Source organism: Pomacea canaliculata, linkage group LG4 (genome assembly GCF_003073045.1).
Source record: "Pomacea canaliculata isolate SZHN2017 linkage group LG4, ASM307304v1, whole genome shotgun sequence".
NCBI classification, from domain to species: domain Eukaryota; kingdom Metazoa; phylum Mollusca; class Gastropoda; order Architaenioglossa; family Ampullariidae; genus Pomacea; species Pomacea canaliculata.
Genome location: NC_037593.1, coordinates 33220039 through 33477587, shown reverse-complemented (window position 1 = coordinate 33477587; position 257549 = coordinate 33220039). Strand labels below are relative to the sequence as shown.

At 40.2% G+C, this 257549-nt stretch overlaps 14 protein-coding genes across 29 annotated transcripts; 7 read left to right on the top strand and 7 right to left on the bottom strand.

The window, feature by feature from the left end:
* Positions 1-1458: 1458 nt before the first annotated feature.
* LOC112561349 (ABC transporter B family member 1-like) lies at positions 1459-26626 on the top strand. Of its 8 annotated transcripts, XM_025233771.1 has the most exons (20): positions 1462-1706; positions 1911-2037; positions 2775-3134; positions 10315-10374; positions 11628-11834; positions 12770-13275; positions 13448-13559; positions 13921-14095; positions 14449-14509; positions 15069-15204; positions 15713-15901; positions 16053-16163; positions 16527-16600; positions 16929-17022; positions 17271-17332; positions 19711-19837; positions 20234-20367; positions 21047-21217; positions 21690-21812; positions 22693-26626. In XM_025233771.1, exons 5-20 carry the CDS (start codon positions 11642-11644, stop codon positions 22891-22893), a joined length of 2469 nt encoding a protein of 822 aa, XP_025089556.1. In that variant the 5' UTR covers positions 1462-1706; positions 1911-2037; positions 2775-3134; positions 10315-10374; positions 11628-11641; the 3' UTR covers positions 22894-26626. The 8 variants fall into 8 exon arrangements, with proteins under 8 accessions (XP_025089554.1, XP_025089560.1, XP_025089556.1 ...); XM_025233769.1 differs by lacking the exon at positions 2775-3134 and having other exon boundaries at positions 1459-1577; XM_025233768.1 differs by lacking the exon at positions 2775-3134.
* A 437-nt stretch (positions 26627-27063) lies between these two features.
* Positions 27064-37399, bottom strand: LOC112561351. Its single transcript, XM_025233776.1, has 4 exons — positions 36737-37399; positions 36369-36517; positions 35610-35734; positions 27064-32507 (listed from the first exon to the last, which is right to left on the bottom strand). Exons 1-4 carry the CDS (start codon positions 37323-37325, stop codon positions 32378-32380), a joined length of 993 nt encoding a protein of 330 aa, XP_025089561.1. The 5' UTR covers positions 37326-37399; the 3' UTR covers positions 27064-32377.
* A 2867-nt stretch (positions 37400-40266) lies between these two features.
* LOC112562871 (BTB/POZ domain-containing protein KCTD7-like) lies at positions 40267-44631 on the top strand. The gene is made up of 2 exons (XM_025236444.1): positions 40267-40868; positions 41756-44631. Exons 1-2 carry the CDS (start codon positions 40638-40640, stop codon positions 42461-42463), a joined length of 939 nt encoding a protein of 312 aa, XP_025092229.1. The 5' UTR covers positions 40267-40637; the 3' UTR covers positions 42464-44631.
* Positions 44632-46585: 1954 nt separating this feature from the next.
* On the top strand, positions 46586-51297 carry LOC112562996 (isochorismatase domain-containing protein 1-like). 3 transcript variants are annotated; one of them, XM_025236667.1, is made up of 5 exons: positions 46586-46908; positions 47428-47475; positions 47792-47953; positions 49131-49247; positions 50600-51297. In XM_025236667.1, exons 1-5 carry the CDS (start codon positions 46855-46857, stop codon positions 50744-50746), a joined length of 528 nt encoding a protein of 175 aa, XP_025092452.1. In that variant the 5' UTR covers positions 46586-46854; the 3' UTR covers positions 50747-51297. The 3 variants fall into 3 exon arrangements, with proteins under 3 accessions (XP_025092452.1, XP_025092450.1, XP_025092451.1); XM_025236665.1 differs by lacking the exon at positions 46586-46908 and adding an exon at positions 47041-47264; XM_025236666.1 differs by lacking the exons at positions 46586-46908; positions 47428-47475 and adding an exon at positions 47041-47264.
* A 1498-nt stretch (positions 51298-52795) lies between these two features.
* On the top strand, positions 52796-58890 carry LOC112563281 (SWI/SNF-related matrix-associated actin-dependent regulator of chromatin subfamily B member 1-like). The gene is made up of 10 exons (XM_025237126.1): positions 52796-52951; positions 53521-53626; positions 53768-53894; positions 55154-55291; positions 55771-55898; positions 56040-56209; positions 57637-57745; positions 57992-58073; positions 58290-58421; positions 58778-58890. The coding sequence occupies exons 1-10, from the start codon at positions 52838-52840 to the stop codon at positions 58815-58817; spliced, it is 1146 nt and encodes a 381-aa protein (XP_025092911.1). The 5' UTR covers positions 52796-52837; the 3' UTR covers positions 58818-58890.
* A 217-nt stretch (positions 58891-59107) lies between these two features.
* LOC112563279 (AP-1 complex subunit beta-1-like) lies at positions 59108-77944 on the bottom strand. Of its 2 annotated transcripts, none has more exons than XM_025237124.1 (22): positions 77672-77694; positions 77228-77315; positions 76616-76721; positions 75572-75707; positions 75176-75421; positions 74743-74867; positions 74335-74403; positions 74041-74107; positions 73480-73634; positions 68108-68248; positions 67606-67771; positions 67299-67387; positions 66947-67049; positions 66395-66493; positions 65929-66185; positions 64698-64926; positions 63181-63273; positions 62646-62791; positions 62269-62398; positions 60944-61115; positions 60198-60352; positions 59108-59873 (listed from the first exon to the last, which is right to left on the bottom strand). In XM_025237124.1, the coding sequence occupies exons 2-22, from the start codon at positions 77262-77264 to the stop codon at positions 59799-59801; spliced, it is 2796 nt and encodes a 931-aa protein (XP_025092909.1). In that variant the 5' UTR covers positions 77265-77315; positions 77672-77694; the 3' UTR covers positions 59108-59798. The 2 variants fall into 2 exon arrangements, with proteins under 2 accessions (XP_025092909.1, XP_025092908.1); XM_025237123.1 differs by lacking the exon at positions 77672-77694 and adding an exon at positions 77868-77944 and having other exon boundaries at positions 59109-59873.
* A 22-nt stretch (positions 77945-77966) lies between these two features.
* On the top strand, positions 77967-86840 carry LOC112563282 (peroxisome assembly protein 12-like). Of its 2 annotated transcripts, none has more exons than XM_025237127.1 (8): positions 77967-78495; positions 83097-83205; positions 83522-83628; positions 84203-84283; positions 84684-84907; positions 85145-85316; positions 85992-86077; positions 86206-86541. In XM_025237127.1, the coding sequence occupies exons 1-8, from the start codon at positions 78373-78375 to the stop codon at positions 86321-86323; spliced, it is 1020 nt and encodes a 339-aa protein (XP_025092912.1). In that variant the 5' UTR covers positions 77967-78372; the 3' UTR covers positions 86324-86541. The 2 variants fall into 2 exon arrangements, with proteins under 2 accessions (XP_025092912.1, XP_025092913.1); XM_025237128.1 differs by lacking the exon at positions 77967-78495 and adding an exon at positions 78509-79708 and having other exon boundaries at positions 82987-83205; positions 86206-86840.
* Positions 86841-87166: 326 nt separating this feature from the next.
* On the bottom strand, positions 87167-95207 carry LOC112563283 (ribosome maturation protein SBDS-like). Its single transcript, XM_025237129.1, has 6 exons — positions 94941-95207; positions 92410-92539; positions 91092-91292; positions 90130-90214; positions 89290-89375; positions 87167-88556 (listed from the first exon to the last, which is right to left on the bottom strand). Exons 1-6 carry the CDS (start codon positions 95066-95068, stop codon positions 88431-88433), a joined length of 756 nt encoding a protein of 251 aa, XP_025092914.1. The 5' UTR covers positions 95069-95207; the 3' UTR covers positions 87167-88430.
* Positions 95208-95226: 19 nt separating this feature from the next.
* LOC112563280 (merlin-like) lies at positions 95227-111426 on the top strand. The gene is made up of 15 exons (XM_025237125.1): positions 95227-95494; positions 95757-95885; positions 97862-98068; positions 98176-98327; positions 99447-99522; positions 100175-100309; positions 100723-100797; positions 101528-101641; positions 102562-102684; positions 103045-103176; positions 103630-103715; positions 105588-105750; positions 105942-106102; positions 106672-106831; positions 108613-111426. The coding sequence occupies exons 1-15, from the start codon at positions 95399-95401 to the stop codon at positions 108661-108663; spliced, it is 1860 nt and encodes a 619-aa protein (XP_025092910.1). The 5' UTR covers positions 95227-95398; the 3' UTR covers positions 108664-111426.
* A 3249-nt stretch (positions 111427-114675) lies between these two features.
* Positions 114676-125344, bottom strand: LOC112562802 (NFATC2-interacting protein-like). The gene is made up of 8 exons (XM_025236310.1): positions 124805-125344; positions 123999-124218; positions 121397-121508; positions 119389-119505; positions 118878-119022; positions 117439-117583; positions 116337-116461; positions 114676-115951 (listed from the first exon to the last, which is right to left on the bottom strand). The coding sequence occupies exons 1-8, from the start codon at positions 124811-124813 to the stop codon at positions 115787-115789; spliced, it is 1038 nt and encodes a 345-aa protein (XP_025092095.1). The 5' UTR covers positions 124814-125344; the 3' UTR covers positions 114676-115786.
* Positions 125345-126139: 795 nt separating this feature from the next.
* On the top strand, positions 126140-138758 carry LOC112562122 (probable 18S rRNA (guanine-N(7))-methyltransferase). Of its 3 annotated transcripts, none has more exons than XM_025235152.1 (11): positions 126140-126235; positions 129770-129807; positions 129997-130092; positions 130295-130377; positions 131894-131990; positions 132355-132451; positions 132992-133042; positions 133769-133854; positions 135970-136077; positions 136844-136933; positions 137078-138758. In XM_025235152.1, exons 3-11 carry the CDS (start codon positions 130004-130006, stop codon positions 137130-137132), a joined length of 756 nt encoding a protein of 251 aa, XP_025090937.1. In that variant the 5' UTR covers positions 126140-126235; positions 129770-129807; positions 129997-130003; the 3' UTR covers positions 137133-138758. The 3 variants fall into 3 exon arrangements, with proteins under 3 accessions (XP_025090937.1, XP_025090936.1, XP_025090934.1); XM_025235151.1 differs by lacking the exon at positions 126140-126235 and adding an exon at positions 128144-128281; XM_025235149.1 differs by lacking the exon at positions 126140-126235 and adding an exon at positions 128768-129056.
* On the bottom strand, positions 126530-128562 carry LOC112562123 (dnaJ homolog subfamily C member 30-like). The gene has a single exon (XM_025235153.1). The coding sequence runs from the start codon at positions 128443-128445 to the stop codon at positions 127639-127641; it is 807 nt and encodes a 268-aa protein (XP_025090938.1). The 5' UTR covers positions 128446-128562; the 3' UTR covers positions 126530-127638.
* A 7523-nt stretch (positions 138759-146281) lies between the features above and the next one.
* Positions 146282-203005, bottom strand: LOC112561802 (syntaxin). 2 transcript variants are annotated; one of them, XM_025234539.1, is made up of 10 exons: positions 202780-203005; positions 192650-192730; positions 190191-190290; positions 183366-183440; positions 169937-170010; positions 162591-162699; positions 162093-162166; positions 160399-160536; positions 159770-159880; positions 146282-147721 (listed from the first exon to the last, which is right to left on the bottom strand). In XM_025234539.1, exons 1-10 carry the CDS (start codon positions 202810-202812, stop codon positions 147644-147646), a joined length of 873 nt encoding a protein of 290 aa, XP_025090324.1. In that variant the 5' UTR covers positions 202813-203005; the 3' UTR covers positions 146282-147643. The 2 variants fall into 2 exon arrangements, with proteins under 2 accessions (XP_025090324.1, XP_025090323.1); XM_025234538.1 differs by lacking the exon at positions 146282-147721 and adding an exon at positions 150490-157494.
* A 2380-nt stretch (positions 203006-205385) lies between these two features.
* LOC112561800 (citron Rho-interacting kinase-like) lies at positions 205386-256886 on the bottom strand. 2 transcript variants are annotated; one of them, XM_025234532.1, is made up of 46 exons: positions 256681-256886; positions 254538-254757; positions 252960-253135; positions 251803-251951; positions 250592-250687; positions 248641-248734; positions 248163-248375; positions 247746-247905; positions 247448-247628; positions 246493-246838; positions 246012-246139; positions 245158-245320; positions 244684-244809; positions 244220-244435; positions 241899-241967; positions 241487-241570; positions 241064-241189; positions 237808-237879; positions 235621-235716; positions 234608-234705; positions 234132-234342; positions 232782-233132; positions 231253-232563; positions 230614-231015; positions 230222-230476; positions 229782-229898; positions 229375-229484; positions 228847-228930; positions 227795-227930; positions 227318-227422; positions 225450-225590; positions 224301-224411; positions 222995-223166; positions 222233-222514; positions 221641-221815; positions 220955-221191; positions 219633-219738; positions 219277-219357; positions 218509-218656; positions 217998-218230; positions 217697-217805; positions 217236-217367; positions 210977-211057; positions 210585-210666; positions 208280-208456; positions 205386-205979 (listed from the first exon to the last, which is right to left on the bottom strand). In XM_025234532.1, the coding sequence occupies exons 1-46, from the start codon at positions 256702-256704 to the stop codon at positions 205856-205858; spliced, it is 8310 nt and encodes a 2769-aa protein (XP_025090317.1). In that variant the 5' UTR covers positions 256705-256886; the 3' UTR covers positions 205386-205855. The 2 variants fall into 2 exon arrangements, with proteins under 2 accessions (XP_025090317.1, XP_025090318.1); XM_025234533.1 differs by lacking the exon at positions 224301-224411 and having other exon boundaries at positions 256681-256829.
* Between the last annotated feature and the right edge of the window lie 663 nt (positions 256887-257549).

The window sequence follows — 257549 nt, the reverse complement described above, 5'->3', positions numbered from 1 at the left end:
CCCGGTTACTGGCAATTGTTGCCCTTTCCGTCCATCCGACTATAATTACTATAATTAATAACCACCGTATACGTCACAGAGTGTTTGGGGTGTCCATGTAGAGGTAGCACCTTTGACTTTCCGGCAGCAGTGTCCCCTGGGACAGACGGGAGCACTGGTCCTCACATGGCACTCAACTCTCACAGCTGGCTCCAGGTCCTTAACCTGGCTACACCCCGGTAACCGCTTCTGCTGGCGGGCCAAACGCTGTGAGGGGCTGACGTGTTCTTATGCACGTCAATACAAATACTTGGAGAGGAGATGGGCGCCACCAAGTTCGCCAAAGCCCACTGAAAGACTCATGGACGCACAACAGAAAAGATATGTCTGTTGCTGCTGCCGGAAGGTCCCCCCTACGCCCGGACCGGGCATGGAACTGAACTGAACTGAACTGAATGTTTGTTTATTTTGATTTATTTTAATTATCTAAGAGTGCGTCTGTTTGCATAGTGTGGGAAGGGATAGCTTGTGATAGGGTTAGCTTATGCTCTATTGACAAAATATAATGCGTATTAAGACCTATAGGCTCTATACTTATACAAACTCTATGGCCGGACACGGAGCGGCTATTGCAATGTGTTTGGCCAGCACCTGGACACCATTATTCACTTTGCGACTTTGTATTGTTAGCCCCTCCGTGTCTCTCTCGTACCGCCCGCCCACCTGTCAGGTGTAACTTGGGAAGGGGGACACTGTGATTAGGGGGGTCTAGATGCTAGAATGTGCTATAGCTTGAGTTTTACACCAAACAGCAAAATACGACCAGAGAAAGTTGCTGAATTTCATGTCTGCATCAGTGTGCAATCTACTATTTTTAGCAGCAAACATGTGGGGTCAGCTCCACCAGATACCGCACAAACAGTTGAAATGTTCTGGAGCCAAACATTGAAAGGCAATCCGCCATCTTAGCTCCAGTGAGCCTTTACGTAGCTTCGTGTCACACTGTGATTGGCTGGTTAAGACCCTCATCAGGCGGGACTAGTCAATAAATATCCACAGTAGGTACACTATATGTACACTATAATCACTGACTGACGACGAACAAACGACACGTCAACGAGGAACAACTACTCGTCATCCCGATAAAATCCGAACACATGGTTAAACACTGTAAGAAGACGAACCATGGACGTCGATAGGGATATTAGTTCATGGACGAACGTACACTTACTTTGCACACGCGCGACATATGACACACAACACAAAGCTCGACGAGCCCCCGCACATGACGATCAGGACGAAAATATTTGTAGGTGAATGGAATCAGAGGCTCAGGTTCAGAGGAATGTCACTGCATGAGAGAGAGTTATAAGGAAGATGGCGGACCAAGACCGTTATTTCACTCGGCCATTAGAGAGCAACTGCTGTTCTCGTATATGACGTCTTTTTCTGCGTCAAGTGACGTCGTGGAGCAAATGACGCACACATGACGTCAGACACAAGCCACCATTGGTGCAGGAAATAATACAAGACAGACCACAACTCACTACAAACATCCACCTCCAGCCACAGCACTCATCTTCTGTGGATCCACCATTGTACAGGACACAATACAACACCTGCCACAGCTCACTACAAACATCCACCTCCAGCCACAGCACTCACTCTCTTCGGATTGTCTTTGGATCCACCATTACTCTTTGCCAGTCTGTCAGGAACTTCTCAGAGTAATTTTCGCTACAAATTGTCTATCGAGAATATGTTAACTTATTATGCAGCTCCATTTTTCTTAAACTGCGTGCGATCAGCCACATTAGACATCTCTCTCTCTCTGTTGTCTTCATCAAGCAGCTTTATGTCGACATTTTATTGTCCAGGGTTGACTTTTGTAACTCGGTCTGTTCGGTTTGTAACTCGGTCTGCTCGACAAGGCCCAGAGAGCCCAGAACTACATGCTGCGCGCATTGTATTCACCAAGCGGACGGCCGACCAAGTCACACCACTGGCTGCCATGCAGTTTGTGCTCCATCGAATTCAAGATCGCCATATTTTGTTAACGTACGTACGTGTTGTTCATGGTCTCCCCAGCCTAGCTGTCACCTTTGTGTCACCCTACCACCCTGGCAGCTATAGTTCACCGGTTTTCTCACTGTCCCACGTATCAAACTATAGAGTCGTCTCTCATTCTTCTTACGTGTAGGTTGTCTCGACTCTCGAGAATTCCCCCTTTTCTCTCTTGGCCGCTCAGCAACAAGTACATCATCGTTTCGTTATGATTCTTAAATTTGCCTTGAGTGGCTGTGTATGAAGCAGTATTAATGAAATAATTCTCTTTCTCTGGCCCTAGTATTTGGAATTCCCTTCCGCTGACTTGAAATCTCGATCCGTTAACCGGGGACGTACGTTATATATACATGCTTTCCGTCTGAATTTAAAACATTTGAAACTATATATCATTATCTACTGCCCCGTGTCTCTTGTAAAACGTGGAGCTTGCGTCGATCTGTATGTGTGGACAACGTATGTTGTTGTTGTTGTTGTTGTTGTTGTTGTTGTTGTTGTTGTATAGTTTGGCAGCTTATTTGCTGTTAATATAGGATGTATTCACATATATATTTGCTGCTGTATATAATTTTGTGGTGGCAACATTTATTTTTCGAATAATCACATATGCTTATATTTTTCACGACGAAGAAGGGAGGAGGAGAAAAAGTTTATAGATGTATTATAACTGTTAGCTTAGTTTGCCCACGTCTTCATTAAATTGCTCCATTGTCTTGACACCATCAATCCAGGTACAGCTGGGCAGATGATGTTGGCCCTGTTTTGGTTTAGAGGTCAGTGACTGTGATGACACCAACTTCCACTCATGAGCCGGAATGACTTGTTGCTGCCCACACGACAAGAGGGGAAGGGGGAGGGGTGATAGTTTCTGTAAGACTCGACTCTCGAGTCACAGAGGGATGAGTGACATGAGACTAAACAGCCAGCACGTACAGCGAGGGTGGTCGAGCCGCACCTGCTGCAGGACTAATTCTATATTGCCTTGACAGGCCGAGTCGACCGCCAATCCCGCTTTGATCTCCTCCGGAACATAAAAAATCCTGTTTCGGCATAGATCAAAGATAATGGTCAACGGGGATAAAATAAATTCTGTAAGTTATTCATCAGTGATATTAATGTAGCACTCTAGAAGTGTACTGAGTATGTAATTGTTGTTGTAAGGTCAGCGTCGAGTGACGCTGTCCTATTTCCCACGCTGGCTGAACTGTGAACTGTCCACCCGCGACCACTGCCCTTTCCCACGCTGGTTGAGCTCAGGGTAGCCGACCTTGAACTGCCCACCCGCGACCACTGCCCTTTCCCACGCTGGTTGAGCTCAGGGTAGCCGACCTTGAACTGCCCACCCCCCGGCCACTGGTCTATTGTTACACCCGCCTGAGAACTTGGGTGGAAACAATGACCAGACAGGGCGAGGGGGGGGCAGGGGATGGAGGGATCGACATTCTAGAATGTTCCGAGGGTAGGGAAATATAAGTAGCGGGGCGGACAGTGGTTGGATGCTGTTGTTGAGATTTGAGAGAGAGAGAGGAGGCAGGCCAGCAACCGAGAAAAGAGTTGAATAAAGAAATTTCAACGTGAGAAACCATCTTGTGTTTTTCCTGTTCAACTTAGCCCAACCCTACGTAGCCATTGACGTATTGGTTACATTTCTGGCGCCCAATGTGGGGCTAGTTGTACAGGAGCAACTTTAATTCCTCGGCAGAACACCAATATGGCTGACTGCAGCACAAACAGCACCGGAGCAGCAGATAAAGACAGCATCATCGAAGAACTTCGCCGCCAGCTAGAAGAGCTCCGGTCTGAAAGTGCTAGGAACGAAGTGACAAAGGCAATACGTGTGCAATTACTACCGCCCGTTCCTCTCCCAGAATTAAGAACATTTACAGGGCTTCCGCCTACATCGCCCCAAGAGGTCACCTTCGAGCAGTGGAAAGTGCAAGCGCTCGAAATACAAGACGATGCACTGATTGAGGAGAAGTTCGCGTTCCTGAGACGAAGTCTGAAAGGAGCGGCACATCTCCACACCAAAGACAAACAGTATGGCACCGTCAGCGAATTGGTTGCAGACTTGCAGGCGCTGTTCGGGGAGCTACGAAGTGCAGACGACATCTATATCGAATTGTGTCAGATGAGACCGACCAGAGAGCAGTGCCTGTCACAATTCCTTCTGCAACTCTCCACAAAGATGTCGGTGCTAAAAACATTAGGTGGCCTGACGGAGGAGGAATGCAACCGCAGGCTGTATTATATATTCTCCAAGGGAATCTCCGAACCGATGGTCGCCATGGACATTCGAAATAAATTTGGGATTCCTGGGGAAGGTAGACCCACCTTCCCAGAGTTATACTGCCATGTGCGGCAGATTGAGAGTTTGATCTCAAAATGTGATTCATCAAGTGAGAAGGGTGAGAGATGCACCAAAGCCCGTACAGAGGTGCGTGTCACCCATGTACAACAGGACAGACCGACCCGTAAAGTGAGAAGAAGCAAGTACTGTTTCAAGTGCGGGGAAGAGGGACATTTTTATCGTGAGTGCAACAATCCGGTGAATGCAGCGCTGGTGGTGCAGAGAGAGAGAGAGCGGCGGAGACAGGAAAGCAAGTGGCGGAAGAAACAGGGCCTCCCCGAACTGAAAGGGACCACCACAGAGGGGCGAGTGTTGGTCCAAGAAGGCGACCGTGAGACCCCAGCCGAGAAGGTGAGAAAGCATCATCATCTCCTTTCAACCGCCGCCAACACCATCGAACAGGGCCTTTTAGAACTACGGCCAGTTCGGTTAAACAGTGCAGTGCTGGATATTCCTCCGCAGCAAACTGTAGAACTCTGTGGTACCCTGACAAACACTCTGAACGCACCTGTTACAATCACCGCGCGTTCACAAGAATGGTTACCGGAAAATATCACGGTAGTGTCAGCCAGTGTCACAGGATCGAGAGTGCAGGTGGCAGTGAGAAACTCCTCTTCCAGACGACATGTGACGCTGACCAGTCGAGTGGTGCTCGCGGAATTACACTCACCCGGCGCAGACCAAACAAACCTCGAGGCGTTGGTGGGACCGAGCTGCGAATCACCCATCCGCATCGACGGCGTGACGTCACGCTGTTTGATAGACAGCGGCTCGCAGGTGTCTATTGTGTCGGAGTCTTTTTTTCGCAGAAATATGCGATATCGACAGCTGGAAAACCTGGATTCTACACTGCAAGTGATAGGAGCAGGCGGTCATTCTGTGCCCTATATTGGTGTTGTGCGTGTGTCGGTGTGGTTGCCTAAAGATGTCGTTGGTGTGGACAGTAAAGTAGACACAGTGTTACTTGTCTGTCCAGACACGGAGTATTCGTCACGAGTGCCAGTGATAGCCGGCACCAACATCCTGAGAGCCTACGCCCGGCAGTGCGAACGTATGGCGGGGCGGAACTTCACCACAAGATTACCGCTGTGTGGCATGATCGCTCACGCCTACAGGGAGGCGACTAGTGCACCAAATGGACGTCTGTGCCCGGTACGACTGTTGACACCGGACACAACACTGCCACCACGCTCGGTGACCGATGTCCGAGGGATTGTGCGGCATGGTGCAATCATCAACAAGGACGCTGTGCTGATCCAGGAGCCGACAGTGGAGGCGTTACCGGACGGGGTGTGCGTGCTGAGTGGCAAAGTGTCAACAAACACTCTTCCCCGGATTAGGGTGACGTTGTTAAACACCACCGATTCACCAGTCACTATCAGAAGGAAAAGTGTGATAGCGGACCTGTTCACCATACAGAGTGAATATTCACTCCCCAGTGTGTTACAAGACTTGAACTGCGACTTACAAGACGCTGGCAGGACGCACTGTCATGCAAACCACGTAGAAGAAGATAAGAACAGTGTTCCTGAACTATCGGATAGATTCCGTTTTGGTGCAAACGTCGACCAAACATGGAAAGACAGATTTATAAAGAAGCTGTTAACATTTAGTGATGTGTTCAATGAAAAAAGAGTTTGACTTGAACATGACAGATGTTGTGCATGACATTGAACTGACTCCAGGTCCGTCGATTCGAGAAAGACCGAGGCCTATACCGCCACAGGACCTGGAGGAGGTCAGACAACATGTGCAGCAGTTGCTGGATGCTCGCATCATCAAGCCGTCGACCAGTTCCTTCGCTTCACCCATTGTGCTGGTGAGAAAGAAGAATGGGGCACTGCGCATGTGTGTAGACTACAGGAGGGTGAATGCGCGGACAGTGAGGGACAGTTATTCGTTACCTAAAATTGAACAACTGTTTTTAACGTTGAGTGGGGCTAAGGTTTTTACTAGCCTAGATTTGTCGAAGGCCTATTACCAGGTACCTCTGTCCGAGCGGGCGAAGAAGATTTCTGCATTTACCACCCCGTTCGGACTGTACGAATTCCAGAGGTTGCCATTCGGCCTTGTCAACGCCCCCATGACATTTCAACGGTTGATGGACTGTTGTTTGAGTGATATGAACTTGGCAGAGCTGATTATTTTTCTCGATGACATTTTGGTACATGGCACTAATCTCCAGCAACTAGAAGATAGAACAATTAGAGCTTTGGAGAGAATGCGTAGTTTTAAGCTGAAACTTGACCCTGATAAATGTATTTTTGCCACCACTGAGGTTAGACACCTAGGATACCTCATCTCCGCAGAAGGCATTAGGCCAGACCCTGAAAAGATCGAGGCTCTGACCAGTTGGCCTGTCCCCAAAACAGTTCGCGATGTCAAGGCGTTCCTAGGGTTTGCAGGATTTTATAGGCGCTGGGTTCCCCAGTTCGCGCAAATTGCCAAGCCTCTGAACGACCTTACTGTTGGATATGTACCACATAAGCTCAAGAAAACAGCTAAGAAGGCGGGTGCACTCAATCTGTCGTCAGATATATCTCACCTGTGGGGAGAGCGAGAACAAAGTGCGTTTGAGTCCCTGATCAAAGCACTGACTGCAGAGCCGATGCTGGGCATCGCTGACCAGTCCCAGCCCTTCATCCTGCATTGTGATGCCAGTGGCACTGGTCTGGGAGCCGTGCTGTACCAACATCAACAAGGCGAACTCAAGATAATTGCATACGCCAGCAGAGGGCTCAACAAGACAGAAGTGAACTACCCCGCACACAAGCGAGAATTTCTCGCTCTGAAATGGGCCATGACAGAGAAGTTTCACGACTACATCTTGGGCTCCCGCGTCACCGTGGTTACCGACAACAACCCGCTTTGCCATGTGCTGAAGAATGCAAAGTTAGACGCAGTTAGCCACAGATGGTTGTCATCCCTGTCACTGTACGACTTCGACCTCGTGTACAAACAGGGCTCGACACACACCGATGCGGACGGGTTGTCAAGGCGACCGCAGGACCCGCCAGAAGCAGATGAAGAATACAGAGACACCTTAGAGAAAGTTGGGTTCCTACTGGAGAAAGCGAGGAAATTTCAAGACGATACCCCACAAGTTGTAAATCGAAGTGCAGTTGTGAGCATACTGACAGCCAAAAGCGCAGGAATCCAGTACATTCCATCCAGCAGACAGCCCGGCACACCACGCCCATGTCATGTGACAATGACGCCACTGACAACTTCACCCCAGCCGTCGAAGCTGTCGTAAGGGACCCAAACATGATTCCAGACGGCATCTTAGAGCCGGAGGGCGGGGAGCCAGACTTCACCACCCTGACAGTCGACGACTGGCGGAGGTTACAGCAGCAAGACCCCCACATAGCCGCTGTCTGCCAAGCGCTCAAAGAAGGAACCGACCTGACAGTGACGGGGCCAGAGACCAGGATATACGCCAGGGAGAGGAAGAGCCTGGTGCTAGAACATGGTGTGCTCTACCGGCGTGTGTCTGACGCCACATCAACCCGGGTGCAGCTGGTGGTACCCCGCTCCATGCGACAGGAGGCGATGAGAGGTGTGCACGACGAGCTCTACCACACCCACTTTGACGATGCCATACGACACGCACGAATGCGGTTTTTCTGGCCGTTCATGGCGGCTGATCTCAAGAGGAAAATCCAGAGCTGCGAACGGTGCGTTCGCAGTGGGACGCACGCGCAGAAAGCACCCATGTCAACCATCGTGACATCACACCCACTGGAACTGCTGACCATAGATTTTCTCACCATTGAGGTCAAAGGGGAAAAGCAGAACATACTGGTCATTATGGACCATTTTACGAAGTTCGCGCAAGCAGTACTGACGAAAGACCAAACAGCAAGAACGACAGCCAGGGCTCTGTGGAACGAGTTCTTCATGACTTATGGATTCCCTGGCAGAATTCTGTCTGATCAAGGTCGGGATTTTGAGTCAAAACTCATCCAAGAACTGTGTAGCCTGGCCGGAATCCAGAAATGCAGGACCACGCCCTACCACCCCTGCGGAAACCCTGTGGAAAGGTGGAATAGAACGCTGATCGGTATGCTGCGAACTCTAGAGACTGAACAGAAGAAAGACTGGAGGAAACACCTGAAGTCTGTGGTGCATGCCTACAACTCGTGCATACACAGCAGCACGGGATTCTCACCCTCCTACCTGTTCTACGGACGGCACCAAGACTGCCAGTCGACCTGGCATTTGGCCTGGACATAGGGAAGCGACAAGGGAAGAGTTGCAGGCAGTATGTGCAGGACCTGAAAGAGAGCCTCCGTAGTGCATACAGAATGGCCACAGAGCAAATGGAAAAGGCCTCTCTTAAGAACAAGATAAGGTATGATGCAGGAGCTTTGGCAGCTACCTTAGAAGTGGGAGACAGAGTCCTGGTAAAGAAGATGGGGCCACGAATTACATCCAAAGTGGATGACCGCTGGGAGGAAGGAGTTTTATCGTGATGGACAAAATGAACAATATACCGGTGTATGTAGTTCAACGAGAGGACGGCTCCGGACCAAAACGGACACTCCATCGCAATCTATTACTCCCAGTGGGTGCATTAGGCTGGGCACCACCTTTGGCCCAGGAAAGAACCACCAGAAACAACAACCCCAGACAGCGCGCAGAAGAGGTAGCAGCCACACCCCCCGACTGTGGGAATGGTGAGGAGGACGAACCGGTGCAATTTCCAGACATCGAAGTGGGCCTAGAGTTGAGGCCAGAGGCACCAGAGTTTATTCCAGCCGCGATACTTGCAGAAAACCGGGAGGAGGAAGTAGAGCAGGAAGATGAAACGGAGGAGATAGCAGAGAGCGACAGTGAAGAGGAAGATGAAAGTGAGGAGATAGCAGAGAACGACAGTGAAGAGCAGCAACCTCTACGCCGCTCTGACAGAATCCGCCGACCGGTGGACAGATTAAATCTTATGCACCGATGTGCAAGTGGTAATCAGTCGGACAGGGCGAAGTTGCATGGTCCGACAAGAGATGGCAAGTCTTTTAGCTTCTAGTCAGAAAGCTCCCCACCAGGTGATGCAGTCTGTATGGTTGGCCATAAACGATGTAATGGAAGTATTGGAGAGGTGGCTTAGCTTACCTGTAATTGAAACTGATGTGTGATCGGTCGAACCTTTTTTCTTCAGTAGCTTTATTTTGACAGACACCTTTAGGGGAGTTATGATATTTTGTTGTATTGAATTGATGTACATGGATGTGTAATACTTGTTATGCTATGGTAATTAGGTATATATGCTGCAGTTTGACTGTAGAGATTTGTTCACGGGGAAATCTTGTTTTATGTTCGGGTTGATGTTTCCGTTTTTTTCAAATGTAAATTGAAAGGAAACATTTTTTTTTCTTTCCCCGGGTAAGTGTAGCACTCTAGAAGTGTACTGAGTATGTAATTGTTGTTGTAAGGTCAGCGTCGAGTGACGCTGTCCTATTTCCCACGCTGGCTGAACTGTGAACTGTCCACCCGCGACCACTGCCCTTTCCCACGCTGGTTGAGCTCAGGGTAGCCGACCTTGAACTGCCCACCCCCGGCCACTGGTCTATTGTTACACCCGCCTGAGAACTTGGGTGGAAACAATGACCAGACAGGGCGAGGGGGGGCAGGGGATGGAGGGATCGACATTCTAGAATGTTCCGAGGGTAGGGAAATATAAGTAGCGGGGCGGACAGTGGTTGGATGCTGTTGTTGAGATTTGAGAGAGAGAGAGGAGGCAGGCCAGCAACCGAGAAAAGAGTTGAATAAAGAAATTTCAACGTGAGAAACCATCTTGTGTTTTTCCTGTTCAACTTAGCCCAACCCTACGTAGCCATTGACGTATTGGTTACATTAAAATTATGAGTAGTACTAACAGAAGTATCAAAATGTTCATTATCTTCAATGTGTTCTTGTATTTACAGACTGTTCAGTTTGAGCTATATACCGTTCTAGAACTAACCGGGGTGCAACTACCTAATAACGTAAGTGCTATAAATAATCGCTGATACCACATCGATCTACTTTCTAAACTGAAATAATTATTTCATTCCATGTTTCATCAAACGTTACTACATATAAAGTAGTAAATGCAAGTTTCCTAAGACCATTTGGGGGGGAAACCTAAAGCTAGACATACCGAATGCTCCAAATACATCTAAGAATCTATATATAGCACGTCCCTGTGCACCTGTGGGCGGAAAGTATTCACGCTTCTCAACTCTTGCCTTTGTGTCTGCATTCTTCTAACGCACCACAATTTACGCATTAACAGTGAATTAATAGCATATGGCATAACTATGTATTAAATTTATTTTCTGTTTCTCTTGATTGAAAGTTCAAGAAACTCCTCTTGGTTAGAGAATAAGTATAAACGCGCGGACTGGAGCAGACGACAATTATTAGCGCCAAAAACACAGCGTCACCTCGAGCAGACGACAGTTTTACTCCGAAAACAATTTCAAAAATGAAGTATGAATCGGCATACCTCGTATACCTGTTTGTAAACTTTAAAATGCAGTTAATATTCTAAAGGAAATACTGCAGAAAATAAAATTTTCGAACCAGTTTTCAGGCAATTTATTTTTAATTTTCAATGGGTTGAATTAGTTGAATTTGAAATATTAGACTTAATTGCTCTGACCTTCATATCGCTGACCTGCATGAAATTGTTTTAGTAACAATTTTAGATAGCACAGTGATCCTGCTGCATTTGGCCTCACAGTGTTGATCAACGTTTTCTCAAAACAGAATTCAACCTATATATATGAACTTGTTGGACATATATATTCAAGGATTGATAAAAGAACTATACTTTTAACTATACTTCCATGATATGACTTTTACTCATTTAGCAATGTTACATAGCAGTGTACGCTTTAAAGATATGTACGTGTAATCTTTTTTGTGTGCAGCACATTGAGCTCACATAATCATATCCACATGGGGAAATGCACTTGACAATTTCAGGTTTTTTTTCCATTGGGTTAACTTATTTGCTCATCTCTGATATGTTACCTATTAAAAACCAATCCAGTATGACACTTCATTATTACTTCACTCTATTTGTCTACAAAATATCTGTAAGCTTTATTCAGAAACTTTCTAAGCTTTCATAATGGTACACAGCATAAGGCCCAAAAGATAATTATATGCCCCCCACATGTGTTTATTAATTTTGAACATGAAGTACCTCTATTATAAACTGCATTGAAAAGATTGCCTTTTTTTCATGCAGAGTAAACTACTAAAATGCCACATACAATAAGTTCAGGGAACAGTCAAAGCATTGAAAGACAGGAAGGAGATTTGCCTGAAGTACCAGATGGCCCTGCATATGATGTCAGCTATCAATACTACTCCTTACCCACCTGGCGTTTCACCAACATCCTGCGTTTAATTGTTATCCTGGATGGCCTGTTGTGTGTCATTTTATGGCTGTGTGGTGAGTAAACACAGAATGCAAGAGAAGGAAATTTAAGGTGACCAGACGTTTCGAGGGCGAAAGCGGGAGACGTGCCGATGATGGTGTCGTCACCATCAAAGAACGCCGAAAAAAGTGATTTTTGAAGACAACCAGGACATTTGATGGACTTGCCAGAAAGCCAGAAAGCGGAACATTGGGCGTCCCGCCCGATTAGCAGGCGGGACACGAGGTCAAAAGCGGGACTGTCCCGCCTAAAGCGGGACGTCTGGTCACCTTAAGGAAATTGGCAGTTTTTGTGCATACTATCACAAACATAAAGATGCACACTACACATATGATAAGTTTTATGAATGTCTTTGATAATCTTTCTAATTTTTTTGATCATGGTTACTGAGACGTGGCCTAAGATTGACAGTTGGGCATGTATCCTAAACTGTTAGCCTGGGGTTTAGTATGTATGTGAATTAAGGCCAAGAACTCAGCACACTAGGATAAATATATGGTTTAAGACAGCGGTTCTCAGCCTTTTACTTGTGACGCCCCCCTGACGAACAAAGGTACGTCCGCGCGCCCCCCTTAGCCAGCAATGTAAGCTAATTTCACTAATACCGGTATAAGAAACTTTAAAAAAATGACCACCTTCACGCCCCCCTCGTAAGCATGTCGCGCCCCACCATTTGAGAACCGCGGGTTTAAGATAAACTGCTCCTTTTTATCTTTTATTTCTTTCCTTCCTCCTCCTTTTCTGCTTTCCTTCTTTTTGTTTCCTCCATTGCCTTCATTTTGTTGTTGTTGTTGTTGTTGTTGTTGTTGTTGTTGTTGTTGTTTTCTTTCTTTGTCACATTTCCTTCTTTTGTTTTAATTTATTTTCTTTGTCTTTTTAGCTTGCTTAAATCTTGTAACTTTGCATTTATTTTTATCCTTGACATTTGGTGCTATGGCTATTTTTGCAGGTGGTGACACCAAGTACTTTGAAGACAATATTGTTCACTTCCAGTTCACCCAGTCAGTATTTGATATTGCGATACTGGCAATTGCCAAAACTGTAATTCTTATCATCATCTCTGCAGCAATGGAGGAAACATCCTTCAAGCTTCTTGATACACCTTTTGACTCTGAGCTGGAGAAACGAGCTGTGCAGTTACATGTTGCAATCAAAGTTGTGCCGCTTGCCTGTCTTGCCTTTGGCATTGTAAAGGGAGCATTAATTCTTAATGCACTTCTCAGTGTTTCAGGATACAAGGCAATGCATGCAACATATGATGCAGCATGCATAGCTTTTATATGTTTCTCACTTTTAGAGCTGTTAATAGCATTATTCAGTGGTCATGCCATGCGAAAGCTGCAGCTTCTGAGAGTGTTACATCAGTTCAACAGCACTGGTCAGGAGCTGGATGAAAATGGTCATGCCATTCATAAGAATCCAGGCCTGCTAAAACTTCTTTCCCTTGCAAAAGGGGTGAGTGTTGGCATGATAGGAATTTTTTTCAATAGCTATCTTAAGAGCCAGGAACTGCTAAGAAATTCTGGGAGTTATTTTATTTTAAAAATTTTATTTGAATATTTTTATTTTCAAAGGACTCATATATATATATATGTGTTCATATATGCGCCATATTTCTTCTCTTTAGGAAATACCACTTCTGCTGGGAGGACTCCTAGCCATGCTTGGTTCCAGTGGCTCACAGATTGTGGCACCACTGTTATTTGGCAAAGTTGTTGATGCTGCTAATAAAAGCATAGGTTAGTAAAATCATTTGGGGAAATATAGTTATGTTTTTTCCCCTTTCTTGTATACATTTTAAGATTATTGAAAGATTTCCCGATTTCTCTTTTGCATCTTCTTTATTTGTCTTTGATTGCTAGTCTGTTGATCCTTCTGTAATTCAGACGCTGTCCATATCTTGTTTTTCTGTGCATGATCATGTGCTATATAAATCCCATGTTTATTATTAAGCTGAGAAATATGATTAAGGAAAAGCAAAGTATCTGTACGTAGAATATATGCAGGCATTCTTACTCAGATGAGAAATTTGATTAAATACATTCATTCTCACATACATTCCCACCTTGAGTTTTCCTTACTGATGTTTTCTTGTAACAGATGAGCTCAATGAAACTGTATTGATTCTGCTTGGAGTGTATGTTGGTGGTGCACTTGCCTCAATGGTTCGTGCCTATCTCTTTGTTTTGGCTGGTCAGCGCATGGTTGCTCGTCTCAGAAAGAAACTCTTTGGCAAGATTGTAACTCAAGATATTGCTTTCTTTGATGTCAACAGGTTAGTAATAAAAACTCTTTATTCAGTGTGGGTATGTCATGAGAACCTGTGCTTTTGAGATTAGGGATGACTGTATTAGAATGGAAAAGAGTTTGAATTTTGTTTGCTTTATACAACACATGATCATAGACCAAGTCTTGATCAAAAACATGAGCACACTTCATCTTCTTCCTCCCAGCTACCCCTATCTTTTTTTCTACCCCATCCATCATTTTCTTCTCATTATCCTTCACCTTGTATTTGTTTCCTCTCTCCCACAATCCTTTGACATCTTAGTCTCTCATTCACACTTGCTGTGTACACATATTGTACTATTTCTTTTAACTCATACTGTCAACACTTTTTTTTTTCAGGACGGGAGAATTGTGCAACAGACTGGCATCAGACACCCAGGTTTTGCAAAATGCTGTAACTGTACGTGACACTTTTAGGGGTTTATTCTTCCTGTTAATAAGGGAAAGGGTTACTTAGGGTGGTATGTTTACATTGCTACATTTTTGTTCACTTGGAAGAGTATAGTTATTATTAAATATAATGCTGTTGCAAAAATAACTCTGATTCATCTTATATGAATGACATCATATCAAGTATTGTCTGAGAATCGGACATTATAAAAGAAGGCAGATTCATTTGAAAGCTCACACTTCACTAGGTAAAGATTAAAGTGGTGGTTGGTGCAGATAATGTGCCTCTAACTTCTACCCATTCAACACCAATATTCATTGTTTTTTGTTTTGGTTACATATTTATACGTTATCCAAAGACTTTTAATTAATCAAAAGGAATTTACTTACATTTATTGATTTATTGATTGTTGATCGAGCTTCAAGACTGTTGCATAGAAGAAGATACAAAGTCCATGCAAGAATAAAAATATCTTTTTCTTTTAACTAGACACCATAATGTTAGGCAACCATATTTTAGAAAAGTTAATGTTCAGTTATTTATCTAGAATTACTTTGTCTGTTTGCAGGTAAATATCTCCATGCTGACCCGTTACATGTTACAAATACTAGGGTCTTTAGTCTTCATGTTTATCTTGAATCCATCACTAACAGGAGTCCTTCTGGCAGTTGTTCCAGTTGTCTCTTTGACTGCTGTGAAGTATGGTGAGAAATTCCAACATTTCAGACCTTGTTGGATAGTGAGATGTACCAATGTTTACAACAGTTTTTTTGTTGGTCATTTGATCAGTTAATCAGTTGGCTAGTTGAGACAGTGTTATAAGAGCTTGGTTATTTCTCAGCTGCCTATTTTTGGTTACATAACAGATTTAAAAACATGAGGATGATGATGATGATGACTGTATTCATATAAAGCACAGGTTTCCATTACAAAGATGTTTATTGCATATAAGAAGGGAGTAGAAAATCAACCAAAATGTTGGAAAAGAGGGGAAGAGGTTAATGTGAAGAAAGAAATGTGTTTGCAGAAATCCTTCTATACCTGGAATAAATTCTAAAAGAAGTTTACAGAATTTACAGATTTATAGTTTTATTTTGATGAGTCAAAGCTTAGCAGACTCGGAAATCCCTGTAAATTTTGATTAACAATGTGCCTAAAGTAAATTTGGGTTAGTTACCAACTGTTAGCTAGTGTTTTTGTTTACCTGTTCAGGCAGATTTGTGCAAAGAAAACGTAAGGAGTTCCAGGACAAGCTGGCAGATGCTGGCACACAGGCAGAAGAGGCCCTATCCAGTATTCGCACAGTGCGCATGTTTTCAGGTGAAAAAAAGGCAAACGACCTCTATGGTAAAGACATTGAAAAAAGCTACCAGGTTGGCAAGCAGCTAGCCTTGGCTCAAGGTGAGACAGAACTTGTTCATTTGCTGATATTTTGGCGGGACCACCTGCAAATTTTGTTACTTTGGCAGATTTATTTCAACTGTCTAGTGCATACAGATATCTTGTGTCTGCTGATATGGGTATGGACTTTTAGTTATGGATCTGTCGATAGGCACATTTGAAGGTGTTATTGGAATTTTGGCATATGGCGCAATCACACTGGTATTGTGGTATGGAGGCAAACTGGTGTATGAGGGTAATCTGTCTGCAGGAGTACTGACCTGTAAGTTTTTTTAGTTTTTTTTTTTAAATTTGCCTTGACATCATTCTTTCAATTTATATACATATAAAAGACAAAATGAGCATTTGATGGTTTGTGTTTTTGCATTTAAACTGTCTGCATTTTATTCTAGTTATTCATGTATAATGGGCATTTACCAGAGGGTGGAAGTATGTTTTCAGAGAGTATATTATTTGCATGCAGCATGAATGCATATATATCTGTCACAACTGAATTCAGAACTTGCTACACACTTTATTAGCAGCACTGTGAAAAAGAACATACTCAGTTGCCATTAGTCATTGTTTTCCTCACATTTCTCAATCAAATGCTGCATACAATTTGCACGTCTTTGTCTATGGACAGCATTTCTTTTGTACACACTACAAGTGGCCATAGCATTTGGTTTGCTCTCATCCCTCTATGGAGACTTTATGCAGGTATTCCACAACTTCTGCAAGAATGTGTGATGAAAAGCAAAGGGAAACATTCTTGTTAAATATAAAGGACCTGTATAATTCCACGGCTCTGCATTATTATATAATTGAGTATTCAGATAAGATTATCCAGTTACTATATAACACACTTTTCATGGGCTAATTGCTCAGTGACTAATGTTTTGGGAATCTTAGTGCAATAACAGTAACACAGATTTATTTCAGGTCAGTAAATGTACAGTATATGATATCTCAAACTTATCTGTGGAATTATTGTAGTACGCTAAGAACATGGCTGGAAAAAAATTATGCTGTGACTCTTATGCTTCAGGCTGTTGGGGCTTCTGTCAGAATCTTCTCACTTCTTGAAAGATCTCCCACTATTTCTAGTGAAAATGGAAAGATTCTGCCCAATCTTAATGGATGTAAGCAATCTAGTTTTTGTTGTAGAACTTTTTAAATCATTAAGCAGTTTACATCACTGAGTTTTAAGGATTTTATGTAGCTTTGCATATTAAGATTACTTTGGTTTTGGCCTGGATTTAAAATGTTTTCTATGCTTCACATTTTAGGATTGAAAAGAAATGTAAACACATAAAATATTTAGTAAAATTTGTTTTTCGTTGTTTTATTAAATATTTCTAAAGCAATAAATTTAATCGTTTATTTTCAGATGTTGAATTTAAAAATGTTCGGTTCACTTATCCGTCCAGGCCAGATGTGGAAGTCTTGAAGGTATTATCCATCCAGTCCCTCTCTCTTTCTCTCTGCCACACACACAGAGCACAACACTACTATTTAGTTATAATACTTTTCACAAAACTTTTGATATGAATTGCTTTGAGTAATATGATGGCTGAAAGAAAATACATCCAGGTCACTTTCCTTACAATGTGAGAGTGAAAATTCAGATAGCCTTTGAATAAGTTCTAGCGAAATCTAATAACGGGATAATTAAGTGGAACTAGTACAATCATATTAGATCCTTCTCCAATGTAGCCCCGCTTTTGTGGAACTCGCTTCCCCTCTCGACCAAGGAGTCTGATAGTATTGCATCTTTCAAGAAAAATCTTGACTCACTTGTTTAAACTTTTTTGAAGTTTTCATTTGACCTGCAGTTTGGTGGCTGCTGGGATCACCGTGCATTGAGCGCATCTTTGTGATGCGGATACTAGCGCGCTATAAAACTACATCATCATCATCATCATCATCATATTTATGTTTTAACTTGTTAGTGTGCTATATATTTTTCATATTAGGGTAATTCAAGAAGCCCAAAAGTACTTTGACACATTGCAACTTCTGTTTCCATCATTGTTTGTACCATGGAGTAACACAAGCTCTTTGTTTTCACCATTCTGCCACCACAGCAACTGTTCCCGCTATCTTGTGGGTAATCTTGGGGAAAATAGGTTAAGGGGGTAAACCTCCTACATTAAGTCACTAGCCAAGACTCAGGACCTATTAAAGCAGTGGACTGTGATGTAGACACCCTCACTAGACTATCAAGCCAGTGCTTTTGTTAAAGAAAACCAAGAAGTGCTAGGGAAGCAGAGAAGTAGGCTTTGGTGACAGATGATACCCTACATCTCTGTGCTCCTTCATCCTTGAAGAAACATTAAAGCAGTTTCCTAGTAGACAGCAGTGAATTGCAACATCAGAAAGGGGATAAAGGCAGCTAAGGAGAACTGGACTGAGGACACTTGCCAGCAAAAAAGACCTACCAAATACTGAACTACCTCACTAATACAGGTCAGTGTATGATTTCAGTCATCGAAGACAGAAATGACCATCTTCTCACAGAAAACACTGCTGTACTAAACTGATGGGCTGAATATTACAAGGATCTGTACAACTTCATGTTTATGACAGATGCCAATGTCTTCTAAAGCAACCAGACTAGAAACAGCAAGCCTGCTGGCCTGCAAGTCCTATGGGAAGAGGTCAAGAAAACTATATGCAGTCTGAAGGGAAGTCACCTGGCTTCAACAATGTGTCTAATAGTCAAGCAGGGTGGGAAACAAAGAACAAAGACCCTAACTGCTCTGTGCCAAAAAAATCTGGGAATATAAGGAATGGCCCAGAGAATGAATGTAATCACGTTATATCCCTATATATTATATATAGATTTATATAGACATTGAGACAGATGATATCAAACAGCGTCTGTACCAATAGACTTATTGCAAAAACGTTTGAGACAAAGACCAGCTCTAACAAGAGCATGATTAACATCCATGGCACTAGCAAAGCCAAGACATGAACGAAATGCAGCTCAAAGATGTGAACGGTTTTTGGGAGCAACCCTTTCAAAAGATGGCAGATGCACAGCAGATATTGCAGATGGGATTGCAACAGTGACCACAGCTTTGGCCAGGATTTAATGAAGCAGCACCATCAGGTTTGCTACAAAGTCTAGATTGTACGAGTCTCACAGCTGCGATCCTGTTGTACAAACTAAAAACATAGACTCTGCTTGTAGATATGGAGACCAAGTGCCTGAGGAGGCTGCACTGAATCTCATAAAAGCAAGTTCAGAGCTAGTGACTTGGTCGCCATCTTCGTGGGACATCAGAAACCCCTTTTTATGTAACCTTGTCTGCTTCAGACATATGACCAGGCATGACACTCTTCAGAAAACCTTGAAGGGTTGGGAGGTGAGGGTTAAGGCTGAAATGGACAGAGGAAGAACTGTTTGACAAATTGAAGGAGTGGACTGGTCGTTCCGTAAAGGACTTGCTCACCACCACTCAAGGCAGTCCTAAAGGGCAAGCCTTGTCAGTCATTTCATCTGTCCAATTATTAGCCTGGCAACCAGCAGCAACAGACTGTATAACCGCTTGTGAGTTGGTACCAGTCAAGGGATGTATATATGTATGTTACACAGAAGACTGAATTATATACACATTTCATGCTGTTTAGTAAAAAAATGAAGAAAGTGATAAATTAATGAATGAAGCTATAGAAAGATGAAATTTAAGATATTTTTATTATCTTCATGAAATCATTCATTATACATCCAGAAAAAACATTTTATGTTATAATGCTGCCTTCAGTACTTTTTTAACCAGTGACTTTTTAAATTTAAAGTTCCATGTTTTTTCTCTGTTTAGGGTATTTCCTTCACTGTGAAACCTGGTGAAATGGTTGCACTGGTTGGACCTTCTGGTGGTGGAAAGTCAACCATTGTCAGCCTTATTGAGCGCTTTTATGACCCAGACTCTGGCACAATATCCTTAGGTTATTTGCTATTGCTTCTCGCTATATTTATTGAGCTGTTTTTAAATTTTCTCATTATTTTGGCAAACCCTATAAAGTCTCTTTAATCCATAAATCTATTATTAGCATTTATTGAAAAAAAATATATGAAACTGGTAAATAAACAAAAGCATTCTTCTTGCTGATTCTATTTTGCAAGTGCACTTAGATAACTAGACTGAATATGCTGAGAGAGACATTTAACTTGATTCTTCGTGGAAATAAGTGGTCATTGAATAAAGTGCTCTATAGTTTAATGTTTTATGTAATATTGTTTTAATTGTGATATTAAACAACAAACAGGAAAGTGAATGGTACTAAATTTTTTTTCCCCTTAATGCATAAGCTATAGAAAAACAGCATTCATTTTCATTGCAGATGGGTATGATATTAAGTCACTAGATGCCTTATGGTTCAGACAGAAGATTGCTATGGTAAGCCAAGAGCCAACACTGTTTGCCTTCTCCATTCAAGACAATATTGCTTATGGGTGTTGTGCTACCGATGAAGAGGTGGGTGTGTAGGTGAATGAAAATGTGGCTGATGACTGGGTTTATTGGTAACTGAACACATCGGGCATTCAGGGGCCAGGATTTTGTTACACGGGCAGTTTACACATTGCTAAACCTTTGACTTGCCTTGAGCTGGCAGGCTGCCAGGCATGCGGGTCATGTGGCCCATTTAACCGCAGGGCAGCTAGAGGACCGCCAACATTTGTCTACATATACTTGATACTCCTGTCATGGGGAATGCTTTGGGAAATCCATGCATGTGCAGGGCATGCGCAAACCAGAAAAAAAATCTTCCTTACTGATCTGTAAGTGGCTTCGAGATGACAAGACCTTGGCCCCAAAAGTGGCGAATACAAAGTTCCACATGACCACATCCAAAGTGTACAATAAATCTTTTAGCAGGCATCAGAAATCTTTTGAAATATCAATAGACAGTAAAATATTTGCACAGAATATTTCAGTCCATTTATTTGCATATCTATGTCTAAAGATTTGTTTTTTAATTCTTTTGGCATTGACATCTTGTAAATTTTCATGCAGTTTGTTCTATTTAAGATTGGTAGTGGGAGCAAACAGTTTTAGAGGCTTGCAGAATTTTTAAATTTTTTCAGTGGGGTTGCCTTTGTGACCTTTAAAATAAAGAATCAATGCAAGTATTTTTGATTATTTTTTTATTTAGATTACAGAGGCAGCCTGCCAGGCCAATGCCCATGAGTTTATTTCACAATTCAAAGATGGCTACAAGACACTAGTGGGTGAACGCGGTGTCAGACTTTCTGGTGGCCAGAAGCAGCGCATCGCTATTGCTCGTGCTCTCATCATCAACCCAGTGCTGTTGCTGTTAGATGAGGTAAGCCTCCCTAAGTGGCTTAGATCCTTTAAATACTGGGTTAATAACCCACAGTATAGGAGCATCCTCATGGAGATAATTGTAATTTACTCTTGTTCTAAAAAGTTAGCAATATATCATTGGCACTGGACTTCTACTTCTAAAAGCGTTTGGATAGCATTTGTAAGGTCACAGGGCTACCTTTTTCGTTTCTTCTCTGTGTGCTAATTATGGTAAACCTAGAAGAAACTGGTTGGAATATGTTGTCTTGGTTTGAAATTGGGTCTGCCATTTGAGATGATTTTCATGGCATCTAGCATAACCAAGTTGATAAGTGGTTCAAATGGTGGGTAGAAATGTAGCATGCTTATAGACATTTTTTCCATTCGTTTTAGTGGGGAGGGGGATGTCATAAATCACTGACATGTTTATGCTACAAGGGAGAGACCCAGTGGGATCCTCTTGACCATTTTTACCTTGCATGGTCTTGCAGGCCACTAGTGCTCTTGATGCAGAAAGTGAGCATCTTGTGCAAGAGGCTATTGATCATGCCATGAAGCACCGCACTGTTGTTGTCATTGCTCATCGTCTTTCAACTGTCAGGAATGCTTCCAAGGTATTTGACTTTTCTTCATCATTGTCATGATTTTTTCCTCATTTTTTTCATCTTGTATTAATAATAATAGTAATAAAATCATTTTATAGCACCTTGCTCCAGCAACAGCTGGACTCAAAGTGCTTTACAGTAATAAGAGTTCACTTATATAACATGCTTCCCTGTCAAAATGACAATCTTAGTGCCAATGAAAAAACAAACACAAAGATGAATCAGTGATGCAACACAACAGCACAAAATGTAGGGATAGCCAGTTTCTCTTAGAAATAATGCAGGAAGATCAAGCCAACATGGAGATCAGCTTGAAGGATATGGTGTAGAAAAAAGTCATCTTCAACCAGTCAGCAAAAAAAAATGGAGATCACCCCAGTCAACAAAAGGATATAATTTGCTTGTTGTTCAATTGTTTCATCAAAGCACCCCATAAAGAAGCAGAAGTGAAGCTGAACTGTACCATTACGTCATAGAAGCAAGTGTTTACAAAGCACTGTCTGAATGCACAACAACAGTAGAAGTGAATGGCACAAATCACAGACTGCGAAGGAAGTGACAGAATAAAGAGATCATGAGTCAAAATACTTTGATCTCATCTGTCCATTCCATAAGGAAAAGTCAGAAACCCACAGACAATCCAGCACACGAGGAACTAAATTAAGATGTACATCCACAAGTTGATGACGATAAAACCAGAACAGATCATAGACAAAACAGAAAAACAGAGAGCTGCCCCATTCAGCCTGCTAGGTGACGGGACATCACTATGATGTCTAGTATTGTCAGAAGTTGACATAAAGCAATGTTGCATGACAACCCATGGTTTTATTTCACGGTTCAAATTTGGTAAACATATAGTTGTACAAAGTCACTTTTATACCCTCAGGTGATCGTTATTGACAAAGGAACAATTGCTGAGATGGGTACCCATGATGAGCTGATACAACAGAATGGTGTCTATAAGCGCCTTATCTTACGGCAGTTGACTGTTGGGTCTGTTGATGAGACCTCCAGAAAAAATCTCAACAGTGGTGGTTCTGGAGCTACTGAAGTCTTTCAAGAGCCTAAAGGCAACATTCAGACTTGATTCGCCACAGATTTGTTGGTGTAATATGCATGAATGTGACTGTTCTGTTTTCTCTGACTGTTTTTAAATCTAGCTGAGATGTTTATATTTAGGAAAACAGGAATCTTCATAGCTAGTAAGGCATCAACCTTAGGAACAGAATTGCATCATATAATCTACATAATCAAGTAGCTTAAAAAAAAAAAGACTTCCCTTAAATGATTCCACATTTTCTGCTTCATGAACCTGAGGATCTTGTTGAGAAATCACTCTCTTATATTTACCTGTCTTCTGCATAAACAATTACTGACTGGTATTTACATGTGTCCTCTGTAAAAATGTGTCATCATTGGATTGTGATATATGTTGCTGGTGTGAGTGCACAAAAATTCATCAAATTAATCCTTCATCCTTGAAAATTCTACTAACTGTGAAGAGTAAGATGTTTATAATATATAAAGGCATATAGTTCTACTTTTACAAATAAATTATTGTTGTACAGACCAGAATGAAGAATATGTAAACACACTATCATATAGTAAATAAATATTAGTATAATGAATGCAAAAAAGATGAGAATTAAAAATGTGTGAACACACTATAAATAATTAAATATTTATGAGTGAAATAAGTGCAAATGCAGGCTGTAATGACGGAGCTTGTTGATATTTTTGGCAGAGAGTTTTTTCCTGTCAATAGGCCATGCAGTTGTTTCATCTTTCGATGACTTAAGAAGTCATTGTAAAGCTCTATGCTCCGTCACTTATTGCAGCACGAAGGCATATTTGTGCTGACTTGTAGTTCTGCACTTGCTTTTGTCTGTAATAGCTTGATAGGGTTCTGTCCAGTACTGGACTCAGGATATAGTCCCTCTAGATCAGGGGTGGGTAATTAATTTTCCCAAGGGGCCGCATGAGAAACTGGGATGGTTTTAGAGGGCCAAACTAATATAGTTAACTCTGTTTTACCCAATATACTGTATATATAGTATATATACTGGCGGGCGGGCCAGCTGGCGGGCCGGTCAGAAACAGGAGGCGGGACGGATCCAGCCCGCGGGCCACGCTTTGCCCAGATCTGCTCTAGATTATAATGAGAAATGTTCTATTTGAGGAACTGCTTCTAGGCTGCTTCACGAGACTGGTAGTCATGTAGTGGGGGGTTATGAGATTCAATTCTGCAGACAGCAAACCTATGAAAAGCCCTTTTAATAATACTTTACAACAGAAGACTCAATAACCATGGGTATTGTTGGTGCCATCAGATTTTGCCAATCTGCACAACTCTGGATTCGGTGCTCTGATGAGTCTACTGACAATGAAATTAGCCTTGTCCTGTTACTCCAGGGGAAAAAAGTGTAAAACTAAAGATTTAAAACATCCAGTAGAATAGGTTAAGTTTTTTGGTAACCTTGATGTAAATTAATGTACCCAAAGGTTGTGAGCGGGTGATTTTATTCTCCCTCACATTAAACCAGACCAGAAAGAATTTTCTCGTTGTATGTTTTGGTGAGAAATGATATGTACACCATAAAAACTTGTATGGTTGCACGCCATGAAATGCCACTGTAATCTGTATCTGCACCTCTACTACGTTTTCAGCACATTTACTACTGCTAAGCCTTACCTCTGAAAATCTGTACCAGCTTGATGGGGAATTCTTCCCCTATTAGATTTATTTTTGATAGTTTTTTTAAGACCAGGTATTCTTTCTAAAATGATCACAAGTACTGAAAAGAAATCACCTCTTAATAGTTTTACTTGTTCTGAATAGAAGCCCTCCCTAGGTCTTGAAATCTGCCAGTCTGTTGCTTGTTTCTTATATGGAATTGCTTATTTATACATATAAAAAAATCACCAACATTTTTGGACATGCATTCCAAGTGTACTATCTGAGCAGATGTACTCTTCATAAAGTGCGTTCCTTTTGCCATCTTAACTATCACAACATAATCTATGTGAGCAATCATTTCGTTGAGACAGAAAACAGTAAAAAAAGCATGTTTTATTATCACAACTGCTTGCATGTGTGCCTTGTTAGAAGATTTGTGTAAACTTGTGATAATCTTTTTCTACATCACCCACCATTTTCCCACATTGGTTTTTGTGTGTGTGTGTCAGTTGTACTACTTCATACGATTAGTTGGCAGCTGATGAACAGCTATGTCCCAAATTAACAGCCAGTTTTACCAAAGTTCTTATATCAAATCCCTTGTTTAAAAAATGTACTCTGTGATAATAATGGTGAATTTTAGAAAGACATTTTTATGCAGATACAATCTACTGAATATGATTATGAAATGTTTTGACCTAAATGACATGAATATGATACCTCATTTTTACTCTGTTTGCTCATTTTCAATAAATGATACGTCCAGGATAATGGATCTAAATATCTAGTACAGCATCTGTGTCCACTTATTAAAAATGTGCAAAGTGAAACCGAGACACTAGCCACAATATTAATTCATTTTTCACCTTATTTTTAAAATAGCCGTGGTAGATGTTTCAAGTAAATGATTATGTATGTGCATGTTTTCATTTCTAAAACATAAAGGTGGTGTGCTTTGAGTAGTTGATGACACTCTTACTTCTTTGCAACTTGAAATAGTTTAATGTTTTTCCTTAGATTTTCTTCCAATATTTTAATTTGTGTAATGGTATCATTGGTGATGTTTGCTAAAATTGCTGCTGATGGTAATTATATATTGTATCACTTTACACCTTCAATCAATCTGATCTCATTTTTGTTTTTCTTCATCATTTTGTTTTTAGTTATCTCTGGTTCATTTTGTTAATTGCTGTATTTATTCTCACATTACCATTCTTGGCATACTTAAGACCTCTGCCAATTCATCTTTCTGTAGTTAAACTTTAAGGTAAAGCTTGCTTGGTCCTTACATTGTTGTTGTTACTCTGCCTGAGTAATTTCACAACGGTCCGGTGGCGCAACGGTTAGCGCCTATCACCAATGCAGTGAAGGTTGGCTGCCCTGAGTTCATTTCTCGTCTCGCGCACACTGTTCTTTCTCTGCATGTGGCATCTGTTTACAGGGCTGGCTGCCTTGCCATGATATAGCCTTAGTTGCTGACACAGCATAAAACACCAATCCCCCCCCCCGAGTAATTTCATGACACCTCAAATCATTGTACAATTAAACCCATGCAGATGAGGAATTCAGGAAAAAATGGATGCAATGTAATCTAAGAAACATTTATTAATAAGAAAGTTGTCTTTGGAAATGGGCTAAAATGTTCTGAAATGATTATTTTAGTTTTCCAGCAGCATACTTCTGTATTTACAATCTTTGGATGGTATGTGTCAGTTTTGCACACAAACACACACATATATATGTTTGTGTGAGCACACACAGAAGCAAGCAAAATAAAAATGCAAGAGCAGTAAATATGCTGTTGCTTCAAAACACTTTAATATGGTTGAAATTGCAATTAAATGTTTCTTTTGCTTGTAATATATTTTCATCTGAATGGAATGCTAAATTACCTGGACAAGTCATAAGAGTAATTCCTAGCAGCATATTTGCGTTATTTTCCATCTCACACTACCCTCCTCCCTTAACCACCACCATAACCATCCTTGAACACAAAAGCACAGAAGGGCTTGGGTTCTGAATGTGTTTCAAGCAGCTTGTCCATTTCTTTCCTCAGCTCATAAAAATCTTGTCCTGCTGCTTGGTATTAAATTTATAATATGATGCAAATGTTTGAGAGATTTTTAATAAAGACATACAAGTATTTCTGTATGTTTCTCATTTTCCATTGATGCTGAATCAGAGTTCTGGAATTTTTCTCTTTTCGTGTAAAAGAATTCTAATTTCTGATCTGAATGTTGGCTGGAGTGATAACTTTGATGATTCTGTCTACAAGTATGAAGATGACTCACTTCATAGTCTCAAAGATGGTTTTACATTCAACTGTTTGTATCATATTTATATGAGGTTAAAAATTTCATTTCAATTCTACACAATATGCTTACTTGATTAGTTTGTAAAAGATGACAATTTTAATAAATAAAAGACAAATCATCTATACTTTGAGACATTTTAAATGTTAAAATTACAGGGTTTACTTAATCATAAGAGAAAAAAAAAATCAAGTATGCCCAAAAGAAGACTATTAAAGGAGAATTGATTATTTCAATAGCAATGAAATGAATGTTCAGTTTAACAATGATTTTTTGCTTTTACTGTGCAGTTATACTTTAGTGAATTACATTATATTTACAGGTTAATAAAAACTAAATTAAAAAAACCTTAAGAGTTCCACAGTTTCATCTGCTCTTGCCGAAGCACCAAACAAATGTTTAATGAGGTAAACACAGACTCTTAATTATGCAATATAAATAACAGTTGATCACAGGGAGAGACAAAATAGTCATATGTTGGTATACCTCAAATCATTCTCAGGATTATACATGAGGACATTAATCAACTGTCTGCTGGAAAAGCATTTCACAGAAGCTGAGCACAAATCTGGATTCCACATTTGATAATTCTTTGTCCAAAATCTTTGTACCAAAAATTACTGATTATAACAATGTATTTAAATGAATTCTATACTGATATGTTTAAAGTAAGAAAATACTAATGACAATACTAGTGAAAATAACATTAGAGAGAAAGTATATTAGGGTGACAAACATATCAAAACATCAAAATCTTGGATCACACACCAATGACTAGTACAACACTATGAAAAACACAATTTTTTTTAATTAAAAGATTTTTTTTAAAAAAAGGGAAGTATAAAACTATCAGTGCTGCATCTTACAACTGGTAATATGATATTAACACACAGCACTGATCCCTCTCCCCAGTCATGCTAAGACCATTAGGCTAACAAGTGCAAAGTTGTTTTTACATAACTAGAACTATCTCACTAAGAGACATTAATTCTCAAAATTCCATTGACAAGACAAAGGCTTTCAACTTAGAACTCACAACTGTATTCCAGAAAGAGGTCAAAACATCATTTCCTGTGACATCACAACTTCTCATTAACATATAATAAGATTCCTCATTAACACTGCCATAAGGGAAATCAAAACTTTGCCCAATTCAGCCATAGTTTTAAATTTTTAAAACTTAAAATTTGTTAACAAACTAATGAAAGCAAAGTGTGGATGCTGTAAAACATAATTCATTAATGTTGCCTGTCAGACACAATGTTCATGGTGGAAGGGAAGAAGAAAAGGCAAGTTTGGTAATTCCCATTGTTCAAAAAGTCATACTTCTTTGAAGTACACCAGTTTCTCAAATTTTTCAAATTGTTGTTCCAATTTTCCTCAAATTTAGGCAAAGCCCTCAAAAAGAATCTTTGTTGGTCCACTAACCAGACCTCTACTGGTCTTGTATTCATGAAGCCTGTTGCCCTTCCCAAGCTACTCACAGATATCTGCTCAAATCATCGGCCAACGTAAATCACTTTACCAGTTGGTAATTTATCAGAGGTCCCTCCATTCCAATGACTTTCTCCCACAAAGGGTAAACAGGAAAGATTGTGATTGATCTGGTCCAACAGACATGAATAGAGGATTTTTCTTTTCAAAGAATTTCTAAGAAAATAGATAAAGTCATACAAAACTGTTTGGTATAATTTTTGAACATGTTACAGTGTGTGAACAGCAGAATATCATAACTGACATGGTGCTCTTTGGAGTCTTCCCCCACTCCCACTTTATTTCCAAATGAAAATAAATTAACATTCTGTCATCCTATTTGTTTTTTCCAGACAGTAGTTTAATAAGATAGATTCTAGGGGAAATTTTACCCATGGGTAAATTGCCGATGTCCAAGAATATAAACCCTGATGGAAAATGCATTAAGAGATTTCTCAAAGCTGGAAATGGCTATAGATAGTTTAGGAAGCAAGTTCAACATTGCTATTGCTTGAAATCCAGCAATTCAAACCACAAATCCTTGACTTTCTGTTTGGTTTTGTGATAGTGTATGTTCATCTTGCAAAAAGAACTTCTTCAATTTTCCTTAATATTTTTCTTTTCTGAGCTTCTAGCAGTTTATCTAACAGGGATATGTAGTAGGTGAGACTGATCCTTTCAACAGTTACTTTATCATTAATAATTATAGGGTAGAGTGACGATTGCTCCAGGTACTAAAGTATAATCAAATCCTGATGCCCAAACTTTTTTCTACAAAATCTCTTGGTGACAAAAATAAACAAATCTCCCATTTTTGAATAGTCTGACATCTTTATTTTAAAGTATATATATATACTCATATGTATATACTTATTTAGTCTAATTTCAGCTCTGTAAAAGTAGCCTGCATAACTGAGCAATTACAGTTATCCATTAGCGCTTGTCTTTGCTTTGGAGAGTATATTTTAGGAAATTCTATGAATGCAATGATTGTCTTGTGTTTCAAGGTTCATTTTGAGGTATCAAACAAGCTGTGATTGCCATCATGACCGTATCCAACTGTGAAACACATTTGTTAGTACGCCCACATATGATTACTCTGTTCTGTCTTCACCTGACATAGCCTGCTTCAATGTCTGATATAATGACTCCTTTTCAAGATTCTGTCTTCCTCTCGACTCTGTGTGTGTGATAAAGAAAGCCTTTAAAATGAGCATGCCAGGGCTGCATCTGAGATATCAGAAAGGTGCAGCCCTTATTTTGTGGTTTAGAAATGTGGGATCTGAAAATGCAATTCTCAGAGCAAGGCCTCCAGTCAACACTTCAAGCTGCTGGCCTTGCTCTCCTGTTAGAAACACACTAGAAACACCCAAGCCCAAACCCATAACTTTAAAGCACTTCATGGACTTTTTCATAATTAGACACACAAAAGATGTGTGCATGGATGATGTACAAATACCGTAGACTTCAACTCCAAACTGATGAAGTTTACAGTCTGTCATGAATATTTCATTCAGAGAGGAGTAGCGATCTATTTCCAAAATGTACTCAAACTGAGGCAAGTGCAAACATGATCCTGGACACAACAAAAATATAACATTGATAGCATGGCATACATAAAGAGTGTGCCCAAATAAAGCCAATCAAATAAAGATATAAAATATAAATCAATATCTCAAGAGTGCAATAAAGCAAACATCTTGTACCTAAAAATAAAAAGCAAATAAGTCAGACAAGAAAAGGAACACGCAATGGCATGTATTGCCTGCTATAATTGTTTACTTGCTTGTGGCAACAAAAATGACGCATTTTGTACAATTCATGCTGCACACAAAAATGGTCAATTTTTTTAAATTCTTATCTTCCGTTTTTTGGAAGACTTGCTGACTAACCAGCAAATATGCACCAAAGCAAACTTGTTGCACCATATGGATAACCGAGACAAAAACTATAAAAATGACAGGAAAAAGTTCACTGATCAGATTTATCCCTAGCCTGACAAACATTTTAAGTGCTTAGTAAAAATTTTATTACACAACAGTACTTCTTAATTGTACTTAAGTCATGCACCATTCATTCTCATCAAGACTTTAACAACGAAAACTTAACTAATTTGAGTTATTTGAATATTTGATAAGAAAATTATCAAGTATCTCCAAATGGACATTTTGTCAAATAAAGATTTCTGAAAGTGAGAAGCAATGCTGATGCCAATGAAGCATCATGTGCCACTGAAGTAGCGGCGCCCATGGCTGCTAAGAATTTCGACCTCCACGTTAGTCACAGCATCTCGTTTGCTCTATTAAGAAAATTCACAAGAAACAAGGTTGAGCTTTTGAACTTCAGGTTAAATGTAGTTTGCTAATGATGTTTTGACATGTTTTGTTGTTTTTCTTGGGGGCGGTTGTTGAAGTAAGTACAGATACTGAGATACTGCTATGAGCTGAAATCAAAACTGGAAGAGAGCAAACTGACAACTGGATGAAGGTCCTATGCATACACAATTCTGTGAAAAGATAGCCTAGGCCTCATGACATCAACATTATGGGCAGTGACAGGTAACAGTCGAAAATCAATTTCAAACTTGCACTTGCTCAAACTGTCTTCCTGTAGCTTCTCCTCCTTGTCAAGTTTAGTTCCTCACGCTTTTTCACTGCTGCTCCCCTTCCCTAGTAATTCAAAATTTATTTTTCTGTCCCATGTCTGTCTTGCAACTGTTTTTCAGGATGGAAAACTCTACATGAATAATAATAATAGAGATCATTTGTACAGCATATTGCCCTACAAACAAAGGAGCTCAATATGCTTTAACTTGACACAGATTGATAGATACACTTAAGCGAACAGTATATTATACACAGTTACACCTAAACATGCAAGCATACAGCTGCCAAAGATACTCCATACTGTCTAGACTTACCAAGAAGAGTTACAGATCAGACTGCATTTTCATTCACTTAGTCCTGCTAGTAAAAGTCATTTATTTTCAAACACCGTCTGCAGAACATGATACATGAAGGTACTTGAAAATGAAGCACAATGCAGCTTTCCATCCAGCTGTGACTGCAACAAATAACTTCACACACAATTTCCAAGTATAATTAATCAAATGCTTCCAAAAGCAAATTAGATAAGACTTTATCCCAGAGGGCAATTAGTAGCAGCTCTATAAAGATGTGTTAGAACCACATTGCATAACAACAATAATCAACAATATCATAACACATTCATGTTCACCATACTAGACAGACCCTCATACAATCATGATTTAGACCTGCATATAATCACAATTCATTCACACACGGTAGCATTCAGAAGCTCCACGGCCAAAACAACAGCCTCAATCTGTTCATGAAGGCCACAGAATCGGCAACTCAATGGAACTCTCCTGACAAGACATGCCTAACATTACAATGAATTTAAAAAATTATAAATAGATCTAGATCTGTTAATTTGGTATGACAAAAAACAACCCCTTTAAATTTGAACTATATCTGGTGAGTTGTTCACACATAAAATGATCTTTTGACAGAATGGCTTTGAAAAAAATTGGTTTAATATTCTTGAGTTTCCTTCCTTCACCATATTAAAAAGAAAGGCATACACATGATCTAGAACATTCTGGACATTGTGTTTTGGATTACTTGAGGATTAGCTTGCAGATATAAAGATGATTAACTTAAAAGACAGAGATATTAGCAACGAAGTAAATCTGTACATGGTAAATGATGCTCTTTTGTTCCACTTCAACTTGTGATGCTGAACTGGTCCTTTTCTTCAAGTACAAAATGAAAGTACCACTGCACTAGGCACTGTCACACATTTGGCAGTGCATATGCTCCAAGGTAAAGGCCCCATAGCCTGTTGCTTAACTCAGTCCAAAGGTCAGCAGTTTTTATCAAGGACAGTAACAGGCAGTAAAGGCAGAGACTCCACATGCTTGCCCTGGAGCCAGCATCCGCAAGTTAAGACTCTATGGTCACTAAATATGGCATTTTTCATTTATATATATATTCCCAGTTTTAACGCTATGGTCACTACAAATGGCATTCCTTCTTTTATATGCATTCCTATGGACTGCACACCCTCCTCTCTCACCACAATGTATGTCAGTTTTCACTAAAGTCATCATCATCATCCTTTTCCCCATCTTCGACCTCCTTTAGGTTGAGCCTCAGCACCTCCTGCTCTCTTGCTCCAAATCCAATATACTCAAGATAATTCTTCGTTGAGCCATACCTAAAGAAAAAAGAAAGATCTTACTGCAGATAAACATAAATATATGGTATATCACATTAAAATATAGATTTAATATTTACAACTATAAATAACAAAATCTTTATAAGTCATTTTCAGGAAATTGTTTTGTCTGCCAACAGTAAAATGAGAACATCACTTTCCATAAAATATTAACACAGGCTTCAAAAAAGAATGTAAAATGACTAAATGTAATTCGTTTAGACTAGCACTCACAGTCTCTCTCACAATTATTTAAAAAATCTCTACACATCCATACTGTCACTCAAAGTAGAAAAACACAGAGACGAATATAATATCAGTTCAAACATATACAGATAAATGAACACTCTGGAAACATTGCAAATAGCTTAATAAATAAAAGTCTAAACCCTTTAAAAAAATACATTAACTGTAAAAACGGTGACAAACCATATAAATACCAGGTTTATAAAGACAAAAACAACACTAAAAAGAAATCTATAACTAAAAGTCTTTGAACAATTCAAACTGGCAACAGTACATCATCACTCCAGACTTGGCAGGCCTCCTGAATACCAAGAGCAAGAGACCACAACAGGCAAAGAAGAAACCAAAAACAGTAAACAACACCTACAGCATCACAAAGTAGCTACCCTCTTTCCACACCTTCCCATAACCTCTCCTACTCTCCACTCCCCATATTCCCCCAGATCTCCATTCTCCACAGCAAGAAACTGCCTTTAGGTGGAAGCACTTTTCCCTCCCAAAATCAGCAATTACAGGTTGCAAACAGTATGGTCATCTGCATGTCTTATCCATGAGTTAATTGTGTATTTAGATAAGGAGGTGAAGATAATGTGTAATTCTAACTCTTGGAACTCTAAACCTACCCCTTTTGTCTTTGCATGTGATGTCAAATTTCTGTCAGAGTGGGTGCAAGTCATCAGCTAAAACTGCAGTCAGTTTGCAGATCAGAAGCTTGTCATACATCCTCTCTCTGTTCTGTCCCCTCTCAACCACCCTTTCTTCTTTTTCAATGTTACTGTCCTGCTTTGCAATGCTCCCAACCCAGCAAACTAGACTGAAAGTCATGGTGCTGCATATAATTATAACAAAGGTGTAAAATATTTGCAGAAATTGCACATTAAAAGACTTCCGTTTTGTGAGACAGTACAGGCAGCTATGCACTTTTTGAATAACATTATCTACATGACCTTTATTAGTTTATCATCGATAATCATACATAAATATTTGTAACTCTCCACTCCTATTACTGCTTTCCCTTTGATAAGTATTTCATTGAAAACAACCCTGTCCTTTCTAAAATCAACAATCATTTCTTTTGCTTTTTCACCATTCAATGCTAAATACAGGTAGTCCTCTGGTTACGACAGTCTCGAGTTACGTCGTTTCGTGGTTACGACGCTTTATACGAAGCTCATTCCGACTTTTCGGGATAACGATCGCATCCTTGAGCATGTGAAAGGATCTGCTCCTATGAAAGCGACAGTGATAACAAAGCGTACTGTACTGCACAATATTTTACTGTACTTATGTTTATTGTTAATTATGTAGGGTTCTGTGTTAGGATAGGTGTTTGGATAGGCGAAGTGTTTGCAGTACTGTGCTGTTATTATGCTACAGTACTGTATGAACATAGGATCCGACTTGCGTCAAAATTCGGTTTACGACGCCACGTAAGAACGGATCACCGTCGTAAGTCGAGGACTACCTGTACTTATCTCCACACTATGCAACAAAGCGATAAATCTCCAGTTTGTAGCAGGAGTCATTGTCGTTTAAAATCAAACCTGAAAGTCCAGAGTCATCTGCAAATTTAACTATGAGGCAGTCATCATTTCTGTGACTAGATTCAGCCATATACAAAAAAAAAAAACAAAGGAGAGACTACTGTCCCTTGTGAAGTGCCAGTGTCTGTGTACAGAGTCTCTGAGATAAAAACAAATCCACACAGAAGTTATGGCATCAACATCCATCTGAATTAGCTTCTGAACAAGCAAATAATTTAGTATTGTGTTAAAATGCAAATACAGGTGTGCATGTCCTCCAGATGTGCATAAATTCTATTTACAACATGATACAGCATCTTCTATACCAGTGATGCCCAACCTTTTTCGGCCTGCGGGCCATATCCATTTCGGACAGCCGTGTCGCGGGCCACTTCACCGCAAAAATACAAAAAGAAAAAAAATTAGAGCAGATACCATTATTTTATTAGAAACAAGTTGTACTTACCATTAATTATGTACTAATTAGTGGGATATTTGAAGTTGTTTTCCCGAAACCAACTTCTGAATGTCCGGCCTCATCGTAGAGACACCAAGTTGGAGAACTGAATCGAAATGTTCGTCCATTGAAAAAAAGATTGGGGAACGCCCCTACGTGGGGATAAATACTTCTTCTTCCCTTTTTTCATTTTTTTTTTTTTTTTTTTTTAAATTACTAACATGCCGATTTCCTGCACTGTGGGCAGAAGTTTCGCGGGCCGGATATGGCCTGCGGGCCGTAGGTTGGGCATCCCTGTTCTATACCAGTGGTTCTCAAAGTATTTCGGACCGCGGACCACTTTACTTAAGTAAAAAATATGGCGGACCACCAAGGCCTAAAAATCACTCTGTTCTATGAATTTCAAATTTAAATTGCCGCATTTGTTTCATTACAATTCAAAACTAAATGTACTTCTGTGACAGTAGAATAGTAATAAGTTGACATAAAACTACCTCATTATTTGTAATTAAAATGTTAATGCGAGGAATACATCACTTTAAACATCACTTTGCTGACATATGACGACTGTCAGCCGCGGACCACCTGACTTATGCTCGCGGACCACTAGTGGTCCGTGGACCACACTTTGAGAACCACTGTTGTATACTATGTTTACTTCTGTAGACAAACTGTAGAGCTAGAACTAGATTTTCAAAAACTGTCATCACAGCTGAAGCTAAAGCAACAGGATGTAAATCATTTAATTCTAAAACAGGACTTTTCTTTGGAACTGGCACAACTGTTGTAATTACATTCTTTCGCTCATCCCATGGCCTTTGATCCTATCTGCTCTCTTTCATGCACACACATAAAATGCCACAAACAAACACCCACCTGTTTTGTATATATTCAAAGAGTTCTAGCATTGTGCTGGCATCTGCTTTTATAAATTCTTCACACATGTGATATCGCTCTATGACTTCAGCCTTCACTCTGCTCTGAACTGGTGCCAGACCCTCCTGTTAAGTCACAAGTTCACCTGAATGGGTAAGTCAGTGGATGGTTGGGCAAGTGAGCAATTATATATCAGAAGATCAGAAGTTCAATCTTCCCCCTACAGAATCTAGTGAAGAAAGAAAAACCACTCAATCACAGACAGATGTGCAACAGATGACAGAACTACCTAACAAACAATTAGTAATTTATAATAACAAGAACAATAATAATGCTTGTATAGCATGAGCTACCAGTGCAGTGCAAGGCTTGGCTCTCTGCCCTCTTCCAGTAATGTTAACAGACAGAAATGAAGCTGAAGGTTGGGAAGGGGTGGCAGAGAGTGGTCCTTTCACAAGAAGTCAAATCTCCCTCACACACACACACACGTGTGCAGCACATCTTAACCATTGTCAGACATAGATGATAGATGTGATCTAACAATTATGGACAACATGACACTGCCTTTGGTGTGAATTTGAAGTAGGAGTAAAAAAATTTCCACTCTGATTGATGGTAGGGAAGATGATTGAGGAACTGACATGGGTGTAAACCTGCTAAATGATACAGATGAGAGAATGGAGGGAGATATCGTACACGAGCAAATAAACTTTTTTTTTAATGCCCCCTGTGCATTTCTTCATTAAAAAACATACATACTGAAGACAGCGCATATTCTTCAGCGATGTATTCAGCAGTCTTGCCTAAACAGCTCAGCACTAGTGCAGATACAATGCCTGTGCGATCCTTTCCATGAGCGCAGTTTATCAGGGCTGGCAAATTGTTCTTGGCACTCAGTAACTTCAGGGCTGCAAGCATTCGTATAAAAGCACTTACTAAGGCATTAGAAGCCAGTACATACACACAGAGACAGTCTTCCGAAGTGAAATTTGTTCATATTAGTAGATAAGACATTCACTCTCCAGTTATAAAGGTCTGTCTTCTGCAGTTACAATATATACACTCGCTAGTTGTAACATGAAATATACTTAATGTTCTGGACTGAAAAAAATACGAGCATAACACACCTGCACAAATACTTTTCTGGCTGTGTTCGACGATGTCTTTGTATTGTCCGATGAGGCCAGTTCTGTTCAGCGTTGTGCGTGCAAACAAGCGAACGAAGTACTTGTAACCAGTGTTAAATATGTAGTCTACAAGCAAGAGAATACAAGAGTACAATCGTATGTACCATGGTGCTCTGTTAAAAACGGTCCATATATAATTCATGGTAAAGAAATTTATGAGATAGTGTCTACGTGGCCTGTCGGAGACAGCAGATGCAGTCTGAAGTAATTTTAGTTGAACAGGTTCATCATGATAGTAGTTCCTACCCCTTGGTAGTTTTACTTGTAAAAGGTCATATTCCTTGTCCAGGACGTGGTTGCCTTCGCTGGAACTGGCCATGTATTCCTTGCGAGACCTAAAGTCAATGATACTTCGTATTGATAAATTGCGAAATGCCAGCAACTCCTGCTCTGTCAGAAAGTCAGGCCGAGACGATCTGTAGATTACGCCATCTTGTACTCCTCGTTGTTCGCTTTCTGAGGAGCCACACAGTACTCGGAAATTTGGGACAGTTATACTCAAATTAGCGACCTTGTCTTGCTGGGCCATCTTGTCAGCCAGGTGCACAGACCTACACACACCACACACTCAGCGCCACGCCTGTGCCGCCATGACACCTAGCCACTCACTTCCGGTACAGGCAAGAGGCGTCTGCTATAGTGCTGTCTACACTGCAGTTACGGTTTTCTTAATTCCTACGTGTTGTGTAAGCCCAACATCGACTTTTAAAAGTAGTCTATAACTTAGCATCGAGATGTATCATGTTATAGAAGGTAATTTAATATAGTCGATCAGTTAATATCAAGATGTATCATGTTATAGACGGTTCTATATATACTTATTTAGTATTTTTTTAAAGTTATGTACACACATTTATTATCTAATAAGAAATTGTTTTACATAAATGAAAAATAAAATAATAAATTGTTATTTTATATCATTAGAGTTATAACTGACAATACATTTTTACTGTTTTCAAGAGTTACAAAATGTAATATATGTATGTAATCTCAATTATTCTCAGAGAAGTTCCAAGACATCTACAGCTGCTTTAACTGTGAAACACTGTTCACAACATGAACCCACGAACTTGTATTACATATCCATGATGAATTAACTATTATACCTATGCATGTCCATGGTTCACAACAAAGTATATGATTACTCATATTTTTATTTATGGTTACTTTTATCATATAGTTTGTCTCCACATGGGGCAAGCGGGCAATAATTATATATATATATGTCTTCATCATTAATGGGGGATGGGCGGCTTAAGACCCAGTCGAAATGCACGGCCCTCTCTCCAGGATGTATTTGCTTCTCAGTTGGCTCTGTCCATCAGCACTGACGATCGGGCAAGACCAGGGAACTATATACAGTCAAATCTCGCTACTATGCCACTCTCGGTATTATACACTTTTGCTCGGTCCCGACTATAAATTCAATGTAAAGTAAATTGACTATGCCACCACAGACTCTCGCTACTATGCCACTTTTGTGTGATTGTTAAAAGGCACGAGTTGTGAAATTCCGCGCAGTGCTCGATTATTATACTGTATGGTAGTGTGGGACATGGCAGTTAGGTGGATGGAACATAACACGCACACAGGGAGGGTGGAGGCTGGCGATGGGGAGACGGTCATCACCGTCACAAAAGCGGGCCCTGAGGCAAGTGGAGGCTCTAACACCTCTGACGATCAGATCGGGGACAGTCCGTTGGTATTGTTTGCCATGCTAATTGCAGGCTGTTTTGAAGTCTGAGCGAAGAAAGCAGCCAGACAGTACATCGGTACATCGAGTGTGGTCTCCCTCCCCCTTCCCCCATAATGCGACACCTTTTCTTTGGCGGTTTTCGTTTGACCAACATAAAACATCCCCCACCCACTCGCAGGAGACTGCAAGAAAGATCAAGATTATTAGAGATGCACTTGATTTTGCCCAGGAAATAATACAGCTTATTACTTTGTCACCGAAGCGTCAGGTGTTGCTTGAGACCATACAAAAAGAAGCAGGAGGATCTTCGCCAACCATTAAGCCCTCTGCCCAACTCGATGGACGGTAAGGACAAGAGCGATGGAATCTCTAATAATTAAGAACTATGAGATTTTGCAAGAAAGACTAGAGGTGGTCTCCGAGGGCAGCGACGAGTATGCTAGAAGGGCTTCTGGTCTCCTGGCGCTGATGCAGCAGTTCTCGACATTTTTGGGCCGATCACTGGCACGGACTGTGTTTGCTGTAACCGAAGTATTGTCAACAGCACTACAGAAACAGTCAACATCTTGTGACGACGCTTCTTCTGCAGCTAGTGTGTGCATAAACACATTGCAGAAAATGCGTTCCGATGAATATTTTCTAGATTTTTTTCAATGATGTTAAAGCCAAGGCAAGTAGACTATGCGATGCACCACGCCTTCCCAGGCAGAGACAAGTTCCACGACGGATTGACGATGGCTCAGAGGGACATTGGTACACAGATATTGCAGCCTATGATAGACAACAGTACTTTGAAACCCTAGATCACATAGTCGAAAATATCCAAAGGAGGTTTCATCAAGACAGTTTTAACGTGCCGAGACAGATCGAAAAGCTACTTTGTGAGGCAGCACTAGGCAAAAGCACGGAAATTCCTAGAAATATCGTCAGTACCTATAGCTCTGACATTGACTTTACCAGACTGAAGACACAGCTCTCATTTCTGCCAAGTGCCATTACTGTCAACCCAGACAAAACGACAGTTCAGTCAATCGTCAGAGGTATTTCATCGGAATTAGTAGCGGCAGAGACCGTGAGAAAGATGTTAAGCGAGATCGAAAAGCTTTTGAAACTGTATCTTACTATCCCAGTTACCACGGCAACTGCAGAACGCAGTTTTTCTGCCTTAAAACGAACAAAGACATACATGAGAAGTTCCATGACACAAACGCGCTTGAATAACTGTCTCATTATGCATGTATTTAAAGAGAGGGTTCATCTGCTTAATCTGGACGAGATTGCAATGGAGTTCATTAATAGAAATCACCGAAGACGCAGTATTTTTGGCACACTGACTTGCCAACCTTGATTAATATGATTTATATGATTATAACGTTTATCACATTTCTTGTGAATGCGTTAGCCGGGGAGTCATTCTTTAATTTGTATTTTCTTCTTTAATGCTGCTTTGCCTTTTAACAATAAAACAGCGTGTTGTGATGCTACCACTGTGTACGTGCGTGCGTGCAGTACCCCCCCCCCCCATCCTTTTTTACGTAATGTGCGAGTGCGAACGCCGTTCACTGTCAGCAGGGAGTTTGCCCCCCCAACGCCGAACATCTTCCTACGCCACTGGGTGTGCTACCTGTGTGTGTGTATATGGGGGGGGGGGGTGTGATGTAGGGTCGTTTTGGTCGGCACGGACAATTAAGGTATATTAAGGTACGTGTTTCTGTGAGCGTATCGCACGGATTTCTACATCACTCGATCTCGTCAAATGATTCTTGTTGACGGCGGGTGGCTGACTATTAATTGCCTCCAGAGCAACTATATATACATCTAACTTGTGTCGTCGGTGATTGATTCTTCTTTTGGGCCTGGGACGATTCGGCTTTCGGTTATGGGACTATTCTAAGTGGTCTCACTTGGGACGACATGTTGACATGTCGCTGGGACGACTTGACTCGGGGTGTGGGGCGATATGGTCCAAATGACCGGCCCCTTTGATCTCTATTTGTGTTTCATTTTTTTTTTTTTTTTTTTTTTAATTTCTGTACGGTGCACTGAGCCTACTGTAAAAGTGTGGAAGTATGCTTTCAAAAACTCTACCTGTGTTTATAAATATGGACGCCAGAAAGGTCATGACCCTTATTTGTAAATCACGTGATGCGCAATACACCCCCCCCCCCAACACACAACAACCTCCCCCTTGCCAAGGGGGACAAACGTCAGACAGAAATGTTCGAGGAGGAAGACTCCGACACCGTGGAGGAGATAATAACGGTGCGCCCATTACCAACGCCACGTTTGAAGCAAATTCAGGTGCACCATGCACAGCGACACGTAGCCAGTCCCTGGTGTAACGGCCATGCTGACAGCGGGAGACTGGCCGCACAGGTAATGGCGACAGTATTGCTGCTTGTTATTGTCAGCAGCCTGCATCACACTTGTTCATATCAGATATTATGAAAGGACATTATTTGTAAAATTCTTACAGTACAGAATACTGAATCTTACAATGTACACAGCACTGTATTCTAAAGTGCACAACAAGTAAAGGAAGGCAATTGCTGCCCTTGCAGGTGACAACATGTAGCCACATCTTTAATTTAATTTTTAATGCAGCAGTAGTTCTCATTAAACAGAAATGGAGCTACAAGTCATAATTGAGAATCAATTAAATACTGACTACCTAACGCTGTCCCTTTTTTCCTAGTCTCTTTTGCCCCTAGCTGAATCACAGATATCTGAACATCTCACACATTCTGTTAGATCAACCTATTATTTTGTAGACCCACCCTGTTATTTATGTTCCTATATGGTATGATTATTTTATTAAAACAGTAGTACATTCCTAGACACAGATTCAGATCTATTAGTCTACAGTATCTCACTCACCTGCATACATATAAAATAAAATCTATGAAGATGCAGAAGAAAATATCTTTAAGAGTACAAGGGGAAAAAATCCAAAATCATAAGAGTTTATGTCTGATCTGTTATACTACAGATGTTAATGCATAGTTTTCACATTTTGGAGAGAGTTTTTTGATCATGATTATTTTGTGCTGAGACTGGCCCTAGAAGTTGCTGTTCTTTTGATAAACTTGTCAACTGACCACCAAAAAAACCCCTGATCATACGCACCTGAGAAATGTTCCTTTCTAAATGGCATCTTTAATTTTTTTTAGTTCCTTTTTTGTGTGATTCTACTAGAAAATTCTATTTTTTTTGGAAGATGTGGTAAACATATACAGATAACGCGGTCAATTTTCTAATTTCAGCCTCCAGACTCTAAAAGAGAGGAAGCCAGTTTTCCTCCTATAATTCCACTGAATGTTGGAGGACATATCTATATGACTCGACTGTCTACACTTCTTAAGTATTCTGACTCTATGCTGGCTGCCATGTTCAGTGGCCGACATCGCATAGACAGAGACAACAATGGAAATTACTTCTTGGACAGCAATGGAGTAATTTTCAGCCATATCTTGGAGTTCTTGCGATATGGCAGTCTTCCAGACAAGGAGAATGCCTTTTTGGTCTACAGAGATGCACATTACTATGGTCTACATGAGCTAGTGGAGAAACTGGCTCTGCGGCCAGAAATAGCAGCCATTAGTGTGAAGGAAGCTCACAAGTCCCAGTTTCCAAATTATACAGAGGTCAAAGAACAAGTCATTCGAACAGCAATGGCCAATGCTTCAATTAATCGGGTAGGGGATGTCAATATATATGCCTTTCGAAAAGAGTTTAAGGCCAAGGCACCAAGCTTCAGTCTGAAGCATACCTGTGTCACCGAGCAAGCAGACATTGCTGTGGGACCCTGGGAAGCTGCAGCAGATGAAGAAACCTTTATTCGCTGCTTGGAAAATGACCTTTTAGAAGAAGGCTTCATTGTTAGACCACATGAAGCAAAACGTAGATGTAAATATTACAATGGCCAGACATGCCAAAAATTTCTGTTTAAAATCAGCATCTCTTTTGATTGAGCCTTTATACTGCACATGAGTAATGACTTTAAGAAAATAACTAAATATGAGATACCTTTATGTTTACTTTTAGACCTTAACCACATCTTGATGTCAAAGAAAGACATGAAAAGAACAGTAAGGAGCTCTGTGGAAAATATAATGCATGAAAATTTAACAGAAATAGATATGGTTGATGAACTTTCTATTTCTGTGGATGTTCTCCAGTTCTTCAGATTTTTTGTCCAAGAAATTAGTTACTGGAATCATCCTAAAATTTAAAAAAAAATATTTTCTAAACATATTTTTCAAAGAGAATCATTTTATAAAACTTCCCTTTTCTTTTCCATAAACACTAAGTGACAATGTTTGGGACTCTTCTAAGCTTCACATACAAATTAAATCTGGTTTTTCTGAATGAGAAATTGTAACCAAAGTCTTACAGTGCTAAAGTAGTACTTAGAGCTTTGAAAACACTGTACATAGCAAGTTTTTAATAATGACATTTACGTTATTTTGTCCTGGAAGTGTGCTGGCACACTTGTGTTAATAATGTAGTCTCCAGTGACCTCACTTGCAGTGGCTGGCAGCTGTTAGAACCTTATTTTGAGAGTCTCCTTTACTGCACAATTTTGTCATTGTGATCATTTTTTTAAAATGTATACCTTAGTGTGCTTACTTACTTTAATGTTTCCCCTGTATTAATACATTGCCATTTATCTTTAGTTTGTCAAGTTTTGTTTTTTGGATGTTTTGATTGTTCATATTTTTTTTTCAATAGCCTTTTTTGGGAGTGCAGAGATTTCAGTAACACTATGAAAGTGCTGATTTCAGCTCAGATTGCTGCAGATGTAATGGTACTTTTTGTAAAATCACAACGGTCTTGCAGTAATGCAAAGTTCTAGTATGTTGCAGAAACTCATCATGGTATTTTAACTTTAGAGATTTATTTTATCAACTTTCTATGTTCCATTAACTGTATCTAAAGTTATTACTGAAAAGCAAAAATAACTATACTTTCACTTGTAAACTGGATTGAACAAACACTTCGTAACATAATAAAAAAAAAAAATCGGCACAAATCTTTTAAAAGACATGAATTTATAAGCATGATCCAAAGTAATTTTTTTTAAAATGAGCCTGAAAAGAGATTGCACAGAACTTTCAACACCAAAAGGTAACCTAAATTTTTCTGTGGCAAATAAACTTTGTACGTCAGAAAGTTCAAGACTTTTAGTTGTAATTAAATAAATATATATGTCTATGTGTAAAAGAATCCTAACAGCCAAACATAACATTAAACTCAAAATTTCTTCCACATAACCAAGCTGTTATTAGTTTGAATTAAAAAATGTGAAGTAAATTTTTTATTAGTTTTATTTTATAAATGCATACTTTTGACATCGCTGAAGGCTTTAGCCAGTGCACCAGTAATCAGAATCTTAATGAACTAAATCCAGTCATTTGTAAATAATTGACTTGGCTTGTATAAACCTTTATGTTATGGTTGAAACTGCTATTGCCACTTACATCAGGCTGCTCCATTGGATGTAGTTATGTATATTTGATTGGGTATAAAATGATGTATAATTTTTAATGAAATGGTAAAAATTGTTTTCTCAATGGGAAGGCTTTTATGTTCATGCTCCGTTTTTAGAGCTGATAAGGACCAGTTCAGTCTATGATGATGTACATAAATAACTGCTTTAGTTTCTTGAGCATTTTTTGTGTTGGTGGTGATATATTTTTTTCTCAATGAATGACATACTGTGATAGGTCAAAGAAGGATCAGAACTGGAAGAAAGGTTACTGTGATGTTTTTTCCTGGTAATGTAACAGTTATTTTATTACAAATTGTCACTAAGTTGAGTATTCCTAAATTACAGTGAATCCTTGTATGATATGCATTCATATACACACAATGGGCATGACTTCGTAAGTCTGTGCTTGTGTGTGAAAGGGGTGCAGTCATTTTGTCCTACAGCTTGTCAATTTGTCCCAGCTGTGTCCCTTTCATCCTAAGTCTATTTGTGTGTGAGAGAGAGAGAGAATACAAGCAAGAGAAAGAATGATTGGTAGATGCCCAAAGATTCACCTGTTTATGGAACTTTCAGAAATTTAAAGCGACTAAAAGAGTTTGTCAATGTATAGATTGAGTGAAATAAAGACAAGATTTGTACAGCTCGTTATAACTGGTTTGTTGACCATTAGTGTGTGTCCTTTAATCCCATATCCCAGCAAACACACCAAGATTGGCCTTTCTTGGTTACAATATTGGCCAAAGACAGGAAGTGAAAATTGGCCCACTCTTGGCTAAATCCTGGTCATATATTGGCACCAATGTATCACTCATCTTATCCCAATCTATACAATATAACAATATGCCAATCTTGGGCCAAGCATGCATTGCCAAAATTTCAAGGATACCCCATGTGAGAATATCATAGTTTGCATTTTTTCAGTATTTAGTTGAAGACTATTTTTTTGCAATAAGCATCTGCTTTCTGCATATCACTGGCAGTTTCAGCACATATAGGAGTATCCTCAGCATACAAAAGCAGAAATAAGTACAAATAATGACCAACATCGCAAAAGTCATATTCATTTGCTGTTTGAGCATTTAGAGCTGTTTTTTCCATCAAAATGCTGAGAAATTCTTTTAAATCACTCAGTAAAAAAAGATAAAAAAAGTACAGGTGTCAAGTTTTCTCCCTGCTGCACTCCAGCATTACAGGTGAAGGAGGAGGATAATCCATGTTGTTTTAACACAGGACTTTGCCTTATGGTAAATATCTTCTATTACAATCAACTTACCACCTATGCCATAGCTAATCAGTTTTTCCCACAGTATATGCCTTTGCACATTGTCAAAGGGCTTCACGTAATCAATAAAAGTACACAGCAGTCTTTTCTTGTTCTTTAAATATATATCAATTAGGCAGTGCAATGCAAAAATATGGTCGATAGTCGAGTTTTTCTTTCTGAAGCCTCTTTGTTCTTGCACTAGTAGGGTGTTGACTTCCAAAAGGTGTATCACCTTATGTTAAGAGTACGAGTAAATAGCTTACCAATATACCTCAATATGGTTATACCTCTGTAGTTTCAATATTTAAAGTATTACCTCTACCCTTATACTGTGGACAAATAATTCCAACTGACAAGGCTTTTGGGATTTTGCCACAATGTAAATACAGGTTGAACAATAAGGTGCATTTATACTTATTTTAATAATAATAAATGCAAAATTTGTAAAGCACACACTCACACTCCTAAGAAGAATGCTCTTAGCGCTTAAGAACATGGACAAAACATGGACAGCATATGAGGGACAGGAAAACAAACAGCATGAAGTATAAAAGAATAAACAGCCATACTAAACGAAGAATAAAATCAAATACAGAAAACACAAAGAAGAACAAGAGTTGAGAGTAACATATACATGATGTTGCAAAAGGAAGGGTGTGAAAAAGGACTAGCATTATGGGAGAGGTTGTTAGGAGTCATGTTTATGGAAGAGGTGTTTTTTTCAAAGGATTCAATAGTGGGTAGGTAGTGAATATGGAAAGGGAGAGAGTTCCATTGTTTTGCTGAACAATAACTAAAAATCCTGTGGCCATGTGTTATTGTTTTGGTGACAGGAAGAGTAAGGAGACGATCATCAGACGAGGAGTGGAGTTGTCTAGCTGGGACATATAAGGGAAAAGGCTTTAAGAAATTCATTTAGAACCACATCAACTCCACATGCCTTAATTATTATTTTTTAGCCTACCAATATATACCTTTTTGTACCTCATCAATAGATATATATCTCTTTGTTCAAAACATCATTAATAATTGCATCACCATGTATCAGGTAGGATATCTTCACCAGGAATGTTTCCTAATTTTTCAAAATGGTGCACCAATTCATCGTGAGATGTAATGTTATATATTATCTTATTCCTATTTTTAGTAGACGAGCTAAAAAGCTTCCAATACGCTTCGAGTCTTACATCTCATGGTTCGGAGACTCTCGTGTGAATGATTTCTGTATTTGCCATACTTCTTACTCAGATTGGATTTGTTGCTTTTGAAGGCTTTACTTAAACGTTACCATTATAGTTCTCTTGGCTTTTCGGAGCTTCTTAAAGTTTTGTCTCCATTCATAATCAAACAAGGGAAGAAGCCCGCCCTTTACTCGCAGCTTTGTTAGGTTTCTACTTATGTTGATATAAGTACCATGCAAGGCATCAGTTTTTATGACGCTTTACACTCGCCTTGGTAACATCATGAACAGCAGTCTGCTTAATAAATTTCAGCAAAATCACGGACACGTTCCTCCCTGATACTATCAAGAAAATCCGCAGAAAATTCATTTACTGACAGCAGCCATCCCAAGCTGGCGCAGCTTTTGATACATAGTTCAGGGAGTAATGCTTTTAATAGTTTATTATCGCTTCAAACAGTTGAAACCTATAATTATTAAGGTATGTATAAGTTTTCATACAAGTCACTTCGGTTTAGAAGATGTATACTTTAAAGCATGTGTTCACGAGAAAGAATTTCATATGTTTATTATTATTATCGAAGACTGTAAGTACTGCAAAAGGAAGGAACCCTTTAAAAACAAAGGTCGAAGGTCGAGCACATCGTTGCCAGTCACATCACGAAGTAACATCTCTATTTTATATACGTCCGTGGTCACAGCGGCGAAATGAGTGTCCACAACAGCCTGGGAGACTTGAAACTAGACCAAACTGTCTTTTTTCTGTGTGATATGCAGGAGAGATTCAGACCAGCAATCAAATTCTTTTCAGACATAGTTGAAGTAGCCAAAAGACTGGTACTTGTGTTTTATGACAATCGATGTTCAGTTTATCGTTCATACATTAAAAAAAAATAAATAAATAAAACTGATGTACCTACTGATGAGTGACAGTTATATATCTGTTTTCATTTTAACCACAGCTAACTTTTGACAATGTAGCAATGTTGGGTTATTTCAGACAGAGGCAACACGTATCCTAGACATTCCTCTAATTGTTACTGAACAGGTGTGTCATATTATTATTATTCATATAAATTTAAAACAGTCAACATTTTAGCTATACATTGTCTAATAATAACACCACTCTTTAACTGCGAAGTATTTTAGTCAAAGATATATCGACATGCCAGTATGTAGACTTTATCACCTGGCTCAGAAAGTATAGGAGTTGTGATGTCAGTACTAATTACATTATATATTTTTAATGTGCAAAGATCATTTATCTGTGTTTGATATGTTGCTTAAACTGCAGCAGGTGCAATAGAAGTTTATGGCAACCCAGTTGTTTGGTGACTCACAATAATATTCTGTCTGTTTCTCAGTATCCAAAGGGCCTGGGAAGTACAATAGAGGAACTGAATGTAAGCAATGCTGTTTGTGTGATCCCCAAAACCAAGTTCAGTATGGTGTTACCAGAAGTTGAGACTCACTTGAAGAATTTATGTGGAGGAAAGGTCAAGCATATCATTCTTTTTGGTGTTGAAGTAAGTTTTGATGATGTTGTTACATCCTTCCTATGTTTACAGGAACTGTGCAACACCAAAGAAAGAACTTATTGTAGCTTTTTGTGAGAAAAATTATGGTGATGGTGTTGATGTGGACTTGATAAGGTGTTCTCAATCAGGCTTGTTTCAGTGCTTCTGCATTCCTGACAGCTTGCTACGTACAGTTGATTTATATAGTCTACAGAGTTTCAAAGATCGTGTGACCTTTTCTGGGAAAAATGATAAAATTTCTATTTATGCCACTATGTGAAGGGATCTAAAAAGGTTAGACCAGCTTTAGAATAGATCTTTCTATTGTGAGAAATGTTTGATACAGCTCTCCAGTATTAGTTGTCAGTGATCAGCTGTGCTCCATATTCCTAGATTGCACTGAATCTCTGTACTATCTTCATTCATGCACACATAATGGGCATGACCTTCACATCTTTCCAATACAATATTTGCTATAATTATACTGCAAAAGAATTATATACACTAAAGCCTGAGTAGAATAGCTTTTGGAAGTACAGTCTGAAATGAATAGAAATCAGATATTAGCAATCATTTCCACAAACTTAGTGCCATCTGAATTAGTACACTGTATTACTAATCTATTGCAAATACAGGCAGGATGAGAAATTATTACAAATTTTATGCTCTTTGCTACGAATGTAATTCTAGGAGCGAGTCACTTCAACCCCAACTTACATCAACCCAGTTAATTGTATTGGTTTTAACCCAGAGTCAGATAGACCTCTCCAAGGCCAAATCGACCATAAAACCATATCATCTCAACACCAAAAGCTGAATTGGCTCAAGCCCAAATGATGAATATTCACAGCTCTTCGTTTTCTTTCCTCTACAGTTATTTTGTCATTTAGTTTGTATATCTGACTTGCTTTCTATAGCTGACTTCAGTCTGGAAGGCTGACATGTAAACATTTCTCATATAATCTTCTTTTCTTAAGTCTTTTTCAGACAATCATCTGTCTGTTGCCTTGTATAGTTCTAATGGCAATGATGTTGTATGAATTGTAAGATTTTTATGAAACATCAAAATAAATTTGTATGCAGGTACCTCTGGAATAAAGATGCATAAACATTAAAGAGTAAAAATATCCACATGCCTCTATTTGAGTGTTAGACCCTACTAACTGCAGACATGTATCTTCGTCAGACCCATGTGTGCATACAGCAGACAGTGATAGATCTCTTGGCACGGGGCTTTGAGGTCCACGTTATGGCAGATGCTTGCAGTTCACGAAGTCAAATGGATCGAATGTTTGCTCTGGAAGTGAGTGTTTTGATCTTTATCAGATTTCAGGTGTTACATATATAGGCTACACAGTAAACACATGTAGGCTACACACTACACCAATGGTGGGTAAAGTACGGCACATGGGCCACATTTGACCTGCAGATGTCTTTGGGCTGGCCCGTCAAGCCTAGCTTAATTTGATTGAAATTTAGTTAGTCAAGTACAGCAGCATTGGAAATTGGCAGTCCGTAACATTCTGACACAAAGTACACAAATAAATAACACAGCTGACATGTCTGATGTAGTTGTTAGAGAGCATTGGGGTGGCTGCATTCAAAGGAAAGGCTGGTTTTAAAGTTTTATTGTGAGCGAATTTAAACAGCTTCACTTTACACAATAAATTTGGTAAGTGAATGCCATTATGTACTCATTTGTTGTCCATTCCATTATCACTAGGTTTTTTTGTGTAGTTACATGGGGTGGGTTTGGTATATTACCGGCCTACCGCATAGCTTATAATTTTGAGACTGGCCTGTAGACAAAACTTTGCCCATCTATGCATTACACAGTATACACATATAGACACACTACACAGTATACACATAGGCTACACAGTTTATACACATAGGCTACACAGTTTATACATATAGGCTACACAGTATACAACTGAAGAATTGCGGTCTGTGAAAACAGCATGTGTATTTGCCTGTCCTGGAAATGTACCTAATATAACAAGTAGGTTTTTTTTATTGTTGAAACACTAAACAATATTTAACTTTATACACCATTAAGAAAACAAAATGCAGAAGTCGTTTTTATCAGAGAACCCTTCTAACATCTATAGTAATATAGAACAGAAATTCTAAAAGCACTGTTATGAATATCTCTCCGTCCCTTTCACATTTTATAGTTTTGAATTTCTATGTTTCTCTCTGGTTATCTTTATCATTCATTCCCCTAACTGGTACCAGCTGACAACCAGCTGTGCTGCTCTATCAGTACAGGTTGTTGGGGAAGGGGGAGATAGGGAACCTGGATAGATGTAGTGGCTGACAAGATTCACCACTTACACCTGTCGTGAGTATGGTTAAACACCTGAGTGGAATGACCAGTTTATATTCAATATATTTTTTTTTTCTCTCTCTCTACCTTAGCATCAACCATCCTCCAAGGTACTCTGCAGGATCGTGCTGTGTCATGCTAGGCCAAAAACTAGCTTGTGCCGGCATTCATTTTCTCCTTGCTCACTTTCAGCCCAAGGCTCCTTTTTCCTGTATCACAATATTTGCTTCAAACAAGCAACTTTCCACTTTAGGGGAACACCACCTTCTAATTACAGTTTCATCATGCTTTTCTTTTTTTTTTTGACATGGTTTTGATGATTCCAGCGTTTCCGTCATATCGGAGCAACTGTGACTACCAGTGAGGCTGTGCTGCTGCAGCTGGTGGGTGACAAGGACCACCCAAAGTTCAAGGAGATTCAGGCTATCATCAAAATAAGTGCTCCAGAATCAGGACTTGTTTCAAGCTTATGATGCAGCATGTTCAGTGGGATTTAAATGTAGCTCATAATGTACAGGTGTGTAAACTATTTACATGCAAAGCAATTTTGGTCTGTGTGGATTCTAATTTGAAAAGATTTTTTTTAAATTCAGAATTTTTATTAAGTGAAAAATAAAGTATAAATTAAAATTCATGAAAATTATGGTAATCTACTGGTTTATTTTAATTCAGTTTACGTTCTTGTCTTGAGACAGATTTGACTGGTGCAGAAAGCAATTATGTATAGTAGTCGTCGCAATAAGTTACACGAAGTCTAAAGCAAAGATGTAAGTCACTTGGTTCTAGTTTATTGGATTATTCATGATTTAACTGTACTGTTAACATAGCTGCCAGATTAAATAGTTTAGAAATTTTCATCTTAGCATCATGTTTGTTTAAGAGAAGAAATTTGTCAGTATTGCTGTATACATCTTTTTGTTTGGGTCATATTTTTGTCTATTATAGCATATGAAGATCACATTCTTGATACAAACAGAACAATAGCACTAAATATCAGATTTCTTTTATAAATTCTGTACACAGATATTGTTTTTCTTTTGAGTGTGAGAATGTGAGCTTTCCCAATACCATCATAACCATCATTTGTATCCACAAACCCATGTAAGGCAAAATTTTCCTGTGTTCATTAATTAACATAGGATGAATGAGAACCCATCACAAAACCTTTTGAATATTACCTATTCAGAGAGGATGGAAGGATATTGTGTTTTACGCCGAACCAGCAACTAGGGCCATATCACACAAAGAAGCCAGGTCTGGTAATAATAATAATGTGTACTTGTAACGTGCAGCATCACAACCAAGATAGATCGCACTCTCTGCGCAGACCAGTAGTGATGAACATAACAGTGATGTTGAGATACACATAGACACACTGAACAACATAAAGATGAAGTACAAGAGTAGAACGTAAAGCAATGAATGAAAGGATTAGGTACTGTAAATGGTGGAAAGATGTTACCTGATGAGAGAAATGGGGGGTGGCTAATTGCTATTTTCTGCCAAGCCAGCAACTAAGGCTATAACAGGCAAGGCAGCCAGCCCTATAAACAGATGCCACATGCAGAGAAGAACAGCATGCCTGAGAAAAGAGTTGAACCCAAGACTGCCAACCCTCGCTGTATTGGTGACAGGCGCTTACCTTTTGCATCAGACCACTCTACCTAATGAAAGAAAAAAAGATAGGAGAAAATATTGCGAAACGATCTACATCTATACACATGTGGTAGTTTGATACACAATAAAAATGTTGATTGATAACAGATCTCTCCCAGGTAATGTCATTTGTCTTGATTGCAAGATCCTCTTGGGATACAGGATGATTGCGATTATGTGCTTCCAGTTAAATGATATGCTTTTAAATCTAACATTTCAACATGAAATGCACTTCTCACTTTTTTTAACAATAGCTAAAAAATCGAAACATTTATGGGGTTTGAAACAGACGTTTACAAAAAATGGTCACGGTAATCAGAGATGTGTCTACCGTGGTGTCTGCAGAGCTCCGTGCAAATCAGAGATCTGTATCTACAGAGCTCTGTGCTAATCAGAGATGTGTGTTTGCAGAGCTCTGTGCTAATCAGAGATGTGTGTCTGCAGAGCTCTGTGCTAATCAGAGATGTGTGTCTGCAGAGCTCTGTGCTAATCACAGATTTGTGTCTGCAGAGCTCTGTGCTAATCACAGATTTGTGTCTGCAGAGCTCTGTGCTAATCACAGATGTGTGTCTGCAGAGCTCTGTCCTAATCAGAGATGTGTGTCTACGCTAACTCGTAGGGGTGCGCTGTGCAACTCTTTGGCTGGGTTCGCTACTGGTTCCACGAAATATAAATCCTAGTTCTCGTCAATGCTACTTATCTCCCATGTCCCAGTAGGCTCTAATAGGGGAGGCATCAGTGTTTAAACTCAAATATTTTTCATATTTTTATTCTTAAAAGTAAAGAAAGTATAATCATCAATTTAATTGAAAAATTATAAATAGTGTATCTAAATAATATTAAAATATGTAATTATTCTGCTTTTGAAGACTTTATAAAATAACGATTCCTCCTTTACAAAGAAAAACATGGCGTCCGCTGCCCTTATTCCAACAGCATCCATCACAACAAAGACCTTTGGTGATAGACCCAAATCATTCACCTTTGAAGAAAATGGGGAAAGATATTACATTGGCTCAGAGGTAATCCATTTATGTTTATGTCTTGTCCGATCCTCAGACATTGGAGTAGGTCTTTGGTTTCGGCTTTATATAATAATAATGTTTGTGATGGCTTCGGTTTGTTCCGTGTTAAAGATTCGGAATCTGCACAGATAAATGTAAAGAGGTGTCATGATGAGAGCTAAATTTATTTTAATGGCTGCATAAACATATCACATATGTGCACACACGCACACGTAACGCATAAATTCTTACACACTATACTGATATGTACATGAAAATGTGTAAAAGACAGCATCATAATGAATTACCAATAGTACATAAACTAAAGAATGCATTTTTTGTAGAAAGCCTTAATAAGTATATTAGCTGAGCTATTAAACATTTATTGCCAACCATTTCAAACCAATAACCATTTCACTTTTACTCTTTTTAAATTTTTTAAAATTTTGTAATGTTGGGCCGTTAGTTTCTTTTCTAACTTAACAGTAAAAATTCCAACGAAAACAATGACCATTAAGCCTAAGATGCAGCAGACATGTAATGCATAACATAACTTTATAGTATTGTGTGAAATGTCATTTTCACAGGTGGGAAATTATCTCCGCTTATTTCGAGGATCTCTGTATAAGAAGTACCCTTCCATGTGGAGACGTCTCATTACTGTTGACGAAAGAAAAAAGGTTTCAGCAATGGGTATGTTATGTGTCCTTGTCTTCTGCTAATTTTTAAATGACTTTTTATTAACGTGGAGATGTAGTTAATACAAAAGTTATATCAAGGTGTCTTTTAAAATAGTTATTTTTTATTATTAATATTATTTGCACATGTTTTCAGGTTTTGGAATGCATTCTCTAGCAACGAACATCACACTGCTCAAGGCATCAGAGGTAGATGAGATTTTTGAAGGAAATGATGAGAAATATAAGGCAATTTCAATTGGGAGTGATTCATCATTTGCAAGGTAACTGTCTTGATGAAGCTGCAGTAATTTACCTAATCTAATAGTAACATTTCAGATAAAAAATGTAGTTTAGTCCTTGGGTGGAGGGTAGAATTGTTAGTCCTTAGACTTTTTTCTTTCACACAAGATTTTCTACTGTATCAAAAAACAAAATTCACTCATGTGAAACTTTTGCAAATAATATTTGTTATGTGGCTTTCATGCATCTCCTTAAGTAGCACAATGAAGTATTGAATGGAACTTTAAACCAGTGAATAATAAAGAGCTTAGGGAAGCTTTCTATATATGTGATTACTACTTTTGACTTAAAACCAGAAGGGTTAGGGCTGAAAGCTTAGTCTGGTCTGTGACAGAGGAAACTCCATCTGTCCACTGGACAGCAAGGGGGTAGGTGTCTCTCAGGGAAGATATAAAACTGAGAAGAAGGTTTATTTTTCACACACCAAACCCTACGCAAAGTAAACCATAAAAGTTTGAATAAAAATTATGTGTATGCATACAAGTGTTTTGTGTGTGTGTGTGTACATGTGCAGAGAGACAGAAAAAAGCAAAGATAAGAGAGCTGATACATAGAGCTGATACATACAGGGCTTCTGCTAAGGCTAAATTCTTTGGGGTCCCAGGGACCCCTTCTTGAGATTTCTAAGGGGTCCCAGCCTAACTCTAAGGGGTCCCTTTACAAAGTTGAAAAAAAAACCAACACATCAACTACTTTGTTCAACTGTCTTTAAGGCACACATAGCACTGTAATGTCTAGTCAGAAACGGCGAGATTTCTGTGCCACGAAGAGTGTGCAAGCATCTGTGATGAGCTTATGCTCACTGTACTTGGGGTGCTCACTTTCTTTCCGTTTCTGAGACGATGATTCTAACCACGCTGTCAACGACATCTTGGAAATAGGTTAACGGAACTCTTCCCGGTAAGGGGAAAAAACTCAGTGCAAGGGAAGTAACTCTCACCTTGTAGCAGACGACAACAATAGGTTGGGCTACGATGTCAGACACTACAGGTCAGTTACCCAATTTTGTATCTGTTCTTCGCCCAAATTTGAAGGGGTCCCCTGGGACCCCATTGATGAAAATTGAAGGGGTCCTCCGAACTTTTAATGCGTACTGTACGCAATTTTTTGCGTAAGCAGAAGCCCTGACATAGAGCTCTTGAGAAGCAAACATAATCATAAATCTGAAACATGCATAATGATGAAGTTTGATAATGATGGTAATAATGTGTGCTCTAGCGCAGTTAATCTACATTTTCAGGGACGCCAAGTCAAAAAGGGGAAATAACTGGGTTCCAACCCTTCCTAGCAGTTCTCATCATCTGGATGCTGTTCCTTGCTCAACACACATCAACAGAAACCGTTTGGGAAAACCGAAAATACGAACATTCCCTCTTTGGTGAGTTGTTTATTACTTGATTTGTATTCTTCTAACTTCATATTTGTTTTATACTGTTCCACACCACTGCTTCATAAACATAAGCTAAACTATTTTTAGATTATAGACAATTTTTATTCTTTATTTATTGAATTTCATTTAGATTTTGGTACTGCAGGGATACCAAGTAAATATTTAGAAAGCAAAAAAATTAAAGAGAGAGATAAAGGTTGATGGAATTTCTTCTCTGAGTTTTCAAAGCTCTAGGAATTCATGAAATTTGTGCTTCCTCCTACAAACATGTTAAAAATATTTCCTATTCAAATTAGGACATAAAACTATCCTAAATAATGTATCGTGTATTGCCATGTGAGAAGAGCCTAAAGGAAGGACCAACTGCATTGTGTGAAACAGCTTCTCTTTCTGAGAAGAGTTTAAAGGCAGTGTCAGATGTATCTTATGAATTAGCTTCTCTCTCTGCATGACACTTACATGTGCAGCTTTGATGACACAAATCCTGCGTTGATTCATGAAAATGCTGCTGTGCCGGAAGTGTTGGTGCCTATACGACTGGACATGGAGATTGAAGGACAGAAGCTGCGAGACTGCTTCACCTGGAACAAGAATGGTGTGTTCTTGCAGTATAGTTTCCTTTTGCTCTCTCATGATGCATATCTGTTGTTTGTTTTATGTCAGACATTGACATATATATATATGTTACAGTTCAGTTGTCCTCATAACTTTTGACAAGTATTTTACTGTTTTTCAGAGATGTCCATCACACCAGAGCAGTTTGCTGAAATATTATGTGATGACCTTGACCTCAATCCAATAAACTTCGTGGCAGCCATAGCACAGGCTATTCGTCAGCAAATCGAAGCCCACCCTACTGAGTCCATGTCAGAGGAGCAAGGTCCTGATCAGCGGGTTATACTCAAGGTTTTTGTCTTAACTTTGTCTTAGTCATACATTAAGCTGTGGATGTTAAGTTTGAGACATTTTACTGATCGCATAAAATAGTTCAAGGTGCTGGAGAGTGTTTAAAAGACATTTAAAAGAGGGGATTTTTAATGTGTCACCTGAATTCACTTAAAGCAGTACTTGGTAGATTTGCAAGGTAAGAATGTTTCAGGCACAGGGACTAGTGCATGCAGAGCACATGGAATACTGTGTAATGGAATACAGGGTTTATACAGGAATACATGGAATACAGGCAAAGTGCAGTATTATACAGGGAATGGGGAGTATTGTACAGGGAACATGGAGTGTTATATTGGGAATATGAAGTATTGTAAGGGAATGTGGAGTAATGTGAAAGGAATGTCAAGTCAGAGTGTACCAGCTGCTGATTGAAGTGAGCAGGATGAAGTCGTGAGGCAGGAAGAAGGTAATCAGAAGCACACTGATGGAGAAACTTGTAGCAAAGACAGTCCATACAGTAAGTGATATGGTCAATGATAAGTAGCCAGGGAGGAAGTCAAGCAAAAGTGTGACACGATTAGTCTCATGCACCAAAGCACCAGACATTTAGCATAATTCTGACCACACTGAAGGGTGTGGAGGATGGCAATATGGAGGCCAGCAAAAAGGAAGGGACAGCAATCCAGGTGCATGGAGATAAGAGAGAGGACTGGTTTGACAGTGACATCAAGAGTCGGTGATGATTAGTAGTGAAAACAAGTTTTCACCAGAGAGCAGGTGTAGGGTTGCATGGAAATGGTGGGAGTTCAGAGTGACTCCTAACACCAGATGGTAAAGGCACTGTCTTCTGCTAATGATCAATGCTTTCAGATCAAGATTTTAATCAGTGAAAACAGTTTTTTGGCAAAGGAGGCTGGATCAAGGAAATATTTTGTTATGACACTGGTGATGGCATTCTTAACTTGCTTTTTGCTCTCTCAGAAGATCTGGCGATGAGTCTCAAGATGAGACTTCCCTCATCCTTCTTCTACTTGATGCTGCTTTTGTTTGGCTGCTCTGATTTCATCTGAGAACTAATGAGTTGGTAGTCGATTCAGAACAGAGCAGGAAATGGGTGGAGCATGATTCAGAAGCTGGCACACTGCCTTGTCAAAATAAGAGACCATGTCAGATAAAGAGGTATGTGTGAAGTAGCAAAACAGCTTCGTCACCAATCACACTGATATCAATAGCTTTAAGTTGAATGCAAATACTGTCTTAAGCATGAAAACGATTTATCTGTCATGTATTGCATATGTGATGAGACTTATGCCTGGACTGGGCATGCAGTCATGTCACAGATTTGCTGACAGTTGTTTCGTTTTTGTTCTTATCGTGTCATACACGTGTGTGCATCCATGAAATGTTTTGATGCTTTAAAGAAAGGCAATGATGACTGTGTGCAGTTGAACGTTCATGTGGGGAATGTATCACTAGTTGACCAGTTTGAATGGGACATGTCTGAGCCAGACAACAGTCCAGAAGAGTTTGCTACAAAACTATGTGCAGAACTAGGTAATACAATTTTTGCTCTGGATCTTCCCCAGTTCCTCTTCTGCATCCTAACACACTCATTTCTCTTGCTCTTTCAAACGCAAGTCCTTCCCCATCCCCATTTCTCTCACTCAGCACACATACAATTTACAAATTGTACTTTCAGTATTTTTGGTTTTCCATGAATTAAGGATTAACTATCTTTCCTGTCTGTATTCTCCTGTACAATCTCCATAGATCACTAATTTTTGGCTGCATAATCTGCAGGGTTGGGAGGTGAGTTTGTCACAGCCATTGCCTACAGCATCAGAGGACAGTTAAGCTGGCATCAGCGGACCTATGCCTTCAGGTTTGTGTCCTTGTCGTAGCTTGAGAGGCAGTAACTTATGGTAGTTTTTTTGGTTTTTTTTTTTTCTTAAATTGTTCTTACATACTGGCAATAACGATCCGTAGGTTCAGTTTGTTGTTGCAGTTTGGTGGAAGTGACCTCTCCTGTCCATTTGTTTGGGAAGGAAGGAGGTTAAGAAAAGCTTTTTTTAATTCTCTGCACATTTTCTGTCTGCAGTGAAGCACCACTGCCAACAGTGGAAGTTGCCATCAGAAATCAGAATGAGGCAGACTCCTGGTGCCCATTCCTGGAAACTCTGACTGATGCTGAAATGGAAAAGAAAATTCGTGACCAAGACAGAAATACTAGGTTAGTGCTGCACAGTCCACTCATTATGCAGACTGCTTCAAAACTTCAGTATGAGCTCTTTATGATCAATCTTGTGTATCATTCAAACATGCATCAAATCAATCACTGTTTGTAACCTTTCTCTTGATCCCTTTGTTGATAACTTTTTATCTAACTCTTCTTTATAACTGTCTTTTATCTTACTACACATGCCTTTCAATTTGTTATATGCTAATGACTCTAAATTTATCTTGTGCTTGTCCCCTCAAGGATGTGTGTTTTAAGTATTCACAGTGAGATAGGAGATAATATGGATAAAAGTTTGAAATTAATGCACAGTGTTAATTCTTCCTTTATTTTTCTAATTTTTTTTTCAGACGAATGCGAAGGCTGGCAAATACAGCACCTACATGGTAGATCAGTTTGGTTTTTTCAAACTTTACCTTGAACAATTCTTTGGAATTATCAATAAATGCTATTCATTAGTAAATATAGTTCTGTTTATTTATGATGCCTTTAAAAGTAGACAAGTTTTGACTACAAAGACAGATGAAGCTCAACTATTAAGTATTCCAGATTTTACAAAACCGACAGCGTAATATGAAAACACCATTGAGGATTAGAGGGATCCTATGCTCGCACATCACTGGGTTTGGTTTATTTTATTACTTTGTTCTGCAGTCAGGGTAAAGCAACAACACAAATACAAGACAAGTTAGGGTATTTAATGCAATCAATGCCGCAGTTTGTAGTGCTTCTCCTCCATGCCTGATCACGATGGAATGCTTAATACAAACGACAATTTCTCATCAAACACAAACATAGCATGCTATACATATACCATAGAATATGCAACATTGTATTACTTTTGCAACGTAACTGTAGATACAAGTTGTGATGCATTATCTGAAGCTCAAAGTAGAGCAGTATGCCCTTTACAGAACAACGAAAAATGTGCTACGTGCAGTATTGGTTTATTGAAACAAGTGGCACATCATGGGTCTTGGTGCTTTGTGTAAACCAGGCAAGAACAGTGTTCCACTAGAACTCAAGTTCAACAAGAACGACCTTTAAGGTGCTATGATTCTTGCAAAGATCTTAGGGTAGGAAAAATACCACCACAGTTAGACATGACATTTTCTAGTTCTCAAGTGATCCACACCTGCCCCATAATGGCAAAGTGAATGTCAGATGATTGAGTCAGCAAAGTTGCTACATAATTATTATACAAATACAGCGCAATGAATGTTTTTTGAAATGGTCGTGTGTTCTTTCTACCTAAGGATTGTTCACAGATTTATCCGTCTTTGAAGACTAGTGAATGTTGACAGAACACATTCTGCTGCTACAAAATTATCACCATCGCCTCTCCATATTGAAGAATTCCACGACAAGTTGCTAATTGTGTAAAACAGTGTCATATGCCTGTTGCACTCCTCCATATATGTCCAAGACCCGACACTTCATGGAAAGCTGTTGACACAGGGGAAATGAAACCTTTGTTATACAGACATCCAATTGTGGCATGGGATTAGGATATTAATATCAAGCAGGAGCAGTATTCACACCAAGCTAAAGAACTAAAGGTAACAAAATTTTAACTCAACAAAACCTTGGATATGACCCAAGCTTTCGTTAGCTGAATATTGGACTCAAGTCCATAATGCTAAATCTTCAAGTCAGAATTCACAAATATCACAATCACTCTTTTCATAAAACCAGCTGCAAGTGACAATGATTTCAGAACAGATACATCCAACAAAGTATTACCTAAACATTAACAAGAAATATCCTTACTGTGAAATTAGGATTGGATGGCTGTATTTTGAGCTCTGCCAGAACCTTGATGCCATTGGTCAGTTTCAGCGACTGGTACAACATGTCCTGACCTTCCACATTGCGCTTGGCAATAGTGAAGATGTTATTATTGCGCAATTTTTGCGATACAGTGTCTGAAACAAACATGATACCACCATGCATGAACCAAGGCATTCTTTTCTGGAGCATTTAAAACAAATTGGAAAATTACTACACAGACACCAGGTCATCTTAACTGTCATCTCTCCTGTCATTTGGGGCAGTTGATGGCATCATGACTTAAGTGCCCGTCACCATGACAGCGACAACAGGGTGTCACGGGTTGTATTTTGACTCCAACACACCTCTCCCAGGATGTCACATCTGTTTATAGGGCTGATCATCAGTGGTTTTCTCCCCCACATATGTGTATTTTACACTGAGTGTATTTAAAAATCTTTAAGGCTAATTTTGGAGATGTCACTCTACATAAGCTCTTCACCCCATCAGCGGTTCTCAACCTTTTACTTGTGACACCCCCTGACGAACAAAGGTACGTCCGCGCGCCCCCCTTAGCCAGCAATGTAAGCTATTTTCACTAATACCGGTATAAGAAACTTTTAAAAAATGACCACCTTCGTATCCCCCTTGTAAGCATGTTGCACCCCCCTACGGCGGCACGCCCCACCATTTGAGAACCGCGTCCCTAGAGCCTTAGTATTTAAGAATAGCTGAGCACTGCTCACCAGCATTATGCTGAACATCACGTATAGTGTACTGCACTTCGTTGCTGACTGGGATCTCTTTCCAAGAGGCTAGGAATTCTTTCTTGTCCATCTCTCCATCCTCTGTGAAGAAAACATGCATGGGAACTGTGCAGCTGAAGTAAAAGACATCGATGTTGTTCTTCACAGCCACCTGGTATAGAGGTAATGCACAAGTCTTCAGCTGAGACATCACACCACTTAGTTGCTTAAACACATTCAGAAGACTGCATAACCTTCATTATCATGTCAGTATGTTGTATATAGGCTGTACACAAATGCTTATATTATTTTACATAAGACTGTACGCTGTAATCCCAAGTATACTGTTTTCAAGTTGTGAAGTAATAGCAAAGAAGCTCAAATCAAAAATCAAAATCAAAATCAAAACAGACTTTATTGTCTGCCCAGGAGGACAGAAATTTGTCTTTGCTCACATACCCATACAGACATTTAACAAACAGTTAGGAGTAAAAGTGAGGAGTAAAATAGTGTTGATTGCACCAGTCCATCAAGGCAGTGTATGTTTATCCTAACAACAAACCTTGGGTGACCAAGGGCCTAAAAGCACTGCTGAACAAAAAGAAACATTTGTTCATCACGGGCAGAAGCCCACGACAGAAGATTAGTACATAGAGAGGACCATGATGCTATCCGTTGGGTGGGCAGAGGCTCTACGAGCATACTAGTTAGTCCGCTTTCAGTAGTTTGCCGGTGGACCAACGAGTGTCGACGAGAGAGACGGAGTCTAACAGTAAGTAGTGCAAAAATCATCCATTTCCAACATCACTAAATTTCATTGGTTCATCAGCTAAACAAAGCTTGCTGAACTTGCCACCATAAGAGGAATGTAAGCCTGCCAACACTTATCAAGTCCTTATGGATCAAGAAAAACAATGGAGCGTCAAACTAATCCTTATAAACAGCAAACTACAGATGAGGCAAGGAAATCTGGAACTCTGATGCTGCCAAAAGAACAAACTAAAACCTGTTAACATATAAGAAATGATGTGATTTTTGGCCTATGTGTCTCCAAGAAAATTTTTATGCAGTAGAGAATAAGCAGACCAAGTATCAAGCACAAAATCCAGTTTTTGTGGTCATCGCACAAAACGCCATCCTACTGAGACAACCACAAATGTCTCAAAACTGATCATTTAGTCTCACAACTAGGCAGATAACAAGATCTGTTGTAACAGTTGGAATAACCAGATCTCACTGCTACCTTTGTTTATATTCAAATACCTCTAACTGATAATATCGTGCACAAATGTAGTCCAAAAAAAAAAACACAAAAAAAAACCTACCTGAAGCATGAGCAAAGGTTCCATCTTCTGCACTTGTCCTGTTGTGTTCAGTTGCAGTGAAGTGCTGGCATTTGAGTTGGGGATCAGTGGGCTTTGAACCTGCAGGGTACCTGCTGGTGTCAGGCCAAAACTGTAAGCGAAAGAGAAACACTATTAAACATTGCTTTGAGACAAGCCGTTCCAAATAAAACTGATATGCAAACTAATTGTAAGAATGAAGCTTATGTTCACAATTTAGATCTTGGAATCAACCTCCTCCTTTCTAACAGTTCTCAGCTCTCTGCTGAGTATTGTTCTGTCAAAAGTTAATACAACTGATATATTCTCTTGCCAGTTTGATGATTTAGTCTGAAAACAGCCTTTCTGCTCGTCTTTACCTGTTCTTGTTGAACTGTATGGCAAAGCCTGACATGGGCTGCATGGCTCTGTTGGTAAATGTGAGTTCCATGACAATCTGTCCACTGCGTCGGGCAAATGTGCCAGTCACTTCAAGACCCTTGCCTTTTGCTGCTGGAAGCCACACCTAAACAACATTCAAATACTTATTATTGTATAGCTGGAAGCTATACCTAAAAAATATTCATTACAGTTACGCTGCTGCTATTGTTGATAACAGATGAATGATGTATTAAATGGACTAAAGGAAATCTTTAGTGCTACCATGGTTGTATTTAGCTTTAAAATGGGATGAGGACCTATTAAATTGTGAAATAGAATTTTCTGGAGAATAGTCTACAAGGCTGGTACACCCACGGCCTGAGAAGCGAAGATCTGGCCAGGTGTTAACTATTTTAAGTGAATAGTTCTAGTGCAATAATGCAAAATAAGAAAAGATATATCATGGGTAAGACTGACATAAATAGAATATCTCAGGCATCCTGAAATAAATAGGTATGTCTTGGAGAAACTGACCTCAGCTGGGGGAACATAGGACAGTGATGATGCTGAGCCAAAGATATCACCCAGACCTCCAAAGCTATCCATGCCTGCGCCTCCACCACCAAGCTGTGAACATATCAGGATATTATTAGTGCTTTCACGACGCAACATTTCTCTGAAAAAAATGTATGCATCATTAAGTTCTCAGTTTCTAGGCTAGACATATTTAGCATGTCATTGTACAGGAGATTCATGCCTGTATGTGTGGCATCATGTCATTGATCACACCACTCTTCTGACTCGTCTCCAGATGGAGGTGGGCATTGGTGGTTCCGCCTTGCAGTGGTTCCATTCCTACCTCAGTGATCGCACACAAAGGGTGATGGTCAATCAAGCTTCTTCAGTGACAGTTCCATTGCTGTGCGGTGTCCCGCAGGGCTCTGTTTTGGGCCCGGTTCTATTTTCTATTTACACATCTCAGCTTGGTCCTCTCATTGAGAAGCATAATGTGAACCGTAAGATGTTTGCAGATGACACTGAACTCTATTTTTCATTTAGTACTGACAGTGAGTCGGTGCGTGAGGCAGTTTGTGCTGTAGAAGATTGTTGCTTAGAGGTCAAGTCATGGATGCTAAGGAATAAACTCAAGCTTAATGATGAGAAGACGGAGGCGATGCTATGTGGTTCCAAGCTTAGCCTTAGCAAAGTCTCTCTAGACTCCATCCAAGTGGGTCAAGCTAGAATCCCCCTCTCCAGCTCCGTACGGAACCTTGGACTCTATGTTGACAATCTTCTATGTCTGATCATGTCAGTTCTGTAGTCAAGGCATGTTATTTCCATATCCGCACTCTTGGACGACTCCGACCCAGTCTTAATAAGAAGACTGCAAATGCAGTTGCTGTGTCCCTCATCGGTTCTACATTAGACTATGCCAACAGCTGCCTCTGGGGTATTTCAAAGAGCGAGTTGTCGAGGCTACAGCGAGTGCAGAATACGGCTGCGAGGATAGTTGAAGGAAAGAAAACAACTGACCATATTACTCCTGTACTTCGTGACCTACATTGGCTTCCTGTGGAGAAGAGAATTGAGCACAAATTGTTAACCTTAACCTATGGCTGTCTTCACGACCTTGCGCCTGTCTATCTCCAAGAACTCATTCGCCGTCACCAACCTCAGCGGAACCTTCGTTCAGCAGCACACTTCAGACTTGAACGACCGAGTGTTCAGTCAGGGAATGCTAATAAGAAGACTGCGGGTTTCAGATCCTTCTCCAATGTAGCCCCGCTTTTGTGGAACTCGCTTCCCCTCTCGACCAAGGAGTCTGATAGTATTGCATCTTTCAAGAAAAATCTTAAGACTCACTTGTTTAAACTTTTTTGAAGTTATCATTTGACCTGCAGTTTGGTGGCTGCTGGGATCACCGCGCATTGAGCGCATCTTTGTGATGCGGATACTAGCGCGCTACAAAACTACATCATCAGCATCATCATCAGCATCTAAATATATTAGAACGAAGACTTAACACTGGATAGGAGAGAGTCAAGGCTTACCAATGAGTCCAGGCCCTCCCCTAGGAGATCCATGCCTGCACTCTGTACGGGTGTGGACTGTGGCATCTGCTGGTATAGGTGCTGTTGCTGGAAGGGTGTGGGTCCTCCCAGATCCATGTCCAACAGGTCCCCAATGAGAGAATCTGCTCCTGGAATGACTGTGGCCTGTGGGGCAGCTGTAACCTGAACTGTCTCTGACAAGACAGGTGCCTCACCCCCAAGATTGTCACTGTCAAAAGGGAGAAAAACATGAGGTCAAACAATGTTCATTTCATATAAAAAACTTTTTTAAAAGGAGTACTTCAGCTGATGTCAAAAACGGGTTGATCACTTCACCCCAAGACTATTATCGCCTCACCACCTGAGTCAAATAATCCCAGCCAAGACTATATTATCCCAAGTAAGACCACGTCATCCAAACACCAAACCCAATGACAGACTGTAGCAAGATACATGCAACAAGTTAAATGAGTACCCAAATAGTGACACCTCTGAATAATACTAATGAAAGTCGATTTATATAGCATATTTCTCAACTGCAGAGTAGGCTCAACGCACACAAAAAAAAAAGTCAAAATACAAATTCAGAATAAATAATATATATTCGAATACAGACCAAATATCAGATATTAATAACATTTAAACAGAGATTGTAGACAGAAAAAGAAAGCATTAACAAAACAATATATTTAATGTAAACCTCCATGTGAAAGAATAAATAATGAAAAAAATATTTTAATTAAAAAAACATTGTTTCAGGAAAAAATTTGCCTTTAGGCACCATCGTGAATGTTCTCATCTGGTTGTGTATTGCCGGGTGGCCATTTTTGTTTTGTAAAATGATGGCTGAACTTGTCTGAGTGGCTCTGTTTGAAACAGGCAGCTGAGCTTGAATATGCATGATGTTCAAACAACGTATGGCTCTGATGCTACTAGCTACTTGTGTCATCTGTGATCGATTTGTCTTTTGGGCCTGGGATGATTTGGCTAAAGTGTTGGGATGTTCATGGCTGGGACGATTTCACTCAGGTGGTGAGGGATATGGTCTTGGTGTGAAATGACCAGTGACCTCCAAAACACCCAACATCAAAATGTCAAAACGCAATATGACTTGCCCCAAGCGGTGTTTGTGCAGAGTGTTGCATGACTGCTTGCAAATGATGTTTGTGTTCAGTAATGCAGGCACAAACATAAACAAAGTAAATGCCCACAAGAAACAGAAATCACATACGATTGTGAGCGAGGTGGAAGTGTACGCCTAAGAGATGCCTTGCCCTCCACAAAGGCATTTGGAGGTTTGTGATAAACAGATGCCAGGCTAGAGATGTGACAGATAAGTTCATCCAGCAGGGTGGGTTCTAGCAGGTCTGTCTCTTCTGAGATAAGAGGCTTTTCTGCCAGCACCACCTCTTTTGCTGCTGCTGGGTCAGTTGACAGCAGGCGCCAGTAGATGTAACCTCGGTCACGCAGATCAGGGTTGTCACTATCCTGCATCACACATTTAAAAGCAAACTTCCTGAAACATTCATCTGACAAAATACCATTTTAAATTGTGAAGAAAAACTGCTTAAGCCTCACTTTCACATGTCCAGCAAAAGCGACCCACTGCGATTTTATTTATACAATTTTTAAGGAAATGACTTACATTCTGAGAAAATGGACTAATCGACAATTATAATATTGCTAATTGTACTAACCTGTGTTGCTAGAGACAGCACCTGCTGGACCAGCTCCTGAGTGTCAGTGGGTCGTTTCAAGAACAGTTTCACTATAGCTGTTAGCAACTGCAGTTGCACCTAAGTCACACAAATATGATGTCAACGATTTTTATGCACCATCACTTCGAAAGCTGTGAATAAAATGCAGCCCACAATCTCTGCTTCCCCCATACCTTCAATGACTGACAAAAGCAATGAAAATGAACCTGATAGTTAATCCCACATTGAACTTGAACCCTACCCACAGTTCTCCAACTTCAGAAAAGGATAATTTCTCATCGTGGCTTTATTTTAACAATCTCCAGCATGCTCTATGAGATCATCAACCTACAATTCATGTCCAGCTAAGATGGTGTATTTGCTCATCATACTTGTGAATGCAGAAGGCTGCAGTCCTTCCTGAATGGAAGCATATCTTGTTCACTGTAATCATATATCCCAGCTACACAATGATCCTCAGTTGACCTGAATCTAAATGTGAGACCTCAGTAGCAATAAAACAATGTTTCAAACTATAAAATCATCACTTACTTGTGTGTTTTCATCTTGAAATCCCTCCAAAAAGCTTTCTAAAAGCTCATCAGCATTATCAATTCGCTCTGCATACTCTCCAATGATCCAAATCATGGACGCCCTTGGAGAAACATGAATTCACGACATTATTTAAGCTACTGACACACTAATTCAACAAAAATTACAGGCCAGTTTTGTGAAGATTTTGTTAACTTCAAATTTTGCAAGGAGGAAGCACACATTACATTCACACTGCAGTGCCATGTTCTTATGTGAATCATGCTGTCATACAGAGCTAAAGCAGAACTTAAGCTTTAAATGAGAAACTCTGCTGTGCAAGTATGCTATGGAAATGACTACTAAAATTTACCTGGCCTCAGGTTCATCCAGTGTGTCAAGGTTTTCACACAAAGTAGCAATAATGCTCTCATACTTGTTGGGATACTTGCGGAAAATATCCTAGGAAAAGGCCAGCAGATGGCAGCATCAGTTAAAACACTCACAGCTAACCCTAACCCAAGAATTACTAGGTTAACATATTCATAAGCAAGATAACACTGTAATGCTTAATTTCATGTAAACAATGGCATTTTATGCCATACGTTTTCTTCTGAAGGAAGGCTTATCTTCTACCATGAAAGGGAAACAATGAATATTTTTAATTTCTGTATGCATACCTTGATCACAACTATGGCTTCCTGTACAACATAGTTGACCTTTGTTTGGATAAGGTCCAGCAGTGTGCTAACACAACGTTCCGCTGCCTGCTCTACTTTGATAGCACAGCGACCAATGGCACGCACAGATTTGCGCACAAAGTCTACATCAACCTCAGTGGCATATCTGTAATATTTTGGAAATACACCTAAATATTTTTTAAAGCTTACTTTTCTTTCAAAATGTAAAAAATAGAAGTAGTACAACCAAATAACAACTAGTTAAAACATGCTTGCGAGTTTAATGCACAGTCACAGCAGTTTTTGAAGTCCAACACTTCTACTACCCATGCTTGCACTGGACAAATTAAAACCTCTCAATAAGTCTTAATGTAATTTATTTCCTCTAACTAGCTGTCAGGTGAGAGATATGCTAAGGAAAGACAGGAAAAGACAGATAAAGATTAGTTCGCTGCATGTCATACAAGTAAACATATTCGTTTCAATCAAAAAAAATTCTCACTCTTTGAGCTCAGCTAAGACTTGAGCAATGTTGCCTTGGTTGGTGAGGCGGATCATGATGTCCAGCTTCTCCAACTTGACATAGATTGGATCGTTGTACTTGACAAAGAATACCTTCATCTCTGCCTTCAGAATATCAGGCCTGCACTCACCCAATCAACAGGTTTATATTATTTAGCAAACCCGATTATAGTTACAACAAATTAAGAGCTGTCTTTCTATGTTAACATAAATGTTCAAGGATGTAAGTTAGACTTCATAATGTTCTTTAAAATACCAATTTTGGTGGTACAATTTCTTTCTTCAAGTACTTACCAGATGACACATGACTATATGGAGATCACCTTCTAGCTACCTTAAATCCAGCTGTCCAAACTGTGCAATACCAGCCCCCACCCAACATGTCAGTGAGCGAGCACTCTGCTCCAGTTTTTGCCTGGACCGAGTCTGAGCCCACAGCAGGAGAGGGGGGGAGGTTTGGAGTTTTATGCCGATCCAGAAACTAAGGCTATATTATGGCAAGGCAGTCAGCCCTGTAAACAGATGCCACATGCAATGTGCCTGAGACAGGAGCTGAACCCAGGACAGCCAACCCTCGCTGTATTGGTGACAAGCGCTAACCGCTGCACCACTGGACTGCCCAAAGGGAGGCAGTAGGGAGCTAGCTGTCATGTCATTTGGTAAGTACTCACCAAAAAATGGTATTTCTTCTTTGTTCTGTACCAGATGACGTGACAATGCGGAGAATAGCAGGTGGAGGGAATGTTCTTCCAGTAACAACCTAGTAATTCTAGGTGAGGCAGAACAAAAACCTACCCCAAATGAAGCTGGGCTGTAGGCTGTGACCTATGCACCCTTGATGACAGCTTTAATCCAGGTTGCAACCGTTTGTACTGAGATATCTGATTTTCCTTCCTGCACTGGTAAAAACAGCATTAAGTGACCCTTTCTGCATGGCACTGATCTTGTTAGGTAGATCTTTAAAGCTCAGACTGGGTCCTGTAGCTTAATCCTGTCCTTGGGACCCTTCTTTGGAAGAGGAAGAAGAGTAACTTCCTAAGGCCTGTAAGGTTACAAGGGAAGTCAGTTCAGACTTCACCCACTGCCTGTCCTGACTGCAGCAGTAAATCGTCCAGGTAAACGGACACCGAGTTCTGTGCCGTCATCCTGAAGCGACAGAGAACCACCTTTCACGATCCCAGTAAACACCCAAGGTGCCAGGCACAACCTAAAGGGCATAACTACAAACTGAAAGACTCTACCTTCGAACGCAAAGCACAGAAAGCTGATGGATGCACTGATGTGCAAATAAATCGTTCATGGAGATCACTGCTCTCACAAACCTGGTAGTTTCTCTTGAGAAGCTGGGGTGCTGGAGATGGGTGATGAACCTGCTGAGATGCAAAACTACCCTCCTGGTTTTAGAACCAGGACTAGGATGGTCCGATCCACCTCTAGAACAGCTTTCTTGGGATGCAAAAGCAATATCTCGCTTCTCAGGGTCATGGCTCTTTCCCTGTCTCCCTGAATTGGAGTCCAAACTAGAGAACGCTTGCAGGGAGGTCTGTTCTGGAAAGTCAAGTGATGTCCTTCTCCAATTACTACATAGACCTAAGAGTAAGTTATGAGGTCTGTCATGAACCAGCCTGGTTCAAGGCCAGAAAACAGGGTCGGACTAGTAATAGAAACTTTAAAGAGGGGCAGTTGGTACCCTGAGGTGATACAGGCTGCGGGTGGACAATAGGGGTAAAGATGTTATCTCCCTTTGTGGTAGCTGAGCCTGGGAATCGAGGCCGCTTACGAAATGGGGGACCGCAGGCACCACTTCACGGGTACGTTACTTCACGGGTGCTAATGGAAAGGCCCGTACACAGTCGTGAGAACAGAGTTTGTTTTCTTTACCACCGACTGGACACCGCTGCCGAAAGGGAGAGCTAGACGGAGTGTCGCGACAGTCGGAGGTTGGTGTGGCCGACCGTGGGAAGATGAGCGGTGGATAGATGATGGGTACCCCGAGTATAGCGCGAGGCTTTTCCCCTCGTGTTCCAGCAGAGACGTAGTCTCTGAGTGATAGTCAGTCGCAGGAAGCAGGTCTGAAATAGGGAAGCCCGTTCAGTCAGAACGTATCACTACCTGCTGGCACTTGTGATCTGGTGGTGTAGAGAGGAGAGTGTGCGCTGTAACCAAGGATTGATTTCCCCGACGACAAGCGAGGGAATTTACTGTGTCCGGCAGCAAGACGTGCGAGGCAGTGGCTGGCAGACCCCACCGCGCCACCGGTCCAGTGTGGTCATCTACAGAACAGCCTACAGTCATCTCTACTACGAGAATCGTCGCTGCACCAATTGCCTGGGGCAACTGTGGTGGGACAGTGACAAGAAATAATCTACGAGACCAGGTGTATGCAGGCAGCTGCACCCGTCTTCAGGAAACAACGACTTCCAGTTCAGAAGTCAGCGCTACTACGAGTATCGTCGCTGCATCCGTTGCCTGGGGCAACCGTGGTGGGACAGTGACAAGGAATCGCCTTGAAGCCCAGGTGTACACAGTCAGCTACACCCATCTTCAGGAAGCAACAAGCGAAGTAGTCGAGTGGGACTATCAGTACGATATTATTCCAAGACTGTGAATTGTGAGTCAGGGACGGACCGCGTGTCCGGACCTATGTGCAGATACGTGCAGATACGTAAGATCAAATTATCTTCTCCATTCATTGTTGTTTAATTGTCTTCATGTCAACCTAATTTGCTTTTGTTTTAATTATAATCTTTTATGTGTACACTGTCTTGTCAGTTGTGTGTTTGCGCACGCGGGTGTGACTGCTGGTCAGGACGCGTGCGGACGTGCGTACGGGCGGGAGACTGTGTGTGAGGGTGAAAGCCGGGTGGAGCGAGCCAGCTAAAGAGACCCCTTTCCCCTCGGGCGAGTCAGGCCAGCCTTCTCCCAGCCTAGTAATACGTCACAAGGTCGGAAAAGTCTCCCACTGAGCCATATGTTCCAACGGGAGTCATGGGAGATAATAAGTTGGGGTGAGAAAGAGCTGATGCAGACATGAGGATGTCTAGCCCCACCTCCAGGCTTCTCCCCCATCCCTGGCTGCCAGGTAACTTCTCTGGTGCCTGGACTGTAGAGCCGAAGATGAAGCTAGGGGAAGCGCTGCGCTGCTATTGCGGATCCCATGGTTTTGCTTTCGAAGGTCCGTAGCAAGCAGGCATGGGTAGGGCGCAAGATCTCCTGACCATATGCCAACTCGTGGTCTGAGTAGGGCGTACCTGATACCCAGGCTGTGGCTCAGGAAGGGACGTATCAAAAACATCCCAGCCTGGGGATGCCCTCCTGAAGCCCAGCGCTCCACCTGGTAGCTTCCCTCGTCTCATGCAGGCCACTGGTGGACGTCCTTAGGAACGATGTGTCTAGCCTAGTGAACCACCGACAAAACATGGGCATCTGGCTGTACCCCATCCCACAGTGGACCAGAGGGCAATGCACCTTTCACGGTCTGTTGGATCTGTCGCACTGACAGATCAGGGCGATCCATGGGGTCAAGAAGAATGACTCCCTATTGGTCTCTGGAATGACGCAACCACCTCTGTTGCCCCTGCGCTCCAGCATCAGGGACGCTGCTGAAGAGCCTGTTCCTTGTTCATCTTGGAGGATCCAGCACCGTGGACAAGCCTACCGACTGGACACTGTCTTCCTGAGTCTCTAGCCACATTCCTACTAATGGAAAATTGTCCCAAGACATGCGTTCTGTTGGAGGCATGGGCATTGCGTCTTGCTAAGAACTGGCCTGAAGTACTGCCATGTACTCTAGGCATGTTCACCAACACTGGCCATTCACAGAATGCCACCTGTCGTGATCTGAGAATGTGACCGCCAAAAAAAGATCCTGAACAGCTGGCTCCCCTGAGCTGTAATTTATAATGTTACTGCAGCATAGAAGAATATAGTAAATAGAAATCTCTGTGAACCAACGGTCAATTGGTCTGTACAGCCATGCCTATGAGTGAAGTATGCAAAGCAAAATGACCTTGCCTAATTTTGTTGTATCTGTTTCATGTGTAGGACCACGGTACCTCTCGGTCAACACAAACTTGGAATCGCTCATCAAGTACATAAAAGAATGAACATGATTAAGGTGTCTTATGGGCGACTCTTCTGGCTTAAACCATCTAGGAAGGGCTCACTGAGTCATCCTGTTAGGAGGGAACACAGAAGGAATGTCTGCATCTAACTGTGTACGCACTATGGGAAATTTCCCAGAGAAATTATCATACATCCTCCCTCGCAAGCCACAATTTGGAAGCTGAGCTTCTCCCAGACACTCTGAAATCTTCAGATTGGTCAGTTTACTTTCCAGCAGCATCATAGACTTATCAAAAACTGGTGCTGCCGATCAGATTGTCTTCTGTCTCTGTTGTGTGGAATCTCTATTTACTCATCATAGTCTTTCCTTGTGGACAACGGCCATCCAGCAAAAGTTCTATAATGTCTACTGCCTCAACATCATCATCTTCCTCAGAAAAGAAATCTGAACTGGACCTCCCCCAAGGGAGAGACTGACCCCCACTACCCTGACTGAGCTGACTCACTGAAAGGAGCTGGAACGTGGGGAGGGAGTTATGTACTGCGGGCTTGTGGCATAGGAAATGGAACCCACTTGCATAGGAAAAAAGCAATGCCCCCCTCCCCTGCATAAATCTTAGAACATACCAGCCATCCTGGTGGCGGAAAAGGAAAGACTGTCGCACCTGTCTGCTCTACAGGGCTGCCTTCATAAGAACCTGGACGAAGAAGCTGTGTCCCTACCATGCTACCTCTGCATATGGGGAACACAATGTTTCCGACCGTCTAACCTTACCCAAGCGAGATTCAATGAAGTGTGACATTCTAACCCATCTTGGTTCGTCATGAACCACCTGCATCTACCTGTCCTCAGAGCAGCCTTGGTAAACATCAGATGGCAGATTGGTGGAACAAACGCTGTCAAAGCCAGGTGAAAACTGGAGCAGGGTGCTCACCAATGTGTCAGGTGGGATTGGCTGGGGTCTTAGTTCTTAGTTCTACCATGTTGCACCATTTGGACAGCTAGGTTTGAGGTAGCTAGAGGATCTCCATATAGCCATGTTATCTGGTACAGTTCTAAGAAGAAACTTAATTTCATGGAGTCAGAAATCCTTTTGATTTGATAAATGTAGCAGGACAGATTTTGTCTTGAGCTCTACAGATTATCATTCTGGTAAAATAAATGACAGCTGCCTTCTTTCTTTTAAAGAAAAGAAATGAAAATGCAATTTCACAAGTAAATATCTTGTCTCTCACTCACTCATACACATGTGCACACATGCACACACACAAAATTGAGGAAATTACCGTTTCTGCACAATGAGGTTGATGTTGCGAAGGGCCACATACTGAATCTCAGGCTCAGCTGACAGCAAAGTAACAAGGGGTGGGGCCAGCTTCTTCACCAGCATGCCAACATAATCACTTTGGGGCGACAGCATCTCCATCAACTTCATAATCACCTGGGAGGACAGGAATTATGTGCTAATATACACCAACCTACATGTGATCTATAAATAATCAACAAAATACTAAAGAAATGTAGTAAAAATTCAATGGCAATCATGCACAAACCTCAGCATTTTTTAAAAATCACAGTAGGTGATTTATTACTTTGACAACATAGAAAATATTGTTTGCATTTTGTTTAGTATGGAGACACTGGGTATTGCATACTTGTAAGAGAAGGAAAGAAAATGCACAATAAACTTGGTGCTGTTTTCATTCTGTGTGGACTCTCTGAACACAGGGATGACAACTGGTCTAAACAAAGTGCACAGCGTGTGTTATCGTTCTATGTTGTACTTGCGTGTTTTACTTCTGTGTATTGAAAACAGAACTTACTTCTGCACCCAAACCCAGACTCACCTTAACAGCAGACAGCACTACAGCTGCATTAGCATGAGCCAAGCGAGGAGTGACACGTTCACAGATGCTGAGACACAAGCAGGACAACAGCAGTCATCAAAAAGACGCTGGCATGCACTCATTTTAACTTTTAAATGACAAACATAGTTTTAACAAAAATAGCTCTGTATAATTTTCCACCTGTTTCTCTCTCCCCACCTCCTCATTCACACACTTGGTAAATGTTGCCTCAGCCATGGTCAAAGTTTGTACATTTTCACTCTTCCACTCATGTATCTGTTGCTAGATGCTCACCTTTGTGCCTCTTTGTCATCTTTTGGATTGTAGTTAGAAATAGCATCTAAAATGAACACCTGACCCCATCTGGAGGATACAAAAATGAAAAGTCAATAAACATAAGTAAACTCTAAAAGAAAAGTAAATATCTGGTAAAAATTCACTTAATACCTTTATCAAAACTGATAAATTCCTCAAATTGAAGCAAACAAGAATTCTTACATCATCAATCAATCGCAACCTTCAATTTGTTGACTCTCTTCCAAATGATCAGATCAAGCAATATTTGTGACTTGCTGATCTTAACCCCATATGGAAATCAACAACAGAAAATGGTTACTTTTAATCCACAAGATCTTGTCTTGCTAGAAATATTGCTGTTATAACACTGACAAGAAATCACATATATAGCAAAATTAGCCTTACTCAGAGCACTCATTGAGGGCTGTCAGCAATTTGTTAATTGTACCCATGTTCATTTCTAGTGACTGCTGCGCATTGGAGGATGTCTCCATGATCTCAGAAATAGCAGCTACGGCATTTGCGACAACCTGCACATATGAACCAGAAAAGTGACTCACTGCAGGGCTCAATAATACACTGCAGAGCTCAGTAATAAAATAAATAAATGAACAAACACATGATTACCAGTTAACAACAAACTTATAAACAGATTATACAAGATTATACCAATCAACAGCACATTTCTATCAATGCCCAATCTTAAGGATATCAGACAATTGTTACTAAACCCTAGATAGAAAATAAAAATAAAGAAAACAAAGAGCTGCAAGTAAAATGTGACTGGGATAAAACCCACATCAAGACAAAATGAGGTAAAATTAATAAAAGAACTTACCATGGGGTTGGAGTCTGAGAGAAGATCTCTCAGCAAATCAAGGAAGCCCTGATCTTCCACCAGTTGTGCATTAATGTCATGCATCTTGGCCACACAGACTGCAGCAGTTTTGCGAACATAGGGATCCTCATCCTTCAGGCATTTACGCAGAGGCTCACACAAGTATTCTGTGATCTTATCCACGCGGATGCATCCCATAGTGCGTACAGCCAGAGCACGGATCAAAGGGTTGGAGTCATCACAATCCTGTTACATCAAAATATGTTCACTTTAGGATTACTAAGCCTTCATAATCTAGCATGGTTCATGCCGAATGCAAAATCAGAGTACTTAATTATTAGTTCTTTCAATTTATATCTACTTCAATCAAGTTAACAACAATAAAAGGAGACGAACCTTCACAAATGTGTTGACAGAGATAATAGCCATGTCTGGCTGGGACTTGGCATAATTCATCAGATACAAATAAACAAGTTTCTTCAGTTCCAGATTGTCTGTCTGCATGCAGTTCACAACATCTGTAAACAGAGCACTGCAAACAAATATCACTAAAATGTTTTTAAACTTTTTAGAGCAATGCACTAAATAAATATTCGTTAAAGTTTAAGACACAAGAGAAATACAAAGCACAAAATTGTTCACACATGTGTTGGTGTTTTACAACCTGTTGTCAATTTTGAGTCAGTTTGCAGTTTTTCAACATGGGTGCCAATGCCACTCACTAAGCTGACCAAACATCAACCACTGATTGAAGTGATCAACAGACTACAATATATTTTTTATTTTTTTGTCATGAGACTTTTTAAAAGAAACAAAGGTCCATTCAGCAGACATTACTTTGGAAATTTGAAGGTGGCAATGAATGTCACTTCAAAATTTCATTGTGGATTTTTTAAATGGATATATTGTTTATCAAAGTTATCATGATTTTGTATAAAATGTTTCCCATGTTTGAGGCAATACTGTGTTTCTGGAAACAAATTAATAGCAAAGAATACACTTGTCAGTTTATTGCTGAATCCAAAGGCATTAAAACTGGGAATGATTGCACAATAAGACTGTGTGGAATAATTTTTAACTGTGAAGGCTAGTAAACACAAGGTTCAAGTCTTCACTTGGCTGTTTTTCTTCTTTTCTTTTATGCAACTATAAATAAAATTGATTTGCAATCCTTCAGCATGTTTCACCAGCAAATTTGCAATCACATGAAGAGATTCATGCAGACAACAGTCTGATTAAATACTTTAACAGAATCTGAAGGTCAATAACTGAAAACATTTGGGATTTTAACTCTAGTACAAGATCATCACTAAAAGAAGTCCTCTATAGCTATCTGACTTTTAAACAAATCAGACCACTTGTGTCACTAACAAAAGCAGCACAATAACCCCAATAATGATTATAACACTTTTCTATAAATGGTAAAAAAAATCATGATACCTCACATCCTTGCCAACCGTCATGCTTGCAATCACTTTCTTGACAGCCTCTTTTTTCTTCTCCTTTTTGTCACTGTTGAGCTCTGCTTTTAGCTCAAAGATCTCACCTACGAATGTAAATTATTTTATAATTATCATTGAGGTAAGTGTTTGTGTACCACTTATTCTGAAGTGAAACAGTTATTTCAAATACATGTATTAACTGCATATTTGTCAGAACAAACACAAAATACTTTTTTAACTTGATTTTTGTGATGTTTAGTTCTATTTTTTAAGTTTAACCTTGTGAGGATAAAAATAAACATCGGGAAATATCACTTTTATAGAAGTAATCCTTATTTTTGCATCTGACTGGCAGAAATAATAGAGAATAAGGTAAGAATTCAATCTCAAACAGTCTAAACCTCAGAGGCAAAGTCAGGGTTTACTTATCCCCACTTTTCTTATTTATTATCTTAATAAAAAAATTCTATTAATTTTTTTAAATTATGCATGGTTATTTAAAAATGTACTCTTTAGTGCAAATTTAATAGCGGTAGGTAAAATGCATATGATGCAATGGTGTTGTAATAAATATGGCTATCGTCTTTAGGAAATACAGTGTTGTATTTACCTTTTTTGGTGGTCGTGAAGTACTTTGAATCCGTCATCTTTTCTTTTCTTTTCCTTTCTTTCTACACCTTTTTTTTAAATTCCACTAACTGAAATGTTTTGAAATGGTGCATAATTAATGAAAGAAACAAAAGTAAATCAAATAACAACACCGGCTGAAAATGGTCCAGCATAAAATTTAAGGCATCTCATTGCTACAGGAAGTCATAAATATATAATGATTCATAAGAACTCGACTAGTGACTAGTACTTTGTAATACAGTAGCTAAGAGGGGGGTGTGGCGTAACAATTCTTGACACAAATTATTCAAGTTACAACGACATTTTATCTCATTTTGACGATGCAAATTTTAAAGGTCGCTAACAGTTACAGACATATAATTCTAACTATCTTCAATATTATAAAAATGTGACTTTAAAACATTGAGTAAAGCATTTCTCTTACAGCATCGCCACCTCGTCAAGGGTATTAATTAACCGGAAGAGTGTCGCCTGATCTACAAAATACAATCTACATGCATTGTTTGAAGCTATTTCATATGTATTTATGCAATATTTTAATTCCAATTATTGCAGAAGTATATAAGCTCTCAGTTTAACAGGAACTGAGAAATTAAATAAAAAGTCTAGCAGCACCTCACCTCCACAGCAGACAACAGAAACCTCACTGCGCATGTGCAGTGGATTGATTATGTAGAGACTGCAACAGAATGAGGATACAACCAAATAGCGTCGCGAACAGAATAAGGATAGAAACTAATGACTTCACCGACGGACGTGAAAGTTTTATTTTATACGAAAGAACTATTTAGCTGCATTGCACATTTTGTACTTATAAATCCTAGAGAACCACTCTTAAAATAAACAATGCATCTTCTGAGAAGGCAGAATGAATTTAGGATTGTTCTCAGAGCGTTTACTTCGTGAACTGCAACTGAGCCTTGACCTGTGAAGTACATGTACTTTGCTCCACCCATTCTCCATTCAGGGACGTGCCTTGCATTTAATTCCATACTATGTAAGCGATGTTGATGACAAAGACAAGAAAACAGTGTGGTTTCATACTCATTCATACTGCTTCTAGCTCCCTATCTGATCTAGGCTAACAGAAACAATAAGAAATTAGTTTGCCTAGTTCCAAGAAGAATGGCAGAAAATGCAGCCCACCTGACTTCAGCTACAGATACTTTACGCCCCAATATTTTTGAGGTGTTGGCTCAAGACAGCCTTATGTCAACCATTCGACCCGCAGGAAAACATTTTATTAGAGTAAGGTTGTAGTTATATATATGTGAGTGTAGTGAGTCATAGTTAAAACCAGATGCAATATAAGAAATATCATTGCTAAATGTGTTTGTATGGATATACATACCAAGAAATGTATTAGGTTGTAGTGACAAATTGCCAGAGTGGTGTTAAAAATGGAAATTTTATTTCAATTAATCATGGTGTGAAGTTATACATGTGGGTAAACATAGCCTGAGATGAACGTGTTAAGTAGAAATGGATGATGAGGTGTAGATAATAAAATAATAAAAGCTTGTGATGAAGAGAAGGACTTGGGGATCAGTTTTGATTGAGATTTTTATTTTGATTTGCATACCTAAAGAGTGGCAGGTAAGGCACAGCATATGGTTGGCATTATTAGGAGGATTTTTTGGATAGGGAGACATTTTTTACAATTGCATAAAGCACTTGTGTGTCCACTTGGAAAATGCAAATGTGATCTATTGTGTCTGTTCTTAAAAAGACAATCAATGTTAGTGGAAAGTTTACAAGGGTGTGCTACTAAATCGCTTGTAGAATTTAAAGATATGTCATATTCCAGTCTGCTGATATTTAAGATTCCTCACTCTGAAGGGAAAGATAATCAGGTGAGACATCTTTCAAATGTAAGATATTTCATCGATGCAGTGAATTTGATATGCATGTATTTTTCTCATCATCACATACGAACACATCTAGAAATTCAGGTCGAGTCCTAGGCAGATGATAGTCCCTACTACTATTGCTATTACATGTACACAATATATGAACAGGGAGATCTGATTATCTTGACAATTTGCCATGTAGATAACAACCATACATATCCTAGCTATAAACATAATAGACAGTTTTAGCTCCCTGACTGCTAATGTATGTCACATAAATACTCCAGGATAGCCACAGTGGGTAATGAGCTTAAATCATGTACATCTCCTGGTGACAGCCTGAACTAATAACTAAACCATATTCCAAGTCCTTTTGTATTATTTCTGTGCATCACACTAATCTAAACTGTTGGGCTGCATATCAAAATTGAAATGTATAATATTGAAAGCCATCAGTGACAGTCATGAAAGTTCCATAGTGTAGTAGTGTGCTTGACTGTAGAGAAAAGATTGCTGGTCTTAAGTACATTGGAGCTTGTGGCTAAAGTCCCCCTGCCATCCAGTTGGCTACCGGGCCTATGAGGGGAGGTAAATGTGGAAGGAGAAGTCAGGTTTAGCCTTCTTCTTCTTCTTCTTCTTCTTCTTTCCTATACGCCCCCAGTGGAGCATAGGGCCGCAACCACACGCCGCCATCGGACCCTGTCCTGGGCGTCCCTTTCCAGCTGGCACCATGTCATGCCAGCTGTCTCTGCCTCTCTGTGGACTGATCTCCTCCACGTCTGTCTGGGTCTCCCAACCTTACGCCTCCCCTGTGGGTTCCAGCCCAGAGCCTGTCGCGTTAAATTGTCGGCTGGCTTTCGTAGGGTGTGGCCAATCCAGCCCCACTTCCGCTTCTTGATGTCTAGGCTGGCAGGGTTTTGGTTGGCTCTCTCCCACAGGTCCGCATTGGAGATCTTCTCAGGCCATCGGATGTTAAAGATGCGGCGCAGACAGTTGTTGATAAATGTCTGTATCTTGTTGGTGATGGCATTTGTCACCCGCCATGTCTCAGATCCATACAGAAGGACTGACTTGACATTGGTATTATAGATGCGGATCTTGGTGTGTAGAGACAAAGCCTTGGAGTTCCAGATAGGTCTTAGGGTGTGGAATGTAAGCCTGGCTTTGTTTATTCGGCTTCTGACATCGTCATCTGTACCTCCGTCTTTGCTGCTGACTATGCTGCCAAGGTAGGTGAAACGGTCAGACTCTGTAATACATTCTCCATGTAGTTGGAGTGGGGCTTCTTGCTTTGTGTTGATCCGCATTACCTCCGTCTTCTTGATGTTGATGTTCAGGCCAGTCATCGCTGCTTCTTCTGCAAGCCGAGTGAGCTTTGTCTGTGCGTGTTGTTGATTGTGGGACAACAGGCTGATGTCATCCGCATAGTCAAGATCCTCGAGCTGTCTGGCGAAGGTCCACTGAACGCCCGTGTTGCTGTTAGAGGTTGTTCTCCTCATGATCCAGTCTATGACGATCAGGAATATTGTTGGTGAGAGCATACAACCTTGCCTCACTCCAGTCCTCACTGCGAAGGGGTCAGACAGTTTTCCCTTGTGTATCACCCGGCATGTCGAGTTCTCATACAACTGCTGGATGATGGCAATGAACTTTGGTGGAAATCCATAGTGCCGCATTAGTTCCCAGATGGTTTCCCTGTCTACGGAGTCAAAGGCCTTCTCAAAATCTACAAAGGTTATGTATAGTGGTGACTGCCATTCGATGGACTGTTCGATAATAATTCGCAGAGTAGCTATTTGGTCGGTACATGATTTTCCCTGCCGAAAGCCTGCCTGTTCTTGCCTAAGTCTCTTATCTAGGGCAGTTTCAGTCGCTCCAGGATGATTTTGGTCAACACCTTGCTTGGAATGGACAACAGCGTAATCCCCCGCCAATTGCTGCACTGTGTCAGGTCACCTTTTTTGGGTAACTTCACTAGGTAGCCAAGCTTCCAGTCTGCTGGAACTTGCTCCTGTTCCCAAATTTTCTTCAGCAGGGGATGCAGCATCTCTGCTGCGGCTGTTGGGTCTGCCTTGAGTGCTTCTGCAGGAATGCCATCTGGGCCTGCCGCCTTTCCAGAATTCAAGGACTTGATGGCTTCGATGATTTCTGTCTTGGTTGGCGGGTTGGTATCTACTTGGAGCTGTTCTGCAGCTGGGGGAATGTCCAAAGTGTTTGTTGGTGGTGGTCGGTTAAGTATTTCATCAAAATGTTCCACCCATCGTGATCTTTGTTCTGCATCCCCGGTGATGACGCTGCCATTCTTATTCTTTATTGGTCTGCATGCATTGGTGTTTTTCTTTCCTGACAGAATTCGTGTAATTTCGTATAGTCTCTTTGTGTTATTTCTCAAAACTGCTTGTTCTGCCTCTTCTGCCATCCTGTGTGCGAACTGTCTCTTGTCGTCCCTTGCGTTCTTCTTCACTTCCTTGTTTATCTCCCAGTATTTTGCTCTAAGCTCATCCTTTTCCTGCTGGTCTTGACATTGGTTGATCTTCTGCTTCAGCTCTTTCCTTTTCTCTATCTTTTGCCAGGTCCCTAAAGTCAGCCATTCCTTGTGCTGTTTACCTTTTTTCCCCAGAACGTGTGTGCAGGCATTCTTCCAGGTCTCTTGTAATCCTGTCCAGTGGTTAGCCACTGTTTCTTCCAGGAGTCCTTCCAGTGTAGCAAATCTGTTTTTAACTTCGCAGTTGAACTCATTTTGCTTTTTACGGTCTCTAAGAAACTGCACATTGAATTTGTGGTGCGGTCTGTCTGATGTGTCGTGGAAAGACTTCAGCTTTATCTTCATGGTTGCCACAAGCAAGTGGTGGTCTGTGGCTACATCTGCACCTCGCTTTACTCTGACATCCAGCAGGCTTCTTCTAAACTGGCGATTAATGGTGATGTGATCGATCTGGTTTTTCTGTATGTCCATCTGGCGAAGTCCAGGTGGTTTTGTGGATGGTTTTGTGTGGAAAAACTGTGCCTCCAATTACAAGGTCGTTGAACAGGCAGAAGTCTGTGAGCAGCTCCCCATTTTCGTTGCAGTTGCCCACACCGTGCTTACCCATGACGTGTTCTTTGTCTTTGTTGTCATTTCCAACTTTGGCATTCATGTCGCCCATTATGATCTTCAGGTCTCGTTTTGGAGTACGAACAACCAGTTCTTGTAGGGAGTTGTAAAAGTCTTCTTTTTCCTCATCGGTAGCTGCGTTGGTAGGTGCATAGCACTGGATTATTGTGATCTTTCTCCCTTTGGAGTTAAACCTGGCTGACATTATTCTTGGGGAGACTGGTTCCCATGCTACCAGTGCTCGTGCGGCCTCTGGTGTCATGAGCACTGCAACTCCTTGTGTGTGTTCATGGTCAAGGTCGTCATGTCCGGAGTAGAGAACAGTCTCCCCTGACGAAAGTCTGGTCTGACCGTTGCCATTCCACCTTGTCTCGCACAGGCCGAGGAGCTTGATGTTATAGTTTTTCATCTCCCGTGCTATCTGAGCTGCTTTTCCACTCTCGTTTAGGGTTCGGATATTCCAGGTCCCTATCCTGGTTTTTGCCTTGGCCGTGAGAAGATGGGTCGGCGAGCTGGCTTCCCGAGGGCTTTCACCAGCACGCGTCATAAGCCCCTCCGAAGAGGAATCTTCCAGTCGAGGCTCCAAATTTACAGTTATTGTGCTTGCGGTTTCTGTAACAATAACTTTTTTACATGGTCAGGTTGTTAGCCCAACCACAACCTAATTTACCCTGTGTGACCCCGGGGTATGTATGCTTGCCTAGCAAGCACTGTAAGAATAGGGTCACTCAGCCATCCAGCCAGGCGTGTCGTAAGAGGCGACGAAGGTGGACACCTCACCTAGAGGTAAATTAGGTTTAGCCTTCTACTTGCTATATTTTGATTTTGCTTATTAAGTATTCATCTATTCACCAATTTATTATTTTGTTAACTTGTTTCTCTGTTATGATATAATTTTTCTGCAGGTACTTGCAGAGAATCACCCAGCAACATTTGGCTGGTTCTTGCGATGGTATGATGAAATGTTCACGGTCTTGGATTTTCTTGTGCAGCATCACTATGTGCAAAAGTATAGTAAGTTGATATTGTTTATTAGTATTGTTGTTGCTTTTGTCTGGTAAATATAGTGATTCTGATAGTCTAATGAAAACTTTGAATCAGGATCACCATAGAGAATAACATTTACATGAACACATTATCAACAGGGTAGTCTGTGTGTGCATTTTCTGAAAGGTTGTTGATACTGAGCTTTAGCGATAAAGTTGTGACAAGAATTATCTCCTTACACTTCAGGGTTTACTTTTTAGTTACCAAGTGAACATGATTTTTTGGACTATACATTTGAGCAAATTGTATATGGTTAGTAATGTTTTAAGTGCTTCTCCTGCAGGTGCTTCATTTGCTGAGAACTTCTATGACTTAAAAAGAGTTCCTTCCGGTGATTCTGCAGGAGAAAAACTGAGTAAAACACTGCAGTGGAGGTCTATACTTAATTTGGTCAGCTGCCTTTCCACTCTTAAAGATGTTCAGATGACAATTTCAGATGTTCTTTCCCACTTATAATAGGTGCTTGCACATTTTGGGATTCACATTCTGTGAAAAATCAGTCCACTTCAGTTTTTGTTTTTTGTTTTTTGCCATATATAGCATTTCATAGGAATTTATAAAGTTGCAAACTTACGATTTTCATCACCTATAGGGCAAGAAAATCCCTAATCTTAAAGACTAAAAATGTTCAAATATGACAAAAGTTATTCTAGCTCCCATTAGTACCGTTTCCATCTCTATTGTATGGGGAACATCTGTTAGAAACTCTTGATAAACAAGCTAACAGTTTACAGTTATACTTATTTGTATATGAGCAAGTAAATGATTGTATCCATCTGTGACCATGTAAAATGCTGATACACAGAAGACTGGCATACCAGACTGCAATTGCTCACCAATAGTTTTCCTGCATCATCAGCCTTCTTTTTCCACTATATTTATTTTCAGCAGGAAAATTCAGTTTGCATTGCTTGAGTCACAATTATGTATAATATCTGTAACATAATTTGCTTTTCATTTGAAGGTTGGCGTTCCATACCTGAAGCAGAAACTAGAGCAGTTGTTTCAAGACCTAAAGTACAAAGAGGATATGCTCCCTAGAGGTGTAAGCAACCTGGAGCTGCTGCAGTTGTGTGTGGTGCAAGTGATGGCGTTTTTGTCTGTGTGGTGCAAGTGATGCCATTTTTTTATATATATATATTTGTAGATTGTACGAAATTTTGTTTCAGATATGTTTTTCATTGTGATTAAAATATGAGACAGTATTTTTTTTATGGTTGGTTTAAAAATATACAATCCAGGACTGTATGTCTAGAAAGATATCCAGGAATTCATATTTTTTAATGTGCTTTTGCATGGTTTGTTTTCTCCAATCTGTAGATGTGCACTTATGTAAACCTTATTTTTTGGAGCATGGCCGCATAGGGGGAGTGGTATGTAAATTCTTTGCTTGCCCACATTGTCACTTTCAGATTTTGTAATTTTTATTTTTTGTTTTTGTTTAGCCTGATGCTCCTCTGAAAGCAAGACTTTGCAGAGCATTTTTGGGTATCTATCCCTTCATACATATGCTGTGGGAAGGGGTGGCTTTGTGGCACATCTTGGCATATGCTTTCAAGCAGAGTTGCTGGCATTCATTTCCGATGCATCTTTCTGGTACAGAGCTCCGACATCGCACAGAAGATGATGCAGAGTTTGTCATCGCTGACATGGCATGGACAGAAGTGGTGTGAGTATTGTTAGGTGTGAGCAAGTGTTGTTCTGTGCAACTGTTGTTGGATGTATCATTGGGTGTGAGTTTTGTTAGGTGTGACCGAGTATTGTTATGTGTGAGTGATTATTGTTGGGTGTATCTTTGTTTCCCTCATTTTACGAGGACATCATTGTGTAGTTGAAAAAGGTGATTGTAAAGAAATCAAAAAAACAAAGTTCATAAAAACTATAACAATTTTCTTTCCTATTCCAGGCCTAGGAGAAACATAGGATTCGCAGCTGTAAAGCTTTTGCAGGGTGTAGTGTCAGCGTTGTCTACTGGCTTATCTGTTAGCATCTTTTTTCTTCAGTTTTTAGACTGGTGGTACAACAGTGATGCCAGTGCTCCATCTTTGACTGCTTTGCCCATGCCAAGTCCACCACAGGTCTGATGTTTATGCATGATGTACTCCATGCTGGTCACATTAAACAATGCACCCTTTTATCCTGTAGGCACTTAACACATACACAAAGACTGGACATACCTGTTCACTATCGCCAAAAACAAGTGTGTCAGGCCTTAATTGTCGGCTGCCACATCTGTCCATGTGTTCCCCCTAATGACAGGTACCAGTCTAAGGACAACTGACTAACACATACTGTAACAGCCTAACAGGTACAGTACGCTGGTAGCACACTTTGTTTTCCACTCTGAAGATGGAGGTTGCATGATCATTTCAACCATAAAAGTGGTGGTTAGTCCATGATGTGAGGATTAGTAAATTAGTAAGCACAAGAAATAAAAGTGACACACAGAACACAGAATATGCCAACTAGTTGAATCAGTGACAGTCCATCAAATAAGAAAAATACACATATATGGAACCAAAAAATGGCTACAGATTGTCACTAACATCCACTAAGTGCAGCTGCAGAAAATTACTCTTCCCTCACCACAAACTGGTGTGTGATTATTGCTTTTTACTTTACTACTACTTTAGGCTCTTTTTCGTTTTTCTTCATGTTGATACAGTGTTATCATTGCTTTTTACTTTAATAATACATGTACTTAGGCTTTTTTTTCTTCATGGAAATACAGCGATTCTTTTTATATTTTTCAGAGAGGATCAACTGAAGCTTCACGTCCTTATGTTTGTCCCCTGTGTACAAGGACACGCACAAATGAAACAGCCCTTGCTGTGTCAGGGTAATGCCTTTTTCATTCATTTTTCAGCATAAAGATAACATACTTCTCAGAGTAAGTTAACTGAAGTCAAACAGATGCTACTAGTTTAGCTTGCACACATTGAACAGACAAGCTTTGTTTTATTGCAGGTACGTGTTCTGCTTTCCCTGTATTCATGAGTACATCAGAATTCATGGTTGCTGCCCTGTGACTGGAATTCCAGCAAAGACAGAACATCTAATTAAAATATATCTTCCAGACTCATAGTGCATTACATCCTACTGGACATTAAATGAATCACATCATGTGTGGGAGAAGGAGATGCCGGCAGCAAAAAAGTGTTTTAAATATGACTAGATCCTGTCAAAAAAAAAAACAAACCCCTAATTAATCCAATGTCTCATCAAACTGGAATAATGTTCACTTCAAATGCATTGTAGCAGAGGTGTGATATTAAACATCCCAACACAGTTGTGGTAGAATGATTGGGGTGTGCATGCCTGTCATTGTGGGGAACCAAGACACTAGAAGGGCGGATGTTAGAGTTTAAAGTTAAGGTAGTGTAGCAGTGGGGATGAGTTAGGGTTTAAGGTGTGTTAACTATAACAACTGTGGAGCTGAAAAGATTTTGGCTTGGATTTTGTAAGGGAGCTAAAAAACAGATGTCAGGAAAATTCTGGTTGGGAGCTGAGGATCCCAGGCAAACTCCCTGTGAATTATAAAATACTCTGAAGCAAAACAATGAAGTAAAATAAAACCCACTGGGTTTACTAGGTAAAAAAAATGTACTTCAGAACTTTCTAATTATATTTTAGTCATGTACATGTCAAAGAGGAGAAAATGCATAGACACATCCTTTATCTCACCTCTGCTCTCCTTCTTCTAACAGATAAGCTTAGATCTTTAGCTTAGTACATATGCACACCAGCTGGTCACATCATCTATAAGTTGGGCAGAAAGAAATTGAGAAAGCAGACAGAGTACTTAATCTACACATGTATGCAACAGTAATGAGGTAATGAACACAAATGGTAATTATGCCGAAAACTGCAACAATGTACCTGTGATGTTTGTTCTTTGTAAATCCACAACTGAAATGCACACAAGTCACATCATTCAAACACACTTGTATTTGTTTTAACAATCCAACATGAAGGTAAGCACTTAAGTGTGTTTCACTGCACACATTTGCACATTCTCCCTCTGCCCACATGGTCCTGCACTTAATACATTTTATGAAAGCTTGCCAGAAAGAGATGCAAATGCTGCAAGGTAACCTTGAGCAAAATGTCAAGACCTTGCATGAAAGTGCTACTCAAACTTGAAGCAATTCATATACTTTTTTTTTTCTTTTTTTGTATTTAGCTCTATAACATCCGAGACAAAACAATTTTCAGTGAAACCAACACAGAGCAGCAGTATAAAAATCTCAGTACACTACAAAACACATGCATTCTTTGGATCACAACCTGTGATGGCAACAGATGATGTAGACAGCTGAAAGGGATATTATTACTTAACAAAAGATCTGATGCAAAAAGAGGCTCAAAGGTTATTTAGCTACTTCAGTTTTTTTTTCACAGGTATGAAAATAATCATTAGTGGAAGGCTATGGCTTAAAAATCTGTCAACCGTCTAAGGCCACTTATGAGCATCAGTCGTAAGCAACACAACAAGATGGCACCAAACAGTGGCTTCACTTTGAATAGCACCAAGAAGCAATGTCTGGTGGTAATTCACTGCTCTAACAAAATAATTTGGACAGGATTGGGTCTGAACTCATGCTAAAGAAACAAACCACTGTAACTGTACTGAAGACAGTGCTATCTGACTCAAAGTAGCTGTTACATTTGAAAGACCAAGTCAGCATGAATGGAATACAACAAAGCAGAGCTTGCTAGACTGTATCATTCCTCCAGTACCCACTGTTAGCAGGACTCAAATGATGCTGCATACTGGTCTGTCGTGGTAACACATCCTGCATACATATATCACTCTTGCCCAACATTCCATTCATGCCAGCATGATTCAAGAGTCCGACAAGCAATACAGAAGAGAAAAAGGATTTTTCTCTCTTCTCAAAAGTCATACTACCTCCACCTTTTCTTAAGGGTGGGACAATTGACAGTAAACTGTGTACAGATGTTAATAGCATGGCAATAGGACACTAGATATTATTAATATACATGCTTCATAAAGGCAGCTTTGAGAAAAAGTAATTATTTAATCTTGAAGACAAACTTCATCTTATACAAAATACACAAGCTATGACAAAGCTAATGTGTCCTGAGCATAGTTACATTCTGCTTGACAACCTCTCAGTTTTCAAGCCATTAAGTCCGCAGATTTGAAAAAGAAAAAACATTTCACAGCATTACAAACTCTCCTCTCCTTCATGAATTTCCTTCAAACTAAGTACTTCAATTTTGCCTTTCCCTCTTGTATCCTCCCTCACAAGTTCGTCTAACTCTCTGTAGCAGCCTGGATCCACAAGTACAACCTGTCAAGAAATTTTAAATGAGATATGAGAGTTATCTTTCCTTTAATGCTTACATGCACTATAGACACCCATGCGATCATACTCCAACGCAAAATCTTTTAATATATGAATGCAAAACTGTTACACACATACAAAGGTTACATCAGTTACATACCAACATCAAGAAGCTGCAGCTTGCCAAATATCAACCTTCTATCTCAACAAAACTTATACAAGATGTCTCAACACCCTTGTTCTCTGTTTATGTGTGTATTGTGTGACAGAATTTTGGGGTTCACTGCTTCTACCTTCGCTTCAGAAACCTCAATCCAAGGAAGAATTTGGATGGAATCTCACATGCTTCAGAAAGTCAGTATGAAACTGGATCAAAGGTATCCATTTGTCTCTTGAAAAAAAAATATAGAGATCTGCCTACATGAGATCTAGCTAGGGAGTCTTCAAGAACTCCAAATGACTCTAGAAAACTGTAAAGCATTTCACCTCTTACAATACAGCCTACAAATGTGGCCATCACTCTCTTGCGTGAACAGTTAGACTTCTGTGTCTGTTCCTTCTAACGCTTTTACAGCGAATTCTGCAGGAATGGGCCTATAGAACATGTACTGGAGCTGGATTTGACAATAACAGTATATTTTATGTAGAGTATTGCAGGAATATTAAATAGTGCCGATCCTTCCACTGAATTTTATTTGGATTATGAGTTGAATATTGAATATCAAATAAGTTCACTCACCATTTCCAAATCATCTTCAAATTCATCTTCTTCAACTTTGGTGGACAGCTTCTTGACTTTTTCACGCACTTTATGCCCTTCCTTAGCTGAACAGAGGAAATCACGGCCATAAAATGATTGTAATACTCTGTTAATGTGATACCTGGTACTTAAAAACTCGGGATGTGCAAGATATGATAAAGCTTAAAGTTGAGCTAAACTTTGTACCTCACTCCAACATTGTATTTCATTCAAAGGCACATGCAGACTGACAAAACTCTAGGAAGAAGGGATGGACTAGATCAGTGGTGTCCAACCTTTTTTCGCCTGAGGGCTATACTGGACATGATATAAAATCTTGCGTGCCAGAACATATGGTGGTTTTACCAGAATCATGATATTAAAAATGAAATTATGTTGTGTCTGGTTAAAATGAGCGGGCCAGATGAGGCACTTCCATGGGCCAGATGTGGTCAGTAGGCCATAGCTTGGGCACCTCTGGACTAGATAGTCTGAGGGAGAGAAAGTATTGGCTTTCAAATGTGAAGGAGTAGACTGTTTATTCCACACAGGACCTACTCCACTGATCACAGGGCTTAATGTCAAGCTTCGTCAGCAGCTTGGTCTATCCAGTTATTCTCCCTTGATATTGAATATCAGTGGATCATAACTGTTCCTCAACTGGTACTAGTCAAGGGATGAATGAATGAAGAAAAAGTTACTATTTGTATCAAACTAAATATATCAAAGTTTCATTTGTTCAGTTAAAGAGATGGGTAACATATCATGTCTTAATTCCTGCTTTTTATGATACAATTTTATTTCTAATCATTAGCATTATGATAACATATACTACTTTACCTGGAATCACCAGACGTAGCCTCATGTAAGCTCTCTGAATCTTCAAGGCCTCTTTTTCAGTCAGCTGGCGTATTACTTCAAGAGCCTGAAGCAAAAAGTTAAGCTCAGCCTTATTTTGAAATATTGTTTAAATAAGAGACCTAGCAAAACTAAGTAGTTTCTTTAGCACACAAGATGTCCATGTAACATGCATGTCAATGCTATGTTGTTAAGACAAAAAAAAAAAATAGATTAAGAACAATTATGTTGTGCTATTAGAATTTATGCAGCTTGAAAATGGCTTCATATTATGCTGCCCATCCAAGCCAGCAGCTGTGCCTAAAGTTCTTTTATAAACAGTGACCTGGCAAGTCATCATTTCTACTGTCTTTAAAGGTCTAGTGGCATGCCCGCCCCCTTATGACTGGAAGACAGAAATAGGTCAAACGTGACATCACATTTGTCCACAGATAAACCTAATTAGCTTATGGTCCCAGCTCTCCCAGTGATTGTAAAATTAACAACATAAGCACCCTGATGCCTGTATTGCTGGCCTTTTACTGTGAATGGTATGCACTTGCACACAGGTATCTCAATAACAGAAAAGGGTGCTCCTCCATATTTTGGGAAATAGTATATTTCACTTTTACCCATGTCCCAGTCATTAAAAAGAAAAAGTTGCACCCCAACCCTTTAAGTTAAATCTTAAGAGCACGTTGGATGTTTGCTGACTGTTTCCTAAAGGCTTCCTGTTAACGCGATCTGTAAACATGAGCATGGTCACTCATGGCTGTTGACTTAAGTTGGTTTGGGATAATGGGCTATTGAAATTAGCATCACATTTCTCATCAATAGCTAGGTAATATAAAGATATTCGGAGCATTTTTGAAGAATGTGTAAAGTAGTTTAATTTAGCAGTTACTTCATAACATACATTCCTCTCTAGTTTTGTTTATTATTTTGTCCTTTGAGCATTTTCTCACCTGCTGCTTACTGTTCTTGTGTGGCTTGACTGAGAAATGTAAATCTCGCATGGCTTTTTCTATCATTGTGACAGGGTATGGTCGATTTGTATCTGGATTAACACATTTATCTGCAACAATTGTTGCGATGTCTCGAAACATTGACTCCAGTTGTACATGCCGTTCTTTTTCTGTTACTTGCAGCTCACCTTTTGCCAAGATCTACATAAAACAACATGGATAATTCAATGCATTACTACTTGAACAGCTTATTGATATCTTTACACCTCTCTTATTTTCACTCTATACATGTATCACACACACACCAGTAGCTCACTATACACAAATATACATCTCTTTCTTTAAAAAGTTACTTGGGTGGCCTGCATGATGCCAATTTAAGATGCTTCAACAGGGGTGCTGGTTATGATCCCATTGAACAGCAGGGAGATGAAAAGAGAACAGAAGAGAGTGAGGCATGTAGGCCTGACGAGAGGGAGGGGAAGGGAGAGTGTGTACCTGGGCCCACAGCTGTGGAGGGGTCCAGCCTTAATAATTTTTGGTTCATTTTTCTTTTAAACAAAAATGAAAAAAAGGCATCACGAGGATAAAAAAAATAAAGCTAGACTTCAAAGAATGGTATAAAGCTTCACCACTGTTAAAGCTACAGCTACCTCCAATAATTGTACCCAAATCTGTGACGACTATGACATCGGACACACATTAGGGTGAAGGATATAAACCTTGCATTGTCTTTAATATGTCGATTTTTTTGCGTCCACTGGTGACATTTTCCTAGAGAAATGGTGTGAACTGACCACTCACATGAATACAGCTCTAAACTGCTCATCTTATGAAGTGTTGTAGATCCTAGTTGTATGTATTTTTCCTGACATTTGCTATTTAACATTGCTAAATGAAGCGTAGACATTGCCAGTCGAATTATAACTAATAAGCATATTGTTATATACAGGTAATAAATTTAACGAACAATTACAATTAATGATTAATGTAAGGGGCCCAGAAAGATTGTCTGCTCGGGGCCTGTGCTGGCTTTCAGCAGGCCTGGAGTTGTGTGTCATTTATAAACAATGTGACATGGATGGTGGTGGAGGGGATGTTTTAATTACAGGGTTTTTTTTTTGTGTCAGTTAAAATTAGGCCCAGAAGGTAATGTTCATGCTTTCACATGTCACACAAGTAACATTTGTCCTCTCAATGTTTTTTCAATTAAGCACAGCAAATTTAACTTAAGACTTTCATACCATTACCTTTGTCATATTATAAATGTAGGCTCTTAATGACACAAGTGACAACTCTAAACATGAACTTCACTGACCTCCAAGCATATCTCTTCTTGGTTATCTGTACCAAAAATCTTTTTCAGCTCCTCTGTCTTTGCAAATTCTCCCTTTGAAACATTCATGAACACACTTTTTGTCTGAAGCACTTCATCAATATCTGTTTCTCTGGGAGACATAAATAGCATCTGCACTATAAAATCTATACCTCTTCTCTTTTTCATATTGCAATGTAATTTGAGAACAGACTGAGTAATCAACAGCAGTAGCAGGGACCAGGTCTTCTGCGCCTAGGCCTTTTTCATGATCTGTTACAGGTCCTCTCCTATTTTCATTTTGATACACATATCTGAAGACTTTCACTGATAACAAAAAAATCTTAAAAACGATTTACAAAATTTGGAAATCTGTCAGCGTTTGCACAAAAATTTAATATTAATGGAAAATGCATTAAATAATGGTACAACTTTTTGTAAGAAGAATTTTGTTATATTTATATGGCAATGCTTAATAAAAAAAATATTACTCTCAGAATTATGTTATATCAAAACTTCAAAACCAGAAATCAGACTTGGAAAAGAACAGTAGAGAGCGAGGCAAAGGACACTGGAACCACCTGGGCCCAACTGAAGGGGGCTGACCTATACCGGGTCCGCTGGCGAGGTGATGTCGTGGCCCTATGCTCCTCAAAGGAACAACAAGGAATAAACTAACTAAAACTTCAAAACAATAAGCCTAATCAGCCACCCAAGTAAAGCCATGGTGAAGGTAATACAGAATCACATTAGTATCACCACCAAGGAACTGCTAGTAAAACAGGCTGACTTCAGACCATGTAGGAGCACAGTTGAGGAGATCTTCAACTGTGGCATCTTGATAGTGAAGTATCTTCAATATCAGTGAGACCTACATAACTTCATAGACTTTAATGAGGCTTTAGACAGAGTTTGAAAAAGGAGCTATGGCATGTGATGCAAAAATTCAACATCAAAGATGGTTGCATCTATGCCATTAAATCACTGTATAAGAGCTCAACGAGCGCAGTACTGGTGGATAACCGAATGGCAGCTTTCTTTCACACAATAGGTGTCCATCAGGGGGTGCCCCCTATCACCTGCCCTGTTCAGCATCTATTTAGAGAACATCATGAGTAAAATCCTCAATGACTGTCACACTTCCATTCCTACTGGCAGAATGCCAATTTGCGGTCTACGCTTTGTAGATGACATCAATCTGATAGCAGGCACCAACAGAGAATTGCAAAATCTTACCAGCAGACTGACAGTTTGAACGCATATGAAGTGGATACTGGCACTGTGTACAATGTAAAGTCATGGTCAATGGCAACGGCAATAACATGAGCATGGTTTGAATTTCACTCAACACTAGTTCCATCCCTCTAAAAGGCTGCCAGACTGTTACAAAGAGCAAATAATAATAATAAGCATGTGATTTATATAGCACATAATCATGCTCACAAAAGACCATGCTCTCAGTGCCTCAGATAAGCAGCAGGAATGGACAGAATACAAAATATGGAAGGAGAAACAACTATGCAGACAATAAGTATGGTGGGTGGGAATTAGTGTTTTACGCTGAGCCAGCGGCTAAGGTTATATCACAGCAAGGCAGAAAGCCCTGTAAACAGATGCCACATGCAGAGAAATAAACATGCCTGTGATGAGAACCAAGGTCAGCCAACCCTCACTGCATTGGTGACAGGCAATAACTGTTGTGCCACCATACCGCCCCTTAGACAAGTAACAATAGAGGAACATAGAAAAGACAAAGGGGAATCAGGGAACAAACAATAAGGATGAAGAATGTAAGGTGGACTAGTCAATTGACTATAATAACAACTATTGACAGCTTTGTCGACTGGTGTGAGGAGTAATGGCATCACATTGAACTGAATTGAAAGACCTCTGTGCATGAAAAAAGAAGTCTTCTGTTTGTCATTCTCATCCATCTTAACCCGAAAAAAAAACCCTTTATCTGAATCTAAAGTTGTAACCAATAGAAACTAAACACCAATGAGTCACCAATATGAGGAAGAGGATGTATTCTTCTAAGTACACTCGTTCAGATTTCTGAATCTCACAAGCCCATTTTCATTCTTTAGTAATACAACATAAGCAGACCAAGGATTATCAATAGGCAAAATGCTGTCTTTTAGCATTCACGTCTACATTTTCCTTCAGCAACAAAGGCAAACAACATGGAGCCAGTTTTACCGATTTATGACATCCCGTTTTGATTGTATGCCTAACTCTCCCTGTCTTACCGACTTTGTCTTCTGGACACTCAATTTAAATTCAAATTAACATATTCCTTAGTTTCTATTTCGAACTGTTGCCAAGTTTTGACTACATTTTGAGGAGACAAAACATCCCACCGTTACTTTTTGTATTAGAAAGGCATCTAACAATGAATGAAACAATTAAGCTTCTTGCTCATTATTGAAAGTAAAACGATAAATGTCGTTGCCGATACTAAGAGATGTAATTAGAGCGATCACTATGACCTGATCTAGTCATAATCTCTGATGACGAAGGTCGGATTTGCTTACACTTTGCTTCTCCATGACGAGACCTTATTTGGGTAACACGCAATTTCGAAACGCTTGCCCCCTTTCTTCAGTCTCACGACAGCCACGTTTGTCAGACGTTTCTGGTTCGTGGGCTGTTTCAGAGGCATGATGAGGTCACTGTCAGTATTTCTTTCTGTCTTGTCAGCCTTACAAAAGGCTATAAAGTTTGCGAGGTGCTATTGCACCATTCGGTTCCAGTAGACGATGTTTTCTCTCTCCGGAAGTTAGAAACTAATGTTTTCCCGGGACTGAAGAGTACTTCCGGTTCCATTGAGTCGAAAAGTGGGAATAAAGCGCAAAGTTTCTTTGTCTATTTAGCGTGTTTTGTGGACAAAAATGCCGTGATATATTGATTTCATAAAGCTCCGATCAGTATTAACCGTTTTTCATGTTATCTTCAATTCGGCGGAGCGGTGGGAAACGCTTACATCGTAAAAATGCCTTTGGTGTCGATGAAAAAGACATCAGGGAACTCCAAGTTGTTTTCAGTACGAGTGTCAACAATGGATGCAGAGCTTGAATTTGATGTTGAGGTAAGGGGGAGGAAAAGTAACGAAGTAAAAAAAAAGAGGCTGAAATTTTATATATCTGTTGTTTGCTCTTTTTTAAAATTAGTATCCTTTTTTTATCTCTCTATTTGACTCATCATCGTCACCCTCACCTTGATTGTGAATAAGTTGTAGTTTTCCCTTTTTTGTCTCATAGATAATGAAAGATGATAAAAAGATTCAGTCATAGTAGTAGAAGAGTTTTATTTAAGCACTACCATTGTTACTCTTCTTTCCTTCTGTGCAGATGAAGATAACAGGGAAGGAGTTGTATGACTTGGTGTGCCGCACAATAGGGTTGCGAGAAACATGGTATTTTGGCTTGCAGTATGTTGACTCTAAAGGCTACACGGCATGGCTAAAGTTTGACAAGAAGGTAATTAAAAGTTTCACAGTTGATCATCTTTCTGCTCCAGCCTTTTTGCACCAAGAGGCAGCATGAGCTTGGTGTATTCACCACTTGGTGTGGGAAGTGAATGACACAGACCTCCGTGCTCATGTTTCCTGCCCTCCACCACTAGCCGAAAGGAAATGGCCTCACTGCCTTTTAGGCAATCTTGGAAAAGATAAAGGCTGAGGGAGTAAATCATGATACTAATATGGCATTAATGGGCACAGATTTTCTACAATAAAAGGACAGGCCAGAGCCCAGTCCCCACATGTTCACAACCCTCTTATTGCCAGTCCCCACATGTTCACAACCATGCTGACCTATCAGCTATGGTTCTCTTTAAGAGGAAGATGGGCGCCACTTAGTGGGATTGGCAGAGGTCAGATGGCCAGAGTTTGGGTAGACAGCAATTGATGAGGGCCATAAGCTGTTACTATAGGGAGGGATGCATGATGTTGGGGATGTGATTGGAGCCATTATCAGCCATGCATGCTTATCCGGTAGGCTGACCTTAATTCAGTTCATATCTCAGCAAGACATTACAATGTCACCATTGTCCAAGTATATACTCCGACTTCTATGCATGAAGACAACAAAGTGGAGGAGTTTTACCAACAGTTAGGCAATGTTATAAAGGCAATGGCGAATAAAGACATCTTTATTGCATTTGGAACACTAAGGTTGGCTGAGACACCCACCAGCAATGGGCAAGAATGGTGGGTAAAGTTGGCCTTGGCACAACCAGTGTCTGGAGCTTGACCTGCAAGACCTCCTCACTATCACCCAAGACAGGCATGAGTGGCGGGCCTTGTCAGTTATCCATATCCAGGGCTTCTTCTAAGGCTAAATTCTTTGGGGTCCCAAGGACCCCTTCTTCAGATTTTTAAGGGGTCCCTGTTCTTTGCCCAAATTTGAAGGGGACCCCATTGACGAAAATTGAAGGGGTCCTCCAAACTTTTAATGCGTACTGTATGCAATTTTTTGCGTAAGCAGAAGCCCTGATATCCTATCCATATGCTTCCTTCAATGACCAGTATCATTCAGTGGTCAAATGACAAGGATCCTTGTCCCTAGGAAACAATTACTTATTTTAAAATATTTAAAACTTATTTATTATTACTTCTGTTGTGTCTTGAAAGGTGGACATAAAAGTTTTATATCATTTTCACAAAGGATATTGTTGAGGTTTTTGTATTTTTATCCATGATGGAGAGATAGACATTACAGATCAGTTTTTTCCCCTGACCTGGCCATTAGTCATTTACTCGTTTCCTGGCTGATACCATTTATGATGGTCTACTAGTACTGGTCATCACTGGTAACATATGGATAGCGCAGTCCTTCACTAGGTTCACAACATAGGCCTGTCCTGAATAGTGGTGAGTAGGTCCTGCATGGAAAGAGACCACGCCTTCGTGTTTGCAAGTCTTTTCCTTCTCTGTCCACATCAGCATCAACATCCCTCCAATGCCAGCTATAAAAAGGATTGTTTTATTTATATTTGATGCAGACTGACTGCTTACAATTCACCAGTTTGTACTGAATTCCATCAATAAGTGAATTGGTCAATATTTATGGATATATAAGTATCTGATTATGGTGAAGCCTTCCTTCAAAATGTAGCAGTCCGGTGGCGTAACGGTTAACACCTGTCACCAATACAGTGAAGGTTGGCTGCCCTGAGTTCATTTCTCGTCTCGGGCATGCTGTTCTTTCTCTGCACGTGGCATCTGTTTAAAAGGCTGGCTGCCTTGCCGTAATATAGCCTCAGTTGCTTGCACGGCGTAAAACACCAATTCCTCCCTCCTCCTTCAAAATGTAGACTTGCAAACAGTCATTAGAAGTAACTGACTACACAAGCCCCCCCCCCTTTTTTTGCATTATTGTCACCATCAACTACGAGTTATTGTTGTCGCTCACTTTAGGTTATTATCCCCATTGACTGAAGGTCTTGGTTACAGGTTTTGGACCAGGATGTACCCAAAGAGAAGCCACTTCCTCTGGTTTTCCTGGCAAAGTTCTACCCTGAGGATGTAGCTGAGGAGCTGGTGCAAGAGATCACACAGCATCTGTTTTTTCTGCAAGTGAAGCAGTCCATTCTCCACATGGATATATACTGTCCGCCTGAGGCCTCCGTGCTGCTTGCAGCATATGCTGTGCAGGCCAGGGTAGGTGGCATAGTTCTACAGTAAATCACATTAACAGTCAGAAACACATTTAATCCAGGACTTTAGTTGACAAGGAAGAACATTTGACACCATTTATGTGTTCTCAGTATGGGGACTATGATGACGCAACATACTCTCCTGGGATGTTGGCCAGTGAAGATCTGCTGCCACAGCGAGTAATCGACCAGTATCAGATGACACCAGAAATGTGGGAAGAACGCATCAAGGTCTGGTACTCCGAGCGCCGTGGTATGACAAGGTCAGCAGATTTGGTATTTTTAAAAAAGTTGTTTTAACAGGTAAATGATACTTTGGATTCATTTATTTGATGCTAAAAAATAAACTTTCAGAAACATTGCCAAATTTCTCTGACAGATGGGCTTTTCTTATGTTAATCTTTTTCGTTGTTAGCCCATGGACGTGTGTAGGTGGACTGCTGTCTGTCTGCCAAGACCAACGCTTAGCCTCTTGCAAAGTGATCCGCTGTTAGTCTTGGTGACCTTAAACAAAGAATGTGAATAAAACGGAAGCTTTGTAGTCTCATGCCTTGTTTTAGTAGTTAACTGGAAAAAAAAATCGTCTGCCAGCAGTCCAGTAATTCAAGTTCATGGTTAGTCTTACCAGAGGGCATGACCTTAGGCAATAATATGCTACATTTGCTCATTGAATTTTTTTTTTTAATGACAGTTATTACGGAAGACATACATAATTATCTTCTACTAATTCCCAGCACAAATCAAATTATAATTATGTACAAAAATGTTCAAAAATTACCCCTGTTCATATCCACATAAAATGTAGTATGTTATGTATTAACTAATCCCTTTATTACCATTTTCTTGCACCACAGGCCTTTTGCTATATCTTCTGTTCATCAAGCATCAGTTTCTTTAGACTGCTCTCACTAAGAATACAACATTGTCACATAGACATTCAAGTTCACAACAGTATCACAGTAACCCCAATCAGTGCAGACTTAACGATAAAAGGAAAAAAAATCATTTCAATCAAGCTTACATGTCGCATTGTGAATGATTGCTTCTCATCGCAGTCAGTTGAGAGAAAATCTGGTGGATTTGTCACTTAAGGTGACTTTCCAGTTTTTCCTCATCTGCTGAAACAGCCCAGGTTTAGCTCTTCCTCCCTCCCTTGGAGAAGCTAATTCTGCACCTCTGGTTGTCTCTGCTGTCTGCGGTCATTGCCAGATCTACACCTGTGGTTGTCTCCTCTGTCTAAGACCTTTGTGTGTGTCTATATATATATTTATATTTTTATATATTTATATGCTTGGGTGTTGGAGATTTATTTTGGCCAGATTGTTCTTTGTATTGAAAGTGATTCAGTGAGAGTAGTGATCCTCTGTACTGTTACTCATTAGAGATGAGGCTGAAATGGAGTACCTCAAGATTGCCCAAGACTTGGAGATGTATGGTGTCAACTACTTTCAAATCAAAGTAAGTCTGACTTTCTTCACCACAGTGTCAGTAACTTCTCTAGTTAAAAAATGAATCACAAATAAACACAGGTAGTTGTCATGTTAGAATTTTTCTAAATATTTAAATTATTTTTGTTGCATGTAATTATAGCGATGAAGGTAAATTTTGCACTGTTTGAATACACAAAGCTTGCCTTGACTATTACTGGCAGGGATTTTCAGATTGATTCACAGAGCTTCTCTTGTTCTGTTGTTTACATCATAAATTCTCTATTGCCTTGCAGTTTTAACTCACTGTTAAATCTTTATTCTATAAGGGAAGCATTTTAATACAAGAATTCAAAATGATGTCTTAATAAACAAAAGTGCTTGCTTATTTAGTTCAGAAGTGAGAGATTGCTTTGATTGTTTTAAAAAAGTTTAAAAAAATTTAATAAAGATATGGATTTGAAATTGGCATGAACAAAATGAATGTATTATGGCGTAACAGGCTGGTTGGAAAGAAAATTTGTTGAATTTTTAAAACTAGTTTAACTTAACAGTAGTTGTTTGGTGTAACAAAAGCTGTGCAACTTGTCTGGTCTTTTGAATTTTTCTCTTAGATTATAATTCAATATGTCTTTCAACATTCTTAGAACTGTCTTCTGACAGTTGAATGTCTTTGATTACAGAATAAAAAAAATACAGACCTGTGGCTGGGAGTGGATTCTAGAGGCATCAATGTATATGAACGGGACAATCGATTAACACCTAAAGTAGCTTTTCCATGGAGCGAGATCAAAAATATTTCATTCAAGGACAAAAGAGTAAGACGTGTTGCTGTCTTTTTCCTTCTGTTACATTATGGTACACATATTGCCTTCATCTATGTGATAATTCATAAATATTTTCTGGAAAGATGTTCTTCTATTTTATAATGGTCTGTATATTTCTATTTCTTCGTAGTTTTGTAAATTTTTATGACTTGGGAACAGTTTGTTTTAGCTCATAAAGGCTCATTAAAAAAGCATTTTAGTGTGTGGCTTTATTAAATGATTCTTCTCAGTTTTGACATTTGGCACTGCACTGTCATTTGTTAGAGGTATAATTACCTATAATTTGACACCACATTGCCATTTTTAGAGGTATAATTACCTGGTAATTTGTCACGACAGAGTCATTTGTTAAAGGTATAATTACTTTGTAATTTCTACAACACTTATGCCAGTTTCTTTTTCAGTTTGTGATTAAAATGGTGGACAAAAAGGCAGCAGATTTCATCTTCTATGCTCCAAAGTTGAGAATCAATAAACTGGCAAGTTGATTTTCTTTCATTTTAAATTGTGTTTTTTAGAACATTCTTGTTCAAAGTTATAGATAAAGACATTTCAGTTAAACTGACAAGAGGTCATTGTCATTTGTGCTGTTAGGCATGGTAGTAGTTCTCGAACACCAGTTTTTTTCTTATCATAATGTCAAAATGGCAGCAAACATGAATACATGTATATTGGCATATTTTATTTACATTTATGTGTTTTTTCATCACCTATATTAAATGTTGTGAAATCAGACAGCTGCTCTCTGGGTCACCTTTGGTTTGTCCATGGCAGTGACCTACAGTGATGTGGTAGAAATTAATGAAGTGGTTGAATATGTTTAAAGGGCATAAACATGATATTTGCTTAAAAGACAAACTTATACGTTATGGAAGATTCTGTGAATAATTAAAATGATTCAAACCCAGGGAGGTAAAAAGCACACATTTTGCAGGCCACTCTAGGGGTCAGGCTTATTGCTAATTGCTTCCATCGGGCCTGACAAATACCCACACCTCACTCCTCCAGGCCAAACCATTCTTTTCTACTGAATGATGAAAGTTCGCTCTTAATTTTGTTAGCTCCATTAGATTTGCATCGTTGATAACAAGAATTCTGGCATGCCTTAACAAGGCATGTTTGTCATCTTTGTAGAAGAGAGTAAATAAGTGCCATGCAAAGGAAATAAACAATGAAATATTTTGGCTTAATTTATACCCATCCTTGTAGATCCTTGAATTGTGTGTTGGAAACCATGAACTCTTCATGAGGCGGAGGAAGCCAGATTCAATGGAAATTCAACAGATGAAGACTCAGGCCCGTGAGGAAAAGGCACGCAAGCAGGTAAACTAATGCATTTATCAGTGATGCTCAACCTTTTTCGGCCTGGGGGCCATATACATTTCCGACATGCTTGTCACGGTCCGCTTCACTGCAAAAATACAACACAAAAAAAAAAAAATAGAGCAGATACCATTTTTATAAGAAACAAGTTGTACTTACCATTAATTATGTAGTAATTAGTGGGATATTTGAAGTTGTTTTCCCGAAACCAACTTCTGAATGTCCGGCTGCATCGTAGAGACACAAAGTATGAGCACTGAATCGAAATGTTCGTCTATCGAAAAAAAGATTGAGAGATGCCCCTACGCATGGATAAATACTTCTTTCCTTTTTTCCGTATTTTTTTTTTTTTTTATTACTAACATGCCGATTTCCTGCACTGAGGGTAGAAGTTTCGCGGGCCGGATGGGACCGCGTCGCGGGCCGGATATGTCCCGCGGGCCGTAGGTTGGGCATCCCTGCATTTATCATTTGACCAACCACTGATCATGCTGTTCTTGCCAAGAAGACTAATTAAGCTAATTTGGACAAATTAAAGTAAAATGCTTAGAGGAAGTAGATATCCAAGTGGTGAAAATACTATTGTCAGAGCTGGGCGTGCTCATAGCAGCCACTTTAATACTTGTGTGATGTGTTGTACTTCTTAAAGTTAACCCAGCTGTTGAATGAATATTTGACTCTTTAGAGGACTGAGAAAGTAAAGGCTGCCAGGGAGAAGAGATGGATATTACCCTCACCAAAAACTGGCCCAAAGATAAACAGGGCTTTACATAACCATCATTACCTTTTACCTTTTTTAAAAGGAAGCTACTGCTGGTATTTACTTTGTTTGGATCAAAAAGGTAAGTTTTTGTTGGGGTTATTTTGTAGCTGTTTTCCATTATTGTGTGTTTAGTAAGTCAGCTCTTTCATATGTTTAGCTTGACAGAACACGGTTGGCACGGGAGAAGCAGCTGAGGGAAGAGGCTGTACGAGAGAAAGAGGAAATGGAAAGGCGGATGCTCCAGCTGCAGGATGATGTTCGCATGGCCCAGGAAGCACTGGTGAGTTACTAATGTTAGTTTTGTCATTATCATCAGTGGTGTCACCACCACCATCACTTTGCACAAGTTTTTTGTCAGAATAAAGAGGGTTAACTTTACATCAATAACTAGTTCATAGATCTAAGTATCTTTAATGTTTTATTTCTTTATTCACTTTTTCAAATATTATTGTTCTTCTAGTTTTAGTATATGAACTATTTAAAGTAATTCCAATTGGGCAATGTTCTAAAGGCCATTTTTAAATTCTTGAGAAAAAGGAGTTTAATATGCCTTCCACCAAAAAACATGTAAATAAGCATCTTATTTTAGTTTGCATAAAAATTGTAGATTGAGTTTTAAAATGAATTTACCACCATGTAGATGAGGTCAGAGGAGACAGCTGAGCTTTTGGCAGAGAAAGTAAAGATTTTGGATGAAGAAGCCATGTTGCTGACACAGAAGGCTGCAGAGGCAGAAGCTGAAGCCCAAAGAATCAAGATTTCAGCCATCAAGGTATTTAGTCAGGCTGCTGCAGTCTTATAAGGGGATAAGGGGCAGTCAAATTACAAAGAGCACATGAAATGCCGTCTACCTAAAACAAGTAAAAGAAAATAGATGTGCAAAAAACTGCATAAAAAATATATTTGATTTGAGAACAGTGAAATGTCCTGTAAAAGATTAAATGTATTCTGTGCAATTCCAATTGTCCACAACACTAGTTAAGTGCCAAGCACTGTTTAGAGTGCCATCTGCAGGTGCACTTGTAAAAAAAATTTTCTCCGACGTCTTTTGCACTTATATACATACATTCATGTACCTGCATAGAATTTTATAACTTTTCTTGATGAGTTATGGCAAAGACATACAGTGCTGAGACTATAAAGATTATAAAATGTTTTATTCTAGTCTGAGGAAAAAAGACATGCAGTGCTGAGACTATAAAGATTATAAAATTGTTTATTGTAGTCTGAGGAAGAAAGAATAATTATGGAGCACAGAGCTCGAGAAGCTGAACTTATTGCTTCAAAACTTGTTGAAGACTCAGAGAGAAGGTATGTAATTTTCTAGTTCCTCTTTACCAAAAAATAGCAGAGACAGCCATGAGGAATCCAGTTGTTGCTGTCATTTGCCTCTTTTGGGTTAAACTTGGGAGCCAGCTCTCAAAATGAAGGTGCCAGTCATTTGCAGATGGCCCTATGCTCCACTTGGGGGAGGGGGGATTAGGAACAAGAAGAAGAAGTCTTTTGCAGAGTGTCCATAGGACTCTACTACTTGGTGTCAAGGGGCATCAGGAATGACCAGATTACCCTCTATTCCTTGAGAAGCCTACATTGCTGTAGGATATGCTCCATAGTTTGCTCTGCACATTGGGGATGACACCAAATGTAGCAAAATCATCACCTGGTCTCATCTGAATAAATGATGGTAGCTGGGGAGAGGGGAATCTGTGCAAAACTTTGATGATCTACATCTGTTAGGCTGACCCCTTCATCCTGCCTGTCTTGAGCACCAGGTTTTCCCATTCTGCTCATCGCTTTGAATACCACAGTGGGGGGGGGGGGGGGGAATTGGTGTTTTACGCCGTGTCAGCAACTGAGGCTATATTACGGCAAGGCAGCCAGCCCTGTAAACAGATGTCACGTGCAGAGAAAGATCAGCGTGCCCGAGACGAGAAATGAACTCAGGGCAGCCAACCTTTACTGTATTGGTGACAGGCGCTAACAGCGCTAACCGTTGCGCCACCGGACCGCTGAATACCACAGTGTGAGGGTATCCATTCCAATACCATTTTAAGGCAGTAAATATTTTTCAATACTACTGCCAGCTTAGATAGCCAGTTACTGTTGACAGCTTGCAGCACAGACAGGACACTGGACATTGTTCACTGAGCAGAACAGAACTTCTACTTCAACTCTGTAGTTGGTGTAGTGAGAGCCTGTTGGTATGGCTACTGTCTGCCTGTGTCTGTCAGGGTACCGGATGTATACCTCAGCTCCTCCATTTCAGATGGTGTCTATCACTGACCCATCTGTGTAAGCCTTTATCTCTCCATGCTTTTTGAGGGCACTTCATGGTAAGTGCCATGGTTTTCTTGCTTTTATCACTGTTTGTCCTTGGCTGCAAAATGGGAATTATGGTACAAATGGCAAGATAGTTCTGTTGCTTCCCAGGAAGGAGGATCATTAGAGGGGACCTGGTTCTTTATGTCTGCAGGCAATGGTTTTTAGTGTAGTCTCTGCTGTGCCTGTTTTTTTTTTTTCCATGAAGCTTTGTCTTTTGATCATGGCTGAAGATAGTTGCTTTTGTGTGGCACTCATTAGATGGCCCGTGTTGTACTAGTGCCCTCCATTCTTTTCTCTTTGCTAAGAGGGGGAGTTGCTATTATCTGCTCCATCTTTTCTATTGGTGTTATTCTCATGTCTCCAGTGATTATTCTCGGTGCTTGATTCTGGATTTTGTCCAGGATTTATTGGTGTGTCTTGGCTGGGGGATGCAGTTAAAAACTACATTTGTGTTGGCATTTAATAAACAAGAGCTAGAATTAGAAATACACATTCCCGCAAGGAATGAAAATGATTCCTTCATAGAATATAGGTTAGAGGTAATGGAATAAAAGCAACACTTCTGTGAAAAGCCACATGTTTAAAATGTAAAAGATACTTTTTAAGCAAGCTTGTATCAAAGGCGTTTCTAAAGATTAGATAGTGTGTACTTGATGGGTGGACAAAGGAATTGGCCTTTACAGATTAGGACCAACATGAGAAAATAAATAGTAAATACTAGCGAAAGAAGGATTTCAATTTTAAAGGTTATATGGTAATTTTTTATAACATACCAGTGTGGTTATATGCCATTTGGGATTTTGTTTCTTATAATGAGTACTGTATTAACTTACTGCATGCAGTCTTTGCTACTTCTTCCAGAGCCATGGAAGCAGAACATTTGAAAGATGAGTTGCTAAAGGCACGAGTGGCAGAAAGAATCGCCAAATCCAAGCTGCTAGAGCTTTCACGCACTGGCACCAGCACTGGCAGTGGCACCAGCTCCATCACTAGCACCAGCACCAGCACCCCAGTCTATCACTCAGTACGTTTGGCAATGATACTCTTCTAGCCTTTCCTGTAGGCAGCGGTCAGCACAGGATTGAGAAATTTGCAAAGAAAGTGACCTCCCTTGTTTTCAGAAAATTCTGTAGAAGAATGCAATGAAACTTTTGATACAAAGAGCACTTAAAAATATTTTAGTTATGCATAAGTGCAACCTGTATTTGATTTCAGATTTTTAGCCCAATTCACGTGCTTGCTTCTGACCTGTCTGCTGGATTCCAGAGAAATGTAGACATACATAGTGACCCAGTAAACATGGAAATGTCAGAGGTGAGTTGTGACCTCATCAGTGGCGACATGGAGCAGCTGACACTGGATCTGGAGAAGGAAAGGTGTGTAAGCAGTTTACAGTTTAGTTTAAGACTCTGCCTGCCCACCTGTAGTTTTTTAGATGTGTTTAATGAAAGGGGGGTGGGTGTCTATTTTAGCAAAATCCACTTAAGAAACTTGCTTGATTTTTAAGTATGTTGGGAACTGTTGTTTGCTGCTAGACTTACCTTCTAGTTACAGTAAAGGTGGGTTTATGGGGCTCACCGCGGATGTCTCGTGCGACATACAACTATAAGGAGTCAGCTGTTGAGTAGGTGCCTGACTCTAAAGGGATGGGAAGTACAAGGCAGTACCCTCACATACACTGGCCTTGAGACCAGTTCAGTCTCTAACACCTCAGTCCCTAACAACCAGAATGTTAAGCAACTGTCTCTACCTTTCCTATACCTCATCATGGTTTATTTTCATCTAATGTACATTTAGATAATGTCATAACTTGTTGCCATGATATAATTAGATCTGTCTTCATAGATTTGTTTATGAGCTGGGGCGAGAGTAGCATTAAGAAAAAAAAATTAAAGGGTTTAAAATACTAATTTTACTGAGAATGCTTTTTTATTTTGTTCATCAGAATTGAATACATAGAGAAGAGCCGGCGTCTGCAAGAGCGGCTCAAGGAGCTCAAGAGCGAGATGGAAGACCTGAAGGTGGAGGCAGAAGTGTCTGACCTTGACCGCTTGCATGATGAGAATCTTCAGCGAGGAGAGAACAAATATTCTACCCTACAGAAGGTTTGTCAAGCAGTTCTTACTATATGCTGATGAAAGCTTTGGTCAGCTATGCTGCCTTTCTGCAGCAGATATTCACTCTGCTGTCTTGTTTTTCTGTCTTTTACCTCCCTATCTTTAATATTTGCTAGGGACAAAAGGTTGTCTATTCTGGAACCAGGGAAGTATAAGTCTTCATGAAACGGCCAAGAAAATCCATAGTTCAAGAGGCAGAATAAACTTGTCACATGACATGCAGTCAATGTCCTGTATACACTCGTATCCAATATCTAAACGTAGCAGAAAATGTTGTGACAAAGCACAAGGCTCATAGATAAGAAAATGTGAAGAGTGATCCAAAAGAAAAGGTTATAATTGCAAAGAAAACAATTTCTGGAAGCAAAAAAATGCCAGACAAGATGGTGAGCAATAGGCTGCGGAGACTGTTAGTGGAAGAGATGATCTACAGGTGGAAACGACTTTGCATTTTCAGAACAATCAAAAACAAAGGTATTTGGTGCTACAAAAAGGCACAAGGCAACAGGAGACATCAAAGTTTGTGTGAAAAATGAACAAACAGATAAAGTAGTCCTCTCAAGCCAGTTTGGCGAAAGGACCTCACTGTCGTTATAATAGGCTGCGTAGTTGGGTCACATGCTAGGAGGCAAGTACAATGAGACATAATAAACATGAGTAACATACTTTTTTCCCTTGTGAAATGAAGTGGAATGCCTGAATGTAAGATCATTAAATTTGATAATGAATTAACTCTTTATAATGTTTGACTCATGTTTTTTAATTTGGAATTTTGTTTCAGATGTTTAAATAAACACACTTCAGTTGCTTATGGACACTGTATATATATTTTTTTTAAAGTTACATATACATTTCCATCATACTCTACCTTGATGAGATTTGTGACATTTATGTGAGAGGTGGGAATGTGCATATGCTGTGGTTCATTGTAATGGACTGAATGTGGGCCCTAGTGCGCAATGGATAATTTTGCTAGCATACACTCATGTAGCATTCGCCTACACACACCTAATTACAACACATTTAATAAAGATCTCAATAAAGATACTTCAGTACTGATTAAAGAGTATAATTAAACAAAAGAGTACAGATATATAAAAGAATAGTTTACAAGTATTGACATAATCTTAAAACATATCTCTGGTGTTTTGTCTTGTTAGTGTTCTCACAATACTAGTTAAAGTTCACATTTCACTGTTTCAGTGTTCATCAATACTCCCAAGTGACCCACACTGGCATACTTCCAGTTCACTATCAGTTCTCTAAGCATTGACTATAAGTTCTCCAAGTCCCACGAACACTTTAACGTCTTCTATATGACAGACTTTCTGTCGGCCACTCACTAGCCAGCCGCCCAGAAAAGTCAAGTTTGTTTCTCTGTACCTGACTTGGTTTGTTTCTTCCTTCCGGTCACCTTGGACATGTGAAAAGGGCCTAAAGACATTACTAAAGGGGCGTTGGTCACCTCGTGCGATACCCTGCAATTAACTGGACTATTTATCTCCCCCGGCCGTCCATGTTAGATGTTTCACCTCCGTCTTCTGGACACTGGTGCTGAATAGGGCAGCGAGCCGGTTGCCGTATGAGCCATGGCCGATGTGGCGCCAGTTTGACCAGTTCGCGGTTGGTTTTCCCTACCCTGATTGCTTTAATCAAAACTTTACCCCAACATTAATAAAAATAGGAAATAAGTAAAAAATACATTTTCTACATTCATGCTTTAATTGCTTCTTGTTTGTTTTGTATCTTATTGAATACATTTGTTTCAGATAAGTGCAAGTTCTTCCAAAGCGAGAGTGGCTTTTTTTGAGGAATTGTGATACTTTGAGAATTTCAGAAACTGTTGAGTTTACATCGCTATCCCAGAGTTCTCTTGCTCATCCCTGGCAGGAAGAAGTTCAGAACTGCAATTTTAGTACAGATTCCTGTATTTTGACAAGAGTGTTTAAGAGGATTGCATAATTTGCATCTGCATATTAAAGACTTTGTGGTTCCATACATTAGTTTTGAAAAGGACCTGTTGGCTCCATGGTTAATATAGCAACATACAAACTGCAACCGGAATGACATTCAAAGTACTCAGGTATTTGCCATGGAAGGACCATATGCATAGCATAAACGAGAAAATGTGCTAATGAAAGCATGCCTGTCAAACATGTTTGCCTCTAAAGATATATTAAACTGCATGTGACTCAGTATGAAACACTATTTTGGTGATGTACAAATTTTGACCAGTCATTAAAAGTGGTGCTACAAGTCTTGTTTTCCCCACTTCACTGCAACCATTCATAAAGAGAAAATAGGAAAGGAATACTGAACAATGATGGCATGCCAATATTTTGCGTGGTGCTGACATTTTATGTATCCGGTCTGTTGGGTAGATGAGAGTGATCACACTTCATCTCAATAACGGTGCTGTATCTGATGCTGGTAAATTGCAACAGTTTGCATGTTGTACATTGTCACTAGACATGCTCCACGAAGACTGTAATAATTTTTAATTTACTTTCAGCTGCTCACTCAGGGTTTTAATATCTGGTGCCCAGGAGCAGCAGTGACAATAGATTGGTTACCTTTGGCATTGGTGGCAGGTTGCCAAATGTAAAGCTACCATGGCAAATGAGTAATAATTTTTCTCTATTTTTATATGCCTCATAAACTGAAAAAAAAATTCCAAAGGAGAATAACTGCAGGCAGCTAAGTTTTAGACCCAGCTTTAGTGGAGATAAAAAAGTAATTGTTTATAACTAGAGCTGGTTTTAACAGCAGTCTGAACACATGCATCATTGTGCAGCTTGATTCAGTCCAAGGTGAATGAATGAAAGCTGACTGTAAAAGTGGAAAGATTATTTTTAAATTATCATTATTTATGCATGAAGCTGTCATCTAGAATGCTCAGTTTCCCCACCCTTTCTCCCCAAGATCATGAAGATATAAATTAGCTAAACAGGTTTCAAGTTCATGAGCCAGCAGGGTAGTTAACAACAATAAAAATAATAACTGAATGTCCTCATGAGAAGGCAAGTTCAGTGCTTGTGACAGTTTGGAAGATCTATTCTTGGGAAATGGGTATGTTTGACATCTGTGATGGAGTAGACTGCACTGGCTCTGTCACTCTGGCACCTGAAGCATAAGGTTATATCAGAATCCTTGCTTAATATCCGATCAAAGCAATGTACTTTTCTATTGTTCACAGAAGTGACAGAAAGCAAATGCTGGATGTTTGCATGAAGACCATGGATGTGTTCAATATGATTTTATAAACAGATGATAAAGGTCAGTCTTGAAGTATTGCACAGCTGTTAAAAGCAAGTTGTGCGCATTCTGGTGAGAGAAGCTTGACATTTTTTTCAGGAAATGTGCCAGACACCAATTTGGACAAAATGCAGCTTTCCAGTAAACTCTTGCTCGAATTAGAGTGTGTTTAACAGCATGATTTTTAATGTATTTAATGTGCATAACTAATATTATTTATTTTATATTATTTATTCATAAGCTTGTCATTTTTTTTTTAAACTTGACTATTGAGGAATACGACTTGTTAAATGGCTTTCTACAACCTGCAAGACGTAAAATGTAAATGCTTGCCTTCTACCAAAACAGTCATCTCCTAATTTCTATGTTGTTTAAAACAAAAGGAAAACAATTACATAGAGTTACATAAGGCATGCTTTAGCTGTGCTTATTAAGCATTCTTGTACAGACAGCAACTTGAGCATTTTGTGGGTTTTTTTGTGATGCTGCTTTGATGTCAGATATTATCTTAGTGTTCTTTCATTTTGGCTGTCAACTTTTGTTGTAAGCTGCAAAACCATAGGCTCTTTCATGTTTTTATGCAATTTTGAAATGTTCCTAAGTGCCAAATCTCTTCAGTTCACACAGATCTAGGGGTAGAAAAATGTGTGTGTTGTCAGATGTTTGTTGTGCTGTAGACATGAATACTGCCTGTGATGGACTGAGTGGTAGGAAGTGTTAAAAGTAATAAATCAAATTTTAAGTTTTTCGGTGAATTTTCAGCAAATACCTTGAAACAAAAACATGAAGTACATGGTGGTAAGAAAGTTGAATCTGTGTCTGCTTGGGATTTTTACTATAGTATCAGTTACATTCATACTGTAATTTGTGTGAAAGATGGCACGTGTCTGTATATATATTCCCAGGGTTGTGCACATTATCGTAATAAACATTATAATGGTTATAATTCGAATAAAAATGGTAGAAGTCAAGGAGTTACCCTTCACAATACAACTGCCAATTTTCCCTTTGAAAGATTATTTCAGCGCAGTTTGTGTTAAGCTATGTAATCTGGGTGTGTAGCTAAGAAAGGAAACTATTTGTGTGTGCATTCCTATGCTTTAATGCATTGTCTTTTGGGTCAGACATGAATGTGCAAGGATGTCTGCTGCCAAGATATTTTTTTTTCTCTGAAATAGGATAAATTTGAAATGCTAGGGTACAGAGACCCATAGTAGCTGAAATAGTTTAAATCTTGGTCTGTTGTACATTGGACTCCATGTCTTCAACATGGGATCTGATCTTGGCTAGACTATGATCATTATGTCAAATATATGGCGAAACCTTTATTGTGCTTTGAGTTTTATGTGAATGTCTATGTTGGCTAGAGACATGGCTGATCACTACAAGAGTTCTACAGAGGTAAGACACTATTAGCCAGAAACTTTACATACAGTTAAGAGAAACTGATATTTGTAATGAATCTTGATTACTGATCTTTATACAAATCCATAAAAGAGGATATCTTTACTGTAGCATCTGAACTTGATTTAAGAATGATGCATTTATTGTCTATTTATTGAATTATGACACTTTTTTTTAATTACCCCTGATAAACAGAGGTAGTACCACTAAAACATGGGTGGGGAAGCATTTTTTTTTTCCTTCCAAGGGCCATTTAGATATTTATGTCCTTCACGGGCATGTGATGTTAGCTGGTACTGACAATGTTGCTACTGACAGTGGCATTTCAAGGTTTGCGTCAGTTTGGGTGCAGTCGACTCTTCTCAAAAGAACATCTACACCTTCGTCTCCATAAACTGCCTGACTTCATTCTGCAATTCCTAAAACCTCATTGCCTTGTTGCCGCGACTTGGCCACCTCACTTCAGTGATAAACAAGATCACCATACTCAGGGTCAAGATCATAACTTAAACTGGAAGTTGCTAAAACCTTTGTTTTTCACAAAATTTATGCACAACACTACTCAAAGCCCTCCATGACCATTATACTTCCATTCCATTAGTGGAAGACCGATCTGCAGACAGAGACCTTTTAGCAGGCACTAACAAAGAACTGCAAGACTTCACCAACAGACACTTCAAATGCATATGGAATGGAGACCAGCACCATAAAGAGCAAAGTTATGGTCAATGGCAGTGGCAAAGCAGAGACCTCTATGAACGGGTGCAGCTCCAAGAGGTCAGTAGCTTCAAGTACTTGAGAGCCACCCTGTCTCACAACAACAGCGGCAATGGTTAGACTAGATAGGATCTGGCATAGCCATAAGGTTCACTACCAAGTACAAGCTGTACAAATCCCTGGTAGTGTCCATCCTGCCCTACAGATGTGACACGTGGACTCTGCTCGCCAACGCATAAAGGAGAATCCAGTCATTGGAGAACAAGCGCCTGAGGAGGCTGCTCTGGATCTCATTCAGAAAACACAGAGCCAACGACTTTGTAGGAAACAAGATGGCCATACTAGTAGGACACCAGGAGCTTTTACTTTCAACAGTCACGTGACCCGCACAACACCCTGTCGAAGACTGTCCAAGGCACTTTGAAGGGTAGTGGACGCCGTGGTGGTCAGGAAGAATTGACTTATGAAGGTCAAAGCTCGCTCACTGAGTAACATGTGAATAATGTCTTTGTCACAGAGAGGCCTAGTCACAGGCAATAGATATCCTCTTTGGTGTAGTCACACAATAGATAATATCTGTGGCCTAGTGACATGCAGTAGACATCCTCTCTGACCTAGGGAAGGCAGCTTGTGATTACAAACTCGGTATGTTTTGAGTTGTAATGACACTATATTCGCTTTTTTCATTACTGCCAAAAATGATTTGCCTTCAGCTTAAAAAAATAATTGTACATTTACTGTGGAAAGATCGACACTTTGCATCAACTTTTTGTTGGATGTCAGTCATGATGATCTCATCATGACTGGATGGCAGTAGTTTTGCCAGAGTAACACATTTATAACAGGCAGCCTCCCAGCCTGCCTGGTACTGACAGTACTGTCACTGCAAGACAAGCAGATGGGTTGCAGGCATCGCACAAGAAGCACATGTTTGTCTTTTCTGCAATGATCATTACTTGCCCCTCAATATTTGTATTATTCCTTAATATAAAGTTATGTTGCTAAAATAAATATAGATTTTCGAGTACTGCCTGTGGTTGCCATGGTGGGTTGGACGTTCCCCACCCCTGCGCTAAAACCAGGAGCTAAGTCACATACTTTCACAGAGATTCAAGAGTGATGCTTTTTGGTCCTGATTTATTCATTGGAACCAGTTTTAAAAAATTCAACTCATGGTGAAAAATATTTTTTAAGCTAGTGAAGTAATTTTAACAATTTTTAAGTTTTTAAAAACAGTAACAAAGTGTATGTCATGAACCAGCTCCGTTACATCACAGTGTAAAGAAAATTGTAATTTCAGCTAACAAATTTTAATTTTTTTGGTGGAATAATAACAGAAAAAAATTGTTATATAAATGTATGGTGTTTCTAAAGAAAAACATTAATGAAACTTAACCAAGCATGACTTTCAAAACATAAATTAAAAACTACAACACTCCCATCTTTCTTTTAAAAAAATCGTTCTTTGAATCACAAAACAAAAACATAACCAACCATTAGAAGACAGGCAATTTCTTCAAATTTCGATAATGCCAGAAGCATTGACCAATAACGAGGCAATATGGATTTCACAACCTGTCAGGAACCATGCAAAATCCCTTAATTAAGCAGTAATACAATTGACTGTAATTTTAACACAGGATTTACTAACTAGCAAACATTTCCTGCATGTTACATGATTTTCAGGAAACAACCATTGATGACCACAAGACATTACTGGCATGTATAAAGCAGATACTAAAAACTTACCCCTTCTCCTTCTTCCCCCCCCCCCCCACAAAAAAAAAAACCACAAGTCCTCCCACACCCTGCTGCCTTTAGATTAGCAATGCATCAGAAACTTCTGTTGCCACTCACAGGAGTATATTATACAATATTTCTTGAACATCTGCATCGCGCCAGGATGATGATGATGATGATGATGATGTAGTTTTGTAGCGCGCTAGTATCCGCATCACAAAGATGCGCTCAATGCGCGGTGATCCCAGCAGCCACCAAACTGCAGGTCAAATGAAAACTTCAAAAAAGTTTAAACAAGTGAGTCTTAAGATTTTTCTTGAAAGATGCAATACTATCAGACTCCTTGGTCGAGAGGGGAAGCGAGTTCCACAAAAGCGGGGCGACATTGGAGAAGGATCTGAAACCCGCAGTCTTCTTATTAGCATTCCCTGGTCGTTCAAGTCTGAAGTGTGCCGCTGAACGAAGGTTCCGCTGAGGTTGGTAACGGCGAATGAGTTCTTGTAGATAGACAGGCGCAAGGTCGTGAAGACAGCCATATGTTAAGGTTAACAATTTGTGTTCAATTCTCTTCTCCACAGGAAGCCAATGTAGGTCACGAAGTACAGGAGTAATGTGGTCAGTTGTTTTCTTTCCTGCAACTATCCTCGCAGCCGTATTTTGCACTCGCTGTAGCCTCGACAACTCGCTCTTTGAAATACCCCAGAGGCAGCTGTTGGCATAGTCTAATTTAGAACCGATGAGGGACACAGCAACTGCATTTGCAGTCTTCTTATTAAGACTGGGTCGGAGTCATCCAAGAGTGCGGATATGGAAATAACATGCCTTGACTACAGAACTGACAGCTGTTGTCCTTGTCCTCTGCATCAGTTGAATGCCGCACAAGGTACCAGCTATTTTCACTAGCCAGCACAGCACAGCAAAGCACAGCCTTTTGATTCCATGTTCAAATTGCCCACTGGGACAAATAAAGTTGATCACAGTCAATGTCAACCTAGTCCTAGGCTACTGCTGCCTTCAATTCTAGAGCTACTTTAAGTTCTACATGCTGACAAGAAAGTAGGGATGTATGTTTGAGCAAGGGATGTAAATGGACAAAATGAAGTGTTGATCGAGTCTCCTGAGTGACAAATATATGGTGGGGAAATGACACTATCAAGAAACATACACAAAGTGTGCCCTGCCAAATAATGTCACCAGATGGCAGCCACATACAAAGAAAAGAAAAGCCTGAACCACTTGTGTAGCCTTACATTGTGCTCTCAACATTCCTCAGGCCTTAAGTATTGGTGGTTTGAAATTTGACCATTGATACACAACTGCTGTCAATGCCTTCCTATATCATGATTGTGACCATGAATTGATCTAAATTTTAGATCAGTGTTAAAAACATATAGAAAATGGCTGTAAACCATAAATAAACTGCATCATGACATGCTTGATTCTTATTAGTTAAACCATTTGTGACAAAAGAACATTTTGCTGGCACAAACCTGGGCAACACTCGGGTTTCTTTTTCTGTTCTCACATTTAGAAAATAAGAATCATCTTGTTTCAGTCTTCAGACCAAACATATCTGAATGCCTGCAAATAGTGTAACTATTAACGCCACAGCTATTTGCAAAGAGACATTTGTATCCTTGTTCAGTATGTTGCCCGTATGCAAATATCAGAAAACACAAAACTACAGCTCTTCACTCGTACTGCAGTTATTTTCTTCCACATCACTTCTGTGAGCACTGGTCAGTCAGGTAAGGAATACCACCACCAACTGTCCTGACAAAATGAGCTTCTCTCACTAGCGGGCACATGTAAGCAGGTAAAATATTTTTAAACCAGCTCAATAACATCAATAGTGTCTCCATCTTCAAGGTCCATATCCATTGGCAAGGCATCTGGGTCCAAAGCATCCCCATCAAACTTAAATTTGAATGCATCCAGGACCTTCCCTCGTTGCTGCGCATATTGCTCCATCATGACCCGGAATGGCTGGTACTGAAGAAATTTTTTAAAAATGCAAATAATCATACACTGCACTGAGACTAGAATGAGAAATAAGAGTCCACTAGACAAATTATTTTCATAAATTTGTACAAGAGAAATAATAATTTTAAAAAATGCAAACTGTTTAACTGTTCCGTGCAGTCTTTACTCTGCATGCATGCAAAAGCTGAAAAATACCCACTTTTCATGCCTTTTAATACAGCGTTTAAATACAATCTCTTTCAAACAACTTTGAACTTTGAGTAGTTTTTCAGATTTCAATGCACTTCCAGAATTTTGTTCAGCCATACCAAAACCTTTTTATGAATAGCAGGACAATGTTTCAAATCAGTTGATGACCGATTTCAAGAAGTCTGTACTCATGCTGTTAACTGACCTTTTTGATGAGGAGATGCGAGTTGTTCCGACTCTTAGGGCACTGCATAAGAATCCGAACTGTATCAGCAGACGGCACACTGTCGGCTTCAGAATCAAACTTTCCAGGACACAAGACATGACATTCTGAAATCACAACATTCTACACATATTTAACTCAATGTCATAACCTCACCTGAGAGCTGTCTGACCCTTTTAAAATAGAATTTATCACCAGTTTATAATTTTAACTCTGAATCCATGCCTTTTAACAATCAAGGTAAGAAGAAGCAAACATCCTTACCTTTTTGCCAAAGCATATTATCTTTATTTCTCTAAATGCCACACCTAGAAGCATACTTTACAATGCTTATTCAAAAAGTATAACAGAACTAGTGCTACTATGAAAAGATGGTATTTATTTCAAACAGGACAGGAGTAAATCCACTTTAGCACACAGAAATTATGCAAAAGTGAATGGAAGTGAAAAAAACCCACAAAATCTGCCACTAAAAATGGACCAGAATGTACATTAAACTTTACATACTTCTTGTTGGCAGCTACACCAGAACGGAATTCTGGTAAACAACCAGAAATTCTTTTGAGTAATTTAAAAAAGAAAAATAATTTGTAGAGGAGTGATTCTGCTTTTATATACAGTATTTAGCATTTAACCTTGTAGCAGTTGCCATTTGTGAAATAAAAAAATTGAATACACTTGACAAATTTGCACAACGCACAGGATGCTACTGGCTGCAGCAAGTGAGCGCACTTCAGTCAAGTTAAAAACCAAATCTGCTCTAAATGTATACTTAAGAAGTAATTCTGATTAACTGAATCTGTTTATCTTGCTGGCATTCTAGAATGATCTAGGAAGAAGGCAGAACTGTCTTTACAATTTTTTTTTTATAAATTCGGATTTGGGAAAGAAAAAAACTCAATATCTCTCTGAAGAAAAAAAAAAAAAAAAAGGGATGTCAGTGAACTCCATTTATGCAACCTAGCAACACACTTCCTTTACTCCTGGATACAACTTTTAACAACACATTTGCTTTGCTCCTAAATACTTTTAAAATTCATCATTTCCTTCTCTTCCCCCACATGAACTACACACCTATACATACCTATAATGTCTGCTAATTTTAAACTTTTTGATTGTGGCGTCTCTGTAGGACCAATGCGTGTGTCATAAAGATATAGTCCTATCCGATCCTCACTTGTACAAAGTAGAGATGCCATCTGTGACTGCAGCTTGTGAAAAAGCTCAGTCTGCAATGACAGACAAAATGCAAATTTGACATCAACTATAGCAAGTTCTTTTTTCTTTAAAAAAGCAACTTATGTATGCCAGCTTTATCATGTGTTTTTGCATAAATCAAAAATTATCTCAAAATTTCATACTTCTGAACCTTTATAACAACTTGTTGTACTCAACAAATTTTAAACAATCCTGTTATACACAAAACATATTTTCAGATAAATATTTAACTGTAGGTTAAGCTAGAGGTGCAGCTACTTAAAAGTGCATGTAATTCACTCACCAAAAGATATACAAAACATACCTCATCACAATTCAGACAAAAGAAAACAACTATGTACAGTGGAACCTCAATTATCAAGTTTTCAATTAACCCTGTATCCTTTGTCCACGACTGCCTTTAAAAAAAAACCCTGCTAGACACCACAAGACTGCAAAAATTTCGCAACCAAGAATTTCAGCCACAGAAATGTACACTATGTGTGTCACAGCTTAAGTTTTCTTTGCTGGTGGGTTTCTGAGAATTATTCTTAAAGGATTGAAAGTATAGCATTCTTGCAGCAGCTGTATGGACAATGCTCCTTCCCATCCTAGCAAAAATATCCTGAAAATATGCGATGGCCAGGGTTACATTGCTTATGCAACCTATGGATCAGGGCGTCTTAGACGCATTAAAGTGTCGTTAAGGAAATCTTTACTCCGTTCAGTCTTGGAAGAGATCTCAAATGAAATCAAATCAGACTTTATTGTCTGTCGAGGAGACCCAGGACAGAAATTTTCTCTAAGTTTTACAAGAAATGGACAATTAAGGGCACAATTTTCTCATGTTCAGAGAGTTGGGATGACATGCCGAACTTAACCTTTCAAAAGTAATGGCAAAAACCGTTTCCTGATGAAGTGGTTGAAAACCTTCAAAAAAGAAAGTTTCACTTGCAGAAGTGCTAAGTTTTGCTGAAAAATTGCTAGACTTTCTTGAATAGGAAGTGGATTCAAATTTTAGTGACTCCTAACACTTCGCCAACTCTGCACATCAATAAAATTGAAGCACTGAAAGAGCCCAAGGCAGCGGCTCCTGTTTCAAGAAAACTTCACAAACACTACAAGGTAAGAATTTCACTACGGCCCCTATTTTAGAATTTGTGAATTTTTAGAATTATCTTCAATCATCTGTGATTTCTGGATGATGAGTGCCGGTTGTTAAACCAGATAACTGAGGTTCCACTGTATATATTTCTGGACTAGGATCTAAAGACTAAAGGAAAACCATAAAAGTCTGTGGCTTGGTGCCTTTCTCTACAGTCTTACCGAGGCCATTTCAAACCTGTGGACATCAGACATGTAACGAACTTTTACAATCATTGAATCCTTTCTTTTGACTGGAGATTCTTCCACCACAATCGGTGAGACTATTGTGTTCTTCAGCAAATCACCTTTTGCAGAAGTCAATGTACTGTAGAAAGTAAAAGATGTAAGATAAGTGCTTTTTAGACCTCCTTTTCTTTAAAGTCTAGTTTACAATATACTATCACACAATCCCTCCCTCTCTGATGTGCCCACAAGCCCGCTACACAATTTCCAGTTTAACCAAACAGACCTCGGTTAATGTAGTGCCTACAGCAGCAACCACAGCTTAATCTAGCCAGTCGAGTTTCCAGACATATCAGAATGTGTACATACACACATGTACATATGCAAGTTTGTTCCAATACTCCCTCCCCCCCTCTCTCTCTCTCACACACACCACCTATTTAGCCCATGCTCTTATGAACACATGACCACACATCCTGCTCCACACACACATACACACCTCACTTACTCTAGTGCTGTTTTGATTCCCTTTGTCAGGGACTTGTGCCGTTTAGACAGATGTGAAGATGGTGGTGGTGATGGTGGCCCATCTTCAACAATTATAGAAGGCTCAGCATGCAGCAGGCTTGATGGATAAAATTGTCAAATGAAAACGACATGCTGCTTTTATTGCATCCACACATACAAAGGCAAATCTCTAGCTTATATCTTGCTTAGATTACTGGCAAGCATTTTTTTCACAACAGTTTATATTGTCACCAATAAAATATCATTATATTTAAAAACAAAGAAAATATTAAGAGAAAATTGGTAACTATGTATACATTTGCATTTATTATTACTGCAGTTTCTACTTTCTTTTTTACTTTTTTCCACTTTATCTTTTCATTCCATCTCATTAAATTAGTCACACATGAATCTTTGTTCCAAGAGAATAGCTCCAGCAAGGATGTGAGCATCTGTCAAAATAACTACATAACATTCTAAATCTCCCGTAAAAAGAATCCAGTTATAAATAAGACTAGTTAAAATCAACTTCTGCAAACACACGTAGAAAGAGCTCTAAAAATATACACACACACCAAAGCACAGCATTTAAGAATATACCCCCCAACACACACACACAAGACTCCTACTCATACCTCATCACTCTAAACCTCAACAACATAGATGAAAACTCATTCCATCTGAATGGTGAAAAAAAAAAAAACCCACCAAAACATCATCACAGCCACTGGCCAGGGAAAAAAACCTTGATTATACCAATCTTATTCCACCTCTCAAAACAGCACCACTCATACACTATCTCCCCCTACTAAACACTGGGAAACTGTAACAATCTGAGATATAGGAAAAAAAAAGACTGATTGAAACTTAAGTACTGGAAGAGCCTATTCATTAAAAAATGACTTCAATAAACAGCAGGCACTAGAGTAAGCAAGAGAGAGACAGAGATTGGTGTGTAACGCTAAGCTAGCAACTAAGGGTGTATGTGACCCTCCACGACGAAATGAGTCGTAATTTGGAAATTTGAGATTTGCCGAATTGCATATTTTTAAAAAGTACAGGTTCTGAACTTTCTGTTGATACAAAAGTTGTTCTTCTAGTCCTAACATTGAGTGAGTTATTAATGTTTGAATGTGAAAGTACGGTGGCGGCCATTTTGAGAAAAGCGGGTTTAAAGATTAGCGTCAAGATGGCCGACGAGGTTTGTTTACTCCTAAACTTTTGCAGACAAATCTTTTGATCAGTTAATATTTGAATCCTTTTTTAAAGAAGTTGAACATACAGACTCCGCGTTTTCTGGCAAGGTATAACACAATGTGGTTACGACAGGGAAACAGTATTGAAACAGCGTTTGAATTTCGTCTGAAATCGGTGCGGATCGCAGTAGGGTACCTCAAACAAAACATATTTTAAGTCCATTTCCAACTTTTATTTTAACATAGCAGTGTATTTTCCTGATAGTTTAATAACCAAGGAATCCATTTTTAAAGAAAAGTCAAACTCCACAAAACTGACCCCTATCACCTTTCGGGGCCTCTAGCACAAAACTGCTCTGTGCGACTTAAGACTCATTTCGTTGTGGAGGGTCACATATCACGGCGAGGCAGCCAGCCCTGTCAACAGATACCATATGCAGAGAAAGAACAACGTGCCTGAGACGAGGTCTAAACCCAAGACAGCCAGCCTTTGCTGTATTGGTGATATGCGCTAACTGTTGCACCACTTGACCGCCAGAGTAAGAGAGAAAATCCATGTAATATATCAACACACTTCTAATGGAGGAAATGAACAAGAAAAAAATGTGATGGAAAGAAAGAGGAAATGAGATAGTGAGATCTGATAATAATTAACAGTGTAGTTGAGATTGGAAAATGGATCTAAGCAAGAATAAAAAGAGTGATTAAAAATAGTTGATACCAGATTGTTCTTTTTACATTCTTGTCACACTTGACCTTTATCCAGAACAACTGATTTTCTTTGATGGATTGGGTAATTAGGTCAGAACTAACCTATCTTCCTTCTCGAGCTCAGCCTCTGCTAGTGATTCTGCTACTGTTGGTGATGATGGCAATACACTTGGTGACTGAAGGCACCTTCCCACTTCCTGGTGAAGACCTGCATCTGTGGATGCAGACAAAAACATTTGACATTATTAAGCTTTATGAACTCTGCAAAATATATTCTTACCATCTCAGTTCAGTGCTCACATTCTTCAATAGGAGATTGTATAATTATCATTGCAGTCAGCCTGACAGTCGTCCCTTGACGGGTATCTGTCGTTGGGTGTATCACAAGGATAGACACAGCAGCTAACAGGGCCACCATTCTTGCCTATTGAGAACGATAGTCAGCAGGTCCTGTACAGCAGTGGTTTTCAAAGTATTTCGGACCGCGGACCACTTTACTTAAGTAAAAACTATGGCGGACCACCAAGGCCTAAAAATCAGTCTGTACTATGAATTTCAAATTTAAATTGCCGCATTTGTTTCATTACAATTCAAAACTAAAAGTCCTTCTGTGACAGTAGTCTAGTAATAAGTTGACATAAAACTACCTACCTCGTTATTTGTAATTAAAATGTTAATGCGAGGAATGCATCACTTTAAACATCACTTTGCTGACTGTCAGCCGCGGACCACCTGAGTTATGCCCACGGACCACTAGTGGTCCGCGGACCACACTTTGAGAACCACTGCTGTACAGGACGACCAGTCCAGTCTTTGACCTTCGTAAGTCAGTTCTTCCTCTGACCATTGTGGTGTCAACGACCCTCCAGGGTGCTTTGAAAGACAGTCTTTGACAGGGTGTTGTACCGGGTCACATGGTCAAAGACCAGCTTACGTCACTTGACTGTTGAAAGTAGAGGTTCCTGGTGTCCTACGAGTGTGGCCATCTTGTATCCTACAAAGTCGTTGGCTCTGTGTTTTCTGTATGAGATCCAGAGCAGCCTCCTCAGGCGCTTGTTCTCCAATGACTGGATTCTCCTTTATGCGTTGGCGAGCAGAGTCCACATGTCACATCTGTAGGGCAGGATGGACACTACCAGGGATTTGTACATCTTGTACTTGGTAGTGAACCTTATGGCTATGCCAGATCCTATCTAGTCTAACCATTGCCGCTGTTGTTGTGAGACAGGGTGGCTCTCAAGTACTTGAAGCTACTGACCTCTTGGAGCTGCACCCGTTCATAGAGGTCTCTGCTTTGCCACTGCCATTGACCATAACTTTGCTCTTTATGGTGCTGGTCTCCATTCCATATGCATTTGAAGTGTCTGTTGGTGAAGTCTTGCAGTTCTTTGTTAGTGCCTGCTAACAGGTCTCTGTCTGCAAAGCATATGAGATCCAGAGCAGCCTCCTCAGGCACTTATTCTCCAATGCCTGGATTCTCCTTTCCATGTCGCCGAGTCCACCTGTCACATCCGTAGAGCAGGATGGGCACTACCAGGGATTTGTACAGCTTGTACTTGGTAGTGAACCTTATCTTATGGCTATGCCAGATCCTGTCTAGTCTAGCCTGTTGCTGCTGCAATCCTGATGTGGATATCTGGCATGGAACTGCGTCCTTGGAAAGGGTGGCTCCCAAGGATTTGAATCTGCTTACATGAAAGGCTCTAACTGTGAGGAACATTATGTGGAAGAAAGAGGGCATGCTTCCTGATCCTACATAGTAGGCATACGATTTTTACCAGGAAAATCTGAAAGGAATTATTTTGTTCTTTTTTCAGATTTAAACAGTACTGCCCTAGTACTATCAGCCAAATGGAGTTCTTAATAGACTGTGCATGGCTCATAGTGTTCATACATTCTTTGGACAGAGACCTACCCAGAAAATCATGCGCTTTGGAAGGCGGATGATTACTCTGCTCACAAAGAACTTTCTTGGGAACTGTACATGACTCCTGACCCATCCTGCTTCTTTATAGGGCAGTAGGTCATGTAGGCAATGAGGAAAGGAGAAAAGATTCTGCCATCAAACAAGTTATTGTGCTCACACAGCAGAGATCTACCTAAACTTTATAAACTAACCTAATGGAGATAAATCTTCTTCCAAGTATATGTGTCAGTGCATGTGCTAGTGTATTATGATTTTTTAAGTATACATATATATGGAAATGGGGGTTTGTCAGTTAATGTGTCATTTTTCATTCTGCATATGTGCTTGCAACACCTTCTAAGTATTTAAAGAAAGAATAACAAAGTGCATGAAGTAAGAGCAGTGGAAACTGAAATTAACTGTTAAAATGGCAGGTTCTAAGAAGAGTCATTAGGAAAGTTACAAAGCCATTAGAATCACATGAGTTTTTTTTTAAACACTGGGTTTAGTTTAAGTACTTGTATTTGCTTGGCTACTTGATTACTTCTCCAAAACAAATATTATTTAAGCACCTTTCCTATTTTCGTCCTTCATTAAACACTAATTTAAAAATAGCAAAATAATTTCTCACGCACTTAAAAATTTTGTTTAAGTATTCCAGTGAAAATTAATGGTTTTATTTTTGACAATGTAATACGCAAAATGAACAGCAATTTTCTTTACACGCGTCTGTTTTCTAAAAAACAGAAAATATAAACAGATTGTCAATCTTCCTTCAAATAATGTCAGCTGGCTTACCGGACTGTATATTGGAATCATTCTTCAAGTTGAGTGGTACTCGTAGACCACTGTTATCTATACATGAAAAAAGTCTCTCGACACATGTAGAGTAGACTTGTGTGACATGTTTGGGAGTATTCTCTGTGGTCTGACTCTCAGTCACAACACTTCTGGCCAGTCCTCGTCTTGTTGAGCGTTTCTTCAGTGGTGGTGAGGCAGTTATTTGTCTTTCATCCGCCTTCAGATATAGCAGGACAAAAATAATGTTGAGTCATTGATGGTCAGTAATGTGTTGATTCTGCTGCCCTTTCTTTCAACATTTAGCATGAAACATTTTAATTTTATTTTCTGTGTCTACATTTCACTGTTGCGTGAGTTCCTTGCATAGGTTTGGGATTGCCATTTCTTCTACTTCATCCCCCATAAAATAATTTTTGGTAATATTTCTCCTCATTTGAAGTACTCTACAGTTTTCACTTGTAAACATTTTTCGTTTCATTGTTCTCGTATATTTCTTAATATTTGTAGCGCCCCTACTAACTCTGTGCTCAGCCTCCCTTCATGCTTTGTGTTCAAAACTGTTCTCCACCTTCCCCGCAAACAAATAGTCCACACCCAACCTCCCGCAACTCCGCAGTATCAACAAACAAATATTACACAGCTCTTCAATTTAAAATGACAACAGTTTTTGAAATCCATATTATTCCGCCCAGTTACTTTGTTTTGTTTTGTTGGACTGAGCGTGGCTTACGAGGTGTGGACTGTGGCGTCCGAAGACCGTTGCTAACTATCGCGCGATCTTTCAATAAAGATACATGACATACCGCAGACATCCTTTTCCTTTGTCAACAGTCGATGTAAATATAGCAAGGATTTTGTTTGTGGCCGGAGTTAGCAGGAAATTGGACAGCACAGACTGCTATCAGCATACACTTCTGTCAGCGTCGTCCTCACGGCTCTCTCGCCTCGCTCTCCACCGGAAGTGCGGCAGTCGGCCTCCGTCACAGGCTGCTACACTGCTACTGCACCCACACTCCTCTTATCTTGTGGCTACACTCCACTTAATGTATCATCTCGTGACTACTACACCGACACTCCTCTTATCTTGTGGCTACACTCCACTTAATGTATCATCTTGTGGCTACACTACCAACACTCCACTTGCATTGTCTCATGGTTACACTACCAACACTCCACTTGTATTAAAAGATAGCAGTGTGTCCTAAAACTCTACTCATTCTGCACAAAGGTAATCATGATTTGGCCTGCGCTTCTGATACTGTGGAAAACCCTTTCAGCCAACAATATGCACAAACAGCTAACAGCCCTGCGTACCCCAACGCGGGCGCCTATGACGGGCGGGCCGTACCGCAGCGAAATTTGAGTGAGCGCCCGCGGGCGCAAGCGTGGCGCAAAGATGGCCGCCATAGTTGTCGAGTTTAGGCGTGTCGATGATATTCACGGTTTATCTTCTAATAAATAAGTATTTTGCAACAGATAGATATATACGACGACAAAGCAGTGTATTAAAAGTTCAGATTTCATCGTCATGTCTTTCTAGAGATGGTAGATGAATTTGCCTTCGATCTTGAAACTTCGAATCGGGACCACAACAACAGAAAGTCTACTCGTCGTTTGTTTTTACGTGATATGCTTGACTACCGCATTGTTCTTTCTTTTTAATTCTCATGGACTTTCTCCTCTTTAGTTCCCAAATGAATGCCACTAGAAGTATATTGTTTGGCTCTGCAATATATTGCTTCTATTAATTCGTCGTCGCTGTCAAATATGTCCATCAACAAAATTATATTCTCTACTTCGCTGTCAGCCGCCATTTTAACAGGCGCCCACGGTGGGCGAAGGGTATCACAGGCTCTCACAGGCGTGAGTGAGCGCCCGCGGGCAAACGCGGTAAGCGCCCGCGTTACGGTACGCAGGGCTCAGCTTCCATTATAATTCACTGTTAGAATGAAGTTGCCCACCACCCCCAAAAGCTGAGCATCTTCCTATGCCACTGCCAACGACCTGAATCTTATTAAAAATGTTTTTTGTTGTGACATTTAGGTTTGTGGTAGACTAAACGGTAAGATGTTAATAGCTTCATGAACTTCTACCACCTCAGTATAACTCTGGGCAGGGTTTGATGGGGTTTTTTTTTTGAGGTTGTGGGAAATGTTTGAGGTTATTACTATAGGATTACTGTTTTAAAAAAATTGTCAATGTCGTTCTTCTTGTTGCAATCTTAGAGTGGCTAGGTAAGTTGCTAATTTTCTTTTGCAATGGTATTTATTAACTATTATGCAATCTGTGTGAAGAATGTGTCACACAGACTGCCTTTAGAAAACACTTTCATCAAATGTAACTGTACAAAGGTTTGTTAGTACAATAGTACCAGCAGTCCTGATTAGCCAGGTTGGACAATCAGAAACATAAATGATAGCTATTACTAATTACCATAGCTTCAAAAGTCTCAAATATTTCACGAAATTTATCAGTCAAAAAGTCATAGCTTTGCATATCCACATGATGGCAAACAACAACTCTACAAATATATTTTGATGTTTAATACAATTACACTATTCTTTAATATTTATTTTGAGAATCAGCACAGAGTATAAATCAAATACTGGGCAACATTTAATGTGAAAACAAAAGTTGTTTTAAATTTAACACCACATTGTACGAACATGAGAGAAATGACTAACACACCTGATGTAAGGGGGACTATATTCCACGAGTCTTTCTCAAACTGGAGTCATTGGTGTTTTATGTCCAGTCATTAATGGGGGCTACATTACAGAAAACTAATCTAGCCTGGTAAACAGGTGCCACAACCCGACAGAATCACAAATGCTAGAGGTGAGAAATGAATCCACGATCCATAATCTGCATTTTTCAGTAACAGTTCCTTTGCACCATTGGGCACTCTTAAAATGATGCAAAAGGGAGGCAAGACCCCTATGCAGTGTGGTTCATAGGTCTGTGATCACAAAAACACAATAATAAAAGACAGCTAAATGATATGTCATTAAAAATGTTCTTTACTGTAAACATTAGTACATTAGTCCACTTGCTAAAGCATCGCTTTTTCAGCTGCTAGGAATAATATTCTAAAAGAAATGTTACCTGAAAGTCAACATGATTTCCCATGTTTGTTTTTTTTAACACATCTGAAGAATACAAAATAATACAAATTCAAGAAGCTGTAGTAACTCCTAAGTCTGCCTGTGTCCACATAGTTTTTTAGGCCACAGCAGTACAAAGGCAGATTTATGGTATCACATATAAAGTTTCCATACCAAAAGGACAATGTACATCATTAGTCAACAAAGAACAAAAAAGCAGCAAGTTTTGTAGCTGCTCTTGATTCCAGTGCGTGACTACCAAATTAACTAATCATTCCCATTTTACCTCAGCTAGTTAAAATTGCAACATCATTTGTTTATACATATGAAATATAAGGACCATGACAGACACTGCACAAACACCATTTAGTCTCATCTCTCCATTCACCACTTACAGCAGTGATTTCCCGTTAGCTAATTACAGAAGTCTGAAGTCACTGAACACCACTATATCAATATCACAGTTGTGATCCTTATTTCAGTAATTTGGTCACTTGCCAGAAGTGTATCTATCACAGTCTTCTAAAACTACGTCACATTTTCTTGCCACTTTTGTTTTTCCCGTTCTTTTCACTGAACATGAAATATGCAATAGCGCACATTATAAAAATGTATGCTAAATGCATTCGACCCTGTTGCTGAAGTATATCCCTCTCTTTTGCTGCCATCATCTCCTCGAACAGTTTTCGTTCATTTTTCTCCCTTTGGAAAGATGCACCATAATGCTGCTTGTAGAATTCGTCAAAATTAAACTGGGCAGTCCAACCTGTTGGGGGTTCGCGTCGCTCAAAGCCAAACCGTCTCCCTTCACGAAACGGTCGTGTGTAGTTCACCTCCTCAGCAGCAGCAGAGGCTGCTTCATGTACATGTTCCCTGTTCCGGAAACCCGCCCCGTGATCATACAGTCGTCTCTTGTTTGTGTTGCCCAGGACTTCATAAGCTTCGGATAATTCCGAAAACTTGGTCTGTGCAGTCTCCTCCTTATTCAAGTCAGGGTGAAGCTGTTTTGATCGCATGTAATATGCAGACTTGATCTCAGCTTGAGTCGAACGTGGAGTCACACCAAGAACATCGTAGTAGTGTGTCCTGGATTTAGGCTGAGGCCTTGCTGAAAAATGCCTTCGGCTGCTGGCGAAGCCACATACAGTGCCAAAAGTTGCTGAACTCGCTGTCAAGGTGAAGTGAGGTCTGGATATTTGCGAAAACAAACGACCAGCATAATCAGCAATGTGTCTGTTCCTCATTGAAACAGGAATTTCTCTGGCATTAAGAAGCACATATTTGCCTACGTTAACTTTGATGCAGGATGCGTTCTTTATCATACTTCGATAGTATTTCATTGTACTAACCCGGCTAAAGTAAGAAGATGATAGTCATAGGCTCTTGCGAAACTCCCAATTAGTCCTTAGCCAAAGCTAACAATGTAGCGGAAGTTGATATCGTCAAATGGCTTACTTCTTATAATCTACCGTACTGTGCTAATCAGTACTTTTGAAAAAAATACACTTTTTCCAATAAGACATATTAATAAATCCCTATGTATTAAATAAAAATAATTGAAACTTAGTAATTGAAAAGTTCTTGCCTGCAAAATAGAACATATCACTGCCAAATGTGAATGAACGAAAGTGAAAGTAAAGCGGGTTACTTTAGCTTCATTCCGATCACTAGCGGACCACGAATCCTCCTTCAGATACAAATGTAGGCTAAGTGGATATCATTTGAAAGAAGACAGACATTAAATACTTCATATTTGTCCCAAACGCCTGCAGACTTTGCAGTTGTCCTTGCTTACGGATTTGTTGAAGAATTCGTAGCTTCCACTGTTAGGCGATACTTTTTTATCGCTCACACTGAGACAACAACACACGTGGGTAAAGTATCGCAAGCGATAAGCATCGCCGTCATGGCATCAAGTGGAAGACCAGAACGCCAGGCGCCCCCTGAACTTGTGAGAATTTTGCGATTGATTATGGAAACAAAATTTACTAGCAAGTCTAAACATATTTTATAGAGTTATCTAATTGTAGAGAGTAGTAAAAATGAATTTTGAATGCACTAAAAGTGGTTAACAATTAACTAACTTGATAAGACTCCACCAAAACAGTGAATGGAGGGAGGTCTAGGAAATGGTGGAGGAAGCAAATTACATAGACCTTTCATTTCTCGGCGCCAGCTTTATGGGAAGGCAGTACCCATCTCTTCCCTCTCTCTTTCTCTTTTTCATTGCTTACATCCCCAACCTTCTATGGAGTAAGGTACCCTTTCATGACAGAAGGACCGAGGGAAGTTTGCTGTGTCACATGTGTATTACAGTTGCCCCAGACATCTGGAACTTGGTGCCCACTATATTAAGAAATTCACATCAGTCTCAGTTAAAATCATGGAACTTTCATTTGGCTTTTCCTTATCCCCAATCATCCGGCATTTGCGTGTGGTGAACATATATGTTTATGTGTTCTCACTGTATGGTGTGTGTGTGAAAGAAAGAGATTATATATATATGCTAGTCATTTTCTGCGTGTGTGTGTGTGTTTGGCTGTGCATGTTTGTGGGGAGGGAGGCTGTATCATGATTGTAATGCATGCTGAGCCAAAGTAAGAATAATGCTATAAAGAAGTACATTATTATTATTATTATTGTCACATTCTTTTTATATTTCAGTTTTATAATGAAACAGAAGCAAGAAAATACACATCCAAGTAAGTTCAGTATAAACTAAATTAAAATTAAAAAAATTATGATATACTCTTTTTCATATATTTGCAGTCAGCTGCTTTCATTCTTTTGAAAGCATTTATCTAGATTAGCCATTATCAGCCTCCTAATTAAAACTGACAGTAGATTACAAGAATTGTACATTGAAGGTTGGATTATTTATATGTTTACAGCTCTCGCATGATTGAGATCCAACAAAAACTGTCAGAGAGAGCCATGGAACTGTTGGCACTTCCAGAAGACACTTCATGTTATATACTGGACATAGGGTATGCCAGTATTTCTGTTTGTCTCTTGACTTATCTTTTTTGTTGAAACTTTCGACATTACCAGTTGTTTCAGTGTTGACAATGAGCGTGCTTGTTTAAGCACAGATATTAAAAGGTGCAACATGGGGTATAGTAAGATTCCTGAAGGATTGGGCAGTAGTTTGTTTACTAAGTTTTATACTTTTTTAAAAAATGTTCTCAGGTGTGGTTCTGGTTTGAGCGGAGAATGTCTAACAGACAATGATCATGTATGGGTAGGAATGGATATCAGCCCACACATGCTAGGTGAGAACAAATATTGTTGGCCATTATGAAATAGGGAATATGACAGCATGCATGTTTCCTGTGTGCTAAGGCAGTTTATTAAATGATGCTTTACATTGTCTTGTCTTTAATCACACACTATTGTAGCCATTGGCTTTATTCAGAAAAGTGTATTGTCAGGTAGAAGAGTTATTTACCAGCTGAATATAGCAGGTCAGAAATGTAGTGTATTAACTTCTTGTATAATGCAATGGGTTTTTTCCCCATCCTTCTCTGCCATGCATCTGTAAGGCTTCATCCTCAGTTTTGTTATTATGGCCCTCTTGATGGCCTCCATGCCTTCAAACTGGTTTTCCCTTGATGATCTTCATGAGCTTGGGGAAAAGAAAGAAGTCACATAGAGCAAGATCAGGTGCATAGGGAGGTTGTTTCAGTACAGCGATGTTCTTCTTGGCCAGAAACTGCCGAATGCTGAGGGCATTGTGAGCAGATGATTTGTCCTGCCACAATTTTTCGTCCATCAGTTCATAGAAGCATAGCAGCGAAGGATGGAAAAGTGCATTAGACTCAAGGGGGATTACTTTGAAGGGAAAAACCTTGTAGTTTGCTGTTTGGAATTGAAATAGTTTTTAACACCAATCCCATTACTTTTCAGTCAGCCTCATATTTCCATTATTAGGAAAGCTGACTCAGGGTTGTAGATCTGGGGATGGGTAAAAAAAGGCCTTAAAAGTGTTTATTTCAACAAATAAGTCTTCATAAATTGCCATCGGGACCTTATTAATACAAATTAGATGCTTACTGGTGTTTGTGTAAAATTGGTTGACATTTATGTGCCACAGTTCACAAGGTCATAAAAATAGTCCTGTCAGAATCTGGGGGAGATAACTATTGCAGGTTTTGAAGGTCAAATGTCTATCATCTCATATAAAAGAATGGGTTTGACTTCAGGGAGGGAGGTGTGGGTACTTGACAGGCCAGATTGAAGCTAAAGGCGAAGCATGACTACTAAGGTAACCCAGCATATCACAGAAACTAGAGTTTCATTGTCTAACATATCTACTTTTATATCTATGTATGCTTTAAATCATAACATTTATTGTCAGAATTGCATTCATTTTCGCCACTTACAGCTCCTTAGATCTTGTGAACTTCAGGTCTTATAAAGAAAAGTGATTTGACCATAGTTGAATCCCAGGAAACATTAGGCTCCCACCCATGCATAAGAAAAAAGAATCATGGACATAATGTCCTAACATCACTTGTTGATTAAAAACCACCATTCATACCATCACTACAACTGCCTGGTTCACCTGGGTGGGGTGAAGGGATTTATATTCCCCTCTGAGATATGCAGAGCAGTGTAGATGAATGCACCAGCACCAAAGCTGTTCTTCCTTGATTAACAATCCAAGCCTCTAAAAAGGTCTCTTGTGGATATTTCACATTAAAAAAAAAAATTAAAATAAGAAGTGGCTTCAGAGTCTGGTCTAGTTGAGAATATTTGTGCAGGTTGCAGTCTTGTTTTCTGCCTTAGATATTGCCAGAGAAAGAGAGGTAGAAGGGGACATCATTCTGGGTGACATGGGTGATGGCATGCCCTTCAGGCCCGGCAGTTTTGATGGAGTTATAAGGTATGGATGCCTGCTGTGAGTGACTTTATTTCCCTGTAAATTAGTACAGAAATGAAAGTGGTCTGACAGCACTCCAGATGATCACCTTGACAATGACATCAGTCTTCCCCCCAATTCATTACTTTGATTAAACTCTATGTACTGGGGTTTTCTCCCTTCAGCAGATGAAAGCAAAATGTGCATTACATGCCTTTTTGTTTGATCACTAATACAATGCCAAATCAGTCTTCCTCATTTGATAACTAATATGATGCCTAAACAATATTTATTATGGAATGTTTTTTTCATGCATCAAAGTGTGTGAGAGACTAGACTGTTGCTTCATGCTTACAACTTCCCTCCTACCAATCCCAATTTGTTTCAGTATTTCTGCACTTCAGTGGCTGTGCAATGCAGACAAGGCATTCCACAAACCAGCTAAACGACTGTACACATTCTTCTCAACATTATATGGTGTTTTGGTGAGCTTTTCTCAGATATCCTTTTCTCATCTTTAAAAGGGCTTATCAGGGCTTCTGCTTACGCCAAAAATTGCGTACAGTACGCATTAAAAGTTCGGAGGACCCCTTCAATTTTCGTCGATGGGGTCCCATTCAAAGTTGGGCGAAGAACAGGGACCCCTTAAAAATCTGAAGAAGGAGTCCCTGGGACCCCAAAGAATTTTGCCTTAGCAGAAGCCCTGGCTTATATGCTTGTTGCATGGTCAGACCAGAGCATTGAGAGTTAATGCTGAATGATGGCAATTACCAGCAAATGATGATCAAGGAGAACTCTTTTGTCATGTTTTTATGTTGATTTATGAATTTTGTCAGGTGTATTACAACCAAGCTTACCAGAAGATATGATATAAGGAGCACATGGAAGTGTTTTAACTTCTGTTTCATTCAACAAACAAAATGGTCTTATGAAACATTTCTTTGAATTTAATTTTTTTTGGGAGTATAATGTTTGTGCTTGCAAGGATCTAATTTTTGTTGTATATGGGTTTTTTCCTATCTTAGAGTCGTGGTGCACGAGCAGTGTTTCAGTTTTACCCTGAAAACAGTTCTCAGGTAAATTCTACATTTTTTCCCATCTCCTGTTGTTGAAGTGTTGCTTACATATCAATAAATTAACTTGCAGTAAACATTAATAAATTGTCTTCTGCAAATAGTACATTTCGTGGTACCATTTTGCCTTTCTTACCCCTGACTTTTCTCATGTTTTTTCCCTCAGACTCTATATAAATATTTTATTTCATAGACTTGTGGATACCAGCGTACTTTATTCATTCAGCTGTTAATCAGATAGCACTACACTTTATTATTATTCCCAGTTCCATGTATTATCCCCTTTCCTGTCATCTTGGTTGCTTTCTTCAATTTCTCAATTATTTTTATTGTTGTTGTTATAAATAATACCATTTGTGAAGCTTTGGTGCTATAAAATAACCTTTATTATTATTGTTATTATTATTATTAACAGATGTTTGCTGAGAATTTTACATTGCTTCCATATCTGTTTATTTCCTATAATTGAAAAATTTTACTTACATGGTCTTTTTTAAATTATTTTTTTATGTTGTAGTTACTTAGATGTTGGCTTTTTGGTTGCACTAAGTCAACCATACGACATGCTCTATTTGTACAGATAAGGGAAAGTTGGAAATCTTGTATTCTGAGTGAACTACAGTTATGACCTGTCTCATGAGAGTTTTGGTAGTTTTGAAAGAGTTTACTTCAAGTATTAACAATTTTGACATTGTGAAATATTTACATTTTTCAATATTGGTTTGACAGATTGAAATGATCACACAACAGGCTATGAAAGCAGGATTCACTGGTGGTCTTGTAGTTGACTATCCAAACAGCACCAAGGCCAAAAAGTGAGGCATGTTTCCACCCTTGTGCAGTAAGGCCAACGTGTTTAATTCTTGTGGTCACTTTGAGAAACATGGTTTCTTTCATCATGCTACCACATTGTGCCTATCTCATTAGGCCCAGGCAGCTCAACACCATCAAACTAGTCACACTTACATGACATAGCGTTAAAATATTTAAAAAAAATTATCAAGTGAGGTTATAACTGCTGTCAATAAATATCTTGACCTGCTGCATTTTTACTATAGAATAGAATAGGTATAAAAGATATAAAATTGTTGTGTAATGCTGCGTGCAAACATCTGGAGAAACTATCGGAGCTCTTGCTAGGCTATTTTGCTGATATCACTTTGCCTTAAGCACTATGTGACCTCATTTGTTAGCAGAGGGTGTAGTTTCAGTTTCCAACTCTCTCACCAACTGACTGGATCCTAGATTTATTTTTAACAAGAAGAAAATTTCCATAAATTGCCATCTCTCAGACACTTCTCACTTGTGCTGGTCTTTCAAGGCGGTGTCGTGTCACCTTTGCTATTATCATTTATGCTAGTCTCTGAAAGCTGTATCATTGCTGTTCACTCTACATACTAACAGTTGTAGAAGTACAGTGGGTGGGTGATTTCTTATAAAATTTTCTTACATCACTGCTGTGCTGTCACAGTGTCATAGTGTTGCTCTTCCTGACTTCATGCACTTATCTCAGAGACAACAGAAATAATTTTCAACTTAAGAATGAGCAAGCTTAATGTAATCAACACTGGTATCTGAGGCATTGAGATAGTAAACTTTATGGATATTTAGGCACTTTATAATGACCCAGCCTAAGGTGATTTCAGTGTATCAACTGTACATAACAATGTTCACTTATATATAGCACCCTACCCCAGCCCTGCGTGCAAGCTCACTGCACTTTGGGTATCACAGCATCCATGAGAACAGTCTCAACACAATCAATATCACAAAATCACAGCATCAGAAGGATAACAAGTGATGGTCAGGAGGAACCTACAGCTGTGTTAAATGATTCAGAAGCTGCTATCTCAGCAGACACAGAGCAGCTATAGTGCACATAACTCAAGATGCCCAGGGCAATGGTCCAAACGTCAAGGCACATGGGTGTCCATTTTTAGCCTGCACACAAATTACTGATATAGATGCTGTATCAGCACAGAAGAGATCAAAGGGTCACACTATGTGGTGTTGACAAGACAAGACAAGCTCTGGGCTGAAAGCCACAGGAGAGGCGTAGGGTTGGGAGACCCAGACAGACATGGAGATCAGTCCACAGAGAGGCAGAGACGGGTGGCATGAGATGGTCCCAACTGGAAAGGGACACCCAAAACCGGGTCGGATGGCGGGGTGTAGTTGCAGCCCTATGCTCCACTGGGGGCGATTAGGAACAAGATGTGGTTTTGACACATAGAGGTTCATAATCTAAAGCACCGGAAAAAGTAAAAAGTCCTGAGATAAGAAAACAAAATAATTGCACTGAAGTGGAGAAGATGGCACAGATTTGGTGATAGAGACCATTAGTCGATAAAGAAAAACAAGTGCTGGCAAAAAACAGTCCCAAACAGAGGCAGGCAACAATCTAAGACATAGATGAATAAGGAGGGAAAAAAAAAAAGAAGAGAGAAAGCAGTCACCTTTGAGCCAGTTAAGCAAGGGACATAACTCATTTCTGTACTGTTTTTATGGATATTTCTATTTTCTTCTATTCCACTGTATTCAACATGCATACATATGTACTTAGTTGTATTTTTTTTGGCACATGAGGTACTGTAAATCCTAGCGGACTAAGTTTCTTTCTTTATTTATAGCTTTTTGTTGATCCTACTTAGCTTGCACACCATTACTTAGCAGTTTTAAAAAAAGTTTTTAACTGTTTATTCCCAAGTGAGGTTATGTTGAATAAGTGATGGTATATTTTCATGTTTATTTCTATAGCATCTTTCACCACCATGGAAGGTGGCATCAGAATTCATTCACACCCACACATGCACACATTTGCACATACATGCTGTATACATTAATGTTATGACTGTAGTGTTAATGTTATAAAAGATCTTGACAGATTTCATACAAGTGTCAGTTGGTCGATTGGACAATTTTTTCCCCAGAATGTTTCTTTGCCTGTTTGCGGGTGGGGCTCATCAGCAGCTTCCCACAGGGCTTGGAACAGACACAGTACCACAGGAGTCCTCTGGAGCATCCTTCTCTGCTTTCAGGTACGGTGTGAAAGATGATGTTCTCACCATTATTCTCAGAATTGTCACCAAAGAGAGAGAGGACAATCATGCATAATTTTTTCTTTACCAAAGTGTTAGCCTGTTAGCAGTGTTTTTAGCTTCTACTTTAGAGAAAGGAACCTTAGTAGGATTTTTTCTCGTTTTGTTGAAATAATTCTTAAACGTGTTTCATGCCAAAGAGCATGCTTTTGTTGAAATTTTTGTTTCTTACTTTTGTGGAGTTGTGTAGATTTTCATTTGATACTCAGCCCTCTATAGATTCCTATCAACTTGAGTAATAATAATGATGACAATGAGTTACAGACCTCCATTCCCTAATGACACAGCACTTTACAAAAAAAACAAACAAACAAAAAACAAAAAAAAACAACACGCACTAAGGTAACACCAAAAAACCCCAGCATAACATAACTCTAAAGTCTAAATGATCTAGACAGCCAAGCACTTAAATGTTGACAGTGACGATGTGTGTCTGAGCTGAAAGTGGAGGGAATTGCAGATAGCTGGTGCAGCAAACATGCCTAAAGACTTAACAGTAAATCCTAGGGAGATAGGAGTAGAGCAGCCTAAAAGGGAAAATAGAGTTGCAGAAAGATAGGACGGAAGTGTGCCGTCAAAAGAGTGAAAAGCTAGAGTTGTGATTTTGTACTGTAGATGAAACCTTATTGGCAACCATTGAAATTCTCTAAGTAGACAACAGTTTGTTGATAAAGCACGTGATAATTACAGTTTGGCCTTTTTTCAGAGAAAAGCGGAAGCGAGGTGACCGTAAGCCACTTAAAAATAGTCGTGAGTGGATTCTTCAAAAGAAAGAGAGGAGGAGGAAGCAAGGAAGGTAAGTGGGAAAGATTTTCTTCACCCTCCCACCCAACCTTGTCTCATCCCTTTGGGTATGCTTAAAAGACAGTACATCCAAGACCACATTATGGGTGTGGTTGAGGTATGTTGTAAAACTGACACATTTGTATTTTGTTTCCAGAGAGGTGCCAGTGGACACCAAGTACACTGGCAGGAAGAGGAAAGCACGCTTCTAACCCAGCCCCATGGAATGGATACAAGTTGGGACAGGGCTGTTTGACAAAAATATATAATAAACGATCACAAATTAAAAAGCAGATTTAAGTCTTTCTTGCATTATTTTACTCTGTAGTTTTGTGCTAAGGTATCTCACAAATAATAATGAAGCTTTTTGTAACCATTGTTGTTTCTTACAATGAATGTGATCAGCTAACCTTCCTGTGGCTCTTCGGAACTTTTATAAAAGATTTTTTTAAAAGTAATTATAGTAGATCATATACCTACATCATGTATACATCTATATTCAAGCACCATAACATAGAAGTTTCTGCATTTGGTAGTGACCTGACCACACTTCTGAAAACAAGAAAAGTCTTATTTAAAATATAAGGTGGGTTTAGTCTTGAAATGGTTTGCATGATGTGTAAAGGCATACAAATTTACCACTTGTTAACCCATAGGTGAAATCATAAAATGGATTACCATAAGGCTAAGCTGCTGTCACTTTCTACCAAATAACATAGCAGGGTTACCATAAGGCAGAAGGGTGCTTCCCAAAGCTAGAGCAATGAGGGAGTTGTGTGACAACAGATTGGTTTTTATATGTTCTCTCCATGCCATTCACTTTCTCTTTCTCTCTTACTTAACCATCTACAGAGTTGCATAATGCAGAACTATTTTCTAAGCAAGTTCTGGACAAAATCCTTTCATGTCTTGTTGTAGCTTCTGTATGCAGCATTCACACATATCTACTCTTTTGAATTTGCACACACATTTACAGAATTTACATCAATAAATATTTTTAATTCGGATTTGTTTTTGAGAAGGAAAAATATGCCAACTGACAGTAGCTAACATGCTCATTCTATATGTAGAGAAACGAGAAGTGTGAAAACAGCAGTGAAAACTTGCTGACAGCATTAACTGAGCTGCTTCCTTGAGCAGAGGTTAAACTAAAGGCCTTTCTATTGTGACACTGTACCTTGGTGTAGCTCAGACATGCAATTGTCACTTCTTCACACTCTTGACCCCTATTATGGCCAAACAATGGAATAATGTGACACGTTATAAACAAAATTATGAGCAAGCCTGACAGAAATAAACAAACTCATGTATGAAAAAAACATTCTCGGTGCATTTGTGCAACACCAATCACAAATGTTCCCTTGTTAAATGTACAGAAGTTTCACGCAATACACCAAAGCATGAACATCACATGTATTTCTACCACATCATTGTACATACAAGTTAAGGTAAAAAAAAATCTTAGTTATCAATGTTGCTTAGGTTCTTCTTTCCTTTCAAAAGTACCTCTTAGCATTCTCACCATACAAAGAAAATGTGGAATCATAATGTTGATGACTAGACAAGCAATAGGTATGAAACAACAGTCGATCGTTTTTTAAATCTACACCAATATGTTTCAGTCATGATCTTGAAGAAAATGAAATGCTTACACAGTACATCAATGTAATATCTTTCTCTTTGAAGATTGATCACGTGAAGATTATTTGCAAAGATGCTGACTTCTGCTAGGCATACACTAAAGTGAATAAATATTCACACGTCAATCATTTTACAGCTATGCAAACATTAACTTTTCATTTTCTGCATTTCATTATTTTATTAAGTAAAAAAAAAAACCAGTGACATCAGCTGTGATAAAACAAATGTTTGATCTAGACATTAAAATAATGAATTCATGATCAACAACAAAGAAGGCAAAGCCCATTTTCTCTTCCATGTCCATAGTAATGGAGTCTCACACCTTAGTGGCGGTAGGTGTAGTGAACTATAAATGGTTCAGTCCCAAGCATATGAAATGCAGATCCAAACCTTCTGCTACCTTTTACCTTATGTGATGAATCAGGTACCCTATATCCTGGGTATGCAGGGGGAATTTTCTAGTTGCATGCCTTCATCCTGCAACCTGGCACTCTTACTGCCAGATTATGGCAACTCTCCACTCCACACCTATGACTTCCTGCAAACCACTCTTCCCCTAAGCTACTTTAGCCTAATCTTCATCAACTAAAATTAGTTCTAACACATGCTCAACCCTTTCCAAGGTCTGTGAACCTTTTCGTCAATTATGTTAACGCATCCAGTCATGTTGCAGTTCCTAGCATGCCCTGACATATCTAGTAAATGATATTCTTCATTGATGTGATTATGCCACATAAATTTATTGAGGTTGCACTGCAAATAAAATTTTAAAAGAATTGTTTTCATTTTTAAAAAAAAGCTATTTTCTACGTTTCATCCTTATCCACATTCATTTCAAACTGAACACTTTCTATTCACGGTGACAATGTGACTATAGTATCACAAGCATAGCTGATGACGAATGTCAAATTTACTTTCACGATGGTCAGCTAGAGTTGCAAATAACAGACTACACAAGAACAGCTGTACAAATCTGTCAGGCAGTTCCACAAGCATCAGTGGTGGCAACTCTAATGAGGTAGAATCATCATTTTAATTTTTATTTGTGCTGTTTTCTGCAATATTTTAATGCAAAGTCTTTCATCATTGTTGGTGTGGCTGATGATTCACACATTCCTGAATGATTAAAGTTAAACAGTTTTGTTCCTTTTCAGTTTCAAAATTTAATCTTTACCTGAAACAAGTTTGTGTGGTCTGGTTATCTCTTGTGAATGCTTGCTTGGTTCTTATGAACAAGGTCCAAACCTATCCCACATGAAATCTAAAGTTTCACTAAATGCATACCACAGCAGTGGTATAAATACAAATAATGTTGACTGATGTACAGTTAAGATCTGACAACAAAGCTACAACTATTCTTCTGGCACCTGGCAAAACTTTCTGATAAAATTAATAATGCTGAAACATCTGACCTACATGCAGGTAAAAACTTCACTTTGATGTCAATACTTTTGTACAGAACCCAGATACTTTTTTTTTGGTAAGGAATGTATGCTCAACACAAAAAGCAGTTGCTCAAAGCAGCTATACTCCTCACATTTAATATGTACACTATCTGGGAAGCTTAACTATGCTGTTCTGAACTGTTGCCTTTAGGGCTCCAGTAACAACTTCTAGGCAGATTATGTGTGGACATACAATATAAAGATATCTAAAAGTTGGGAAAGTACACAAGGCCACTATTAATGTGTGCGTCCGAACAGTGGTTGCCAATTGACATTGTACATCGCCATAATTAAGAACATAGTTGGATCAGAAGTAAGGGAGGTAAGTGCAGCTTTTTTTTTTAAACCAGGGGAGTGAATAACCCATGTAAGCTAAATGACCAGAAAAATTTTATTTTAAGCATCAGGTATGTAGAGGCTAACACCGCCCTCTCTTTATTTCTAGTATTTGCACATCCACAGGATTGTATAGAAAACGACCCAAAGTTCTTGGCTTGAGAGACTTTATACACACTATCATCTCAACCAGTTTCTCTGACCATTCTACGTCAGAGAGTTGTCAAAGTCAAAGTTGTTGAGTATTTAAGCATCATGCATGTTTTTGTTTTATTGGCATAAAGCATCAGGTTGGTACTTTTTATTCGCTATATAAATGTTAGCAAGTGAAACTGGATGGGTGACAATGCCTGCAGACGAGAAATTTCACCCTCAAAGAAGGGTCTTATTTCCTGCACTCTCAAAGAAGGGTTAACTTTGCAGCGGCATTCTCACAAGCTGTTTGTAGAGACATAAAAAATGTTACATGTCAAGCATCAAAAACATTGCGTTGCCGGAAAAATAACTATATTGTCTTGGATCTCCCAAATGACTCAATTTATGGGTAGCACTCAAACGTAACAGCTAATGCACATGTTCATCAAACACATTTATTCATTGCTGTAAAGAGAAAGATGCAGCACCATCAAGAGGCAGAGATAACCCAAAGGAGAAGAAGAATGGGTGTGAAGGTGGGGAGGGGTCAGAGAATAGTAACCATGGTAACCAGCTCTTGATTGCTTGTCGCTGAAAAACAGGCAAAAATGGACCCATTGCACTCTACATCCACATTCTACATGCTCCTAATACCAGCCTAGAATGTAACAGACGTAACATAGCAACACTGATTGAACTCCATCTTGCATTTTTCAAAAAGCTAACAGCTACTACCTTGGCAGCTATCAAGTGCATATTAATAACAGTTAATAAGAAATGTCATTGAAGATCAGGGGAAATGGTTTGACAGAGACAACTATTTGCTTCAAAAAAGATGCACAAACCTCCTCTGCATCTATCCTATTCATTTATCCAACTACATGCTGTAGCAAAATCAAACAAAGCAAACAACTGATGTGCCAAGTACATGCTACAGGGACCACACTCCAGTTTCTTAGTGAGAAAAATGGACCACATAAATTCTTTGATAAAAAATCTTATCAGGTAGTTAAAATTTGCTAATATTATGTACAAAATATGTCCCATAACAACAACCTGTAGAAAATGACCTGGGTGTGCAGATATTGGAGCCAAGCACACCAAGAAGCCAGCAAGTGACACATAGAGAAGTTATGTGCTGATCCCAGACTGGCTTCAACCAACTTATTGCCTGCCTGTCTTCTTTATTAAAAGGTCATCACAACAAGAGCATTTCTTTGGACTTTGAGAGAAAGCAACTTTGCTTTGTAACCCTCATTGCACAATGCTGTCAACTTACTTTCAAACTTAACCCCCCAAAAAAAAAAAAAATTTACAGATAAAGCAAGTCCAGCTAGATTTCTTTAATGTAACAAGGTATTATTTCAAAGACAGCAACAAGTTGGTTGAATACATGGCTAGGATAAAGACAACAAGCGTGTTCACACACACATATGCACATGTGCATGCACACACACACACATGCAAATGCACACACACCCTGATTAGTTGCTGCTTAACAGTAATGATATCATAGGAGTACTATTACACGAAGAAGTTATCGTCTCTAGGGTTTAATCACAGTCCAACCAAATACTGAAAGTGACTTCTACTATAAATTTCTTCTGAGGAAATTTGGAATCACATAATATCACAAAGCTTAACAACAATGTTGCCACTACTATCTAGGCAGAGGAAATTTTAAGATGTTAGGAGTCTGCCAGAGTAATCTTAGTTCCTTCACTGGTTGAGGGCTTTCAATGTCAACTATCTTTGCAAAAGTCTAAGGAATACAAATTATCTACAGCGAATAGTTGATTTCTTGGTGGCTTCTGGATTGACAGTTGCATGACCAACAATTTATCAAAGGAAATGAAGAAGAGTAAAAATGACAGGACACTTTCAGAAATGGGAATTTTTTTTAGAAAACATTCAAGGAAATAATTTGTCAATAATATAGGTGGAATATTCTGCCATCGTTAGAAATAAGAGTTATCACTTACTTTAATTATAGGCTAATTGTCATGTATTGCACTCTGTTATAGTACCCCTGCACAAATGTATGTTGTAAGCCTGTGCATCAATAAAGGGTGTATTAGCAATATTATGTTCAACAAGTTGGCAAAGTTCAAGTAAATGTTGTCACAAGCAGCTTATGTTGATCGACCACAAAGAACATAGAACATGCTTGCACTTTATGGAAATAGCCTCTGGTGCAGCTGTTAAAATGTGTATCTTTACAAAAACCATCTGTATCACATTTCAGTGCAACATCCAACAATCAGCGTATCCGTCTTTCTGCCTTCATTAGTCCAGCTTAGCAGACCTAAATCATTGCCAGAGATTGCAGCCAAGAGACGTGAAGAAGTGAGATGCTGCTATAGACGTTGCTATAGACACCAGAACTAAGGCAATGAGAATGGAAGAATGTACTGTTCCAATTCTGAGACAGATGTGCTGAGAATGCACAGATGGCAATGGAAGGATATCTTGACATGGTTTACAACCTATTGTCTGTTTTCTGGAAGCATTGTAGCCTTTTTTTTTCGAGCAGTCCTTCCCACATATTGCTGTGTCCTTCGCTGTCTTGATGGGCAATTCTGTCAAGTCTGTGTGCAGTTAATAAAATGAAGCTCTGTCCCTGGTCACAGTAAGCTGCTTAAGGCTAACATAAAAAAACCTCTTCAGTTTTGCCTGAATTATATATATATTGTATGTTTGACATTCAGAGATTGTAATAATTTTTAAGAACATATTTTTATTGTTTAGAAATATGTTTTGATTAGAAAAAAAACCATGATTCTAACAGCAATTTCTGCAAACATTTCTCCCAGTTTGCCACAATAATAGAATTTAGAATTTGATTTGAAATTTTTTTCTCTCTTCCATTTAAATGTTTTAAGACTACAGCTTAAATTCAAAATCAGTAATTGTTCATTGAACGTCATTTATTCTTATCTCTGTTGCTATAAAACTAATACTGACAACTGCATTTAATTTCATCATACATATCTAGTCTGGTTAACTATATTCTGTTTTTTTCAAGTGAAACAAAGATAAATTTTGTTAATTACACTGGTCTACACTGAAATTAGTACCGACTTAAAAAAGTCCTAGTCTGTAGTATCTTGGTGTGCTGAACACGAATATGACCATGAAAATTGTTACTGGATCTCATTTTGAAGATATTTGAATTGTTCATTGTCTATGTTTCTCCATGTAAATGTATCAAGTAGGACTGTGCCATCATATTGCATACTACGTCATGCACACACGTCATCCAGAGTTTATTGCATCATTTTCTGAAGTAAGCTGTCAGCAGTGTACTATATATAGCCCAGTCACAAGGCTGAGCACTTAAAATATTAGAGACTTCGTGGGATACAGCTTAAACTACTGTTACATAAAACTATTATCATTTTATCCATGTAGTTACAATACACAACACTAATGCCTCCAGAGTGTGTTAATACCACGAACAATGTTTGCTGTTTTGTGGGGAAGTGACATTTGCCAACCAGAAGCAAAGTATCACTTCTCAAGTGAAGAAGGCAAATCATCTTTACTTCGGATACAAAATTGGGACCAAGAAAAGCCTTGGGCTCTGTGTGTGTGTACTGTGCTACATGTGTAACAGCTTTCACAGCGGGTGAATGGGAACAAACCATCAATGCCGTGTACAGTCCTCATGATGTGGAGAGAGCCAAGCAACTACACAAATGTTACTTCTACTTGGTTCCTCGCCTGTCTGGCAGGATAAAGAAGCAAAATAAGTGAAGAATAGTCTACCTCAGTGATGCCCAACCTTTTTCGGCCTGCGGGCCATATCCATTTGGGACAGCCGTGTCGCGGGCCATATCCATTTGGGACAGCCGTGTCGCGGGCCGCTTCACCGCAAAAATACAAAAAAGAAAAAAAAAATAGAGCAGATACCATTTTTTTATTAGAAACAAGTTGTACTTACCATTAATTATGTAGTAACTAGTGGGATATTTGAAGTTGTTTTCCCGAAACCAAATTCTGAATGTCCGGCCTCATCGTAGAGACACCAAGTCGGAGCACTGAATCCAAATGTTCGTCCATCGAAAAAAAGATTGAGAAACGCCCCTACGTGAGGATAAATACTTCTTCTTGCCTTTTTTCGTTTTTTTTTTCGTTTTTTTTTTTAATTACTAACATGCCGATTTCCTGCACTGTGGGCAGAAGTTTCGCGGGCCGGATAGGACCGCGTCGCGGGCCGGATATGGCCCGCGGGCCGTAGGTTGAGCATCCCTGGTCTACCTCAACATTCCTTCTGCATGGAGACCAGCTCCACATGCTGAGGGACTTGCTATTCCAAAGCCTCCAGCAGAATATTCTCTTGATTCAGCTGATGAGGACAAGGGTGAGCCGACCTGTTCTTCTCCTGGTCTGTCAGCAGGCAGTGTCCAGATTTTCACTGTGGTTCCTCAACACAGAATAACACAGAATAACACAGAAAGAACTAAGTGACCTGGTTCATGATTTGGACTTCTCCAACAACAAGGTAGAATGTCTAGGTTCAACAATGGAATCTTCTAGAAGATGATGTCACAATTACTTCATGTGGTATACGTTACAACTAGCGTCTACAAACTTTCTCGTGAATGTTAGGGCAGAAAACTTACAAACAACTTAGTAGAAGACATGCCAATTCAGTATCAGAAACTTGGCTGCAATGTGTCTCTAAAGATCCACTTCAATCTCATCTGGATTTCTTTCCTGACAACTGTGGTATGGTTAGTGATGAACATGGCCAACGTTTTGATATCACATTAAGATATCACAACAATGGCATAAAGATAGCAGAGAAAGTTGTCCCTACTATGGGGGCTGACTACTGCTGGACACTCCCCACAGATGCTCCCGAACAGTTGTACAAGAGACAGATAAAGAGATCTCAGACAAAGTCTATGACTTGATTGTTTACAGGTGTTAACCAGAGGTCAATTACTGCTAGCATGCATTGCGTGATGTACACAATAATTATTGCAGATCACAAAAAACTAGAGGCAATTTGGCATTTTGTCATATTTGTGTTGAGCACATAAACATTGGTAAGAAATGACTAATTTTATTTTAGTAACATGACTTTTGTAAAAATGTGTTGACCAGTGTTATTACCAGTGTAGAGGCAAGACTCATGTACGAAATTACCAATCGTGAAGTCAAAACAGATTATGGCTTTGTTGTAACTATTTTTCAGACAAGACCGAATTTAATCTCCATGTTTTCAGCTGAACTTGATCTAACAACTGTAGAAGCTAAATATCTAGGTTACAAAGTGTGTACTGTATTTTTTACTGTCATTTGTACTGTTGTTGGAAATAGTGACTAAAGTGGGAAGGAGGATAAAAGATTTGATTATACGGATACATTCCATCAAGTTAATATGCTAAAATTATTTCCTTACCATGTTTTAATAATTGTAACATGAATATTAGTGCTTGTTGTGATGTTCACTTCAGAATAAATCTTTAAAAATGGATCCACATGATGTAACGATTTTTTAAAAAAGAGAAAACAGTCTCTTGACACAAATGTGATGCAGATATGTTAACTGCAGCATGTGAAACATTCTGAGTACTAAAAACTAGTCACTAAATATTTTTACTGTTGTATTTGATTAGTTGAAGCCAGGTTGAGACTGGCTACCAGTTTAACAACTATGGCCGTATCACAGTGACTTATTCCAGCCCAGTCAACATGTGCCACGCCCACACAGAAATTACTGCTGAGGTGGTAGACTGGCCAGAATCAGTATTAAATAATGCCCAAGACTCTCGCACAGATAAAACTTAATGATGTTAAGTCTTTCCACTGATTATAATTTGATGCTGATATACATGCTACTGGATTGCATTGTACTTATTTCTTGCTTGATACACTGTTAATCTGTGATATTTCTTTAATTAATTTTTTTCTGCCAGTTTTTCAGATCAAATAATAATTGTTGTTTGACATGTAATCATCATTTTGCATTGTAAGGTTACGTCATTTCCTGTGTCACTCTAGTAAGCTGTGTGGCAAATGCTTTTCAAAGTGTTTTGCAAAATTGTATTGTCAAAAATTTTCATATTTCATATTTTGGGCCGTGCCAGCACTGAACATCTATGTTATACTATGCCGAGGACTAAAAAATTTACTCAAAAAGAGGAGGAACCTGATTAAAAGTGTAATTTCTCTTAGATAAAATTTATCATGAGGCATGAATGTCACATTTTGACCATGATTTCAGACTAAACAACACAAATTCAAGGGGACATTTATCACAGTGCTGGTCAGTGTTTGTTTCCTGTGCTTTATTCTTCATTCACTGGATGCAGGAAAGTGCAACCAGCTTGTAGTGATTGTGAGTCTGAATGAGTGTGACTGCACCATCTAGACAAAGAGAGAAAGTGGAATGTGAAGAAAACTGAAAAACATCACAATAACATTGCAAAAAGCCTCTTCCTAAGAGTAAAGTATTCTTCAGAATACCTACTCATGAGACATAGCTAACAATGCAGTCATGCCACTGACAATTAAAACTTTCTATGTAAGAGCACTAGGTAACAAGTGATATAGACTTTCTATGACCTCTATCCAAAAAAACAAAAACAAAAACAACAAAGTTTGCAAATGAATAGAAATACCATGCCTGCATCGATATCAGCCAGTGACCAGTTGAGCAAGCACCAAAAGGTCAACCAGTCTGCAGAAAGTACACAAGGAATAAAGTGCAAACTGACTAGCAAATATATAGCAGGTTGTCAAGGCAGGTTGCTCACAAGGCTGCCACAAAACTCTCACCATCCATGACATCTCCAAAGAGCTTGACCCAAATGAATGTGTCACCCTTGAATGTTCCCAGGAAAACACAGTCACTTTACTATCATGTCCTTCGTGGATTGCCTGTTTTTAAGCATCTGATGCCTCTATAGGGGACCAGCAGTTGTGGAGAAAGCACAGGGAGTCCTATGGAAGGTGTAGGGGTAGGGGTAGGTAGTAGGGAGACACGCATGCTGCCAATGCTGCACTTTGGCATGCGTGTTGTTTGCAGTCGTTGTCCAGTCTGTCATGACATTGCATCAGGGTGACAATGTGGAAGGGAGTGCTGGTGGAAATGATGCTACAACGCATGTTGCACTGATGGTCAGTCTCTGCTGGCCAACTTCCACGAGGACCATCTAGCCAAGGACTCCACCCAGAACAGCACATAGAATGACGATAAGAACAATGATGCATATGATGATCATGATTTTCTTCTGCAACAAAGACAAAGCAGCCCAGATGTTAGCAGCATGCACCCACACATAGACATGCTTTTGAAAATTTTCTTTCTTGCTAATCAGTTTTAGCTTTCAGTTATGTTCTTTGATATGGAATTAAATAGATTTAAGTTATATTTATCCTTGAGCACCAAAATACATTTATATGAATGGTTACTCACACTTAAGAACTGAAGTTCCAAAACTTGAAACAAGAAATACCACAGTTTCTCAAGTAAAACCAACAAAACAAAAAATATCCAAAGTCAACAACAGTCAAAAGAAAACATGTTATCTAATATACAAAAAGAGAAGTATTAGCATGCAGAAAATATGCCGTCCCTAAAACAAGTCCCTCCAATTTTCAAAAGTTTCAAATAGGAATGTGTTTAGTTAAAATTACTTTGAGTAAACTAAAATTTGAAAATCTGGCATCATTAAGAAATGACAATTGATATACAATTTGTTTTTGATTCAGCTTTGATTTATAGACATCATAATTGTTGAATTTGCTAGAGTTAAGAAACAACTATAACAGCAGCTGTGCATAAATGGTCATCATAATTTCTGCACAAGTAGGCATATGCTGTAGCTTTCATCACATATTTAGTCAGTGGGTGAGAGACCTGCTGCAAACTTTGCAAAGTATGTATGCAAAACATTATTGTCCATAATGCTGATGCGAAAAATAATGTAAACTCATCTAAGAAATCCATCCAGAGATACTAAGCACAGAAAACTTGAGACCAGAATTACACAGATCAATGTTAAGACATAACCCGGCAAGATTCCCACAGTAATGTTAAACATCAGCTTTCATAAACCAGATACTTCACAATGGGAAGCATCAACTCAGAAATGTTGAATATGAAAAACAGTTTGCACAAGCCAAATATTTCAGCATTTTGTTAAGCACACAGAAGAAGCTGTTTCAGCGTAGACCTCAATGAAGCAAGCAGAAAAATATGCTTATGCTGTGTTGATGAAATTACCATCAAGCCAATATCCATGATCCACCACCGAAGTTGACACACCCTCTCACATGACCCATCACCAAAGCTGACATTTTGACACATGACCCATCACTCACATATGATCTATCACTGTCACATCCTCACACATGACCCATCACCAAAGCTGACACATCCTCACACATGCATATTTTTCCCATATGAGTATAGGGACATTCTGTTCTTTCTTTGAAATGCCATGATCTTACTACATACTTCGACATTTGTCTGCCTCCATTGCCCCACTTCTTGACACCTGAAAACTTACATGGAATCAGATGGGGGAGACAACCATGTTTTGCTGCAACCAGAATACATCTTTAAAAAAAATCCACTACAAACTTAACAATCAATTAATTTTGTATGCATTTTAGTTACATTTTTTGATAATTATTACATGATGTGTGTGCAGTGTGTAGATCACAATTGGGTCTGACAGTTGTAGTCTACAAAAGTAAGTCAGCAGTAGAGAGGGAAGAAAATGTACCCAACACTGCAATTAAACTGAAGGCATTGTTAGTCAACAAAATTTGGAGACTATAACACAGTTGCCAAAATTTAGAACATGTTCACCCAGATCTTTTCTCACTTGGCCTGGACTACAGGCCAACTCTACCACCCTGGACAAAGTAGGCACCTCTTGATTTCTCCCTGGTTTTTATTGATAAAGAAGTGCTGGAGTGGATTAAAAAAATGCAATAAATTTTATTTTAAATTCAAGTTTTGAAAAATACATTTAATTATTTTGTCTGGAGATGTTGACTATTTTTCTACAAGCTTTTGAAAAATGTCTAAAAACAGTGCCTCACTAATGGGTTGACAGGCCAGAAAGACAAGCATAGTGACGGTCTTCATTGCAGTGCACATACATGTGCACTCACTGGATAATTTGAAGTCCTAGTTTGGCAATTTATTGCAGAGGCAATGGTCAGCCCAAAAGTGCTGATGTTTGGTCAAGGGGGTCGCCACTACTATATGTTGAAATGTCTGGTGGTAGTTGCCTTAGAACAGGCCACACAACTGCCAATGTCGCCTGGTTTCTAAGTGAACCAGGGTACAACCATAAAAGTGCCGAAGGGAGAATCATGATGGTTTTCATGATCCGCTGCTCAAAAGCAGATCTTTCTAGGATTTTATTAGTTGATTATTTTATTAAGTGTTGCTTGTCGATTAGTGTGAATGTCTCATTTCCATCGATTAAATGAAATAATTTGAAGACCTGTCTTCTTAATGCTCCTAATCACCCCCAGAGGAGCATAGGGCCGCAAAATGAGTAGTTGGTGTCTAATGTTGGAATATTTAGATGAAATGTAAGATTTTGTCAAACATGTTGAAGCTTCGAGGGGTGCATAGCTTAATGCACACGCATGTGACCCAGCATCTGACACAGTTCATCTGAAAACAGCATCCAACATGGGCACAATCTATCTGACCACAACAGCCAACACGAACAGAATTTATCCAACAACATTGAAAGACTTGTAAAATTGATCCAACATCTGACACAGGCAGAATTTATCAGATCGCAGCATCTGACATGGGCAGAAGTTTGTGTGAAAGAAGTCAGCAGACTCTTGTCAACTTCAATATATTTTATACAAAAATTGTATACATGTATCTTTAATGAACACCCCATGACAGAGCTTTTTAAAAGCCAAACTTTACTTCAGCTTTTCCTCTTTATCACTCCTCTGTTGATTGGATTCTGTTTAAAAATCTTTCTACTTCTAAATCAGGATAAACAAGACAAACAAGAAGATTAATATCTGCTTTACTCAAGCGTCATGTGTGACAATAGTAACATTACCATTTTTGGCTTTAATAAAAAGAGAATCATGTCATAGGAACATGAATCACTACACATAATGTGACATATTTACAAATGACTCTTTCAATAAATTATGTGTAAAAGTACAGCAAATAAGTGATTCTATTCTATGTAGACTTCTGCCAAAAAAAGACAAAAATGAAAAAATGATGGTACAAATACACTGTGGGGTGTGACACTGTACAAATGGAGGTCTTGTGGGAGTAAGTAGTATGGTGACATAAGAAGAAAAAGGAAGTTTATTTCACAAAAGTATGTGTCAATACAACTGTTAATTTTTTTGTTTACAGCCGACTGACGCAATAAATGAGCAAGATGAACATATGGAATAAAAATACAATGAGACAGCTTTATTTTTAGTTGATTACCCCATTATAGAGCTTTTTAAAAGCCAAACAAAGCCATAGCAACATATTTATTATCCTCTTTTCTTTCAACCATTCTCATACATGTGTACACAATCTCTCTCTTTCTCTCACACATTCACAAGAAATGAAACCCAGCAAATCAGAAGATGGCATAAACATCAGTAACTTCAACCCCATAATAATTCACAAGGTTTAAATATTTGAACATCTGTTTCTCTTTCACATGCCTGGTCTTCTTTTCTGAGGTGGTAGGGGTGGGGTGGGTCCAAGAGATGTTTGCTAAACACAGGAAAACTAATTTGCTAAAATACTTCTGAAATCGGAATGAGGTGAACAAGAAAATGTTTCTTTTGCTGCAAAACAAATAGCTGAAGTTGAAAGGGCCACACAACATGAATACAGACAAGTGTGACAATATTAAACAGAATAATATGTAGACAGCTGTGTATTTATCATCTTGTTGCTTTAGACATTAACAAGGGAAAGCACTCTGACAACACAACAAAGATGGAATGGAAGAATGAGCACGCTAGTGATTATTCCCCATGTTTAAGTTTTTCTCTGCCAGTGATGTGTACCTGTGCTCCAAAACCTTGACAGCAGAAAAAGAAATTTTTTTATCTTTGTAATTCTACTGAACTGCACACAAATTCTTTTTAGAAAGGTCTTGAAATAACATCCACATAAACAATAAAGCACTATTAATTCAACAGTATCGACACATTCTTCAGCATCACCTCTAAAAAAACTGCACGGCACAACAAAACTATGACCTTTCTATCTAGTGACTCTGCACAAAGCTGCAATATACACAACTGCAAAACATCATAAGGTATAAGGCACTGACACATGCTCACATCCCAGCTAGCAACTGCCTTGACACACTGACACACCGATATACCATACACAGCCAGTCTACAAAAGCAGCCCCAACAAATGATCTGCTAATAGTTTTGACCATGGCACAATTCTCACTCAGAAACCTTGTGAGCTGGCTCACACTTGTGACAAGAATGGGCAGCCCCTCTGCAGGGGGTCACAAAAAGTCGAATAATGGAAGAAACCAGGTAGTGAATATAAGTGGTTCACTGTATCTAGGAAGGTGGAGCCCAGCATGATACCAGGTACCCAGTTCTGCTTTGGGGAGAGGGTGGAGAAGGGAAGAGTCTTCCATCAGGCTTGGAAGCAGCAATCTTCTGGTTGACTATCAAGCAAACCAATCAGCATTAACCTCTCTCCCAACTCCCATTTCTGCAGCATTAAGGAAGCTAGTGAATGATAAAAGGAAATAGTAAGATCCTATTACTGCACAGTTAAGATGTTCCTCCTAGATCAACATTGTCTGAGGGCAACTGAGAGTATAAAGAAGGAGGTGCAGTCCTATGCCAGGGCATTAGTAGTGATGCCTGGGTACAGTTCAGGGAAAAAAAGCCCGAAGAAACAGCAACATCAAAGCTGAACAACCGACATTTAACTAACTTCCAACAAGATTGCACTGCACATAAAACACATGTTACACTTGACGAAACTTGACTCCAAGAAAATGAAGGATAATATTGTACAAGACTACCCGCAGCTGGGACGAATGAGACGTTTGATAAGAAAAGATAAACAACAGGATCATTGCCTGTGGCCTGTTTGCTGTCAGAGAGACTTTGAGAACATCTCTGTGCAGACAGCAGACAGAGCAAGACCACCTAGCATTAAATGCCACAAAACAATGTGTGCACCTCACGTTACATCTTGAATGCCTAATAACCAGGTCTAGTATTATAATCAGCAGAAAGATGATATCACTGGTAAAATCTGCATTCCCTAAGTGCAAGGTCATGAAAAATAATCCCTGAATACAAAAGGAATGTGTATACAGTTCTTGTCTTTCTCTTGATGTCATTGTCTAAGTTCCAATACAAAACAGAATATCACCTTTAACAAAGAGCAGATGGCATGGGGTAGCCTGCATGATCAGCAATTTTCTTTTCACATATTTCAAAATGCTTGAGGGGTTTTCGAAACATGTCAAAACTGCTTATGAGAATGAATAATACATTAATGTTAGGACACAAATGATTGTTTGCAAATGCTTGGAAAATATCACCACAGGATAAAAAGACACAAGATGAATATTGAAGATAAAATAAAAATGATTCTAAAACATGAGCAGAAATCATTGTGAAGCAATCAAAATACTGTCTAATGACAAAGTGCATTGTATAAACAATACACAATGCATCACTCCTACTGTCAACCCTTCCCTCAGTCCAACAAAATGGTCTACGTACAAACTTGCTTTTAAAATACAAGTAATGCTGTCCACAAAATTTGGAGGCACCACAGGCATCATCCATTATCAATAGTAATGCCTCGTGTGCACTTCTAAATGCATTGGTTTGCACGTGTGACACATACCTATGTATACATGCATACAAACAATACAAAAACAATAATAAAACAATCTCCACTGTCATTATAAAGGCGACTAATAACAAACGAAGACAGAGGGAGGGATACAGAGATTTGGGGGTAGGGGAGAGAATAAATGCTAAGAACATATGGGTGGGTAGGGTGGGAAGGAGTGGCCAACAAGAACTTGTATATGGACATATTTCTCACAAAAGCCAACATACAAGTTTTCCTTCTTTATCTATTCAAGTTCAAATGAACAGCAATACACTAAACATGAACAAAATCTAACCATGCGAACAGAACTCTCTTTTTTCCCTCAAACACACGCACACACACAATTGCAACCACACATGCACATACCTGCCCATGTAACATCACACAAACATTCTGTCAAATATGCTGAATCCTACACATAAAACTTTACAGCTGGATGACATATTCAGACAGCTGCCAAGTTCAACTTCTTCTATTGCACTTGCTCAGTTGTTTTGAGGGACATTTTGCAGGCAAGATTGAAAAAAAATCTTGATGTTACTTAATCTACAAATTCTGTAACAGCAGCCGAAAAGGTTTTTGGTACTCCACTACATTCTTTCAAATCCATTTTGAGTACATTGGTACCCAGGACTACAGCGCTCTGAATACCTAAAAAATCCTGTGAACTTGATCTTATTCCTTCCAGTGTCTAGACAAGCTGATATCAGCAACTAAAGGTAATATAAATACTTCTGTCTGGAGCTGTGGCTCTCTGCCAAATGTGCTCTTGTAAGATTCCTTACTCAGACAAAACCAATGACTAGCTTCTCATCTTCCTTTTTCTCTTGAAAGTACTCAAGGATCACATGGAGGCTAATGATCTTCTCAACCTTACCATTCAGCCTATCACAAGTCATGTAGCATCAAGTCAGCTTTGGTTCAAGTGGTGAATGATATCTTGAGTGCATCTCACTGACGGTGGTTTCATTACTCTTTTCTGGACTTGTTCACAACCATTAAATTTGTATGCCAAAAGCTTTCATCAACTTTTGTTTGAAGTGCAGTGCTTAGACGGTTTGAATCATACTTCTCCCAGCATATGCACTCTGTGGGTGTTGGAAATGCTCAGCTTGCCTTTACTCTCCTTACGTGTCTCACCAGTTCATTTTGGGACTGGTTGTGTTCACGATGCATATGCAGCCTGTGAGGGGTCATCTTTATATGACATGAGTCTATGCAAATAGCTCTGCTGTACAATTCTGCTGCCCCCCCCCCCCGCCAATGGTCCTGACCTTATGGAGGGTATTGGATGCTGTATTGAAGGAGCAGTACAATGGATGCTGATTTGTATGCCGAGGTCATACCGGCTGGTACGAAGAAAAGACTTCAGCAGGTGCTCACATTTTCGAATCATAAGATTTATTTTCCAATTCAGTATGTAACCTTGGTGTGTACCTTGGACCACAGCTATCTTTGGAAGTACACATCCGTCCTTGACCTTTGATTCTGATACCCAGATATGCTTGAAGTTGAAGTGTTTAAAAAAAAATCACAAAAAATAAACATGACAATGAGATAAATCAAATTTGTAAATAAAGTTCAAAGTTAGGAGAAAGACACCATTCCTCCTTTCCATCATAAGACAGCGCTTTCTTGTAAATTAAAAGTAGGTAAATAAAATTGCATTTCCAAAAAGAAAATTTTGATACTGGCTTACGCACAACTGATGATCACTGCAATGTCTAATCTTGTATTTAGCGGAATTTAATAGTTCCACACCATGCAGAAATAATTAAACATAATTCTTGATGACAAAAACAACTTTAGTGTTAGGAACAGGCTTGAAAATGGCAACAAAAAACAAATCACTGTCTTTGCATGTGCAGTTGTGTCGCCACTGTTTTTGAAAAGAAAGGTACAAGTGGAAAAATTAAAATCTTCAAAATAAAGTCTTCCTGTTACTATGTTAATGGATGTAGCTCTTTTCAAATGGGACTCACTTAGCTTAGATTTCCTCCCTTTTTGTTTACAAAGTTCTGTAGTCAAAATGATTGACTATGATGGACACAGGTAGGAAACCCACACTTGATAGTTGTTGAAAGGGCTAGACATATTTGCCTGGCCCAGACTCAAAGAGTTAAACTTTCAGCTACAATGTCTTGGAAAGATATGCATTGGTCTCTTCATGCAGCTAACAAATTCTTCTTTATCATTCGCAGGTTATACTCTCAGCCCAGCCTTCAGGATAAATGATGCAGAGTCCTTCCAGTCTCTTTTGCTCCAACAGAGCTTTCTTTGGAGTGACATGCTTAGTGGCCATGTCACATCTCTAACTTCAAATGGTGCGGTTGGGGGCATTTTTGGAGGAAATGCTCAGGTGTTAGGTCTTTTAGCCACAAGTACAGGTTGATAAGAGTGCCAGCTCCATATTCTTGAACATGTGGGTATTTTGTAGGCAGTGGCCTCTACATAGCTGTATGATTATTACCTGTTGCCATCATGGTAGGCATCCCATGTGGGAGCAGGTTGCAACCGACGAATCTACAAGGGTCTTTTTCTCAGGCAAGTTAATGGTGTTATCAAGTTGCTGTCCTCTTGACCCAAATCTGGCAACATAATCTGCTGTGACATTTCTAGGGACTCCAGTATTTATTACAGCAATACAGTTCTTTATGTCATGGTTCCTCCTCTGATCTACTTGGGACACTTCACCAACTTCCAATTACAGTAAGCAAAGAGTAAAAGGTGGCCTCCCTTTGCTTTCAGTGCGTGCACTGTTGAACTTTTCCTGACTACCTATGAAATCTTATTCACCAGGACAAAAAAAATCATGGACATTGAGATCTCTGGACACCTATATACTTAAAAGAAAAAAAATTAAGTTCTTTTTCCACCTTCATCAAGCAATCTTTAAAGTATTTGCACTCACAGTTTGGAGCTTCCAAAGCCACACAGACACAAGGAACAACAAAAAGTAAGCTTCTCTTCTTTTTTCAGAACTACTCAGTAGATTCTCTCTTTCATGTGTGCATGTGCTATGAGTGGTGAGTAGCTTGTAGCAACAACCTGGTGTCACATGACAAGATTATTTCTATTATTATCAAGTCTGAGTTAAATATTTCAATGTTAAATGTCAGGTTTATACAGATGTATTACTCTTAATTCTGTTTTTTTTTTCCAACAGTGAGATGTCCCCATTTCAACATTAGAACAACATCTCAATAAATACGGCCAAAGAACACAGCAAATAGTATCACAATGTAATAGTGCTAAAATAACACAAAATTTCTCAAAAGTAGACATGCAGCTCTCCAACTGAAAATGACAAGCCATTAAAAATCTCAACAAAATAAACCTGTGCTTGCTAAAAAGGCACATAATATGATTGAAGACTACATTGTAACATTAGGTCAGTAGCCAATAAGTGAAAAAACAAAACAAAAAAACAAAACAGCTTAGGGGAATATATGACCACAAAGGGCACCTAACGTTTGTCAGCAATGCAGCATAGACAGGAAAGTGATGATGGTGAGATTTACAAAACTACCCTAAAATAAAATCATAGCAAAAGTTATTTGTGCAGTAAAGGTCTATAAAGATTCTCATTCGCATGCACAAGCATATGGATGCCTGTGTTCACATGTATTTTCTCTTAGCTTCTTTGTTTTTGGTTCATGTGTGGAAATAAGAAGCACAGTGCATATACATCACCATTTGTAGTTTGGAGTGTAACACAAGGCACTTCAAAACAACAACAACAACAACTTACATGGTGCACTTCTAGTCTGGCTGAATACAACAGGTCACAAAGTACATCGTTACAACATGGAGACAGAAACTCTGATTCTTCTGATCAAACTGAGAAGAGAGGCACACACAGACATCATCTCTCCCGCACTCTTGTGCTCTAGGAGTCCGTTTGTAAATGACACAGTACTTAGGTCAACATTCAATGAGAATTTTTAACTCTGGACTGAGAGGAGGCATATTCACTGTTGCAGAACAAAACAGCAGGCGGCTGAGTAGAAGGTACAGTCTGCCACGTGCACGGACTGGCAACAACAGGGCAACCATCTTTTTATTATACTGCCAGAAGCTTCAGTTACTGGTAACAACGGAAACAACGATGATGGTGATAATGACCAGAAGAATCACTATACAAACAATGATCATGATTTTTTTCTGAAACAGAAGGAAGACAACAGTAAGCAAAACATTTACGCATAAAGACATGCTAGCAACCATAAAAAATGTTGACATATATCTATATCTGAGGACAACACATCTACAGAAGCCACAGAATACATACAGCAGCCACAAAACAAGTTTACAGTGGAGCCTGTATAATATGGACTCAGGGACAAATTTGATTTTGATTACATAACTAATGCATGCTGTATAAGAGCCCCAACATAATATCAAGCAAAAAGTTCATATTAAAAAAAAACTATTTTGAGTGGCTCTCTGCACTGTTAGTATCCTCCTTGAATAGACAGGTGGGTTACTCTAGCAACGAACTTGTATCATTGGACTGCTGGCAGACCATTTTTTCCAGTTAACTACTAAAACGAGGCATCAGACTACATAGCTTCCGGTTTAGTCACATTCTTTGTTACGGCTCGCCGAGACTAACAACGGAGAGCTTGGCAAGACGCTGAGTGTTGGTCTATGCAGACAGACAGCAGTCTACCTATACATGTCCATGCTCTAACTGTGCCAGAAGACTTAAATTTTACAAAAAAATTCTCACTTTTAAAGGTAAAGTCTAATTCTGTTTTACAAATTTTCTTTCATGTGGGAGAAGGGGATGAGGGTGTCATTAGCGCCCAGATTGAAAGAAAGATGAGCAGTTGTATGTGTGTGTTCCAGCTTTCTGTGTAGGAGACACTCTACATTTTACTGCGAACATCATTTGGTGACAGCACTTCTTTTTAATGAAAGTTAGAATGTGTGCAACGTTTCTATGTACCAAATAGTAAATTTGTAGTACCAACTTATGAATGAAAGTGAACAGAACCTCTACTTATCTCAGACTTTGTAAAGAGTGTGTGTTAGTGGGGAGAGGGTTTTGGGCTAGATTTTTGTTAGGGGAAAGATTATTAGACCAGTGTGTATCTTTACAATGAGATTGTTAGTGGGGGCTACATTATTAGTGTATTGTTGTTAGTTTTGGCGGGACCGGCGGATGATTGTTTGGCGGGATCTGCATGCGAGAAAAGTGCTGATGCATGGGCGAAAAGTTACCAAAAATTACGATTGTGAAAGATCGCGAAAATAGATCTGCTGATGCATGCGAAAGATAGCAACTTTTACACCTTCCCAGAGGTATATAGCGCAGAGCTGAGACAAAATGGGGAGAGGAGATGGCGGCGGATCAGAGAGAGCACAGACATGTGACAGTAGGGGAGAAAACTGAGAAGAGAAGGCGCGAAGACAAGCGACGCAGCCGTGGCTGTTGTTCTAGCCTGCATTAAAGCGTTGTGCAACTGCTGACAAGTTCCTGCCTTTCTGGTTTGAGTGTTGGACTGTTGTGGTCACTGTTCAACCCCCCACTACTCGGTTACATTAGACCTGTGTATATCTTTACAGTGAGATTGTGAGATTGTTAGTAGGTGCAAGATTAGACGTGTGTATATCTTTAGAGCAAAGCCAAGTGCCTGCATTGCAGAAAAGGTGTAACTTATGAAACTGGACAACTAAATGTAAAAATCCTACTTCCTACATTTGCCTTAGTGGGTTGTTCTTATCCAGGTTCCGCTGTATACAAGCTACAGAAAACAAACAATTCAAGAAGACTGGAAGCTCGAAGCAATTTGTGTGGATGACACAGAGCAGCTTATACAGAAAATATCAAACACATATCAAAGTTCTAAAACAAGACAGAAAAGCTGTAGATCAATAAACATAAAATAAATAAACCATCAACATTTACAAGCTAACATGGTTACAACATTTTATACAGCATAGTGCCAAATACAGTCACCGAAGAATAAAGAAATAGATGACAAAACAAACATACAAACATATCTATACACGGCAATGTGCTGTGTAAAGTGCAATTTGTATATGTACATAGAATGCAGGCTGGCTGCACTGTCTGGGGCAGATGGTACAATGTGCCATCAATGCTCAACGTGCAGCATACACAGAATGTCAGAGCTATAGCGCCCTCAGTACTCATCTTATGGTGACACTTTAGTGCAATGTGTTGGCATGTGGAGAGAATTCTACAGCTAAAAGGTAGCATATAATGTGAGCAGAATCCTGGCTCTATAATGTAATGTTTCAAGTACACACAATACTACAACTACAGCGTAGTGTGTAGCCTGCACAGAAAGCTGGAACTGTAAAGCGATGCTACATACAGACAGCATTTAGAACACACAGAATAAATCAAAGATGTATCAAGCTTTGCAAAGCCTGCAGAATTCTAATCTCAGCCCTAAGACAGTCTTACCCTTCTTGCTTTGCTCTGGTACTTGACAGCCTTTTTTGTGTCCATCTTGGCAGTTTCAATGTAGTCGACTGCTTGTTCCACATTGTACTCTATCCGATCAATCATCTCTCCCTGAAAGAGGCATGCCTTTCTTAACAAATGCATTTGATTTGATGTTGTAAGTAACAAACTCCAGCCTTCAGCTATCCTCACATGATGCCACCTTTCAGCCATCCTCGCATCATGCCAGCCTTCTGCTATCCTCACCTCTTCCTTAACCTTCAGCTACCTTCCCATCTCAAGCTTCAGATATCAATAAATACAAGAACAAGCACTCCCACAAACATAAATTTATACCCTAACTCATACAATGACAGTTAGTGCTTACTCGACTGTTTTAATGATTTCAGTATTCTAAAGCAGCTATCTGGACTTGAGCAGTCAGAAGTGGACTGTACATACAAGTCTGAAATCTTCCAGCATAGGCATGGCATTTATCAGTAACCCTATGTGATGTTTATTCTGACTACACTACACGTGGTGAAAGCTATAATAGGGTATGCATCCTCAAAATAAAATTGTTTGATGACTGAAAACTGCGAGTGCCTCATTCTCACAAATCTTTGACTAAATTCAGTTTAGCTGCCTACCTGACTCTCAACAAGCATGGCCATGTCCATAAACATATCGTGGAGTTCTTTTATAGACTTCTCCAGCTTGATGATGTCGTTGTGCCGGGCCTCTATGTCAGCTAGCGTCTGCTTGGCTTGTTGTGTTTCCATGATGATCTGCCAATCAAAATAAACTGTTAGTACTATTTACACAACAAGCCAGAGTATTGCAGAGGTAAATGGATACACATCAGTAGATTGTGTGTGTGTATATATACATGTGCGCTGTCATGTATATTTATGCATGTGTAGAAGATGTACAGAGAAAGATAGTTTAGGACAAGAAGGAATGGAGGACACATGATTTAAAATGCTCAATATTAACAAACATAGTGCCCTCTCTTCCCAGGCACTGTATGGATTTCAAACAATTTAAGATCAAGCCACTCCATCACCACTGTCAACATTTCCTACACATAAATCAAGATAATGAGAGGCAACAAAAAAGATGATAATGCTATTGGCTAATGGGCACCGACAGAAGTTTGTGTTGCAAAGGTCATGTGGAGTCTGGTGAAAGGAGAAGAATTACTTGACACTGTTCACTGCTTTCCTTTGGCTAATTAGTTTTTCTAACACCAGACTAAAAACTGCATTTAAGAACGAATGCATTTTTTAAGTGTCAGCAGCCTAATAAGTACTTTTCCACCATGTACCCAATGTATAAATAACTACCTTTCTGCCAAGTACTTTGCTACGATGACCCAATGTAACATGCAGCAAATAAACCTGACAGCTCTCTATGAAGATGGCTGCCAGTCATCACAGAAGTCAACAGCTGAAATACTAGCACCGTCAAACACACTGTTTTTACCTTCCTACACTGCAGGTCTCCATTCCAAAAAAAAAAAAACAAAGGTGAAAAAGAAAAAAAAAAAACCTACAAAAGTTTCCACAAAAGAAATTGAACATTGTAATAATGAACAGCAAGAAAAAACAAGAAATGTGTTGTCGTAAAAAGCAAGCATAAATAAATAATAGCACACTAATTAAAAACCTGGTCTCATCCTTTGCATGTCAAAACCAAAGGTCATATGTCACTGTTCTGTGCAACTCCTGCATCAGAGGGAGCAGTGGTGTTAGTGGTGTCACTTCTGAAAACAATAAGGCCAAGGTGGGGAAATAAATGCAAAAATGCTGATCTTGCAGCTAGACAGGAAAATTTGCACCTGTGTCTGACTTCCTTCAAAGATCCTTCTATTTTTTGTTTTGGTTGCTGTCCTGCCTTACTTCACTATTCCAGAAGCTGGGACTGATTCAAGCTGCTGCACTTGTGACAGCTGGCACATACTCTATACCTTGAGCTGAGGAGGTCAGTGGAGCGAATCCATCCCAGCACAAAACACACATTATTATGCATCAATGGAATTGCGATGATTCAAGCAACTCTATGTCGTAGGCTTCATAAGGTGGCCATAGCATCACACAGATGTCTGGCTACAAGCTTCTATTAATAAGGTATGGGGGGAGAGATGGAGGGAAATGATACCATCTGATTTGAGAGACACTGCAGATATCGATGAATTATAACACACTGCATCTGTAATCAATCATAACACTTGTGAGAAAATATGAATAAAAAGGATGCTCAAAAGAGAGAGAAGCACTGTGGGTCTTGATAGGTGTTAAATAAAACCCTTAAATTAATGAAAGAGATGAGAAAAGAGAGGTACCCCTTGTGTGAATATGGCTGGATTTCCTGACTCAATCATTCCTTCAAGTTCCTCATTAGTCGTCGTCCTACCAGCTGCAAAAAGAACATATTTATGTGCAAGAACAGCATGCACAATATATGAACATGTTTATGTACAAGACAAGAAAGTGTTTATGCTCATTCATCTCCTTGCACTCAGTCTCAACTAAAGCTGTCATTCTCCATGTCCTATACGTCATCTCCACTCCCTCGTTACTCTGCCAAAATTCAAATATTAGCCAACAAGATGGTCTAAGTCTGCTCGTATAATGCACATGAATACACAGACACTAATCTTGAAAGTCTCAAAGGTTTTTATCAGCTAATTGAAACTCTTGAAAGCAATGATAACAATTATACCTACCATACAATCAAGTATACCTTACTACCCCTTCCCTCAGTGTACTTCTCCCCACAGTACATGTTACATCTTATAAGGCAACAAAAGACCTGATGCACAAACAGCCATTATACCCACTTATCTCCAGTTGTCGCTGGATGCGGCCTTTACATCTCTCTCGGTAGTCTATCTGACAGGCATTGTAATCGTTCATCACCTCCACAAACTTGCGAGAAAGAGTTGCATGCTGGGTAAAAAAAAAAGAAAGATTCATTGTACTACAGACTTGATTGGCAGGATTTTCAGGGTGATAATATTGATATGGTATGCTATTAATATTTAGTCATTCCATTGAAGCAGGCTTGTGTTTAAGTAACAATGTTTCCAAATTAAGAAAGTATGCAACATAATGAGTGACTATGCAGCTTAAGTAGCCTACACTATTACATGTTTCAGCCACATCTAACACTCTGTATTACACCAAAAAATGATGTGCTATATAAACAGATCAGGCTAACATATACTGATTATAAACACAAAGATGAACATCTTGACCAAATTAATTTCTTTGTAGGTGCCTACTGTAAATCTCTAATCATACATCTTCCTGGCCGCCTGCTTGACAAGCTCCAGAGAGCTCAGAACAACGCTGCCTGCATTGTATTCCAGAAGTGGAAGGCTGACCCTGCCACTTACACTTCTGCGCGATCTCCACTGGCTGCAGTTCAGGCTTGCATTGAATTCAAGATCATCATGCTTTGTTCATGGCCTTGCTCTAATCTCTTTCTCCGAGCTTGTGCTGTCATACCAACCTCGCAGGTCAGTTTGCTTGGCCCACGATGGATTTCTCTTTGTTCCACATATCAGACTGAAGACGTCTGCTGTCACTCTTTCTCCTCCGGCCCCAGTATTTGGAATGGCCCTGCTTCTGTCTCCCATATAGCAGAGTTGGTACCAGCTTTCTGATCTGGACTTGAAACATGACTCTTTTTGAAACACCTACTATAAGTCATACATTCTGTTGTTCTTTCTCCCCCACACTCCTATCTCTGAGTTTCTTCATGTTCTTGTATTGCTGACTGTGATGACTACATCACATGGCCTCTTTCCCCACTGTTCCTGGTCTCTAGTGAAGCACATCGAGCTTGCCTCCATGTGGGGCAATGTGCTATACAAATGCTATTATTATTATATGGTTACATGATTTTTAGTTACTGGTGGAACTCTTTTCCCTACCTAATCCGCCACCTACTCACCATCAAATCCTTTAAACATGCACTAAAAACACATCTCCATGAAATTACTCCATACTGCGTCCATCTTCCTGAAACAGAAACTCAACCAGTGTCAAGATCAACAACAGAAGGAAGATCTCAGATATTGGGAAGCCAGCCGCCAAGAGGTTTGTCAGAAAGAACAAGAGACGCTTCACCCATGAACTGACAGAGGAAGCAGAGACAGCAGCTATACATGAAAACATGAGGCGACTATACGAAATAACGCGAAGTCTGTCAGGCAGGAACATTAACCCAAACAAGCCAGTGAAAGACAAAGACGGCAAGACCATAACAAACGATGCAGGACAAAGAGACCACTGGATGGAACAGTTCGGAGATATCCTGAATTGATCTCATCTATCAGCTTTACCTGACATGCCACCAGCAACTGACCATCTTCATGTCAACACCAGCCCTCCACTAAGACAGAAATCATCAAAGCTATCAAAAGCATGAAAAGCAGCAGGTCTGGATGGCATACCCCCAGAAGCATTGAAGGCAGACACAGAAACAGCAGAAGCAATTTTACAGCCCCTCCTACACAAGATCTGGGAACAAGCGCTAGTACCAACAGACTGGACACTAGGCCACCTGGTCAAGTTACCAAAGAAAGGAGACCTGTTCCAGTGCAACAATTGGTGGGGGATCATGTTGCTGTCCATCCCCAGCAAAGTCATGACAAGGGTAATACTAGAGAAATTGAAGACAAGAGACTGAGACCTGAACAAGCAGGGTTTCGCCAGGATATGTCATGCACTGACCACATTGCCACATGTCGTATCATCATTGAGCAGTCTATTAAGTGGCAGTCCTCCCTTTATATAACTTTTGTGGACCTTGAGAAGGCATTTGGCAGTGTGGACAGGGACATCATCTAGAGGCTGATGATCCACTACGGCATTCTACCTAAGCTCATAAACATAATTCGATTTTTCCTGGATGACGTAGTAAGATGGCGGATGAGTGGAACCTACTTTGTCTTCGGTCTCGCCTGATGTGTTATTGTTGTTTCTCTAGACTTTGCTGTCAATTTTAATTTGAAGCGTGCCTGGCTGCAAAAGCTTGCATATGATGCTCCTTCCATCCTGGTGACCTCAGTTTTGGTTCTGTTGTGCGGGAGATGATCAGTGGTGACCGTTCTTTACAGTTTCATTTTCACCTTCGATCAGAGGAATTGTGTGACATAGTTCTGCTTCAGATAGATCGTATGGTCTATGTGAATCTATGTGATGTTCCGATTTGAGAGTGAATTTTCTACGAGTGTGGTGCCTACAGGCAGCAGTTGTGACTCTGTGGTCTTCTTATACTTTATCAACATTTATTTTTGTTTGTGCTTCAGTACCCAGTCCGCTGCGTTTCTACGTCATTGTACATTGTCGTCACTGATGACATCACCGCATGACGGAGTAGAGACCGAACTATAACGCTCAACCACTTCCTGCTGAGCTTTTGAACTGTGTATATCCAACACCCGGTTACTGGCAATTGTTGCCCTTTCCGTCCATCTGACTATATATCGTGTGTCTTGTGTCACGTGTCATGGTACCTGTCTAATTGTTTATCCACTACCACTGTATTATCATTGTAACGTTGTACTAGCATTAATGCACATATTGACAATGTCAGCGTAGCCATTTCCAAGCCTGACGTCTGTATGGTGTTAATTCCTCTCTGTGCGACAGTGCTCCCGCGGTCCACTGACAGGACTACCTAATTTGTTGTGTCGGTGATTAGATTGTGATACTGGATGCTCCAGCTGTGTGTGGTGCCCCTACGTGTGTATCTTCTGGACATTTATCTAGTATGCTTCGGGCTCAGGGGTCATTTCTTCCCGGCGACATGGAGGATACGGAACCACAAGATGGCAACGACGCGAGTGCCATGGGTTCTAGCAGCACAGGTAGGGATTATACAACTCAAGATCTTATGCAGGTGATGATGGTTGTCCAAAGGGATGTATCAACCATTTTATGGGACAACGCTACAATCAGACAAGAGTTAAACAGTCTACGAGACGAGAACAGTTCTCTCAAACAACACAACATGCTTCTGTCAAAACGTCTTGATGAACTACAGAAGGAAGTGGAAGCACTGGACAGAGACTCAACCTTAGCGATGGAAATGCTAGACAGACAAATTGACCTACAAGAGCAGATTTCATGCAGAAACAACCTACGTTTCTTCAATGTTACTGAAACTGGGAAGGAAAGGTATACGGCGTGTGTTGAACAGATTCTGGATCTACTAAAACATGTTTACCCAGAAAGAGGCTGGTGCAGAAATGACATCGAACGATGCCATCGCATAGGGAATAGACAACCTAACGGTGGCCAGAATCCCCGCCCGGTAGTCGTTAAATTTCTCCACTGGTCCGATAAGATGACCATTCTGACGACAGGTAGAGCCAAACTATGGGAACACGGTGTCAAGGTGGCAGGCGATTAAAATAAACGCCAAGCAGAAACTATTAGAGAACTCAGAACACAGGGAAAGAGGGCATACTTCAAAGCCGGACGACTATACACAGAAGAAGTAGAAAACCCATCCAAAGATAGCATCCCATGATTTAAAGATGCCAGTGTTCCAGAAGAAAAAGTGCCGTTCAGAAAGCACAGCAACGACGACAAAGGTGACCATACTGATGGGATCAAAAAAAAACACAAAAGCTGTCACTCAAGTTACTAATAACCCCACCACCCCTCCCAGAGACCGCTCCCCCAACCCCGACGTGGAACCACCCCACTCCCTTGTCCAGACCCCAGCGACAAGAACAAATCACACGGCCACCCATGCAACTACTGCCCAGCACATGCGGAGGTCACAGCGGTCAACCGTGACGGATCTCCACCGACAACAGCACGTGAGCTGAGAGCTTATTCTTCTCGGAGCTGACAGCGCACCAGGGGAGACCAACTTCGGGGAGACGTGCAGCACAGAGACAGAGAAGAAGGGAGGGGAAACAGAAACAGTGCGTAGATCCAAGTCAAGACAGGCGCCCAGGAGTCTCTCCTCTTCAACGCGGAGGAGACAATCACGTGCACCGGGAGACCGAAACATCGAGAGAGGCCACTCTCGCAACAGATCCCAGCCGCTCTTCACCGATATGTTCCAACAGTCGCCGATCACCACTCGGTCTGGACACATGAGGAGTCAAGACATGGACCATAGCTAGGGATGTGGCCCTGGCCCCAGCCTCACTGGTACACAGAAAACACTAACCTTTCTGAGTTGGAACGTGGAAGGTCTGATACAAAAACTCTACCCCAGACCTTACATCGCTACCCAGGCGATAGGAAGAAAGGTGGAGAGTCAAGGTGTCATAAATCCGGACGAATTCGCGCAGCAGGTTCTGCCGCATCTGCAGGAACAGGTTCATCTCAACGGAGCAGACTCATAAGTCAGCATTTGTCTTGCATTCACTTACATTTTTGTGAAATTTTAAAGTGACTGTCTGTTTGTACAAGAAAGAAACGAACAAGCAGCTTTTCCTTTATCACTACCACCCCTCAAAAAATAAATCCTCAACATATGTGGACAACAAATATTTAATTGTCGATAAACATAAACAATGTTTTTTTAGTAGGTGTGGGAAGTTTAGGGTCTGAAAGAGAATTGTTCTGACCAACTCTGTAATGGCTTGGTTTTTATTTTTTTTTTTTTTTACAAAATGATAATCGAAGACTGCAAAGGCATTCAGAATCTTCAGTACCAGTCCCCAGCGAGTGTATCTCAGACCCTATTTCTCAACACACTGACCACCTTGCTAGAAGAAGAACCAGTTGATGCGAAGACAACTAGTTATAAAAAGGCGGTACATTCAAACATTTGTCAGATTTGAACAGTTAAAACCTTTCTCGGTTACTATTCATTTCCACCCAGGGCTGAATTCCCAAATGCATTTTCTAATTAGAGATCATTCTATGTATATTTTTTGAAATGGAACTACAAGTGTAGTTGAAGACAACGCTGTCTTGGATGAATTTCTCGTCTCAGGCACACTGTTCTTTCTCTGTATATAGCATCTTTTTTACAGGTTTGTCTGGCTTGTCATGATATACCTTAGCTGCTGACTAAAACGCCAATCCTCCTCCTCCAATGCATCCATCATTTTTATTTTTGTTTATTGCTTTCATCTTCATTTCATGTCCAAAAATGCCATATGGTTATGTTACTATTAAGTTGGTTATATATCATCTTGTGACTAACATTAATTTGATAAGTATTAATTTGTACTTGCATATTTATATGACTGTGTGGTGTTTGTTTAAATTACAATGCAAATCTTTACTTGCACCTGGGCATGTTGTCTTCTTCTTCTTCGTTCCTATTCGCCCCCAGTGGAGCATAGGGCCGCAAAAACACGCCGCCATCGGACCCGGTCCTGGGCATCCCTTTCTAGTTGGGACCATGTCATGCCAGCTGTCTCTGCCTCTCTGTGGACTGATCGTCTCCACGTGTGTCTGGGTCTCCCAACCTTGCGCCTCCCCTGTGGGTTCCAGCCCAGAGCTTGTCGCGTTATATTGTCGGCTGGCTTTCGTAGAGTGTGGCCAATCCAGCCCCACTTTCGCTTCTTGATGTCTTGGCTGGCAGGGTTTTGGTTGGTTCTCTCCCACATGGCGGTATTGGAGACCTTCTCAGGCCATCGGATGTTAAGAATGCGGCATGTTGTGGTTACTTCTAATTATCTGATTTTGATTTATCTATATCTTTGATGGTTATGCTCCCCCTTGAAAAGGGCCGTTGGCCTATTCAATAAATTGATACTGATTCTGATTCATAAACATAATTCAGGGATTGTATGATGACTCATCCTGCTACAATATCCACAACAGCAAACTCACTGAACCTTTCGTAATGAATGACCGGCTTAAGACAGGGTTGAATATTATCACCAACAATCTTCCTGATGGTCACAGACTGGATTATGCACAAGACAACACCACTGGTATCCAGTGGACCTTCACCAAACAGCTAGAGGACCTGGAATTTGCAGATAGCAGAGGGAGCAGAGAAGACTGACTTAATGGTCATAGATAATAAGACCGAAGTGATGAGAATCAACAACAAGCAGGAGCTCCCAATCCAACTTCAGGGAGAGAACATCCTGGAAACAGATTGCTTCATGTATCTGCTGAGCATTGTCAACAAAGATGGTGGAGCAGATGATGACATCAAAACCCACATCAACAAGGCCAGGCATGCTTTCAGTAGCCTTCGCCCCATCTGGAACTGCTGAGCATTATCTTTCTGCAGTAAGACCCGCATCTTCACCACCAACGTGAAGGCAGTCCTACTGTATGGTTCTGAAACCTGGAGAGTGACAAACACCATCAACAACAAGCTCCAGACCTTTATCTACCGATGCCTATGCCATATTCTGGGAGTAAGATGGCCTGAAAAGATCTCCAACTGCAGCCTGTGGAAGAGAACCAACCAGAAGGCCACTAGTCAGGACATCACAAAGTGCAAATGGGGCTGGATAGGACGCCCTGAGCTAATGGGGTGGATAGGACACACCCTGCGCTAATGGGACTGAATAGGACACACCCTGCACAAACCAACTGACACCATTGCCAGGCAGGCACTTGACTGGAACCCTAAGGGGAAGAGGAGAGTTGAAAGACCAAAGCCGACTTGAAAAAGAACAGTAGAGAGCGAGGCAAAGGATGTGGGAACCACATGGGCCCAACTGAAGGGGGCTGCCCTATACCCGGTCCGCTGGCGAGGTGTTGCTGCGGCCCTAGACTCCTCAAGGAGTAACAAGTAATAAACAAAACAGAAGTCCACCTACCCTCTCCCCCTTTTTAATACTTTTTTTCGTCTGCTGACTTGTCTGCTGCTCATCTCCCTCTGCAGATTCACGAAACTCTCAATCCTTACTGTTTGTTCCCTGATTCCTCACTGTGTCTTCTATGTTTGTCCTTTATTATTTGTCTGCATGGTTATCTTTCTTTTTGTCCTTCATATGCTGTCCATGTTTTGTTCTTGTCTCAGGTGCTGAGAGCATGTTCCTTTTTGAGTGTGATCATGTGCTAATAGAAATCACATGTTTATTATTGTTGTTGTTATTAAACCCCATCTCTATCAATGACTCAGGAAGTACATGCCATCAATACTGACATGATAAATCAAGCTATACCTGCTGTTCACAGCCTTGTACAGTGGAACAGGTCTGTATTATTACCTACCTTGTCATTGGACTCTTACTTGTGTTTTGCGTATACGAAGATCTGCCGATGACTTGTTGGAATGCTCTTCTTGTTCTATGTTTTGTTCAATGACTGTAAAATACAATAGAAAAAATGGAGACAATAAAATGCAGGAAATGCAAGCTACTGATAACAAACAAGAACATGATATCAAGGGAGAGAAAAGGTGTGGAAAGGTGAGAAGTGAAGGGGGACAACTGCAAAAATGATGTGAGTGTCAATGATAAGTGAGAAGAGGAAGAGCTGAGAAAGACATAGAGAAAAATGACAGATTGAGGGGAATGACTGGAGAAAGCCCAGGGAAATTAGAAAGTAAATACATTCCTTAAAAACACCACAAACACTAGTACGCTGGCAGGCTTGTATTCTGGTAAAGAGAAAGTGCACATATATGATAAGCATATAGCTACATGCACACAGACACTGGCCTAACCACTCTCTTGTTTACAAGCAATCTGTAGCTGCTACACTACTGGTAGTACTACTACCCACTGGTAGTACTACACTGTTCTCTGGCTTACCAGCAACCTACCACAACTCATCCTGATTGCCAGGCAGAAAGGGCAAAGCAAAAAGCACATTTATCTTGAGAGGCAGCCTTGTCTAGCATCCGAGTAACCCCCCACCACAACCACCACCACCAAAACCCTCCCCTACTGTCTGTCTGCTCCCCAACCCACCCCAAATCTAAGAGGTGCAAGAAAGGCCACAGTCTGAAAGAGAAAAGACACTAAACTTGTTTTTTTGTTGATGTTGATTTTGCTTTTTGGGGGATGTTGTCCAGTTTGTACTTTTTGCTGGCCACCATTGGTACCACCAGTGACAGTATAGCATGCCACTTCTCAATGGGTGAGTATGGCAGCTACTTATTTTTAATACCAATCAACATTTATCAGGACCTGTTTGAATTCTTCTCTTTCTTGTTTGTTGTCATTACACTCCAGCTAAACATGTGAGGTTCTAAGTCTGTTCCCACATGTGCATGTAAGAGGACTTTTTAATCTCGGTATTCTTCGTTAAACCTCATTCTAGTTTGGTGGGATCTATCTGACTTGAAGAAAGGCAGAGTATTACTAGGTTGGTCATCTAACAGTCTCCTAGTTCCCTTCCCTGTGAAGAATGAAGTATACGTCGGAAATCTGGTGGAGATGGATATGCTTTCAGGAAAATTAACTCTCAGTCCAGTCGCCTGTGTCTCTGGATCATGAAATCCATCAATATCTCTGTGGGTAGTCTTTGTAGATGGTACTTAGTTTGAGCTTTGTTTCTGAAGTGATTTTGTCTTGGTGTTCTTTGCTGTAAGGTCAAAGTCTATCTGTGGTTGTGGAAGTGTCCAGAGTGGCATTTGTATGTTGGTGTGTAGGTAAGGTGTTGTGATATTTGTTTTTGCTGTTTGTGTTTTCTATATGCTGGGTGTGTCAAACTAAATTCCAAAAAGGGTTACTAACAGAAGCAGCCTATGTGCAGGGCAGTCACAACCAATCAACAGTTGTGTAAAAGAGAAGAATAGCCAAAACGAAATGTAAAACTCCAGCAGGTTGGTAAGAACCTTCAGGATCTTATGCTAGCTGATTACAACAGTGGGGTATCATGGAGAGTGGTGGTGGTAGGGCTGAACGAAATAAAATAGTTTTAAATGCACGCCCTTCTTCTGAGAAGATAGAAAACATGATTTTCTTTCAAAATGCACCGCTGTGAGCAGTCAACAATACAGTATGAAGTGTAGTGGTGCTCAATAGGAACTTGCAATAATTTCACCAACAAATTTTCTTTCATTTTAAAGATTAGGAATGAAATCTACAGCAACTCAGCTGCCATTCATTTTCACACCCTGCTTAACATCACCTTTATTTTATTCACACCCTGCTTAACATCACTTTTATTTTATTAAAAACGATGACAGGAAGATGCTGACATGCACCATTCGAATTGCCAGTGAGCCCACTGGAGCATGCTCACTCCCCCAGGATTATCTGCCATGCATGGCTGGACGTGTGCACCAATACTGACCGATGACTGGCCAAGACCAGGAGACTCCTAGACACACTAAAGTGACTAGAGTGTAGGTAAGAGTAAGCCCTGTTGCACCGCCATCAAATTAGTGTGATTAAACCAACCACAGTGCAACAGCTCCCTGCCTCCAAAAAAGACCCCCCCCCCAAAAAAAAAAACAACAAACAACCCAACAACCGAAAAACCCCAAAAAGTGGTGGAGTCCAAGGTCTGTGCATGGAAACTGTTTGCATATGACCACAATGAGCAGATGCATGGTAAGTGGATCATGGGGCTGCATGTCATTGCACCAACTGGAGAGAAGACTACACTTCTCAGCTAATACTTGGAGTGTCTATGTGCGTGGGGGGGGGGAGAATTTGTGTTTTATGTGGAGTCAGCAACTAAGTACATCATGGCAAGGCAGCTACCCCTGTAAACAGATGCCACATGCAGAGAAAGAACAAAATGCTCCAGAGGAAAGCTGAACACAGGACAGCCAGTCCTCACTGTACTGCTGACAGAGATAGAGGAGACCGCACTTCTCGGCTAGCAGTTGGAGGTGGGGGTATGGAGGCAAAGTGGGAAGAGGGTGGGATGGTTTGATGAACTTTCTTCTGACCGCGCCTGGGCCTGGAGATGGCATGGATCCTGATGTCTGGCAAGAGAGGAGCTAGTGGTGGAGCTAGTGGTATCAGCACAGTTACCACCATGCAAGTTTTTAAAAAATGTTCCACTCCCACCCTCACTTTACCTTTCTGGGTTAGTAGTATGTTGTAACTTCATTTTCCATTCTCTTGCTTGCTGTCTTAACAGAGCAAAAACCAATGATTTCAGGGTGAACGTTGAGGTCATTGGAACCTGGCTCAGTCCAAATTTATTCTCCAATACACTGGAACTTTAGTCAGCATGTTAAGTCCAAACATTTGCCAATATCATGGAATCTAAGATAGTAAATAATACTTTGATGGAACTTCGAGGCACTTTGGAGATTAGAGGCTTCGGCACACCTGCCTGTACTCCCTGGGGAACAGCTGTTTAAGCGGCGATTAGAGACTAAGGAAAGACTGGAAAGTGAAGCACGCTTCATTCTAAGAAAGTGTGTGTCAGCGTGTGTATGCGAATTTGTTGGGCCAAGCCTATCAGCAGTCGTTGTGCAATATGAGCGAACATGTACATTCTAGGAATCGCCTGCTGACACCAGCGGCAGTGAGAGTCAAAGGCCGGCGCTGTGGCCCTCACTTCCTTCCTCTAGCAAGGCGGAGGTAGGATCAAGGAAGAGCAGAGCGACACATTAAGTGGGGCGGACTAATCCTGCTCCCACGTGTAAGCTGCTAAGTCATCCACTAGAGGCGGGGGCGGAGGAATCCAGCAGCTCGTGCACTTGCGAAATTCGCAGCATGTCGCGCGCGCGTCACCCCTCCCCTCCCACTGCCAGTCAAGGTGACACCCCATCCATCACCACCACCCCTGTACAGCCACTGAGGTCCTTTGCTGGCCCGTTACACCCACCTGAACCGCGCCACCTCATGGCACGGCTACCTCGAAGTACGGTTATACCCGATTAAACCACGCGATCGTACGCTAACTCTGGCTATGAAGCGGAAGTCGAGAGAACCAGAGGTGATGCTGGTCATTTCACAGACGTGGACCTCGCAGGCCATCAGATGACCAAGGCTACGTACATGGAGGTGACAGGCAAGAAAAATATGAGAAACGCCAATTACCTGGGCAGGGAACTGTAACTGGTTCACCGTGCCTCGTGCACGTCATTTGGATATTTTGAAAGATAAAGCAAGCACCCGGATGTACCCATCTTCTGGGGGTATAGATTTTTCAAGTTACAGGTCCTAGTGAGCTTTGAACCGGTGACCTTTATCAAGGACCAGGCCACGGAGCTTCCTCCAGCAGTTTAATTTACTCCATCCCTTTCCCACTAAAGAGTGTCGGAGGCTGTTGGCGAGAGGCAGGGAAGTTGGTGGGTGCGCCATCGATCTGCAAACAATGCTGAAAGTGTTTCTGTGTCCCGCCAGGCACACTAACCCATCCTTGTCTCCTCCACCTTGCCATCAACCACGCGGTTTGTCACTCTGGGTACACTTGTAGAGGAAGCGGGCAGACGGTGAAAAAAAAATGAAAGGAAGAGAGAAAACTAGCTCATCTTGTATTGTTTCCCCTTGCTCTGATTCCTCACCAACCCCATCGGCTTCTCGCTCACCCGTGGTGCGTCAGAGAACTCGGGTGGTGGAGACTTCAGCATGAAGACGCAAGTCAGAGAACTCGGGTGGTGGAGACTTCGGCATGAAGCAAGTGAAATGAGAAGACACGCAGTAAGCACTGAACCTCAAGTCGTCCCACGGTCATGATGTCCACAAGCTGACGATGACAGCGAAGGTTGTGTGAAAAACGTCCACAAAGGACGATGGTGGCAGTGAGGGTTTGAGGGAATGTCGAACAAATGGATTAAGACTTGTAATAACACTGAGTACAGCCGGCCCAACAAACCTCGAGAACAAGAAAGAAAAAAACGCTTCCGCCCTCAACGCTAATGAAGTTTGACGACTTATGTTCCTAGCGTCTCACCACCACTACCAAATGAATACAATTTTTCCCTCGAATTTTGTGAATAAGCAGATTAAAAAAAACTGCACCCAATCACCGGAAAATAATGTTGTACCGGGATTAATCTGTCAGAAGGCACCTTGTACAAGTGGAGGGAGTAAGAAGGCACCTTGCACGAGGTAGGTGGGTAGGTGGGGTGGGTGGCAGATTGTGTGTGTGGAGGCAAGCAGCGGAAGGTTGTGGATGTAAACGACGCACAGCCAGACATCAAGTCGTCGTTGATAGTCCCCCCTTCTCCCCCACAATGCCCTCCACCTCACCCCCACCTGTCTTGCGTAAGACCACCAGCCTGCACCAAACACAAAGGAGGATATAATCATTTTCCCCGCCCCCTAGCCTGGGCGGATGACCTCCCACACGGCGCAGCTCCATCCTCGGCGGCACAACTCTTGTCCCCCATTGTGCCCGGCGCTGGCTGGCTGCTGGAGGTGGACTACAGACGGCATCCCCCTCACAGACAGACACACAAACACACTCACCACTAGCGTGTCTCACTCACCAACTCTCTGTCGCCCAGTCAAACATGAGCTGCCAGATGGTGGGGAGGAGGCTGTCTGAAGCCTGGCAAGTTCTTTCTTTGTTCCTATTCTTGGGTTCTTCGCAATTTTACGACCATTTCGCAAGCACCAAGTCTTAGAACTTTTTTTGCAAAGAATAATAATAGTGCCTGGCGCAGATGAGGAGGAAGGGTTGGAAACTTGTAGACAAGAAAGTTCAAAGGTATCAGGGAAGATAAGTGATAAAAAAGAAAAAGACAGAAAAAAGTTTAATGTAACATTTGAAATCTTGGTTTAGCTGCACATCTACTTGCAGGGACTGTGGGAACGTCGGTTGCCACGAACAACGTCAGGTAAAGCAGCACACTTCCTGTGAGGTGTCGGCAGGATCACTGTCACCTGACCTACCAGGGGGAGGGAGGCAGCGCTGTAGACAATAACAGCACGAGTGTATGAAAGTAAGGACGACTTTTCGTGGTACCAATGAAACAGTTACAAGCGCCTGCAGCTTCAAGATACCACCAACAACACTGGCAGCGCTGCTGTCTGTCTGTCAGCAATGCCGAGACTTGCCGAGTGTTGACAGACGTGACCAAGACTTGATTTATTATTCAAGAGACCCACAACAACTCTCAACACCAAGGGGCAAGAGATGGATAACACGTTCTACATGCTGGCAGCTGAAGGCCGCAGCTGTTGTGGTAGAAGGTCGATAACGTTCTCTACACACTGATGCAGGGCACATCATCCATCTACACCCCCTGTGCCGTGGAACTTGCTACCCCCGGTGTGCGGCCACAACCTGCAGCAATGGTCCGTGGGGAACCCCTGGGGTGTGTATCACTTACACCCTCAACTGCACTAGCATCGTCCTCACTCCTGCCTCCTGTCCTCCCCGACTGCCCTGTTGTCTGTTTGTCCAGTGTCTTCATGTGCACAATCATCGGCGTCGCGGATCATCATCCCTTCCCTTATACTTTTCTTCCCTTTTTTCCCTTTACTTTGAGTTTGGTAAGTGTCAGTGGTCTGAAAATAAACATTTTTAAGATTTGATACTGACCACCACTCACACTTGCTTGATTGTAACATCTTGGTGTTACTGTCTTGCTGGGATTGATACCACGTGTTGCTGTCTTGCTGGGACTGATACCACGTGTTGCTGTCTTGCTGGGACTGATACCACGTGTTGCTGTCTTGCTGGGACTGATACCACGTGTTGCTGTCTTGCTGGTACTGATACCACGTGTTGCTGTCTTGCTGGGATTGATACCACGTGTTGCTGTCTTGCTGGGATTGATACCACGTGTTGCTGTCTTGCTGGATTGATACCACGTGTTGCTGTCTTGCTGGACTGATACCACGTGTTGCTGTCTTGCTGGTACTGATACCACGTGTTGCTGTCTTGCTGGGATTGATACCACGTGTTGCTGTCTTGCTGGTACTGATACCACGTGTTGCTGTCTTGCTGGGATTGATACCACGTGTTGCTGTCTTGCTGGGATTGATACCACGTGTTGCTGTCTTGCTGGGATTGATACCACGTGTTGCTGTCTTGCTGGTACTGATACCACGTGTTGCTGTCTTGCTGGGATTGATACCACGTGTTGCTGTCTTGCTGGGATTGATACCACGTGTTGCTGTCTTGCTGGATTGATACCACGTGTTGCTGTCTTGCTGGGACTGATACCACGTGTTGCTGTCTTGCTGGTACTGATACCACGTGTTACTGTCTTGCTGGGACTGATACCACGTGTTGCTGTCTTGCTGGTACTGATACCACGTGTTGCTGTCTTGCTGGGATTGATACCACGTGTTGCTGTCTTGCTGGGACTGATACCACGTGTTGCTGTCTTGCTGGGACTGATACCACGTGTTGCTGTCTTGCTGGGATTGATACCACGTGTTGCTGTCTTGCTGGGACTGATACCACGTGTTGCTGTCTTGCTGGGACTGATACCACGTGTTGCTGTCTTGCTGGGACTGATACCACGTGTTGCTGTCTTGCTGGGACTGATACCCAGTGTTGTCCATAGGAATGGGAATCCCATGGGAAACGTCCCATGGGATGGGATGGGACGGGACAGCACACACTTGTCTTTCCCATGGTAGTCGATACTTGATATTGCAAAATAAATTTACTGTTATTTCATTCATCAAGGATTTAAATCTTTCCTCTGAATCATCTATTGTATGTGAAGTAGCAGGAATTATAGATCAAAAGCCGAAAAGTGGTTTTCAGTGTTGTCCATAGGATTGTTAATACCATGGGAATCCCATGGGAAACGTCCCGTGGGATGGGACGGGATGGGACAGGCATAAATTGCCATGGGACGGGATGGGATGGGATAGAAAATATGTCCCATGGACAACCCTGCTGATACCACGTGTTGCTGTCTTGCCGGGATTGATACCACGTGTTGCTGTCTCCCTGGTACTGATACCACGTGTTGCTGTCTTGCTGGGACTGATACCACGTGTTGCTGTCTTGCTGGGACTGATACCACGTGTTGCTGTCTTGCTGGGACTGATACCACGTGTTTCTGTCATGAAGTATTTATACCACCAGCACAATGTTGTGTACAGTGTAGTGCTGCGGTGCTAACTGTAACAATGGAGGGCACACTGTCCATCAGCAGCCAGAGAGGCAAGGCTTGCGACACCATGACACCTAGCCTGGCTTCTTACAATGGCGGACACATGAATACCAACAAGCCAGAGACGGAGAGAATGTGTAGGAGGACACTTGTCGCCGTTTGTCGACGGAGAGAGCACGGCCTGCAAGGTTGTAGTACCTAAGCTCGTTGTTGATATTATTGTTATTATTTACATGTGACTGTGGGACTAACACAGCCCCTGTGCACGCAGCAGTCACGCCGCACATCACGAGTGTGAAAGCTGTTGGCACTGGGCTCTGTCTTATCCACAACTAAATGTTTAGGTGTCAACTGCCCCAGTAAACAAGTCCTATGGTGAGTGGGTGGTAAATCGATGAGAGGAGTAATAAATAAATAACTGGTGGCGAGCAGCAGTTGTGTGCTGACACTACAGCAATAAGGTCTGGGACGTGACTACCACGTGCACGTGGAGTATCGTTCACTTACTCGGATGTCATTATTCTCTTCCTTCTCTCGCCTCTTATCTCTCGCTGTGTAACACGGAGATTGGGTTGCATACACAAAGTATTTTCCTGTTCTCTTTTTCCTCTTGCGACTGATAACCTCGCCTACTTCTCTCCGTCTTTCTGTCTCCATCACAAGTGCCACAGGCTGAGTTGTCACTACTGGACTGTGACCAGTTTCAATGGATGAGGCTGAAGGAGACATACCGTGACCGAGTTCAAACTCCCGCAAGTCGCATCCCGGTCGGCACTTTATGAAGCACCAGACCAAGACTTTTGCCACGAGATGGCGTTTCACTGAAGGCCCGAGGAGAAGGATGTTGTCTTCCTCACCTTGTGGCCTTCTGTTTGGATCATGTTCTGGGAAAACAAAATACCTATACAGTCGCAGTTCTTCGTGTCTCCTGTCCAAGTTTTGCTAGGGTCACGGTTCACGCTGTCATCGTCCTACCACGGACCTATATAGTGGACTGCCTCTTGTCAAGTTCTCCGCTGTTAGTCTCGGCGAGCCTAAACAATGAATGTGACTAAACCGGAAGCTTTATACACACCAGCCTCGCTTTAGTAGTTAACTGCAAAAATCGTCTGCAGGTAGTTGCTTTACCGGGCGTTGCTCATGGCAACCGACGTTCCCACAGTCCCTGCAAGTAGCCCTGCAGCTAAACCAAGATTCCAAATGTTACAATCAACTTTTTTCTGTTTTTTTTTCTTCTTTTTTTATCGCTTATCTTCCCTGATACCTTTGAACTTTCTTGTAGTCCAGTCATACAAGTTCGTGGTCCTACTTAATATCATGTTAAACATCTGCTGAGTTGTAGAATGTCATTTGATACACAATCGAACGCACACCTTTCACCCATCTTTAATGACAACCTTCGCAGGATCTCTTTAATAGTATATTATTCTTTGAAAAAAGACAATTACTTGAAACTATCCTGGACTCAAAATAGCCACCACCACCTATTTGGTTTCGCTTCAAGGGAATAGGGACTGCAGGCGAGCCGCCTTGTGTGCACAAGAACGACAGGTGGCAGCTGAGGTGTGTTCTCTGACCCTGCCTCCTAGTCGTGGTGCAGGCTGAGCAGCGATCACTGACAGGCTGACTCTGTCGTTGCCTAAGCAAAACACTCTTCGGGGCGGCAGTTCGGCCACAATGGCCGACAGGAAGTCCCCCGTGTGACGTAGCAAGGGGACATGACAATAAAACGGGTAGAAGGGAGGAGGGAGGAAGGAGCGTTGTGCAGGGGCAGAGTGACGGCTGGCTGGACTCACATGGTGGGGAACGAGCAAAAGTTTTTCATAAAACAAGAGATGACCTCCACAAAATGTGGTTAATGACAAGAAAGGACCCGGATACAACCGATGGTTCTGTTTCCCTTGATACATATCTACCCGCCATCAAAATTTTCAGGTTTCCTTCTTTTCTCGTCCACAAACCAGGAAATCCAGATGTTTACACGCACACAGTCCAATTGAATTTGTCCCAAGAACGCAATCCCCTTTTTCGCAAGGTTGCAATAAGGTAAGGGGCGGGTAGGGAATGCAACTCTCAAGCTCCCTGCTTCTTTCTATCGAGCGACACCACCACCCTTCTGCAAAATGTGATTGGGGACCACGCAGTGAAAGGTCGCGCCAAAACAAGGATGTTGCCTGAAGCTATTTCCTCCCATTCCAATTTGCCTACCACTGTTTTCCCACCAAGTGAAAAAGTCCAGTAATATGTCTGCCAAAAAATCAGTAACCACAAGACCCCAAATCTACGCCTCATCCAACAGCTCAGCCATTGCTCTCCACTGTCGCCCTACAGACGAATGGAATTTACAAAGTGAACTCACAGTGCGCACACCGTTAGGCTTCCACCCAGGCACCTCTAGCAATGCCAGAGAGAGACCAGACTGTGGGACTAGTTCCAATCTTGCATCTCGCTAACCCCGATGACAAAGCCTGTGAGTGAGAGCCAGACAACCTGCATGTGGAGATAGCAGCCCCAGGACGCGTGTCTAGGAGGGCAAGAGACTGGGCGATATGACCATCAGCAGTCGATATTTACACTGGAAACTCAGCAGCTTTCACAAGTCCGCACAGTGCCACACACCAGACAACCAGTCCTGCAAGGTGGGGAGGGGAAGTAACAGTGAGTGGGGGAGGTAGACCACCGCATCCATCAACATCCCCGTGCAGCAGAAGGCTTGAGGTGCAAGGGACGGGAGGAGGGAGAGGCCATCAATCATGCTGCAGTTACAACTGCCAGTCTCCTGGGCTAACTGCATGAGTGGACCAGGACTGAGGGTGGGAGAGGGGAGCGCGTGCTGAGACCACAAGCGAGGGCTGGGTGGCAGGTTTCACGTCATCGCCCACAATACTTTGTCTTTACACTCAAGAAAAAGACTGAGAATGAGGGTCCGCACGCTATCCTCACCAGACAACGGCAACCTCAACGGCGGAAACCATGGAAGTTGTACTGGTGCCGCCTGGCAACATCTTCATCTGGCTTGAGTGCGGACTGCCGGACCCTACTTTTAATACGGGTAGAGGGCGACCATGCGATCTACAAGTCCCGATTCCCCCTGACTGTGCTGTAGGGGGAAAACGTGGGGAGGGTGACTGATAGGTGGCCTTCTGTTGCTGGATGTGCAGCCTGTGGACAAGTTGTGTCAGCATAAGGATCTTTATGGTCCTGCAAGCATTTGGTGAAACTAAGCACCTCAGCAACTGCCGGGGCCACTCCTCTAAGCCCTTGTTGCTTATGATATCAAGTATTCAATTTGCAGCCTTGAAACCGATGCTTGTTTTTAATTTTAAAGGAATATGCCGTCTCTAGTTGTTTATTCGGGTGATGACAGGCTCCTGCCTACGCCATGCCTGGATCACACAAACATCTGGGGACTTTCAAGGAATACATTCCGTTGCCTTGGTTAGCAAAAGTGCAAGAGGCAGAATGTGTGATCAGCTATCCTTGTTGGATATGTGATTCTTCATGCGTCCTACAGACGAAATGAGACTGCTGACCAAGCACCTGATGTAGTTAATATGGCGATGCCGTGTACCTGTCTCCGCCAGCGCTTTGTTGGGTGGACGAAAGAACGTGAGCATGTTGACACCAGTGGGCGGAGGCGGACCACCAGCAAAGCCAGTCGCCGGCAGCCTTATGTCGGGTGGCGCGCGGCGACTACAACACTGGCATGCAAACCGTCCGTCGGCTCTGGAACATGGCGCCTCCCGGTGTCGACACGGGCTGTGAGCTTACAGCATTACGACCCACCACACGACCCCCACACACACACGCTACACATCGCACACCTTATCCCACCCTTGACGAGGTGATGCCAATGGCACGGTTTTGCAATGTGAGTGGCACATCACGCCCAATCAGCGGAGTTAATGGTCTTTGTAAACGTGAGTGACACGCTAACCAAAGGTCTGGACATTAATGGGCCACGCAAGCTTGACTTGCATCAAGTGTCGTCTGCTGAATTCATTTGGGGGAAGCAATAAAGACTTGGTGCTGGGCAGCCTGTGTCCAAACGGTCTCCTCTACCACAGCCACAAAACTAATGTATCAATAATGCAACTTCACACTTGACGCCAGTAGTTTTTAACACACGGGTATTTCGGGTGTCTATATTGATTCTTAGATGGGAGCATTTCTGCATAAGTTTTATTTTCTACCACTGGCTTCTACGAAAAATAATACTAATAATAATAATAAAAAAACATGTACAAACAGGTAATGAAGTAATGGGAAGAGTGCAGATTTTACAAATGTGTTCACCTTGGGACAGAGCCACATGGTTCACATTCTGCTTGTTCTCTAAAATTCCCCCCACACACACACCTTCCACTAACTTTGGTGCGCCGAAAACAAAGAGTGACCCATACTATTTGAATCAGTCAAATGAAAGAGCCTCATAATGTAATACTTTTAAAAAAATGTATATACAGACATTGCTGCAAAGATTGGATACACTGTGCAGCCTCGATTTGAGACTGAAGTTGAAGTGGTGGACAACAGACTTTGATGACTGTTACCATAGTTTATGTTCCTAACCTCCTTGTTACTTGTGTCCGGTGTGAGAACAAAGATGTGATCAACTCATCAATATGTTGGCCAGCTGGTTGTAACCTCTACTTAAAAAATCCCTTATGTCTTTGGAAGGACTTTAGAAGAGCTGAGCAGCAGGAAGAGCAGGCCTGTCTCTACCTGGCTTCTCTCAAAACTAATCCACAAGCACGGTAGCACTGTCAGTCACATTACCAGCAGCAGAAATGGTCCAACATGCACCTTATATAAAGCATTTTTAAGAATGCTGAAATCAGTCTAGTTCAACTTATTAGTTTCTTCCCTAAGGCAGACTGCGTGCTTGCCTGCTTTCTTCAACAACTTTGAAATGACAGAAGCAGTTCTACAAAACCAATGTGTCTCAATCAATTATCATAGTATCAATGTTTTTGGTTCTATGCAGTAATAATCACAGAACCCTTATGACCAGCATCGGACTACACTACTTTAGTTGCTGTTCTCTGCTGTTATTTTCACAATTCCCTGGTACCACAATTCACCAAACTATAATGTGATTAACACAAGCACAGTGTGCCAGCCTTTTCACATTCTGAGCAAACAAAAAAGAAAAAAATCTATTAAAAAAAAATTATACCTGCTACATGAAAGATCTGAGTCTACATCCAAGAATGATTTGGTACAAAGTGCAAAAAAAGGGAAGGGATATCAGTATGCAGTGTGCATGCATGCCTGCGTGTACACATACAGGTGTGCTCATTAATGTACATCTTTCACATAGTCCACCTCCAGCTCTAACCCGTTTTAAACTGCCCTTCCCTTTAGGGGTAATTCTACAACAGAAACAGTAACAGACCACCTTCAAACAGTGTAATAATTTGCTGTAATTAGAAACAACAGTACAAGTCACACTGGTCAATGAATCCCCCATTATTTGCATGCCATTGATCCATGACATGTTTGGCAGCTGAGTCAAAACTAGAATTTATAATGTAGCATCCTTTTCCTATGTACAGAGCCTGGAATGTTGATAATGCCAGCTATTATAGTGACAGGAGGTAGCCATGGCCTTAAGCAGTGTGCAATCGTAGCACAATTTACTGCGGATTTACTGCGGAACTGAAACAAAGGTCACAATAACACAGTAACAACTAAATAGGTAGCATGGTAAAGGGCTTACCTTTCAATTTGGCTCTGACTTTGTTTGCATTTTTCTTTATTTCTGACATTAGGTCCTCCAACTCCTCTTTCATTTCTGAAAGCAAAGAATCATTTTTTAAGCATGCAGCCTCATTGACATGGATGTCACAGCCTAATGCACATGGATGTCACAGTCTAATCACTGTAATCAGTCTAATGTATTTGGATGTCACAGCCTAGTTAGTGTACGCAGACATCGCAGCCTAGTGTACATGTATGTCACAGCCTAGAGTACACAGACATCGCAGCCTGGTGTACATGGATGTCACAGCCTAGTGTACATGTATGTCAGCCTAATATACATAGACATCACAGCCTAGTGTACATGGATGTTGCAGCCTCAGCTACACAGATGTCACAGTTTAACGAAAAATGGATGTTGCATCCTAGTACACATAGATGTCACAGCCTTAATGTACACAGGTGTCACAGCCTAGTGTACACAGATGTTGCAGCCTAAGTGGGCTGGGAGAGTTTGCGGGCCAGAGACTCAAGCATTTCTTGAATGAGTAAACTGCTTAACAATCCAGCACACTAAGCACTACTAGCCTCCCCAGACCAGGATGAGCTCAAAATAGTTTTCCCCTAAAATCTCCGTGAACAGGGTCTAATAAGTCTAATAAGCATATACCCTAAGTCAGCGGTTCTCAACCTTTCCCTTGTGACACCCCCCTGATGAACAAAGATATGTCCGCGCGCCCCCCTTAGCCAGCAATGTAAGCTAATTTCACTAATACCGGTATAAGAAACGTTTAAAAAATGACCACCTTCGCGCCCCCCTTGTAAGCATGTTTGAGAACCGCAGCCTTAAGTTCTCCCAACTGCTGTGATCAGTAACCATCTACTCCTTCAAGACCAACATAATCTCATCAAAGTAAATTTATTCAGTAACTACTGCAGTGGAAGATTTGGGAACAAGGTTAATAAGGCATTACACAGCTAAATATGATATGGTTTTGATTCCTGTCTACGCATAGGTAAGATATTGATAGTTGAAGGCTTCTAAAGTAGATGGGAGCAGGCCTGACGAGAGGGGGGGACAGGGGTCTGGTGTACCCGGGCCCGCGGCTGTCAAGGGGGCCCGGCCTTGGTCAGTGGATATTTTTTCTTCTTCTCCCTTTCTTTTTCTTTTAAAGAAAGGTCTAAGGACAGAACACCCAAGCATTACACATGCAGAAGTTGAGTTTGAGTGTAGATATTGAGATTCGAATTGTAAACATACATTATATACTGGGAAAATAATTTACGATTACAAGTACAAGGGGCCCGGAGAGGTCGTCTGTCCCGGGGCCCGGGCTGGCTCTCGGCGGCCCTGGATGGGAGTTCTTTGTTTTGCTTTGGAAGTTATCTTGTAATTATTTAAACCTAGCCATCATTAACAAAATTTGGCACCCAGGGTGCTCTTTAAAATAATAATTTTTTTATTATTTATAAAGCATGTTATCCACCATTAAAGGCAGACTCAAGATGCTTACACTGTGAAATCATACGAGCAAACACTTATCAGCCAGAATCAAATGCGTCTTACAAATTTATTGATCATCATTAAAAACATAACTACTCAGTCTCTTTCTCACACACTGGGTGGAGGAAACTGGAGCATGTAAAGTTGCAGTATAAATACATGGCAACAGATGTAATGTGAAGAAAAATAAGTTAATGAACCACTATTGAAGTGCTGCATTTATCACTATTAGTCTTTTAACATCTTCTTTATGAAATCAAGCCTGATACAGTCCCAATATCTCTCTTTCATTTTCTCACATATTTATATATAGATGGGAAAAGTAATACTCTATCTTTCTGGCATATTTAATTTCTGATCTAGAGAAAAAGAGAAAGGCACAAACAGCCTGTTGTAAACAGCTCTTCAGACCATGTCTTCACTTGTTGCCTGAAAGTAGCCCTAACAGCAAGATCATCTCTGGCTGCAAAAGCCCTTTTGTCCTCGTTACTGTACCAGCATAGTTCCCTCCCACTGTTCTGTTCCCTCTCAAGAACAATTTTAACTAGCTTGGATTTGTGTCAACTACCCTTGTAATTCTAAAAAGCCAATCAAAAATATATTCCTAGAAATGGAATCCTTGGAATCAGAAATCCTTGACAGACTGTCCCTAGACATGACTTTCTATGAAATATAAAGGAAAGTATATTAAAGAATATGTCATTAAGCTGGTCTATTGTGTACAAAACATCATTAACCGATGAAGACCGAGCACTTCTGTTTAAAGTCCTCTTTCCTACCTGGCAGTCACTTGCAGGGATTATGAGTCAGACATGTTAACTGCTTAAAGTCAGGTTATAGTTGCATGTTGAAAATAATAAAACTGATGAAAGCTTTACAGTTATTTTTAAAATAATGTGCATTCATCTGATGGATTTACAGGTCTTACAGCGAAAACAATAGCATTTTTCACATGTTGAAATTTAATGGCTTCACATTTAAGGATTTACCATTTATTTTTAAACTTAATATTTAATAACTATGAAAAATATTCAGGAAGACATGTCAGGCATAGTCAGAGGTATGGCATCCAAATGTGGAAAGTGATCACCTAACTAATGGACACAATACACTAGCTAGTGGACATGATGACATTTTTCATGCACTGAACCTAAAAAAAGAACTACTGATCTTTATAACTCTTGTATAAATCTTATAAATCTTACCTTAACTACTTACAACATTTAAAAAATAAGCCTCTAAAGTCACAAACTTTTTTTTAGTTAAGCTGTGGAATACTTATTTGTAGTTTAGTCATAACTGTATACTGTATAACTCAGGGGTGGGCAACTTCTCCGGTCGGCGGGCCGGATATGGGGAAATGAAGTCCTTGGCGGGCCAGATTACTGGATCAATACCTTAATCGCGTATTTATCTACATATGCAAGGAATAAATCGTGTTTAATGTAAAATTCCCTGGTGCAATCGACCTCTGCAACACGGTCACCCAATCTCTTCAGTAGACCAACTTTCTTTCCTGTCAAAGATGGACAACCATCCGTAGTACTACTGGCCATTTTCTGCCATGGTAATTGCATTGTATTTTCCACACATCTAAAAATATCTTCTCCGGTAGTAGTGTCTTTCATTGATTCCATTGACAGCAATTCTTCTGTAATTTCAAAGTTTTCTGAAATGCCTCGTACAAAGATGAGCAGCTGTGCAGTGTCATCGACGTCAGTGCTTTCATCCAATGCCAAGGAAAACAGCTGAAATGAAGGTACCCGCCTTTTGAGTTGTGATGTCAGGTCTTCACCAATTGCTTCAATGAGGCTAAGCACAGTTCTTCTCGACAAACTGACTTCTTCAAACTTCTTTCTTTGTTGTGGACAGACTTGATCAGCTACATGGACCATGCACTTGTTGACAAATTCACCATCACTGAACGATTTGCTGTGTTTGGCAATGTTGTATGCGACCACAAAGCTGGCATGAGTAGCAGCTTTCTGGGCTACTTTGGTTTTTACGAATACATTCTGCTGCTTTACAAGTTTTCTGTCCAGTTCTGTTGCTCTTGTTTGCCGGTCCGCTGCTGATAAAAACCTGCCATAGCCATGATAGCCTGCCACAGCCTGCATGTTTCGTCGCATCATGGCGGCTACCGTTGTACTCTTTAAACACGGCAACACTTTCACTGCACAACAAACATACTGCTTTCTTGCCGACTTCTAAATCTAATTCTAACTGAAAACAAAGAACCAAAGAATAACTAACAGTCACTATTATTCGACGCAGTAAGCAAGTAATTAGTACATGTAGTGGGAGATTGCGGCAGACTGTGGCTGCGGGCCACATTATCATGTACGACCAGAAACAGTCTGCGGGCCAGTCAAAATCCCGTCGCGGGCCGGATCCGGCCCGCGGGCCGTATGTTGCCCACCCCTGGTATAACTAATGCACAACACTTGGGAGCACTGCCTAACACAAAACCAACAGAAGAACACTTTTTTCATTTTTTTTTCTTTTAGTGGGGGAATATAATTTTTTTAATTGTCAGTTATAATGAATAATAATTTTTAACAAATTATTAAGGACCTTGAAAAGTAATAAAAGCATAATAAAAATATACAATGCATAACATAAAGGAGAGTTTATTATATGCACTCATCCAAGATCACGATGGGTGGAACATTTTGATGAAATACTTAACCGACCACCACCAACAAACACTTTGGACATTCCCCCAGCTGCAGAACAGCTCCAAGTAAATACCAACCCGCCAACCAAGACAGAAATCATCGAAGCCATCAAGTCCTTGAATTCTGGCAAGGCGGCAGGCCCAGATGGCATTCCTGCAGAAGCACTCAAGGCAGACCCAACAACCGCAGCAGCATCCCCTGCTGAAGAAAATTTGGGAACAGGAGCAAGTTCCAGCAGACTGGAAGCTTGGCTACCTAGTGAAGTTACCCAAAAAAGGTGACCTGACACAGTGCAGCAATTGGCGAGGGATTACGCTGTTGTCCATTCCAAGCAAGGTGTTGACCAAAATCATCCTGGAGAGACTGAAGAATGCCCTAGATAAGAGACTTAGGCAAGAAAAGGATGGCTTTCGGCAAGGAAAATCATGTACCGACCAAATCGCTACTCTGCGAATTATTATCGAACAGTCCATCGAATGGCAGTCACCCCTATACATAACCTTTGTAGATTTTGAGAAGGCCTTTGACTCCGTAGACAGGGAAACCATCTGGAAACTGATGCGGCACTACGGATTTCCACCAAAGTTCATTGCCATCATCCAGCAGTTGTATGAGAACTCGACATGCCGGGTGATACACAAGGAAAAGCTGTCTGACCCCTTCGCAGTGAGGACTGGAGTGAGGCAAGGTTGTGTGCTCTCACCGACAATATTCCTGATCGTCATAGACTGGATCATGAGGAGAACAACCTCTAACAGCAACACGGGCGTTCAGTGGACCTTCGCCAGGCAGCTTGAGGATCTTGACTTTGCAGATGACATCAGCCTGTTGTCCCACAATCAACAACACGCACAGACAAAGCTCACTCGGCTCGCAGAAGAAGCAGCAATGACTGGCCTAACCATCAACATCAAGAAGACGGAGGTAATGCAGGTCAACACAAAGCAAGAAGCCCCACTCCAACTACATGGAGAATGCATTACAGAGTCTGACCGTTTCACCTACCTTGGCAGCATAGTCAGCAGCAAGGACGGAGGAACAGATGAAGATGTCAGAAGTCGAATAAACAAAGCCAGGCTTGCATTCCACACCCTAAGACCTATCTGGAACTCCAAGGCTTTGTCTCTACACACCAAGATCCGCATCTATAATACCAATGTAAAGTCAGTCCTTCTGTATGGGTCTGAGACATGGCGGGTGACAAATGCCATCACCAACAAGATACAGACATTCATCAACAACTGTCTGCGCCGCATTCTTAACATCCGATGGCCTGAGAAGATCTCCAATGCGGACCTGTGGGAGAGAGCCAACCAAAACCCTGCCAGCCTAGACATCAAGAAGCGAAAGTGGGGCTGGATTGGCCACACTCTACGAAAGCCAGCCGACAATATAATGCGACAAGCTCTGGGCTGGAACCCACAGGGGAGGCGTAAGGTTGGGAGACCCAGACAGACGTGGAGGAGATCAGTCCACAGAGAGGCAGAGACAGCTGGCATGACATGGTGCCAGCTGGAAAGGGACGCCCAGGACCGGGTCCGATGGCGGCGTGTGGTTGCGGCCCTATGCTCCACTGGGGGCGTATAGGAAAGAAGAAGAGAAGAAGACTTATCTAAGAACATAGTTTATTATTGCCCTCGAGTTTTCCATTTGTTGATGCTTATATTTCCTGTATTGTTGACTGTAAGTTCATCTGCAGCCCTCTGTGCACATGGGAAATGCATTTTACAAATTCAATTATTGTTTTAGATATAGAAAATAATTTTTTAAAATTTAGTTTTATCTTTGGCTAACCCTTTTTATGAGGTGGGGGTTGCTGGTCACGCAATCATAGTTGATATTTTGATTTCTAAACACAACTTGCAAGATAGAGGCAAACAGGTTGCACCAGTAGTCTAGTACTCTTAACATGTATGCATCACATACAAACATTATCACCATTCTCCATCATCAGAGGCACTCATTACATAAAAGCCTTCTGCCTCCATGCAAACTCCTCAACCAATGAAACTGCTTCTGTGAAAAGAAATGTTTTGGGAAAACAGTAAAATGGTTTGTCGTCGTGGGAATATGTTGCACACAGCATTTTTTATATTCCTCCTACCGCCCACACACAAAAATTGTTCATTAGAGATAGCTGTGTTTATGGAAATGCATCAACAGTAGCCAGTTCTCCCAAGAAATGGTTCAACTCCTTGCATTATCTTCACACTGGATATGATGGATAACAGGACATCAATGTGCTTAACAGGCGTTAAGAGTCAACAGTAGACACCAGCCCATTTACAACAAATGACCCCAAGATTATATATTTCTGGCACATCTAAACCATTTTCTTCAGGGAATACTGCCTCTTTGTGAAGCCAGACACATGTTTATTGTGGCGACTGGTCAAAGGAAAAGAAGATGTATGCTTAGCTACTTTCTAAACACCTAACTGTTGTCACAACAAAATGCAAGTTACATAAAATATAAATACCAAAAGCAGAACATCAGGAAAACAGATTCATGTTTGCTAAGGTAAAAGAAGTCCTCTGGGAGAGAGTCCTTTGCTACATTTCCCATAAATTTGTTACGTATAACTTTTACTTACACAGACGAATTTTAGCTGTAGCTACCTGTTTCAAAGACAAAAACTAGACACAGAAAGCTGAACACTCACTGTCATCTGTCTGTGGTGCCGACAGTATAGCACTGTGTTTTTTCTTGACTTCATCAACATTGGCAGCAATTTTGTCAATCATCTCTCGTATCTCATCAACCTGTAGAAAATATTATCCCATGCATTAAATTGCAGCGTCAGAAATGTATTATCTAAATATGATATGACTATTAAAATTAAAACTGACTATAGCCCCTTTTAATGTCATACCCATGCAGGTATCATGTTAATGTAAAAAAAAAAAACACGGAGGAAACAACACAAATTTGTGTACACAAGAATTTAGGCGCTATTCATGTGTATGCACATTTCTACTCTGTTTTATTTTTTTCCTCTGTGTGTGTGTGTAAAAGTTAGGAGGAGAATTCAGGCTCTTGCTCTCTCTTTGCTCTCACATATTTCAGGTCTAAAATATGAAGTTGTAACCTACTACATCCTACAGTACCCTAGTAGTATAACATCCTGTACACCCTATCTAATGGAAGGTCTCTTCCAAGGCCAGACTTGAAAGTGTTTAAAAACCTAATACTGTTATAATCAAAGAATCCTTAAAGCTACCATCATTCTGCATAATCAGACTCCAGAACAGACACAAATCTGTACCACTATTTACTGGTATCTTTAACACATGTTGTGGAAAAGCAATGCTTGTTTACTTGCCCTGTGGAAATATCACCAGAGGTGTTTAGGAAGCATGCCAAGACAGATGATCTCAGCCATTGATCTACTCTGCACGTACGATCCATTAACTGCTTAAATCCTCAACACATTAGGCTGCATGCTATGTCCAACAGACTTTCAATGAAACTGATTGTCAAACTTTGTCCTCAAATGTAAATTATACATGTAAAACTGAAAACATCTGGAAAAAAGTGAAACCCTCTACCCCTCCAAATCAGCTCTGAACTTCTCTTTATCATCAAAATCAAAACACTACCAAGAGCAGAGAATGCCCTGAATATGATGGATTAGTCAGTAGACTGCAAGTTACAAACACACTTTCTATACCTGAGGAGAAGGATAATTTGGTAGAGAAATAAACAGCTTTGTGCCTCAAAGTCATGAGCAAGACCACAAGCTAGCATCACAGTTTTTAGGTGGCTGAAACATTATTGTTGCCTTGCTAACCCACTGAGCTTCAGGTATCTGTAAGGAAGCATCGTTGCAGTGTTCTGCTAAGAACCCTAGTTGTGAAAAATGGTTGCCATGCTTTAGTGTGCCATTTTTTGAGGTGGGGAGGATGCTGTAGTTTTTGAGGGGAGAGCATAGATACAGTTCTCTACTAAATAAATATTGTTTTACATGAAAATATTGTTCTCTACTAAATATTTTACATGAAAATATCGTTACTGTTGTGTGCCTCACTACCTACAAGTTTAGGAGAATAACATCCCATATTACTGCATGTGTACAAAATATGAGGGCAACTAAATGAAGACCAAAAATATAACAGTAACACTACTAGATATAGAATCAATACAAACAATAGGACACAACCATAAATTGCTGTGTACACATGTTAGCAGACAGTGCTGCTCTGTGTACACAAATCAAATAGAATATCAAGAGTTGTTCAACATGCCGTGGTTGTATGATTTTATGGACAACTGTTTACATAAAGATCTTAAAATGAATGAGAGTTATTAGTAAGATGTATTTATAAACAACATGGAATAAACAAGTTTCATGTAACAGGCCCTTTGACTAACGGCTTTAAGGCTATTTTTAACCAGGCAAACACAGATAAACACTTGACAAAGTTTTTTTTATAACTGTCAATGAAATACTTCATCACACTTGGTCATATGTTCATGCCATTTTTCATTAAGGTAGAAATCTTTGACAAGCTTGGTTATTTATATGTTGCAGTTTTTTTTCCACTGACAGTTATTAAAAAAAAGAAAACTGTCAAACTTGGTTATAAGTTTATCCATATTTGTCTAATTAAATAAAGTCTTTCTCACAGGTCCCATACAATAACCATGGTTTCTCACAGCCCCAGTGAGGAGACTGACTAATATTCTGTTTTTCATGACAATCATTTTGCCTAGCACTTTAGCAATTTTACCATATTACTTCAGAAACTTCACTTTGAGATTTTGATGATGCTGAGCTGGCCATACAAGCAGATGCTTCGAAATGACATTTGGCTTTTTGGACCATCACAAAGAATGACTGCACTAGCCCTCCCAAAAATAACTTTTAAACTTGAAATATCTTAATAATTTGGAAGTGTTTCAAAAATACATTGAATGATTTCTCTTCAGCATCCACAACTAAAACTGGATATTGTTAATATTAACACACATACCAAATTTTTGAGAATCATAATTATCACCCTGAAATGAAATCAAGTACAGTACATACCAAGGATATTTAAAGACAACTTTTCCAAAGAAGTCATCTCGAATCTGAATAACAATATCACATGCATCAACAATGACATTGAAAGTCCTGACCTGTTCAAAGAACTCGTCCATAAATCCACTGCTATCCACAGTGACAGCCACATCATCGCCATCATCCTCGTCACTTTGTGCCTGCAACACAATGTACCTCCCTCATTCTCCCTTACCTGATATTACTCTAACAACTAAATGCCAGGGTTATTATAAAGAGTTGGTGATCTGCATCTTGGCTGACACTGGCTCCTAAATGCAAGCATCAAAAATACAAAGTCAGGTGAAAAAAACAACCCACCTGTCTAAACCCCACTCATTTGTGATGCAAAATATGCAAGACTAGCTTTTTTAATGTGGTGAAGACTGGTTTGTACTCAGTTTTTATCTGCTTTGTAGGCTACCCAACCCAAGAAAAGATGATACTGAGCAGTAAACACCTGTACACATTTGAGAATACCATTTTCTATGTCAATGACATACTTGCTGAGAATGGAACTTCTCACCTACTGCTGCTGCCAAAACATAACTACTGTTGTCAATAACATAATCTATATCCCACAAAACCAGTGACAGGTCTGGCCTCAACAATGGCTTGGCAATGGACTTGGCAAGAAAATGGAAGGTACTTGTAAAATACAGCCACAAACGTGACATATGCAAAGCATCAACTTGGGTGTCCAGATTATATCTGTAAACAGACAATTTAAAACAGCTGTGATCAAGCCTATCTTAAAGAAGCACAACTTGGACCCGAGCTCGTGTAAAAACTATAGACCTGTGTCGAATTTGCCTTTTGTTTCGAAACTTGTGGAGCGTGTCGTTGCTCAGCAGTTGACACTCCACCTGGACCGCTACAGCATTTTGGATAAATTCCTGTCGGCGTACAGACCCAGGCACAGCTGTGAGACAGCCCTTCTGTCTTATGAACGATCTTCTGTGCAGTGCGGATGCAGGGAAAGTGACACTTGTGGTCCTCCTTGACCTGAGTGCGGCCTTCGATGTCATTGATCACACCACTCTACTAACTCGTCTCCAGATGGAGGTGGGCATTGGTGGTTCCGCCTTGCAGTGGTTCCATTCCTACCTCAGTGATCGCACACAAAGGGTGATGGTCAATCAAGCTTCTTCAGTGACAGTTCCATTGCTGTGCGGTGTCCCGCAGGGCTCTGTTTTGGGCCCGGTTCTATTTTCTATTTACACATCTCAGCTTGGTCCTCTCATTGAGAAGCATAATGTGAACCGTAAGATGTTTGCAGATGACACTGAACTCTATTTTTCATTTAGTACTGACAGTGTGTCGGTGCGTGAGGCTGTCTGTGCTGTAGAAGATTGTTGTTTAGAGGTCAAGTCATGGATGCTGAGGAATAAACTCAAGCTTAATGATGAGAAGACGGAGGCGATGCTATGTGGTTCCAAGCTTAGCCTTAGCAAAGTCTCTCTAGACTCCATCCAAGTGGGTCAAGCTAGAATCCCCCTCTCCAGCTCCGTACGGAACCTTGGCCTCTATGTTGACAATCTTCTATGTCTGATCATGTCAGTTCTGTGGTCAAGGCGTGTTATTTCCACATCCGCACACTTGGACGACTCCGACCCAGTCTTAATAAGAAGACTGCAAATGCAGTTGCAGTGTCCCTCATCGGTTCTACATTAGACTATGCAAACGGCTGCCTCTGGGGGATTTCAAAGAGCGAGTTGTCGAGGCTTCAGCGAGTGCAAAATACGGCTGCGAGGATAGTTGCAGGAAAGAAAACAACTGACCATATTTCTCCTGTGCTTCGTGACCTACATTGGCTTCCTGTGGAGAAGAGAATTGAGCACAAATTGTTAACCTTAACATATGGCTGTCTTCACGACCTTGCGCCTGTCTATCTGCAAGAACTCATTCGCCGTTACCAACCCCAGCGGAACCTTCGTTCAGCAGCCCACTTCAGACTTGAACGACCGAGTGTTCAGTCAGGGAATACTAACAAGAAGACTGCGGGATTTCGATCCTTCTCCAATGTAGCCCCGCTTTTGTGGAACTCGCTTCCCCTCTCGATCAAGGAGTCTGATAGTATTGCATCTTTCAAGAAAAATCTTAAGACTCACTTGTTTAAAACTTATTTTAAGTTTTCATTTGACCTGCAGTTTGGTGGCTGCTGGGATCACCGCACATTGAGCGCATCTTTGTGATGCGGATACTAGCACGCTACAAAACTACATCATCATCATCAACAGTGTGAAATAAGGAAACTAAGCAATAGGCATTATCTCTCTGCTTCCCCCTACCAATACCCTCCAAAAAAAAAAAAAGGGCGGTTCAGTAGTGCAATGGTTAGCGCTTGTCATCGATACATGGGACAACCTGGGTTTAATCTCATCTTGGACACATTGTTCTTTCTCTGCAAGAGGCATTAGTTTACACAGCTGGATGCTTTGCCATGATATAGCCTTAGTTGCAGGTTCAGTATAAAACACCAATCCCCCCCCCCCCAAACTCCTAAAAAAAAGTATGTAAACTCATGACAAGATATGTCTACTCCCCAGTTTTCCAAAACTTATAACATTGTGTATTTTACTACCGATAGCTTAATGTGCTGCTAGCTGCTTATTCACAACTGCCTAGTGTATTGCTAAATATTTACCCTGAAAACCTACGCAGGTCTGTAGACAGTATATATCCTAGCAGCTTCAGAGTACTCTGATAAAGACTTTTAAAGCTCTATGTGTTACTTGATCATATGATATTCAGTAAATAAATTTTCTGCTTAATCGGACTGCTTTGTAGATAGCTTGCTTAATCTAAAAAATGCTTAAACAAGCTCTTTCTGTCAACTAACTGCAATGCCAGAAAACCTTGATTCAATTCTAGTGTTACATGAAAATTCTTCTGGAGTTGACATCAGTGTTTGAAACAATGCTGGGATGGCCCAAACAGAATGAAAAAGGTCCACTTTGGAATGACCCTGGTGTAACACTCTAATCTGTTTGATCCGAATTTAACTACTTTAAAAACCCTTAGCTAAGGAACACACCATGCCCTTACAATCTCATTTGACAAAAATACTTTTCTTGATGTTTCATTTGGGCTTTCACTGTTTTAAACAAAATCTCCTGGTTATCTACCGTAAAATTTACTTATCTAGAACAGAATATTACTTATGGAATCCAGGCCTACATCAAAGTACTAGTTTAGTGATTCATACTGAAATGTAAAGTGGTCTAGCAGCTTTAGAAACATAAGGAATATTGTGAGTGAAAAATGAAAGGAAAGAGAACCAGTAAATACATGTACATCAAAAACAGTTACCTTGACTTTGTGATGCAACTATTCAAGCAGCAACTCAATTTATTGGGATGATGCTACACAGGATGGAGGGGTGAGCATAATGGAAATAAACTGTTCATCCCCACAATGAGTTCTTTTGTTATCTCCCCTGCAGGTTTGGCCCGCAGCAAGTGGGGGCAATGTGAAGTGCCGTGAAAGTGGCCTGTGTAACATGCACATGGACTTGCTTTCTTTTTGCGATCACAAAATTTTCAGAAAAGCTACCAGCATTTTGTCCATACCACAACACGAACTAGTAAAAAAAATCTGTTTTGCTCTCTTCAGGCTAATGTTAGGCTGTGCTTGTATCTGCTTTACTGAGTTCAGGCAAACATTTTGTTATACCTGTGTGCAGAAGCAAGAGGCACTTGAAATCGTTTGTACTCTCTGTAGTTCTGCTACTCAACCAGATATGAACTGTTGCCTGTGTGAGACTATGGATGTATGAGGTAGGTGTGTTTTATGAATGATTTTAGATGAAAGATTGCATGTTTGTGAGTCTTGCTATGATGCACCATTTGCCTTATCCTTGTCTTCTAATGAGCACTCTTTTAACACATTTTTTTTTTAACTCAGCACAAATCACAAGTTGTAACTGCCCACTGGGATTAATAAAGTTGCTCATTTATCGCCCTTTTACTTGACTGACACCTAGCTACCTCTCTAATTCTTTTTTTTATTCTGACATTTTCTATATTTTATACTCAGTTCTCTAGAGAGAAGGTGCATGCCCTTTCCCCGTTCCACTACCCAATTTCCCTTTAGCTACAGCATGAAATCCTACATCATAAGCAGATACCTCAGGTTGATCTTTAAACTGTAGCTGATAAATAAAGCTTCTTCCGTTAAGAGCATTTCCTGCTGTTTCTAAAGCACATAGAGAGTCACAAATGTCATATGTGACTGCTATGATGATGAAACTAAAATACACTGAATCATAAGGTTTTTCTCTATGATGGGTTGGTTCCACTGAGCATGTTCTGGCTAAACTGCAGGTCTCGACAAATTAAGCCAATTGTAGTTATCGTTGCCAGAAAATGTCAATACAAGTGCTTTTCCTAGTCTTCTTTTAAAGCAATAATCTATTTTTTTTTTGTCTCTGTGAACTATGTAAATGGTCTACATTTTTTTTATTTATGAAAATCCATGTTTACATTCTCTGAGCAGTTTAAGGAGAGCTGCAAGAGTGCTCCTGTAGGTCTTTTTTTAATCGTGTACCTACACACATGTCCATGTACATACATTTGACAAATGTACCTGCACACCTATCCATGTACACTAATTTGAAAAATTTAGATATATTAAAAAGCTCAGAAATCTAAAAGAACAAATGAGACAAGTCTGATGAATTTCAAGACAAGCTGACTTTCAGACCTAAGGAAAAAGTACTAGGCCAGTTTCATCACAATCGTATTAAAGATCAACCTGAATGGTCTGCCTATTTTGCAGATATCTGTAGATAAAGGCGATACAAACCTAACCTGTAAATTTCAGCCTCCAAAGCCAATCAGTTAATTAATTATCTGCTACCAAAGTATGAGATTCGAATCTGTTACATCATGCTGGTGACATTGTCCATGACATTGAAAATAATCAACATTTCAATGTGACTTGTGCTCAGCGATTTCTCCCACCCACATAACACTGCTTGTAAATTTAGAGTGTCCAAGACAGTTGTAGAATTAAAGCATTGCTTTTTTTTTTTAACTGATGCAAGATGGAACTTGGACTGTTCATAGTCAACATATATATTTACTGCTGCAGCACATGAGCTTAGGCACGTTAGTCTTTTAAACATGTTTTACTTCCACACATAAAACAATGTACTGAAATCAAGTTTTGCAGACACATGTCTTGAAATAATATTAGCATAAGCAATTTCCCTTATCTGGTCAGCATTTTAGGCCAACAACAACTTTCTACAAATAACATCAAATAATGCAGCTTCTGGAAAGAGTGAGGGGAAAAAATATGCAAGCACACAAATCCAAAACCAGTACAAACTGGACTGTACAAAATGGAAGCAAAGTATACTGCACCTCTCCCACACTCTCCCCAATAAAAACCACACAGCCCAGTCATAGGAAGCCAATAAGCTATTCATGTGAAAATATGTGACAGTGAAAGAGTGATTCACTGTTTGCTTGCAGTCCCTGGTTCCCAACCAAAATCTTTCATAAATACAATTACAGTGGAACCTCGGTTAACGAACTTAATCCGTTCTGGAAAGCTGTTCGTTAACCGAAATGTTCGTTATCCGAAACAATTTTTTCCATAAGAAATAAAGGAAATAGATTTAATTGGTTCCCAGTCCCTGTTAACTCGCTATTTGAAAGTTACAGGCTATATATATAGATAGGTATTTGTTTTAATGAGAACAGTTATAATGCAATATAAATGGAGTTAAATAAACATAAAAACATTAACGAAAGCATTTAAACAGAAAACTTGCCGTTTTGACGGCGTGGTTGGAAACAGGTGTGGGGAGGAAGGGGTGGAATTACTGCTTTGAATCCCCTCTCCATGAGCACACGTGACATTATAAAATCGGGGAGACTTCCCTTTTCTGTAGCTTTGAGGTTGAAGAAAAAAACTTGTCCAGTGTCTGCTCCTTCTGTCTTTTTTGTAAAACTCTTCGGTAATACATCACATATCCGACAGACGCATGCCGCCTTCATACTTTAAAATCATTTCCTTTTTCAATTCATTTGTTGGCCGCTTCCTTGTCATTACCTCACTACTATTAATTGCTCTTAATCTTTTTTGGAGCCATGATTGAGGATTATCTTATTAAAATAAAGCACAACAATCACTAAATAAGAAGGATGCGCATAGATAAGGAACGACCGATCGTAACTGTCTCGAGCGCGAATGATGACATGCTGGTCGGTCGCGTGTGGTTCACGTGGCTGTTCGTTATCCGAAATTTTGTTCGCTATCGGAGACAAATTTTTAACGAAATTTTTGTTCGTTATCCGAAATTTTGTTCGCTATCCGAGACAAATTTTTAGCGAAATTTTTGTTCGTTAACCGAAAAATTCGCTATCCGAGGTGTTCGCTAACCGAGGTTCCACTGTATACATGAGTTTTCCAGCTTCCCCACAAGACCCCAACATAAAAAATATTTGCTTGCTTGTTATAAAATAAAAACTCAAAAGAACAATCAGAAAGGTCAAACCCTTTAACACCTCTTTTCCTCTGCTTTCATGACCTCTTTTCAGCTCATCATCATCCAAAAAAAAAAAAAAGCTACTCTTCAAGATCAGCAAGAAATCTGCATCCCTGAACAGCATTAGCATAACAAACACACAGATCAACATGGAATCAATTAAAGAGTACTGCTTAACATGAAAAAACTCAAAAAAGGCAACAGTTGTCATGATGTGCTTACACACATATCACTTCCTTATAACTTACATAAAGTGGTTGGTGAAGGGGTGTTTATTGTATATCATGCTGCATTGCATGTTAGCACAGATGGGTATGCTTCAATGATATAGCCTCTCCCCACTTAGCTGGACTGTAAGTGTGAGTAAATATCTTGTAAGCTATTAATAAGTAATCCCAAACTGGTTGGCAGCCACTGTACAAGCAAAGATAAAAACATGTCAATAGTTGAAAGAGATATGGTATGGGGCATAGGCTGCCACCTGCTGACTGAAGTTGATTCTGTGCCAAACAGTGTTTCAACTGCAGCACAGAAACATTTTCCACTAGCTTTTAAAATTACTTTCTCAAAGATGATGATGATGCTGCATGCACAATTTCCTAACAATACCAGTTCATATTCATATCAGAATGGGAGAGTGGCTGCGCTAGTAAAAAGCAGCAAACAGATCGAGTATTGTTGTACCAATAGTGCTCTGTAGTTAAAACTGGTTTAGCATACAGTACCAAAAGTTAAAAATGACACACTATATTCTTTTACCAGCACTACTGGACACTTAAGATGATTTGTGAAGAATGGTGATATGCCAGTCTCAGTTGATGTAATGATGATAGATGATTTGAAACAAAAGACTTTTTGATTGGCATTAGCAGACCCTGGACTGCAAAAGACCTGACACAGGCTTTAGTAATGATAGGCTGTAGACTGAACTGATATGATAGAGGATATAGATATGATTACAGGAAACTCTTTATGTAGAGATGCACAGACAAGCCCTAAACAAAGCTAATGCAGTGAAGGCAAAGATACATCACAAAGACAGTAAGTAGACTCCCACAGACACTAGTCTAAGTTGACAAAATGAGCAATAACCAAGACATTCTCAGTAAAAACCAGTCCCTTTAAGAAAGGCTGTAAAGGTGAAGGTCTTATGGTTTAGTGATCATCACAAGCAGTTAACTCTTCACTGATCACCTTGTCTAGAGCATAAGAACTAGAGGGCAGAACCCAACTCTCTCCTTGTATGGCCTGCCTCTGATAAATCAGGTACTTGGTCACAGGTGGACAGATAGTGGGAGTTTTTCACTTGTTTTCTAAATCAAGCCTGCTCTGTTGTTTTGGGTATAACTGCTGAAACTCCCTTTTGTGTAGACATTGGCAAAATACTCATTGTCCTTATCAGGATAACTATCTCCATCTTTAGTTACCATGCAAAAGATTTAAAAAAAAAGAGATTGGAAAACAATTAAGCAGGCATAAATATCCTTCCCCAGACTTTTAAAGAAAAGACTATTACAATCTGCAGAATCCAACTGTCCACATATATCAGATATAATCAGTGACTGCAACGCCTTCCAAAAGCTTTAACTACATAGCACAAAAGAATAAATGTGTGGGTTACATTATTACTTGACCTTTTAATATTTGGGATTCTGTTCCTTATTCCTCACAACAGAAGTTGTGGTACTCTATGACTGTGTTCTGGTGTTTGACCACTCAAATCTCTAATGGGAATTTTATTTCAGTTTCTCCTCAGCAAATGTCTAGTCTTTTGGCACCTATATCCATCTGCAACTCTTTTTCACTTTAGATAAATATACCTTTACATCATTTAATTGGCACCAAGTAGTCTGTCACAGTGATTTCCTGCATTTGGGCACTGACATGAGCAATCATAAGACATAAAAAATTAACACTTATAAATGCACATATAAAAACTCCCAGCAACAAAAGAAAATTTCTATCTCTGTTACGACCAGACATAGACAATAAAGATGTATTGTATTACATCCCTGAAGTAGAAAGTTAGCTATGTGGGCATTTGCATCTAACCTTCTACAAAAACAGCTAATATAAAATCTTGAGAACATTAGTGAAGTCCAAATGACCAACTTAAAACAGTAAAGCTATCAGCAATTGTAAAATGATTTTCTTTAAACATAGCTTTCAATCTGTCATCATGTAAACACTAGGTATAAGTAAATACAGCTGTGATCTATTCTGTGTAGAAAGCTGAGCGCTAGGCAGTTAGAGGTTAGAGTAGCTATAGGAGTTACAGGGGATGTGTTTTAGCCCCAAATTATAGCTTCAATGGATTACAGACCTGTGACATTTCATGTGTTTCTGTCAGCTGATCTTAAAAGCAAACTAATTAGGGAAACTTCCATCTTGAATTTCCATCATATTTCACCCATGAAAAGAAGGTAAGCAAGAGATATGAGAAGAGTGTATGGGTTATAATACAACCATGCAGGTTCTGTTAGCTTTCTGGCTCTTATGTTTTTATTTCTATTGATCTCCCACTTCCTTTTTTAAAACACTCCTTTAATGGCATACTGTAAGAAGAAGAGGCTTCAAAATGATGATCTAAACATAAAACGTAAATAAATGGCCTAACAATTCTACTGGCTTAATAAACACATCACACAGTCATGAAAACATTTCAATTAGGTGAATTCTATCTCTAAAGATTAAAAACATTGAAATTTTGCAATATTCATACTTTACCAACAAAAAAATATTCTAGCCTCAAATAAACCTCATAAATCTGTTTGTTTACACCATAGGAATTATTCAGGATGCAGCATTAGTAGCTTTGATAAGATAATGATGACATAAGACAGTATAAATTATTTACAAAACCTATATTCATGAAGTGTAGCCATTCTACCAACACAACTAAAAATATCAGTAATGTATTAAATCAATCGATATATGATCCTTAATCTTATGTCAAAATGAAAAAAAAAAAAATTAAGTGGCTTCATCCAATATGCATACAATGTGTCAGTGCTATTATAAATAACTCTATGTTTAAAAGTAATTAATAACAAAATCTGCAACTTTTTAAATATCTTATTCTTTAATTTGAATTAAGAACATGCACATAAAAACTGGGAGAATTATTCAGTGCTAGGAGTAGAAACTTTGCCAAAATCACTGTTGTATCTGCAATATGTTGATAAGACTGCAAGTATAATCTGGCAGTTGCAAACACTGTTCAGTATTTAATACATTTTGTACTGCTACTATGCGGGTGGGTGGATGTGGGCGTGGTGAAACTGGCAAATAGATATTTCGAAAAAAGGCGTCCTTTATTACTTAAGTCAATCCTGATTCACACGGCTTCAAAAGTTTTGCGGTGATAACAAGAGCTAGTAAGACTGATTCCATCGATTGCATGGCGAACGTTGCGTGAGGAAGCATAACGGTTCCTAACAGCGCAGCAACCCTAGCCTGTCTCCTACTCCGTACGGTACAGCATTGCTTCTGAGCATGGGACGTTGAGTGGGAGGGGCACAAGCGCTTTCCTTAGCTTTAATGTTGTCAAAAGGACCTAAAGATGCTATGTTGGCATGATTTTATGTGAATGAAAACTCACACATAAAGTCTTCTGTTTAAGAATTGTATAAGTTGAGGGATAAGACAACAGGAGGGCTTGTTGGGTCAACACTTGTCACATGCATCCAACGAGCAATGATCCACACCTACCGCTTTCAGAGCAGCCAAGCGATCCTTCGTCATTTTCTCATGCAGCAAGCCAAGCGTACCGTCCAAACGAGTTTTAGAAAGTCCAGTGCCTTCGTTTGCAGGCCATATATTGTTCACAGAACGAGATCCCAACCGTTGCTCAAATAACAGGGATCAAATCAATACAATTTTAATATTCGCGACTACCATCACTCCATTTCTGCGCAAGACCGGGGTGGCGCATTTACTTCCGGTATCTCATTAGACTACGCCAGCGCCCTCTGTCGGCCGCAATGAATGGGAGCAGACGTACCGCGGAGACATGACATTTCTTCACATGAGTTTATATGGATTATGTCACTATTTATAATTATATATAGTATGTACTCGCGATCAAAATGTAGAACTTGGCAGTTTTAGCTGTCGTCATCACTGTCCGACTCGTAAATAATAAATACGCTGTATAAAAGCTGTTTCAGAGAAGTTTTTTCTCCGAAAATATTTTTGTGCGAGAATCAGCAACACAGGTTGAATGCACATGGAGTCTAATTGAGTCTGTATACTTTGGCTTTTAAGTTTCAGCAGTATTTGGGGTCTAGAGGACTGCCACCCGTATCCAATGTTCACAGTAAACATGCCGAGTTGTTGCCGTCACGAACGTCGTATTGCCATTCACTCTTTCAAGTGCAGCTGTGCTTTTTGAATTATGTGCAGATGTGTGTTTTAGTTTTCATTTATAAATCACAAGTGCTGGTCTCAGTCAACATTACACCTAGCCATTTTATTTACTACCCTAGTGTGAATCAGTGCGTACCTAGTTACTGTAACAGGAAAAGATCCATTGTTACATTGACAGTTTTTCATCAGACTTCATTGTGCCCTTAAGATTGAGCTTTAACTTTTCTTGTCTCAAGGGTCAAGTATAATTGTTTTAATTTACTGTGTAAAGGTCAATATGAAGTACTATTTCTCCAAATGTGACGGTCTACCCTCCATTCTCAGTTGCCTGTGGATACATCTAATTAAGTCCCAGTGCTGCCCTTGACTAAAGCCTTCACAGCACGAAAATGTCCTGTGTACCATCTTGGTTTGTTAGGCCTTTCTGTGTTTGGGTCTGTCTTGAGGAAAGGGGAGACAGTTCACCCAAAGTTGGGGGAAAGGTATCTCATACTGAGTTCTGGCCCAGTTATTAAAAAGTTTTGCATTGCCGGCCTTAAATGCTGCAATTATGGACATTTAGATCATGCACAAATAATTGCTTGTGTTTTTCTACCACCAGTTTTTAATCAGTTGACTGTAAAGTGTTTTGGGGTGTGTGTGTGTGATTTGCTTCTATTGATACAAACTACTCAAAGCAGTAAACCAGTGTTTCAACTGTATTTCTTGATGGTTCTGTCAGCTACTTCATTTTCCTCTTGTGTGTCGGAGGACTGCACAGTTTTCTAAACAAATGACAATAGATTTGAAGATGTGTACATATGCAACTAAAAAGACTTTAAGGGTTGATTGGGTGTCCAGTATTTACAGTTATTGAGCAATGCAGATTTTTCAAACTTTTGTAGTTTATAGGCCCCCTAATCAGTCTTCCAAGTAGAAACCTGTAACTATTAGGAGCATCAAGAGGGTTAGCGTAATTAATATTAACCATCCTAGAAGAAATTAATGTGTAATGTTAAGGGGGTGGGGGGAATTGGTGTTTTACACCGAGCTAGAAACTGAGACTTTATCACAGCAAGGCAGCCAGCCCTGTAAACAGATGTCACTTGCAGAGAAAGAACAGCGTGCCCGAGACGAGAGCTGAACCCAGGACAGACAACCTTCAGTGTATTGGTGACAGGCGTTAACCGTTACAACACCGGACCACCCGTGTAATGTTAAGAGGCAAAGTACCTTGAATGAGACCAAGATAATTGATACAAGAGAGAAAAAGCAGTCTTTTTTCCCATTTAAGCAAGATTTACTATCCCTTTGGCTTTAGTCTTTGCCTCCAGACTTAATGGGTTTGTAAGGTAGTCAAGATTCAAGGAAGCATGTTATTTAGTGTGTTGTCATGATCAACTGTTACTGGACTCCAGGATGAACAATAGCCTTTCCTCGTGAAACTTAGCTCTCTTGCTTTTACCCACACCTTAATCATTTAAAATTTAATAAGCTAACAATAACACAAAACCAATGATGTCTTCATTGCAGCAACTCAGTTTAATGCAAATTAGGTACTTCAGTGGACAAGAGGACGTGTATTTACATCAAGTTTCCTGTAGGAGAAACATCATTATCAGCTGCATGATTGTGCTGAGAAACATGTAGGCAGGCATCTGAAACGTCACTATCGGGTGCATGATTGTGGTGAGAAATGTGTAGGTAAGCATCTGAATCTGCAAGATTAACTGGGAATAAAGGAAATGGCTAACAGGGAGAAAACTATCAAGACAATGCCATGTCAGGGTTATCCAATAAATAGCATGCATTCAGGTAAAGCAAGAATGTATTTTTAAAAGTAGGCAAAGGTTTCACAAAATTTATCCTGTACAAAGTGATTCACTGCAGTAATATCATAGACAAGAAGTGAGCATATGGGCTGCTTGTTTTGTACATTTTCAGCAAAATAACTCAGCTTAAGAAGTAACTTTGACACAAGCTGGTTTTATTTTTTGGTTGTTAAAATATCCTCATGTAACCAGCTAATGAAAAGGCTTTTAGACAAATTTCTGTAAGATCACCAGAAATTCACATAGTAGACATTTGTTAAGCAACAATTCTTAGGTGGTTGTAAGAATTAGTCCATGAAAAAAATGGCTGCACTTGGGACTTTTACAGTTAAAAACAACTGGTGAGGGTTTTTTTTTTTCATTTTCTTTAACCATTCTCACATAAATATAGTTTCTTCTATTTTGATCTCCCACCCCCCCACCCCCGATCCTCAAAGAACAAATACTTTCTCATTACCACTAGTCACAAGTGTGTAAGAGAATAAATGCAAGCCCATTCATGTACACACCATACATGCTTACAGGCATGCTGCATTTCAACACCAAACGAGGGATATGTTAAAAGCACAACCAAATCTGTAGAAAGAAGTCTATTGTCATAATGGCTCTCAGAGATTGGACTCCACGCTGGTAAAGGTACTGGCACTGCTGCTGCTCTCCAGTGACACTAGTGACACACTTGCCTTGACTCGGAATCCACACTTATCAGGAGAAGGAGCAAAATGTACTGTCCTGGAAGAGAACAAAATGATCATGGATTTAATGACATGCCAGCATGAAGACCATGACTGTCAATTATCTAACTCCCCATAAACAACATGACTTAAAAATAAAGCTACCTGCAACTACCAACCATCCAAACCTGCATAACCAGCAGCACACAGAACGCGCCCTATAACTACTGGAACCTCGTGGCATTAAAAAAACATAATAATAATAAATGCAAAATTTGGAAAGCGCTTACACTCCTAAGGAGCATGCTCTTGGCGCTTAAGAACAAGAACAAAACATGGACAGCATACGAGGGACAGGAATACAACATATAAACTATAAAATAATAAAATTCAGTACTATACGAAGAACAAAATCAAATACAGAAATGATATTGCAAAAGGAAGGGTGTGACAAAGGACTAGCATTATGGGAAAGGTTGTTAGGAGTATATAATGTTTACAGAAGAGGTGTGTGTTCAGTGCACGTGTAAAGGATTCAATAGTAGGTAGGTGGCGGGTATGGAAAGGGAGAGAGTTCCATTGTTTCGCTGCACAATAACTAAACATCCTGTGGCCATATGTTGTTGTGGTGACAGGAAGAGTTAGGAGACGATCATCAGACGAGGAGCGGAGTTGTCTAGCTGGGATATAAGCGAAAAGCAGTTCAGAGAAATAATCCGGGCAGGTGCCAGCAAAGAAATTAAAACACAGCACGGACAGTTTGTTCTGGATGCAAGAACGGTTGGGAAGCCAGTGTAGAAAACTAAGGAGAGAGTGGTGAGGTCCCGTGTCCTTTTAACCAGACGTGCAGAAGACTTCTGTACTTTCCGGAGTTTGTGAAGGTATTAAGGGCAGCCAGCAAGCAAGGAGTTTGTGAAGAATATATACAGGGCAGCCAGCAAGCAAGGAGTTGTAGTAATCAAGTCTGGATAAAACAAACACACAGACAAGAGTGTTGGTAGCGCACGTAGACAGAATGTGACGGATGGCACTGATCTTGTGTAGTTCATAGTAGACAGACTGACTGACAGCTGTAACTTGTCTATCATAACAGACAGACTGACAGACAGCTGTAACTTGTCTATCATAACAGACAGACTGACAGACAGCTATAACTTGTCTATCATAGTAGACAGACTGACAGACAGCTGTAACTTGTCTATCATAATAGACAGACTGACAGACAGCTGTAACTTGTTTAGCAAGGGTCATGTCTGCAGTGACAATGAATCCCAGATTCCTGATGGAGGACACAAAGGTAACAGTTTCACCCACTTTGATGTGATTTGGTGGACAAATGAGTGAAGATGGATTTCTTCTCGAACATAGGAGGGCTTCTGTTTTATCATCATTGAGTAAGTTTGTTTGTCACCATTCAGTCTTAAACTTCATTAATACAGGCTTCTATGGTGCTGGTAGCAGAGTGAGACTCAGCCGGTGGAGTGGAGCAGTACAGCTGCGTATCATCAGCATATGACTGATGAGTAACCTTGTGAGACTGGATGCAAGATGAAAGTGGCTTCATATACAGAATATACAGAAGTGGGCAGAGTACTGAGCCTTGAGGGCCGCCACAAGAAAGTGGAGCAGGATGAGATGTTTGACCATCAACAAACACAGTCTGCGTCCTGTCAGTGAGACAGGAGTTGAACCCCGCTAGTGCAGGTCCAGAAATCCCCTACAGGGTGTGTAGTCTATGAAGGAGCAGACAGTCGTCCATGGTGTCAAATGCAGCAGACAGGTCCAGTAGAGTTAAGGCAAAAACATCACTATTGTCAAGGGCAGATAAAATGTCGGTGTTCCCTTTAATTAAAGTGAAAAGGTCTGTATGCTGACTGAGCATGGGGGATGAGCTGGTGCTCCAATAAGTAGGCCCAGAGTTGTGTCAGAACTACTTTCTCTGTGATCTATGAGAGAAAAGACAAGTTGGAAACTGGGCGATAACTTTTTTCAACACATAGACATCAAGTGTGGGTTTTCTAAGAAGTGGCTTCACCAGGGCATTTGTAAACAAAGATGGGAAAGCACCTGATGACAAGCTGACATTTACAATGTTTGTAATGGAAGGAAGTAAAATATCTAAGCACCCAAGAAGAAGACTTGTGGGTATTGGGTCTAACTGGCAAGTTGTTGGCTTGGCTTTCAGAATAATCGCCTTTATATCAGCATCAGAGATTGGTCAAAATTCGGTCAGGGAGCATCCCAGAAGAATGTCACAAGAAATGCTGATTGACCATAGAGCACTGACATGTAAATGTAAAATGAGAATTTGGTACAAGGTTGTGTGCAGCACATTTAACACTTGTAAGAGATAGCTACCTGCCACAATTCTCCTTCTCATCATCACTGTCTGGTAACTCCTGGCGCTCATCTTTGGCTTGGACACAGACCACTTCAGTGATGCCACTGTTGCTGGTAGCTACGTATACAGATCCTTTCTCTAATGCACGACCAAGGTAGCGAGGGGCAGGCATGTCCACTGCTGTCTGAGAACCTCTGTGGACAGCAAGCAGGAGACAAATTCTGTCATCAGAAATCTTCCACAAATTTTGTTGAGTAGGCATGAGACAAATTCTGTCGTAAGAAATCTACCACACATTTCATTGAGCTATACTGAGTAGGATTTTTTTAACCCTGGATATTCAAGCAAGGCAGGAATGTAAGGACATTTTCAAAATTATTCTCCCTTTTTGCCTGAGACACAGATGTCAGTAAAAATTTAAATATGGATGCTCATATATAAGATGATTGGCAGAAGTACATCACTCAAGCTGCCTATAATGCCTGCCACTTAACCTAATCATTGCGTATCCTCAGCAGGCTTCAATTACGAGGATGCATTGTAGAATCTGAGGTTGTAACTCTGTCTGTAAATGAATGAATACATAAGGGAGAAAACACTGGAACGTTTAGGAATTGTTCCACTATGGATTAGCTCCCTTTAACAGCTTATAATTTTTATATACAGTGGAACCTCGGTTAGCGAACGCCTCGGATAGCGAATTTTTCGGTTAACGAACAAAAATTTCGCGAAAAATTTGCCTCGGATAGCGAACAAAATTTCGGATAACGAACAAAAATTTCGTTAAAAATTTGTCTCCGATAGCGAACAAAATTTCGGATAACGAACAGCCACGTGAACCACACGTGACCGACCAGCATGTCATCATTCGCGCTCGAGACACAGTTATGATCAGTCGTTCCTTACCTGTGCGCATTATCTTATTTAGTGATTGTTGTGCTTTATTTTAATAAGATAATCCTCAATAATGGCTCCAAAGAAGATTAAGAGCAATAGTAGTGAGGTAATGACAAGGAAGCGGCCAACAAATGAATTGAAAAAGGAAATGATTTCAAAGTATGAAGGTGGCATGCGTCTGTCGTAATGTGATGTCGTATTACCCAAGAGTTTTACAAAAAAGGCAGAAGGAACAGACACTGGACAAGTTTTTTCCTTCAACCTCAAAGCTACAGAAAAAGGAAGTCACCCCGATTTTACAATGTCACGTGTGCTCATGAAGGGGGAATTCAGGCAGTAATTCCACCCTTCCTCCCCACACCTGCTTCCACCCACGCCGTCAAAACGACAAGTGTTCTTATGTTTAAATGCTTCCGTTAATGTTTCTATGTTTATTTAACTTCATTTATTTTGTATCATAACTGTTCTTATTAAACAAATACCTATATAGCCTGTAACTTTCAAATATCAGCGAGTCAATAGGGCTGGGAACCAATTAAATCTATTTCCTTTATTTCTTATGGGAAAAATTGTTTCGGATAACGAACATTTCGGATAACGAACAACTTTCCAGAACGGATTAAGTTCGTTAACCGAGGTTCCACTGTATTAAAAAAGTCAACCAATCATGTATTTCGTTATGTTTGAAAGTAAGCAAAGTTTTGATTGATCAAGCGTCATGTTGATGTTGGTTGCCGGATACTCGATTCAACATGGATTTGTACTTAAACAACAGAAAATGAGAAAACAACAGTAAATAATATTTAAATTCTAATGTATATTCTAATAACAATATATGCTTGTTTTGTACTTTATGTTTGTATATATTGTGTAAATAATTTTTTTCTTAATTTTCAACTTTTGACAGCTTGCCCAATTTGTGAATTCTTTGTCCCATACAGTCACAATCTTTGATTTGATTTTACTACAAGAAAACAAAAACTATAATTCTTAAAATTCACACCGTGTAAATGTTTTCAAAATGCTCTTTAAAACGGAGTATCACAGATAGTTGTCTATATTGTATGTTAATAGATAGAATTTTTAAAAAATTGAAATTTCATGCGTGGGCATTCGACACTACAGCAGGTTTGACTAGCAATTGCGCAAGTTTGCCGTAGCATAGCAAAGGGATTGAAAAACAAACTTCAAAAATGCCCTACAGCAAACACACTTGTTTTAAGATTGTGGCTGTCCATGAAACCTAACATCTCTGGTTTATGAACAGCTACAAACCAACTCATTTTACTTTAAGGAAAATTTCCTAAAGGCACCATCCAGCTGAAGAACAAGATGTGCTGTTACCAACAGGGGAGATAACCACCCAAAGCAAAAAGAAAACAATAACAAACAGTTGCAGGAGACCAAAGAATAGCAGCAACTTACTTGACTTGGTCCTTGTCTGTGGGAACAACAGTAGCATGCAGGGAGTTGAAATAAGTGATGTACAGGAACGGCTCAGTGTAAGCTGCAAAATAATCACCCATCAGGAACAAGAAGCATCGAGTCACCAGCGAAACTCAAGTCAATCACATGACACTAAGAGTACTGAAAAAGGACTGAGTTGAGCAGAATACGGTATTTAACTGAAATAAATCATTCTTTATTATGGGAACATATTTGTGAGGAGTATGAAACTGTGTATGCTGTCTTCTCTTACAAATTTACATCAATAACTATTCATCCCATCACCAAAGAGTCATAAGAAAACCTTCAAAAGCCAAATATTCTGAAAGAAACATAATCTTCAAAAATAATTCACATGACACAAAACTTACAGAATGAGAGGGGGAGGCCACTCCATTTAATGTCAGACTGTCGACTTCTCTGCCCTCTGTGGTCCACAAAAACACCAAACTCTGAAACAAAGCAGTAAGAGGATCACCTGACACTTCAGTGGAGGCAGATCATCTAACTGCATAGTTACCATGATCTATCTGCACAGTTAACTGACACACTAACTGCACTGCTAAATGACATACTACACACCATTTAGCTGCATGGGAAAGTGATAGGCCACAGTGATGTGGACAAGACAGACAAGAGATATGACAAAGTGTTGAGATCAGGTACAGTACAGGGTATTTGACACAGTGGTGAGATAAAGCTTTGCAGCCACAGGGTCTGGTAGTGGTTCATGTCTAGAAGATGGCGTGTTCTAATGGCAGAGCCCAAAACACATCTACCTGATCAGGTACCCTTTCGGAGAGAAGTTTTCTTATCACAGCCAGCAAAAAACCACCAGAGTAAGGCAACCCTTCAAGGTGTGGAATGTTGCAGTAATAAAGACTTAACGCGAATTTATATGAACCCTCGTGCCTTATGACCTCCACTGTGGCTGATCGCCTGGATCCTCTGCAGTTTGCTTACAAACCATGTAGGGCAGGGGTGTCAAACTCAATTGACCAGCGGGCCAAATCTCACATCGTACACAAGGTGGCGGGCCGAAGGTTATTATTTAGGTCCGATAACTTTTTATTGAACACCAAAAATGAACTTTTTGTTATTAATTTTGTGTAAACAAAATCATACAAACCAAGGCTTAGCAGTTTTTCTTTTTAATTTGTTTTGTCAGAAGTGGACGTTTCACATCTTTTCTTGACAACAAGTTCGTTTATGTTTGGAGTAAGTTTCTGTGTTGTGGCGATTCTCAGGATGGACTGCAAGTGTACATCAGTAAGACGACTCCTGTGTGATGTTTTGTTGATCTTCATCACAGAGAAAGGTTGCTCACACAGATATGTGCTGCCAAACATGCTCAAGATTCGAGCCGCATGTAGACGAAGCTGGGGCATCGTTTGTGGGAGGGAATGAGTGAACTGTGCAGCCCCCACACAGTCGTACTTTGCCTTCAGTCACTCATTACACTTTCTTTAGCTTCTGTTCTGCATTCAGACTTTTCAGCTTGTCCTGATGTTTAGTCTCGTAATGCCGTCTCAGATTGTATTCTGTGGTCACAGCTATTGTATCTCCACAAAGTAGACACACTGGTTTACCGCTGATATCAGTAAACATGTATTCAGCCTCCCATTGGCTTTGAAAGATTCTGTTTTCAAAATAAACTTTTCTCTTGGCCATTTTAACGGCTAGCTTTAATTTGAAATTTGATTGGTATTGAAATTACAAAAATCCCTTCACTACACAGTGTAATGTTCTCGATCTTTATTAAGTAAATTAAGATTAAGTAAAAGTCTTTAGAAAAGTCACAACACCTGCTTAGCTCTGATCATCTCCTTTGTTCCCCGACAGATGGCGCACCAGTACATACGACTAGCGTTAAGTTAAGTTCACACACTACACACAGCTTTCAATTAATTCTAATAAATAATCGCGCGCTCTGCTCTGCTCAGTACTATTTGCTATGACATGTGATGGTGTTGCATCAGTATATGTATGTAAAAGAAGATATAATTAGGCAAAAAAGACACAAATCATCAAAACACAAGCAGGAATTATTTCAACACCGTGGCTTGCTATTTATACTCGGATACTTATTTCTTTGGCGGCAGTCATTCCCTCTTTTCCCCTGTGGGACCCCGGGGTATGCTTGCCTAGCAAGCATTGTAAGAATAGGGTCCCTGCCATCCAGCCAGGCATGTCGTAAGAGGCGACTAAGGTGGACACCTCACCTAGAGGTAAAATAGGTTGTGGTAGGGCTAACAACCCCACCATGTAAAAAAAAATCATGTTACAGAAACTAAAACCAGAGAACTCGTCACAGATGGCGAAGGTAATGAAGCACACCAGGAGACTGGACTAATGACGGACGACAGCCAAACCCGAAAGGGAGCTGGCGCCCCGACAGCGGATTTACTGAAGCCGAGGCAAAAGTTGAGGGTGGGGTGCTGGAACGTCCAGACCTTGTACCAGACTGGCAGGATGCTCCAATTAGTCAAGGAGTTTGACAACTACAACTTGGACATCCTGGGAGTCAGTGAGGTCAGATGGACCGGCACGGGAAAGAGGAGACTAGCGTCAGGACATACCATCTTGTTCTCAGGAAGATCAGACGCTCAGCACTCTGAAGGAGTAGCTCTACTCCTCAACAAGAAAACGGAAAAGGCACTGCTGGAATGGAAGCCTTATGGACCCAGGCTTTTGAGAGCAAGATTCCATTCAAAGTACACCAAGCTGACAGTGCTAGCTTGCTATGCACCAACAAATGACTCTGAGGCAGAAGACAAGGATGCTTTTTACGATCAGCTCCAGGCAGCCTCAGAAAGCGTTCCAGCCCACGACATGTTGCTCATCATCGGCGACCTCAATGCCAAGGTGGGAAGTGACAACACCTACAGGGAGCATGTCATGGGCAAACATGGAATCGGAACCATCAATGACAACGGAGAGAGACTGGCAGACTTTTGTGAAGAAAACAACCTACTGATTGGAGGCACACTCTTCCCACACAAAGACATCCACAAGGCAACATGGACATCACCAGATGGGATCACAAAGAACCAGATAGACCATGTCATCATCAACCGAAAATGGAGGAGCTCACTTCAAGATGTTAGAGCCTACAGAGGAGCAGACATTGCCAGTGACCACACTCTTGTGATAGCCACAGTTTCTCTGAAGCTGCGTCGATCACGAGGAAACAGGCACGTCAGCAGAGAGTGGACTCCGGCAAACTAAAAAATCCAGCCACCGAAAGGGCCTTTGCTATGGAAGTAAAGAACAGGTTCCAGGCACTAGGAGACCAACAAGAGATGACCTTAGACGACTTCAATCGAGTCTTACAGGAATCAGGAGAGAAAATACTGGGCTTCCAACGGAAAAGAAAGAACAGTGGATCAGAGAAGAGACATGGAAGAAGATAGAAGAGAGAAAGTCAGCCAAACAAAGAATCAACAGCACCAGATCTGAACGCCTGAAGGAACAACTCAGACAAAGGTATACAAAACTAAACAAAGAGGTAAAGAGGATGGCAAGAACCGACAAAAAGAGACCATATAGAGAAACTGGCAGATGAAGCAGAAAATGCAGCAAGTAAAAATGACCTGAAGACACTGTACAAGATAAACAAACAGCTAAACAACGGGTTTAAGAACAGTGATGTTCCAGTGAAAGACATGAGCGGTAATGTTATAGAGGGAGAGGCAGGAAAACTACAGCGCTGGAGGGAACATTTTGAGTCGGTTCTGAACAGACCAGATCCCCCTCAGCTTGCAGACATCCAGCCAGCAGCTATAGACCTTGACATCTGCACAGACCCACCAAGCCTGGAAGAAGTGACAGCAGCAGTCAAGACAATGAAGAGCGGCAAAGCACCAGGGGCAGATGGAATAACAGCAGAGATGTTGAAAGCAGATATAAATGTGACAGCTCCCAAGCTGACTGAAATCTTCAGGCAAATTTGGGAATCAGGGCAGCTCCCTGTTGCTTGGAAGACAGGGCTCATCTTCAAGTTACCCAAGAAAGGAGATCTTGGAGACTGCAATAATTGGAGGGGCATAACACTTCTTTCCCTCACCAGCAAGGTCTTCAGCAAGATTGTTTTGTCAAGACTGACGGCAACTCTTGAGAAAGACCTCCGACCACAGCAAGCAGGATTTCGCCCTGGGCGATCCTGCTCTGAACACATCTTCATTCTGCGACAGATTCTGGAGCAGAGCAACGAATGGAACACACCGCTGTACATCAATTTCATCGACCTGGAGAAGGCTTTTGACAGCATCCACCGCGAGTCCTTATGGAAGATCCTGAGACATTACGGAGTCCCTGCAAAACTTGTTCAGGTCATTGAAATGCTGTACAGCGATTTCAAATCCCAGGTTGTCTGTGACACGGAGCTCACAGACCCCTTCAACGTCAGTACCGGGGTGAAGCAGGGCTGCATTCTGTCGCCGTTCCTCTTCATCCTGGCCATGGACTGGATCATGAAGACTTCCACCAACAGTGAGAGGAGAGGGATCAGATGGACCATGACTATGACAGCAACAACAGCGCTAGAAGACTTAGACTTTGCTGATGACATTGCCCTGCTGTCACACCGCCACCAAGACATGCAGGAAAAACAAAGGCCTTCTCAGAAACAGCTGGAAACCTTGGCTTGAAGGTCAGCACAAAGAAAACGAAAAGTATGAGAGTGAACGCCAGAGTCCAAGACAGCATCAAACTAAATGGAGAAGAGATTGAGGAAGTTGACAGTTTCACCTATCTTGGGTCCAAAATGTCAAACACCGGGGATGCGGAGGTGGAGATTCGAGCCCGACTGGCGAAAGCCAGCCAGGCCTTCGCCTCACTCAGGAGCACATGGAAGGCAAAAAACATCAGCCAGAAGATCAAGCTGAGAATCTTCAAGTCAAATGTGATCAGCACCCTCCTTTATGGATCAGAATCTTGGAAGATGACCAAAACCATCAGTAACAAGCTTGACGTCTTCCAAAACAGATGCCTCAGGCGCATACTTAACATCTTTTGGCAAACACCATCACCAACGAAGAACTCCACCGAAGAACTGAAACCGAGTCCATCACCACGCAGGTTCAACGAAGGCGTTGGCGATGGATTGGACATGTGCTCCGCCAGCAGACAGCAGACCTTTCCAGAGTCGCCCTACGATGGACTCCAGACGGCCGAAGAAAACGAGGCCGCCCAAAGGAAACTTGGAGAAGAACAGTGGAAAGGGAGATGAAGGGAAAGGGCTGGACATGGGGTCACCTAGAGCGGGTTTCAGCCGATCGACATCGGTGGCGGACTCTGGTTGAGGCCTTATGTGCAACCTGATGCACGAAGAGGAATAGATAGATAGATAGTCATTCCCTCTTGACGACGCAGGAACTGGACAGTCAGTATTCCACAGTTGGCACTTATCATCCACAGTCCAAGTGTGTAATTCACAGTTCACACGTATCATGCACAGTTCCCACATGTAATTCCAGATGATCCACAAGTTTGCTTCTCACAACAGTGACAGTGATGAGTTTCTACTAGTCTGAGGATGAGCTGCCTTGATCATACACGTGGCTTGACCCTAGTCACCCTTTGATCTCGGACCGATTCAGGGAAGTCAACAGGTACTAAAAATCTTCGACCCACGGCCCGTGTTCAGGCCAGGGTGTCGCGTGTCAAAGGTCAGATTTATGGGCCCCGCCTTCACCATCCCTTCTGGTCATTAACAGGAGCGGTGGTAACTTGACCAGTGCACTGTTGGTGGTCTATACAAACTTCACTAAACTGATCCCATCTCTTGCTGTCCTCGACGGGAACTTTTCTGTTGTTTGTCTTCTACTTGTCGCCGGGCCATTAACAATGATTTACTAAAATTCATTAGCGGGCCAGGGAAAATTTCCTGGCGGGCCGGATCTGGCCCGCGGGCCGGGTGTTTGACACCCCTGATGTAGGGGTTGTCTGATCCCACACTGTCTTGGACTTTTTTGGGCAGACAATAAAGTTTGATTTGATTTGAAGGTGTGGAACGTTGCAGTAATAAAGATTTAATGGTGATGGTATATGAACCATAGTGCTGTGAGACCTGATCTAGAAATGGGAAAGGCAAGGCTGTGCTTTACACAAGATGGTAGTGATGGAAGACTGCTGTTTTAAATGGGACATCAACACTGACATGATCCTCTGTAAGAGCCAACAACATCTATACCTCCTGTGGAAACTCATACTTTCTCTGTCAGCTCAGTCATCCTCACTCGGTTCTATCAGTCCTTCATTGAAAGTCTCATCACATGATCATCACACTTTTCACTCTTACTATGTGTTCACATGTGAGTTTTCCCTCTTAGGGTATGGCTGTAGGTATATGATGAACCAATTGTCACCGCAACTCATTCATTGAACGTGCTATTCCCTTGATAAACTCTACTGGTCGTCATCTTGTACTAGCCTGAGGTGACCTGGGGTCACCCACTGTTTTCTGCTGTTGTTTGGAATGTGTGTGTATGTAAGGGAGTGGGGAAGAGATACTATTTCAGCACATACGTTTATATTATCTTTTATATCATGTATATCTACTGCTAGTATGAGCACTATTTTGAATTGCCCCTGGGGATCAATAAAGTTGTATTGTTCTGCCAATCTCACCGTGGAAGCAGAGAAGAAACTCGAGTGGTAGACCTTCAGGAGAAACTTGTACCACAGCCAGAGGGAAGCTGTGGTGGTTGGCTGCTCCGAAGGCTGCAAATGCAAGTGAACTGTCCTGACGATCAACAAAGTCTGAAAGAGACAAAATGCAAAAGTGCAGATATTTTTCCAGATCCATATGCCATTTTACCATGATAAAAGTATTTAACTGGACAAACTGTATTAAATATTGGCTGACTTGCTAAAGAAGACATCAGCAAGGTCTGTGATTATGTACACTGTCATATCTGCATCGCTTAGCTGGCTGTTGCTCACCTGCATCTCTCAACAAAGCAACTTAAATCATTGTTTAACATGGATACATGTTGACCACGACAATCTGTCCTAGCACACCTCAAATTTATGCAAAGACAGATATACGCCAGAACTACCCACATCTTTACACACAGTAGAAGACCTACCTAGCATACTTGGGTGCTCCAGACTGATGCGATAGAACCTCTCAGTGCCAACAAGAGCAAAACTGTCGGCAATGCACACACAGCTACAGGGTTGGGATGAAGCCATTTCCTAGAAGGGGAGGAAAAAACCCTCTGAACAATTAGTGACAATATACATAGATTTTGCATTTATTATTATTATATCCAACCTTGGGTTATTTAGTGAAAGACTTTTAAGTCAGCTGAATGCAGTCAGCCTACAAAGGTGTATGCTTTTATCTTTGTTGTTGTGTGACAGACTGTGTGCACGTGTGATGAGCACCTTTCTGATGCAGTACATTCCAAGGCTGGGGTTATACTTCAGCAGTACCACTTTGTCTGGCATGCCCACACACAAGTAGGAAGCGTCCCCCCATAAGGCCACATCAAACACTGTGCAACTCTGGATGCCTTCTATAGACTTGTAGGTAAATGGAGTGGTCTCTCCACCAATTGTTTGACTCATACGACACTTGATTAGTTTGCTCTCAACCATCACCAGCCGACGTTCAGGACCTGAAGAATTGTACAAGTTAGGTCATTTAACTTTTATAATATATGGTTAGTGTCCGGGGAAAGACAATTTCATGCCCATAGTCTTCATTTGTAATGAATATTTTTCAACAATCATCCAGGCAGCTTAATTTCCAAAATATTTCTTGCAAAGAATTACTTGTTTCTTTATTCTTCTGACCATACAGAACCTTATTATAATAATATTATTCTTGGTGAATGGTGGAATTTTGGAGGTATTTTGTCAGTTTTTACAGCCTACAACCTAGCATGGCAAGTACCTGTCAGAAGAAGAACCATATTGATGCCCTTGGCCTCTGCAATCTGATGAACACTACCAAAGCCTGTTAGCTGTACAAGGTACTGTCGCCCTGTTGTGGTCTGAGGATCCAGTGCAAACAGTCCATCGTCTGTGCCAAGTAATACAATCTGAAATAGAGGAATCCCAGACATGTCTTGAGTTAAAGAGTAAAGGTCTAGTAAAGATCATTTCCTATATTTTGTTTGAGGGGTGAAGTGTTAGAGACCCGCCTTTTCTCAGGGCAAGCTTTTGTTCTTGTTATTGCTGTTGTGAGCAAAGTGTGCATCTCCTCTCACTGATTTACCTTCCCCCTAACCCATTTCTGACAACTGGGTCGAGAGAGGGAAGTTCATTGTGCCACACAGGGATCAAAAGAACATCTCTGAGTTCCCATTCCAGTGTTATAACCACTCAGTTACCCACATCCACAGCGCCTTGAGACAGCTGGGTTTGAGGACATTAGCTGGGTCGATCACACTTCACAGTAGATGAATTTATAAGGTTACTCTGAAATTATGGGACTATTGATGTTGTTAAGGTGTGGCAAATGACTACAGGATTTCTGTTACCACAGGCACAGAATATGGATTACAGGACTTCTGTTACAGCAGAGAAGAAATAAAGTTACAGAATGTTTACTCTAGCAGGTTGAAAAATAAAATGACCCGTAATGCTGCCTGCCACTATGGACACCTACATTAACAACTCTTTCACAGAATGTGTTATGTAACAGAGTGTAAGAACTCACCTGTGGTGACAAGACAAGAGCACAGTTGAATTCTTTCCTGTCTGGATCTTTAAGTGAAACTACTGTCATCAACTGAGCTCTCTGTTGAAGACACAAGCAGCAAAACAATTAGCTAATGATCACACTTGTGAAAGCTCTTGTTAAAAATTAGCTAATTATCATATTTTGAAAATTTTAATTCACAAGAAACACGACAGCTTATTATCACAATACTGTCAAAAAAGTGCCAATCAATTTTTTTTATAATACATAAAAGGTCTTTAACATTATTGGAAAATATCTTTTATCTCAGAAACACATCTCCAGCCAACCCCAAATTTTAAAGCTAGTGTTAGTGTGTCTATTGATGAACTCACATTTCTGTGCAGCAAATCTTTGCGCTGAACATTTCGGACAGCTGCCTCAAGAGTTGCCACCCATCGCTGCTTTTCGCTGAAGTTTGTAGTCATAAGATACAGATACCTAAGCACAAAGTCAGAAAAGTCACAATGTGTGAATGAAATGTTTTTAAGTTTTAAAAATTGAGAAAAAGCTAAATAAACATTTTCAAAATTAGCAAAGTGGTACTTTCAAATGCATATATATGCACTCAGGTACAAAGACTATCTATCTAATCCTCTTCGTGCATCAGGTTGCACATAAGGCCTCAACCAGAGTCCGCCACCGATGTCGATCGGCTGAAACCCGCTCTAGGTGACCCGGTACAAAGACTAAAAACAGTTATTTTGACTTTGTCAGGTGCACGCTTACACAATGTATGCAGCATGAAAACTGTGTCAGCAAGCTTGTAAGATCTTCGAAGGTTTGTTTGTTGTTTTAAACTATGCCAGCAATAAAGGTTATATTATAGTGAGACAGGGTCACATTTCATGAAACAGTGAAAAACAAGACTTTCATGTGATACGACAATGATCCCACTAAATAATATGAATGAAAACAAAAGGAAAATTGATACAGTCAAATCTCTCTACTATGCCACCCCGCTACTATGCCACTCTCGGTATTATACCACTTTTGCTCGGTCCCGACTATAAATTCAATGTAAAAAAAAATTTACTATGCCACCACCTACTCTCGCTACTATGCCACTTTTTTGTGACTGTTAAAAGACACAAGTTGTGAAATTCCGCGCAGTGCTCGATTATTATACTCTATGGTAGTGTGGGACATCGCAGTTAGGTGGGATGGAACATAGCACGCACACGGGGAGGGTGGAGGCTGGCAATGGGTGGGTGGGTGGTCGCTGGCCGGGTGACAGCCACGTGACAGGGAGAGCGGAAGGGGGTCGACTAGCGACAGGACGCAGGTGCATGGATGTGGTTGGGAGGGGTGGAGGATGAAGAGGTGAGGGGGAGAATGAGAGGAGACAGCTAGCGCCAGCTGACGATTCTTGAGAGCTTTGGACTGATGGGTAACTTGAGCAAATAAAGCCGTTTTTACGAACCCTCGGTACTATGCCACTCTCGCTACTATGCCACTTTTGCTCGGTTACGGTAGGTGGCATAGTAGCGAGATTTGACTGTAATATAAAAAAGAAAGTATTGTTTTCAAAATGTGGCTGTGGGTAAACTAAATATCAATCCTGGAAGGAAAGACAGAAGAAGCCAATTATTGTTATTCAGATCAAGGTCTCTATGTATCCTGACCTTCTTGCAGAACGCTGTGGAAAACAACTTACCTGCCAGGCCAGCAGGTGGTCAGGGGATCCTGGTCTAGTCGAAGGACATAATAAAGGTCCAGTGATGCTATGTTGGTCAGTTCTGCTGCTGTTACAGCTGAGTGAACACTGACGTCTGCATCAGGTGGGGACAGGTCGAAGGTGTCGATAGGATGTGCATCAGAGTCCTCTTTGTACAACAAGAGGCAAGAACCATCCAGTTCCACCCAACGTTTTTCCCACCCTGGTTTTCCTGTTCTGAAGATAGTATTAATCATCATTCAGATTTTTTACCAGTGATTTCTAGCTTCCATTTTGCCAAGTCCATACATGAGAAAATTTTCTTCCTTTTTTTCTCTCTCTCTCTTCTAAGTTTTCTTTCTGATGTTTCTTGAAGCTGAAAAGGTTAACGATCTTTCTCCTCTTTTCAGAAGATCCTCTGGGATTTCAAAGGATTTTCCATTTTCTCCCTGTCTTCTTTTTAAATGAAGTATTATGGACACGGAAATTAAGTGACTATGAATGTTATCCTTACTGTGTGAAATACATTTTAAAAGACAAAAGATAGCCAGCTGGGCACTTTGTGTGAATGTTATCCTTATACTGTGTGACAGACATTTTGTTTGACAAAAGGCACCCACATGGGCACTTTGTAGAATATTATCCTTATATTGTGTGAGAGACATTAAGCTAGACAAGACACCCACCTGGGCACTTTGAGCCATCCCTCCATTTTGATGCTAACTGGCTCCATGTTAGAGTGTGCTTCTGATTCTTCAATGCGTGACATCATGTCCGCAAAGAGCCGAACATATTCTGTAGGTAAACCACAAGTCGCTGGCACCGATGTAGCACATTTTGGGTGGACTACCATGCCACACTCTGTAATCACAAAAACATTGGGTGATAGATATATCAGAGCCACTAGCATCAGGAACTGATGAATCACCATCCAATCCACAAAAATATTTAGGCATCTCTAATGCAACTGTCTTTCCTGTAATCACAAATGGTAAACAGCCATGTTGTTCTCTCCATAGTGGGTTGCTGTTGTAACAGGTTACTTACAAAAGTGCAATAAAGTATATGTTACTGAAGGACAAATAAATGGGAAACAAAACATGAACATGCTTGTAGAAGTTTTAGTGTAGCATCTGAACAAAGATGACTTGCCACAACAATTAAAAATAAATAATGTCAGACAACAGCCTATGAAATACTTAATAAAGTAAATGCATATGCATAAGAAATGGCTTAGACAGACTGGAAGATAAGTCAACCATTACTCAGAGACCATACCCTGGCATTTGGAAGCCTGCTTGACAAAGTGGACGCTTCCCAGACACAGCCCACATTTGGTGGCCCGTGTGTTGAGCCCAGTCACAAAGCGGTGTGGGATATTGTGATGCATGCGCTGCGGAGCTGGCTGGGGGATAGGCCTGTAGTATCCGTGGTGACTGGGATGAGGCATTGCTGCCTGGGCTGAAGGTGATCGCACCAAAGTTGCCACAGCACTTCTGGCTTTAGGAGTGAGGGTACCATTGTCAGCTCTCTCTTTCAGTGGCCCTTTAATCTTCAGCACTGTTCAACAATGGGAACACTTTTTACCATCATTATTTTGATCTTCTGCAACATCTCCATTTGCATCCCTGGCAGGTCTCAAAATGTAAGCGTTGTTCAAGTTTATGTTTGGACTTTCACCCACAAAGACAACAAAGTGGATGAGTTTTATAAACAGCTGAAAAGGCACTACCCAGAAAGGACATCCTCATACTCAGATGCCTACAAGCGATGAGCAGACAAGAGGTAAATTTGGCCAAGGTGAAACCAACAAAGAAAATCAAAAATAATTGTCCATATCAGAGAAACAAATTCCTGATTTTCTTCTGAGAAATATAGATATACAAATAGAATCAGACATTTGCTTCATTTAGCTGTTTTTCTGTAATCAACCAAGATTGTGAAATTTTTTGTTTAGAAAAGTTAGCAAGAAAAGATCCATGATATTCATTATCATGATAATTAAACTGATACTCTAATGAGTATGAAAATGAAACTGACACTCGTTAGCCTGCTGAAAATTCTCTTCACGGAGTCGGTCCAGCTGTTCCTGTAGCTTGGTAGTTTTCTTCTGTTCTTGCTCCAGCGCCGTTTGAAGGTCAGTCCACTGTAAGGGAAGGCCAGTGTGCACAGAGCCATCCTTGTTTCGTGAGCTGGCAAACTTCTTCAGGCCCTGGTAAAAGCAGTACTTACCATTAAAAATGCAAACAATGAGGGAAGATTTGAGGAACGGGTTTTATTTCTGCAGCCTAGCATGCTCTTGCAAATGGGGGAAAAAAAAAGAAAAAAAGACAAACCCAAACACCTTGCATGGTGCAGCAGCATCCTGTAATTTTGATAAATTAGCAGTGAGACGGCTCATCATAACTGACTTGGTGCTCTGTCTGCATGCTGTTGTAACGTGCTATTATTGCAACAAATCAGCCAATGTTAAGACCTATCACAACCCATTCATGTTCTGTCTGCATGCTGACAATGTGTTATTATTCCGTTAAATCAGCCGCTAGTAGTTCATCACAACTGACTACTGGTGTTTTGTCCATACCCTGTAGCAACATACTTCCATACAGGTATAAATCAACCAGTGATCTCACCATGCCATCAATATCATTACGACATTAGCGTAAATACCATTTTTTTTCACTATGATTAATGCTAACCATTGCTCCATTCATGTCAATGTAGAAAGGTGGAATTGAAAGGAAGAATACCTATTCCATCTGGTCTTTACTGCTGAGAACTACTTTTTGACAGGAGAATATAGAGCAAAGATAGCAGGAAGTAATGGAAACAGTGCAAAGCATTTTCATACTTCCAACGCTATGAGGTAAAAAATTTCACATTAAAATAATGTGTCAGCTGAATGCTCAATTAGGATGATATCCTACAAGATTTAAGACATTATCAGAACAACAGCTAAAAACAAGATAAAACCAGCAAGGCAAAGTGCAATTATGTCCATTAACTGTCTTCAAAAAAGTGTTGGAACTATAGCAAACAAAAGACTATTTTGTTAACAAAGCAAATGTTGGAATAATAACAAAGAATATTTTATAACAGAAAATGGTGTAGTAAAAGGCAATGCTGTCAAAATGCATTAGAAAACACTGGTATGCAGTTCTGGTCCCAGAGTGGCTGTACATTTTCTTGCATGCTACCACATCTGCTTGTCAGCATGCATTAAACGCTTGACTTGAGCATAGTTTGTTCAACGGTTCATGGTTCATGCCACAGTTTAGTTTGTGATTGCAACCTGCATGCAGAAACAAGAAACAAAATGCTGCTAAGCAGACCAATGCCTGCATACTTTTTTCTTCTTGCCAGTGTTTTCCATGTACAGATCCTGAAGGTAGTCGATGAGCTTCATCTGCTGGCCAATGGTACTTTCAAACTTGTATTTCTCCAGAAAGTGAAGCCCCTACAACCACACAGTGCTCAACAATCAGACTTCAGCAAAAAAAAAAAAAAAGGAGACTGAATGACTGATTGATGTGGTGATTTTATTATGTGAAGAATCTGATGATTGAAAGTTTTTTTTTCAAACTTTCTATTGCAGAAGATAGTGAGAGGGCTAAACAAAGCTGAATAAAAAGAGAGACATAATATCCTCACACATACATGCACATATATCTCTTAAAAACGGAAAGGGATATTCCCTGCTGTCATTAAAATATGCTTTCTTGTTTGCCTTTAAGGACAATAGAAATAAAATCAAGAGATTCAGCAAAAGAGGGGAAAATGGACATAATGAAAATATATTAACACAATCTCCTGTTCTCCCATACAAACACATGGGTGTCATGGGATGAATGCTATCTCATGTGTTCACTCACACAAACACAAGGGTGTGATTAGAAATGGAAAAGAAAGTACAGAGACATGAGTTGTGGGAAATGGAACAAGAAGCCAAAATTGAGAAAGAGAGAGAGCAGCTAAAAAGATTTGGCTAGAATCAGGTATGGGTAGGGACATGTTAGCATTTGTTATTTTACAAAGTGTATTTAAAATACTCATCAAAATCTGCCAACAAGGAGCATTCATTAGGATTGTTTTGGTCTATTTACAACTGTTAGGTCAGCACTATGGCTGGACTTCACTCTCATGAATCAAATCATGTAATAAAAACTTGTTGTAAGCACATATAAGAATGCTTATAAGAAGGTACACATATCCATTTATGTCCAATAAAAAAAATCTGCAGGGGAGAAAAAAAAATCATATTCAGTCACTGTGAACTCAAATAAATACAACTGATCATAGCGTACCCTGTATTTAACAAAGGAAGGATGTTAAAGTAAGCTTAGGAGTGTATCTGGGCTAGTCAGGTAAAAATGTTTTATGAGTAGTTTAGCTGACTGCTTTGTTAGCTATCCAGTTTGCACCCAGTTACAAATACTGTATCTCAAATTTCTTATAGGAAAGCAAATGAAGATAAAAAGCTTCTTAAAACACTCACCTGCAGGGCCTCTGTGAAATTCTCAAGGTTGACTTTTTCTCCAAATATGAGCTCAAACTTGTCCATAGCCTGGTCTAGATGCTTGCATAATTTGATGTTGGTACTTTTCAACTCATTATTCTCAGTGATCTTCTGTGAGATCTGGCAGACACCAAGTAACCTCACTGCTAAAGATTGCTGAACAGCACTACGCTCTATAACTATTGCTAAATAACAAGCATTGCATTCTATAGCTATTGTTAAATAACAAGCAATGCAGTATATAAATAAAGGTGTAATAAAAGCAGAACTAATCTGTAAAGCTGTACAAGAATCATCAGACTATACTTCAAGTGCTACTCAGGTAGTATGTGTCCCTGACATGTGATGCCTGTGCTCTGACCACCTGACAAGCTACTGAGCTCACAAATACTAATGTGCAGAGCAGAAGTATTATAAGCACTTCAAACAATATTTGTTTTTAAATACAGACACCATACACTGAACATTAACAATAAGGAGAGGCTGGAATGACTGTGACAAGCACTACAAAACATACTTTTACAGCTTCCGTAACAGGCTGTGGAGCAAGTCAAAGTTTTGTGAGGATCTCTGTTGACTCTTTACATGTTTAACTTTAAAATATACACTTGGGAGCCATTTAGCTGAGGTTTTGCGACATGCTTATCAAAATAGTTGCGACATGCACTATGTCAATAAACTGTTTCAAATTTTGAGATGTCTCATTCAGCTCTCTGTGCACTATAACTTGTTTAGACTTAGAAGTTTATGTTAAGCCTAATGGACTGTTTATAATGACAATTTTGTAAATGGCACTACAGGCTGTCTCCCTCTACATCTTAAAGAATGCATTCTAAGCAGAAAGTTTGTGCTGAGTACTGGTACAGAGGAGCTATTTCCAAGCTTTGTTATAGGAGGCACACACACACACACTGTAACTAGAGCCTCATTCCAAATGTAGTGATGTATAAAATGTTTACAGCATGTAGTCTTTAAACACAGCACATGTACATCTCAGAGAATGACAATTTTAAGTCCAATGTTATCTTGTAAAATGCAAAAATTCTTTACTTGACAACCTTATTATATCTTTCAATCTGATTCTAAGTTTGTTAACTCACTATAGCCAGCGTCTGTAGTTGATGGTGCAGGGGGTAAAGTGTCTGTCACTAGGACAGTAACAACTGGATGTTGTGGGTTCACATCCTGGCTCTGATACCTCTCTTTCTCTGGATGTGACACCTGTTTACAGGGCTCTCAGTGGTTTGATGCTTTAATGTATTTGTTTTTAGTTCATCTTCAGTAGGTGGGAAATGACACTCCATCAGAGGCATGGAACTTTTTTCTGCCAAGGGCCATTTGGATATTTATAACATCCTTTACTGGCCATAAAGAATTATCAACTTTAAAATTAGTCTGCTAATTTTGGTCAAGCCATAACTTCATCGTAGCATGTCTGTCCTCTGTAATACAGGCAGTTAGGTTGCAGGCAGAGGACAAGAAGCATATGGGTCTGTCCTGTTATGTATTCATGTGTCCAGTCCCATAATGGACATTCCGTGCTTGTTACTCAAAATTTACATTATTATTTTGACTCAATATAAATTTATGTTGCTATTAAAAAAGTGTCTGCCTGCGGTTGCCTTGGCTGGGCCAGACCAAATGATTTTGCATGCCAGATGTTGCCCATATAAGATAAGAAAGAAGTCGTAGAACTTCCTGAACAATGAGCAGGAAACTGTGGTGGATGCTGGTTCCTGTTCATCAAGGAATCATGATGCATTATAAGTGGTGACTAAGTGATGAGTAATGCCTTATAACCCTGTGTGCATTTTAGCAAATGGATTTAGAGCTACGCTCATACTCACTTCTTCCTTGAGGCGAACAATGACTTGAGACTCTGCCTCTATGTTCTCTCCCTGCATCTCCATCACTTGCCGGTATCTGTGCTCCTTTTCTTCCATTTCCCTCAGCTGAAAAACAAAATCTCCATGCAATGTCCTTCAAGCTTCAGCTACATGATGCAGAAATATCCTCCAGCCTGTTTTTCTGGCCACTCAACATGATATACAATTACAGACTTGGACACAGTGTGCTACAAGTGTATTCTTACCATATTACAGAGATAAAATTACATTACCTGGCACATCATATCTAGCTGTAAGTAAAGCATGTCTTCTTTCTCTTGAAGGTTCTATAATAGTGTTTATATAGGATGTAGGAATGATTGCACAAAATATTGTGAATGAAGCATGCTGCTGACCTCTGGTGTTACTCCAATGAAATGGACTGTACATGTGGGCTTTGCCAGTCATTGTCACTTCTCTACACAAAGCTGAACTCACCTCAGCAGCTAGTTTCTGTGCTTTATTTCGCTCCTCCAGCAAGCGCTGGTTCATTTTCTCAACCTCTGCCCTGTGGGCAGCTGTCAGTGTCTCTACTTGCTGGCTCAACTGGTTAACACGTGAATCCACCAGTGTTCTATAAAATAGGTAATGAAAGCCAAGCCACACAAAGTAGAAGCTTGCAGAGTAGGAATAGATGGACACACACAAAGGTCTGTATATTATTATACAGGCAGACCTACGTAATAGATATATCCCACTCTTTTATCATAAATTCCCCTTCCCCTCTAAGGTTCACCTGTAGTGTAAGAACCTCAAGGGAAAAATTAACTACTAATGTTTCCCTCTACATAATCGCTGAATGAAATGAGGACATCATGGCAATGTACACATAACTGCTCAATACTGATTGTCATTATATTGTTTACTATTAATTTGTAACCTCAAACCATAACTGAAATGTTGATCTTGTACAGCCACCCACTGTTGACATACATGTAACCAGCAGCATGCGATGTTGATATGGGCCAGATGGCATCCCAAAAACTAAATAAATATTATTACATAAATTCTGCTATCATTTTTAGTGCCAAAGGAAACATGGGTACGTGCAAACAAAGGTCTCTTGAAAGCTCTATGGGAGGTATTGTTGCACTGCAGGCATACAAATATGCACTATCAATGGTAAAAATGATGCACAGTGAACTAGGCTTGGGCATTGAATGAAATAGAATTGAACCACACAAAAAATTTGCCTTGATCAAAACGTGTGCAGAATTCAAAAATTGTATTTTTTTATTTTTCAGATTTGTCTATATAGAATATGGAAACATCATACATGTGAGCATCTCTGATATGTATAAGAGAAGTGAGAGGAGGAAGAGTGAGGGAAAAGAAAAAAGAAGTCCAGTAAAATCGAGGAAAGCTAGATAAAAGTTTTAATTTGGTATTCTAGCTTTATGCTGTAGGCTCAGAACAAAATCTAGCATTCTGATGTAAATACACTAACTTTCCAGTGTTGTGGAATAGTATAAGATGAACTGTGAACTCACCTGGTATTGGTGGTGGCCTGAAGTTTCTGTTGAACCTCCTCAAGCTCTTGCTCCCGCTCACTGACAGCCTTCTGGAATGTTTGCCTGAAAGATAGTGACACAAATGCCTTTGTTATCTTGGTGGTTGGCATATGGCTTGCCCCAGGACTGTATCATGGGATTTCCTGGGATAAGCAATGTTGTGCAGCTGCATAACTTTCATCACTTTATTTTACAACTGTCGCCTCTGCATTTTTGAGACATTTGAGGAGACATAGAGGGATCTTAAAATATACCACTAGCAACTTCTTTCTTTGCATCCATGTGTCTATAAACATGTTGGAGTTTTTTTTTCAAACTTTAGTTAATTAGCTGAAATGAAAATATTTACTTCAGTTAGTTGAAAAAAAAATAACATTTTCAAAAGCATTTCAGTCACACACTCTAAAATCTAGGTTATCATACTTAAGCAAAAATGTTCTTCATTCTTCTTACACAAAGCTGATAGTAACAACACTTACACAAACTTGCTAGCTGGCTCTCACATACCTGGCTTGATTCCACTCACATTCCTGTTTCTCATTTTCTTCGATAATGATTTCCATGTCTTTGACCTGTTCCTCTAGTTCACTACACAGGGCTGTAAGCTTCTGATTTTTCTGGAGACAAAGGAAAACAAGTCTGGTCACTTTATCAATAGTGCATGCTAAGATCATGGTAAGTTTGGTCAATGTATGAACAGTGCAAGCCTGTGATGAAAGTTGAACCCGTGACACCTGATCCTTAGTCGAGTGCTTATATATTGTGCCACACTAGGGGCAAAAAATAAGCGGTTCAGTTCCCATGCATAGAGGAGGTTGAGTGCAATAACAAGCAAGCTGTGGTATTTCTCCCCGACTAAAACATGTGTATTATAGTTATTGAAAAGGTAAACGAAAAAGTATGGGGATACCAACCTTTGTTTCCATGTCCAGCTGGTGTTGTTTGGTTTGTAGCTGTTCACGAAGGAGTGTTACTTCCATTACTGTTGCCGCCCTGTCCCTGTGTGATCCACTTTGTTTTTCCTCCAGATTCTGAAGACAGTGATGCTAATGTCAAGCTTATCACCCTTCTTGCAAACATTTGAAAGTTCTCTCTATTACACTATTTTCTGAAGTAATGTTAACATCAAAAGAAATAACATGGCTTTAGAGATGCATAAAACGACTTTTTTTTTCCATTTTTTTGTGGAGATGGAAAGAGGGTAGTATGTTAAGCCACAGCAGAGAGACGCACTAGCAGTTCTAGGGCATATGACAGAGATAAAAGGACAAACATAAAATCCCACAAACCAAACAAACAAGAAGCAAAATAATTGCAACAGAAGAGGGAAAAAAAGTAAAACATATCAAATAACCTTGTACTGGCGCTGGAGTGTCTCATACTGTGACTTCAAGACTCTGAGCTCATGTTCTGCTCCCTGTGCAATCTGAAGGTGTGAGGCTCGCATGACAGCCCCATTGTCCAGCATTCTCTGTAGCATGGCCACTTTCTCACGCAGCTCTGCCTCTTGCCGTTTGGCTGCCGACAGTAGGGAGCGAGCCTCACTCACGGCCAGATTGGACTCATGAAGTTCTTTGCGAAGCTCCTGTACCAGAGAACTAGGCGTCATCTGCAACAAGATGCAACTGGATGCATAAAACATATTTGTAAGATTGCAAGGTGCATCAAAATCTTTCCACAAAGACCTGATAGTTCACTAATAAAATCATCTATGACCTAGCAAGACAATGGAAAAAGCCCACAAACCTTGCCTCCGAGTTCTGGCCGAGTGTTAGCTCGCTCTAGATGCTTTTCCAATTCTTCCACTTTTGTTTGCAGGTAGACATTCTTCTGCTTCAGTTCATCAAGTTGGCTTGCCTCCTCTCCTGTCGACTGCTTTTCATTCATTGCATGATTCTCTGCCTCATTTTGCAGACTTGAAACTTGTTGATGCAGTCCATTTCTTTCCTTGGTGAGGTGTTCAACCTGAGTCTCTAGCACCTTGTTTTTGGCCTTGGCTTCACTAAGACTTGCCTCAGCTTGGCCAACAGCCTCCTTAAACTTGCTCACCTCCATTTTGAGGCTGCTGATGTGGGCTTCAAGTGCCTCTTTATCTTTCTGGAGGTCAGCAACTGCTTGTGTGCCATGCTCTGCTGACTGACGCCGTTTCTTACAAACAAGAAGTTGAAAGAAGTGTGAACTACTAAGATCAGGTCTACTTCTAACAGAAAATAAGATGTTTCCTAACTTTTCTGTTGCCAATACCAAGTGAACCAGAATTAAGAATGCAGGAAACAGCAGTTATATTAATCACTTTTAAATGAATAAGCCATTTCATGATGCAAAAGAACAAAAATCTTTTATATAGTGTCACAATCAGGCATCTGCTTTCAAAACATGCCTCACCTTTAAAGATTCTATTTGTCGCTCAAGGCTCTTAACTTTAGATTCCAGGAGGTGTTTCTCCTGCGTTAAATCCCCCACCAGACGGCTACTAGATCCCAGGGGTGTTAGGTGGGATCTTGAGTTCTTGAGCTTTTCTGCTCCTTCTTTAACTACCATCTTCTCTTTCTTCAATTCTTCCTGCATCTGCTGCATCACCAGCTTCTGCTGGGAGGCTTTTAGCTCCAGCTCTTTCTTGTCTTCCTCCAGACGCTTAATCTTTTCCTCAAGGCGATGCTGCACTTCCTCAGCGTCATTTTTTTTTACCGTGGAGGCCTCCAGAAGCAGCTTCTCATCTGAAAGCTGCTGCACCTTGTTGTGCAGTTCCACAACCTGTTTCTGAAGCTCATCACATTTTTCCTTGAGACTGTCTTGTTCAGAGTGAACCAGAAGTTCCCGTGCCTCTGTTTCAACAGATTCTTTGATCTGTACCCTCAGCTGCTCAATCTCTTTCTGCAGGGTCTCTCTGTCCACCTTGGAGGCATCTGAGATCTTGAGTTTTCCCTCTAGCTCAGACACAACACGTTCAAGCCTCTGGACTTTGTCTTCCAGGTCTGCTCGTAACTTGACTCCGCTCTCACGCAGAAGAGTCAAAGAATTACGGCTACTGGATTCCCTTAACCTGCCACTAACAGCAGATCTTTTGAGACAGTCCCGTTCCTTCTCTGCTTCCTCCAGCTGCCTTTGCAAACTGGCCTTCTCTGCCTGAAGACGTTCAACAAGGCAGCTCTTACCCTCCATAACACTAGGGCGCTCAAACTGGTAACGTCTGTCTGATTTTGCTGTCTCAAGTTTCTTCTCAAAATCAGTCTTCTCCTTCTCCAGCCTTTCTACTGCTTCAGTTTTAGTCCTCAGCTGACTGCGTGCATCCTCCAGATCAGATGACAGCTTGTTCTTCTCCCTCACCAGGCCCCTCTCCTCTGCTGCTTTGTTTTTGATCTTGACCCCCAACTCCTCCACTTGTTTCTCCAAGGCTGTGATCTTGACCCTGAGTTCATTCACTTCAGCTTTCCTTCTCTGTGCCTCATCTTTATCTTCCTTGGCAGTGGCCTGCAGCAGCTTGAGCTCCTTCACCTGCCGCTGAAGCTCCTCCTTCTCGCTCTTCAGCAGGTCGATAAGCAGAATTTTAGAGGACAGTGTGCTGGCCTTCTCCTGAGACTGGGCATGACTCTCTTTGCTCAGCTTTTCACACGTGGCTGAGAGTTCTTCTGCCCTTCTCTGGGTCTCCTTCAGGTCCAACTGAAGCTTGTTTTTCTCCATCTCTACCTGCTCTATCTGAAAAATTAGACAAATTTTATGCAGCTCATCACTGACTGATAAAAAAGTTCCTTTTTGCCAGAATGTCTAGCAAAAACGATACTTTAAATTTAAAATATTTAAAAATGAAATTTATGAACAGAACTTAGAGGAGAAGACTATTAACAAGTCTTGTAAACTGAGAGAATCTGGCTTCTATGCTCTTCAAAAGTTGCTGGCTACTCTGTGATGTTCACCTTCATTTGCAGATGAGCCTTCTCTCTTTCCAGGTCTTCTAGACGAGTCACTTTCACTTCCAGACGTTTCTTTTCCCGTTCCAACACATTCAGCCCATCCAGTTTGCCTTGCAGCTCATGCTTCTCAGCTTCTACCCCTTGAAGACGAGCAATACGGCGATTGAGCCGTTCAGTCTCTCGTTGCAGGCTGTAAGTTTGTTCTTCCAGGGAGCGTCGCTCACTGCTCGCTACCTGCAGCTGGTGTTGCAATTCATCATTGTGTTGCTGCAGACGGTTTAGCTGGGTGTTGAGCTCGGCCCGTGAAACAGCCACCTGCTCTCCTTCCTGGCCTGCTTTCTGCAGCGACTCAACCTGCAATAATAATAATAATGATGACGAGTCACATATCTTTTAGCTGCACCTTTTTCTTGAATGTAAAGGTTCAATCTTCCTTCTACCATTATCAAAATAAAAAAAAGTATAAACAATTACATTTATACAGTGCATTTGCCTGCTTGGTTTGAGTGCCAAGGTGGGCGACACCAACATTACCTTCATGTCATCTGTCCGAAATCTTGGATTCATCATTATTGTAGACATGATAGAGAAGTTGCCATTTTGTCTGATCACCATATACTAACTATACCACATGCTGCTAGTCCATCCTCTAACCCTTTCTTTTACTTTTTGTCTATTTTCTAGCCTGCCTGCTCATCTTCTTCTGCAGATTTATGAAACTCTCAATCCTTAATATCCATTCCCTGATTACTCTTTGTCTTCTATGTTTGTCTTTGTTACTTGTTTGTATGCTTATTTATCTTTCAGTTCTTTGTATGCTGTCCAGATCTGTTCTTGTCTCAAGTGCTGAGATGCTAATATAAAGCACATGTTTATTACTGTTATATTATTAAAGGTTTAGTCTTCCTTCTACCATTATCATAATGATAATAAATAAAAAAAGTAAAAAAAAAAAACCATTTATGCAGTTCTTTTTGCTGGTTGGAAGTGAGCTCAAGGAGCTGTAAAGAAGAGCAGCATGAGTAACAAATAGGAAAAGTTTAGCGAGGTCATGCTGTGCATCTGATCAAATCCTGCTCTTTCCTCAAACTGATACGACACTTCACACAGATAAGTATAAACAGTAAATGTCGAAGTGAACGTGCTGAAGACACACAAAGATTAGAAAGACTTTATGGTGCATCTCACACACTGACACATTGCAGAGAGCCACTATAAGAAACTGAATATCCATTAACCAATGTCTCATGCAGTGCTAACATCCAAAACTTCATTTGAAGTCAAAGACTGCATCAAGTTAACAAATTATGTAAAAGCTTGATATGCTACTGCCACTGCCAATGCTTGAATCACCTGCACCAAGAGGTCAGCATTGCGCTTTGTTAGCTCCTGTAGCTGCTGCTGTAATTCTGCGACACGGGCCATCAGACTGTCAGCCTTGTTGCTGTTTTCATCAACCAGACCCTGTAGACTCTCAACCTGCTCCAGCAGAGTCTTCACCTCTCCCTGCAACTTTCCTCGCTCGTCCAGCAAGCTGTTGACACGTTCCTCCAGCTCTTTTGTTCTGAAGAAAACAAGAACCAAGAATGCTGGCTGTTGTTCTTCTTTACCTTTTGACAATCTCTATATTATTTTCTTTGGAATCACTTGCTATGGCCAGATTTAATAGGCTTTCAAAAGACCATCCCAGGTCATGATAACATACTGATTTTGTGTTAATGACCTTTAGAACGCAACATTGTACTAGATATTTTTTGCAAACAATGTTTGCATTATCATAAACCACAGGACACCCTCAATGGGGGTGAATGGAAAAAATATTTCCTCACCTTATGTCTGTGTTCTCCACCTCCTGAGAGTATTTGTCCTGATACTCCTTCACTTGAAGCTGTGCCTTTTCCAGCTTGCTGATAATATCTTCCATCTCCTATCCACACACAAATACAAGCGTGCATGTGCACATACATTGATGCCTATATATAGACTGTTGCACTAAAGCTACGTTGTCACCTTCAGCCAAAGTCATTAGCTGTAGCTTATCACCCAAAGTTGACCCAAGTTCGCTGCCCACTGGGGTCATCACCGCCTCTATTATTTATACATCTCTGTTTTCAGTCTGTACAGTCATTGGGTTAGTTGTTAATCAGAGAGCACCTCACTTTTCCCATTCCATGCTTTATGCTTTTTTTCTTTCCTGTCATCTTGGTTAGTTCAATTTCTCCCTCTGATGATGATCATGATTATTACTTGTAAAGCATCATGAATCAGCTCATCAGCCTGGGATATGGTGCTATGTAAATGAATTTAGTATTATGCATTAAGAAACACAAATTGGAAAGAATGTGGGTAGAGTTACAAAATGTAAATAATTATGGTAATCCTCACAAAGCATATGGTGCAACTTATTTCCAGGATTGCCGGTATAGTGTACTGCACCACAACTGGGACTAAGTTATTTAAAAAGGTAACAATGTCTTTGAGAAGTTCCTATTTAGGCACACTGTTAATGTTGAGTGGAGTGCAACATCTTTTTTCCCTCTTAAGACTGGGTACGAGATATAATGTCCAAAAATCTGAGTTAATTCCCTTCCCACCTGCCATTCTTGGTACCAACATCACCATAACACTCTGCACAGAAAGAGATCAAACATCACTTTTGCGCACAGATATGCTTGGTATCCTTTCAGCTAGCAATAAAATACAGAACCTTTAGCCACTCCTCTATCAAGGTGCTTATGATCTCAGCCTACAAGTCAAGCCTTATATCTTGTTTGATCATCCCCCACCACACAAGCCACCTTTAGGATGACAGACACTGCAGTGGTGTGACAGCCAGGCATACCCGGGTCTTGTCCATGGCCAGCTGGCGCCGGTCCTCAGCTTCCTGTCGCACAGCAAACAATTCTCCCTCTAGGTCCAAGTTCTGGCACTGCAGCTCCTACACAACAAATGCATCCAGGCTAGCTTTGTCAAGTTACCTTTTGTTCCATTTTTAATACATTATATGACATCAGTACCATCATTCATCACATGCAATTTTATTCTTACACAATAACCACTCACCCTAGTGATCTCTCTCATCTGAGTAACGGGTAGGTACTCATGGAACTTATACTCTTACAAACAAATAGTGATCAACTTTATCCCAATGAGCAATTATTGCTTAGGAAATGTGCTCCATTATGGAAGTTACAAACAAAAAACAAACAAACAAAAACAAGTGCTAATTACTAGTTAAGGGAAAGTCAAGTGGTACATCATGGCAAACCACAATAACAAGCAATCTTACATCTGAAACCATTCTTAAGGCAAACCTACAATACAATACACCCATGGACATGAACGATTGTTGAACACCTGGACTGCAGAAGGGACAAAGAATTTCAACACTCTATTACTTCTGCATACAGGCATAATGTAACATTTACTGAACTCAATAAAACAAATTCCACTAGTACCTGTTCTGGTATCGACAAAATGTTGGTTGCTTTCTGACAACTTGCTGATCACAAAAAGATGAAGCCTTCTATTTGACACCAATTACCTCAGAATATGGACATTACTGTTCTAACTTTTTCCAAGATGGACAAGCAGTGAAACCACCATACAAAGGAGAGAAAAGTATACTGTATACAAGATACATTACAGGGAGGACAGATAACATCCCTGTGGAGATCCAGTGTTTGTAACAAACATATCAGAATAAGGACCATTTACAAAAACTCTGTCTGCAAGTTGAAAAATCTAATATCCACAAAATCAGTCGATGTGCAAGGATAAAATCAGAAATCAGTCTCAATGCTAGAAAGTATTGTAAAGTATTGAGTGCAGAATTAAAATCAGCACAAAGCAGTTTTGCATATACCTTGGACATTTCCAACATAGTGAAAATAAACAGCTTGGAGCCATCAACACCTCTCCTTGCCCTATAAACAAATTGCACTGGATCCAATATGCTCCCTACAGATTTTTTGACAATTCCACTCTTCCCCCCAATTTTCATTACAAGGGAGGTTAGTACTGTTCCCCATGACGCTGAATAGGATTAGCTTTCTTGGGAAGTGGAACATTTAGAAAGTTTCCGAAGGGCTGGAACATGACCTAAATCAAGAGAGCTGAAAGAAGCATTGAAACACTCCACCCAGCTGAACAGCACAGCAGTGCAAGACACACACAGATCCCATCTGGCCCCTGCATTTTAATAATTTAAAGCTGCTTCAACAATACCATCACCAATTCTTGAGAAATCACTGTCATTGTATGAAACAAGTGATCGTCTAAGTTCTATAACCTTCCCAGAAAAATCTTGCTGCTCAAGAGCACATTTCACACTGTTGCCCCCACCCCCATCCTACACCTCCTTTAGGTGCTAGTTGCCAAAAGCGACCACAACTAGATAACTGATGTACAGAGGTGGAAGTAGTCATATGTCTATGGTTTTGTCAACTGTTATGTTTAACAACAAGAGATTTTTTTAAAGTACAGAATTTTGGCTTATTTACAAGATGAACAACACACTATGTCAAAGAAAATGTGAAGATGTCATGTTTGACAAAACATGCATCAGGAATTAGCATATCTACCATCTAAACAGTTCATCAGGAATAGCAGATCAAAAGTTGGCATTATACTATGCATTACATTTAAAGGTTGCATCACAAATAAAATGCATTACCTTAAACCATATTTAGCTGCCAGTTATTTTGTATTTTTCTTGAACTTTCTAGGATCTCATGCATATCTTGAACTGTGGTCAGGATCTGCAGCACTAGAGCTCTTCTCCTCTATGTTGCTTATGTTAACATTTGTATTGTTGGGGTTTGGCTATTGTAACTCTCTATTGTAGTGGTTTTCAAAGTGAGGTCCATGGACCACTTAATGGCCTCAAGCGTAAGTCAGGTGGTTCACAACTGATGTCCAAAAACCATGAAAAACTTAAGAAAATATTTCTCTACCGGTCATGAACTGGAGAAGCAAATCTTTAAAATTTGAATCTAATTTATCACATCTGTAAAAAGCCTCAACTAACCTTTAATTTGGCCTCAGTTTGTGTGATAGTTGTCTGCTCATCCAAGTAGCTCCGCATCTTCTTTTGCAATTCCTAAATATATATATATAAAAAAAAAAAATATATCTCTAACACATTATTAATTATTCCTAAATATATATATATACACACACACAGTTGGTAAATCGACCTTCCCAATGTCGAAAACCTCCTATGTTGAATTACTTGTTAGTCCCCGGCCAAATTCCCATGAGACCAATGTATTTTACATCTTCTCAACTTGAAGACTTTTCAGCTCCCAACCTCCGTGAGTCGAATTTTCTAAGGCCTTTGTGTTATTATTCTGGGGCTACATTTCAGAATATGTGTTCTGGAAAACCAAGAAAAAAAAAAGGGATTGAGTGACTCTCTGCGGGGAAGGACCTCTATTTTGCGCCCAGAAATGATCTGGATAAAAAAAAAAAAGAAAGAAAAAGGAGTGGTTGGAAAAAAGGGAACTCCTCTGCAATAGGGCTCTGACTCTGAATCATAACCAATTGGGTGACATCTGGCATTTCTCAAGAAAGATATTTTTAACTTATTTTCTCTTCACCTTTGAATAGTACAACTCCGCCAAGGACAGTCCCAAGCCCGGCTGAAAAAGGAGGAGGGTTGGGCGTGGGGCTAGCACCCCCACCCCGTCAAACAAACCCTTGCTACAAAAACATTGAAAACAGTAAAACAATTGCCAACAGTCCTGGAAGAGGAAGGATTTTATCTAGAGGTTTACTCGGATGGGGGCAACTGGTGACGGTAGCCCAGGAGAGGAGGCGTTGGAGGACTGTCGTCGATGGCCTATGCACCAGGAGGGGCGAAGGGCCTAAGTAACTTTGAATAGTGCATGTGTCGGTGTGGTTATCCATGGTGTCCCGTACAGTATGTGCTGTGAAAATGGTGAATAGTCATCGTCAGCTCAAAACGATGTCAGTCGTGGACAAAGTTACAGTCATCAGAGACGTCAAAAAGGGTAAAAAGAAGAAAGTGGAAATTGCAAAAGCAATTCGGCACAAGCATGCTCTTCACTTTTCTGAAAGAGAAGATTCTAAAACTCTACAGTGAGAAGCCATGTGTCTATCAGAGGAGGATGAGGGAATGCGAGTACCCCATCACTGAACAATGCATTTTAAAGTGGTTTGTGCAAGCAAGGGATAGAAACATTCCTATTGATAGGAAGCTTGAAAGCAGAAGAATTTTCCAAAGAGTTGGGCCAATCAGAATTTTAAGCCAGCAATGGTTGACTAGACGCTGATTTTTTTTTTTTCTTTGCTGTTGTAAATGTCTCTGTGAAGGGAAAAACCTCGGAAGTCTTTGGAAGAATAACGTCAGCTACCTTGACAGTCCACGCTAAGCAAGACCTATTTAACAGTTTTACATTGTCTCGGTTGTTTTGGGTCATAATTTCTTTTATCTTTACCTGTCATCAGTTTTAGGCCTTGGGTTATTTTGCCTGTTGCCATTAACTTTATGCAGCCCTCGATAGTGTTTAAAAGTTGTTGAGCTTAGTGGCAAAACAAGGTTTCATAGCTGGCAAAGATTGAATTTCTAGTCATTGAGACATTTAGAAAAAAAAACCGTCACCTGACTGGACAAGTTCAAGAAAAGACACACAGTTGTGTTTAGTATGAAAGTGTACAAAATTCAGAAGATTGAAGTCATTGGGTACAGACACTGCCAGCAATTGTTCAAGATTACAGTCCTGAAGACATCTTAAATGCAGACAAAACTGGTTTATTCTTCAGATGCACTTCTGACAAAACAATGACTTTCAAAGGTGAACCCTGCCACTGCAGAAAAAAAGGAAGAAGCGCATGACTTCTTTTGGGTACAAACATGAGTGGGTTAGAAAAATTGCCAGCATTGTTGATTGGGAAATCACTGAACCAGATGCGAAATCGCTACCTATGCATTACAATGCCAATAAGAATGTTAGGATGACATCAGAGTTTTTCTCAAAGTGTCTGAAGAAAGTGGAAAGCAGTGACAATCAAGTTTTTCCCACCAAACACGACATCTAAGCTTCAACCTCTCGACCAGGGCATTATAAACAATTTCAAGATGCGATACTGCACATTCGTGAAAAAATTGATATGGCATATCAAAGAGAAACGCCCACTATGAATTGACCTGCTAGAAGCAATGCGAAGGGCTCGGAGAGCTTGGATGAAGTTCTGAAGAACAATCAAGAATTGCTTCAAAACGAAGGTTCTGAACATCAAACCGTTGATGATTCAGAGAAGTACTTGGAGGGAATACCAATGGAAACAGATGATGCCCTTCCAAGTCCCAAAGAATAGTCCATGGTCGTGAAAGCTATTGGCGCTTTCAAGACTTTCTCAAAGTTAACTGAATGTTTGTGGAGAGCTAATGGATGCTGACACTATTGCTGAGGTGGCAAAACAAGGAACAAAAGGAAAATAAGAGTGAGGATGAGGAAGAAGATGGAAACAAGGTTGATCCTCAGCCTGTTCCCAAGTCGACAACAAGCGAGGCAGGCTATTGACATACTCTGCAGATTTTTGGGATCGAAGCTAGATCTTGAGGAAAATGTGTCTCAGTCCATTGATGAGATTGTCATGCGAGATGCATTACCACATCGATGCCAAATAAAGTTAAAAGATGTTTTTCTCTAAAAGTACAATGTTTCACAGCTCTGTTCGATAATACATACTGTCGACATATGTACTGGAACGCTATAATAAGTAAGCCATAAAACATTGTCCTTGATTAACACTCACCTATTACCCCATTTTCTCTAACTCAAAAACTCCTAAGTTGAATTTTTGGTGGGTCCCTTTGCGTTTGGCTTAGGGAGGTCTGTCTGTATATAAATATATCGTCACCACACTATTAATAATTCCTAAATGAGCAACAGTCTCTTCCCCATGAAACAGCATATATTTTTAACACATGCATTAATAAATGTCACCAGCTCCATCGCTAGTTACAAACGTTTACTTTGCAACTCTTGTCATCACAAGATGTCAAGAAACTGCACAAAGGCAACTTTAAATAGATTTTTTTTTAAGGATCAAAAACCATCTCTTCACACAATATTTTCAGACCATGTCAACTTTAAGACTTAACATATAGTGATCACCAAGCAAGGAAAAAGATTGCTAAAAATTGTTTAAAGTTTGAAATATCTAAAAAGCAATTACCGTAAAAGATAACGTGTTTCATGCTGCACAAAGCCAAAGCGTGAAAGATGTGGTTGAGGGGCCACCAAAAAGTCTCTAACCTTGATGAGGTTGCGCTGCATATGGACCTCCTGCTGGTAGACATGCAGTTTCATCATCAATGAGTCTTTCATCTGTTGTGTCACCCCTTCCTTTTGACACTGGCTCCTCAGCTCATCCTCCAGCCTCTGGTCACAGCATTTGATGAAAACAGTGAGTGCAGGTAAGATAGCATACAAAGACAGATTAGCACGTATGAATGTACAAGAACACTTTCCCTCACTGAGGTTGAGGCATAGGTGGAAGAATGGACATGCATCAAAACTTTCCTTAGATTATTTCCTAATTGAATGGTAGTTATTATTAACATCAAGGAAACTGTGCCATATAAATAAATCAGATCTGCAAGTAAAGCAAAAAAAAAGAAAAAAAACCCCCCAAAAAACCTGGCTATTAAGAACAGTATCTTGCGATCATATACCTACACTAGCTTTTTTCTGTAATTGCTCCTCACGGTACTGCCAGTTTCGTGCTTCCTTAGAGTAGCGCTCCACAAGACCTTGTAAATCCTGTCAAAGAACGGACATTAGAACTGCCTGTCAAGAGATCTCTCTCTTTTGTGTTGTTGATGATGATGACATCTAATCACACTTGGCAAAATGTTTTCTCTCTCTTTTAATCATTACACATCATTTCAGTTAAAGCAATGAAATGTTACATATCAATCCAGTAAAAGGAGTGATGGCAATGCTAACATGCTGTTAACAAACAAAACAAAAACGAGCACAAAGGTGCACTGGTCGGCAGATCATATATGGTCCGTGCTGGGATTTAGTACGATAACCTCTCATTTTCTTTTCCCCATCATTTTCCATGAGAACACAAATGCATTCTTACCTTCAACTTCTCAATGGTTTTATTATCACGAATTGATTGACGCCCAGGTCTGACCATGACTTGAAGTGACTAGGAGGAAAAGAAGTGCTGCATAATCAGACATAACTCGTCATAAAGGGTGAACAAAATGTTTACTGATCCTCTAAACATGCTTCCTGCTAGTAACATACAGCCAGCTCTTACTCTCTTTTGCAAGGTTTCCAGAATGACTTCTTCTCAACTACAAAGACAGTTATATATGGACAGTGTATGTTTTACTTTCATACTTCTAAACAATGGAACTCTTTTCTCACACAACATTTATCATTTAAACTCAGCATTTAAATGTTCACTGAAACTTATCTGTTTAAAAAAAATTATGCTTAATATTTGTCCTGTATATCAACTGTTATACTTTGTGTCAGGTTTTATTTCCCACGAGTCAAGTGTCTTATGCTTCATTTTCTTATAAGGGAATCTCCTATGTGTTTAATTTTAGTTTGTTGACAACACATTTTTAGCAGCCTAGTGTTTAGTGCATAATACCATGTCATTGTTAGCTAATGTTTTTCTTACATTAGGTAGCGGCAATCAAAATTTTATTTCCTGTATATCACTTTGAAATGTTTCTATGTGTAGGAAAATACAGGAAAAACAAAGCAAAAAAGAGTAGGGTTCTATCATTTCCAGAAGCAGAGATACACTACGTTAAAGGTGTGTGAGGTTGTATTTTTTAGTCACAAATTAAATTACACATGGAGAGTAGAGCAGCATAACCTTCACCAAAATAAAAGTAAATGTACAGTTTAAAGTTTTTTATGTCTCAATGCGGGACCTGAGTTGAGGGAATTCTTTTGGCTTTGTACACTAACGTTTTTCCAAAATTGTTGTATTTTTTAAAAAAATATGAAAGAGAAAATAGCACCAACTTTAATCAAAAGAGGGGGTGACTGTATTACCTGCATACATTTGGGGTGTTAATTTACTTTTTTTTACTTGGAATTACGCTTGTTATTTTCTTCATCACCATCAAGTAAAAAAAATTGGGTTGACTTGATTGTCCCGAGCAAATATTAAATATGTACTCTTCATTTTTAACCATTACCCCTGTCTCCTACAAGTAAAAGTAATTAACATAAATTAACATCGATTAACAGATATGTGTGTTTTCTATCAGTGTTTTAAATTTGAACCCACTCTGTGCAGTAGAAAATTATAGCTGTTTTAAGTTTGTTACCCCTACAACTTTTCACTTAAGTGCCTGAAAAATTTATGATTTTGTAATATTTGAAGTTGCATATCTCACATAATAGACCAGTGGTTCTTAACCGGGGTTCGATCGAACCCTAGGGGTTCGGTGAGTTGGTCTCAGGGGTTCGGCGGAGCCTCCGCCATGGAGGTCAAGACACACCCGCAATTCGTGATGACACTAAAGAAGGGTTCAGTGAATGTGCATATGATGATGATGATGATGTAGTTTTGTAACGCGCTAGTATCCGTATCACAGAGATACGCTCAATGCGCGGGGAACCCAGCAGCCACCAAACTGCAGGGCAAATGAACAACTTCAAATAATGTTAAACAAGTGAGTCTTAAGATTTTTCCGAAAAGCTGCAATACTATCAGACTCCTTAGTCGAGAGGGAAAGCGGGCTCCACAGAAGCGGGGCTACATTAGAGAAGGATTTGAATCCCTGACTGAACACTCGGTCGTCGAAGTCTGAAACTTGTGGGTTTGGTACCTCAAACAAGGTTAAGAACCACTGTAATAGACCTTTCAGATTTGTAGCGAAAAATAAGGACATCAATGGTTACTTTGAAAAAAAAAATGCTTTGAGTGTATTTAGTAAATTAGTATTTGAAATGGAGTACTTGAGATATGGTGTCTTCATGCAAAACGACCAAGCACAAAACCTTGGGTTTCCTTTTCCCCCCCAAATTTTGATGTGTTTTTCAGCATAACTTTTTGCAAATTAATTTTCAGTCACTTGAATAGAAAGTAAGTGTTAGGAACTTCTCAAAATCCTTGGAGACTTTTAAGATTTCACAATGCTACATGACAGCTTCAAACACAGTCCAAAATAAATATAGCTGCAACGCAAATCACAAATTTTAAACAGTAATATTTCCAAAACTAATAAAGATGGTTAGTTTCTGGTTTGTTTTTCTTATATTTTCTTGTATTTTCAGGTGAACGTAAAGAAACAAAAATTAAACCAGAGTTGGTAGAAGGAGAGAGTACACTGACATATGCCATGTGTTTGATGCAGCTTTTGTTGCAGCATACAGCCTAGATGCGCAACCTAAGACAATCTTATTAGCCACATTTATTCTTAAGATTACCACTTGTTTGCTGGAGCTATTGTTGCAACATGCAGGCTGGACCTGAAGGTGAGCAGAGGAAGTGCCTTGAGTTGTGAAGTCAATGTCAGCACTGTTGACACCAGAGCTGGTGGAGGTGTGCATCAGAGAAGTGTTCAGCTTGTAGTGAAGTTGCTGAAGCTCACTGGCTTGTTGATCCTCCTGTTCTTCATAGGCCTCAATCAAGTCCTCCAAATCCTATAAGATAAACCCTATTCTTCATGACAGCCACTCCCTGTCCTCATACAATGTTTATCAGATGACTGACTTCTTGCAGCGAAATAAGGATTTCAATGACTAGCATGTCACTGACACACAGTCTTATCTTTCTTGAACTTTATCAGGAAATATAATAGGGGAGGGAAGGCCCACATTTTAACACATGCATCCCTTGGTGACTTTCATCCTAAGTGCACCAGTAATGCTGAGAACAAGTTTACACTCACCCTAACTTTGTGCAGGAGCTCATCAATGGTTGCCTGTCTCTCATCAAGCTGTTTACACCAGGAGTCCTCTTGTGACTCCAGTAAAGCCATGTCCCGCTTCTGATTGTCCCTAGACTTGCGACGCTCCTGATGATTGAATATGGATATCGTGTAAGTTGCTAGACAGACGCAATTTTAATCTTTACTTCTAACTTCTTTACAAAATGAACCTGAAAGATGACTCATGAAAATCTGTTTATACTGACTGCTCAGTTTCAGTCTTCTGAGAAGCACTAGCAATGATCATACAAAATAACAGACTGAAAAGGACCAGACACCAATTTTCCAAATCTATGTAAACAAGGAAGAGCCATGACAGTACAGATGATAAGAATTATACACATTACACTTATTTTGACATTGTAGTCCACAAATTATGGAAACTATTCTTTTACTGGGCAGATTGTCACTTAAAGACCTCATTAGTCTCCTTACCCTGTCTAGCTTGTGTTGTTTGGATGCTAGCTGTTGCTGAGTCATGTTCAAAGACTCCTGCAGTTCCTCTAGCTGTCTGTCCTTGTGGAGCAGGCGACGAGTCAAGCCCTCTTGCTCTGTCTCCAGTTGCACAATTATTTCACGTAGCTCATCAAGCTGAAATCTGAACAAAAAAATGTGGTGCTATTCTTTTAACCTGGTAAGACTTTGTTGTTTGGGCTAAATGTGACAGCAATCATTTGATTTGTTTCCTCTTCTAGTACGAGACTCAGCTTTCAGTTAAGGCTGATGGTTCAAAGTGTGCATAAGCAAGTGGCAGGAAAACTCCCTATGCCCACCTGGCATGTCCTGTTTGTCCTGCCAAAATAGGTAACTAGTTTATAAGGAAAGTAAAGATGGCCACAAGAGACAGCTGGACTCCATATACTACCCTTTATACACCGTGAGCCACATATCTTCGTCACTCAGCTATCAGACTTTTTATACATCATGAGCCACATTTGTTCATCAGTCAACTATCCCTTTACCTCCAGCTTCCAACACCAGTGCTCTAACCACACAGCTATCTGCATTCCGATGGGAATACTACTATTTATTTCTGGCAGCTGGTTTTAACAAATGCAAATGGTGAGTTAAAGCTTGCTTCAGCAACTTTATGATGTTTCACAAAACCCCTATCACGTAGCTGGTTGAAAGTTAACATTTCACTGATTTGAGACCTATGTGATGTATCACATCTGTATTACTTAGCTTGTTAAAAGTTAATACATCACTGAACTGGGACCAATTTATTTATGATTTTCAAAAAAAAGTGACTAACATATTTTAAATGTCTCATTGTAATATAAACTTACGAAAGCATCTGGTCCTCCAAAGATGAAATGTGAGAGTTCATAGTTTGCAGGTCATGCCAAGCTTCTACTGAATTGCGGTCATTATTTGCTGCCTGCTCTTTCTCTTGCTCCAGCTGCTGAATTAGGGCCTTGAGATGTAAATGTAACACATTAGCTGATGAGTCAAGAAATAATGGCAACTACAACTGTCTAGTTGACCAGAAACGTGGCCTAAACACCATGCTGGGTGCATGTTAACCACACAAGAAGAAGGCAGCCAGCCAGAACTGGGAGTAGTACAAATCAATAACACATTTTATGGATACCATAATTCCATTTTTAATAGCACCTGTCATTGATAATAGATGGATTCATCAGTAAACAGCCAACTGTTGCTATTTATAGGAGCTGAATCAAGCTTGATTTGAGTCTGAGGAAACTTGAGTGCTGAAGTGTTGGTCAAATTATTTCCCAATTATTCGTCACTTCAAATGTTTCCTACCTGATTCTTGGCAGCAACTTCCTTGAGTTCTCTCTCCAGTGCTGTCTTCTCTGCTATGAAAGCCTCCAGTTTCCCCTCCAGCAACCTTCGCTCAGTTTCAAGCTGCAGGCACCGCTCGCGCAGTTCTCGCATTTCTGTTATCTTTACTGTGACAGTCACCTCCATGTCTGAAGTCTGGGCTGATACCTGTGACTGGAGAGCTCTTGAGCCATTGGGTGAGGTCGAGGTCACGGATGTGCAACTCTCCGCAGGTGAGATGAAGCGAGCAGTGTTCAGACCCACACTGCTGTCTAGCTCATGCTCACTGAAGACTATACTCCCACTGACACTTTTCTTGGGTAATCTTCTGCAGCAGATCCATCATTATGTGCAGGTAAGTTGCAAACATAGTGCTGAGAAAAAGACTTATCTCTTACAAATTACACATCACTTAAAAAAGGTTGCAGCATCTTGCAAGGACTCTACATTTATTTGCACACCTCAAATGACTCGAAGCTATTCTGCTGTGGGCTGATGACTAGAAGAACTGATGTAAGTTACTGACCTGGTGAACGACTGTTAACCATTTAGCGACAACACCAGTGAAGTATGTCAACAAAAGAGAAGCAGTCATCCGAAACTATCCTAGGCACATCTAGTCTCTATTTTGTTTTAGACCTGATTGGCTGTAAAGGGTGTTTTCTTTATTCAGTTACAAGATTTATCAGATGAGATGATCCAAAAGAGTTACACTGCTGCTTTATTCACATCTGGTAAAGATCAGGAATAAATAAAACCTGCTATATCTCATACAGCCACAGATTGCAGCAAATGACTATTCCTTTCCACTTAAAATTTCTCTTATCAGGTGAAGTTCAAGAGAAATTATGAAAAAAAAGATGATGTTCAATAAAGTTTTGTGTGTGAATGCAAAATGATGACAATAAAACAGGAACCTAAAGCCCGAGTCACTTACTGTCTGCCACTGTGTAAGCCCCGGCAGTAAGAAAACCCTACAAATGGCAGATCCCGTCCACTGAAATCCTTAGTGGTAGGTAAAAAGCTTTCCAGGCATGGTGGTGACTTTGGTTTCTCCACTTCATCAAAGTGAGATGTATCATCAAGGCTGCTTAGTGAAGGTATGTATGGAGGTTCAGCTGAAACAAATGTGTGCATATTTAGTCACGGTCACATGAATATAATCCCCAAGAACTTTACAAATCAACTAAATGTAATCCAACCACAGGATTTTTCAAAACTTGGACGGCTCCTACCATCTCGGATGCTGTCCCACTGCACATTTTTGAAGAAGGGGTGCTTCTGTATCTCCGGCCAGGCCAACCGAGATTTGCTGTCACTAAGTAGTCTACTGATGAGGTCTCTGGCTTCTCCAGAAACAATGTTACAGGTGTTGCTGGGGAACTTGAGCTTCTTCTGCACAGATTAAACACTGATATGCAATGAATGATGAACAAAGAATCAGCAGGGTTATTTCAAGAGAAGAAAACAGGATGATGTGTCACTAAAATTTCAGCCTTTTATGCAGATTTCAGCTGTACATCGAGAGGCTTAATGGGGGTATTTATGTTAACCAATTCCTAACAGACTTGTTGATGTTTTTCAACTGCTGAAAATCAATAACTGCAGAAAAGAACTTGTATGTGTATTAATGGATGACAGGAAAGATTCACCTTGAAGTTCATTATATTGCCGTAAGTTGCAACCATGGATCCAGATTCATCTGTGAAAGGAGTGGCACCAAACAGCATTTCATAGGCACATACACCCAATGACCACCAGTCTACCTCAGGACCATAGAGCTCTACGGATGATGCCCTGTTCATGGAGTCCAACAGTTCCGGGGCAACATAGTCCGGAGTCCCAACTGGCATACGAGATGATACCTGGCAATGCAACAGTTTAACTACATGCATAAACTGTGACTGATCCTGGGAGCTCAACAATAATATTGTTAACCAAGAAAATTTTTATGAAAACAATTATAAACAGATTGATTCCATGGAAGCTTCTGGAATGACATTAGATATGCACTACAAATCATTACAATCCTAAAATCATATGACATCTTAGTCCAAAAACACCAGTTGGAAAGCACACCAAAAGATAAATTTCCTTTAGACAATTATCGGCATTTGAAAACAACATTACCTTCCTGTTGGAATCCATTTTTGCAGCTGATCCAAAGTCAGCCAGTTTTATGTGGCCAGAATTGTCCAAGAGAATATTCTCTGGTTTGATGTCTCTGCAACAAAAATAATTAGAAAAGGGAAAATATCAATGAAAAATATCAGCAGGTTACTAAGAATTTGTAGATGGACAAAACAAAGCCAAAAGAATCCCAAAGAAACAAATAAAGTGCAAAGTCCAAAAGTGCATTACTCTGGGACAAGTACAAAAAAAAAAAAGGATTAACTCGCTCAAATGTTTAATTGAAACCTCACATCCACTTGACAAGCAAGACTAAACTGAAGAGTTAAACTGAAACTATAGGAGAAAACCAAAAAGTGACCTATCATCAAAGATGCTTCTATTCAAGATCTGCAGTTGATGGGTTAAAAACAGAGCACTGAAGATAGGAAGTCATCCAAGCTTAGTTATGCTTAAGGTAATCCCGTCAGAAGAGTTGTGTGAATTTGCGTTATGCCACTGATTCTGTGGACCTGCATGTAGGACCAACAGATTTCAGTTGTGTAACTTCTGAATGCTATTGTGCGCAAATGAATGCAGATCATTTTACAAAAGCCCAAGCAGCACAGTAGTACTTGACAACTAGGTGGGAGACTTCTTTCAGACAACAGCTGTTGTTCGCCAGAGAAATCCCCTGCCATCTGTGCTATTTGACACTTTCCTAGAGAACATGTGAGAGAGTCTTCATCGCCACCATGCCTTTATTTCCTGTGCAATCTGTGCTTTACAGACATTGACCTGTTTGCAGTCACCACTAGTGAGGACCTCACAAACAAACTGTTGAACAGTGCCAGCACACATGGAATGGAGATCAGCACTGACAAAAGCAAAGTTACGGTCAACAACATGACAGTAAATCAGAGATGTACATGAATGGAGTACAGCTCAAGGAGGAAAAAAGTTTTAAGTGCAGTTTCCAAAGATGGCACCTGCACAGCAGACATCAGCATCAAGATCCCAGCATTGACAGCATCAATGACCAAGCTGAACAGAATGTAACAAAGCAATAACATAAGGTTGACAACCCAGTACAGATGTACAAGTCTCTATCTTGTTGTATAGCTGAGAAATGGACTCAGCTTACCCATACTGAAAGACAAATTCAAACATTCAAAACTAAGTGCTTGAGAAAAGTGCTCCAAATCTCCTACAACTACAAGGAACACAAGACCAACGATTTTGTACAGAGCATGGTCACTACTCTCGTAGAATGACATGAAATCCTTCTTGCAACAGTGAAAAAGCACAAGTTGGTCTGGTTCAGCCATGTCATCTGGCAGGACACATCTTAAAACCCTCCTTCTGGCCTCTGTAAAAGGTCACAAGAGAGATAGACAGGTGGAAGACCTGGATGGCAAACATGTAGGAGTGCACTGATCGCTTCATGCAGGATCTGTTTAACACCGCCCAAGACTGCACTGAGCACACCTTGTCAGCTGCTGTCTCTAGACACATCCCCTTGATGACCAACACCAGTGGGCCAGCGACCTGGTGATCAACTAGTACCAATCAAGGTATTGGGGTGGGGGAGGTGGTGGTGATGGGTGGTGATGGATGATGATGGTTTGATTTCTTGTCTTTAAAGATGCCATTTAGTGAATACAATTTTTTCATTCATGATTTGTATTTGATTTGACTAATTTTGTGCTAAGATAACCAAGAACTAAATGCATCGTAAAATTCTCCAAGTTTGTGTACCTTTCTCCAAAGTACAAACACTAAAATTTATATCTAGAAATGCTGATGAAAAATTTTTTTTTTCTACATTATGAGATTACAAAGCAATCCATGGATTTAGAATACTTGTACAAAATGAATCATGAACAATTCAGAACAACTGTGTGGCAAAATGATTTAGATTAAATGGATTCTGTGCTCACAAAAGCATGGAGTACCAGAGACATGACAGTACCTGTGCAAGTATCCCATTGTATGAAGAGCATTAATAGCTACAGCCATTTCTGCCAGATAAAATCTGGCCATGTTCTCCTCCACTACATCATCGTGCCTGTAACATACAAGACAAGAAATACAGTGTTCCCTCGCTACTTCGCGGTTCACATATCGCGGATTCACTACTTCGCGTTTTTTTTTTTTTTGAGTGAAGTATCCATCGATATTTTCGTGCTGGGAATTATCGTTCTACAAAATACCATAGATACTTCAACAGGAAAAAGACGAAAAATGTAGCTATATTTGTATTTCTATTAAAATACCATGGTTATTTTGTAGATAGAAAGAAAGAAATAATTGTGTTACAGAAATCCATTGCCATGCGTAAGCGACGAGCCATGATTGTTATCTCCCATCTCGCAGCCAGTTCACATCAGTTTCTTGGGTTTCTTTGAGTACAGTTATAATTTTTTTTACACTAATTTGTTATTGTACTGTATTAATACCATGATTACTATATTACTTTACACTCACATGATATTGTTTTACATGTATATATTATTATTGCATGTATGTCCCTATTTCGCGGAAATTCGTTTATCGCGGCTGATCATAGCACCTATCCCCCGCGATAAACGAGGGAACACTGTACACACGTGACTATGGATGTAGACAAAACACATCATGAAGCAAGTGCCTTATCTACAGCACTTTTAAAAAAAATCTTTATCTTACCGGCTGGAGTGTAAAAAGGATGCAAGCTAAATCTAAAAAGAGCATGCTCTTTGCTATTGTTATCATGGCTTTTTTAACCTCTGTTGGTTTGCAATGCTATTCAATACTGTGGACAGTTTAACCGTAACGGTAGCAAGTCACATGGTTGGCATAAAAGTATGTTATCGGTTTACACTGTATAAAAGACAAAATTAAAATCTTACTTTTTTATTTTCAGTTTTACTTTTTTATGAAGTGCAAATGGGCAACTGATAAGCTGTCTCCAAATGGCACTTACCTGACTTTTCCACTAATTTCAAAGAAAAGAAATGGTGGTGGTGGTGGTGGCGGCGGCGGTGGTGCTTGGAGGACAAATATTAGTCAGGGACAGAACTCATGACAAACTGACCAGAAGTATTTGCAGCATAGAAATTTCAGAAACCTGACCATTCTGCAAATGTTTCAAGAATATTCAGAATCACTATGCTATGCATAACTATGCACTTATCAGCATACCTGCAAAGGAGTGACAGCAAATCACCGCCGGGATGAAAGTCCATAACCAGGTACAAGTTCACACTGTCCTGGAAAGCAAAGTGCAGTTTTGTCAGCCAGGGGCTGGTGCACTGTGCCATTATATTTCGCTCCTCCTCAAAAAAGGAAATCTGAAAATAAAAACCAATAGAACATGCTTTTAGTTCAGTTAGGACTAAAATCAGGGAGGTTCTTGCTGACATATTGTAACAGGGCTTCTGCTTATGCAAAAAATTGCGTACAATACATATTAAAAGTTCGGAGGACCCCTTCAATTTTCGTCAATGGGGTCCCATTCAAATTTGGGCAAAGAACAGAGACCCCTTAAAAATCTGAAGAAGGGGTCCCTGGGACCCCAAAGAATTTAGCCTTAGCAGAAGCCCTGTTTAAGTATCCAATGTTTTCTTTAGCATATAGCTACTGTAGAGTTTGCAACTTCCTTTTGTCTCTGTGCTTACTTCAAGTGTGAAAAGTTATCAAAAAAGAAATAAATTATAAATTGACAAGATTTAGCATGATTTGTGAACCAATAAAAGGATCTCACAAATCTGCTACTGAACAATAAATTTGTGCATAACCTCTGCTCGCATCTTATGACAAATCTTAATAAGTTTATTTTTAACTTTAAAAAGAAAAACAGAATTTAGACAAATGCTAAAAATTTTAAACCTGAAATTACAGTATAAGTATTTTCAATAAATCAAAGGTATTAAAAACTTTGATATCTTAATATCGTACTCTGATATTAGAATCATTGAGTCTTACTAAAATAAGTTAATTATAAAGCAATTGCAATCTACCTTCTTTTATATTATAATTGTCTATTGGTTTAGAGGTGCGTAGATGTTATAAAGTGTGTAAATGTTACCTAGGAAAAGTGTGTAAGTAAGATTCAGGTATACCAAAGTGCAGTAGAATGAATGCAGTAGGAATAGCAAAAATATAGTTGTTGTTATTGGATAATTTGTTATTCAGAATTTTTGAAACAATGTACATTGCAATATCAAGGTTTGAATATATGTTAATAGACATATATTACATAAAAAAAGGTATCACAACACATTGATTCTAACAGAAAATTAACAGAACTCTTTTTAGCTGGTGTAAGATCATTAAGGCCTTCCCTAGCACTGGCTTACATCAGGTTGTGATAGCAGGTCTGATTTGCGAAGAACTTTCATGGCGTACACTGTATCTGTGGTCTTCTCATGAACCACTCGCACCTCTCCAAAGTGGCCATGGCCAACTGTGGCCTTAACCTCAAAGTCACTAGGTTTGACACGCAGCTTCTTCATGTTCTTCACTGATTCACTATCTGCGATAAGCAAGGAGAAAACTGTAAGCTCTACTGAAAGTGAAAGGCAAAGTGAGGTAGCAAGTCATCCTTAACAGAAAGCCACATATGTACAATGACATTACGAATGTTCTGACATGTCTCTTTTGTCCAGGTCTTATAGTAGGAAATGCATGTTATGTTCTTATGTCCAAGATACTCTGTATCGAAAAAAAATATATATACTTAAAAAGTACTACCAATATCCGCCTGTTTTCCATTTATCTGTGCTTCTAGTAAATACTGATAAGTATGTAGTTAATAATGTAGCAAATTACATTTAAGAGGCATTTGAAGTGTGAATTTCAATTAATAGTTGACTGTTTCATTCATTATACAGTTTTCGTAGCTTATGATGTATATTCTATTGCAGTTTTTCATATTGTATTGTGTACTGTTTGGACCTCTTGAAATGGGCCGAAGACCTCTTAACAAAATTAATTCAGTTCAATTCATACAAACATTCCTTGACTGGAAGCATCTGACAAGTAGTTATTTTGGTCCATTACTACTGGTTGTCGGGGGAAATAGTTTGATAGACGCAGCAGCTGACAAGGCTTGCAGCTTATCCCTGCCTTAAATACTGGTAAGCAGGTTCTCCATCCACTCCTTCAATTTCACTGACAAGTTCTTCCACTGTCCACCTAGTCTTGACAAACCCCTCCCCTAAAAGGTACTATGAAGGGCAATTTTAAACTAAGTCAAATAGCTGAACTTGACATGCTCTTGCAGTCAGTTTATTGCTGGTGCCTTGTTAGCCATTGTCTATATCCAATATCAGTGGACCGGCATAACTGTTTGTCAACTTATACCAGGATGAATGAATAAGGTTCTATTGTACACATACAAACATTAGATGTTTATAAACCTTACTTAGGCTACCAAATGAAGAACTCCGTGTGTGTCTACTCAACAAATATCAGTTACCTGATTTATGAGTGAATATGAAAGGCAGCACAAACAAGTTTACAAGGGAACCACAGTGAGTTGCAAGACAAAACTTCAGAAGCCAGCAAAATCTTCGGCAAGAACATTTTGAAAAGATTTATGTCTTCCTTTTTAAAGTGATAGTGTTCACCAAAATTGGCATTAAAATGCTATTATTATGGAAAATCTTGCACAGCTTTGGAATACCTCTAAGAATATTAAGTGAAATAAGCCCTATAGCCAGATATTCACTGCAAGTATATATATACACAGCTGAACAGGCTAAAGATAATATGACGGATTTCAAAAAAACTAAAAAAATAAACAATAACATCAAACAAATAGAAAATGTCAGACAATAGAGAAAACCTACCAATATGCAGTAATTTTTAAGAAAATATGATCAAAGTAACTGCATTTAGGAATAAAAGAAAAAGGAAACAGAAAATCAACTTACATTTCTTTAAGAAACTGGCCACATGTTTATTGCGTGCTAGAATGTCATGCTGACACTCATCATACAGAGTAAGGAAACTGTCCATCAAACAGTTCGAGTCAACTTTAACCTCCATTTCACATTCACAAGCTTTTCCTTCCAAAATATCTTGGAGTGACTGAACTCGCTGAAGTAGATCCAAGGGAGCAGTGGTATCCATTTTTAAGTGTTTGATGTCGTTCTGTTATATATAAAAAAAAAAAAAGGAAAGAATAAAATGATGCATAATAATTGTTGGAGAAAAGTAAAAATGACCCATGTAATCAGTAACCTTAGAACATCACATACATGAGGTTCAAAAAGATAAAATGAGCTCAAAACACTGTCTAGCCTAACCTACAACAGAAAATTAACATTATCTGCCAGTGAACAATTTTGTCTATTCAGATGGACAATAAATATAGGTAACACAGATGCATTCTACATCAACAAACAATATATTCATATGTATATATAATATACTAATGCTTATGTTGTCTGTGCCTAAAGCTCACTTACATATACAGTCAAATCTCGCTACTATGCCACCTACCGGGACCGAACAAAAGTGGCATAGTAGCGAGAGTGGCATAGTACCGAGGGTTCGTAAAAACGGCTTTATTTGCTCAAGTTATCTGTCAGTCCAAAGCTCTCAAGAATCGTCGGCTGGCACTAGCTGTCTCCTCTCATTCTCCCCCTCACCTCTTCATCCTCCACCCCTCCCAACCACATCCGCGCACCTGCATCCTGTCGCTAGTTGACCCCCTTCCGCTCTCCCTGTCACGTGACTGTCACCCGGCCAGCGACCACCACCCCCTATCGCCAGCCTCCACCCTCCCTGTGTGCGTGTTATGTTCCATCCCACCTAACTGCGATGTCCCACACTACAATATACATGTAATAATCGAGCACTGCACGGAATTTCACAACTTATGCCTTTTAACAGTCACACAAAAGTGGCATAGTAGCGAAAGTAGGGGGTGGCATAGTAAATTTTTTGCATTGAATTTATAGTCGGGACCGAGCGAAAGTGGTATAGTACCGAGAGTGGCATAGTAGCGGGGTGGCATAGTAGCAAGATTTGACTGCATGCAAACATACAAAAAAGCACACATTATCCCATTGATCTAGCCGTGAAAACATACTTGTGCATACATTCAAAAAGTATTCATGTAATTGAAAGACTAGCTCTTTCTTTTATTTTTCAGATAATGTATTATATTCCATCTTTAAAACATAGGGTGCGTTAATATGTTTTCTAGGGTTGATTACATATGTGCATCTATAATAGACTCAGACTTCTTTAGTCAACATAGGCTAGCACCCACCACTGAAGGGAGGTAAACAACTGTTACATGCAACATATACATATTTTTTGTTATCTCACAATGAGGACTAGACTGAAGTACATAGCTTAGTGAAAAGAGAGAAATAATTTGGACAGCATACAAAGGTCAGACATGTTTCTAACAAACAATGAGCTTTCTTTTGAATATTAAGGCTAGCTATTCTTGCTCGCAAATGTACATAAATGGCTACATTTTGCAGCCCCCAAAAAGAAATAACCTAGTTTATACGTGACTGAAGGCATACAAACAGTAGACGTAACGGAAACAGGTAGAGTCCATGGCTGATTGCTCTCAAGTGTGGAAAACAGTGCAGTATGAGCAAGCAGCTAAACACTACCCTTTAACAAAGACCAACTCCACATTTTCTGTTGGTCAAGTGCCACACAGCTTGTATTACCTATACACTCCGTGATTTTAATCTACAAAGTGTGACAATGTAACACAAGGGAAATGGAGCCTTATGCGATCTTTAATGTTGGTTTTAAATCTCTTAAATATTTGAATGGCATTTGTGATATATGTAATGTTGCTTTTATTTTTTTTACAAAAGAAGTAGTGTTTTGGTTGTTTTGGTCACTAGTGTGGAAAGCAAAGTACATGCAACGTATGACAGCACCCAACAGATTTTACTAAGCAAGAACGGCGATGGAATAGTGCCGCTCATGCACGCAAATCAAAATCCTTTTCTCTACGTTGCATTGGAATAAGAATAAAAACCAACAAAACTGTTTTTGCTTCTAAGAGAAAGCGTAATACATCATATAAATGTGACTTACATTCAATGTTGAGACTGTTGTCATTTGTTGCAGCACTTGCTGTCATTTTGAATGTTGGCGGAAGTGATGTCTGCTAGCCAATCGCTGCGCGGATACCAGTTGTACTTGCCATCGTACAGCAGCAACCTCACTTCGTCGCGATGCGAACACCTTATAGTCCTTGCCTAACATTTTTTCACATCATAGTATAATATTAAATTTTGAACTCCATTCTTGCAATACGTTGAAAGAAGGCGGCTACAATTTGTTTTCACCTTCAGCGATTGGTAATAAGGATTATATATGGACGTGTCCATTATAATACAACTTATCCCCAAGTGCAATATATATTAGTGAAGATATATATGTTTGCTTTTAATTTGCTTCTTCTAACTAAATGTATAAGGTATACAGTAAACGTTTATCGATCATCGTCATTATTTTAACTGACATATAATAATCTGTGTGAGATATATAGCATGGCTCGTGATCGATTAATTCTAGGTATAAAATTAAGAGAGAGAGAGAAAGAAAAAAAAAGAGCGAAAGTACGTATTAGCGGGTATAATTATACCAATTATATATGGATCACAAATAATAGACATGTCATATAAGAAAGAACTCACACACGAGTTACAGCGTTACCGCTGGGACATAGTGGGACTTGCGGAAGTCCGATGGACTGGTTTCGGGGAGTCAACTACAGATGAAGGCCACAAGCTCTGGTTCAGCGGAGACGCAATCAAGCATGAACGTGGTGTCGCTTTCATTGTCAGGAAGGAGGTGGCTGGAACTGTCATCAGCTGCACCCCAGTCTCTAGCAGACTTATCTCCATCCGAATCTCTGCTCGACCGCACAACATCACCATTATACAAGTGTACGCCCCAAC

Excerpts from the sequence above, each read along its gene's own strand:
- LOC112561349 (XM_025233769.1), top strand. The coding sequence starts at position 11,642 with ATGCCACATACAATAAGTTCAGGGAACAGTCAAAGCATTGAAAGACAG. Across the intron at positions 16,601-16,928 it reads TCTATGGAGACTTTATGCAG|GCTGTTGGGGCTTCTGTCAG; the intron begins GTATTCCACAAC and ends CTTATGCTTCAG. Across the intron at positions 17,333-19,710 it reads CAGATGTGGAAGTCTTGAAG|GGTATTTCCTTCACTGTGAA; the intron begins GTATTATCCATC and ends TTCTCTGTTTAG.
- LOC112561351 (XM_025233776.1), bottom strand. The coding sequence starts at position 37,325 with ATGGCCCAGCAAGACAAGGTCGCTAATTTGAGTATAACTGTCCCAAAT. Across the intron at positions 36,518-36,736 it reads CCAGAAAAGTATTTGTGCAG|CCCTGAAGTTACTGAGTGCC; the intron begins GTGTGTTATGCT and ends GAATGCTTGCAG. Across the intron at positions 35,735-36,368 it reads AAGAATATGCGCTGTCTTCA|GAGGGTCTGGCACCAGTTCA; the intron begins GTATGTATGTTT and ends GTGACTTAACAG.
- LOC112562871 (XM_025236444.1), top strand. The coding sequence starts at position 40,638 with ATGCGCAATACACCCCCCCCCCCAACACACAACAACCTCCCCCTTGCC. Across the intron at positions 40,869-41,755 it reads GCGGGAGACTGGCCGCACAG|CCTCCAGACTCTAAAAGAGA; the intron begins GTAATGGCGACA and ends TTCTAATTTCAG.
- LOC112562996 (XM_025236665.1), top strand. The coding sequence starts at position 47,136 with ATGAGTGTCCACAACAGCCTGGGAGACTTGAAACTAGACCAAACTGTC. Across the intron at positions 47,476-47,791 it reads CTCTAATTGTTACTGAACAG|TATCCAAAGGGCCTGGGAAG; the intron begins GTGTGTCATATT and ends TCTGTTTCTCAG. Across the intron at positions 47,954-49,130 it reads TCATTCTTTTTGGTGTTGAA|ACCCATGTGTGCATACAGCA; the intron begins GTAAGTTTTGAT and ends TATCTTCGTCAG.
- LOC112563281 (XM_025237126.1), top strand. The coding sequence starts at position 52,838 with ATGGCGTCCGCTGCCCTTATTCCAACAGCATCCATCACAACAAAGACC. Across the intron at positions 55,899-56,039 it reads CTTCACCTGGAACAAGAATG|AGATGTCCATCACACCAGAG; the intron begins GTGTGTTCTTGC and ends ACTGTTTTTCAG. Across the intron at positions 58,074-58,289 it reads CAGCGGACCTATGCCTTCAG|TGAAGCACCACTGCCAACAG; the intron begins GTTTGTGTCCTT and ends TTCTGTCTGCAG.
- LOC112563279 (XM_025237123.1), bottom strand. The coding sequence starts at position 77,264 with ATGACGGATTCAAAGTACTTCACGACCACCAAAAAAG. Across the intron at positions 76,722-77,227 it reads CTTCACGACCACCAAAAAAG|GTGAGATCTTTGAGCTAAAA; the intron begins GTAAATACAACA and ends TTACATTCGTAG. Across the intron at positions 67,772-68,107 it reads GTCTTAGCTGAGCTCAAAGA|ATATGCCACTGAGGTTGATG; the intron begins GTGAGAATTTTT and ends AAAATATTACAG.
- LOC112563282 (XM_025237127.1), top strand. The coding sequence starts at position 78,373 with ATGGCAGAAAATGCAGCCCACCTGACTTCAGCTACAGATACTTTACGC. Across the intron at positions 78,496-83,096 it reads CAGGAAAACATTTTATTAGA|GTACTTGCAGAGAATCACCC; the intron begins GTAAGGTTGTAG and ends ATTTTTCTGCAG. Across the intron at positions 83,206-83,521 it reads TCACTATGTGCAAAAGTATA|GTGCTTCATTTGCTGAGAAC; the intron begins GTAAGTTGATAT and ends CTTCTCCTGCAG.
- LOC112563283 (XM_025237129.1), bottom strand. The coding sequence starts at position 95,068 with ATGCCTCTGAAACAGCCCACGAACCAGAAACGTCTGACAAACGTGGCT. Across the intron at positions 90,215-91,091 it reads ACAAGAACAGTAAGCAGCAG|GCTCTTGAAGTAATACGCCA; the intron begins GTGAGAAAATGC and ends TTTTTGCTTCAG. Across the intron at positions 89,376-90,129 it reads GCTACGTCTGGTGATTCCAG|CTAAGGAAGGGCATAAAGTG; the intron begins GTAAAGTAGTAT and ends TCCTCTGTTCAG.
- LOC112563280 (XM_025237125.1), top strand. The coding sequence starts at position 95,399 with ATGCCTTTGGTGTCGATGAAAAAGACATCAGGGAACTCCAAGTTGTTT. Across the intron at positions 98,328-99,446 it reads GAGCGCCGTGGTATGACAAG|AGATGAGGCTGAAATGGAGT; the intron begins GTCAGCAGATTT and ends GTTACTCATTAG. Across the intron at positions 99,523-100,174 it reads TCAACTACTTTCAAATCAAA|AATAAAAAAAATACAGACCT; the intron begins GTAAGTCTGACT and ends CTTTGATTACAG.
- LOC112562802 (XM_025236310.1), bottom strand. Across the intron at positions 121,509-123,998 it reads TGATTCCAATATACAGTCCG|ATGCAGGTCTTCACCAGGAA; the intron begins GTAAGCCAGCTG and ends CTGCATCCACAG. Across the intron at positions 119,023-119,388 it reads GGAATCAAAACAGCACTAGA|TACATTGACTTCTGCAAAAG; the intron begins GTAAGTGAGGTG and ends TACTTTCTACAG.
- LOC112562123 (XM_025235153.1), bottom strand. The coding sequence starts at position 128,445 with ATGAAATACTATCGAAGTATGATAAAGAACGCATCCTGCATCAAAGTT.
- LOC112562122 (XM_025235149.1), top strand. The coding sequence starts at position 129,012 with ATGGCATCAAGTGGAAGACCAGAACGCCAGGCGCCCCCTGAACTT. Across the intron at positions 130,378-131,893 it reads TATCAGCCCACACATGCTAG|ATATTGCCAGAGAAAGAGAG; the intron begins GTGAGAACAAAT and ends TTTCTGCCTTAG. Across the intron at positions 131,991-132,354 it reads AGTTTTGATGGAGTTATAAG|TATTTCTGCACTTCAGTGGC; the intron begins GTATGGATGCCT and ends AATTTGTTTCAG.
- LOC112561802 (XM_025234538.1), bottom strand. The coding sequence starts at position 202,812 with ATGACGAAGGATCGCTTGGCTGCTCTGAAAGCG. Across the intron at positions 190,291-192,649 it reads TGGACGAGTTCTTTGAACAG|GTTGATGAGATACGAGAGAT; the intron begins GTCAGGACTTTC and ends TATTTTCTACAG. Across the intron at positions 159,881-160,398 it reads CCATGCTTGTTGAGAGTCAG|GGAGAGATGATTGATCGGAT; the intron begins GTAGGCAGCTAA and ends TGCCTCTTTCAG.
- LOC112561800 (XM_025234532.1), bottom strand. The coding sequence starts at position 256,704 with ATGACAACAGTCTCAACATTGAAT. Across the intron at positions 230,477-230,613 it reads GGCCAGAACTCGGAGGCAAG|ATGACGCCTAGTTCTCTGGT; the intron begins GTTTGTGGGCTT and ends ATCTTGTTGCAG. Across the intron at positions 221,192-221,640 it reads GGATGGCTCAAAGTGCCCAG|AACAGGAAAACCAGGGTGGG; the intron begins GTGGGTGTCTTG and ends TACTATCTTCAG.